This window comes from Chanodichthys erythropterus, chromosome 3 (genome assembly GCF_024489055.1).
Source record: "Chanodichthys erythropterus isolate Z2021 chromosome 3, ASM2448905v1, whole genome shotgun sequence".
Classification (NCBI taxonomy): domain Eukaryota; kingdom Metazoa; phylum Chordata; class Actinopteri; order Cypriniformes; family Xenocyprididae; genus Chanodichthys; species Chanodichthys erythropterus.
This window is the reverse complement of record NC_090223.1, coordinates 48,961,098-49,209,710: the sequence shown is the minus strand read 5'-3', so window position 1 is coordinate 49,209,710 and position 248,613 is coordinate 48,961,098. Positions and strand designations below refer to the sequence as shown.

The following is a 248,613-nucleotide window of genomic DNA, read 5'->3' as shown; positions in this document are numbered from 1 at the left end:
TGACAATCTGTAATGCTATGCAAATTTTCTTACATGTTTTATCTTTTACCAGACAAAATTTGTAAAATTAAAGAGAACAATATTCAGAAACTAAGTTTTAAATGTAAAGTTAAATTAATCATTAACATATAAATGATATGGATGCTGTCAAAAACAGATTTATTTTGGACCAGAAACTGAATTGATAAACTCGAAAGAGAAATAAAAATGTCAAACCATTTTCTCCAAGGGTGTTTTCTCTAGCAGAACTTTAAAAAACAAAGAAAACTTTAGATTGACAAGCATCAGAACAGACCGAAATCTGGCCGTTCTGGACATTCCCAGAGAGTAAAAAGACTCAAGAGATTGAAGTTTGAACATTTGATGTACAGCATCTTGGCAATCCAAATTTCCTCCTCAGGGAGGTTTGACTGAAAATATAACCTCTGTGGGACAATGATGGGCGGCAAGCAAATATATCTGGAACTGAATTTAAAATATGAACGTGATCTTTTAAAACCGATGCATGATTACAGACCCGTACAGAAAACGAACTACAACAAATGAACAGATAATGGCTTCATACATTTATTCCAAATGAGGAAAATGGTTGCACTCTCTCACAGTATATAACACAGACACACACACTGTTATTTCACAAGGGAAAGTTTTCGCTTTGTCTTGGAATGAAGGTAAACATTTGAGAATTGGGACTATTTTGCCAAACAATGTTTTCATGCGCAGTGACACTGGCTGGACTTGTCTGGGAAATAAACTACACAACTGAACTAAAAACATTGACTGAATGAATTTCTATGCTAGTTCACACTGCTTCGGTACTGCTAGTCATACTTAGATTGCTTAATTCAATACTGTACCGTACAGTTCAATTTGGGAAGATGATTTGTATGATAAATGACATGTTTGCATTAATGTTGCATCATGATTGCTCTGTGAAAGTAATTGAGCTTTCTAAGCCAGGCTGATGGTCGCATGACGTATGAGCACAATTTGGGCACGATTAAGGGTAATTTCCTTTTGTAAAGTATAATCAATAAATCCAAGTGGGTTTGCCCATCAAACGAAAATCACATGTTTGGCACCAAAACTGCATAAAGCAACAGTCATGGTGAAAAACTGTGATTTAAAATGGAAAAAATGAGCACTTTGATAAACATAACATACCAAATGCAACATACAGCAAATACATGGAGTGTTAAAAAAGTATGCACTTAAATGACATATTGTGTGTGTGTGTGTATATATATTATATATATACACACACACACACACACACACACACACACACACACACACACACACACACACACACACACACACAGTGTCTTTTTATATACTCCTTCCTTTAGATTTCTTTAAGATCTCAAAACATCCTGTTGCTAGACAGTACTAAATGGGGCATATACTTTATTTATTGTGAAAGATGTTGTAAAAGGAAGTGCACTTGTGAAACTAAACCTCTCTTCATTTTCTTTGTGCATCCACCCAAAGGCACCAGTATGTTATGTGTGTGTGTGACTAGCATGCATTGTGTGCATAACCTTAAGGCGTCCTTGTGCATGAGCAAAAAAAGGCAATTACAAACTGAGATGGCAGCCCTTTAAGGCATCAATATCTGTAATCACACACCTCACAAATCCTCTTTACCACCCTGAACTAGAAACCCCTCCGGCTCTGCAGGTTAATCAGCTGTGCCAGACTGTGACCTCGTGATAAACAGCCCATCCTCAAAATAAAATCATGCCACTGCTCGCTACAAGTGCCCCTGCTGACAGCCACCAGAAATAACCGCAGATTTATGACTATGAAGATTAATGAAGTGACGTCTGAGAGAGTAGCAACGGCCTTCTGTATCATCCACCAAGGCCTCTTTAGTTACTATAACTCTTGCTGTAATGTCCTGTTAAATGTTTCATTGGCCTCTTAGATCAAGCTGTTAATGTAGGGATTGGAGTGTGGTATCAATCTTGAAGGAATGCTTCGGGTTCGATTCAAGCGCTATCGGCAGCATCCGTCCGTGATGTTTATTACAGATTAGCGCAGAAAATTATTTTGTTGCGTCCCTCAGAACAAACAAAATGCACTTTAGTCTATAGGACAAGAGGACTAAAAAGAAGCATTGCACTGAAAATATTCTTCTAAAACTGTGTTATTTAAATGTGGTAAACTTTATATCATCCTTTTAGCAGCTGCACAATTGTTCTTCAAGTTATGTGTTAACAACAATTTTTGTGGCTGGATTTTCCTTTACAGTAAGTAAACAGTCCCTTTTGTTATTATTGCGCGGATCATGTGAAGTTTAGCGGTTTTACATGATTACATTAGTTGGAAATTGCATGCGAGTTTTCATAGACTAGGTTAGTAAACAATTTAAAATCTTGTGGTTGAACTTTCCAAAAATCTGTATTATAACATTTATTCCAGTGCAATGTTCTGACTAGACTCCTATTACAAGTAAATTAATGTAAACCAGTGTTTTTATTGTTAAAGAGGCTATAGAATTCAGAAACCCTTGTTATTAGCGACACTAGTGGTCGTTAAGTGAACTGCGGTGCTCGTACTCGAGCTGGTGAACACATAACATACAAAAGAAGTTGGAAATACCTTTGCAGCGACATACTGTTAAGATGATAATTCAGACACTGGATATGTAAATATGTGCTGTGACAGCATCTGATAGCGATGTGGATATATTTGCAACAACTCTGCAATTCACCGGCATCGTGTCGACAGATGAGGCAATTAACCCTTTGATGCACAAGCTGTGAAAACCCCTTCTAATGCGCAACATGGGTCAAAAATGACCCGTATTCATTTCCTATGTAATTTCAATCATGGTTGAGTGTTTCTTCGCTGAATCTTTGAAATAAATTTATTTTATCATTCATTTATTCCAGGTATTCCTTAAGTATCTTGTTTTTGATTTTAACAAATCATTGTGTTTATTTTTTCTTTCTTTTTTTCATAAACATACAAAAACTGTTTTTGTTTATAAAGTAAGAAAGAAAAAATGAAAATGAGGATTTGTGAGGATCAAAAACAAATTAATTGAGGAATACCTAGAATATTGAATGATAAAATTAATTTCTTGCAAAATAAAAACTCAGCCGGGTCATTTTTGACCCATGTTGTGCATCAAAGGGTTAAAATTACACTGTTATAATAGTTTGATTATAAAGTATAATAGAGACTAGACTATGTCTGGCTGTGAGACTATACTTTTCTTTGCATGACACATTGAAATTATAGTACAGAGTTGTGTTTTTGGCATTAAATTATCCTGAGCATTATAAGCATTCGTTTCGTGTGTCATTAAACAGAAGACAGGCTCTCGGGAACGCGCGTAACCGTCATGTCCTTTTGTTTCGTTACGAGCAGTTCACACATTGGCAATAAAAAGCGATTAATATATGAAAATATTTACATATAGCCCCTTTAACTAATACTATAACAATTTAAAATAATTTTAGTTAACTAAAATAAAATAAAACATCAATATTCAATGGAAAACCTATAAGTTTTAAACACTTTAATGAAAACTAGAAATGTTGTCTTGGCAACTGAAATAAAACAAGTTAGGCCTACAAAAATCACTAAAACAGACATAAAAGAAAATTACAACTAAATACTTTTAAACAACAAAAAAAGCATAACATACTGAAATGAAAATATAAAAATAAGAGCTACTTCAAAATAAATACTATAAATAATAAATAATATTATATAAATAAAACTAAAATAACACTGCTGTAAACGCAATTTTTGCTTGTTTAAACAATGGATTAAAATTCAATGCTTAACACAACCTGAAACATTGCTTTTATTGGTTAAAAGGATGAGGTCATTTTTGGTATTAGTAGAAATCCCACAAGCTATGCCATATAAAACATCTTTAGAGAAGAAATTAAAATGCCTATGTCCCCGTTTCCAAAATCCACAGTCCAGGATCAGCTGGACAAACATTAGCGGTATTTTGTCAGAGATCAGCCTCCCAAAAAGGAATCCAGACCCTTAGGCCTTAATGAAATATTTCACTGAATGGTATATTAAAACATGAAAAACTAAAAGAATTGTGTCACATACATTCAAAATATGTCTCTTCTCATGCATAATAAAGCTTTCTCAGACTCAGAGATTAATGAACAGTTTCATATTGCGGTTGACAGATGATACCCCAATATCATCATTAGCTAGAAACCTCATCTGCAGTCTCAATGGATTCTCTTATTCTTAACACTCAAGGCACAAACAATTCCCCTATTCTTACCCACAATCCCCCACTGCGAGACTAACACAATAACTCTTTCTGACTTTATTTCTGGCACGGGACACTCTTCCTGACCTCTGATGTTAACATTAATCAGAATACTGATAGTCATCTCATTAATTACACACTGATGATGATTTGGCATCACTGTGACCTGCTGACATATAAATGCTAAACATCTTTCGGTCAAGCAAAAAAAAAAAAACAGCAGATTTCCATGGAAAAGTACTAGCAGGTGCGTTTTGTTCTCCATGACTGAAATCCATCTGACCCAAAACCTTTCTCGGAAACTAAAAAAATGAATAAGAGTTCAACTGTGAATGAATACAGTCGAATTATGGATAAATATGAAAATGCAGTGAAACTCCATGTATTTTTGTATATATTTCAATGTGCATATATTTTTTTTACACTCACCAAGTGCCAAATGCAAGTAAAAATCGGTGTTGGCGAGTATATGAAACGGTCTCAATCGCCAGTCGGTCGGTAACATTTTTATGAATTCATGAATGATGCTAGGAACAGTTGATGGGGCAGTGCTGCATGGTCACAAATGTTTAAGCCTTGCCAATTTAAATATTCAAGCTCAAGAAGACTCTAAAGGAAACGTACTCGGTTACTAACGTAACCTCGGTTCCCTGAGATACGGAACGAGTACTGCGTATGGGGAAAGGTCTCCCTTTTTCCCCGCTGCTGAAGCCTTTTTCAATAACGCAGTGTAACTGCACCGTCATTGGTTCACTCATAGACAAGTTGTTGAACCAATGGCGGCGCGGCATAGCTGCGCGGCCTATGGCGACAAAGCGCGCGAATATTCCCGCCGAAATGGGCGGGGTATAGGGCTATATAAGCAGGCGTTTCGCCATAGGATTTCAGTGTCAATCGACTGAAGCGACGACCCTGAGCCGCAGCCTCGTGGCACGGCAAGTGACGCAGTACTCGTTCCGTATCTCAGGGAACCGAGGTTACGTTAGTAACCGAGTACGTTCCCTTTCGATACTTCACTCGTACTGCGTATGGGGAACGAATTCAACCACGCCGTGCCACGGCTGGGAACGATATAGCTTGCATTTGGCCACCCAGAGGGGGGCAAAAAGGACAAGCGGAGGCAAAGCCTAACCGAACCCATGGTTACACTGAAGGAAGATACTTCCTATGGTGGCGTGAAGCGGGACCTGTTGGAAGCCGCTAATCACACCGACAGGACCCGAGCTTGTAAGGTCGGGACATCGAGGTGATAGAACCTGACAAAGGTGGACGGCGAAGACCAGCCGGCCGCCTCACAGATGTCTTGGATGGAAACTCCGTTGGACCAAGCCCACGAGGAAGCCATTCCTCTAGTGGAGTGGGCCCTGACTCCTATGGGGCAATTAGTGCCCAGTGAGGAGTAGCACAGGTTAATAGCATCCACTATCCAACGGGAAATGCGTTGTTTCGAGACCGGAGACCCTTTGGTGCGGCCGCCAAAACAAACAAAGAGCTGATCCGACAGTCTGAAAGACTGTGATCGGTCTATGTAGGTCCTCAATGCCCTGACTGGGCAGAGTAGCTGCAGCTCTGGTTCGTCCGCCGAGGGAGGAAGAGCAGAGAGCGAGATGACCTGAGCTCTAAACGGAGTTGAGAGCACTTTAGGGACGTAGCCATGCCTAGGTTTCAGAACGACCTTAGAGTCACCAGGCCCGAATTCGAGGCATGCAGGGTTCACAGAGAGGGCCTGCAAATCGCCAACACGCTTTACCGATGCTAGTGCTAGTAGCAGAGCGGTTTTTAGTGTTAGGGGCCTGAGGTCGGCTGAACCCATTGGTTCAAATGGGGCTCCTTTCAAGGCCCTGAGGACCAACGAGAGGTCCCAGGAGGGAATAGTGAGAGGGCGAGGAGGATTCAAACGCCTAGCACCTCTCAAAAAACGGATCACGAGCCCGTTTCGTCCCACCGATTGGCCAGCAATAGGAGCGTGGAACGCTGCAATGGCTGCTACGTAAACCTTAAGCGTGGAAGGGGAGCGCCCCATTTCCAAGCGTTCTTGGAGGAAAGACAGTATGGAAGATACGTCACTCTCCACAGGGTCTATGTTGCGTGTTGAACACCAATCAACAAAGACTGACCACTTCTGGTCGTAGAGGCGCCTCGTAGATGGGGCTCTAGCCTGAGAAATGGTATTTAGGACGTCCTCGGGGAGGCTAGTCGGCTCCCATCGAGGGACCAGAGGTGCAGAGCCCAGAGCTGCGGCTGTGGGTGCCAGATTGTTCTGTTTGCCTGAGAGAGGAGGTCCCGTCTCAGGGGAATCGGCCACGGGGCTCTTAGAGAGAGCCTGAATAGCTCTGAGGACCAAACCTGGTTCCTCCAGAGCGGGGCCACCAGAAGGACTCTGTGCTGGTCTTCTCTGATACGCCTGATGACCTGGGGGATCAGTGCGATCGGAGGGAAAGCATAAAGGAGCGTGCTGGGCCATGTGTGGGCCAGAGCATCTACTTCCTTCGAGAAAAATGTTGGGCAATGAGAGTTGTCTTCTGAGGCGAAGAGGTCTACCTCTGCCTTACCGAAGAACTCCCAGATCGTGAGGACCACTTGGGGGTGGAGCATCCACTCGTCGGAGGGGATGTTGCTCCGTGACAACATGTCCGCACCCAGATTGTTCCTGCCAGGAACATGAGTCGCTCTGAGCGACTGAAGCCTCGGAAGAGCCCATTCCAGCAGTCGTTTCGCCAGAGCGCATAAGCGGCTGGACGAAAGACCGCCTTGGTGGTTCAGGTATGACACCACCGTCATACTGTCTGACCGAACTAGAACATGACGTCCCGTCAAGTAAGCCTGAAAGAACTGAAGGGCTTTCATCACTGCTAGCATCTCTAGACAGTTGATGTGTAGATGGCTTTCCTCGTGGCTCCACGAGCCGAAGGCCGGTCTGCCCTCGCACACAGCGCCCCAGCCCAAGTTGGAGGCGTCTGTTGAGAGCACCGTCCTCCGTGAGACCGCCTGTAAGGGGACTCCGCGTTGGAACCATACTGGATCCATCCAAGGTTTCAGGGCTAGAAGACAGGCCCGATTGACCTTGAGACATAGGCGGCCGTGCCGCCATGCGCTGGGAGGAACCCGGAACTTCAACCAGTACTGAAGAGGCCGCATCCGAAGAAGGCCTAGCTGCAGCACCGGGGAGGCGGAAGCCATCAGCCCTAGCAGCCTCTGGAAAAACTTCAGAGGGAGATAGGCTTTGTTCGTGACAGATGCCGTGAGCTGCTGAATTGCCAGGGCGCGCTCTGGCGAGACTACTGCCGTCATACGGACCGAGTCGAAAACTGCTCCCAGAAACGAAATTCGTTGAGTGGGGCATAGCGAGCTCTTGGCTAAGTTGACCCTGAGACCCAGGCATTGTAGATGGCTGAGGAGCACGGATCTGTGGCGTTCCAGCTCGTCTCGCGAACGGGCTAAGATGAGCCAGTCGTCGAGGTAATTCAGAACCCGGATTCCCATCTGTCTCAGAGGGGAAAGCGCCGCGTCCATGCACTTGGTGAAAGTGCGGGGAGCCAGAGACAGCCCGAAGGGCAGGACCGTATATTGGTATGCCACCCCTTCGTATGCGAATCTCAAGAATCGTCTGTGACGGGGGGCTATCTGGATGTGAAAATACGCATCCTTCAGGTCCAGCGAGCAGAACCAGTCCTCGGGGCAAATGTGCGCGAGGATCTGCTTCAGCGTCAGCATTTTGAACTTCCGTCTCATGAGGGAGTGATTCAAAAGCCTGAGGTCTAGGATGGGTCTGAGACCGCCATCCTTTTTGGGGACCAGAAAGTAGCGGCTGTAAAAGCCTGTCTCGCTCTCTGACGGAGGAACCATTTCCACAGCTCCTTTTTCCAGCAACGACATGACTTCGGCCCGGAGGACATGAGCGTCGTCCGGATTGACCGATGTTTGAAGCACCCCGGCGAAGCGGGGGGGCCGTCGTGCAAACTGGAGCGAGTAGCCCTGGTTTACGATCCCCATGACCCATTCTGACACATCGGGGATGGCCTGCCAGGCCTCGGCCCGAGTGGCTAGGGGTTGAATAATGTTGGGTGACAGACCGCCGTTGAGAGGGTCGTACACCGCGAGGGGTGGAAGAGGAAATTTGCTCTTTTTGTGATGAGGTAAAAATTTGTCCGCCGTGAAAACGGCGTTTGGAGTGGGCGCAACAGGTGTGGGCCCAGCTGTCACTTGGAGTATGTTTCCCACGCCCGGAAATAAACGAGGCGGAGGGGAAATTACCCGTGGGAGCTTTTGGGGTGGTCCGGTCGTAACGGGACGGTCCCCCATCCTCTTCCTGTCCGACGAATCAGGACGACTTCGGAGGCACCGGGTCCAGCACAATCCTGGGCCGGGGTCCCTGGCGCCTCGGGAAGGGAGGGCGCTTCGCAGGGCGCGAGCGCTGGCGATGCTCCTGGGGCGGCGCTGCCTGTGTTGCAGGTGGGGCTGGTTTGTTCTGCTGAGCCGGCGCAGTCCTGGGGCGGCTAGACGCAGAAGCGGAGCTGGAGCGCTTAGGCAAGAAATGCCTCATAGCCTGAGACGATTTCTGCGCGGCAGTAAAGCGCTCAGTGAAGCCATCCACTGCAGGCCCGAAGAGACCAGAAGGCGAGACCGGGGCGTCTAAGAAGGCCGTCTTGTCTAGGTCTTTGATCTCCGTTAGGTTGAGCCACAGGTGGCGCTCCAACACGACCAGGCTGGCCATGGAACGACCGATGGCCTGGGCCGTAGCCTTCGTAGCTCGCAGGGCAAGATCCGTGGCGCTGCGGAGATCTTTGAAGGCTGGCGCGTCGATTCCAGACTCATCCAGAGAGCGGAGGAGTTTGGCCTGAAATGCTTGAAATATGGCCATGGTGTGGAGCGCAGAGGCAGCTTGGCCCGCCGAGGTGTAAGCCCGTCCAGCCAGAGTAGAGGTGGTCCGACAGGGCTTGGAAGGAAGGGCCCTCTTCGTCTTCCAACCCACAGCCGCGGGAGGACAGAGGTGAGCAGCCACCGCTTCATCTAGGGGTGGCAAGCGCTCGTATCCCTTCTCCTCGGCGCCGTCGACGGCGGTGAGGGCGGAGCGGTGCGTAGTGTGGAGGCGGGCAGAGTAAGGAGCGCGCCACGACTTCGTCAGCTCTTCGTGGACCTCAGGAAAGAAGGGCGCTGAACGCTGGCGAGGTGCTTGGCGGCGGCCTGGCAGAAACCATTCGTCCAGGCGGCTGCGAGACGGCTCCTCTGGAGGGGCCCACTCGAGGTCCAGCTCTTCAACGGCTCTAGACAGGATGCGGAAGAGCTCGGCATCCATGCCCTGGCCATGCTCGATGGGTTCCAAGGGAGGCGGTGGAGCGGGGTCTTCCGGCTCGCCAGCCCATCCTTCCGCTTCGGAAGCCGCAAGAGACATGGAGTCGTCTTGTTCGTCGTCTGTTCCCCCGAATGAGACGAGGTCACTCGCTTCTGCGGAGGGACGCTGCTCAGGGCGAGAGAACAGAACTGGAGAGAGTTCCCTGGGAGGAGAGGGCGAGGCACGCGGGGGCTGGGCCGGCGTGAGCTCGCTCAACTCCTGGCGCTGAGTCGCTCTACCCCGCTGTCTTTTCCTCGCCGGACCGCGGGAGGAAGGAGACGGGAGGGCGCGAGCGGCGAGATCGCCCTCAGTGAAGAAGGCGACCCGCGAGCGCAGGGAAGCGAGACTCATACACTCGCAGTGCGGGCATGAGTCTCCAGCGAGCGCGCCGTCTGCGTGGGGCTTGCCCAGGCAAGCGACACACTCGCTGTGTCCATCGTCGTCGTGCAGGGGGCCCTGCAAGTACCACATGAGTGGCGGGGCATCGTGAGACGCCGCTGCCGTGAAAACGGCAATTGGGTGGCTCTTTTAGAGCGGCGAGGGCCGCGGAAGCTCTTAAAGCGGTGAAAACCGCTGGAAATCGCTCTTTTAGAGCGGCGTTTAAGCCGCGGATGAAGCTCTCAGGCGGCGCGCCGGATGGCGGCAGGGGACGCACAGGAAGCGGCCGGAAGCGGGAAGCGGGAGGCGGCGGCTCGGCGACGGCGCTAGAAGCTGCAGTCCGCGAGGGCGCCGGCGCTTTCTTCCACCGGCGAGTCCAGGCGAGTCCGCTGCGGGAGCCTCTTCAGACGGCGGCGAGAGCAGAAGGCGGCGAGCTTCTTCGGCTTCAGGCGGAGATCAGCGAAGAGAAGTAGATGTCGTCGCTGAAGGAGAAAAACACTGAAATCCTATGGCGAAACGCCTGCTTATATAGCCCTATACCCCGCCCATTTCGGCGGGAATATTCGCGCGCTTTGTCGCCATAGGCCGCGCAGCTATGCCGCGCCGCCATTGGTTCAACAACTTGTCTATGAGTGAACCAATGACGGTGCAGTTACACTGCGTTATTGAAAAAGGCTTCAGCAGCGGGGAAAAAGGGAGACCTTTCCCCATACGCAGTACGAGTGAAGTATCGAAAGGGAACTCAATTCGTTACTCGCCGTGTGGGAAGTTGTCTGTGCGCAAACATCTGATGCAAGAAATCTGCATCTCAGACAGCATGTGAGACATATTCACAAATATAGAAACAAAATTTTATTAAAATGCCTGTCTTGGCAAGTATCCTTGTAAACATAGTTCAGTTTTGTCTTAACTGAACATAAACAGTTGAGAAATAAAACGCATGTGTAACAGTATATTCATCGGATCATTAGCTCTTAAAGTGACAGCAGACTAATATTCCTGCTGCTGTCTGTGCTTTTAATGTTGATCAAACAACAAAAGACAAAGAACAATCACTCATTGCTCTTGACTGGATATCTTTTGTAACTTTATTAAGGATTAATCTATGTTTCATGGCTGGTAAAAAATATTCATGGCCAGTAAATTTTCTTAAAGTGTTTAGCTCACCCAAAAACCATTAATTACTCATGTTGTTCCAAACCCGTAAGACTTTCATTCAAATTTGGAACACAAATAAAGATATTTTAAATGAAATGAGTGATTTCTGTCCCTCCATTGACAGCCTATGCAACTGACACTTTGCTGCTTCAAAAACTTCCAAAAGAGATCGTAGGGATGGTCATTTAATGAAACTCAAATGTAAATATTCTAATATTTTGAGATACTGGATTTTGGACTTTCATTAGCTATACGCTCTAATGAACAAATAAAAAATAAAAAAAAAACTTTTGAAATGTTTTACTTTACATGTAGGGAATCTAGTATAAATGAAAGTTTCATTTTTTTAAATAATTTACAATAAAAAAAATGAAATAATTATATGACCAGCACCTGTGTGTAATATATATATATTATATATATATATATATATATATATATATATATATACACACACATAACATGCAAGCAATTAGTATTTTAGGATTGAGTCCACATTCATTTTAAGTCACCAAACTTGCTGATATTGGCACCAAAACATTCTTTCTTTTCTTATTGCACAAACAGGCTTTATCATGGCAGAACAGAGAAAGAAATGTTAAGTTGACTGCAGGGGCAGGATGGGCCCTAAATCAAAACAGCAGTGAAAGCTTGTTTCCCCAGCAGTTTTAAAAATTACAGGTCTAGAATTCTAGAACACATTTTGTCCTTCATGCACAACTGTTTTCTCTGTATTTTCTAGTTGGGATCACAAAGGTGAACTATTCCTACTATATTCTTTGATTATATATATATATATATTATATATATATATATATATATCTATCAAAGAGAATACATACCAGAGAATACATTTAAACCTAAAAAAAGATTTCTGCTGAACTGGTTGTGGAATATAAATACATTACCTTTTGGTAATACAATTAAGTCAGTTAAATCTTGATGGTAAGAATGGTGACACAATGACATTCTACAGAATTCTGTGCTACCAATTTCCCACACTGCTGCAACAAAGTTGAAACATCCAAAATACCATTGTATGGCGTAACAATATCCCTAAAACTGGCAACGTATCCTGTGGGATACAAACATTTGAGAGGCTGTGGAGCAAGTCAGGGAAAGTTTAGGTCTCATTTTTTGGTTTCATGTTGAAAGGGTGTTTGTTGTGAATATTTAGATATATTGACTTTGTTCATAAATTTTTTGTTTACTTTACAGACAGTATTTAAAAACAGCATGACCCCCTGTAGTGGGAAATCTACTCACCTTCTGATAAAAGTTTACATATTTCACATATTTACAATATTTGGAGGGGACTTACATGTTTAAAAAGTTGTTGTTGAGCGTTAGCTTATTACGTTTATGTTAAAATTTTATGAATTTAATTTATACATTTTTCATAATCTGCCTGTAAATGTTTGTATCCCACAGGATACGTTGCCAGTTTAGGGCTATAAATCAGCTGAAAACAGAATTCTTGTTTGGCAATGCGTATTACAACATTATAGCCGGATTTTAAAAACATTTATTCTCTCATAACTTAAAGCAAACATTCTTTGTAAAATTCTGTTGAACAATAAGAATAAGGCCTAATTGTGAAGATATATTAGCCTACTTTATCATAATTCATATGCAAATTTCTAGGGTCTATAATTGATCAATATCGCCAAAACTTTGCTGAAAAACCTGTCATACACAATCTACTTCATGCCTTCTGTCCTCTGATTGGTAGTTCATAATTTTTTTCAAGTAACCTCTTTTTTACTCATAAATCTTTAATATTTTTTATAAAGTAAATGTGAGATAAACATTTTCTGGAATGAAGCAACATGGCTTTACTTGATTTTTCATGCCTCTTTTTTTTATGTTAAAAATAAAAATATATATTTTTACATTGTTTTCACGTTAATGTAAATAGCAAATATGACACAACAGGCTTTTGGGGAACATTTGTTTGTCCATCTCTCAATTATCATTGATTTGCATATATCTATCTATCCCGGTGTGAGAGGATGAATATACAGTTTGTACAGTATAAAAATCATTATGTCTACCCCTATGGAGAGTCCCCACAAAGATAGCGATCCAGGTGTGTGTGTGTGTGTATCATACAAAAAAAAAAAAAAAAAATACAAACTTGTGCATAAATATATGTGCATATTTTTTGTTGTTGCATTGTTGTTGAGCATCACATTTATACATCATGCTTTTATAGCTAATAGGCCTATATGCATTTTTTTGAAAATCAATGATAATTGGGAGATGGACAAATAAATGTTCCCCAAAAGCCTGTTGTATCATATTTGGCATTTACATTAACATGTAACAATGTAAAAAGTAGTTTATTAGTATTTTAAATAGTAATTTTTAACATTAAAAAATGGTTTATGAATATGAATAATCAAATTGCTTCAGTACTGTTACGAATGGAGACTCAGGCGGGAGATCCAAATGCAGCATTTATTTACAAGAGAGAGTGGGAAGTGTAGTCCGGGGAGTGACAGGAACAGACGGTGATCGTTACATAACGCCCCCCTCCCGGAAGGCGTGTCCTCGCGCCGTAAAAGGAACAGCTAGGGAGGGGGGGTGGGTGCATTGGAGATCTAACGGCAGACAGGGACGGAATCTCCAATGCAGCCCCAAGGACTCAGGCAGCCACGGTGGGTCAGGTGGTTCGGGCAACCGCGGCAGGTCAGGTGGCTCAGGCGGCCACGGCAGGTCAGATGGCCTGGGCAGCCACGGCAGGTCAGGTGGTTCAGGCAACCACGGCAGGTCAGATGGCCTGGGCAGCCACGGCAGGTGGGGTGGTTCAGGCAACCACGGCAGGTCAGGTGGCTCGGGTGGCCATGGCAGGTCAGGTGGTTCAGGCAACCACGGCAGGTCAGATGGCCTGGGCAGCCACGGCAGGTCGGGTGGTTCAGGCAACCACGGCAGGTCAGGTGGCTCGGGCGGCCACGGCAGGTCCGGTGGCTCGGGTGGCCATGGCAGGTCAGGTGGTTCAGGCAACCACGGCAGGTCAGATGGCCTGGGCAGCCACGGCAGGTCGGGTGGTTCAGGCAACCACGGCAGGTCAGGTGGCTCGGGCGGCCACGGCAGGTCCGGTGGCTCGGGTGGCCATGGCAGGTCAGGTGGTTCAGGCAACCACGGCAGGTCAGGTGGCTTGGGCGGCCACGGCAGGACAGAGTCCAAAGATGACCACGGCGGGTCAGATGGCCTGGGCAGCCACGGCAGGTCGGGTGGTTCAGGCAACCACGGCAGGTCAGGTGGCTCGGGCGGCCACGGCAGGTCCGGTGGCTCGGGTGGCCATGGCAGGTCAGGTGGTTCAGGCAACCACGGCAGGTCAGGTGGCTTGGGCGGCCACGGCAGGACAGAGTCCGAAGATGACCACGGCGGGTCAGAGTCCATAAATGTCCATAGTGGACCCCAGTCCATGGGTGGCCATGACGGTACAAAGGCCGATGACGGCAGTGGCCGGGCAGGGTCCCCACCCTCAAGCTCCCCACCCTCAGGTACACTGCCCCCCCCCAAAAGTTCTTGGGGATTTTAGCGGGGCCCGTCGCAGGTTCATGGGCAAGGAGTTCGGGTGGCGCCGGCAGGGCCAGGCGTGTGGGTGAAGCCGGCAGGGCAAGACGCCTGAGTGGCGCTGGCAGCGCAAGGAGTTTGAGCGGCGCTGGCAGGGCTGGAAGCTTGGGTGGCGCTGGCAGGGCTGGAAGCTTGGGTGGCGCTGGCACGGCTGGAAGCTTGGGTGGCGTTGGCACGGCTGGAAGCTTGGGTGGCGTTGGCAGCGCAAGGAGCTCGGGTGGCGCCGGCAGAGCGAGGAGCTTGGGTGGTGCTGGCAGAGCGAGGAGCTCGGGTGGCGCCGGCAGGACAAGACGCTTGGACATAAGAGGGGGAAGGATGAGGATGAGGCGATGGTTCACCGACTGGAGCGGTTTCTGGAGCAAACTCACTGGCTGAAGTGGGTTCTGGAGTGGACTCCATGGCTGGAACGCCCCCTACCTCCGTGAGCACCGAAGGGACGGCCATCTTGCCCGTAGGCACTGGCAAAGCAGCCATCTTGTCCATCGCGTCCAGGGCGCTTGAGTCCATGGCAACTGGTGAGCTTGAGTGCGTTGCAATCGGCGAACAAGAGTCCATAGCAACCGGCGAACTTGAGAGCGTTGCAATAGACGAACTTGAGAGCGTTGCAATAGACGAAGTTGAAAGCGAAGCGGCCACCGGGCTTGAGAGCGTAGCGGCCGGCGGACCTGAGAGCGTAGCGACCGGCTGGCTTGGGTGCGAAGCGGCCACCGGGCTTGAGAGCGAAGTGGCCGGCAGAGGCTTGGGAATGCCAGCCACTCGTGCTGAAGTCAGCGGAGGATCAGCCACACTGGAACGTAGTCCTCTGCGCCCTTGGATAGATCCAGAGACGTGACGTGACTCTGGGCGATCAGCGGAGACGTGACGTGACTCTGGGCGATCAGCGGAGACGTGACGTGACTCTGGGCGATCGGCGGAGACGTGACGTGACTCTGGGCGATCGGCGGAGACGTGACGTGACTCTGGGCGATCGGCGGAGACGTGACGTGACTCTGGGCGATCGGCGGAGACGTGACGTGACTCTGGGCGATCGGCGGAGACGTGACGTGACTCTGGGCGATCGGCGGAGACGTGACGTGACTCTGGGCGATCGGCGGAGACGTGACGTGACTCTGGGCGATCGGCGGAGACGTGACGTGACTCTGGGCGATCGGCGGAGACGTGACGTGACTCTGGGCGATCGGCGGAGACGTGACGTGACTCTGGGCGATCGGCGGAGACGTGACGTGACTCTGGGCGATCGGCGGAGACGTGACGTGACTCTGGGCGATCGGCGGAGACGTGACGTGACTCTGGGCGATCGGCGGAGACGTGACGTGACTCTGGGCGATCGGCGGAGACGTGACGTGACTCTGGGCGATCGGCGGAGACGTGACGTGACTCTGGGCGATCGGCGGAGACGTGACGTGACTCTGGGCGATCGGCGGAGACGTGACGTGACTCTGGGCGATCGGCGGAGACGTGACGTGACTCTGGGCGATCGGCGGAGACGTGACGTGACTCTGGGCGATCGGCGGAGACGTGACGTGACTCTGGGCGATCGGCGGAGACGTGACGTGACTCTGGGCGATCGGCGGAGACGTGACGTGACTCTGGGCGATCGGCGGAGACGTGACGTGACTCTGGGCGATCGGCGGAGACGTGACGTGACTCTGGGCGATCGGCGGAGACGTGACGTGACTCTGGGCGATCGGCGGAGACGTGACGTGACTCTGGGCGATCGGCGGAGACGTGACGTGACTCTGGGCGATCGGCGGAGACGTGACGTGACTCTGGGCGATCGGCGGAGACGTGACGTGACTCTGGGCGATCGGCGGAGACGTGACGTGACTCTGGGCGATCGGCGGAGACGTGACGTGACTCTGGGCGATCGGCGGAGACGTGACGTGACTCTGGGCGATCGGCGGAGACGTGACGTGACTCTGGGCGATCGGCGGAGACGTGACGTGACTCTGGGCGATCGGCGGAGACGTGACGTGACTCTGGGCGATCGGCGGAGACGTGACGTGACTCTGGGCGATCGGCGGAGACGTGACGTGACTCTGGGCGATCGGCGGAGACGTGACGTGACTCTGGGCGATCGGCGGAGACGTGACGTGACTCTGGGCGATCGGCGGAGACGTGACGTGACTCTGGGCGATCGGCGGAGACGTGACGTGACTCTGGGCGATCGGCGGAGACGTGACGTGACTCTGGGCGATCGGCGGAGACGTGACGTGACTCTGGGCGATCGGCGGAGACGTGACGTGACTCTGGGCGATCGGCGGAGACGTGACGTGACTCTGGGCGATCGGCGGAGACGTGACGTGACTCTGGGCGATCGGCGGAGACGTGACGTGACTCTGGGCGATCGGCGGAGACGTGACGTGACTCTGGGCGATCGGCGGAGACGTGACGTGACTGGGCGATCGGCGGAGACGTGACGTGACTCTGGGCGATCGGCGGAGACGTGACGTGACTCTGGGCGATCGGCGGAGACGTGACGTGACTCTGGGCGATCGGCGGAGACGTGACGTGACTCTGGGCGATCGGCGGAGACGTGACGTGACTCTGGGCGATCGGCGGAGACGTGACGTGACTCTGGGCGATCGGCGGAGACGTGACGTGACTCTGGGCGATCGGCGGAGACGTGACGTGACTCTGGGCGATCGGCGGAGACGTGACGTGACTCTGGGCGATCGGCGGAGACGTGACGTGACTCTGGGCGATCGGCGGAGACGTGACGTGACTCTGGGCGATCGGCGGAGACGTGACGTGACTCTGGGCGATCGGCGGAGACGTGACGTGACTCTGGGCGATCGGCGGAGACGTGACGTGACTCTGGGCGATCGGCGGAGACGTGACGTGACTCTGGGCGATCGGCGGAGACGTGACGTGACTCTGGGCGATCGGCGGAGACGTGACGTGACTCTGGGCGATCGGCGGAGACGTGACGTGACTCTGGGCGATCGGCGGAGACGTGACGTGACTCTGGGCGATCGGCGGAGACGTGACGTGACTCTGGGCGATCGGCGGAGACGTGACGTGACTCTGGGCGATCGGCGGAGACGTGACGTGACTCTGGGCGATCGGCGGAGACGTGACGTGACTCTGGGCGATCGGCGGAGACGTGACGTGACTCTGGGCGATCGGCGGAGACGTGACGTGACTCTGGGCGATCGGCGGAGACGTGACGTGACTCTGGGCGATCGGCGGAGACGTGACGTGACTCTGGGCGATCGGCGGAGACGTGACGTGACTCTGGGCGATCGGCGGAGACGTGACGTGACTCTGGGCGATCGGCGGAGACGTGACGTGACTCTGGGCGATCGGCGGAGACGTGACGTGACTCTGGGCGATCGGCGGAGACGTGACGTGACTCTGGGCGATCGGCGGAGACGTGACGTGACTCTGGGCGATCGGCGGAGACGTGACGTGACTCTGGGCGATCGGCGGAGACGTGACGTGACTCTGGGCGATCGGCGGAGACGTGACGTGACTCTGGGCGATCGGCGGAGACGTGACGTGACTCTGGGCGATCGGCGGAGACGTGACGTGACTCTGGGCGATCGGCGGAGACGTGACGTGACTCTGGGCGATCGGCGGAGACGTGACGTGACTCTGGGCGATCGGCGGAGACGTGACGTGACTCTGGGCGATCGGCGGAGACGTGACGTGACTCTGGGCGATCGGCGGAGACGTGACGTGACTCTGGGCGATCGGCGGAGACGTGACGTGACTCTGGGCGATCGGCGGAGACGTGACGTGACTCTGGGCGATCGGCGGAGACGTGACGTGACTCTGGGCGATCGGCGGAGACGTGACGTGACTCTGGGCGATCGGCGGAGACGTGACGTGACTCTGGGCGATCGGCGGAGACGTGACGTGACTCTGGGCGATCGGCGGAGACGTGACGTGACTCTGGGCGATCGGCGGAGACGTGACGTGACTCTGGGCGATCGGCGGAGACGTGACGTGACTCTGGGCGATCGGCGGAGACGTGACGTGACTCTGGGCGATCGGCGGAGACGTGACGTGACTCTGGGCGATCGGCGGAGACGTGACGTGACTCTGGGCGATCGGCGGAGACGTGACGTGACTCTGGGCGATCGGCGGAGACGTGACGTGACTCTGGGCGATCGGCGGAGACGTGACGTGACTCTGGGCGATCGGCGGAGACGTGACGTGACTCTGGGCGATCGGCGGAGACGTGACGTGACTCTGGGCGATCGGCGGAGACGTGACGTGACTCTGGGCGATCGGCGGAGACGTGACGTGACTCTGGGCGATCGGCGGAGACGTGACGTGACTCTGGGCGATCGGCGGAGACGTGACGTGACTCTGGGCGATCGGCGGAGACGTGACGTGACTCTGGGCGATCGGCGGAGACGTGACGTGACTCTGGGCGATCGGCGGAGACGTGACGTGACTCTGGGCGATCGGCGGAGACGTGACGTGACTCTGGGCGATCGGCGGAGACGTGACGTGACTCTGGGCGATCGGCGGAGACGTGACGTGACTCTGGGCGATCGGCGGAGACGTGACGTGACTCTGGGCGATCGGCGGAGACGTGACGTGACTCTGGGCGATCGGCGGAGACGTGACGTGACTCTGGGCGATCGGCGGAGACGTGACGTGACTCTGGGCGATCGGCGGAGACGTGACGTGACTCTGGGCGATCGGCGGAGACGTGACGTGACTCTGGGCGATCGGCGGAGACGTGACGTGACTCTGGGCGATCGGCGGAGACGTGACGTGACTCTGGGCGATCGGCGGAGACGTGACGTGACTCGGCGATCAGCACAGACGTGACGTGACTGGGCGATCAGCGGAGACGTGACGTGACTCTGGGCGATCAGCGGAGACGTGACGTGACTCTGGGCGATCAGCGAAGGCATGACGTTGCTCTGGGCGATCAGCGAAGGCGTGACGTTGCTCATGGAGATCAGCGGAGACATAGACTGGTGTTGTTGTGATGGTGGCCGCCATTTTGTGAGTGCTCTCCTGAGTGGCAGCCATTACGTGATTCTCTGTGGTGTCGGAATCCTCCCACAGTAAACGGAGAGCAAACAGTCAGTAACGCATAATCCAAAAAACAAGTAAGTGAGGAACGTGGTCCCTCTTGTCTCAGTTTATTCTGAAGGGGTTGGTTTATGCCATCGCAAAAAAAGTCTATAAGAGCACAGTCAGGCCAGTATGCATAATGGGCAATATCCAGAAACTTCTGAATGTGGTCCTCTAGGGAACTATTACCTTGACGAAGGTGGATGAGACATATAGCTGGGTCCATACTGAGGCGGGAAACGCTTGTAGAAGCTGCTGGATCGTAGTTGGCGAAGTCTTCTGTTACGAATGGAGACTCAGGCGGGAGATCCAAATGCAGCATTTATTTACAAGAGAGAGTGGGAAGTGTAGTCCGGGGAGTGACAGGAACAGACGGTGATCGTTACAAGTACAGTAAATTTTTGTCTAACATTTACTTTATATGAACTATCAATCAGAGTACAGAAGGCATGAAGGAGTCTGTGTATGACAGGGTTTTCAGCAAAATTTTGTTCATATTGATAATTTATTTGCCCAAGAATTTTGCGCATTAAATATGATACAGTAGATAAATATATTAATAAATAGGCATTATACTTATTGTTCAACAGAATTTTAAGAAGAATGTTTGCTTTAAGTTATTAGAAAATAAATGTTTTAAAATTTGCATTACCAAATAAGCATTATTTTTTCAATTAATTTATACTGTCAAAGGGGCGACATCCTGCAGATACGAATATTAAAATAAACAAATAAAAGTCTTTTTTTTTTAAAGAAATCATGAAAATGTGTTATTTATGACCTAATTAGATGGAAAATAGCAATAAATTATTTTTTTCTGATTTCTCTTTGCCCTTTTAGGGGCTAATATGAAATTTATCTTTCTTGCATTAACCTAAATGAGTTTTCAATATAAATGTATTTGGAAATATTGTTTATCACTTATTCATAAATATTGTTTATCACTTATTTTTCATCCGAATATGTTACAAAGAATGTTTATTATAAGTTATTAGAGAATAAAATGTTTTGAAATAGTTTAAAATGTTGTAAAAGGCATTGCCAAACAAGAATTCTGTTTTCAGCTGATTTATACCCCTAAACTGACAACGTATCCTGTGGGATACAAACATTAAAATCTAAATTAAAAGTCATATTTTGAAAAAAATTATTAAGTTGTATTATTTGTGTCCCAATAAGATGTAAAATAGCAATAAAATAATTTTCTGATGTCTCTTTATGGTCTTGCCATTTTTAGGGTTAAGATGGAATAACTAGGATAACCAAACTTGTAAGAAATATTATTACAAATAAACTATATAATGTATATAATGTGTATATATATACACACATACATGTATATATTTAAGAAATATAAGCATGTATGTATAAATATATTTATATTTTTATATATTTAAATTATATATAAATGTATATATTTGTATAGAAATATAAGATATTTTTCTTAAATATATACATGTATGTGTGTATATTTATATATACATAATAATTATACACAAAACAAACAACAAACACACATATATTACGTAAACACAGACTCTTATTTTGTACACAATAACCACGGTTATCATTGAACAGCCCTAATATACATATACATATATATATATATATATATACACAGTCTAAAAACTGCTGGGTTAAATATGGACACACCCAGGGATTGGGTTGTTTTCACCCAGCAATTTATTTCAAACAATTTTGGATTTATTGTTTTAGCCAGCAATATAGTAATATAGTGAAATGCATGTTTTTGCTCACTCCCAAATAGGGGCAAATTTGTGGGGTATTTTAAGCTGAAACGTGACCAGACCAGAGTTATATTACATCTTGTGAAAGAGGGCATAATAGGTGCCCTTTAACCCAACCTGCTGAGTTTGTCCATATTTACCCCAACTTAGGTTGTTTTTAACCCATCATTTTTTAGAGTGTAATATATATATATATATATATATATATATATATATATGTAAACTTTATTTAAATTCAGACACCCTTCATCTGCAAAATGAGTCTTTAAGTTTTTATATCTCTCCAATAACTGTCATAATACAACCACACAAAGTCTGACAATGCATTGCAGTTTAAAATGTCATAATCATTTAAGCCTGTATTGCGACATTTTTTTTTTTGCAGCTCACTCTAAATTGTCAACGAAACAAAACTTTTCTTTCATCATTCACTAAGCTATGAGCCTTAAGGTATTACAAATGGAAAAGAAAAGAAAAAAAAAATCAGTGTTTCTGCCTTTAAATGATTTAACAAGGACAAATGAGCTTCTAAAGTTGTTTTGTAAAAGGATTTCTACTTCCCAAATGTTAGTTGTTGTTCAGAATCACCATAAACGGCTTCAAATCCTGTATGCATTTATGATAAAAAAATAAGCAGTTTAGAAGCAGTTTTTACTCATTCAGTCAATTTACTGTAATTTAAAGTAATATCAATCATGTTTAAAGCTCATTAGTCCACTGTAGGCCATACAAAAATCATGGTCAGCTTAAAAAAGGGTTACGTAAAAGGGCAGCTCCATTAACCCATGGGAGATTGAGGTGGTGACAGATGCTGGTGACATATGTGTTTTGGGTTGCGTCCAACATCCACCATATCTCTCCCACCCTTCCCTGAGAACACACACACACACACGCACGCACACGCACACACACACACACACACACACACACACACACACACACACACACACACACATTCTCATGGTCCACATTGTTCTATCTTATCAAGATTAAAGGGAAAGCAAGACGTGTTAAAAGAAAAGGCTACTGATATATTTGTCTAGGTCAAGCGGTTTCATAATGAGCATTTGAACATGGGAAACACTTCAACAGCAGAAATGGTTCCTCAGTGGCATTGCTGCTTTTGTATAGGTGTATAAAGACACACTAGATAAGTGTAGGCTAAATAGCAACAAATAACTTCTTGTTTATACTAGTGCATGATAGATGATTTTCACACACAGTATAAACAGAAGTGATATACAATAGATAAATGAGAGCAATGATAGCCAGAGTTACTGAAAAAAAAACCTTTTGTCAATAAGGAATGGACATTGCCTTTTTTTTCCCTATTTCCATTGGCAAACATTAAATCATATTTTTTCATGTTAATCATAATTAGGGACTTCTTGTAATGTGTGTGAACCTCGTGGAACACATTCTGCAAATAAAATCCCTATTGTCCACGGCATGTAATAAGTTGATGGGGATATTTGAGGCTTTGCTTGTATGTTGGTGCGGCATGGTAATTGAAAGCCATTAGTAGTATAAAGCAAATACTTTTGATCTGCAAATTATTCCTCAGCTGCAAACAACAACCAAAGAATGTTTGCTATAGACATCTGTTCTGGACAGCCATCTGCAGCCTCAACTTAGTGTAGGAAAATATTGAAAATATTTCAAAATTCCAGGTTGCGCTGCAGAAGCATACTAGAACAAAAACAACTGGTAAAAAAACCCCCGAAATACTCTGCAGATCTCCAGATTAGTCATTTGTAGCAACACAAGCATTCTGAGTGATGCAAAAATGGAAAATGCGTCAACAAACTACTTCAAGTATGATGCCAGTAAGGTTCTAAAATTGTCCAACGTTCAGCTTGTTTATTGACCCAAATGAAAGGTCAAATAATTTGATTCTAATTTATGTCATTACGTAGAATCGGCAGCTGTTTTTTTAAAAATGCACTGACCCTTGTGTTTCTGAGTCTCTAACTGCCCTATTGGGGAAAGACCAAAAGACCCTTAAGTTTTGTATTCAGTCATGGAATTCTTCTGCTGACTGCATTTCCTTCACTTTCTGATCCAAGCCATTCATTTGAAAAATAAATAAATAAAGACTCCATAATTATTTACTTATTTCATTATATGTAATAAATTTCATTTTATATTTTATTTAATTAATACTTTTAGTTTATTTGTAATAATATTTATTTATTATTGTTATCAGTTAATGAGTTTGGTTATTCTAGTTATTCCATCTTAATGTTACGCCATACAATGGATATGTTTCAACTTTGTTGCAGCAGTGTGGTAAATTGGTAGCACAGAATGTCATTGTATCACCACCACCATTTTCACTGAAGCTTTTAAGGAGAATCATACCACAAAATAAATTCAAATCAAGTTGGAGCAAAAAGTAAATGAAGGACATGAGTTTTGCTTTATCTTAATTGTACTACTTTTGGTAATGTATTTATATTCCACAACCAGTTCAACAGAAATCTTTTTTTAGTTTTAAATGTATTCTCAGGCGAAGCTTCAGGATGTCAGATTGTATCTTCAGTGAATCTGCGGTAGGTCTTCAAATGAAAATAAATAAAAAAAGGCTATAATGATAAAGGAAAAACAAATAAAGTGCATGTAAAACATCACCAAAACTCACCCTTATGTCGTCCAAACTTGTATGCTGTTTTTTTTTTTTTAACGAGAACCACAAATTAGAGCTGTTCGGTATTTCGAGTTTGTGCGATTTATGATTTTTTTTTTATAAATGATATAGAATAATACAGCGGAGGACACAAAGTGAGCTGCTGAGACATGAAACATGAGACATTTATATTAAAGGGGATCTATTATGCCCCTTTTTACAAGATGTAATAAGTCTCAGGTGTCCCCAGAATATGTCTATGAAGTTTCAGCTCAAAATACCACACAAATTATTATTTATTTTAAGTAGAAACAAAAACACACTGTTTACGTGTATGTATCTTTAAATGCAAATGAACTGCTGCTCCCCGCCCACTATCCAGAATGGCGATGTGACTTTACAGCTCATGCCTCGGATACTCTGCCTAAAACTAACAAAACATCTGTTTGGTTTTGATTATCATCTCTATCGCGGCCACGCTCACGTGACATTGTAGTTCTTCGTTATCGTGAATGTTTTTTATTTGAATGCGTTGAAAGCGGTTTAAACTTCAGATATATGGTTTTCTGAGCACACACATGTAAGCACGCACACAGAAAGCTGGCTGTCAGACGGCACGTCGTGTGAGTATTAAACCAAGTTCTCTTTTACATCTTATTGCGCTTAAACTGTCAAATACACTTAAGGTTATGTCAATACACACAAAGTTCACATAAACAGTCGGTTATGTCTGTGAATATAAACAGCAAGGAAAGAAATTGCACGTGTATATTAGATATGTGTATTAAAGTGAATGCAGCGTAAAATACAGCACCTGCTTCTGTGCTGTGAATATGAATCAAACAACAAACGAAAAGCAGAAAATCACTCACTGCTCTTGATTAAATAACTTTAGTAGCTTTAGTAGAATACATTTCTTACTTGAATGCTGCTGATAAATGCTCGGGCGAGGATATAAACATGGTAGACTGTGTACGGCTCACTCAGGGGAGGAGCTAAGCTAATAGGGCAGATTCCTCCAATAACCACACGTCACAGCAGTCTAAGGACAAGCACCAGGCCAGCCGTCTCACACCGGTAGTGGGGAATGTTAGATTTTGCTATATTTGGCTTGGAAGTTGTTTGGGTGGCTCGCCAATGTATTGGATTTCTCTAATAGGCCTATATAAAATAAGTAAGCTTGACAAGAGTTCCTGTGGGGGAAAGAATTTATTGAAGGTAGTAGTGTAGCACAGTTCTTCAGCAGCAATGTTAGCATGTCAGCCTTCAAGAATCTTAAACCAGAGTTCTGTCTGTGGGGCAGAACTTTATACCAGAGACTCAATATACAAGACTGAATACACAAGATTTGTGTGGCCTGTCTGGCCTACACCTATCAGTTCCTATGGGCCATTTGGTTCACACCTTTACATATACGATTTTAATTGATTGCATCTTGAAGCACAGTAACAATGTAAATGCATCTGACTAAAGTTAACTGAAAATGCACATAATCTTTCAGGTGGAGCTTATTAAAGGATTAGTTCACTTTCAAATAAACTTTTCCTGATAATTTACTCACCCCCATGTCATCCAAGATGTTTGTGTCTTTCTTTCTTGAGTCGAAAACAAATTAAGGTTTTTGATGAAAACATTGGATTATTCTCCATATAGTGGACTTCAATGGCCTCCAAACGGTCAAAATTACAGTTTCAGTGAAGCTTCAAAGGGCTTTAAACGATACCAGACGAGGAATAAGGGTCTTATCTAGAGAAACCATCGGTCATTTTCAAAAAAATTAAGAATTTTATACATTTTAACCATAAATCCTTTCGAAAAAAATGTAAATGTATATGCTTTATATAAACAAATGATCGCCTTCCAAGTGCTTCCGCACTTTCGTATATTCCTACACCTTCCCTATTCTACTTACGGAACGAACGCAGCACCAGTTCCATTTTTTCTGTAAGACTGAAAAAAGAAGGACATGGACATCTTGGATGACACGGTGTGAGTAAATTATCAGGAAAATTTTATTTGAAAGTGAACTAATCCTTTAATAGTAGGTTTAGTGGTTAAACGTCACTTCTGATGTGTTGGCCCGGCTGGGTTGTCCTCAGACAGCCAGTCGTGGGCGGGGCCTGTTCAAAAGTGACATAACATTGGAGTACATTCGTGAATGGATCATTTTGAGACACTGTTTCAGATTTATATGGAAAATAACACACAGAGTGGATGGATTTTTACCACAATAGGGTGGTTGTGTACACACACTGAGGACACATAATTATGCTCAAGAACAATCTAAAAGTGTCCCCTTTAAGGGCTTCAAAATAACTGGTAAGAAATTGTTAATGCGTATAGTATAAAGCAGCTTGCCCCATCAGATGCTCAGCCAGACACATGTGCTGACAGAGACCTGCACTGTTTAAATGCGTTTGTGATGTGGTGTTTTCCTCAGTGCATAACTTACATTTCACAGGTATATTCTCCATCCAAATGTTAGAAAGTCATGCAAATATTTCCATTTTGCTGTCAGGAGTAGACGAGCCTTATGCAAGCGCGTCTCCACTAAACTTCACAAACTTCAGTAGATGAGTGCTTCCGCATGCCAAACAGACAGAGTGCAATAGATAAATCTGCCATGTGTATAATTTTTAACCTACCAGTAAGTGCATTTTACTCAATTTCTGTTTGGACTGTCTTCAGGGGGAGTAAATGATGACAGGATTTTCATTTTGGTGTGAAATATACCTAAAATGTTAAGCCTTTGCATGCTAAAAGCACATGTATGGTGTGGGTGTATTTGCTTATCACCGTCCAGCTCTGCAATAATAGCAGGATTCATTGAATGCCAGGCTTATTTTCACTGCGGGAGTCCAGAGGACAGGAAGAACTCAAACCAGACGGCTTTACCCCAATCCCACATCCATTAAACACATTCCAGAGTCCTACACAGAGAAGAAAGGGTGTCCCTTTTCATTATGAATCCTACTGTTCATCACAGTTACTGCCCTGAGCACTTACTGCTGAAATATAACCAAGTGTGTAAAGCAATCAAGAGTGAAACAAATTGAGCTCGGAATGAAAAATTATATTGATTTACATAATATGTATCTATTTTTGGCCTGTAGGCACATATATAAATTATATATATACACATTTAAATTAAATTATAAATATATTTATAAGTAAATTTAAATTTAAATTAAATTATACATTTTGTATTATATAAAAACATTAATTTTCTGATATTTCAGTTTCATGAAAAAAAAAAACTGAATCCCATTATGACTATTAATATTAAAACAAATATGTCAAAAACCAATTAAAAACAGATGGATTAAGATCCTCATATATATGAGAGATTTTAAGAGGATTTTAAGTCACATTATTGAACAACTACATATATTCCATATGTAGGTTAAGGAGAGCAATCCTGGCTATCTTGCTAAGTAAATGTAGGGCTTCCCGGACATCCTTATTTAACATACATGTATCAAGGGATGATGGCCAACCCGCTGTTTATGTTAATCTTATGCTTCGTGATAACAAAACCGGGAAGACAGACTAAAACAAACATATGGTCAGAGAGCAACACAAACACACAAACCATAAATTCTCTAAGTCTATTTTAAGATAAAGTAAAAAAAAACCATTTGATAAAGACTGAGAAGCATTTTGTTAAAGTGGCCCTATTATGCCTTTTGTAAGTATCCTAATATTGTTTTGGAAGTCTCCTACAACAGGTTTACATGCATGCAAGTTCAAGTTCGTTTTCTCACAATATACATTTAAAGGATTAGTTCACTTTTAAATAAAATTTTCCTGATAATTTACTCACCCCCATGTCATCCAAGATGTTCATGTCTTTTCTTTCTTCAGTTGAAAAGAAATGAAGGTTTTTGAATAAAACATTCCAGGATTATTCTCCATATAGTGGACTTCAGTGTCCTCCAAATGGTGCCCATTGAAGTCCACTATACGGAAAAAAATCCTGGAATGTTTTCATCAAAAACCTTCATTTCTTTTCAACTGAAGAAAGAAAAGACATGAACATCTTGGATGACATGGGGGTGAGTAAATTATCAGGAAAATTTTATTTGAAAGTGAACTAATCCTTTAATTGCAACTCAGTTCTCAATGTTTTGTAAACGATTCATTAGAAACAGTTCAGAGAATCAGTCTTTCTAAACCCCTCCTTTCCGTGAGCCTACACTGCTCTGATTGGTCAGATGGCCCAATCCTTTGTGATTGGTCTACTGTGCGCACCACGTGCCCATTGCCATAACTGAATGACAGCTATCAATTCGCAAGACATTTTATACAATGTATGGACAGAAAAGATGCCATCGTTTTTACCGTATCAATTTCAGCCTGACAATGAAACATCTGAAGTAGTCGATCAACTAGAAACTGATTCGCAATCGCGACTGGAGTAGGACGTTTCTATATGGTAAGTGTCACCTTAGTTTGCGTAATAAGAAGTGATAGCAGCGTCACTGTTATACTTTATGTTGGTGCACCAAACTTTATCAGAATGCCAAGTGAAGCTAAACACCTCTAAACATAAGATAAACATTTAGGCCAGATATGTACACAGACTTTTTTTTTGTCAAAACTATTAAAGTTAAAATGGCTTTATCATTGTTTGACATTATAATGGGTGTTTACAGAGAATACTTCAACTAGTTAGCGTCTTATAATCCTATTACAATACAGATAGAGCTCCACTCTACTCTAATAATAAAAACGCAGAAGGAAAAAAAAACAGTTTGTTTTGTATGTTATAAACTCCCACGTTAGCCGAGCACAAACATAAATAGCTGATAATGCACTGCACTTTGTAAACAAAAGTCGTGCTCCATCCTTGATCATTACTCCAAGAAATAAGACAGACAAGCTGCATTAATCGACACATTTTTAGACAATATTGGACCCACCACATCTGAATAGCAGAACTACAGAAATGTGAGTTAGCCGGTTAGCAGGAGACATACAGACTAGGGTTTACGTTACACAACATAACATACAAAACTGTGAATTTTGAACAATCGCTAGAAAATATAAACATCAATTATTAATCATACTTACAGGTTGAGATTCAGAGAAGCAAGCTGGTCTTAGCATGTTGAAAGAATGAATTGTCCCTGGCATCTGTGCGCGTAATAAGTGGGCGGGCAGTATGCTAATGATTCGTTTTACAAACGACTCGTTTAATTGACTCAGAGTCGACTCTTACATTTGAGAGAACATAACTTTATATACGATGCACTGTCAGATTTAAAACTTTGCAGGATGTTTTCATTCACTTGAGCTATGTTACACACTACATGAAAGTTAATTTTCAAAAATCCATAATTGGGACACTTTAACATGAAGTGACACATATTCATTACTGATGGTGCTCTTTATGCCAGTTCTGACTGTTCAGCAGAGGAAAATAAAGATTCACTTTCTTTTACTGTGCAAATTGCTGTGGTTGTTAGAAGTTATAAAAAATGAAAAATGGTTCTGGCAGAGCATGGTACCTTGGTTGATTATACCTTTTTTGGGAAGCATCTGTCAAATCAATAAAAGTCATTTAAAGCACCCAAATGCACATAAATAACAGCAAACAACCCATGAAAATGTGATGAATAATGCAGGAATTTATGTTCTACCAGAAAGACTCGGAGAGGTAAGATAATGTGACAACCATATTTATTAACAATCAGCAAGCAAAATGTTGTAAGAAAGTTCTTGGGCGTAGGCCCCGTCCGTGGCTCAGATCCTAAAGGGTTGCGGACTCTGCATTTCCTGCCTGAAGATGAAGGCAGGGGCGTAGCCGACCCCCCTGGGAGGTATGGACAAGGACCATCCTGGTGGTGATGGGGAGGATGGAGGTGAAGGTTGGCGTCAACATCTGCGGACTCAAACGTGTCAGCAATCTTATATACTCCAAGTGCAAGATAACGGTTGGTGACGTAACACAGAGTCTTCCTGGCAGAACCTATGCTAGAGCTTTAATTTCTGTTCCCTATACATTTAAAGTGATTAAGTTTAACCATTTTACCCCAAAAGGGCATGAACTGTCTTTTTAAATGTAACACATGAACATATGATTAAGGTAAGATAATTCTTACTTTTCACAAAAAAAAAAAAATAATAATTCTGCCCATTTTGATTATTTTTATTACTTATTTCTGATTCTGTTGGCTTAAGCACTTGCTGAAATATAGTGGGAAGTTGTTCTAAATATAGTATATATAATATTTTATATATTCTACCATAAACTGATTAAATATTTTATAAATGATTTAATATTTATATATTTTACCATAAACTTACCATAAAATAGTTTGCATAAAAATTATGTATTTTGTTTTTTAATGTAATTTTTAATGGTATGTTGATGTCTCTTTTTACAATTTTGACATTCTTTTAAATTGAACAAGATGGACCCTATTTTAACGATCTAAGTGCAAGGTCTAAAGCGCATGGTCCAAGTACACTTAGGGTGTGTCCGAATCCACTTTTAAAACTTTGCAGGATGTTTTCATTCACTTGCTAGTTTAAGGACTGGAAAAATTGTCAGCGCACCTGGCGCATGGTCTAAAAGGGTTGTCCCTAGCCTCTTAATGAGTAATGGGTGTGTTTTGGGAGTAACATGCAAGAAACCAATCAGAGTCTCATCTCCCTTACCCTTTAAAAGCCAGTTACACTCACTCGCGCCATGGCGGATTTGCTATGTACATGGCAGAATGTACATGCAAGTGGAAAAACCGAACACTTCTCTAGCGAGGAAACGGATCTGCTCGTGCACGAGGTTAAAGATGCGAGCACAAGCCAAATTCCACCAAAGCATTTTTATCTTTATGCACACAAAAATAATCTTTTACATTGTAATCCTTTTATTTTTAATATTTGGCATGTTTGTGTGCTGCTGCGCATCCCTGTGTGTGATAAGCAGAATGTATGCGCGTTGTGCACCCGCCTACAGGCGCATATTACTAATGCGCTCTTTAAATAACAAAACAAATATTGCGCCATTGACTTTAGACCAGGTTTCAGTTGGTCAATGACGCAGTCTACTTCAGTTGCCTCAAAATAGCAACACGGCAACAATGCACCTAAACACACCTTGTTTTTAGACCAGCACGGCACAAACGCATTTGCTATTTAAACAAAGTGGGTCAGAATGTGAAAATGATAACTGCGTCGAGCTGAAACTAGCAAAAAACACGTGTGTCATACCTGGTGCTGCATTGTATGATAGGGCCCTTTATCTCATAATTAGAGGCAAATTTTGTCGACTGAACAAGCTCAAAAGACCTAGCCATGAAGCATATAGACTACATTTGTGTTTAAGTCATCAGGAGAACTTTGAACTTTGAATGAAACATTGCTTAACTCTGATTAAAAGTGCAGATGATGTACAGTAGTTATGGAGGACATAAATTGGCTGATTTGCTCATTCACATCTCTTTTGATTGATGTACAAACTGACCGTGAAATTCTCAACACCATTTTCAGCTCTTAAGAAGTCTGGACGGTAATGCTGGTTTTTCTTGGCATCTGCTTGCGTTGGCCTGCTAAACAGAAAGCAGGTGAATAAACACACCGTTAATCGACCACAAGGGAGTTCCTCTGTATTTGACAGCCATAGATTTCCGGAAAAACATATCTCATACAAAACAATGTTTAATATGCAACTGCAATGCCCAATTTTTTAATTATAATAATGATTTATATGTGGCCTAACACTATGAATTTTTTTTATTCTGGCTGAATGTTTTAATCAGTCATTAGAATCATTTTCATTAGACTAATTTCCACACAAATCTGTTATGCAGCTGCTGGAAACTTGGAAGGACAAGCCGATCTTTGGATCCACATTTGAACTATTTGATTTCAAAACAAACCCATAAGGCCAATTTATCATACGTCTGGAACAACAGAGTATTTCCTGTGATGTTCAGCTGTAGGTGTGTGGAGGAGTACACAGAACAGTTTAGATAGTCCTGCTCAATCCAGATCTCTCATTGTTCAATACTTTACCTTCTTGGCTCCCTGGAAACCAACATCGTAACTAATCTGCCCAGACGGAGTTGATCGTGACGACAGGCCAGATGTTGAAAGCACAATAACAATGAAGTAGAGCTTGTCAAAAAAAAGATGTACTGATCTGAATTCCTGTATTTTGTAACTTTTTTTGCCTCTGATATCAACCAAAAATGTAAAAAAAAAAAAACACAATAAGAAAAAAGGCAAATTTCAAACCAGTTTCCCAAAAATTCTCCATATGCTATTAGTCAGGCAAACAGGTCCCCAAACGCATACATTGGTTGAGCTTTAAAAACAACAACAAAACAAAATTTTGAAAGTGCTAATATCAAAATATTGTAAAATATACAAATATATACATACATATACATGCATGCTATTCATTAAAGAATCCTGAAAAAAAAAAAAAAAAAAAAAAAAAAAAAAAAAATATATATATATATATATATATATATATATATATATATATATATATATATATATATATAAATTCAAAGATATGAAGCAGCATATCTTTTTAACATTGATAATAATAGTTTCTCTGATATGCAGCAAATTAGCATATCAGATGATTTCTGAAGGCTTGAGGGTGAGTAAATTATGGGATAATTTTCATTTTTGGGTGAACTATCCCTTTAAAATAGGTTGGAATATACAATTTAGGAAATGTATTGACTCCACTTTGGATTGGAGTATATGGAAAACTGCATATAAGACTGTCAGAGACAAGGTTCTGGAGTTGTTCTGCAGACCAGCTCAACTTAATATCTCTGATAACAAAGTCTATTCTTCTGCCATCAAAACCCAAGAGTTTGAGAGTAATTTTGAATCTATGACCAAAGATCTTCTATTTTTGTCCTTCAGTGTGTTATCTAGGGAATGTGATTTATGGAGCACCACTTATGTTAGTGCCTGTCCTGAATATGCAGCACTCAAGTTCAAAAGCACCCACACTGTCTGGTCAGTTCGGGTCGAGTGCTGCTGATCCTCCTGCCTGCTTGTTTGCCAAACACAACAAATGCATTCATCGTTAAGCCCTACAGGAATGAGCGTTTGTTATTATTGTGTGAAACCCACTCAGCTTTGGTGACTGCATACCGGTACAGGACATCTCCCTAAACAAACCTAATGAAATTCTCAACCTCTATTTAAAAGATAACACGGCATTTTTTTCTTATGAAAAAGCAATTTTAGCATACAACTACACATTTACAGCCATATCAGTTCTTACAAAATCTTTTCCCCAAGCCTCTGCCAACACAAACCTGGCAACCTACTTGACCTCGGGATCCTGAACTCACTGTGACGCCCTCTATTGCTTCTGATCTCTGTTCCTCCTCCAATGTTTGACTTTTCAGTTGCCCTAATCAAAATAAGGTATGCAAGGTCATGCATTAATCTTCTAACTCCTGCTCCGAGCAGATTCGGCGTTATGATTGGTTAGATCGCTTGTCAATCAAACTCCAGATGAAGGGTCAATCGAAAAAACAGTATCCCTCACTCATAGTGATGACAATAAATACTGAATAAATATTACTCCTCTGTATAGAAAATTGACATAAACATATGAGAATCCATCAATATTTCACCAAATGTGCATACTTTTAAGCTAAAAGCCTCTATGAAATGCCATAGAGGTAACATGAATATTCAGATGCGTTGCATCACAGAACTACATTATATTTTTAAAAAATATTAAAAAAGAAAACCATTATTTTAAATTGAAATAATATTTCACAGTATTGCTGTTTTTTTCTGTATTTTTGATATACACCATGATGAGCATGAGTAGTATAGTAATGCATTAAATCTTTTGGCTGGTACTGTAATTTAAACTATAATAGGTCTATACAAGATACATGATGTGTATGATGTGCAATTATACGTGCATGCATGAAATCATGTTTTCTGTCAAGAGTAGACATTATATTAACGTTAATACAGCTGATATGATCCTGTTATCAGAGGATTTTTTCTTATTATGTGGGTCATTATGCAGGTCATTATGCAGGTCTTTTGTCTTCTCAGGTGTGAATCACAGCATTATTCATGATGATTCACACCTCCACGCATACTGTATGTCTTGACAAAAAGTGTCCTACAAAACTTAAATAAATTGTTTTATATGAACGAGTAGGCAGGATAATTTTTACATCATTTTGAAGCAAAAACTCTAGTCTACAACCTCCAATACCCAGAAGTCTTGTGAACACAGATTTAATATTTGTTTTTTGGCCTTTTTTTCAGTGACTTAAGTTTTTTGTTTTTTCAATAACCACCCATAACGTTATTCCTTTGAAAATACAAACATGTACATACATGTTGCTCACATATTATGGTAGCCTAGTTTGTGCTGAATACAGTGCAATGACACTTTTTCCATTAATATGTTTATGAACAACTGAAAAAAGCACAAATGTCAGGGCATGTCAAAACTTCTCCAGGGCCCCAAATCAGACTCAGGCTCCAGAGGGTTAATGGGGTCATGTATGCTATTTTAAAAGTTAATTATTTTGTATATTGGGTTTAATAGAATAGGTTAACATGCTTTAATGCTCAAAAAACATATACTTTACATTATTGTAGCACCTGTATTGTATTCCCATCCTGTTCGAAACACATTGATTTACAAACCCCTCTTTCTGAAAAGTCCAGAGTGATTTGATTGTGATTTTACCACAGGCAAAAGAGTGGATAAAACCCCCTCACTGTAAAACCAAACAATGAAATTAATGAAATGAAATGAGTTTGTTTCACTTAAATAAAAATGAAAGTTCATTGTACTTAATAGAACAAAGTTGCATAAACTCAAAATTGGTTGTATTAAGCTGAACTTAATATGATTGAGATGAGTTGCTGCAGATTTCTAATTCCCAGCATGCTTTGCGTCAGACTGTATAAATACATGTTGAAATTAAGTGTTATTTTGTGTGTTTTTGCACAAAATTAACATAGAGAGACATAAGTTAGTGTTTAATGTGTTATGTTGGGATTTAAGGAGTCTGTTATGTTAGTTTTGACGGTTACCACTGTGGTGAAGAGTAGAGTCTGTAGTTAGGTTGAGGATGGGCTACAAAAGATCACATATGGTATGTTGTTTGATTATATACAAGCAAGTATATACTGACAGTCTCTTTGATAGTTACAATAGCATGTGTTATTAGCTATCTACACTCTAAAATGACTGTAAAAGAATGAAACAATTTTACACAGTAAAACAGAACATTATAAATGAGCAGATAACTTTGAACATTCTATTAACGTTACTGGAAGAATGTTTGTTCATAACGTTGAGGGAACCTTGCTACAACGTTCCCTGTTAGCTGGGAGGCGGTTTAGTACTTGTTGCAATTCTTGTGTTTTTTTTAAAGCTTAGAAAAAAAGGTCTATGTAGCAAATGACAATCATTCATTTAGTCTTAATTTAGGGTGTTTTCACACTTATGGATCGTTTGTTTTGTTCCGAAACAGGGGCTAAATTTGTTACAGTGTTGCATTTTCTCCTTGGTTCGGTTCGCTTTCATATGGCAAAATTTCAAAGCGTACCAAAATGCGTTTAGGCAAGTCACATGCGAGTACAACTGTCCTCTTATTGGTCAGAGTTTTCTCTGCATCATCTATCAAAATAATGATTGACAAGTTCGCTCCATGAGCTTATTGTGGCTTTATTTGTAACTGTCGAGACACACACAAACACTATATGAATGTAGCCGTCATTCCTGCTGTTAAATTATATACTACATTCATATTAATGCTGCGGCAAATTCAAACACACTTTCTCTCCGTCTCTGGATTTCCCAGCGCTGTCTAGTAGGCGAACTGTTGTCAGTGTGTCAAGAGACCATATGAATTTTATAATGATGCAGAGCGGGAATCAAGGTTTTGTCGGGACAGCATTCTCGCACGGAGAAGTGCAATTACACAACATGGTTTTCAAATATGGTAAATAATTTGCTCACTCACAGAATCAGACACTACTGCTTTTTATATAGCACATTTCCCATAATGAATTATGATATCATTTGGTTTGTTGGGTCAGATTGCTTTCACATCTCAAGTGAACCGCTCCAGAGTTCATTTGAAAGCGTACCGAGACCACCTCTTCAAGGAGGTCTCGGTACGCTTGTTTGGTGCACTTTTGGAGCGCACCCGAGTGCGATTGCTGCTTTCACACCTGCCCAAACGAACCGCACCAAAGGAACTTTCAACCGAACTAAATGAGGCAGGTGTGAAAGCACACATTGTGTTTGTTTTTGTTTTCATGCAATGACTGAAAGCTGCGCAGGCAAAGTTTGGAAAGCACAACACGTAAAGCAATTGCTTATGGGTCATTTAGAAAAATTGAAGGCGTTCATAACAAATCTGATGTCATGCGAAGTTGAAATCACAATAGCAGTGTGGATATTTGCCTTTTCTGCAGTGCAGAAAGATATGAGGGTTATTTTAGAAATGTTGATGAATATATGGAAAACTTTGTCACTGCTTGACAATAAATGTACACAAAAAATCCAAAATGGAAAACATCGAATATATATAAATATAGATGCATTATGATCTAGGCCTGCTTGTGTAGGTGATGCATACATGCATGTAAAACCTAAAAATACATTTTAAAAGAGAAAATGACATGAATTAAAATAAAATATTATGATTAAAAGAACTGATCTGAGATTAACTTACAATGCAGAGTTATTCAGATCTTTTAGATTACAGACAAACTCTCTGATTAATGACCCTTTGTTTTCTATTGTGGCCAGTACAATTGTACACACACATCACACACACACATACACAGCTGGCAACATATCAATGGGACAGACTGCCGTTTGCACTGATTACACTGTATTTCACCAGAAGCCAGAAAGAAGGCCTGTTTCATAGAAAAGTATGATTCACTAGCCCACTCATTTCAAGAGCTGCAGACGCTTCCTGTAGCCTAATATAGCGGTTACCCAAAGCCTTGAGATGTCTGAGAGGCAATGTCAAGGGTGTACACCAACATGACTCTCCCTAATATGCTATTTGAACTCAATGTTCCTCTAATGCTCCAGTGTAATAAATTGAGCCAAGAGAATTTCTTAAATTTAACCTGTCTCCCAAAAAAACACCATATCTTTAGAAGCAGAGAGACTTAGTTCTTAAGCAACGCTGGAGGATTTATGTCTTTGATCTTCTGCTTTGTCTCCGGGAAGAAGATGCGTCAGCCTGTCAGGAGCGAAATTTTTGAGAGTTTCAGTAGAAACACTGAAGGAACACTGTTATTATTATTATTTGTTTATATTTTGTTAAACAAAATAGTTATATTTTCTTATCTTTATCGAGCTATTCTTGTGAATTATGCAGTTTTTCTTTTTACCATTACCACTGGCGACACAACAGAAAAAAGAAAAAGAAAAAAAAGGACATTTTCTGAAGAAAATGCTAGGGTGTTGCTGGGTGGTTGCTAAGGTGTTCTGACTGGTTTAACTTGGTGAACTTTTACCTATGAATCTGCATATAGCAAAAAGGAATAGAGCTGTTCAGGTTGTACTGGAAGAGAACTAGCATTTTCAAGCCATGAGTTTCCTTTGGAATTTCCTGGATGTTTATTTTTTAACATTTTTTAGATGTTCAAATTATGAGTGAAAAGGTGTTTGGTTAATATGACCTGCAGATTCTTGGATGTCTTGATTACACACAATAAATTACACACAATATATCTCAAATCTGAAATCTTGAAGATTTTACATGCTCAAAGCCTAATGTGAACTGGGGTCCTGCACTTATACATTGCTAAAAAAGAAGTGTTAAAGGTAGGGTAGGCAATTTTTTTTTTTTCCCATAAACACTTTTTGTTATTCTGGTTGGAACTCTCTACATATCCTGATACAAAGCAATAATAGAAGTGGTCTAAATATTAAAACATGTGCATACTGTATATATTCTGTGGAAGTATCAGGACCAAATGTTTGTCCAATCATTGCATTCAGTCCACAGACTCAGATTTTTGCGTTTCTGTGTGTCAACACTATCAACACCGAATTGAATCTGCAGCAGTCAGGTGGTACAACTAGAGCTCTGTAACTTTTTTACATTCATTATTATTGTAAAGTTATGTGCTTTGAGACATGAGGTAGTTTAACGCCATCTATCATAACACTTTGCATATTCTGGTGTGTGAGTTCATGTGTTTTGAAGGAGGCGTGGCTTTGGAGACAGTCTGAATGGAGGGTGGAATCTCAAAGGTAGCTTGCTATTGCTAGCCCCTCTGAAATTGCCTACCTTACCTTTAATATATCTAGTGCAATTTTGTTTGTCAAGAAAATATCAATTTGTTTTAACCCTTTGATGCACAACATGGGTCAAAAATGACCCGGCTGAGTTTTTATTTTCTATATCTTTGCAAGAAATTAATTTCATCATTCAGTATTCCAGGTATTTCCTCAATTAACTTGTTTTTGATCATCACAAATCCTCAGTTTCATTTTTTCTTTCTTACTTTTTGAATAAAAATCATTTTTGTATCACTACCCTTCTAAGAAACACTCAGTCATGATTGAAATAACATAGGGAATGAATACGGGTCATTTTTGACCCATGTGTGTAAAATTGATGTAGACATACAAAAACTGTGTTTGTTTGTTTCCTTCAGGAGAAAAGATATTTATAGAAAGAATATAGAAAAGGAGATTTTAATAATGATTAAGAAAAGGATTTTTACAGAAAAAAGAAAAAAGGCAAAATACTTTTTTACAGAAAAAAACAAAGAGAAGAAATTGAATAAAATTGGGTGAAATTGATTTTTTCCTCATAAAAAAAGACAAAATAATTATGTTTTTTATGATTTTTACAGAAAAAACAAAAGTACTGATTAAAAACAATATAGAAAAAAGACAAAAAGAAACAAATATTCTTATTTAAAACGTTTTTACAGAAAAAGACAAAAGATATAGAAAGACCAAAAGGGACAAAATATTGAATAAATAGGGATTTTGCACAGAGAAAAAAAGACAACAGAAAAAATATTGATTAGAAATTATTATTTTTTAACAAAAATTTTAAAAATGTATTTTTACAGTGTATGGCAGCTGTATAGAGACAGAAAGCTGTAAGAGTGCACTTCAACAGATAGATTGAGATGGACATGAGATGGATGTACGTTTTAGCCCATCAGTCTGGTGTGTTACTCCACTACCTCTGCATAAACACCACAAATACAGTGTTTAGAAAAAGCGTTTTAGGTACGGAAACTGTAATCAAGCCTTTAGGCCTCTTGTTTGAATCAATCCCTCCCTGTTTAAGGTCATGAAGCAGACATTCAGAATGTGGTGGCTGGTGCATTAGCCCTGGTTATGTTTAAGTGATGTGTTAATATTCATAATCTCCACCATCTCTTCCCTATAAAGACTTGCTAACATAACCAGAGGTCATCTGCATGAGAACATACTCTTTAAAGAGGTCTTATCACGGTATAAAACAAACATTAAACTCCTTTTACAAACATTAAACTGGAAGATTTGGATCTCATAAAGAGCTCTGAAATCTACTCTCAAATTGTGTCTCAATTCTAGTCTTATAAATCCCAGTTACCCATAACAAATTATAGTGATGATTTAAACAACACATCAGGACTGAAACAAACACTTAATTTAATGGTAAAAAAAAACAAAAAAAAACAAAAAAAAAACATTTATTCGTTTATGGCTGTTTGAATTAACATTTTTGGACAATTTCATGCTCCCGACTTTGTGGGAACAGTTTGGGGATGGCAACTTCCTTTTCTAACATGACTGCGCACCAGTGCACAAAGCAAGGTCCATAAAGACATGGATGAGCAAGTTTGGTGTGGAGGAACCTGACTGGCCTGCACAGAGTCCTGACCTCAACCCGATAGAACACCTTTGAGATGAATTTAAACAGAGACTGTGAGCCAGCCCAGGCCTTCTCGTCCAACATCACTGCCTGACCTCACAAATGTGCTTCTAGAAGAATGGTCAAAAATTCCCATAAAAACACTCCTAAACCTTGTGGAAAGCCTTCCCAGAAGAGTTGAAGCTGTAATAGCTGCAAAGAGTGGGCCAACTCCATATTAAACCCTACGGATTAAGAATGGGATGTCATTAAAGTTCATGTGCACGTAAAGGCAGGCATCCCAAAACTTTTGGCAATATAGTGTGTGTGTGTGTTTGTATATTATATATATAAAATATATTGTAAATGAAAAGATTATTAGTGTGTATATATACAGTATATTATGAATGAGTATGTGTGTTTGTATATATTATATAAAAAATATACTTTTAATGAAAAGATAAATTTATGAATTTATAAAAAGATTATAGTAGAATTTGTTGTACTGACTTTAATTTCTGTTGGATGAAGTTACAAGCATGACGGTCTTTTCCACATAACATTTATATCACTGGCTTCCAGTTCAAACATGCTGGTTAATCTATAACAGTAATCTAAAGTGACTAATTAAATATTTGATGAGGAACAGATATTCACATGATATAATGACCTCTGCACTTAATACAACTAATGCAGTCCTTTGAGGATATGCAGGATGAATTGGTGTGACAAGGAACCTGTTATATGCACACACTGGGATGAGTAGAGCTTTAGATTTATAGTGGCTAGTTGAGGAACTCAGAACTTTGGAATGTTTTGTAGGAGGAATTATGGAAAGTGTGAAGGTGTCTGTGACTCAAAAGTACCTGTATATGGAGTTCATCAACAGAAAACACTTTTCACACAGACAGGTAATATATATATATATACACACACACGCATACAATACTGTGCAAAAGTCTTAGGCACGTCAGTATTTTCACCCCCCAAAAAAGGTTTTAAGCCAGTTATTTATATCTTTTGCCGTAGTGTGTCAATAGGAAATATCCGTTCACATTTCCAAACATTAATTTTGTCATTAATTGTAATAATCCAGTGAGAATTTTGAATACACAATAAGACTGATAACAGCTGGTGCTCCACATGGAGATCAGAGCTCGCCATCATCAAATCCGTCTGTGATTACATGAAAAAACATATGAAACTGAGACAAACTAAATCCAGAAGAACTGTGGCTCTGTCTCCAAGAGATTTTCATCATTATATATATATATATATATATATATATATATATATATATATATATATATATATATATATATATATATATATATATATATATATATATATATGATAGCTTATTTAATAAATATCAGGAAGAATACATAGAAACACCAGCACAAAACGTTAACAGATGATGACTGAGAGTTTAAATACACAAGATGACAAAAGGCTGAATGAAGGACAGGTGTTGGTGATTAATTCAAATTAGGGTTTGGGCGATATATCGCATGTGTGTCACACGCATTTCGTCAGTAAAGCCGGTTCCCTGATTACCGCTAAATTGCCATCACCTGCTTTCAAATGGAGAGGCATTTAATAGACAGAGCCGTAGATCACTGACAAGCTACGCAATACCGCGTTCATTATCGAAGGCGATTCATCTGCGATATGAACGCGATATTGCGTAGCTTATCAGTGATCTATGGCTCTGTCTATTAAATGGCTGTGACTGGGCAGACAGAGTTCAGATTCAACCTTATTGTCTGTGAGACCACCAAACACGTGGGCACTGAAACCATAGTTGTGGATCCATCACGCTAATGGTCAGTCTCCTTTTCCCAGGACTGATCAGTGGCCGAGGCTCTGGCACGGGTGCCATGACGTGACGAGGCTCTGACGTGGGGGACAAGACCTGGCGAGGCTCTGCCGTGGCGGCCATGATATGACGAGGCTCTGGCATGGGTGCCATGACATTGTCGAGGGTCTGACGTGGCGGCCATGACATGACGAGACTCCGGTGTGGGGGCCATAACGTGACTAGGCTCTGGCATGAGAGCCATGACGTGACGAGACTCTGCCATGGTGGCCATGATGTGACGAGGCTCTGACGTGAGCGCCATGGCGTGACGAGGCTACTGATTGCAGGATTGCAGGATTCCTTGTCTGCAGTTCCCACAGTAAACGAAGAGGAAAGTCTACGTACTGTGCCAGGATCCTGTTGTAAACACCCTCTGGCTTCAGCCAACTAAAATCATAGTCCAAGCCACATTTCATAAGTGTTACATCATCCCAGGAAACAATATGGCTATAAGTGAGGAAGTCCTCCATTAAATACTCCATCAGCAACCCTTTCTGATAAATGGAGCATAATTTCTCCTCAGTGCCTTTCAAACTCTGTATAATCATGGTCATGGCTCATTTGCGAGGAATCTGGAGCATATTTTCAGAACAGTTAAGCTACCAATAATACACTGATCATCATATATCTGCACATCCCCCAATACCTGTTCTGACTAGCTTCATAATTGAATCCATATTGTTTTGATGAGAAGGTCAGCAGATACTGGAATATTTATGACGACACAAGAGACACTAAAAGCCTCCCAATGCACTGATGTAACAAGGCTCTGGTGTTGTGGCCATGATGTAACAAGGCTCTGGTGTTGTGGCCATGACGTAACAAGGCTCTGGTGTTGTGGCCATGACGTAACAAGGCTCTGGTGTTGTGGCCATGACGTAACAAGGCTCTGGTGTGGGGCCATGACGTAACAAGGCTCTGGTGTTGTGGCCATGACGTAACAAGGCTCTGGTGTTGTGGCCATGACGTAACAAGGCTCTGGTGTTGTGGCCATGACGTAACAAGGCTCTGGTGTTGTGGCCATGACGTAACAAGGCTCTGGTGTGGGGCCATGACGTAACAAGGCTCTGGTGTTGTGGCCATGACGTAACAAGGCTCTGGTGTGGGGCCATGACGTAACAAGGCTCTGGTGTTGTGGTCATGACGTAACAAGGCTCTGGTGTGGGGGCCATGACGTAACAAGGCTCTGGTGTTGTGGCCATGACGTAACAAGGCTCTGGTGTGGGGCCATGACGTAACAAGGCTCTGGTGTTGTGGCCATGACGTAACAAGGCTCTGGTGTGGGGCCATGACGTAACAAGGCTCTGGTGTTGTGGTCATGACGTAACAAGGCTCTGGTGTGGGGGCCATGACGTAACAAGGCTCTGGTGTTGTGGCCATGACGTAACAAGGCTCTGGTGTTGTGGCCATGACGTAACAAGGCTCTGGTGTGGGGGCCATGACGTAACAAGGCTCTGGTGTTGTGGTCATGACGTAACAAGGCTCTGGTGTTGTGGCCATGACGTAACAAGGCTCTGGTGTGGGGCCATGACGTAACAAGGCTCTGGTGTGGGGCCATGACGTAACAAGGCTCTGGTGTTGTGGCCATGACGTAACAAGGCTCTGGTGTGGGGCCATGACGTAACAAGGCTCTGGTGTGGGGGCCATGACGTAACAAGGCTCTGGTGTGGGGCCATGACGTAACAAGGCTCTGGTGTTGTGGCCATGACGTAACAAGGCTCTGGTGTGGGGGCCATGACGTAACAAGGCTCTGGTGTGGGGGCCATGACGTAACAAGGCTCTGGTGTTGTGGCCATGACGTAACAAGGCTCTGGTGTTGTGGCCATGACGTAACAAGGCTCTGGTGTGGGGCCATGACGTAACAAGGCTCTGGTGTTGTGGCCATGACGTAACAAGGCTCTGTTGTTGTGGCCATGACGTAACAAGGCTCTGGTGTTGTGGCCATGATGTAACAAGGCTCTGGTGTGGGGCCATGACGTAACAAGGCTCTGGTGTTGTGGCCATGACGTAACAAGGCTCTGGTGTTGTGGCCATGACGTAACAAGGCTCTGGTGTTGTGGCCATGACGTAACAAGGCTCTGGTGTGGGGCCATGACGTAACAAGGCTCTGGTTTTGTGGCCATGACGTAACAAGGCTCTGGTGTTGTGGCCATGACGTAACAAGGCTCTGGTGTGGGGCCATGACGTAACAAGTCTCTGGTGTTGTGGCCATGACGTAACAAGGCTCTGGTGTTGTGGTCATGACGTAACAAGGCTCTGGTGTTGTGACCATGACGTAACAAGGCTCTGGTGTTGTGACCATGACGTAACAAGGCTCTGGTGTTGTGGCCATGACGTAACAAGGCTCTGGTGTTGTGGCCATGACGTAACAAGGCTCTGGTGTTGTGGCCATGACGTAACAAGGCTCTGGTGTGGGGACATGACGTAACAAGGCTCTGGTGTGGGGGCCATGACGTAACAAGGCTCTGGTGTTGTGGCCATGACGTAACAAGGCTCGGGTGTTGTGGCCATGACGTAACAAGGCTCTGGTGTTGTGGCCATGACGTAACAAGGCTCTGGTGTTGTGGCCATGACGTAACAAGGCTCTGGTGTTGTGGCCATGACGTAACAAGGCTCTGGTGTGGGGACATGACGTAACAAGGCTCTGGTGTGGGGGCCATGACGTAACAAGGCTCTGGTGTTGTGGCCATGACGTAACAAGGCTCGGGTGTTGTGGCCATGACGTAACAAGGCTCTGGTGTTGTGGCCATGACGTAACAAGGCTCTGGTGTGGGGCCATGACGTAACAAGTCTCTGGTGTTGTGGCCATGACGTAACAAGGCTCTGGTGTTGTGGTCATGACGTAACAAGGCTCTGGTGTTGTGACCATGACGTAACAAGGCTCTGGTGTTGTGGCCATGACGTAACAAGGCTCTGGTGTGGGGCCATGACGTAACAAGGCTCTGGTGTGGGGGCCATGACGTAACAAGGCTCTGGTGTTGTGGCCATGACGTAACAAGGCTCGGGTGTTGTGGCCATGACGTAACAAGGCTCTGGTGTGGGGGCCATGACGTAACAAGGCTCTGGTGTTGTGGCCATGACGTAACAAAGCTCTGGTGTGGGGCCATGACGTAACAAGGCTCTGGTGTTGTGGCCATGACGTAACAAGGCTCTGGTGGGGGGGCCATGACGTAACAAGGCTCTGGTGTTGTGGCCATGACGTAACAAGGCTCTGGTGTGGGGCCATGACGTAACAAGGCTCTGGTGTTGTGGCCATGACGTAACAAGGCTCTGGTGTGGGGCCATGACGTAACAAGGCTCTGGTGTTGTGGCCATGACGTAACAAGTCTCTGGTGTTGTGGCCATGACGTAACAAGGCTCTGGTGTGGGGCCATGACGTAACAAGGCTCTGGTGTTGTGGCCATGACGTAACAAGGCTCTGGTGTGGGGGCCATGACGTAACAAGGCTCTGGTGTTGTGGTCATGACGTAACAAGGCTCTGGTGTTGTGGCCATGACGTAACAAGGCTCTGGTGTGGGGCCATGACGTAACAAGGCTCTGGTGTGGGGCCATGACGTAACAAGGCTCTGGTGTGGGGCCAGGACGTAACAAGGCTCTGGTGTTGTGGCCATGACGTAACAAGGCTCTGGTGTGGGGGCCATGACGTAACAAGGCTCTGGTGTTGTGGCCATGACGTAACAAGGCTCTGGTGTGGGGCCATGACGTAACAAGGCTCTGGTGTTGTGGCCATGACGTAACAAGGCTCTGGTGTGGGGCCATGACGTAACAAGGCTCTGGTGTGGGGGCCATGACGTAACAAGGCTCTGGTGTTGTGGCCATGACGTAACAAGGCTCGGGTGTTGTGGCCATGACGTAACAAGGCTCTGGTGTTGTGGCCATGACGTAACAAGGCTCTGGTGTTGTGGCCATGACGTAACAAGGCTCTGGTGTGGGGGCCATGACGTAACAAGGCTCTGGTGTTGTGGCCATGACGTAACAAGGCTCTGGTGTTGTGGCCATGACGTAACAAGGCTCTGGTGTTGTGACCATGACGTAACAAGGCTCTGGTGTTGTGGCCATGACGTAACAAGGCTCTGGTGTGGGGGCCATGACGTAACAAGGCTCGGGTGTTGTGGCCATGACGTAACAAGGCTCTGGTGTGGGGGCCATGACGTAACAAGGCTCTGGTGTTGTGGCCATGACGTAACAAGGCTCTGGTGTTGTGGCCATGACGTAACAAGGCTCTGGTGTTGTGGCCATGACGTAACAAGGCTCTGGTGTGGGGGCCATGACGTAACAAGGCTCTGGTGTTGTGGCCATGACGTAACAAGGCTCGGGTGTTGTGGCCATGACGTAACAAGGCTCTGGTGTGGGGGCCATAACGTGATGAGGCTCTGGCCATGACGTGATGATGGCCATGATGTAACAAGGCTCTGGTGTGGCGGCCATGAGGTGACGGGGGTCTGGCATAGGCGCCATGACGTGACAAGACAATTACAAACTCCATACCTTTCTTTTGTTGAAGGCCTTGTGTTCTGTCACACGCTGGGTTGGCTTGATAAATCCAAAACAAGATTCTTGACTCAGATGGATGATGAAATCATCTTAATAAACATTTTTAATAAACATTTTAATTTTAATAAACATCAGAATCAAATACATAGAAACACCAGCATGAAACGTTAACACAGAACAATGAACAGATGATGACTGAGGGTTTAAATACACAAGATGACAAAAGGCTAAATGAAGAACAGGTGTTGGTGATTATTTGACATGGAAACAAACAAGAATACAATGGAAACAGGAACTAAACCACAGGAACTCAAACCAGAAACATCAAGACAAAAGAACATCAAAATAAAAGTCCTTGAATACAGAGACATAGGGAATGGCAGTATGGCCAAGATCATGTCTGGATCATGTTATATCCTATAATTAAAAAAAAGAAATGTGAAGATATTTTGCACTATGCCATAATTTTCATGAAAATGATTTTTTTTTCTTTCCAAAAAGGTAAAATAAATAAATAAATAAATAAAAATACATAACATATATAAATAAATTATTTGTATAAATACCTGATGTGTTACATTTGGAAAAATGCACTTAATTTTCTTTAAAATAATTCCACAATTCTAAAATAAATCAAATACATTTTCAAACGTCCTAAAAATAAAACTACCATTTTTCCAATTATCAATACAAATTCCTTTTGATCTTTGGGTGAAATGTGACCTGGACATGTTTTGGTGAAATTCACCCAAATACCATAACACACATGTGGATTGTATCTTCTTTTCTGTAGTTTTTCCCTTTTTGAAATCAAAGCTTTGCAGATAAACTCTGTATAATCATGGTCATGGCTCATTTGCAAGGAATCTGGAGCATCTTTTTCAGAACAGTTAAACTACCAATAATACACTGATCATCATATATCTGCACATCCCCAAATACCTGTTCTGACTAGCTTCATAATTAAATCCATATTGTTTTGATGAGGTCAGCAGATACCGGAATATTTCTGACGACACAAGAGACACTAAAGCCGCCTAATGCACTGTACGAATCTTTCCAACATCGATTGTCCATCAGAGCCAGGAAGAAAGCAAGACTATAAATAAAATATGCCACTTCGTTTTCGTCGGCCCCAGATGGCAGTTAAACAGGATACTGAACGGCAAAAGCAGAGGAAGGAAGGGTATTAGTGTCTAAGCCATCATCAGCAGGGGCTCTCAGAAAATCATGAGTGAGGGTCTGTGTGACGTAATGTGGGAGTATATGGGGAGAAGGTCATGCATTGCCTTAAATATTTCCTTTAGAATTGAACTTAACACAAGGTCAGACACTTGACATTCGTCCAGCTGCCTGACACTAACACTACTGTCAAAACATCAAATAAACAGAAGTTATTTATTTTGTGAGAATTTTCATCCTAAACTTTTTACTTCATCTCTTATCTTCGAAATACATTTACATAAATACATTATAGCAATATTTGTTGTACTGACCAATTCATTTATTGCAGTAATGAAAATGTAAAATTCTCATTACTGCAATAACAAGAGGGCAAGTGAGGATTCAATAAATCATTAAAAGCAACTTACCTGATGGAGGATAACTTCTCAGTCCCGTGTTTCTTGGGAATATCCCGGACGAGCCCCCAGTCGTTAGAACGTATCAATAATGAGAATGTAAATAATAATAATAATAATAATAATAATATTACATTATGCCACAGTTTTCCAAACTAGGGTTAATGAAAGAATGCAGGGGGATTGTGGGTAGATAAAAAGCTAATGATTAATTGAATCATAAAAATGTCAAATTAAAATGAATACATTTTTCAAAAGGAAAATTTAAGAGCAAAAAATTGAATTAGAGAGATTCAATCATTTTGGAATAATTTATTACCATTGTATGAATAATATGTAATCGTGTAATCTATAAAAAAATAACTGTAATCTGATTATGAGCATTTTAAAATGTTATGTAATCTAACTGCAAGTATAACATTTTTGTAATCTGTTAAGTAATCCAGATTACATGTAATCAGTTATTACCCAGCACTTAAAATTAAAAAGAAAGAAGGCAAGAGAAGGCAAATGAACATAAATAAATGAATAATAATATTTTATTGGTCTCTAAACAAGGCTTGGTAACGTCTCTATAAACATTTTTTAAATGCAGAGGAGTTTATGGCAAAGCTCTGTGGAAACCCAATCAATACTAACAGGAGCAAGACATCTGACACCTCACTGAGCAACTTTTCTTTGTTTTTCTTCTAATTCTGTTAGTTTGAACCAGCTAATAGCCAGTTTGGATCATCTTGGAACTGCTTGAAACAACTAATCACCAGTTTAGACCAAACAGGACCAACTAATGACCAATTTAGCCCAGTTTTGACCATGGAAAAACCACTGCTTCCATCTTAAACTGGAACTTTTAGCTGGAACTTCCAGCACATTCCACATTCGTTTAGTTCTCTGACTTTACCTATGGGTGATAGTAACAAGACAAAACTCACTCCTTCTCCCACTGCTGCATTTTGTCAATGTAAGATTCCTAATAACCCAAGTTGTTACAGTTAACATTAAAAACCTACATCTGGCTGGAAGAACAAACCTAATCCACACACAGCTGCATGACTGTGACTGTCAACCAGGGAAACAAGCAAATTCCATTGACAATATAAAGCAAAGGCTTTTCATGCATGTAAAAGAAGCTAATGGTTTATGAAAAAGCTGGTGGAAACTGGTTATCAAGGAAAGCAGCTTTCCATGTCCCTCAAGTTCAGGGCCAAACTATGAATCAGAGTTACGAGAAAATAATCGCAACCTCGAGGCACTCACCCCAGAGAATACTGAGAAACACACGACAGTTTCCATACCAATAAACGCATGTTTGTAGATGCAAACACTTTGTATTTAACATCCCACTTTGAGGGCACAAATGTGTGCCAGATGTCATAAGGGAAGAAAACATGAAATGAGCCCAAACATGTGGCAGATTGACACATGCTTATTCAGTGTGACGCGTGCACTCTTAGAAGCAAAGGTTCTATATGGAACCATATAGGGGTCTGTCAGGCACTTCATTTATAGACCCTTTTAATGGTTCCCATCATGGGATCATCTTATGGATTTAGTTTCAATTCATTTTTAATTTTAATGACATTTTGTGAATTAAGAAGCTAGTAAACATACTTTATCACTAGAAAAAAAAATGAAATAACCTGTTAAACATGAAAGTATATGCAATAATTTTCTATATAGAACCGCATTGAATCTTTTTTCTAAGAGTGTACAATCGCATCACAAAACAGGCTGTTGCTTATTTTTAATTTTGACTACCAGATCTCTGTCATCACATCTGACTGCAAAACCCTAGAGAAGGAAGGAAAAGTAGAGTAAACGGCATGATGGGGAAATAAACTGACAAACACTGACAGAAAAAACACTTCAGAAAGAGAAAACCACAGGGGACAGTCCTTTGAGACTGAGTATTTGCTACAAAGCTGAATTTTAGAGGAGATGCTCAATCTTTGTCAGATCTGTTTAGACAAAGGCAAATCTTCTCTAAACACGTGTTTTGCTCAGAAAAACACACTTTCCATCACGTTGTTGTTATCTTAAAGGCATCAGAAATGTAGCTCGTGGCCAACATAAACACTAACCCACTTAGCAAGACTTGGACAAAGAGTGTGAATGTAGAAAACACAACAACACAACATGCATGAGAAGTGGAGGAAGATGCCAGCGGCCGTAACAACACTGACAGAGACTGAAGTCAACACAAATATTCAGATTAATATTGACCAATATGTGTTTTTCAATGGCTAAAAAATAAATCACCCAAAATAAAAACATGTACACTGCCATTCAGAAGTTAAGATTTTCTCACCAAAGCTGCATTTCTTTGTTAAAAAAAAATTGTGAAATTTTATTACAATTTAAAATAACTATTTTCTATTATAAAATATTTGAAATTGTAAGTTATTCCTGTGATCAAGGCTGAATTGTCAGCATCATTACTCAAGTATTCAGTGTCCCATGATCCTTCAGAATCAGTCTAATACGGGATAAGGAGTCATTGACAAATAGAAAGTTTAAAAGAACAGCATTTATTTGCAACATAAACCTTTTGTAACATGTTTTTACTGTCACGTTTGATCAATTTAATACATGAATAAAAGTATTAATTTTTAAAATCCTTACTGACCCCAAACTTTGAACAGTAGTGTAAGAAAAAACAAAACAAAAAAAAACACACATTTAAATCAAACAAGTGTCATAAAAGTAGTTCATACTATTTGTGCACTTACATTTCTTCACATTAGATCTATCATATAACTTTGAATATATGTGTTGTTGTACTACTTCTATATGGAATTAGATTTGTGCCTAAAATATTAAATGTAAAGTTTCGAGAAACTAATGAAAATATACATTTAAACTAAATAAAATGTCTTTGAAACTGAAAACAAACAAACCAACAATAATGTTTGACATTCTTTTTTTTTTTTTTTTTTTTACAAATGTGCACTCTAAGCACTAATTCAGGGGACCTTTAGTCTTTACTTAAATATATATATATATCGTTGTGAAATAAAAAATCAAGTTCTGAAATGCTGTTAGACTTTATACTTCTTTTGTTATTCTTCTTTTGTAATTGTTATTTTATTGAGCTTGGATGACACACAAATTATGCCTATTGATTCAATATACTATCATGACTTGTCATATATTAACATTTTCAGTTAATCAAAAATGTATTTAATTTTAAGTTCTGTTAAGGTAAAATACAATCTGATGACGTGTAAACGTGTTTCATTGTTTTGAGTTGTATGAACACTTCTTTTAATTTAGACGAACTTAAAGGTCCCGTTTTTCGTGGTTTTTTGAAGCTTTGATTGTGTTTATAGTGTGCAGTATATCATGTATTCCTGTGGGCGGAGGTTAGTCAAAAAACTGTTTTAGTGACGTCATTAAAGAAGGAAGTAGAGGGATGTAGTCCAAACTGGCCGTTCGATGTAGGCGACTTCTGTTAAATAAAATATCTCGCTTGGCATTGAACTTTGAGCTTTAAAATTTTACAGATTTTATTTATACTCTAACAACAACATTACACACTAACTAAAGTTTGAAACATGGGATCACGAAGAACGGGACCTTTAAGTTAAGTGAAACTGGGCTGGGATTTATATTTCCCATCATGCTTTACCCATGGCACTTGAAAGGGAGAATAAATGCTAAAATTAAGTGTTATATCAAGTTTTTTTGCACAGGATTAATGGTAAGGGAGATTTAGCAGTAATTAGTGTTTTGTTATGCTAATTTAGAAGAGTTAATGTGGGTTTTTGGAGATTTACCATCATGGTGACAAGCGGTGCTTGGTAAGTTCATGTTATGCATTATATTGTGTCGAAAAAGCATCTTCACCTTACTTAAAACATTATGTTGGATCAACTTAAATAGTCGCATTCATGTTGACAATTATTAAGTTCATGTTACTTACAAATGTGTTTTTATTGTGGCAAAAAAAAGTCTTCACCTTACTTAAAACATTATGTTGGATCAACTCAAAATATTGCTTCGAATTAATGTAATTCTCCCAATTGGCTTAAGTTAAAAATCCTAGTGGAAAACGTTAACATTTTTTTTTGTTGTTTAACCAATGTTTTATTTTTTAGAGTGTATGGAATTAGATTTGTGCCTAAAATATTAAATGTAACTTTTCGAGAAACTAATGAAAATATAATTTTAAACTAAATAAAATGTCTTTGAAACTGAAAACAAACAAACCAACAATAATGTTTGACTTTTATTTTTATTTTTTTATTTTTTTACAAAAGTGCTTACAAAATTGTTAATTTACGCTTCAGTTCCTTGAAAAGTTATGTTCAATATTTTAGGCACAAAACTGATTCCATACTAATAAATAATGACAGAATTTTCATTCTTAGGTGAACTATCTACTGAATGGATAGTTAAATGGATAATTTAAATGATTACCTTTACTAGTTCTGCAGATATGTGGTTATTTCTTTGCTATCACACTGCTGTTCTTCTAACACAGCTGTGTTTGGTGTATTTTGGAAGGAAACTCTGTCTCTAAGGTCTCATGCAGGAAGCAGAATGTCTGTTCTGTAAGGATTTCTGTCCTTGGCTTTCATACTTTATCACCATGAGCGAGACATTTAACCCCAAAGGCCCATGTAGTAAAACATGCTGTGCTTTATAGCAAAGAGACTTAAAATTCATCCAATGAGTGCTTTAAAAGTTTAAAACTTTGAGTTTCTTTTAAAATATTGGGCAAGTCTGTGATCATTTACACATCCTCATGTTGTTCTGAATTCCTCTGTGGAACACAAAAATACATTTTAGCATGACGCTTTTTTTCTACACAATACAGGGAAGAAGGGCTGTCAAGCTCCAAAACTACAAAAAACCATAGTCCATATGACTCATGCACTATATTGTAAGTCTTCTGAATCAGAATTATTTATTTGAGGAGCAGAACTAAATTTATGGTGGTATTATTATCTGAAAAGCTTTCCTTATGCTGTAGTATACTGTATATATACTTTAATTTTATACTTTTAATACTTATATTTTTGTCCTTTATAGAGCTTGACTGTGCCTAGTAATCATACACGTTTGGAACAACATGAGAACATCAGTTTTTATCTTGGCATGTAACTGTTTGAATCTTTGGGATATTGTGAAAGCCAGTTTTATGTAAGCATATGAGTAAGACTTTGTGCTGGTGTTAGTCTTAACAGAGAAGATGCATTCATAAAAGTAAGAAACTCAGCTTCATAAAAGAGATGATGAAACTGATAAATGCACCGTTGGACGCGCTCCTGTTCTTTGTTTAAAACTTTATAAATTATATCTGTGTATGAATAACTCTGGCTTGGATTCTAGTCTGGTGTTTGAGCATTAAAGGCTCATTGGTGACCAAGAAACAATCACCACCTTAATATTACAATGAGTTATCATGGAAATATCCATTGCACAACACTCGAGAGGGAATCCTGGTTGAAACAAGAGCTAGACGGTCAGTCTGCTGTAACAGTACAGTTTTATTCCCATTTTATGCATTTCATAGCTTGATGGTCTTCAGGAATGCGTTAATAAGCAGAGGTTTGATCTTGAATTCATTTTCTGGTAACACTGTTGGGGGAAAAAAACACATCTCTTATACTGAAGAGTGCAAACCTGAAGGCCTTTCAGCTGTGAACCAGATGCATTATGACAAGAAGGTTAAGAAAAAGGTGGCTATGTTCGGGAAAGCATGACTGCAAAAGTACTTTTACATTTCAGCATTATGTAAAACAGTAGTCTATACAATATTCAATGCAATTTCATCAGAATTAACTGTAATTAAATTACAGAAAAATTAAGAGTAATCCCTTACTTTACTTTTTCAAGGCAAACTTACAGTAATTAATTACTTAGTAATGCATTACACCCAACAACATGCAATTTTTCTACTTTTGGTCCTGGCTTCTGACGTCAGACTTGGATGTGGGCCAGGTTGGATGTCCACCACAGGCTGCGGTGAGACGCTCATGACAGCCCAGGCTGAAGCTATGTAGTAGATACCAGATACAGAAATAATAAGTTCACCTCTTGAGTCGTCGGGTTCGAGACTTTTGCCACATAATTGTTGCTATTATAGGTATCTTTGCTTTATCAAAGTGATTTTTCCCAATCATACCAATAAAGTTTAAAGCATTAACCAACTCTTTATTACCACATTCAATGTTATGAAAAAGAACCATCATGACAGAAAGTCACAAATTTATAAACTGTAAGAAATAATTTAAAAAAAGCTACAACTTAAATGCATCACGTACCAGTAAGAGTTAAAAAACTGAATATGTGCTTATTTGTAGGGAAGTTTGGGAATTACCATCTAATTTCTGTATCCAATACGGCTGTCACGTCACGTGACAAAGACGAACAACTCGGACCCAAACCTAAAGATTCGAGAGGTGAATTAATCATTTCTGTATCCTGTACAGAACCTATAGAATATTGCGCATACTGTACATGGTCGACCCAAACGAATCACTCTCTGAGACACTCCCCGAGTCATATTAAAGATTCAAATCATTCATGATTGAACCATCACTAATGACAATGTCAAGTTCATCAAGATTCAAATTGTGAAAGAATGGTTAGGAGGTAGCATGAAGAATCATTTTTATATGAATTGCCACCTTGAGTCCAGACCTTAATTTCATTTAGGGTGCGTTCACACTTGTTGATTAAATTGAACCCTAGTGCGATTGCTCTGTTAGTGTGGTTCATTTGAACATATGTGAACGCTGCCATCCGAACCCTGGTGCGCACCAAACAAGTGGACCGAGACCGCTGAAAAGATGGGTCTCGGTCCGCTTCCAAACGAACTCTGGTGCGGTTCGAATGATATATGAATGCAACACGGACCAAAGACATGTAACCGAACCAAAAACAGGAAGACGAGACTCAGAAAAAGGACAGAATCCATGTCGGTTTTTCTTGTCATAGGGTGCGTTCACACTTGTAGTTCGGTTCGTTTGGTTCTTGGTCCGGTCCAAAGAAGAAAAAAAAAAAACATTTAGTCCTGGTCTGGTTAGCGTTCAGATTGGCAATTTTATCACAGAACCAAAAGATACTAAACCTTAAGGAATAGGGATACATTCACAACGTGACTGGTCAGATTTTATGACCTATTGCCTATTTTGAGACGCAAGTTTGCCCATGATAGGCATCAGACGCGCGTCTCCACGCAGCAGATCGTTTGTGTGTGTGACGGATGGATGGTTTTGACTACTTTACACATTTTATAAGCTCTTCACGAGTTCCCGGCTGGCCAAAATACCATCACATGCAGGCTACACACACACAACAAGTGCATTTACCTCATGCACACAGCATTGTTTTGGATGTTCGGTAAGTTCCGTCTCAAAATAGGCAATAGGGACTTTAAGCAGCAGCTGCTGATACAACGGCAACGGCATTCTGGCGTTCCATTGCGCATGCGCAAATTTAACTGCTAATTCTTGACGTTCTACTGTAACCGTCTACTACGGCAGGGTAGCCGATTTGCCGTAGTCGATAATACGTGACAGACTAGATAAGTAAATGTTATGTTCTATGGTTATGTGGTATTTTAGTTGTATCTGTATGTCATTTAATGCCAATAGCAACCATTCTCTTGCTTTTATTTACATGTAATGTATTGTTTACTATGTCAAATGATTAAATGATCCACGCCATCCTCTTTGTTGTTGCTTAGTGACTTTTGCGTTCTTTAGCTACGGCAGTTGACAGTTTACTTCCGGTCGTCGTTGCCGTTCCATCAACAGCTGTTGCTTAAAGTCCCTAATATGTCATAAAATCCGACCAATCACATCGTGAATGTATCCTTATGCCTTTAGGTTCAGTGTCTTTTGGTTCGGTGATAAAAGTGCCAATATGAACGCTAATCGGACCAGGACTAAATGTTTTTTTTTTCTTCTTTGGTCCAGACCAAATGAACCAAACGAACTTAACTACAAGTGTAAACGCACCCTTAAAGGGTTAGTTCACCCAAAAATGAAAATTCTGTCAGTAATTACTCACCCTCATGTTGATACAACCATGTAAGTCTTTCTTTCATCTTTGGATCACAAATTAATATTTTTGTGATTAAATATGAGCGGTGGAATACTCCTCCATTGGCTTTAAGGGGGCCCAAACTTGTCCGTCCAGAAAGTCAGTGAAGAAAATGTTTAAATAGTCCATGCCACTACAGTGGCTCAACCGTACGTTTCTCAAGCGACGATAATACTTTTCGTGCGAAAAAAAACAAACAAAAGAACGACTTTATTCAACTATTCATTTTCTCTCTTGTAAGCCTCTGAAGTTAGTTCACGAGAGCTCCATGACGCATGCGCGAAAACTAAACTGACGACGGCCTTCTTCTACTATTACTTGTTACTGGCTGCTCACTCCTTAGGAGTATTACCGCCACCTAGTGTTCAAGATGAAGTGCTGGCATAGCCGGAAGCACTAAACTTTGTTTACAAGCAGGTGAGCGCGCGCGCTGTATGTAAAAACCATTATTTGTAAATATGTCCAATCTTTTGACCATATCCGATTTTTTTGGACGACGTGCTTACATTTCTTTTAAAAGTGACCTGTATCGGATGTCTCCTTTTTACACTGCACTTGGCGAAACGTACCAAAAATAACCTATATGACATCACAAATCAGTTTCAATGGTACATTGAGCTTAATTTATTGACATGAATTCATATAGAAACCCTTTTAATGCAATAGTTACATCCCTACATAAAAATAATACAAATTTTTCATGACAGTATACGTACGTAGCTCTGCTGGAAGCATGCGAGTTGAATAATACTCGGGTATGGGTAGATATTCACAGCTTCATGGGTTCGAATCCGCCGTCCTATACTAGTTTTTTTTTTTTTTTTTTTTCATTAAAACCAATGCGTTCATCAGTGATTGTATATCAAGGGCAGTTGCTAGTTTATGTGCTTTTTATTTTGTGGTTTTAATGGAACGAATAGTTAGAGTCTCCACAACGGGACTGAAGCGCGCTTCTGTGCACGAGCTGTCTCAACTGACAACAGCGGCAACGAGCATTTCAACGTCAGATCGCCTTTATTTAACACAAACAAATGAAATTAATAATCTACCAGTCAACTAGAGATGTTACGTTTGTTATAGGTATGTGCCACATGGGAGGAAAAAATCGGAATTGGGTCACTTGAACCGTGCAGTGTAAATGGGGCCATACATGGTTGTATCAACATGAGGGTGAGTAATTACTGACAGAATTTTCATTTTTGGGTGAACTAACCCTTTAAAGTGTTTGGGATGTGCTGGAGGAGACTTTATAGAGTGCTCACCTCTTGCATTGTCAATACAAGATCTTCACCAAAAATTGATGCACCTCTTGAAATACATATTGTGATTGTAGCGCTTTTAACCCTGTCCTATTTTCAGAAAGGTAAGAGAGCGCCCGGAGTTCGTATTAATAAACTTAGTATTTTCAACTGAATGGGTTAAGTGTGATTACTTACTCACTTTAACTTGTTTTTGTGTAACTGTGTTTGTTATGTCTTTCCTTGGGTTCCCCTAAACTGCATTCACATAAATGGTGAAATGGGATTTTAATGTATCTTGCTGCTAGAATAATGTATTTGCAATAACTAAAGTCTAAATATATATATATAACCCCTTTCTTCATCAAATTAATACACAGAAAACAATTGAAGTATAATGAAATTAACAATTTACTTAAATGTAAAATAATCAAACTTCAGGGTTCTTCTTTTAAAATGTAAAATGAAATAACAATTAGGTAACTAGACAATCGGAATTTCACAAATACACTGATAAATCCAAAAAAATATCAATTACTACATTTTCACATATTCACTTTGTTGTAAATAGTCCTCATATCATTTGGTTCAGATATAAACCTTAAAATTAGATCACCCAAACCCAAAATCTTCAAAGGACTCTACCCAAACAATAAGCTGGCAATATGTGCCAACTCTAAAATTAACTCAATACGTCTGTTTTTTTTTTTTTTTCCTTTGTTGCAGGCCTGTTTGATGCTGGGGTACGCTGTGGTCAAAAAAAATAAAAGACCGCTTCACTCGTCACGGAGCAAACATAGGCGGGAAATACCTTTTAAATCCAATGAAAAGTGCGTGTTTCACCACTCAGCGCTAGATGTCCATCAAACTCGCGATCGCTGCGATTTCCTCAGGGCCAAGGGAATTCCAAGCACTCCCGTAACACTAAGAAGTCTATCTGGAATCATCCTCCTATGAAGCTGTCACAAATCCTCGCGCTGAGGACTTGCCAACCGAACATACAGTCCATCTGAGCAAGATAGACACTGTTCCGTCTCCGTAGTACAAGTTTCTGTTCTCGTTTTGACAACACACTTACTACTGAAACTATTGTAACACTCTACAGCATTATTTATGCTATATACTTTTGTGAAACAATATGATACCAGATCATCGCACCCATATTTTCTCATGCTCTCCTCCTCCCTCCTAGTTAACCCTTGCACTCTCCTCTTCCCGCCCTCCTTTCCTTAATCTAGAACACTGATTGGCCACCCAAAATGGACAAGAACACGATTGGCTTAACAATGAAAATGTCAAAACACACAAAAAATAAATAAATAAATAAATACCCCATCGATGTAACAAATATACATTCACAACCATTTACATTATAATTTGCACAAAACATTTCTATTATTCTATTATTACACTGGGTTACACCCTCCCCTTTCTAATTGTCTGAATGTCCTCATTAGACATTGAATTCAAAACTTTAGGGTGTATACCTCATTATTCTCTTTGTTATTTTAACTCTGACCTAATTTAATAATGACCCCTCTATGGACTATTTCAATTAGGTGGTCACTACATTTTCCTGGTTCGTCATAAGTCAATCCTATAACTGACTTCACAGGTCTTTTACTACGGGATCTCTGACTAATAGGCGTAACCGCTTTGAGTTTTGGACTCTGTCTTTCAGAGCAATTCGCAGTGACTGGTTCAATTTCTGTTTCTGACTCAGATTCAGCAACTATGTCACTGTCAGTGCACTCATCCTCAGTCTGATCACTTGCCTCCTAATCCCTATTACAAGCCTCTTGCTCATATCCAGTGTCATCAGAAGATCTGTCCCTGGTCATCCTGTTTTCTAACAACTTGTGCATGTAGGTCTGGTAAAGCACATTAAATCTTTCCCCCTCCGACTCTGCGGAATCTGTCAACTCAGATAAGTGTTCTTGGGGTTCTGTTAACCTATTCTTGTGTGTTTTGTCTGAGTTTGAATTTTTTCTTGTCTTTTCAGGTGATGCATAACTGGGACTCTCCAGCATTCTCACAGACTGTCCAATGGGTAAGAGGTGATCCCGATGGATGGTTTTGACTCCTCCTCTACCATGTTCAGGTTTCACCTTATATACTAGTAAGTTGGGCATTTTGTCAACCACAACATATGGCACTGAACTCCATCGACTCTGAAGTTTGTGTTTTCCTCTTAGTCCCAGATTCTTCAGCAGCACTCGGTCACCAGTATCCAAGACTTGGAATCTCACTCTGCTGTCATATGCCTGCTTATTTCGTTAGTGCACTTTGGTTGAAGCTTCTGAAGCTAGTTGATAAGCTTCTTTTAGATCTCTTTTCAACTTGGAAACATACTGAGAATGTTGTTTTTTCTCTGTTCTATCAGTAGGTGTCTGAAAGCAAAGATCGACAGGGAGTCTCGCTTCCCTACCAAACATCAAGTAGTAGGGTGAGTACCCTGTAGCATCACATTTTGTGCCGTTGTATGCATGGACCAGATACCTCACATTACTGACGTTTTTTCTCACATCCTAAGGTTCCCAACATCGAGAGCAAGGTGCGATTAAACCTCTCGGGCTGAGCGTCACCTTGAGGATGATATGGAGTGGTACGTGATTTGCGGATCCCCAAGAGTAGCAAGAGCTCTTTGATTAAATGACTCTCAAAGTCTCGCCCTTGGTCGGAATGGATTCTCCCAGGCAAGCCATAGTGCACAAAATACCTGTCTACTAAGATAGATAAGATAAGGCCAGTAGAATCTACTTCTGATGAGATCTGTGGTTCTTTCTACGCCCAGATGACCCATGTCATCATGTAGCAACTTACACACTTCCTCCCTGAACTCCATGGGCAGAACAAGCTGGGAAATTTCTTCTCCAGAGGGGGATTTACTGTTTCGGTAAAGCAAATTTTCTTTCATTACAAGCCTAATCTTCTCACGTTTCATGAGCCACAACTCAGAATTCATCTTCACAACAGTAGGCCATGTCCCTTGCCTCAACGCTTCTATAACCTTCCTCAGAACGTCATCATTCTGTTGGGCTTTTACTAAATCAGCCATGGATTTCTGCTCCAAGAAATCACAGTCCAGCTGACAAGGGAAAGCATACGCGTCAGGGATGCACTCAGGTGAGGCACCTAGTTGTTCCACATACCTAGGTGATTTCTTAATCTTTAGGTCAACATGAACTCTCTGGCATATGGACCTTATTTCGGTCTCAGAGATGCTTTGCCAACCCTCTGTGTTTCCTTCTTCTGCCAGGTTTAGAGACAGCAAATCTGCATCAATATTTCCCTGCCCGGTCGGTACAGCACATCAAAGTTGTAGGTGGATAAAGCAGCCAGCCAACGATGTCCAGTGGCGCTGAGCTTAGCCGTGGTAAGAACGTACGTTAGAGTGTTATTATCTGTACGTACGGTAAACTTGGCTCCATATAGGTAATCGTGGAATTTATCCAGAACCGCCCATTTCAAGGCAAGAAATTCCAACTGGTGGATAGGATATTTCTGCTCTGAATTGCTCAGTTTTCTACTGGCAAATGCCATGGGCTGCAGACCTGAAGAATGCTCCTGATATAATACAGCACCTAGCCCTTTAAGACTGGCATCTACATGCAAGATGTAGGGTATTTGGGGGTCTGCAAAAGCTAGGACTGGGGCATTAGTGAGACATTGAATAATCTGCTTAAAAGCATCCTTGCACGACTGGTTCCATCGGTCTCCAAAAGGCTCAGACTCTTTCAAGTAGGTTTTAGATTTATTTTTGTCCAACCTTCTCTCTCGCTGGGTAGGTGCATAACCCTTGGTGAGCTCAGTAAGAGGTCGGACAATGGCAGCATAAATGGCTATGAACCTACGGTCATAAACGCAGAAGCCAAGAAAGGATCTTATGACTTAAGGTCCGTAGGCTGTGGCCATGTGCTGACCGCCTTTACTTTGTCAGGGTCTGTTGCAATGCCGTTAGCTGATACTATGTGCCCCACATACTTCACCTTGGTCTGGCAGAATTGGCACTTGTCCAATGATGCTTTCAGCCCCACTTCTTCAAGTCTGTCCAGTACCTTCAGAAGTCTTTCCTCATGTTCTTCTAACGACTTCCCAAAGACGATCAGGTCATCTAGGTAAACAAGAACCTGAAGCAAGTTCATATCACCAACAGCTTTTTCCATCAAGCGTTGGAAAGTCGCAGGTGCCCCAGTAATGCCCTGTGGCATACACTCGAATTGATAGAATCCTAAGGGGCATATAAAGGCAGTTTTTTCCTTATCCTCTTCAGACATAGCTATCTGGTAATAGCCACTTCTGAGATCAAGGACGGAAAACCATCTACTCCCTGACAAACAGTCTAATGCATCATCAATGCGAGGTGTGGTATACTGGTCAGGCACTGTTCGAGAATTAAGAGTGCGATAGTCTATGCACATTCTTACACTTCCATTCTTCTTTCGGGCAACTACAATAGGGGAGGCATAGGGGCTTTGTGATTCCTTGATGATACCAGCTTTCATAAGCTCCTGAATGTGTTTTCGAACATCATCAATGTCAGCAGGAGCCAAACGCCTGGAGCGCTCACGAAAGGGCCTAGGATCAGATAGCCGAATAGTGTGTTCAACTCCTTTTGCCAAACCAACATCCCACTCATGCAGTGAGAACACAGACTCTCTTTCTTTCAATGCCTGCCTAAGCTTCTCCTTCCATGACTCAGGAATTGGAGAGTCTACAAAGTTAATGAGGTTTGTATCCAACTCTCCTGTCTTTGGAGCTGGGGTTACTGGATTTGTTGGATGCAGGTGACCTACCACTGTCCATACCGGAATCACTGTGTCCTTAAGCGACTCATTATGCATCAATACTGGGAAATAGTTGACATCCATTTCAGAATGTGGCACTACCATGGGGTGCAGTAACACTCCAATGGGAAGTGTGGAATCTGGAGGAGCCTCTACTAATAGAACCTCTTTCCCCAATGGTTCGATTAGCTCTACCTTACAGATTGCCACACAATCCCCTCCTGGGGATAAGGACAAGGGTCCTGGACCAATCCACCTTACACTGCCCACACCATCTTCACTAGGGACCTTAGCTGTGTCACATGACAATTCTTTAGAAACTGGACCTAGATTTATGCCCAAAGTTTGCGCAATGTCCACTCCAGCACTTTCTCTACACAGCCGAGCTAAACGTTTGAAGAGGTTAGCATTGGTGCCCAAAATAACTGGTGTTTGATCTGGACTACAGGGTCCCGGACAGATTAAGGCTAAGACTGAAAGGGCTTCCTGAGCTCCTGTAATTTTGGCTGGGAACTCAACATCTACCATCACATACCCCAAATAAGGATAGCTGGACTCACTTAAGCCCCAAGTGGCCAAACCTGTAAGGGGATGAATGGAAATGTCAGACAGATGCTGCTTATACCAGGCCTCGAAGATAATGGTTACTTGAGAGCCACTGTCTAATAAGGCGTCACATTCATGTCCGTTCACTTTCAGCTGGACAACAGACGTTGGACCAACCAACCCTTCGGGAATGGGGTTTTCTTTTTGTATGTCTACTGCACTCATCTTTACTGAACAGTCCGTTGTGTTGGGTTTTTTCTCAGATGAAAACAAGTCTCTACTTTTAGCTTTTTTCAGGGACTGAATTAACCTGCGAATGAATTTGGATTGGTTTTCTGGTTTCTACATTTTGCTGCAAAGTGTCCGCTTTCCCCACAGTGATAACATTAATATTCATCTGCTTCACTGGATGTAGTCGGCTTATATGTACCAGGAAAATTTCTAGAAGTTTCCACAGGTAAGGATGAAACTGGGGCAATAGGCTTTTTGCTTTGAACTTTTTGCTGCAATCTTTTGACTTGTTTTTTCAGTGCAGTCACTTCAGGGTCAGGACCATTTTCAAATGTGGTTTTCATAACTGGACCTGCAGACACCTCTTCTTTCACAGCTCCATGAGGGGTAGCATTCATGGAAGCAAACATGGCTTTCAGTTCCTTCAACTCAGTTTTTAGGTTCTGAATTTCTGTATACTTACTGTCCACCTCTGCTTTAGCCTGTATCTTATGCACAGTGGAGCTGTGTTTAGCCCTAGTGGCCTCATATTCTTCCTCACTGCGAATCTCACTTAACAGCTCTAAAAAGGATGGAGGGTTTTCCTTCCTTTCCCTCAGCTTAAGATTAACAAGCATTAGATCAGAAGAAACTGCCCCTCGAAGTAACTGTTCCACTCGGGCGCGGTTTGCAGGGTCAATTGACAGACCACCTCGCTGTATGACTTTGGTCAATGATTGTTCCAGTCTTTTAAGAAAATCGGACAGTTTTTCACTGGGTTTTTGCTGCATTAACCGAAAAGCAATATACAGCTCTTCCCCTGATTCAGCAGAACCAAATGCACTTTCAATGACTTCCAAGCATTGCTCGGGCTTGAGATCCACAGTGGTTAAACGAGCAGCTTTTACTACTGCCAAGGCAGGACCTCGTAGACTCTCCATAATCCGACGTCTTTTCTCTTTGTCTGAGCAATCGCTTTCTTCTACCATAAGACGAGCTTGCTCAAGCCAATGTTCTAAAGGCTCTTCTCCTGCAGGGGTTGGTACAGTACCAGACAAAACACGGAGGCGACGGTAACTGCTGCTATCACTCACTGGTTTTTCTATTTTAGATAGCAGATCCCCCACAGCACGTATAATAGACTCAGCAGAGCCATCATTACTACCCAACAACTCCTGAACATTACTATCATTACCAATGGTAGACGAATTGTTCTGCTTTGCACTAGCAGGAGCACCTGGTGAAACTGGACTTCGTGTCGCCATGACAATTGGCCAGGCTACCGTTCCACCTGTGGGAAGTATGTCAGGAGGGACTTTAGAAGGGTCTACAACTTCTTTACATTCACATAAAACAGTCAAACTATCCAGTCTGCAGTTGTACATTCTTCCTCTCACACGCACCCGCCCCAAACATTTAACAGATTGAAGGGTTTCTTCAATTTGAGTAATATCAATTTCTTTAGGGACAATTACCATTAGCGCATGTGCTTCATTGAGCATTTCTCCCCGACACCATCCTCTAAGCTCATCCACCAGCCCAGGATACACAGAATGAGCAGTCATGGTCATACGGTACTCAGCATATGCTCACTGAGACTTGTTCTGGTTCTTCTTTTACAGCACTCAACTGTTTCGGGACACCCAAAGATCCCAGCGGTGCCTCCAATTTATGTAGCGCTTTTAACCCTGTCCTATTTTCAGAAAGGTAAGAGAGCGCCCTGAGTTCGTATTAATAAACTTAGTATTTTCAACTGAATGGGTTAAGTGTGATTACTCACTTTAACTTGTTTTTGTGTAACTGTGTTTGTTATGTCTTTCCTTGGGTTCCCCTAAACTGCATTCACATAAATGGTGAAATGGGATTTTAATGTATCTCGCTGCTAGAATAATGTATTTGCAATAACTAAAGTCTAAATATATATATATATATATATATATATATAACCCCTTTCTTTATCAAATTAATACACAGAAAACAATTGAAGCATAATGAAATTAACAATTTACTTAAATGTAAAATAATCAAACTTCAGGGATCTTCTTTTAAAATGTAAAATGAAATAATTAGGTAACTAGACAATCGGAATTTCACAAATTCACTGATAAATCCAAAAAAAATATCAATTACTACATTTTCACATATTCCCTTTGTTGTAAATAGTCCTCATGGTTCTGATATAAACCTTAAAATTAGATCACCCAAACCCAAAATCTTCAAAGGACTCTACCCAAACAATAAGCTGGCAATATGAGCCAACTCTAAAATTAACTCAATACGTCTGTTTTTTTTTTTTGTTGTTGTTGTTTTTTCCTTTGTTACAGGCCTGTTTGATGCTAGGGTACGTTGTGGTCAAAAAAAATAAAAGACCGCTTCACTCGTCACGAAGCAAACATAGGCGGGAAATACCTTTTAAATCCAATGAAAAGTGCGTGTTTCACCACTCAGCGCTAGATGTCCATCAAACTCGCGATCGCTGCGATTTCCTCAGGGCCAAGGGAATTCCAAGCACTCCCGTAACACTAAGAAGTCTATCTGGAATCATCCTCCTATGAAGCTGTCACAAATCCTCGCGCTGAGGACTCGCCAACCGAACATACAGTCCATCTGAGCAAGATAGACACTGTTCCGTCCGTAGTACAAGTTTCTGTTCTCGTTTTGACAACACACTTACTACTGAAACTATTGTAACACTCTTCAGCATTTATGCTATATACTTTTGTGAAACAATATGATACCAGATCATCGCACCCATATTTTCTCGTGCTCTCCTCCTCCCTCCTAGTTAACCCTTGCACTCTCCTCTTCCCGCCCTCCTTTCCTTAATCTAGAACACTGATTGGCCACCCAAAATGGACAAGAACACGATTGACTTAACAATGAAAATGTCAAAACACACACACACACAAAAAATAATAATAATAATAAATACCCCATCGATGTAACAAATATACATTCACAACCATTTACATTATAATTTGCACATAAAAGAAAATATGAAATAAAACATTTCTAAATTATTACACTGGGTTACATGATGATAATTCCATCAAGAGGTGCATCAATTTTTGGTTTACAATGCAAGAGTCGAGCACTCTGTAAAGTCTACTCCCACACATCCCAAATATTTTTTTCTTAAAGTCCCGCTGTAGTCAATCATTTTATCCCTTAAAACTCATCTTTGATTACCAAAATGACATATTTAATTTTTTTTTTCCGATGGAAAAAACATGCCTTATTTAAATAGCTTGAATGTAACTCTACAGCCTTGCCTTATTTAATATACATGGATCTATGAATATAATTAGCCCCGCCTCCAGTCACTCGCACCAGGTCAGAGATCCACTCGGTCAACTTACTGAGGTAAACGCTGCACAATGGTATCACTCTTTACCATGTCGGACACCTAACAGTAATTAATATGATTAGCCTTCTGCTTGACTATGTTATAAAACTGCTAATAATGGGTTACTGGTGTTTCACAAACCATGTTCACATCCATGAGTCAGACAGCTGCCTTAACAATTAGTATCCTTACAAACCCTTTGAACATCTCATATACATCATACACTCGCTATATTGCTAAATCTACACAATTTTTCATATCAACAGAAAAATATACCGGGATAACCTGGCTTCTCGGGTCTAAGCATATCATTAAAGGAATAGTTCACCCAAAAATGAAAATTTGATGTTTATCTGCTTACCCCCAGGGCATCCAAGATGTAGATGACTTTTTTTCTTCAGTCGAACACAAATGTTGATTTTTAACCGCAACCGCTGCCGTCTGTCAGTCAAATAATAGCAGTAGATGGGAACTTCAACTATAACAGTAGATAAAACTTGCTTAGACAAATCAAAATTAAAATCTGTGGCTCGTGACGACACATTAATGTCCTAAGACACGAAACGATCGGTTTGTGCGAGAAACCAAACAGTATTTATATAATTTTTACCTCTAATACACCACTATGTCCAACTTCGTTCAGCTTCCTGTTAGTGTGGTCAAAAAACGCGTTGTGATGACGGAAGTGATGTCTCGCCCATATACTTCAATGAGCGCGAGACATCACTTCCGTTGTCAGAGCGCGATCAGACCTCACTAGCCGGAAGCTGAACGAAGTTGGACATAGTGGTGTATTAGAGGTAAAAAATGATATAAATACTGTTCGGTTTCTCGCACAAACCGATCGTTTCGTGTCTTAGGACATCAATGTGTCGTCACGAGCCGCAGGGTTTAATTTGAATTTGTCTATGGAAGTTTTTTCGACTCTTATTGTTCAAGTTCCCAATCACTGCTATTATTTGACTGACAGACGGCAGCGGTTGCAGTTAAAAATCATCATTTGCGTTCGACTGAAGAAGTCATCTACATCTTGGATGCACTGGGGGTAAGCAGATTAACATCAAATTTTCATTTTTGGGTGAACTATCCCTTTAACAGTGAAGACTATATTTCAACTCAATTCGGTACATTTGACAGCTGATTTCAAACAGTTCCATGCTAATTTATTAATGTTAATGTAAAATTATAATTATAAATTTATAAATGTATTTATTAGTGTTAATTCTCTGTCTGAAAAATGGCAGTGTTGAGCATTGTAGCCGGGATAACCTGGATTCTCTCAAGACTCCCCTGTTAATGATATGCTAAAGCCCTCCGGCATGTTGATGTGATTGGTTACAAGGTAGTTTGTGATGTCAGAAAAGTGATTTTAAATCATGGGTTTGAGACTTTGGGTTTGAGTCTTTTTTCACTGCAGTTTTAAAGAGAATTCTCAGCAATGATGTTGACTTCTGAATTTGCACATGGTTTGTCTTAAAGCATATTAAAAAGACCACACAGACATATAACATTAAAAACTTGTTTTTCACCCCAGGGGATCTTTAAGCATTTCCCGATTTAAATCAAAACAGCAAAATTTTTTTTTTTTTTTGCTGGGCAGTATAATTAATGCTAGCGTTTTGAGAACGTTGTTAACAACCAGATAATGAACATTCTATTAACATAACTGAAAGAATGTTTGTTCTTAATCTTGCCAAAGTTCTGAGAACATTCCTTGTTGACTGGGCAAAAAACCTTGGCAATCATATAGCATTATTTTAAAAACTCAACACCATGGTGCATCATGATTCAGAAAAATGTTTGTATATAGACTTTGAAAAGTAGTAATATAGACATAACTACTTCTAAAAGTCTATATAGCAAAACAGGCAACATCAAAAATTTCAAAATTTCACAACAAGTTTCCTTGACATTTCATGACATCTATCCACAAACACACAAATACACACGCAAAGCAAAACAACAGTGTCATTGAGCTGTCGCTCTGTGTTTTCCTACAGCGTCCTCCCAGGGAATTAACCTGCATCCTTTCTGGAAAGAAATGAGCAAATGCCAAGCTAAATATGGCTCTACAAACACACAACAGTCAACAAAATTAACCTGCATCAAACTGAACTACACAGAAAAAACTCTCAAGCTCATGTAGAGTCTGGGTTTTCAAACATGCATAACTCACTGGACACAGAAAAGAGAGAAACAGAGGCTGACCAGATGGGTTTACTGTATGTGAAGTCATGGAAGAGGCGCTCCTCCAGCTGCTAAGTGACGGATTAGAGCTCGGAAAACTGGAATCAGCCACAGAACATACTTTGTTGTACAAAAGACCGGCACTTCACTTCAATTCAATGTTTAGATGCCAGATTTCATCATGAAGGCTTCTTGACCACAATTTATGTCAATTGATTTGGGACTTTTGGAAAGAAAAAACACTGTCATGTGGACTTTGTGGTCTTGGACATTAACAAAAGTTGATTTACGGAAAAGTTTGAGTGGTGGTATTTGAAAAATGATTGTAAATGAATGCATCAGTGTCAACTAAGTATAACAAAGTTAATATATTGTAGGTCAGAGGAAAGAACTGGAATAAATTGCCAGGATTTAACTGACTTATATTAAGACATACAACAGTACATTCAGTTCAGTAGCAGAAAGGAAATCTCTGTGTTTGCTCACCAAAGACACTTAAGTTTCTATTTTTAATACAAGTTTTGCAATAGTTAAACTTGAACATGAGTCATTGATCCATAAAGTCAATGTGGTCTGACATAAACACCACTCCCACAATCACAGCATAACAATGGTTTGAATCCATTAGCATATGTTAAATGGATGGTGAAATGCTATTATGAATTATTAATAACAAATGTGTGTTGAAGGCGCCTGCATCCAGTTTCCACAATAACGTATATGCAACATATGAACTTCTTACTTTAATATGAATTTAACTTTTACACCAACTTTAAAGAAACACATAGTTAAGCTTTAAGCCTTGAAGTAGGTTCATTTAAAAGTTAATTTAATTTGAATACATTTTAAGCTATGATTTAGAAATCTCCTTTCAAGTCAAATTATTTGGATGCATATCTCCAGAATAAAGTAAGCTAAGCTCACTAAAAAAAGGGAAAACAAACTTTTGTATTACATAGGTTAAAAACAGCACTATCATAAAGAGTGACAAAAACATTACATTAAATACAACTTAAAAGGCGATTGTTATGTTTTAAGTCTCACAACAATACAATGCTGAACGCCCAATACTAACATCTAAATGAGATCTGCAGACAAAAACAATCTGAAATTGACGGTAATTTACGTCTGCTTGCAGAACAACAGCTCAATCTTAATAGGACGGTTCAAATGTGAGGCACGGATGGACAATCTGGTGAATCAATGCAAGCTTCTCTCCATGTCTCAAGAGAGTATCACTAGCAGTTGAGCGAGATCTCCAGAGACCTCTGTTCTGCTGCCAGGATCTGATGCAGATAAATGTTGGGGGTTAAACAGAGATCGAGAGAAACACGGCCTGCTGCCTCTAGAGAGAACACATGATGGGTTATTATAGCAACTCATCCAGTCCTCAGACACAGACACTCATCTCTAACAACTATGAAGAAATTATATAGATTTTATAATGACACAGATTTTATCTAGATTCATTTGAAAAAAGATAAATGTATTTTTTGTCACAAAATTAATCTGAAATATAATTAATCCTCCTGTTATGTTTAATTTTAGCTGTTTTGTGTGGGGTCAAAATGCCCCCAGACATCACCGACTGGGTAAAAAATGTGTACAGGCATTTTGAAAACTAACACAAGATGTGCATGTTTATGATTTCTTCTAATAAATACAATTAGTATATTTTTTTCATGTCAGATGTCAAAGTTTATTTGGGGTCAATCTGACCTCAAACATAACAGGAGGTTTAATATTCCCAATGAGGGGAGAACAAAACACTAAACTCGTTAAAAGTTTGTAAACTGACAGAATTATTTGGCTAATTACAGCAACAAGTTTTATTTTACTATATTAAAAAACTGTTTTGATATATTTATTGTCCAACATTCCCAATTTGTCTGATGCATGTCCTTAATTTAATTTCATATGTTGGTAAAAATTCTGTGTTTATAAGCCTTTTAAAGAAGTTTCTACACTCAAAAAAAAAACAAAAAAAAAAAAAAACTCTTTGGGATTTCCACATGATTAAGTTGATTTATTTCAGCATTATGCAATTCTGTTATTCCAATTTAATGTACTTATGTTGGGTCAACTTAATTTATTAAGGTTGATTCAACTTATTTACTATGGTTGGGCACAGCTTGACAAAACAACTGACTAAGGAAGAATATATGTAAAATAGTTATGTCCAACTTTCAATTCAATCATGGACAGTGGTTCCACATGATTGAGACAAGTAAAATCCAATAGAATCAACCATGTTAACTAGAATCAATTGTGTTCATTTAAAATAAAATAAATAAAAAGCAATAAATAAATAAATAAATTGTTTTCATATACATTGATTTTTACAATTAATTCTTCTTGTTTAACTTTGTGATGTTCTGTGTTGGAAATCTAGATGTGATACTGGATTCATCCTAAATTACCTTAAGCAAAAACATTGTAAAGCCTAAATTGATCATAAGTCCATTGGTGGCAATGGTTTTACAATCAACATAGGTTTACAATGCTTTTGGGAAATGCAACCCAGCACAGTGATTACTTTCTTATTCAAGTAATTTGAAAGTTTGTTAGCAGGTCTCAACCCAAGCACAAGTGCAACAATTCACCACAATAGTAACCCTAAAACTATTAATTAACAGAAACTTTTAAATACCAACATAATAGAACAGTAAACATTAAAAAGTCTTTCATTTTCTGATCTTCCTAAAAACTGCTTAAAATAACACTAAAATAAACTGCCATAAAATAATCCCCAAACATCTGTAAATATGAAAATATAATATTATATTTGATTCCAAGTGTTTGTATCACTATTTGTAAACTACAGTCGTGGCCAAAAGTTTTGAGAATTACATAAATATTGGAAATTGGAAAAGTTGCTGCTTAAGTTTTTATAATAGCAATTTGCATATACTCCAGAATGTTATGACGAGTGATCAGATGAATTGCATAGTTCTTCTTTGCCATGAAAATTAACTTAATCCCCAAAAAACCTTTTCACTGCATTTCATTGCTGTCATTAAAGGACCTGCTGAGATCATTTCAGTAATCATCTTGTTAACTCAGGTGAGAATGTTGACGAGCACAAGGCTGGCGATCATTATGTCAGGCTGATTAGGTTAGAATGGCAGACTTGACATGTTAAAAGGAGGGTTATGCTCGAAATCATTGTTCTTCCATTGTTAACCATGGTGACCAGCAAAGAAACGCGTGCAGCCATCATTGCGTTGCATAAAAATGGCTTCACAGGCAAGGATATTGTGGCTACTAAGATTGCACCTAAATCAACAATTTATAGGTTCATCAACAACTTCAAGGAAAGAGGTTAAATTCTTGTAAAGAAGGCTTCAGGGCGTCCAAGAAAGTCCAGCAAGCGCCAGGATCGTCTCCTAAAGAGGATTCAGCTGCGGGATCGGAGTGCCACCAGTACAGAGCTTGCTCGGGAATGGCAGCAGGCAGGTGTGAGCGCATCTGCACGCACAGTGAGGAAAAGACTTTTGGAAGATGGCCTGGTGTCAAGAAGGGCAGCAAAGAAGCCACTTCTCTCCAAAAAAACCATCAGGGACAGATTGATCTTCTGCAGAAAGTATAGTGAATGGACTGCTGAGGACTGGGGCAAAGTCATATTCTCAGATGAAGCCCCTTTCCGATTGTTTGGGGCATCTGGAAAAAGGCTTGTCCGGAGAAGAAAAGGTGAGCGCTACCATCAGTCCTGTGTCATGCCAACAGTAAAGCATCCTGACACCATTCATGTGTGGGGTTGCTTCTCTTCCAAGGGAGTGGGCTCACTTACAATTCTGCCCAAAAACACAGCCATGAATAAAGAATGGTACCAAAACACCCTCCAACAGCAACTTCTTCCAACAATCCAACAACAGTTTGGTGAAGAACAATGCATTTTCCAGAACGATGGAGCACCGTGCCATAAGGCAAAAGTGATAACTAAGTGGCTCGGGGACCAGAATGTTGAAATTTTGGGTCCATGGCCTGGAAACTCCCCAGATCTTAATCCCATTGAGAACTTGTGGTCAATCCTCAAGAGGCGGGTGGACAAACAAAAACCCACTAATTCTAACAAACTCCAAGAAGTTATTATGAAAGAATGGGTTGCTATCAGTCAGGATTTGGCCCAGAAGTTGATTGAGAGCATGCCCAGTCGAATTGCAGAGGTCCTGAAAAAGAAGGGCCAACACTGCAAATACTGACTCTTTGCATAAATGTCATGTAATTGTCAATAAAAGCCTTTGAAACGTATGAAGTGCTTGTAATTATATTTCAGTACATCACAGAAACAACTGAAACAAAGATCTAAAAGCAGTTTAGCAGCAAACGTTTTGAAAACTAATATTTATGTAATTCTCAAAACTTTTGGCCACGACTGTACATTGGCACAATCATAAGAGATGAACCAGTCAAAATTTCTTTGCAGGCGAACGCAAAGTTTCTCGGGTGAAAGCTACATGGAATTTTTCTGAGAGAATGCAAAAGCATTGAAATGTGTTTTTTTTTTTTCATATTCTTCTATCAACATGTCCCTTTAGGGGCTCCGTAGAGCACTAGTAATCCAGATTTGGTAATCTGAAAAAGTGTGTATCTGAATCAGGGTGATCCAATCCAATTTTGCTTTGAAAAACCAGCACAAAAGTTACCTGATCCTAGACAGCAAAACATGGGATTTCCAAATCCAGATAATTCTGATCCATATTAAACTTTTTGAACAACTGGCCCTAGATATTGTTGAATAAAGTCACTATTTTCTTATTTTTGGAGCACAAAAAGTATTCTCGTCACTTCATAAAATTAAGGTTGAACCACTGTAGTCACTTCGACTGATTTAAATATGTCTTTAGTAGCTTTCTGGACATCTGAAAGTGTTAATTATCTTGCTGTCAATGGAGGCCTCACTGAGCCATCGGATTTCATCAACAATATCTTAATTTGTGTTCTGAAGATGATGAAAGGTCTTACGGGTGAGTAATAATGACAGAGTTTTCATTTTTGGGTGAACTAACCCTTTAAAGTATAGTAGACATTAGGCTAACCTACTGTAAAGTAAAAAAGAGATATTGGTGCAATAAAATAATCCTCAAACAGTTGTAAATATCAAACTATATATATATATATATATATATATAAACTTAAAGTATTCTTTTAATCATTGTTTGGCGCAATCATAAGAGATGGACCAGTCAAAAGTTCTTTGCGCGTGAACGCAAAATTTTTCAGGTGAACGCACGCAGAAGATTTGAAATGTGTTTTTTTCCCATTTCATATTCTTTCTATCACCATGTCCCTTTAGGGGCTCCGTAGAGCACTATTAATCCATATTTGGTAATCTGAAAAAAAAAATGTCTATCTGAATCAGGATGATCCAATCCAATTTTGCTTTGAAAAACCAGCACAAAAGTAAGATGGATTACCTGATCCTGGATAGCAAAACATGGGATTTCCAAATCCAGATCATTCTGATCCAGATTAAACTTTTTCAGCAACTGGCCCCTAATGTCTACTTCTATTTTACTTTAACAGTTAAACTAATCAAGAGCAAAATAAACAATGTGTGTGTGTGTGTGTATAACATGATAAAAATGTTGTATTTTTTGACCAGTTTTAAAGTTTAATTACTCTTCTGATGGGATCACTATAATCCAGATTTTTTTGGATCAAAGGTATCCCAATCTAACAAAAAAGTGATGATGATGTGATCCAGATCAAAACCAAGATTGGATTTTGCAATCAAATCTGATTTCAGAATACTTTTTTCCTTTTGAACAACCCATTTTCAAGATCTGATCCAATCCGATAGCCAAAAACGATCAGATTACTTTTGAACAACTGGCCCCTGATGTTCAAATAATTCAAGATTTTGGGAATGTATGGTCATGCACATTGCTAAGAATAGACCAAAACATATGCAGCCTGGACACTTTGCCAAACACGCTGCAAAACCTTTATTACTGAGTCAATGTTCTGTGGAAGTCTTGTGACACATTTGACTTGTGTAAACCTTTTGATACATTTGTATGCCAGACCGCTGTTTCATAAGACATCTAATGACATGAAATCAGCAAGCTAGACAAGTCGGTACATTTTAGTAAAGTAAAACTGGACAGCTAATATGTACCATTAAAAACTTCTGTAAAGTTGTACTAAAGTGATCTCAATAAGCATTTAAATCAGCCTAAATCAGCATGTGATTTAATATTTAAATGATTATCAAACAACTTGTAACACTCAACTTTTTAAGTAAATGTACTTTTTGTGATCTCAAGTTATATTATACACACACCTAATTTATTTCTATATACAAAATAAATAGTACAAATGACGGTTTTCTTAAGTTCAAAAGGTTGCTTGAAGGTTTGATAATCAGTTACTAGTCAATGGTAAACCAATTCATTAGCAAGACAAGTGTTAGTTGCTCCTTGTATCAATTACAGAATCTACCGACAAACTTAATAATCATTTTCTGTTGTCATCATTTTGAGCAAATATTATGTAAAAGTGTTTGATTTCAGAAATCGCATGTCTCATTTTGTAATAAAAGAACAAAAAAGCAGGATGGTATTTATTAATCTACACAACAAATGAAATACAAATGTTCCTTGTTAGGTTAATGTTAGCTCAGGCCCATCATATAATATTACCAGGTATAATTTTTTTATTTTAAATGTTCATAACTCGCAGAAGCAGTGAGAAAAATGGACAGAAACAGGCCTTGAGGTCCATTGTTCCTTACAATGTCTTTGACAATAGCCTTGACTTTGAGTCTTTCCACTTTATGTGAGACACAGGACTGGTATTTTTCTGTACTTAAAAGAGACACAACTGTATCAGTATAGTTTATGTTTAAGCTATTTCCTCATCCTGTCAGCCACAGATCTCCGATAGCCTCCCTGCATGTGTTCCCGCCCCTTTGCTCTGGATCTGCATTGTTAGGCTATTACGGTTGCAGTCGTGTCCGAGCTGTTTGTTTTAGTTTGACATATACACCCCCATCCATAGTAACTCATTTATCTTTCTATTTCACACCGAGGTTGCTGGGAAATGTCTGCGTCACCCAATAAGATCTTCCTTCTGTGCAAATGACCTAAGATTATTCACAACTTAAAAATGATTTCGTCCATTGAATATAATATGTCAGACAGCTCACTCTCAGTTTACAACATTACACTCTCTCATGGTTTGTATAAAACTTTTGGACATGCTTTGATACGGACAAACCGAGAAGAAGTACATATGGTAGTCTGAAAGAAAAATACTATCCAATTTCATCCCCATGCACCTCAGTCACACTAAAAGTCTTTCTGGGCATGGAGGCATGATAATCAGATCTGCTTAAAATAGCGCACGCTCAAATATATCTTTATCCAATGAGAAGGTCCATTGGAATTGGTTATCAGTTCTATCTGAGAATGTGAATTGCACAAAATCACCAAACATGGAATGCTTCCCACACATCCCGTCATCAAAAGCCTGTGTGCATCCAACTATGGAGGGAAGTTACAGTAATAAGCTTACAAAAAAATAAATATCCACAAAACAGTCCTATTCTACACACTAACTTTAAATCCTAGGTGAGCAAAGGCTATGCAAGCTCATTTCTTAAGTGTTTGTGATTGAACAGGTTGGTAACAGTTTCAGTGATTTGCTTAGTGGGTCAATAGCGCCCTCGTCTGGTAAGACACTTGGCAAAATAAAGTCTGAAACTTAAAATAAATAAATAAATAATAATTATATATATTAATTTCAGGAGGTCAAACTAAACATACTTTTACATTTATTTTATACAATTTGAGAACATGTCTAAATGTTTACAATTCTGATTTGTGTGATTTTGTGTTTTAGCATTGAATAAGCAAAATGTATGAAATGCCATGCAACCAAACCAAACTAAAACAAAACAAACAAACAAACAAAAACACCGGAATAACAGGATTGTAGGTTAAGCTTAAATTAACCTGTGACACAGTAGAGCCTAGCTATTTGAGACCAAATATTTGTTCATAATATTAATATATTTGACAAACCTATTAATTTGAGAACAAATCATTTTCATAATCTCTTTTAACTTGATGAACAGCATCAACCCTACAGTTTGTGCAAAAACAGACAAAATTATTTGTCTTTAGAAAGTGTCCAAAGGGTCTTGGGGTTCCTTCTACAACCTTTTTTATTACTACAACGAAATAAATATTAAAACAGATTATGTCCTTATTATGAAGCTGTATGTTTTTAATTGCTGGATGCAGTCAAGAGGCTGGACAAACCAATAGGGCTCCGGAATTTTTGGAATATACTCTCAATTGCAAAGACTTAATACTGTATTTATTATGTCTATGCTCAATTGACTATATGCATGGCTACTTCCTAAAATATCCAAAAAGCACTAGGCTAGTGTTTTATATTTCATTCACTTGAGTACTTACAATATCCCAGATGTTTGCAACTATTAAAAAATCGTGAGAAAATCGCAATTTTAACCAAGGCTCCGGGACGTGTGAGGAGTCGCCTGTCAATTGCGTCATACCCGCGTTATCCTCGGTTTCCGGTTTTGTTTTGTAGAAACCATGGAAACACCAAAGACGCTTTAATATTTACATGGCAAGGGAACAACTGTTTTGATATATTTATATAAAACTAAATATTATATAGCTGAACACGTTTAGTCTTATTGTTTAAATCTAATTTTCTAGATTTTTTGCGAGTACCATGCTTTACCATGGCTCAGAGAAAAACACTATTTTGTCAAATAGCTAACATAATATAATCAAATGCAGCTTTATTTTTAGCAACAGTAATACAGCATTTTCTCCATCATACAATATGTTTTAAAATTAATTGCATGTCATTTATCAACACAAACCATCCAACATTTAATATGATTTTCTAAAATCGATCTATCTATCTTACTGCAGTGTGCAACAGTGTCTCACAGCAGCCACCGAGTGAACGCACGGAGTAACGTTATAACATTTTCAACACTCTCAAATGTATCTAATATGATAAACAGAGCTGCGTAACCTCACACTCATGACTGGAAAAGCGGAAGTGGCGCCGGCAACTAATAAAAGTCCCGCTGCTCGTGAGGTGTGTGTTGTGCAATCGCTCCAGCGGCCTCTTTCAGCTCCCACAACACTCGCTCCTGCTCTGCTTCATACAGTAACGTTAAGAATCGCATCCATGAACATGATTTCTTCCTGACTCCAATCCCTTTTTTTTGGACCTTCCGTTGGAGGTGAAGACCACATGTCCCAAGATTCCGCGTTCGAACTTGGCATCATTAAGCTACGCCTTTTTGAATAGGCTTCTAGCGGGCAGAAAATATTACATACTGCACCTTTAAGCCAGCTTGGGCATTTCCGGTGAACTATTATCTGATAATTCTGTACTCACTGTACATCGACACAAAAAAATCAGTAATTGACTTTTTGTTGTAATGCAATTTTGTTTTGAATGTTGTATTCATATTTTAATGCAGTTATCATATTTGCCTAATTTGCCAATAAACCAGTTTTACTGATTGGTTACTATTGGGACCGTTTAAGAAATGCCATGTCTGTAATTAGACACGCACACGCATTGTTTTGTCCAGCACTTCAAATGTTATTTTTAATGTGATGACCACAAACATTACTTGTTCATCCTTCTGAGATTGTGCCCATTTGTAAAACCGAACTATTCAAAATGTAGTAATCCAAAATTTGATAGAAAACACTAATTTAAAAATAAAAAAAAGACATTAATTACCACTATAACCAGCAGGTGGCGGCAGAGGAGCATTTATTTGCGCATATATGAGCCATTTCCTGTAATAGTTGAATCAATTTGAATAAATATTGAACTTTATAAAATCACTAGGTTTAAAAATACATTTTGTCAGTGTATGATGCACTCACAAAATCTCATGGAAAACATTTTTTTCTTGTGAATGAATTACACAGAAAGTGAGAGCCACGCTTTCACTTTGTGAAACTTTATGTTTATGTTATCTAACTAAAGTGCACAATAAATATTTAATTTTGATGCTTTTTTTTCACACAAAAGTGTGAAAACTGATGGTCGAATTGAATTTAGCCAAGGAGAACAATGAGGTATGTCTTATTTATTTTTTATGTCGCCTTACATTTGAATAACTAAATTAATACTATGCCTATTTAAGTGACTATATTTTGATTATAAACTAAGCATTACACTACTGATGCTCAACACACCAGCAAGTGATATTTCACCGGAAGTTCTCCAGCTGGCTTATATTATTGCGGAAGTTCTAAAGAACGCTCCGTGCATATGGTAAGTTGCTTCGGAATCAATTCTTTTTGGAATCAAAATGACTCTCAGCCCTACAGAACAAATGACCATTTCAGTTTTGGCCTGGATACAATGTTGCTGATTTTCATGCCAATTTAACTTCGTTACATAATAACTCTCACAACAAAAAACGTGATTTGTGGCCTATTAATGGAAAGCGGCATGCGTTTTACAGAACAGTAGTTCAGGAAGCTTGTTATCACTGCGTTCCCATCACATCCACTTAAACCATTTACCAGCTTGTTTTGCTATCGTACTGTTTACAAATCCCAGCCCTGATAAGACTTCAATCCAATGAAATCAGGGTGTTCATCCTGCTGAGTTATGAATCAAAAATGAGAGTGCACAACTTGCTGAGATTTTAGATCACATTTAATGATTTTCATTCAAGAGCAGATTCACATGAATCTTTCTCTGGTCAACACTTCCATGGCATTTCTCTCTTTCAGCCACAAAAAGTCATGTTTTCCCCTCTCTCTCTCTCTCTCTCTCTCATACAACACAGATACTTGTACAGAGACTGCAGTCTAAACCAGCTGAGGAGATCTTTAAGAGATCTTACACCATCAGCTGTGAAGCACATGCCAACTGGGCAACAGTCACAAAATGACCCAACTAACCAATAACATAACATGTATAGCAGTTGCATTTAAGACACGTTTTTAGAGTCCTTGCACAAGGACTTGACAATCTCCCTTTGAAACAATCTTCAATTAAAAATCCATTCACATCCACTCGTTTCGCATGAGCACCAATGTACTTAAAAGAGAAACTGACAGAATAAAAAATAAAACACTGATCTATTCCACTGGTATGTAACTGCAAGTAAAGGAATGCACATCTCATTAAAAAATACACAGCATTAAAAATTGAAATAAATTCACAAAGATCACATTTGAAGTGTTAAAATGTTAATATCTTCTTCTTGTCTATACATGTGTTAGGTAAGATATATCAATAATATTCCCTTTTGGAATACTAAAAACCTAACAGTCAGAGTTAAGTCGCGAAAGCTGCAACAAACATCCGTAATGGACCAGTTTGTTATTGCTTCCCTGTGTAGATATGGAAACGTAACCAAAAGCACTCGTATGTTTGGGAGACAGTCACTGTATTTGCAGTAAAAATCGACAGTCAATTCTTGGATGAATCAGGCACCACGAGTATGGTGAACGTGTATAGTATACTCACATAGTAAAGTATACTAAATTGTCAATTTCTATTTATTTTAAAGCAAAGCCACAGTAGCAAATCTGCTGCCACCGTCTACTGCTCAAAGACAAAACAGAACAGGGACTTAAAGCTAAAGCTACCAAAACATGTGACACATTCTCTTTGGCACATTCTGTCACCGGCAAATTCATACAGTTCTTAAAATCCTTTTCTTGCTTTTGTTTTTGTGAAAACGCCTTCAGATTGGTACAGGGAAAAACTTCTTAAGAAAAAGCATCATACACAGGCATTAAGCATTTTATGCTAAGAAAAACAATATATATTATATATATATATATATATATATATATATATATATATATATATATATATATATATATATATATATATATATATAAACAAGAGTTTAAACACACGACCGCTCCCTAATTCGTTGCAGATAAAAGTGCATCGACTTTTTACTCTTGTAAAACATTCAATGTAGTGTAGCCAAATAGTTCAAATCGTTCAACATTCAAAAGAGCCATAAATTTGGGATCTCTTGAAATCTGGAAAAAAAGTTAGGTTTATAACACTAAAATACTTCAGTTCATCAACTTGTTCCAAGGCAATTTCTCAGAAAGCTTCATTATCATTTGAAAAGCAACCAGAAATCTTTTAGACAGCTGCGTTAACTGTTTCATTTGGAGTTTACATTGTGTCAAGCACAGAATTAAGCTGCTGAGAAAATGAAGCGATCTAGGATCAAATTCATCGAAGCATTATGCAGAGCATCGCATAAGCTTGTGCAAACGTGCTACAAAATAATGTGCCGTACGAAAGAGCAACAAAGGCATAAATATGTATGTTCAAATACAACTGGAAGGCATGACGGAATTTTTCATGCTTATTTTATACAAGTGTTGGACGTGCTAAAACAATGCATTTAACTAAGTGTGCTTAGCTTATTTAAATATTTAGCAGCAAATGGTTCCAAACAAATTTGATCATCTCTAAGTGGCAAAATTCAACTGAGAACAACATCAAGATTGCTGAGGGATCATTAACAGAAAAGGAAAAGCATGTCTCGTTTTGACATGAACCCATCTATGTCTGCTTAAAACGAACATCTCGCATCTTTTTATAACTGCATGGCAGTGCAAGCTTGTACTCCGTTATCACAGTTAAAACAGCTACAAACTGTGAACTTGAAAATGCTAGAAAGAGAAAATCTTCATTTCAAAGGGTCAAGGCCTTTTGTTTAAGTGCTTTATAGTTTTATGTCTGTGCCTTTTTGATTGTAATTCTGATTTGTCGCTAATTTTTCAAGCTAAACGGTTTCACTGTAGTCTTAAGAGTTCCTCTTGAACAACAAAAGCCGCGTTTCCACCGCAGGAACTTTCCCCAGGAACTAGGGACTTTGGGTTGGTACTCGGTGTTTCGACCTCAGGAACTACGGTCTAAATGAAGTTCCAGATAAACATTTCCCCTTCAGAAAGTCTGTGCTCACGAGGTAGTACTTTTTCAAAGTTCAGGAATTTTCGAGGGTGGGACTCCACGCAGCATTTTTAAAAGTCTGTTGCGTTGCGTGCAGTAAGAGTTGTTTGCTATTCGAATCAACTATAGAATTTAAAAAATACGACAACTAAAATGTTCAGGCTTTATTGAGCATATAAGTAGAAGGTGAAATCCAGCGGGAACTGGAAAGTTACACGCAGTCCTACATCACCGGACTAATTTGTCTAATCTTCACTGTACTTTAGATCACAAAGGAAATGCAGACAGCAACAGGTCTGGGGGAAAAAAGTTCCTGGGACAAATTGTTCCAGGTAATTTCGGTGGAAAAGCGGCTAAATATTAGGGATTGGGCATAAGGGTCAGGTAGTTTACTGAAGTGAACTCACCATATACTCTTCCTTCTTTTCAAAATATATGCAAAATGTAAATGAATGAAATTTTGCATTATACTGTGATTTTTTTTTTGTTCATAAATAATGATCAATCCTTTTGAGCCAAAAGGGAGATGAGAACTGTCATGGCAACACACCTACCTCACGCCTGAATCATAGCAGATGCTTGTGATGTAGGTCAGGGTAAGTAGGTCGCTAGCTGAGAATTTTCAAAAAATCTCTCTCTTTGATCAGAGATAGAAATATTTAAAGATGAGTAATACAGAAACTTAAAAGAACAAATTAGGGATATAACTAGTGAAGATGATGGCATCCCATAAATATGTAAGAGGTCTAATTTGCAGGTGAAGGAATTGGCTCTACTGTGGCCGGCAATCCCACGGAGGCTTGGTTGAGAGTGGGTGTAGGTGTGGAGGCTGAAGTGGGCGTGGTTGTGGGCATTGGGGAGGGTGTGGACGGGGTCGCGGCAGGAGCTGTGGTTGTAGTGGAGCAGCTGGTTGTGGAGGTAGCAGCTGAAACTGTTGGGTTTGGAGCAGGAGTGTCAATTTGGGCAGGAGTGTCGTTTGCGGGTGATGCAGTCTTGTTGTAGTTAAGATTAAGGATGTGCTGCTGCAGGTGCCTGATCCAGTCCTCCTGTACCGAGAGAGGGCCGTGAAACTCCACGTCACAGAACCTAAAAGAAATTCATTACAAATAAAAAAAAAGGTTCTGAGGGCTTATACATTTTGTAGAAAGAAAACTCTGAGGTATTTTAAAAATACTAGCAACACACCAAGCTTCATCTATATGTCTTCTTAAACTGAATGAACTGACTACCAGGAAATTAAGGCATTTTAAGGTCACATAAGCCCCTTTACCACATACAGTCTTTCCTGGTAATTTACCAGTAAGAGATCATGTGTGAACAAAAATACCGGTAAATCGATTCCGGCAATTTATCAATAAGGGACGTTGTAATATTACCGGTATGAGCATGTACGTCAGAACGCATTGACGTAAGAAGTCTGCAATCATAAAGTTCTTATGGAGATGATGATGTTAACAGTAAGCTCTGCTGCTTTTTAATAGTTTTTCTATGTAAATATGCACTAGATTGACACCTTTAACTGTTTGAGTTAACCGAGTTGCCAGTTGGATACTATGCAAGTCTCAGGGGGTTTCTTTAACCCCTTATGCCGGTCACATTTAGACTTCAAAAAATTTCATCAAATTGAACAGATGGTAAAACTAAAGTGCTTTTCCTCATGCAGGCGAATGAAGACAACAGCGCAGCATTTAAAGATCATTTCCGATGACTAACATCACAGAATTTACCGGTATTTTGGTGGTGTGAGAATGGTCTCTTACCGGTAAAAAGCCAGAATGCTGTTGCTTGTGTGAACAACATATTTATGTATTTACCAGTCCGACAAGTCATTCTGGTAATTTTACAGTAATTTACCAGGATTGCTGTGTGAAAAGAGCTATATAAATGCTCTCAACATAAAGACTGCTCCAAAAGAAGGATACATAGAGCATTCTACAAGAGTCACTTACTAGGATCCATTTTGTTTAAAGGTGCCGTAAAACGTCTTTTTAAAAGATGTAATATAAGTCTAAAGTGTCCCCTAAATGTGTCTGTGAAGTTTCAGCTCAAAATACCCCATAGATTTTTTTTTTATTCATTTTTTTAACTGGCTATTTTGGGGCATCATTAAATAAGCGTGCGACCCCTTTAAATTCTCGTGCTCCCCACCCCGCGAGCTTGCGCTTGCCTTAAAGGGATAGTTCACCCAAAAATGAAAATTTGATGTTTATCAGCTTACCCCCAGTGCATCCAAGATGTAGGTGACATTTTTTCTTCAGGCGATCACAAATGATGATTTTTAACTGCAACCGCTGCCCTCTGTCATTCAAATAATTGCAGTAATAGAGTGCATAAACCTTGCTTAGACAAATCCAAATGAAACCCTGCGGCTCGTGACGACACAGTAATGTCCTAAGACACGAAACGATCGGTTTGTGAGAGAAACCGAAAAGTATTTATATCATTTTTTACCTCTAATACACCACTATGTCCAACTCCGTTCAGCTTCCGGTGAGTGAGGTCAGATCGCGCTCTGACAACGGAAGTGATGTCTCGCGCTCATTGAAGTATATGGGCGAGACATCACTTCCGTCACCAGAAGGCGTTTTTTGACCTCACTAGCAGGAAGCTGAACGGAGTTGGACATAGTGGTGTATTAGAGGTAGAAAATGATATAAATACTTTTCGGTTTCTCTCACAAACCGATCGTTTCGTGTCTTAGGACATTACTGTGTCGTCACGAGCCGCAGGGTTTCATTTGGATTTGTCTAAGCAAGGTTTATGCACTCTTATAGATGAAGTTCCCATCTACTGCAATTATTTGAATGACAGAAGGCAGCGGTTGCAGTTAAAAATCATCATTTGTGATCGACTGAAGAAAAAATGTCACCTACATCTTGGATGCACTGGTGGTAAGCTGATAAACATCAAATTTTCATTTTTGGGTGAACTATTCCTTTAAACAGCATAAACAAAGTTCACACAGCTAATATAACCCTAAAAATGGATCTTTACAAAGTGTTCGTCATGCAGCATGTCTAATCGTGTAAGTATAGTATTTATTTGGATGTTTACATTTGATTCTGAATGAGTTTGATAGTATGCTCCATAGCTAAAGCTAACATTACACACTGTTGGAGAGATGGAGAGATTTATAAAGAATGAAGTTGTGTTTATGCATTATAAAGAATGCAAGTGTTTAAAAAATGAAAATAACGACAGTCTTGTCTCCGTGAATACAGTAAGAAACGATTGTAACTAACACATTTAACAGTACATTAGCAACATGCTAACAAAACATTTAGAAAGACAATTTACAAATATCACTAAAAATATCATGGATCATGGATCATGTCAGTTATTATTGCTCCATCTGCCATTTTTCGCTATTGTACTTGCTTGCTTACCTATTCTGATGATTCAGCTGTGCACAGATCCAGACGTTAATACTGACTGCCCTTGTGTAATGCCTTGAACATGAGCTGGCATATGCAAATATTTGGGGCGTACATATTAATGATCCCGACTGTTACGTAACAGTCGGTGTTATGTTGAGAATCGCCTGTTCTTTGTTGGTCTTTTAAACAAATGAGATTTATATAAGATGGAGGAAACAATGGTGTTTGAGACTCACTATATGTAATTTCCATGTACTGAACTCTTGTTATTTAACTATGCCAAAGTAAATTCAATTTTTAATTCTAGGGCACCTTTAAAATCCTAGTTATGTAGGCTGTAGATATCCAAGCAGCTCACTATAGGTTATGGATGAGATTTAATATGCAAGTACAACTCACCGGCACTTGAGTGAGTAAATTTTACCCACAAGTCTAACCAGTGGGGTGGAGGGGGGCTTTGGCACAAGGGCAGGGACGGTACTGGAGCGAGGCTTCGGGGGGCCACTCTCTCCCTCTCCTCCTTCAGCATGTGATGGGTGTTTAGGTGGCCGTCTCTCAAATCCTTAAGAGAATGAAATCAGAAGATTAGGTACAACTTTAGGGAAATACATAGGGCAAAAAAGGAAGATGAAGAGATTAAGGTAAAGTTTTGCTCAGACCTCGAGGCAAACGCACGTTGAGTTCACTATGGGCCACCTGTGCATGTGGAAGTGCATTACTGGCATGATGGCTACCAGGCTGTGGAATAAGGCCATGCTGAGTGGAACTTCCATTCCTGCTTTTTGCGTCTGTACCCCGCGATGACAACCCCCAGGAACAACTATTGGCATCCCGTCCAATTGCCCTCTTTTGAGGCAAAGTGAGAGATGCCCATTTGGCAACAGCAGGCTTTTGAGAAACAGGAATTGTAGTGTCTGAATTACAGGATGGTGAGAGAGCAGAATTGCACCTCTGCAAAAGATTACAGAAATTTTAATTTATATAAAAAGAGCATTCTTTTCAAATTGTCACATCTAGACACCACAGAATTGCAATTACTGGGGTGTAGTAAAGCATCACAAAATTGTTGCTTTCATACTTTCTTTTGGGCATAGCGGGCTCCTTGCGCATAACTTTGCTGCATCTCTGCTGCCTTCTGTGGACGGCTGCGTATCCAGGCACTCAGTGTCTCAATAGGTGAACCATTTACGCACCACTCTGTCACGCCAAACTGTCGTAAATGTGCCCGAGCATGACTAGCCAATGCCTTCCGGTTCTCAAAGTAGAATCCACAGAGTTCACAACTAGCATCTGAAAAACAAAACAATTAAGCCACATTGTTTTTGAGATTACTCACAACCCATTTTACATATTTCAGAGTAAATCAGGAAAACAAATATTCTGCCAAACAAACAAACAATGAATATTTCACAATAAGACTAGGAACTAGGCTCTATTTTAAGTTTTGGAATTCTGAATTAGGGTCTTCAGTTTATTTGAGAGTCATTCTTCTGCAAACATGGAAGCAACAAAGACAAATCAACTACAAATAGTCTTCAAATAATGTCATGGAGAAGAACCAAATAAGGAGTCTTACAAAAATAAACCCTTACCCATGTGGCCTACCCCATGCTTCTCCAGTAAGGCTTTACCCTTAAAGGAATAATCCTGTGGAGGAGGCGAGAAGTTTTTAGATTGGACAAGCAGTGTCTTCTCTCCTGGCTGTCCCTCCTCCACCAGCACCTTCTTCTTCAGTTGAGACACTCCAAAAATCTTCCCCACAGGAGAGGTGGGGGACAAGGCCATGCTTCCCAGACCATGCTTATGGAGGCGCGAACCAGAGTGGAGCAGATTAAGAGGTGATTTGCGGGACAAGGCAGAGGTCTGATAGCCTGGACTGTGCAATGAAATGCCACCATCCTGTCCCGGCTCCTCCTTTATGCCCAGAGCAACAGATGCAGGGGTAGTGCCCTGTCTCCTCATGACTTCCCACAGCGTGTCAATAGGTGAGCCGTTCACAGACCACTCCGTGATACCCATATGCCTCAAGTGTGATCGTGCATGGCTTGAGAGGCCTTTGCGGTTTTCAAAGAATTCACCACAGAATTCACAGCGAATATCACGGGATGGTTCCTTCTCCTGAGTCATGACTGTAGGAAGAAAGACAGTAAAAAGAAAACAGATGATATAGTCATCGATTAACATAATTAAAAATGATAAAAGTAAACAAAGAAACAAACAAACACCACAGGTGTGAAAAACATACCCAAGTTGACTGGATAAACATTATCTGAAGTATTTAAACTAGAATGTAGTGGCTCTGGGCTGTAGCCTTTATTTACTCCCATGTCTGATCCTTTCATGGTAACTTCTACAATTTCAGGCTCTGGTTTTGGCTTAACCAGCTCTACTGTTGGGGGGGAATTGGCAGCAGATGTCGAAGGAGACATTTTACGGGTAGTAGGCTGGTCGTGGCTTGGTGTTTTGGCAAAGTGGAAAGGCAGGCGCCCAAGAACATTCCCTGGTGGGGAAGAGGACTGGACCACGGGTCGAGGCAGTCCTAGGCCCGGAGAAGAACAGGGGGATTTGGGGGACTTCAGAGGCATGATGGATGGTAGGCCTCGACGAACTATAATGTCTTTTAGTGTGTCAATAGGTGAGCCATTCACAGACCATTCGGTGATGCCAAGTTGCCGCAGATGGGAGCGAGCATGACTGGAGAGGCCTTTGCGGTTCTCAAAAAGTTCTCCACAGAATTCACAGCCCACATCTTTCATTGGCTCTGATAGAAGTGCACAGAACAATCTATCAGACTTAAGTAAGTTAAGGTGTGTAAATTACCTTATGTAACTGATGAAGAAAGAATAAACAAGGGCATGCAAAAACACATAAAAGTTGTTACCTATAGGAAAGGACATCACCTCCCCACCACTGAAACGAAGGACCTGCAAAGAAGAGGGTTTCAGCTTCTTCGTTGGTGGGCCCAATAGGGTGTGGGCAGAAGACGAGGTAGCTTTGGAGCCAATGGTTGTCCTCAAAGAAGAAGTTGCCATTTTATAAAGGACAGGGCTGGAGGAAATAGGCCTCTTAGAGGACGTAGTGGAAGTGGAGGGTACGATCGAAGTCATGCTGGTCTTCTGGGACCTCAGATCCTCAGGACCATCAGAGAGAAAAGAATTTGCTCTGTGCTTAAAGTCATCAGTCAAGATGAACCGGTTGAGTAAGTCAATGGGGGAGCCCTTGGATTCCGAGTACTCAATCCCAAAATGGCGCAAATGGGCACGAGCATGACTCGAGAGGCCCTTTCTTGTTTCAAACCATGCACCACACAACTGGCAAATAATGTCTTTAGCGTCCACATCCATCGCTAGAAAAGAAAGTGAAAGGAACAGAAAAGTTGAAGAGATTATTAGAACAGATAGACAATGTGAAAGAAGGATAAATCGATGACCCCAACACTGTAAAAACAAATAGCAAACAATTTGTTGAAATTCTTTATTAGTATTTAATACATTTAATGCTTTCTTACTAAGGTTTAAAGGGGCATCTGTCTCTTGCGGTGCCCAGAATGGTTTGGTTGGACTGGAGAGGTTTGTAGACTGGTTCTTTCCTAAGGCCTTATGCTCCTGGGATCGCAGTGGGGAAGACACGGGTAGTAAGGAAGAGATGGGAGCCTTTCTCAGCACTGGGGAAGGGGATCGAGACTTTACAAATGGAGAGGAAGGTAGAGAGCCAGCTGCAGATGGAGTAGTCGGGGAAGAGGAAACTTTAATAGCGGAACCAGCAACAGAAAATGGGACAGGGGGCTTGGTGTCCAGCAGTCCTTCTTCAGTTTCAACATCTTTTGTGGGGTTAGGTATAGGAACAATAGGGGCATGGTGCTGGGGCTTCTTAGATGATTCCACAGTAGGGGAGGTGCCCGTGAAGCATGCATCAACGGAGCGTTCCTTAGTGATCTGGTAGAGAAGATCAATGGGTGCTCCACTGTTCTCCGACATGCCGACACCCAGCTGTCGTAGGTGAGAGCGGGCATGGCTAGACAAACCACGACGTGTTTCAAAGGTAGCACCACAAAACTCACATTTCAACAAGTTGGAGCCTGAGAAAACAGAGAAATGGTGATTCAAGACTAATTTACACTTATTCACTTCATGCATTTTGATAGATTGCATTGCTAACCAATTGGGTATGCATGGCTTGAACATCAGGACACATTTACACTTGGAATGCATTTCATCTTGTATGCATGTCAAACCACCTCATGAGGTGGTTGGATTGTTATCCATCTTAACGGAGTCTTGGAGGGCATTTACATTTGGTCTTTTCATGATTGCACAGTTAATCAAAAAGTAGTGTAAATATTCCTTTACTGACTCCACAGTGGAAATCAAAACTAATGTTGATCAATCCAAAAAATCAAGATGGCAGACCAGGCTAAAAAGGGCAAACGTTTCATCCCATAAGCTCAAATATTCATGCACATGTAAATAACACTAGCGACTTCAGATGTTTTTAAAGGAATACTTCATCCAAAAATAAAAATTCATGTCCACAATTATTCACTATAAAATCATTCCAAACCTGTCTGGGTTTTTTCTGAGTCAACAAAGTTGATTTTTTAGATTTTTGGGTGTTATTCCTTTAAAGTAGATTAAGAGAGTTGGAATAAAATAAAATTCAAATTACCCAAAGAATCTGTCTCTTTAGATTCAGGGCTCTGTTCCTCTAGAGAAAACAGGGTCTTTTCTTCTGGACTTCTGGACAACTTATCTGTAAGGGGCATTTGGGCCTCCTCTTCTTCCTCTTCCTCATCCTCTGCCTCCTCCCCACCTGAATATGCACAGAGACAACATTTTCTAAATAGTCAAGGTCAACTGCAAAGTTCTCAAATTAATGTTTTATAAATAATGTTAATAAAATTAAATTATTCATAATTAATTAATTCTTAATAGGCTGGCCACATGATTTGTTAAAAAGACACCTGGTAAATATTTTTTTCATTATGGGGACAGAAACTTACAGGGCAATCACAAAATATACTGTTTGATGTAAATCTGAGCAAAAGATAAATTATTTAAATCAGCCCTTAAATAGAAAAAAATTCAAATCAATTTCTTGCCTGAACTCTGAGATTATAGTCCATCACCATTTCCAAACATATTTCATGACATTACTCAATTTCTTTTGGAAAAAGTTTAACAAATTCATGTCTGAACAATTTTTCCCACAAGCACCATATTGCACAGATAAAATATTAGATGGGCATAGTCCACCCCAGCACCCTGCTAAGTCTTTCACAGTACTTTGATAACAATTTTAGGAAGCATTTGAACTTAGTTACTGACTTAGTGTTTTTAAATCAGACAAACTCTTTTTTCTGTACTAGTTTAACTACATTTATAGACAACTAGATTATAAAACAACAGGTTATCTGACTTAAAAGAGTTGTTTTTTAGCCCAACAATTAGATGAACATGCAACCAATACTTTATTCACTCCAGAGGTAAATTCAGCAGGCCTTAAGTAGCACACAGATTTTCTTTTGAAGTTCCTGCTGGTCTTGCTCTTCTCAGCATATTCAATATAATAAGCTGTGAACGCGTTCCTGCGGTGGGCGTTTCTGTTCTGTCATTTGATCTGTCCTAGACACAATTCTAGCAACATCAGCCCTTTTTCTCATCAGACTGAAAATGAAAATCTACTGTAATGGCATAGCCTACATCGCATGAAATAAACAGACAAAGAGACAAACGACATTTAATGCAATAAGTTAAACATTTAAGTCCATCGTTTAATAACTTATTCAGGACAACAAAAAAGAAAACAAGCAGCGTTGTCATTATTCTTTTCAAACCGTTTTTATTTTTTTGGTTTGGTTTGGTTTGTTTCTGAAAGTGCGCGGAAAAAGAAATAAGAATCAAGAACAAGAATAAAGCGTTGGCGCGCTCCATTTCAACATTAAAAAAATCACCTCAAGTAAAATGGCGAAGACTCAGCCTAATTTTTGGGAATCATAAAGACATATATACACTGAGAAAAAAAGCCGTCATTTTGACAGGACAACAAAAACTGCGTTTATCAAGTAGGCTACCATAGTGTCACATATCTTCGCTTTTCAGATAGAAAAGTGTCCAGACAGCAGTGGAATCGCTTTCGTACGTGCACTCTGTCTCATTAGACCATTTCAGGCATCAGTAATTTAAAACGCACATCGGGTATGACAGGAGCTTGTCTTAAATGTTAAAACGATTGCATGTCATGCAAGCTTGAAAAGTGTCGAAGCTCCGAGCATATGCATCTCTCTTGCATCCCCATGCACGGCGCGGAAGTGCCTGCACTCACCATTCAGCGGCTGCAGCGCATCGGACTTATTACAGCACCTACAGTCAGACAATTTTTCCGCTATTGTTTGTGTCTGCGGGGAGGTGGAAGCAGCCATTTTGCCCCGCACACATGCACTAACGCACCAAGGCGTGACGAACCGAATAAAGGCGGAGACTATAGCTAAATATTAAATACCAGACATCAATTACATTAATGAAGTTTGGATTACGAAATTAGCAAGTGTTCTGCACCATACAGAAATCTTTAGAACTGCTTTCACAACTGCCCCCGACAGCATTACAAAAAACCCAAAGCATCCACAAGCTTTTGAGGTTTCTCTTTAGTAGCCTATATTTTGGACTTCTAGCCACAAAGCAGGTGAGGTAAAGGCTATTTAGGTAAAAGAAAGTAACTTATAAGCAAGTAAATGTAAGAACACAGTGTCATCAGCCTTTGAAAAGACATTTATCTAAATGCAGTTAAACTAGTCTGAGACTGGTGATTTAGTATTTTTGCTAATGCAAAACTTTTCCATTGTGAATTATGACTACAACCATTTCGATTTCAGATTTTTTAATGATCTTTCTTAACTATTTTGTAGGCTATATGTCGATCCTTTTGCTTTAATGACAGCATGTAAATGAACTAGTATGGACTCCACAACTTTATGCAAAACCTCCTTGTTATCCAGCATGACATTACAGTGTTCAAAAAGCATCTTGTGCATCAATAGAAGCAAGAACATCTTTTTTGTACAAATAAGCTTTGAGTAATGACAGAAATAATGCAGAATCTCAAGTATTTCTTGTCAAAAAATATTTTGTCAAACATTTTATTTTTCTTTGTGCATCATTATTTTCTAACAGCCATTTTTGCAGTGATTTAAAGAACTTAGTAAATAAGAATTATGTAATGACCATGGCTTAATCTTTCAAATTCTTTGAGAAATCAAAAAGTAAATCCCATTCACTTACCCTTCGGTTCACTGATATTGTGCTTTTCTTTCCAGTGCTGTTTTGGAGATTCAGAGGAAAGAGTGGCAAGATTTGCAGTCATGTTCTCCTCATCTTTCATATCTTTTCTGCTATCTTGCTCCTCATCAGAGTTTTCCTCTTGACTTGACTGGAGATTATGAGTGGGTAAAACAAGATCTGGATGCTTGGCAAAAAGCTCTCTGAGAATATTAATGGGAGAAACCGTGACTTCCCAATTGGTGATGCCAAAGTCTCGGAGATGGGCTCGGGCATGACTGGAGAGACCAGCCCTGGTGTCAAAGCCGGCACTGCAGAACTCGCATCTCATTACGCTGAAGGTGGATGGGTCAAAGTTGGCGACTAGAGTATAAAGTATAACATCAAAACAAATTACACAAGCCTTTGGTTCTTTATTGTAGATATGGAAAATACATTTTCATGAAACACCAAGTCACAATTAAAAGTATCCTCACCTTTTTTCTTCTTTTTCTGGTAGGAGAATTTCTTCTCAATGGCATTAACCTCCTCTGGGGAGATAAAGTGTCTAACGTTGTAACTGACACCCACTCTGTTCAGGTGACCCCTAATGTGATTAGCTAGTCCAATGCCATTATGGAATTGATCAGAGCAATAAGGGCATTTTCTTTCCACACTCTTGAACAACCCCTCTCTATCATCATCTTCGTCATCTTCCTCGGTTAATGCACCAATAAGACGATTTACAACATCTTCATCCTCTTCATATTCATCATCATCATCATCATCATCATTATCATCATCATCACCATCCTCTAGTTTTGCAGCAACAGGTGTGTCTTCTCCGCTCCTCCCCTGACTATCAGATTTGTCTTTTTTGAGTTTGGGTTCCTCCTCCTGTGCTTCAAGCTTTTTGCTACTCTTCTTTGGTGAAGAGGAGCTGGCTTTGAGATCCAGAGCACTGGCAGGTGGCTCATTCTCTGAGGATAAAGTGGAGTGATAAAAAGTGTAAGAGTTATTTAAAAAAATAAACAAAGACCATTATTGCACAATTTGGTGGTTAAATACAAACAAAATGTGCAATGCAATGAGAATGATGACAAGCTGAGTTAAAGGAATAGTTTATCTAAAATAGAAATGCTGTTTTCTGTTAGTCACCCTCATGCTGTCTCAAACTCAAATGACTTCTATGAAACATGAAACAAATATTTTGAAGAATGTTCAGGCTTCTCTTTTCTATACAACAAAAGCATATTGGGCTCCAAAAAAGGAAAAAGTATTGTGAATGTCCATCAAATTTTCTACTTTTGCATTCCACAGAGAAAAGAAAGTCATATTGGTTTGGAACAACAATATGGTAAGTAAATGGTGACAGAATTCTTATTTTTGGCCTGACTATTCTGCAACAGTTTTAAGATCCCTGTGGCTCATCACTCACCCTGCTGTATGAGAGGGGAGTTTGGAGGTCAGAACTGAAATAATCTATCAGGATCAGGGGTAACTTGTTTCTTAGCTGGGCTTGCTGCCCCTCAAGCAACCCCAACCTTTCTGCTGCCCCTCAGAGGCTGGCTGAGAAGCTGCTCTTCAGCTGCAAGGCTTGGGCAGGCACCTCCACAGGGTCTTCAGGGGAAGGGACCAGGTTCAGACCAGGGTTAAACCTGGGATTTCCCCAAGTCTATGGCCAAGCAAGACATATGAACTATGTGCTTTTAGGATTTTAAGGCTTGGCATTTGCCCCCAATCCAAACATTGGTCCTTGCTGACTATGGCCGCTGATTGGGTTAACAGTTCCTTTCCTACAATAAAAAATTGAAGGAAGAAAAGTCACTATACCACCATTAGTGGCTAATAGTGAGCATCGGAGAATGGAACAGGAATTTACACCTCAGAACTATAATACTGGCCAATGGAATGGGGAGAGTCACTCCTTTAACCAGAGGCCATTCGAACAGGGTGTTCCTCTATACATATTTGGTTCTGACTCAGGCACATTGAATCTAGGCATCACAATAACACAGCAATTCATACTGTACATGACTGTAAATTCTAATTGTTCTGTTGTGGTTGTTAATGACAGTATCATTTAATGTGTCACTGTTATAAATGGATGGTGAGAAATTTATAGAAAATAAAAATGGCATTTCTGCATTGATAATTTAATAATAAATTAAGTTTATGATATTTTGCACCCTCTCTTGTTCCTTACGTAAAGTACCAGTTTAAGCATTGACTGGTCTTGATGCTATAACTTGTTATTGACTTACCTGTTTTGGAGTCTTGTTTCGGATCATGCTCTGGTTCTGGTGTTGGAATGTCTTCTTTCTGGCCCTTATCTGCAGTCTGGTTTGAGATTTGGACTTGTTTTTTTACACCAGTAGTCAGGGTTGACTTAGGATCAAGTCTTCTACTTGCTCTCGTACGCCCCAGTTTATCCTTTGTGGCCCTGACTGAGCGCTTTTTTCCTATGCTCTTTAAAGCCACATCCTTGCGCCGCGGAACAGCCCTTGGATTTGGAGGAGGAGAAATGAGATGCTGAGGTTGTAGAACATCCTCTTCCATAGGATTAGCCAGAGATGTCTCTTCTATTTGTCTCGACTCATCCGCAGGGTCTGTACTTGCATGCAGGGTTGCTTTATCTGGTTGGTCTGTGGCTTCTCCGGGGGTTGCAGAAGCACTTCGACAAGACAATGAACTAGAGTCCACCTGTGAAGGAGCAATGTCAGGCTGTGTTTCTTTAGTTTTTTTGGATGCTCGGATGGGGTACCTCTTGTTGACAGGTGAAGTGACAAAAGTTGGTGTAACATCTGCAGAGGACTGGACCTGTCCTTTCTTGCAGGACTTCTGCTGAAAGCGGGGGGAAGTTCGATAAACACCGGTCCTTTTTCGGGTGGTGTGCGTCTTGGCATGCTCGGAAAGCTCTTGAGACACGTCAGAGCTAAAGTTGCACTCAAGACACACAAACTGGCCACAGCTGACCTTTGTTGACTCTACGTTGACTGGCTTCGATGCATTACTGCAACCAGCTTGCACTGCCACCTGCTTTTCCCCCTTATTTAATTTTCCAATCTCTTCAAGGATTTTCTGCCGTGACTCCTCATGGCATCGGTGATGATCTAGAAGCAGTACCTTGTCTACAAACTCCTGACCACACTCTATACATTCAAAAGCATTTTTATTAAGATGTCCGCTCCAAGCTTCTTTCTCTCCACATTGCCATTTCTTCCCAGATCTACTGACCTGGCCGTGCTCTCGCATGTGTTCACGTAGATGGACACGTTTTTTGAAGTAAATGCTACATTCTACACATGTAAAAATCTCTTGGGAGAGGTCTTTGTCCAATTGGTGGTCTACTACTGAGTTCTGCCTACCCCGTACCTTCTCTGTTTTTTCCTCTTTAAAATTGAACATCCCTCCCACATCCTTTGTGGTTTTCTTACGCTGCTTTGCTCCAGTGTTTTTTCCCCTGGTCCTTCTGCCGGCTCCCGTTGTGCGTTGCCAGGTGCCTAAACCAGAGAAAGGCCTCAGTATAGCCCTCTTTTTCCTTCTGCGCTGGATGAAGGTGCAGTGTGCCCAAGGTCCAGGTGGTGGACTCTCTGGGTCAGAGTCTGCTGGGAAGGTGTATACATCCGCCTCTTTGGTGTTCTTCTCTTCCCGCCCTCTACGATTAACGACTTTCCGCTTATCTTTCTCTTCTTTTTGGCATCCCTCTTTTGGTGTAGTATCTGGTAGATTGCTCACTTTCCTTTGTTCCACTGCAAGTAAATAGGGAAAGGTTTTTACTGACTTGAGTACTTTTTTTGTAAATCACATGGTGGTATTGATATGAATGCAAAGGTGCTTTGAGGTACTTTTTGTTTTTTTACGTTTTGCTGCATGCTTGGGTAGGCTGGAGTCTGTAGTTGTTGGCTCTCTGTATGCAACATCTTGATTCTCCACCTCCAGGGGGGCAAGTGGGTTTTTATCAAGAAATAAGTGCTTGGTTTCCACAGGTTCTTGGCACGGATCAATGTCAAAGCTGAAAGCATAAATATTAATATTGATAAATAGATTTCAGCTCTATATTTAACTCCATCAACCCCCTCAAAATTTAAAATCCTCATATATGCACCTTTCTATGAACCTGTTTTTCTGTATAATCATCTGCATCTCACCTGTCTTGTTGTAGTCCGGAGGTGGGACTCCCTGGGCTGTGAGCAGCCAGACCATGAGGGTTAGAAAAGTGCTGAAGTTCTTCCTCTGACATAAACCATTGGAATCCACACAGGAACACAAACAATATACACATGACTTAACAGCAAGCAGTAGACTCACAGTTATATATACAGCATGTAGACAAACAAAACCATTAACACTTTTCACAGTGAGAGACAGTTTCACAGTACAAACACAGAATAATTCAGCTTGAAAGTAGCTGAATGATTGCAAATTCTCATTTCAAGACTTTTTGATTTAGACACCAGTTTTTTCTTCACTGACATGAAAGTAAGAATGAACCAGAGAGACAATTACCATCCAAGGTTTCTTTCTCAGAGTCCGAGTCCCATGTGAGAGATGAGGGAAAGGCTGAAGATCGTGGACTTCTCTGTCCTTTACCACAATGCTCCAGTGTGGGGAAAAAGCAGTTCAGACCTTCCGATTCTCCATTTCCATCACCCTTCTCCATGTCATCACAATGTAATAACCCCCCCTGTGAGTTCAGAGGGTTGAAACAAGTCCAACATTACATAGTTCTGTTTTGGAGAGAAATAAAATGTTGCAAAATTCTCACACAGGTGCTAATTATTAAAAGATAAAAATCAGAAATTCATACAATAACAGCATAATGATAATTATGATAGAAATGGATCTAACTGTATTAAAACAATGACTCCCACATATTTTTTTAATATCATCCATATAGTAACATTTTTTCCTGTATTGGAATTAATTAATGCAAAGAGAGAAAAAAAAAGTTAAAAGAGTTCCATTGTCTCAGGGCCTTGGCTATACCAGGAAGGTGCAGTTGAGTAAGGATGTTGATGTTGAAGGCAGTAATCCTTGGTTGGACATCAGATCTTGGGTGTCCCTGGTCGAGAGATCATCCTCAGGCTCCATGGTCCCCTGGTGCACTGGCTTGTGTGCAGTTTCAGTCAACCTCTTCTGTCCTACATTATGAAGAGCAATTCCATTTCTGGACAAACACAAATACAACTATGATGCCATCTAAGATTGTCAATATGAAAGCAATAGATATGGACTAGTAGCCACAAAACTATCTAATCATTTTAAAGAAAATCTACAAATAAGCATTTGCAAGATGTTTACAAACACAAGAGGTTAATGTGGGGATAAATTTCAGTCTCTGAAAGAGTGAATTTGAATAACTATATCTTTGTGTTTAATTTCTGAGGAGTATCACTGTCTGACCTATTTTATCATGCCTCATTTCCTACGTTCATAATATCGAAGGAGGCCGTTTTTTTTTTTTTTTTTTTTTTAATGGAGAAAAAAAAATATATACCGGCTGCCGAAAATATGTTACTGGTCTATGTAGTTCACATGCGTTTATAACTAGCGATGATACTACTGGACTATCTGCAAACGCTGTCCTTCCCCAGCAGCACAATCCGAGACCGTTAAATATTTCTCAGGATGTGTGCGGTGAGGATGAAATTGTGCAACACTCACGGAAAGCGGCCTGTCTTTGGAATCCTCTGCGTCCAATCACATCGCTTTCTCCATGTCCTATTTGGATTCAAGTGGCACGAACGCACGGGCGCTTATAGAGCATGTGTGCGTTGCGCTTTATGCGTCCCGGAGCGTCGCAGCCTTCCCTCAGGAGCACCGGGAAAAGCATATAGGTTTAGCAAACGGTGAAGACCGCCTTTGCACTCTAAACACCGGACTCCATGTTGTTAGTTTCGGAGGGACGGTGACGTTGGTGGGGAGGGGAGAGGAGTTTATGTATCAGCCACGGTGTAACTCTTTCACAGCAGGTTGAGAGATGAACGACACTTGATCAATGTAACAAGGGTGTTGTTGCGTTCCCGTTGTATAGCTGACTAATTTCAGTAACGTTACATTTGTTAGTTGCTTGAATTACATTATTGTAAATGTAACTAATTACTAACTAATTTATTAAAATAATGTAAAATGCTACAGTTAAATAATCGAGTCAGCTTAAAATACAGAAAATAGTATAAAATATCAAATATACTAAATTACGGATAGCTATATAATTTATTAAGTAATTACATGAAATATATAAATATTAAAAATAATTAATAATATAAAATAATAATATTATTAAAAAATATATAAAATAATATAATATATGGTCTATGATCCATCTTATTATCTCAGTCATTGTATTTCCACATGCCTTTGGTAACAATAAATATGCACAAATACATAAGTGTAACTAGTACAGATAGATCGTTCATAGAAAGAAAATACCTAAAAATATTTAAAATTAAGTTATGTTTTAATTCCAACTATTGCACAGGTAGTTTTGTAAATATACAAAATCATATAAGCTAGGTTTGCTAATTTTATTATATTCTAACAATGTAAAAATAGGGTGGTAATGTGTCTGATCAAAGTAATGTGCTTAAACATTATATTTTTGTAAAGGCACTTTGCATTCGACCAAAAGTATTTAAAGCAAATTAGATTTTGCCTTAAATAACTTGATTAAACTGTAAAGTAATGTCTAATAAAAAGTAAATAAAACAACTGATAGGTTTTTGAAAGAAATCATGCATTTATTATGAGCGATACATCATGTACTGTGTTCCAGAGACACAATTAGTTGATCATTGTTGATGCCACAGTCATCAAGGCAAATAGCTCTGTAGGACAAAAACAGAGATATAACTTAACTGTTAAGGCAGCAATACATTCTGAGCAGTCAGAACCCAATAAGATCAATAAATCCCATAAATCTTTTGTTAATCTTTTCACCTGGTAATGCTCCCATGTCTGGATTTGACGGTAGAAGGCGTTTCCTGGGCATTCTGTGGAAGTGGCTTGCCTGTGTCCATACAAGGAGTAAGATGAGGACAGTCGACCCCCGTTTACAGCACAGCTTGTGAAGTCGTACCGCACCATGTTCATCACACTCGTGCTGGGGAGGGTGGAGGTATAATCTCCAATGAAAGAGACACCATAGCCTCTGGAGTTGTACCCGTAAGTGTGGGCACCCACCCAATTCCAGCCGCGGCCTTCGTACAAGTTTCCATCAGAGCCTGCAACAAAACTTCAGGGGGAAGAAAGGGTTAGTTGACCCAAAAATTTTAATTACTTATTCAACCTCGTGTTGTTCCACATCCGTAAGACTTTTTTGTAGGACTTTTGTTCATCTTCAGAACAAACATGAAGATATTTTTAATGAAATCTGAGAGGTTTCTGTCCCTCCATAGAGATCCATTGCAACTACCACTTTCTTGTCTAGAAAGGTCTAGGTCTAGAAAGGTAGGAAAGACATCATTAAAGTACTCCATGTGACTCCAGTGGTTTAACCTCAGTTTTATGAAGCAATGCGAGTGCTTTGTTTGCACACAAAAAAAAAAAAAACATAATTTACCACTTTATTTAAAATAATGTTATCCAAAGCATGTTCACGCAATGTCAGCTCTCGCGTGAACAAAACACGCTAGTGTCGTGATGCTTTCACGAATGCACGCTGCAGATCAATATTTCCATAAATAACATGGTAAATAAAATTTGCAAAAAGCACTCACATGCTTTATAAAACTGAGGTTAAACCACTGGAGTCACATGGAGTACTTTAATGATGTCTTTACTACCCTTCTGGACCTTGAATGTGGTAGTTGCGTTTGGATCTCTATGGAGGGACAGAAAGCTCTCAGATTTCATTAAAAATATCTTCATTTGTGTTCTGAAGACGAATTAAGGTCTTATGGATGTGGAACGACACGAGGATGAGTAATAAATGACAGAAATTTCATTTTTGGGTGAACTATAACCCTTGAATAATGACAGCTAAGAAATTAAATTGCAGTCAGTCTGTACAGCACATGAAAAGCACTTCCAAGGTTTTATGGTATTGAATGTTATCTTAAATTATTTTTATACCCATTGGGACTTTCCTAACCTGTATCCAATGTCAGACCATCCATTGGTTTGCTGGTGGTAGCGCTGCATGGACCGCATGTCACTGGCACATTGCTCAAAGGTGGTGCAAGGCTTGGAGGGTTGATATGTGTGGTGGATGAAAAGGTACGGCACAGGGAGAGACAGATAGGAGGGAGAACCGATGAAAGCTGCAGCACCCCATTGAGACCTGGTAATGATGTTGGGACAGACTTGGGAGGGGGAAAACAGCAATGTGAGAACACAACATTTCTGTTGACAGATTGCAAATTTGTTTATAAAGTGGTTTACTTGGTAATGCATAAATTGTATTATTAAAAATACTTTAAATTTAACAATAAAATAATATAAAATGTAACAGTTAAACCATCTACATCCATCCATCATAAACGTACTCCACACAGCTCCGGGGGGTTAAAAAAGGCCGCCTGAAGCAAATCGATGCGTTTTTGTAAAAAAATATCCATACTTAAGTTATGAAGTAAAATATCTAGTTTCCGCCAGACCACCTTCTGTATTTAACGTATGAAGAAAGTGTAAAACTCTTGCAGTTCAAAGCGCTTACGCTAGGTCCTACACCTTCCCTGTTCAACTTATGGAAAAAGTGTAACTGACGTGATGCCAGTTTACACTTTCTTCGTACGTTGAATATGGAAGGTGGACTGGCGGAAGCTAGATATTTTACATAAAGGTGCAATATGTACGAATTTTGCAGTAAAATATCCAAAAACCACTAGGCCAGTGTTATATATTTTGTTCACTTGAGTACTTACAACATCCCAAATGTTTCCAACTATTTGTAAATAGTGAGAAAATTGCAATTTTAACCAAGGCTCCGGGACGTGTGAGGAGTCGGCTGTCAGTTGTGTCATTGTCCTCGGCTTCCATTATCCACGGTTTCCATTATCCTCGGTTTCCGGTTATATTTTGTAAATACCATGGAAACACCAAAGACGCTTTAATATATTACATGTTTTAGTAGACAAGAGAGCAACTGTTCTGATATATTTATAGACAGAAAACAAATTATTTTTATATAGTTCAACCTGTTTAATCTTATTATTTAAATCTAATTTTCTTGATTTTTTTTTTTTTTTTGTGAGTACCATGCTTTACCATGCCTCAGAGAAAAACACTATTTTGTGAAGTATCTTACATAGCATAATCAGATGCAGCTTTATTTTTAGTAACAGTAATACAGCATTTTCTCCATCATACAATACGTTTTAAAATAAATTGCATGCAATTTATCAACACAAGCAATCCAGTATTTAATATGATTTTCTAAAATCGATCTTACTGCAGTGTGTCTCAAACAAGTGTCTCGCAGAAGCCACCGAGCGAACACACAGAGTTACGTTATAACATCATTTTCAACACACTCAAAAGTATCTAATATGATAAACAGAGCTGTGTTACCTCACTCGAGACCGGAAAAGCTAATAAAAGTCCCGCTGCTCGTGAGGCGTGTGTGGCGCAATCGCTTCAGCATCCTCGCTGATTATTTTGCACCGGCTGTGAGGTGAAGACCACATGTCCCAAGATTCCGCGCTCAAACTTGGCGTCAAGCCATGCCTTTGATTTGAATAGGCCTCTAGTGACCTCTAGCCGAGCGGACAGAAAATTCTACATATTACACCTTTAATCACTTATTAAATATGATTTTTTTTTTTTTTTTTTTACACAGATGCATCGATTCGCTTCAGAAGGCCTTTATTAACCCCCGGAGCCATATGGAGTATGTTTATGATGGATGGATGTGGATGTAAGCACTTTCTTCAGCTCATACTCCCCTGTTCACTGCCATTATAAAGCTTGGATGAGTCAGGATATTTATTAATATTTCTCTGATTGTGTTCATCAGAAAGAAGAAAGTCATATACACCTAGAATGGCTTGAGGGTGAGTAAAACTCAGGGTAATTGTCATTTGAAAGTGAACTAATCCTTTAATTTGTATAACTTAAAATGGTTTACGTCAGTGATAAATAAATAAATGGTTTAATTACCGGTATATACATGGACAAATTCCTCAAACCCCTCGTTCACGACATCATCCAGCCTCTTCCTCTCAGACTCATTTAAGTTACGACGAACTGTTACAGCCTGAACCACTTGGTTTTTCAGCAAAGAGAAGCTGACGAGCTTTTTAAAGTTCATCCTTCGATTTTGACTAATCAGACGGGGCGCTGCGTCCAACCCTGCGGCGTTAAGCTGGTGGCTGTAGTAACTCTTCAGAAGGTCACTCAGTGAAAGCTCACGAAGGTCTGACGTGGCAACTTCTGACCCAAGAATGAGCCCGTCAATACCTCCGATTATTAGGGCGTCTGTTGCCAAGGAGGGCAAACCAGAGAGAGTGTACACTTTTGGGGATTTAATGCTATCCCAGAAACCTTTAGTGCCCAGAGGAATGCTGGATCGCTCATTGTGGGCATGATTGACAAAAGAGGCAACCAGGTTCTCGGTCAGGGTTACAGAGTACAGACTTTGGATGGTCGACTGCAGCCCAGCCTCAAGTCCGAGGAGCATTGGGGCCAACGCCACATTTGAACCATCTAAAGTCAGAACTACACCTTCCTCCTCGCCCAACTGTGATATGCTGTGCTTAATGACCTTGCTTAAGCATGAAATGACTGATGGATCTGTCACAAGGTCGCGTGCATCACTGAGATCCCCGAGGTGATGCTTGATGAGGTTGGTTTCAAAGCCAGCAGCCTTACGTAAACCTTTGACCACATCGAGCATCTGAAGCCCCGGATTCTCAGCTTCAGTTCTCTCCACAGCACTGATGAAGTCATCCATGCGCCTTGTGGTGGTGGCTAAAGAAAACATGGGAATTTCAAATAGTAACAATATTCAACCACAGCTATTATCATGATGAATCAAAGATAAAAAAAATACTGTGAGCTGTGACTTTCAGAACACAAAACTTCCTCCCCAATTCAAAAGGAAATTCCCCAAACTTTTACAGAAAACAAGGAGTAAAATCTGTAACACTTTACAATAAGTTTTCATTTGTTAAATACATTAGCAAACATGAACAAACAATGAACAAAACTTCTACAACATTTGTTAATCTTAGATAATGCTAATTTAAAAATGTACTAATACATTTTTTATAAAACCAAGTTGTATCAGTTAACATTAGTTAATGTGAAGTAACATTAACAAAATGAAGTACTGTATTTTTATTAACATTAACAACATTACTAACAAGAAATATATTGCTCATTGTTAGTTCATGTTAGCTAATGCATTAACTAATGTTAACGAATGGGATGTTATTGTAAAGTGTTTCCTTAAAAACGACTCTTTTTGACATGAGTATTGTGAAACTGACATACCTGAAATTAATGTATTAAACCTGCAATGACGCAGGGCAATATGTTAAGTAACAAAAACATTTCACTCTGTTGCTCAAACAAAGCAAATGTTCAGCTTAAGTAGACTTGGAACATAACCCAAGAGTCAAATAAATGACTTTGTCTGTATTTTTATGGTGCTATTTTTTAAACCAATTTTAGGCCCTATTATTAATAATTAAAAAAAGAAACTCTTCAAAATGGAGACATTCTTCAAAGCTTGGTTCCTGATGAAATAACGTCTTCTGTTTGGAAGAGTATATGACCAGTAAAGTGACTAGAAGATTGAATATATGACTTACCTTCAGTGAAGCCACTGGAAAACACCACAAGCAAAGAAGCAAGCAACCCCAAGTTCAAAGCCATGAGGACAAGATTCTCTGTTCAGGTAAAATGTATGTGTGTCTACCTGCACCTCAAACGCATTATAAATACATGCTAATGCTTATGTAAGTATGTACTGATTAACTGCTTTCCAAAATAAAGGTCGATTAAGGCTTGAGAAAGTGACAGCTGCTCTCAGTATGCCACAGGTAAACTGGCCAAAACTCATGATAAAGAAAGAAATATGTCAAGAATCTGTATTTCTTAATGGACTTAACAAACAAGGTGTATTATGCACTATTGTAAAAATAAAGATTCCAAAAGGTATTTGTATACAGTGCTTAACAATTTTATTAGACCATCTGTCAAAAACTTGTTTAAAACTAAAAATTTATTTATTAAGCAAATAACAAACTGAAACAACTTAATGGTCTTTATTCACATGTAATAACCAGAAAATTATATATTTTATTTTTATTCCTTGATAACAGCTTGTTTTCTTGCTGGAGTTTTTATTTACTTTTCCACAGTTGTTACTGACTTGCTTTTGATTAAACTTATCTTTGAATCTATTAAATCCCAATAATAATTATATTTTAGCATTATAAACACTATACTGTGACTAAAGAGCTTACACACACTGGTGTGGATTAACCATTAGAGAAACATAAAAAATGATTTTGGTAATCAATACGATTAGTTTAGGACAGCTGTGGCACAAACCTTACAATGGGTGGTGGTCTAATAAATTGGTTAAAGGGTTAGTTCACCCAAAGATGAAAATTATGTAATTTATTACTCACCCTTATGTCGTTCTACACCCATAAGACCTTCGTTCATCTTCAGAACACAAATTAAGATATTTTTGATGAAATCTGATGGCTCAGTTAGGCCTCTATTGCATGCAAGATAATTGACACTTTCAGATGCCCAGAAAGCTACTAAAACATGTTTAAAACAGTTCATGTGACTACAGTGGTTCAACCTTTATATTATAAAGTGACAAGAATACTTTTTGTGTGTCAAAAAAACAAAATAATGACTTTTCAACAATATCTAGTGATGGCCGATTTCAAAACACTGCTTTGAAGCTTTACAAATCTTTTGTTTTGAATCAGTGGTTCGGAGCACCAAAGTCATGTGATTTCAGTAAACGAGGCTTCGTTACGTCATAAGTGTTTCAAAATTTCAGTAGTTCAGGTGATTTTGGCAGTTTGATACACAATCAGAAACATTTTAATAATCCTTTTACCACTAAAGAACCTTTTGTGGAATGGAAAGCTTCCCACAATTTTTGCTTTCTGTTTATTTTAATTCATTAAAATGAGCTAAAGAAACACTATTGTTGAATATTTTGTAACCACTTAATTTCATTGTATTAAATCAGCCTAATATATTTAAAACTGAAGTCTACTTAATTATTTTATGTTAAAAAACTACATGAATCACTTTTGTTGACATAACTAACAGGGCAGTGGATCTGTAGATCCCAGTATGCTTTACAAGGAAGTGCATTAGGAGGGTACATTTAGGCATTAAGTGTTATTTCGGTAAAGGGAAATACATTTTAGTGTTCCATGTTGGACATGTAGAGGAGAAAAAATGAATCTGTGGCTGCGCACCTGTGTCTGCCCACTCCGTTTGGATGGAAGGCTAAAGTCACTCACCCAACCAAGCCCTGCAGTACCACTTCAGCCCTCTCCAGTTGGGCCTATGCGTCAGCTGGGCAAGCGGGCTCCGCCCTTCACACCATGGCAGTCCTCCAGGTTTTTCAGGCCAAAGTCTTCCTGTATATGGACGAGTCAGACCCAGACACAATCAGGGACCTGCGCAGCAATACAGATCTGGCCCTGTGCACCACATAGACCACCGCTCAGGCTATCAGCAGAGCCATGGCCAGTTTAGTGGTATTGGAATGCCATGTATGGCTCAACTTGACAGAGATCAAGGACACAAACAAGGCTGCCTTCTTCGACTTCCCCAGTCTTCACCACTGGTCTCTTCAGCCCTGCGGTAGACAGTTTTGCCAAGTGTTTCATTCCCATTCCAAAAGGAATGATTTGGCACCCCCAACCGAGTTGTGGGCCCTCCATGTATGGCCCATTGACAGGAACTCATGGACCTAATTTATATTTCAAAATGTATTTAATTGAGGTATTATATATAGTTGGTCCATTACCAGCACAGCGGTAAAAACTGCCACTGTCAAAGCCCTAGTAGAAACAGCATGTGCTTTGTGTCTGCGGTCGATATGTAGTTTCTGTTTATGTCTGTATGTCAGTTCTTTCTATTTCAGCTTTTCCAAATCTGCACACTTTGGACTGAGCTGAGACGGGATCACAGGAACTAGTGTCCTTATTTTCCTTCCCAAGAGGAGCTTGGCAGGACTGTAACATTGGCAAGAGGGGCTGTTGGGTATGCCATAAGCACAAGGTAGGGATCACTTGACTTTTTGAGGAGGTTCTTGACTGTCCTCACAGCTCACTCCACCTTGCTGTTGCTCTATGGAAAATGAGGACTCAACGTCACATGGTTGAATCCCCAGTCCTGTGCAAACACATGGAAATGCTCTGAAGCAAAATGTGGCCTATTGTCCAAGCGTACCACCTCTGGAATTCCATGATGTGCAAATATGGATATGAAGTGTTCAACTACAGCTTCCGAAGTCATTGACATCAGTTTAACAACCTCAGAGAACCTAGAAAAGTAGGTTACAATGACCAAGTACAGCTTGTTGTCTTTTGAAACAGATATGCTCCTACTGTGGACCACAGCCTTGTCAGAAATAGTAGGCAGCATTGTTTCTCTGAGATTTGTTCTCTCATGTGTACGTGTCACAATTCTCAGTCATTTTTGTTAGCTCTTTACTGAGACCTGGCCCCCAAACTGGCTGTGCCCTGCACTTTGTTATGCCAAGATGTCCTTCGTGCAGTTTCTTCAGTATCTCAACTCGGAGTGACTTTGGAATGACAATCCTGATCCCATTCAGTAATAGTCCATTTGGCACAGAAAGTTCTCCTGAGAATGACAAGTAAGGCTTGAGAGCTTTGTCAATGGAGAATTTATTTGGCCATCCTTCCACACAGAATTTCTTTAGATGCTGAAGTATGAAATCATTGTCATGGTGTTCTTGGATCTGAACCATTTTTCTGTAGCTGGTAGACTTGCCATGATGGAGTCTGCATATAGATCGATGTCTTCTTTAGAAAGCTTTTCTGCTGCACTGTTTATGGGAGCTCTAGATAACACAAACTTTTCCCAATAAGAAACTTAGCAAACCTCTCACAGGCCCATGTGGAGGCTATTGCCTCCTCCTCTATTTGTGCGTATCGCTGCTTTGTATTACTGAGAGCCTTTGAAGCATGTGCCATGGGTTTTCAAATGTTGTCTTCTTACTTTTGAAGGAGAACAGCTCTCAGCCCATATGAAGAGGCATCCGCAGAAACAACTCTATCCTTGTTAGTATCATAAAGCACCAAACCTGGAAGTGTTGTCAGTTCCTCTTTGATTTTCTCAAAGGCCTCTTGCTGATGTGACCCCCAGTCCCTCAATAAGTCTATAAGCGTGTTTTCTGTCAGATACATTTACATTTACATTTGCATTTAGTCATTTAGCAGACGCTTTTATCCAAAGCGACTTACAAATGAGAGTAGTAGAATCAATTAAATCAACATGAGAACAACAGTATGTAAGTGCTGAGTGAAGTCACAGTTATGTCAGTAAAGTGCTCATAGCGAATTTTTTTTTTTTTTTTTTTTAAATAAATAAATAAATAAATACACAGATAGGAGAAGAATATTAGTCAAGGTAAGTGCTACTACTACTGGGTCAAGTGCTGACGAAAAAGATACGTCTTTAGCATTTTTTTGAAAATGGCTAGAGACTCAGCTGCTCGGATAGAGCGTGGTAGGTCATTCCACCAGCCAGGAACAGTCCCGGAGAAGGTCCGTGAGAGTGATTTTGTGCCCCTATGTGATGGCACCACAAGGCGCCGTTCACTTGCAGAACGCAGGTTTCTGGAGGGCGCGTAAGTCTGAAGTAGTGAGTTAAGGTATAGCGGTGCAGAGCCAGCTGTCGTTCTGTAAGCAAACATCAGAGCCTTGAATTGGATGCGAGCAGCTACTGGCAGCCAGTGCAGACTGATGAAGAGAGGAGTGACGTGCGCTCTCTTCGGTTCGTTGAAGACCAGTCTTGCTGCAGCATTTTGGATCAGTTGTAGAGGCTTGATAGTGCATGCTGGAAGGCCAGCCAAGAGAGCATTACAGTAGTCCAGTCTGGATAGAACAAGAGCTTGGACAAGAATTTGTGTGGAATGTTCAGATAGGAAGGGTCTAATCTTCCTGATGTTGTACAAGGCAAATCTGCAGGACCGGGTCGTTGCTGCAACATGATCTGTGAAGGTTAGACCAGATGTGGTAAAAGATTTACCAAAACTGACCATTCCCACGTTTCATGGCTTTTATCACCTCCACCTTATCTGGGTCTGCACTCACCCCTGATGCCTTGATGATTTGTCCAAAAAACTTGATTTTCATCTTGGAAACATTTGCCAGTGAGTGTGACTCCTGCTTCTTGAGTCTTGAGAGCACCCTTCGCAGCCTCTAGTCGTGACTCGTGTTCATTCTGAATAGACCCCCAGACGAGCACATCATCCATTTGACAAACAACACCTACTAGTTCCTCAATAATTCTTGACATGTGTTTTTGGAAGTGATCTGGTGCAGAAGAGATTCCAAAGCATAAAAGGTTATAACAGTATTGACCAAATGGAGTTATAAAGGTGGTGAGTAAAGAGGATTCCTTTGAAAGTTGAATCCGCCACAGCCAGCATCGGCTTCGACCTTAGAAAACACTTTGGCTCCTGCAAGATGTCCTAATGTGTTCTCCACAGAAGGGAGGAATTGTTTTTCCCACTTTACTGATTTGTTCAGTTCTGTGAGATCTGTGCAAATTCTCACTTTATCTGTCTGCTTTGGCACCATGACCATGGAAGCACACCCACCATTCCATTGGCTCCTCAATCTTTGAAATTACCCCCTGCTGTTCCATTTGCTTTAATTCTTCCTTCATCTTTGGCAAGATAGGGAGGGAAATGCACCTAGGGACCCCCCATCACTGCACATTTTGCATGTCACCCTCATCTAAAACACCTGATTCAAGTCATCAGCTAATTAGTAGAGACTGCAGGAGTTGAATTGGGTGTTTTAGATGAGGGAGACATGGTTTGAGAACCACTGGCTTAACACACCAACAAGTGATATTTCATCGGAAGTTTTCCAGCAGCAGAGGTTCTAAAGAACACTCCATGCATAAAGTCCATTCAAGGTCAAGTTGTAATTGTTCTGACAGCTTTTTGTCTGTCAGACCAATGACAGAATCTCATCGTGCAAATCTTTTTATCCACAGTGCTTGGCAGTTCCATTATAAAGTGATCCACAGGCTCGCCCACTTCTTGCTGCCACTCAAGGGCCTCAAGTTATAACTATTGTAACTTCCTCAACAATGACTGTGTCAAGCTAACATCACAAGTTCATTGTAATTTCTTCATTCAACATGGAAAACATCAATTGTAACTTCGACACCATCGTCCACTGAACCATCAAGACTTTCGGTTACACTATTTTACAGTGCCATAATTACATTGTAATTTCTCATATAAGTACTGAGTACTATTAATTAACTACATGTACTCACTATAGAGTTAGTTAGGGTTAGTTGCTTGTAATTATGCATAATTTACTATCATTATTATAGTAAGTACATGTAGTAACATGTAACTGTGGCACTGCAAAATAAAGTGTTACCAGATTTTCTACTGATAATGCATATCTGCATGCTTGTTCAATGACTAAAGCTGGGTGCACACTGTACGATTTATAATAGTCCTTTATGATTGTTGCTTGTCAGACTGTATGAACATGATCCTCATGTTACACTGTGGGATCTCAGCTGTCCTACATGTCAGACTGTACGACAGTCAAGACACGTTAAAGGAACACTCCACTTTTTTTGAAAATAGGCTCATTGTCCAACTCCCCTAGAGTTAAACAGTTGAGTTTTACCGTTTTCGAATCCATTCAGCCGATCTCCGGTTCTGGCGGTATCATTTTTAGCATAGCTTAGCATAGTTCATTGAATCTGATTAGACCGTTAACATCGCGCTTAAAAATGACCAAAGAGTTTTGATATTTTTCCTATTTAAAACTTGACTCTTCTGTAGTTAAATCGTGTACTAAGAACGACGGAAAATGAAAATTTGCGATTTTCTAGGCTGATATGGCTAGGAACTATACTCTCATTCAGGCGTAATAATCAAGGAACTTTGCTGCCGTTCCATGGCTGCAGCAGTGCAATGATATTACACAGCACCCTTGAGCCCCTGCTTGCACAGGGAACGTGCCTTGCAACCATGGAGACGTATGTGAGAGACGCTGCGTAATATTATTGCACTGCTGCAGCCATGATACGGCAGCAAAGTTCCTTGATTATTACGCCTGAATGAGAGTATAGTTCCTAGCCATATCAGCCTAGAAAATCGCAAATTTTCATTTTCTGTCGGTCTTAGTACACGATTTAACTACAGAAGAGTCAAGTTTTAAATAGGAAAAATATCAAAACTCTTTGGTCATTTTTAAGCGCGATGCTAACGGTCTAATCAGATTCAATGAACTATGCTAAGCTATGCTAAAAGTGGTACCGCCAGAACCGGAGATCGGCTGAATGGATTCGAAAACGGTAAAACTCAACTGTTTAACTCTAGGGGAGTTGGAAAATGACCCTTTTTTCAAAAAAAGTGGAGTGTTCCTTTAAAAATGGATGCGCGCTTGAAACATCATCAACCCACACACATTCGGTGACAGTGAGCTGCATTACTCTCAGGACTGAAATGGTGGCTAACAGAGAAATCTCTAGCGTAAATTTTAACTTTGATCTTAAAAAAACGAAGACAATTTGACATTTGTCGACGGAGAAGTCACACTGCAGGACTGTGTGCCAAATCTTTTGACAGTAAAATTTGATTGCAACGGTCATTAATCGGCTGTTGGTGAACATGTCAAACCAGCGATCAAAGACTACAGATTTTTGTCTAGGATTATAGGAATCTTTTAGGATTCTCAAAATTTGTCTCAGACGACCAAATCGTGGTCAAAATTGTACAGTGTACACCCGCCTTAAAGGGATACTCCACCGTTTTTTCATATTAAACTATGTTATTCCCTTAACTAAGACGAGTTGATACATACCTCTCTCGTCTCAGTGCGTGCACTAAATCCCTCTGTCTTGCGGCGAAACTTTGTTAGCCCAGTTCATTTAATATGGGCCAAGCAGAGAAGCTACCAAACACCTCCACGTTTTCCCTATTTAAATACAGTTACTTGAGTAGTGTAACTCGACCTAGGACGGTGACACAAAACAAAACGTTGCGCTTTTCTAAGCGTGTAAAATGGATAACTATATTGTATGGCGGAATACCATAGCAAGTGCTCGGGAGCACTTTGACTTGGCGCAGTAATATCTTCACTCGTGAAAAGTCCTCTCACCGGCCCCCGCTCCCTCTCCTTCTCCCTCTCATTTCCGTCAATAGAACCAACGTGACTTTTACAGGAGAGGGAGCGGGGGAAGATATTGAAGATATTACTGTGCCAAGTCAAAGTGCTCCCGAGCACTTGCTATGAGACGAGAGAGGTATGTATCATCTCGTCTTAGTTAAGGGAATAACATAGTTTAATATGAAAAAACGGTGGAGTATCCCTTTAAGGCACTGCAAATATTGTACATTTAACAGAGGTTTTAGTGTAAGCGGTGGACCCCTTGTTAAGAAGGGGATTTGTATAAGAAAATGATAGTTCTGTTCAAATGGCAAAATTGCTCTTTTCATATCTTAATTTCAGAACCCAATAAGATCAATAAATCCCATAAATCTTTTGTTAATCTTTTCACCTGGTAATGCTCCCATGTCTGGATTTGACGGTAGAAGGCGTTTCCTGGGCATTCTGTGGAAGTGGCTTGCCTGTGTCCATACAAGGAGTAAGATGAGGACAGTCGACCCCCGTTTACAGCACAGCTTGTGAAGTCGTACCGCACCATGTTCATCACACTCGTGCTGGGGAGGGTGGAGGTAAAATCTCCAATGAAAGAGACACCATAGCCTCTGGAGTTGTACCCGTAAGTGTGGGCACCCACCCAATTCCAGCCGCGGCCTTCGTACAAGTTTCCATCAGAGCCTGCAACAAAACTTCAGGGGGACAAACAATGATAGTTATAAGAAATTAAATTCCAATCAGTCTGTACAGCACATGAAAAGCATTTCCAAGGGTTTATTGCACAGTGTTATTTTATACTCACTTTGTAACCTGTATCCAATGTCAGACCATCCATTGGTTTGCTGGTGGTAGCGCTGCATGGACCGCATGTCACTGGCACATTGCTCAAAGGTGGTACAAGGCTTGGAAGGTTGATATGTGTGGTGGATGAAAAGGTACGGCACAGGGAGAGACAGATAGGAGGGAGAACCGATGAAAGCTGCAGCACCCCATTGAGACCTGGTAATGATGTTGGGACAGACTTGGGAGGGGGAAAACAGCAATGTGAGAACACAACATTTCTGTTGACAGATTGCAAATTTGTCACAATTAAAGGGGTTTACTTGGTAAATGGTATTTTTAAAATATTTCTAATTCAGCAATAAAAGAATATAAAATGTAACAGTTAAAATGGTAAAATAGGTCAGCTTTAAATTAGTAATTAAAAACAAAAAAGTAAAATATATATATATATATATATATATATATATATATATATATATATATATATATATATATATATATATAAATATATATAGTAGGAAAATAGATTTATATGAATATATTACATATTTAAAATATTTAAATAAGTAAACAAAACAGCCTGTATGTTAACATCAGTAATAGATAAATTGGTTTAGTAACTCGAGTTATATTAAAAATGAAATAGTTATGTTTATTAAGAAATTTATTTTTATTAATATAAAAAATGTAGTTAAAAATAGAAAAAAATAGTAAAAGTCTTACCAATCTTAAACATTTTATTATTATTTTTTTAAATAGTCAAAATAAGGATGTATTAATATAAATATACAGTATATTTAAAAATATAAATTTTAATAACTAATCAGTATGAAATTGTTTATGTCAGTGATAAATAAATAAATGGTTTAATTACCGGCATATACATGGACAAATTCCTCAAACCCCTCGTTCACGACATCATCCAGCCTCTTCCTCTCAGACTCATTTAAGTTACGACGAACTGTTACAGCCTGAACCACTTGGTTTTTCAGCAAAGAGAAGCTGACGAGCTTTTTAAAGTTCATCCTTCGATTTTGACTAATCAGACGGGGCGCTGCGTCCAACCCTGCGGCGTTAAGCTGGTGGCTGTAGTAACTCTTCAGAAGGTCACTCAGTGAAAGCTCACAAAGGTCTGACGTGGCAACCTCTGACAACCAAGAATGAGCCCATCAATACCTCCGATTATTAGGGCGTCTGTTGCCAAGGAGGGCAAACCAGAGAGAGTGTACACTTTTGGGGATTTAATGCTATCCCAGAAACCTTTAGTGCCCAGAGGAATGCTGGATCGCTCATTGTGGGCATGATGGACAAAAGAGGCAACCAGGTTCTCGGTCAGGGTTACAGAGTACAGACTTTGGATGGTCGACTGCAGCCCAGCCTCAAATCCGAGGAGCATTGGGGCCAACGCCACATTTGAACCATCTAAAGTCAGAACTACACCTTCCTCCTCGCCCAACTGTGATATGCTGTGCTTAATGACCTTGCTTAAGTATGAAATGACTGATGGATCTGTCACAAGGTCGCGTGCATCACTGAGATCCCCGAGGTGTCGCTTGATGAGGTTGGTTTCAAAGCCAGCAGCCTTACGTAAACCTTTGACCACATCGAGCATCTGAAGCCCCGGATTCTCAGCTTCAGTTCTCTCCACAGCACTGATGAAGTCATCCATGCGCCTTGTGGTGGTGGCTAAAGAAAACATGGGGAGAAAAAAATACAATTTTATTAATGCAACCACAGCTATTAAAGGAGTCAAATAATAAGAAATCATTGTATAGTTTCAGACCCCAAAACTTCACAACCCAAAACAAATACTCTAAACATTTAGTGAAACCAAAAAAGAAAACACTTACAATGAGATTTATTTAGTTAACATGAGCTAACTACAGGTAGTTAACTACACTAGTAAACTTGAACAAACAATAAATATACTCTACAGCACTTGTTAATCTTAATTAAAGCTAATTTAACAATTTAATACATTTTTAAAACTAAAGTCCCTGGTGTGAAACGTGCGATGATGCAGGGAAATAAAGTAAATAAATACATGTCTACAAGTCTGTTCCTCAAACAAAGTTATCCTATTGCTTCAACAGTCTTAGAAAATAAATGAAAGAGTCACAAATACTTTTTACTGTAACTTTGTGGTGTTTTTTTTTTTTTTTTAATTTTTGGCCTTATGGAGACATTCTTCAGTGTCATTCATGACAAAAGAAAGTCATTGTGTTTGGAATGACAAGAATGGTGATAAATGTCCTTTTTGAGTTAACAAACCCTTTAAAAAACTTTTATAATATATCTACAGCCTGTACACACAGATGAAGAGAAGATTGAATATATGACTTACCTTCAGTGAAGCCACTGGAAAACACCACAAGCAAAGAAGCAAGCAACCCCAAGTTCAAAGCCATGAGGACAAGATTCTCTGTTCAGGTAAAATGTATGTGTGTCTACCTGCACCTCAAACGCATTATAAATACATGCTAATGCTTATGTAAGTATGTACTGATTAACTGCTTTCCAAAATAAAGGTCGATTAAGGCTTGAGAAAGTGACAGCTGACTTTAGTATGCTCCAGATAAACCGGACAAAACAAATGATAAAGAAAGATGTCAAGAATCTTACTATCTTAATGAGCGTAACAAAAAAGTTGTATTATGCACTTTTAAAAATAAAGATTCCAAAAGGAGGTTTTCACAGTGATTCATCCATAGAAGAACCATTCTGGGTTCCAGAAAACTGTTCTCAAATACATTTTTTTCTTAGTGTGAAGAACATTTAAAGTATTAGTCCACTTTTAAATAAAATTTTCCTGATAATTTACACACCCCCATGTCATCCAAGATGTTCATGTCTTTCTTTCTTCAGTCAAAAAGAAATTAAGGTTTTTGATGAAAACATTCCAGGATTATTCTCCTTATAGTGGACTTCAATGGCCTCCAAACGGTTGAAGGTCAATATTACAGTTTCAGGGCAGCCTTCCCTATTCTACTTACAGAAAAAAGGTGATCACTTGTGTTTATAAAGCATATACAGTTGTATTTTTTTCAAAAATAACCGATCGTTTCTCTAGATAAGACCCTTATTCCTCGTCTGGTATCGTTTAAAGCCCGTTGAAGCTGCACTGAAACTGTAATTTTGACCTTCAACCGTCTGGAGGCCATTGAAGTCCACTATAAGGAGAAAAATCCTGGAATGTTTTCATCAAAAACCTTAATTTCTTTTTTTTTTTTAACATAAACTAGCGCATCGTACTATTTGGTACAAGTTTTGGTATAAGTTTTCCCACTTACAAAGAATGGAGAGATCTGTAATTTTTATCATAGGTACACTTCAACTGTGAGAGACGGAATCTAAAACAAAAATCCAGAAAATCACATTGTATGATTTTTAAATAATTAATTTGCATTTTATTGCATGACATAAGTATTTGATCACCTACCAACCAGCAAGAATTCTGGTTCTCACAGAATTGCACCTGTTTGAACTTGTTACCTGTATAAAAGACATCTGTCCACACAATCAATCAGACTCCTACCTCTCCACTATGGGCAAGACCAAAGAGCTGTCTAAGGACACCAGGGACAAAATTGTTTACCTGCACAAGGCTGGGATGAGCTACAGGACAATAGGCAAGCAGCTTGGTGAGAAGGCAACAACTGTTGGCGCAATTATTAGAAAATGGAAGAAGTTCAAGATGACGGTCAATCTCCCTCGGTCTGGGGCACCATGCAAGATCTCACCTCGTGGGGCATCAATGATCATGAGGAAGGTGAGGGATCAGCCCAGAACTACACGGCAGGACCTGGTCAATGACCTGAAGAGAGCTGGGAGCACAGTCTCAACGGTTACAATTAGTAACTCACTACACCGTCATGGATTAAAATCCTCCAGGCCCGTCTGAAGTTTGCCAAAGACCATCTGGATGAACCAGAGGAGGCATGGGAGAAGGTCATGTGGTCAGATGAGACCAAAATAGAACTTTTTGGTATAAACTCCACTCGCAGTGTATGGAGGAAGAAGGATGAGGACAATCCTAAGAACATCAAAACTGTGAAGCATGAGGGTGCTTTTCTGCAAAGGGGACAGAACGACTGCACTGTATTGAGGGGAGGACGGGTGGGGCCATGTATCGCAAGATTTTTGGCAACAACCTCCTTCCCTCAGTAAGAACATGGGTCGTGGCTGGGTCTTCCAGCATGACAATGATCCCAAACCAAAGCCAGGGTAACTAAGGAGTGGCTCCGTAAGAAGCATTTCAAGGTCCTGGAGTGGCCTAGCCAGTCTCCAGACCTAAACCCAATAGAAAATCTACGGAAAGAGCTGAAACTCCTTGTTGCCCAGCGACAGCCCCAAAACCTGAAAGATCTGGAGAAGACCTCTGTAATTGTAAACAAAGGTTTCTGTACCAAATATTAAGTTGATTTTTCTATTGTATCAAATAGTTATTTCATGCAATAAAATGGAAATTTTTTAAAAATCATTTGTGATTAATTTAAGTTTAAAAAAAAAAAAAAAATGATGTCTCTCACAGTTGAGGTGTACCTACGATGAAAATTACAGACCTCTCTCTCCATTCTTTGTAAGTGGGAAAACTAGAAGAATCAAATACTTATTTGCTCCACTGTAAATCAGGGGTATCTAAAGTGCAGAGTTTAGCTCCAACTTGCCTCAACAAAGCTGTCTGGAAGTTTCTAGTATGCCTAGCAAGACCATTATTAGCTGGTTCAGGTGTCCAACTGAGGCTGGAGCAGAACTCTGCAGGACAACAGCCCTCCAGGAGCAGGACTGGACCTGGTTTCAATCATATTTGACAAACTGACTTTTTGATCACTTTTGAAATCAATTATCAAAAAGTGTATCCTAAAAGTTATCATGGGATCAAAACTATCTCTATTCTATATTAATCAGCTGCATATTAAACATATTGCAATGGATTCCTCAAATTACAGGTGAATCGGGACAACATTAAAATAGCAGTTCCAAAAAATTCAAAATTCACTTCCAATATTAATTTCAAAGTATCGATTATGTAATGGTGTAAAAAAGGCACATATTTGTGCAGGTTTTTTCATCCTCACTACTCATTACCACTTTTGTTTAGGTCGGAATTACACTTGAACAGAGCTTTGAATCATAACACTCTTTATTTTAAATCTACAAATTATGTTTTATTTTGATGTGTAGTTACACATGATGGCTTTATATTTGTGTGGTTGTTCGGGTGAAGAATAAAGAAGAACAATAAACATTTAGAAAGTTGAGTCTAAACAGCATATAATTTAAAATAACAAATTGACATATACAAAAATGTACATATTCATATTATAACACAAGGTAGTTTGTGTACAGTTCATGAAATACGATATGTTTGCACGTGCACACATAGCTGGCCAAAAACTGAACTCTGAATATTCAGAATTGAAATCTCTTTCAAGTTTATCTCTTGATCAATTCCATTTCTAGTTTTTATTCCTCTCTTAAACAGAGAGAGAATATAAACTCGGATTGCATCTTTTGTGTTGGCCTATCACTGCGCAGCAGGAATCACCAGTAAGACCTCAGCGATCCATTCCATTGTCCTCCAGGGGCTGCCCTTGGAAACAAGCCACTCGTAAACGTTCACAAAATTCCAGCTCCTCCTACAGGAAAAGAAAAGTCAGAGTTCAAGTCATTATGAAGCATTGTTTGGAATATTTTACTTTCAAAATGTTACATTATTCAATGAGAGAAAGGGGGAAAATGGTTAAATACATTGAGAACTGGGTGGCTCTAGTGTTACTTTAGTATTATCTATACACTATTATATATTATTTATTAATATTTTGAATTTTTTCATATTTTTTAATCAGTATTAATTTGAGTAATGTCATATTTTTTTTTTTTTTTTTTTTTTTTAGAATTCTGTTAGCTTTCATTTATTTTTTTCAGTTTTAGTCATTTTAGTACTTCAAATTAACTGGCTGGCTCATGATAAGTGGCAAATTTAATGTTATTTGCTATTATTGTGGTACAATTTTTATGTTAATGTTAATCTGCATTTTACTACTGTTTAAGATTCTAAAAAGCCTGAATTACCTACAAGAGCAGCCTAATGCAACACCTACTAACTATTTGACTATTGCTAAACATCATTTCCCCCATTATTTTTCCCACCCATTTAATTTCAGAGGTGGGACAAGTTATTTAATATTGGTGAAGGATCACGAAAGCATACTTTTTTCTTTGGAAGAACATGCACTAAAGAATCGCACAAAATAAGACTAGGAGAAATTAAATAGGGTACACTTATTTCATGCTGACTTTAAAATATTTGATTTGAAAGTGAATGTGAGAGTGAAGGACAAAGTCAAGGAGAGAGAAACCAATAAAACACCAGTTAAGAGATGAGTGAGTTAATTTACCAGGCTCTCCTCTTGTCCCCTTAGGTCCTGCACTCGCTGGTTGAGCAGTTCCTCCAAGCCCAGCGATGGATCTCTGCAATCACTCACACCACGAGGAGAGTCCTCAACTAGACTAAACACATACAAGTTGCAAATATCAGTCAGAAACCAAGCCTCAAACTCCAAAAGCTGATGTACTTCACAAGTTTCATTTTCATCATGCAATAAAGTTACCAACCAGCAGAGGGCACCAAGTACATGTTCATGTACAGAAGAATGAGGGGACCGAAGAACTGACACCAGCTGCTGAACCATCCCCATAGACAACACTGTATCTGAGAAAGAAATGAAGAATGAATACATAAAACACTCCTACAAACTGGACTCTATATGGTCTAACAGACTGCATTTAGAGTCAGCGCTACCTTTGTGTTCTGGGTGACTGGTCAGGAGGTTGAGGAGAAGGAACGCTGATTTAGTTCTCAGTTTCTCACTGTCTGACTGCATCCCCCTCATCAGCACTGAAAAACCATCATGTGACAGGAAGTCCCGCAGACCTTCATCCTGTTCTCGGACTAAACCTGGGAAAGAAAGTCGAGATTCGAAGATGCTTAATTCCAGAGACTTATTGGGACTACACAATTTTTTTGGGGGGGGGCATGTTGTTACTAGAACACAGTGATTAAAGTTTATAAAGCTTTAAATACAGTTTTTCTTACAAAAACCCATCGCTTCACTTTATTCACTTGCCGGAGTTGCATGGATTACTTTTATGATGGATGGATGCACTTTTTGGAGCTTTTTGGAGCACTTTTTGGATCGTTTGTTTTGCTCAAAAACAAGGACTAAATTTGTTACAATGTTGCATTTTCTTCTTAGTTCGGTTCGCTTTCACATAGCAACATTTCAAATGAAAATGCATTTATGCAAGTCACATGTGTGTACAACTGTCCTCTTATTGAATTTTCTCAATAAAATTACAGCATTCTCAGACAGAGAAGTGCAATTACACAACATTTTAGATGAAGAGGTGCTATGGTATGGTAAATAATGTGCTCACTCACAGAATCAGACACTACTGCTTTTTATATAACACATTTCCCATTATGAATTATGATATCACTTGGGTCCGTTGGGTCGGATTGCTTTCACATCTCAAGCAAGTTACTTATTAAAAACCTATGTCTTCAAAAATAAACAGAACTGCTTAAAATTCACGCTTTCGCTAATTTGTTTTGTAAAATATAGGAAAAATAGGAGAATCTCAAAGGAACCAGTGGCAAATTATTTTGCGGTTATCACTGCACCACTCTATATTATTCAAGAGTAAGACTTTGACTTTTATGCACATTTATACTCACAGGACACAGCGTAGAGTGCTTTAACTCGAACTGTGCTGTTTGCGTCATGATCTGTGAGTTGCAGGAGTGTCAGTAGCGCCCCCTGGTTGAGCAGGTAAAACTGCACCTCGGGCATATTCTGGGCACAGCTGGCAATGAGCTGAGCCGCTCTCCAGCGAATTCCAGCCTCGGAGTGACAGAGGCACCGTGACATACACAAATCCAGGCCGCCCAGCTTCATCAGATCTGCAACACACAAAGAGAAGTGACGCACATGTTAAATCGTTGTTACAAGAACACAACAAGAAGGTTTGAAGAGCAAACACACATACCTCTCGCATTGTCCAGGTTCTCACAGAGCTCAGAAAGCATTTCCAGTGCTTCCTCTCGCTCATCCTCCTCTCCCTCCTCCTCCACTCCCTCCCTGCATTCATCTCTGTTCAGCACTTCCAAACAATGTTTCATCTGCTCCACCTCATCCATCTGTCCTTTACACACTTCCGCTAGAGCTCCTCTCAGAAACTCAATCCTCTGGAAAAACAAAGAAAGGGGCTTACTTATAGTACAGTCTCTATATTAAACTCTGATAATAGAAAGTGTTTTTTTAATATGCAACAAAAAATAAACATCAACATTACAGACCACACATTTATATGTACAGGTGCTGGTCATATAATTAGAATATCATCAAAAAGTTTATTTATTTCACTAATTCCATTCAAAAAGTGAAACTTGTATATTATATTTATTCATTACACACAGACTGATATATTTCAAATGTTTATTTCTTTTAATTTTGATGATTATAACTGACAACTAAGGAAAATCCCAAATTCAGTCTTGAAGGTTCAATATTGAAGACACCTGGTGCCACACTCTAATCAGCTAATTAACTCAAAATACCTGCAAAGGCCTTTAAATGGTCTCTCAGTCTAGTTTTGTAGGCTACACAATCATGGGGAAGACTGCTGACTTGACAGTTGTCCAAAAGACGACCACTGACACCTTGCACAAGGAGGGCAAGACACAAAAGGTCATTACAAATTTACACATTACTGGCTGTTCACAGAGCTCGGTGTCCAAGCACATTAATAGAGAGGCGAAGGGAAGGAAAAGATGTGTTAGAAAAAAAAGTGTACAAGCAGTAGGGATAACTGCACCCTGGAGAGGATTGTGAAACAAAACCCGTTCAAAAATGTGGGGGAGATTCACAAAGAGTGGACTGCAGCTGGAGTCAGTGCTTCAAGAACCACCACGCACAGACGTATGCAAGACATGGGTTTCAGCTGTCGCATTCCTTGTGTCAAGCCACTCTTGAACAACAGACAGCGTCAGAAGCGTCTCGCCTGGGCTAAAGACAAAAAGGACTGGACTGCTGTTGAGTCGTCCAAAGTTATGTTCTCTGATGAAAGTAAATTTTGCTTTTCCTTTGGAAATCAGGGTCCCAGAGTCTGGAGGAAGAGAGGAGAGGCACACAATCCACATTGCTTGAGGTCCAGTGTAAAGTTTCCACAGTCTGTGATGGTGTGATGTCATCTCCTGGTGTTGGTCCACTGTGTTTTCTGAGGTCCAAGATCAACGCAGCCGTATACCAGGAAGTTTTAATGCACTTCATGCATCCTGCTGCTGACCAACTTTATGGAGATGCAGATTTCATTTTCCAGCAGGACTTGGCACCTGCACACAGCACCAAGGCTACCAGTACCTGGTTTAAGGACCATGGTATCCCTGTTCTTAATGGGCCAGCAAACTCGCTTGACGGAAGAGGAAGATGTGATATTTCAGACCCAACAATGCAGAAGAGCTGAAGGCCACTATCAGAGCAACCTGGGCTCTCATAACACCTGAGCAGTGCCACAGACTGATCGACTCCAAGCCACGCTGCATTGCTGCAGTAATTCAAGCAAAAGGAGCCCCAACTAAGTATTGAGTGCTGTACATGCTCATACTTTTCATGTTCATACTTTTCAGTTCTAAAAATCCTTTCTTTGTATTGGTAATATTCTAATTTTCTGAGATACTGAATGTGATTTTCCTTAGTTGTCAGTTATAATCATCAAAATTAAAAGAAATAAACATTTGAAATATCAGTCTGTGTGTAATGAATGAATATAATATACAAGTTTCACTGTTTGAATGGAATTAGTGAAATAAATCAACTTTTTAATGATATTCTAATTATATGACCAGCACCTGTATTTCATGGTTGTCTGTGCTCCTGCAGCGAGCTCTGCTCACCTCTTGTGTCATGGGTTCTGGTGGAGCCGGACCATCAGAAGCAGAACCGGCCTCCACAGCCATCCGAAGCACACCTTGCAAATTACGGGGGTGTTGCCTGTTACCCCTGCCTTCTGCCATCTAAGGAGATAAAGACACATTATATATGATATTCTCTATTAAAAGTTTTCCTGCAAATACATAAACATGCTTTTTAAACCGGCTTAATAAATAAATTCAATATTCAGGCAGCTTTATTAAAACTTGTCAAAACCTTTGTAAAGACAATGAGAAATCACATTTCTGCTATATACAGTATAATATTTTGGTCGATCTTTATGGTAGCTTCTAGTTATGTTGAGAATAGTGACATATTTCTTTTACTTCACTTACAGACATATCATCAGATAATTATATATATATATATATATCTTTTTTTTTTTTTTTTCACTTAGAGATGTTGAGATATGTTTTTGTAACATGTTTCTTTTATTTCACTTACAGGCATATTATGACAGATAATATATTATTGTGACATTTTAATTTCTTATATATTTCACTTACAGTTACAGATATGTTATCACGCATAATATATTTTTGAAATATTCACTTTATTCAACAACTTACAAATACATTGACAGACTCACAGATACAGAACAGGCAAATACGACGAAACCGAATCATGTTCTTCTTCAGGTACAAAATGTAAACACGAGTAAAAAAAACCGGGCTTAGGCCTACCTTTGGAAATGCTGTGTGCCAAAGTTCAGCGGTAGAAGTAGAAGTGATTTAGATTCCCAGCAGTATTAACAATAATGTGTGTGAGCTCCTCTCCACTAATATAAAGACACCATCGCGGATCCAGAAGCTTCCAGATGCTGCTGCACAACGGCGTGCTCAAACCGTCGACGCGCGATGACGTCACAAGCGTTACCGTAGTGATATTGGATCGTCTTTGTAAATCAGTGACCAAAGGGATTTAATAAATAACAGTTCGCTTGATTAAAACCGTGTGAACCCCAACATTACATTAGCAATTAAAACTATATTACATTATATTATAATATTACTATGCATTACATGGCTAATAATGATTTACTATGTATATTTCCATCAAAATACCATGGTTACTACAGGTGTTGTACTAGCGTTCAGTCATACAACATGTGAACTCTCCGTCAGACTGATTTTTGCTGTTGTTTCAAAGGTTTTTATTACAGTACGATAACTGAGTAACTTTAGTATTTTAACAAAACTATGGTTACCATGGCAATTTTAGTAAAAGAATATGCGTAAAAAAAAAAAAAAATCACATTTTTCACATGTTTTCAGGGCTTTTGTTTTTAGTTTGTTCTAAAAGTGTATGTGTAATATGAAAGAGATGAAATGAAAGAAGTTTGTTTTGCAAAAAAATCCACTTCCTTTATTAGAACGGTTACGGTACAGTAAAACGCGTCCAGTGTTGATGGCGTATGTGTATTTCTCCGCGCACGCGCGTTTGTCAGTGTCCGCAAAATGGCTGCGCTCGTGAGCGTCCGCGCGTGCCTCTCCGGTAAGTTACAAAATCTGTTTATTTTTCTCTTCGCGTGCCATTGACATTGTGTTTATGCTGCAAACGTTTTGTGTGCCGGTGTCGTGCCGAAAACTGATCGTCTGCCGAAAACTAACTGCCGTCCGCGGGAGCGCGCACAGCATGTTTTAAAGGGTATCGCCCCTGTTTCTACACGTCTACAGCTGCTTTTATCATGATCAAACGGCCATAACCTGCAAATGCATATAACTCTGTGTCCGTGGTAATATGTCCGTGCTAATAGCAAAGAAACTTTTCATGTAACGCATAATCAAAATTATTCATTTAATTAATTTGCCGTACTGCTTAATCGCGATTACGTTTATTTAGTTTTGATTAAGTTGCTCGAGCATGATTTTTACGTGATTAACAGAAAGCCTATTTACTTGCTTTGTGCCAAACAATCCAGTCCTGTTTACGATGTGAAATACCTTTAAATGGTAAATAAAATCCATAAAATGCAGATTTACACTTGCCGAAAAGTGATTACAGCCTCTATTTATTGAGTGAACTGTTCTTTCTGCCTCAAAATGACTTGATTTCATTCATGGCTATACTATTGAACAGATCATAGCTCATTCAGTCCTTTTTATGTGTTGAAATACCTTTTAAATGGTCAATACAACCCAGAAAATCAAGTTTTACACTTGCCGAAAAGTGATTACAGCCTCTATTTAATGAGTGAACTGTTCTTTCTGCCTCAAAATGACTTGATTTCATTCATGGCTGTTATATTTGACAGATTATAGCTCATTCAGTTCTTTTTATGTGTTGAAATACCTTTAAATGGTCAATACAACCCATAAAATCAAGTTTTACACTTGCCGAAAAGTGATTACAGCCTCTATTTATTGAGTGAACTATTCTTTCTGCCTCAAAATGTCTTGATTTCATTCATGGCTGTTATATTTAACAGATTATAGCTCATTCAGTCCTTTTTACCTGTTAAAATACCTTTAAATGATCAATAAAACCCATAAATTGCAGTTGCCAAAAAGTGATTACAGCCTCTATTTATTGATTGAACTGTTCTTTCTGCCTCAAAATGACTTGATTTCATTCATGGCTGTTATATTTGACAGATTATAGCTCATTCAGTTCTTTTTTTACCTGTTGAAATGCCTCTTAAATGGTAAATAAAACCCATAAATTGCAGTTGCTGAAAAGTGATTACAGCCTCTATTTATTGATTGAACTGTTCTTTCTGCCTCAAAATGACTTGATTTCATTCATGGCTGTTATATTTGACAGATTATAGCTCATTCAGTTCTTTTTTTACCTGTTGAAATGCCTCTTAAATGGTAAATAAAACCCATAAATTGCAGTTGCTGAAAAGTGATTACAGCCTCTATTTATTGAGTGAACTGTTCTTTCTGCCTCAAAATGACTTGATTTCCTTCGTGGCTGTTATATTTGACAGATTATATCTTATTCAATCCTTTTTATGTGTTATAATACCTTTAAATGGCCAATAAAACCCATAAATTGCACTTGCCGAAAAGTGATTATAGCCTCTGTTTATTGAGTGAACTGTTCTTTCTGCCTCAAAATGACGTGATTTCATTCATGGCTGTTATATTTGACAGATTATAGCTCATTCAGTCCTTTTTATGTGTTGTAATACCTTTAAATGGACAATACAACCCATAAAATCAAGTTTTACACTTGCCGAAAAGTGATTACAGCCTCTATTTATTGAGTGAACTGTTCTTTCTGCCTCAAAATGACGTGATTTCATTCATGGCTGTTATATTTGACAGATTATAGCTCATTCAGTCCTTTTTATGTTTTGTAATACCTTTAAATGGACAATACAACCCATAAAATCAAGTTTTACACTTGCCGAAAAGTGATTACAGCCTCTATTTATTGAGTGAACTGTTCTTTCTGCCTCAAAATGTCTTGATTTCATTCATGGCTGTTATATTTGACAGATTATAGCTCATTCAGTTCTTTTTTTACCTGTTGAAATGCCTCTTAAATGGTAAATAAAACCCATAAATTGCAGTTGCCGAAAAGTGATTACAGCCTTTATTTATTGAGTGAACTGTTCTTTCTGCCTCAAAATGTCTTGATTTCATTCATGGCTGTTATATTTGACAGATTATAGCTCATTCAGTCCTTTTTTTACCTGTTGAAATGCCTCTTAAATGGTAAATAAAACCCATAAATTGCAGTTGCCGAAAAGTGATTACAGCCTTTATTTATTGAGTGAACTGTTCTTTCTGCCTCAAAATGTCTTGATTTCATTCATGGCTGTTATATTTAACAGATTATAGCTCATTCAGTCCTTTTTACCTGTTAAAATACCTTTAAATAATCAAAGAAACCGATAAATTGCAGTTGCCAAAAAGTGATTACAGCCTTTATTTATTGAGTGAACTGTTCTTTCTGCCTCAAAATGTCTTGATTTCATTCATGGCTGTTATATTTGACAGATTATAGCTCATTCAGTTCTTTTTTACCTGTTGAAATACCTTTTAAATGGTCAATACAACCCATAAAATCAAGTTTTACACTTGCCGAAAAGTGATTACAGCCTCTATTTAATGAGTGAACTGTTCTTTCTGCCTCAAAATGACTTGATTTCATTCATGGCTGTTATATTTAACAGATTATAGCTCATTCAGTCCTTTTTACCTGTTAAAATACCTTTAAATGATCAATAAAACCCATAAATTGCAGTTGCCAAAAAGTGATTACAGCCTCTATTTATTGATTGAACTGTTCTTTCTGCCTCAAAATGACTTGATTTCATTCATGGCTGTTATATTTGACAGATTATAGCTCATTCAGTTCTTTTTTACCTGTTGAAAAGCCTCTTAAATGGTAAATAAAACCCATAAATTGCAGTTGCTGAAAAGTGATTACAGCCTCTATTTATTGAGTGAACTGTTCTTTCTGCCTCAAAATGACTTGATTTCCTTCGTGGCTGTTATATTTGACAGATTATATCTTATTCAATCCTTTTTATGTTTTATAATACCTTTAAATGGCCAATAAAACCCATAAATTGCACTTGCCGAAAAGTGATTATAGCCTCTGTTTATTGAGTGAACTGTTCTTTCTGCCTCAAAATGACGTGATTTCATTCATGGCTGTTATATTTGACAGATTATAGCTCATTCAGTCCTTTTTATGTGTTGTAATACCTTTAAATGGACAATACAACCCATAAAATCAAGTTTTACACTTGCCGAAAAGTGATTACAGCCTCTATTTATTGAGTGAACTGTTCTTTCTGCCTCAAAATGACGTGATTTCATTCATGGCTGTTATATTTGACAGATTATAGCTCATTCAGTCCTTTTTATGTTTTGTAATACCTTTAAATGGACAATACAACCCATAAAATCAAGTTTTACACTTGCCGAAAAGTGATTACAGCCTCTATTTATTGAGTGAACTGTTCTTTCTGCCTCAAAATGTCTTGATTTCATTCATGGCTGTTATATTTGACAGATTATAGCTCATTCAGTTCTTTTTTTACCTGTTGAAATGCCTCTTAAATGGTAAATAAAACCCATAAATTGCAGTTGCCGAAAAGTGATTACAGCCTTTATTTATTGAGTGAACTGTTCTTTCTGCCTCAAAATGTCTTGATTTCATTCATGGCTGTTATATTTAACAGATTATAGCTCATTCAGTCCTTTTTACCTGTTAAAATACCTTTAAATAATCAAAGAAACCGATAAATTGCAGTTGCCAAAAAGTGATTACAGCCTTTATTTATTGAGTGAACTGTTCTTTCTGCCTCAAAATGTCTTGATTTCATTCATGGCTGTTATATTTGACAGATTATAGCTCATTCAGTTCTTTTTTACCTGTTGAAATACCTTTTAAATGGTCAATACAACCCATAAAATCAAGTTTTACACTTGCCGAAAAGTGATTACAGCCTCTATTTAATGAGTGAACTGTTCTTTCTGCCTCAAAATGACTTGATTTCATTCATGGCTGTTATATTTAACAGATTATAGCTCATTCAGTCCTTTTTACCTGTTAAAATACCTTTAAATGATCAATGAAACCCATAAATTGCAGTTGCCAAAAAGTGATTACAGTCTCTATTTATTGAGTGAACTGTTCTTTCTGCCTCAAAATGACTTGATTTCTTTCATGGCTGTTATATTTGACAGATTATAGCTCATTCAGTTCTTTTTTACCTGTTGAAAAGCCTCTTAAATGGTACATAAAACCCATAAATTGCAGTTGCCGAAAAGTGATTACAGCCTTTATTTATTGAGTGAACTGTTCTTTCTGCCTCAAAATGACTTGATTTCATTCATGGCTGTTATATTTGACAGATTATAGCTCATACAGTTCTTTTTACCTGTTGAACACCATACAGACTTTATCAAAGAATTTGCTGATTTTCTATCGGAGTTAGTACTAGCTGCAGATAAAGTCCTTGTTGTTGGTGATTTTAATATCCATGTAGATAATAAAAAAGACTCATTGGGATTGGCATTTACAGGCATTCTAAACTCTATTGTTGTTAGACAACACGTGTCAGGACCCACTCATTGTCGTAATCATACTTTAGATCTAATATTGTCACATGGAATCGATATTGATGCTTTTGAAATTCTGCAGCAGAGTGACGACATCTCAGATCATTATCTAGTCTTGTGTATACTACATTTAGTCAAAGCGGCTAAACTGCCTCCCTGCCATAAATATGGTAGAACCATCACTTCTACCACTAAAGATCGCTTTATAAATAACCTTCCTGATCAGTTTCATCGCCTTAGCATACCAGACAGCTTAGAAGACCTCGATGTTGCAACAGAAACTATTGCCTCTGTCTTATCCAGCACATTAGATTCAGTCGCTCCTTTGCGTTTAAAAAAGATTAAGGAAATTAATCCAACACCATGGTACAGTGAGCACACTCGGGCCCCAAAAATAGCAGCCAGGAAAATGGAGCACAGCTGGAAGTAAACAAAACTAGAAGTATTTCGCATTTCGTGGAGAGAGAGAATGATACGTACAGAAAGGCCTTAAATACTGCTAGATCTGTCTATTTTTCAAAACATTTAGAAGAAAATAAGCACAACCCGGTATTTATTTGATACAGTGGCTAAATTAACAAGAAATAAAGCTTCAACTTCTGATGTTTCCAAAGAGCACAGCAGTAATGACTTTATGAACTTCTTTACTTGCAAGATTGATAATATTATAGAGAAAATTATAACCATGTAACCGTCTACTACAGTATTGTGTCAGACATTGCATTGTAGTGTCCCTAAAGAAAAATTCAATTCATTTACTGCTTTAGGAGAGGAAGAATTGTCTAAACTTGTTAAATCATCAAAATCAACCACATGTATGTTTGACCCTATACCAACTAAGCTATTGAAAGAGATGCTTCCAGAGGTCATAGATACTCTTCTTAATATCGTTAATTCATCTTTTTCACTAGGATACGTACCAAAAAATTTTAAGCTTGATCCTAGAGAATTAGTCAAAAATACTAGAAAAGGCAGTTTCATCACAACTATGTTCCTTTTTAGAAAGAAATGGTATCTGTGAGGATTTCCAGTCAGGATTTAGACTGTACCATAGTACTGAGACTGCTCTCATTAGAGTTACTAATGATTTGCTCTTATCATCAGATCGTGGTTGTATCTCTCTATTAGTGTTACTGGATCTTAGTGCTGCATTTGACACTATCGATCACAATATTCTTTTAAATAGACTCGAAAATTATGTTGGCATTAGTGGAATTGCATTGGCATGGTTCAAATCATACTTATCTGACCGTTATCAGTTTGTAGTAGTAAATGATGAGATGTCATATCAATCACAAGTTAAATATGGAGTACCGCAAGGCTCAGTACTAGGACCGTTGCTTTTCACTCTGTACATGCTACCCTTGGGAGATATCATTAGGAAGCATGGCGTTAGTTTTCACTGTTACGCTGATGATACTCAGCTCTATATTTCTTCGCACCCTGACAAAACTTACCAATTCACAAAATTAAAGGAATGTATAGCTGATATAAAAAACTGGGTGACCAGTAATTTCAGCGATTCTAATTTTTGGACCAAAAACCTCTTCATGTAATAACCTTGAATACTGTCTAACACTTGATGGCTGCTCTAAGTCTTTGTCGTCAGCTAGTATCCTAGGTATGCTTTTTGATACCAATCTTTAATTTGAAGGCCATGTTTAACATCTGTAAAACCGCATTCTTCCATCTTAAAAATATATCTAAACTACGACATATGCTCTTAATGAAAAATGCAGAAAAGTTAGTTCATGCGTTCATGACCTCAAGGTTAGATTACTGTAACGCTCTACTGGGTGGTTGTTCTGCTCGCCTGATAAATAAACTACAGCTCGTACAAAATGCAGCAGCTAGAGTTCTTACTAGAACTAGGAAGTACGACCATATTAGCCCAGTTCTGTCATCACTGCATTGGCTTCCTGTTAAACATCGTATAGATTTTAAAATCTTGATAATTACTTACAAAGCACTAAATGGTTTAGCTCCCCAGTACCTAAGCGAGCTCTTAATGCATTATAGTTCTTCACGTTTATTGCGATCTCAGAATTCAGGCCAGCTGATAATACCTAGAATATCAAAATCAACTGCAGGCGGTAGATCCATCTCCTATTTGGCACCTAAAGTCTGGAACAATCTTCGTAGCATTGTTCGGGATGCAGACACACTCTGTCAGTTTAAATCTAGACTAAAAACACATCTCTTTAACCTGGCATACACATAAACCATTATAAATGTATATTTTATATAAGCTTTATATTTAGCTCATTCAGTCCTTTTTACGTGTTGAAATACCTTTACATTACAAATAAAACCCATAAATTGCAGTTTTACAGTTGCCAAAAAGTGATTACAGCCTCTACTTATGGACTGAACTGTTCTTTTTGCCTGAAAAAATGATTACTTCTACCCAGTAAAAAGAACTGAATGAGATATAATCTGTCAAATATTACAGCCATGAATGAAATCAAGTCATTTTGAGGCAGAAAGAACAGTTTACTCAAAAAATATAAAGGCTGTAATCACTTTTCGGCAAGTGTAAAACTTGATTTTATGGGTTGTATTGACCATTTAAAGGTACTTCAACAGGTAAAAAGGACTGAATGAGCTATAATCTGTCAAATATAACAGCCATGAAGGAAATCAAGTCATTTTGAGGCAGAAAGAACAGTTCACTCAATAAATAGAGGCTGTAATCACTTTTCGGCAACTACAATTTATGGGTTTTATTTACCATTTAAAGGTATTACAACACATAAAAAGGACTGAATGAGCTATAATCTGTTAAATATAACAGCCATGAATGAATTCAAGTCATTTTGAGGCAGAATGAACAGTTCACTCAATAAATAGAGGCTGTAATCACTTTTCGGCAAGTGTAAAACTTGATTTTATGGGTTGTATTGACCATTTAAAAGGTATTTCAACACATAAAAAGGACTGAATGAGCTATAATCTGTCAAATATAACAGCCATGAAGGAAATCAAGTCATTTTGAGGCAGAAAGAACAGTTCACTCAATAAATTGAGGCTGTAATCACTTTTCGGCAAGTGTAAAACTTGATTTTATGGGTTGTATTGACCATTTAAAGGTACTTCAACAGGTAAAAAGGACTGAATGAGCTATAATCTGTCAAATATAACAGCCATGAAGGAAATCAAGTCATTTTGAGGCAGAAAGAACAGTTCACTCAATAAATAGAGGCTGTAATCACTTTTCGGCAACTACAATTTATGGGTTTTATTTACCATTTAAAGGTATTACAACACATAAAAAGGACTGAATGAGCTATAATCTGTTAAATATAACAGCCATGAATGAATTCAAGTCATTTTGAGGCAGAATGAACAGTTCACTCAATAAATTGAGGCTGTAATCACTTTTCGGCAAGTGTAAAACTTGATTTTATGGGTTGTATTGACCATTTAAAAGGTATTTCAACACATAAAAAGGACTGAATGAGCTATAATCTGTCAAATATAACAGCCATGAATGAAATCAAGTCATTTTGAGGCAGAATGAACAGTTCACTCAATAAATAGAGGCTGTAATCCCTTTTCGGCAAGTGTAGAACTTGATTTTATGGGTTGTATTGACCATTTAAAGGTATTTCAACAGGTAAAAAGGACTGAATGAGCTATGATCTGTCAAATATAACAGCCATGAATGAAATCAAGTCATTTTGAGGCAGAAAGAACAGTTCACTCAATAAATAGAGGCTGTAATCACTTTTCGGCAACTACAATTTATGGGTTTTATTTACCATTTAAAAGTATTACAACACATAAAAAGGACTTAATGAGCTATAATCTGTCAAATATAACAGCCATGAATGAATTCAAGTCATTTTGAGGCAGAAAGAACAGTTCGCTCAATAAACAGAGGCTATAATCACTTTTCGGCAAGTGCAATTTATGGGTTTTATTGGCCATTTAAAGGTATTATAACACATAAAAAGGATTGAATAAGATATAATCTGTCAAATATAACAGCCATGAATGAAATCAAGTCATTTTGAGGCAGAAAGAACAGTTCACTCAATAAATAAAGGCTGTAATCACTTTTCGGCAACTGCAATTTATGGGTTTTATTTACCATTTAAGAGGCATTTCAACAGGTAAAAAAAGAACTGAATGAGCTATAATCTGTCAAATATAACAGCCATGAATGAAATCAAGTCATTTTGAGGCAGAAAGAATAGTTCACTCAATAAATAGAGGCTGTAATCACTTTTCGGCAAGTGTAAAACTTGATTTTATGGGTTGTATTGACCATTTAAAGGTATTACAACACATAAAAAGAACTGAATGAGCTATAATCTGTCAAATATAACAGCCATGAATGAAATCAAGTCATTTTGAGGCAGAATGAACAGTTCACTCAATAAATAGAGGCTGTAATCACTTTTCGGCAAGTGTAAAACTTGATTTTATGGGTTGTATTGACCATTTAAAAGGTATTTCAACACATAAAAAGGACTGAATGAGCTATAATCTGTCAAATATAACAGCCATGAATGAAATCAAGTCATTTTGAGGCAGAAAGAACAGTTTACTCAATAAATAGAGGCTATAATCACTTTTCGGCAAGTGCAATTTATTGGTTTTATTTACCATTTAAAGGTGTTACAACAGGTAAAAAGGACTGAATGAGCTATAATCTATCAAATATAACAGCCATGAATGAAATCACGTCATTTTGAGGCAGAAAGAACAGTTTACTCAATAAATAGAGGCTATAATCACTTTTCGGCAAGTGCAATTTATTGGTTTTATTTACCATTTAAAGGTGTTACAACAGGTAAAAAGGACTGAATGAGCTATAATCTGTCAAATATAACAGCCATGAATGAAATCAAGTCATTTTGAGGCAGAAAGAACAGTTCACTCAATAAATAGAGGCTGTAATCACTTTTCGGCAACTGCAATTTATTGGTTTTATTTACCATTTAAAGGTGTTACAACAGTAAATAGGACTGAATGAGCTATAATCTGTTTAATATAAACCTCATGAATGAAATCAAGTCATTTTGAGGCAGAAAGAACAGTTTACTCAATAAATAGAGACTGTAATCACTTTTCGGCAAGTGCAATTTATGGGTTTTATTTACCATTTAAAGGTATTATAACACATAAAAAGGATTGAATAAGATATAATCTGTCAAATATAACAGCCATGAATGAAATCAAGTCATTTTGAGGCAGAAAGAACAGTTCACTCAATAAATAGAGGCTGTAATCACTTTTCGGCAAGTGTAAAACTTCATTTTATGGGTTGTATTGACCATTTAAAAGGTATTTCAACAGGTAAAAAGGACTGAATGAGCTATAATCTGTCAAATATAACAGCCATGAATGAAATCACGTCATTTTGAGGCAGAAAGAACAGTTTACTCAATAAATAGAGGCTATAATCACTTTTCGGCAAGTGCAATTTATTGGTTTTATTTACCATTTAAAGGTGTTACAACAGGTAAAAAGGACTGAATGAGCTATAATCTGTCAAATATAACAGCCATGAATGAAATCAAGTCATTTTGAGGCAGAAAGAACAGTTCACTCAATAAATAGAGGCTGTAATCACTTTTCGGCAAGTGCAATTTATGGGTTTTATTTACCATTTAAAAGGTATTTCAACAGGTAAAAAGGACTGAATGAGCTATAATCTGTCAAATATAACAGCCATGAATGAAATCAAGTCATTTTGAGGCAGAAAGAACAGTTCACTCAATAAATAGAGGCTGTAATCACTTTTCGGCAACTGCAATTTTTTGGTTTTATTTACCATTTAAAGGTGTTACAACAGGTAAAAAGGACTGAATGAGCTATAATCTGTCAAATATAACAGCCATGAATGAAATCAAGTCATTTTGAGGCAGAAAGAACAGTTCACTCAATAAATAGAGGCTATAATCACTTTTCGGCAAGTGCAATTTATTGGTTTTATTTACCATTTAAAGGTGTTACAACAGGTAAAAAGGACTGAATGAGCTATAATCTGTCAAATATAACAGCCATGAATGAAATCAAGTCATTTTGAGGCAGAAAGAACAGTTCACTCAATAAATAGAGGCTGTAATCACTTTTCGGCAAGTGCAATTTATGGGTTTTATTTACCATTTAAAAGGTATTTCAACAGGTAAAAAGGACTGAATGAGCTATAATCTGTCAAATATAACAGCCATGAATGAAATCAAGTCATTTTGAGGCAGAAAGAACAGTTTACTCAATAAATAGAGGCTATAATCACTTTTCGGCAAGTGCAATTTATTGGTTTTATTTACCATTTAAATGTATTATAACACATAAAAAGGATTGAATAAGATATAATCTGTCAAATATAACAGCCATGAATGAATTCAAGTCATTTTGAGGCAGAAAGAACAGTTTACTCAATAAACAGAGACTGTAATCACTTTTCGGCAACTGCAATTTATGGGTTTTATTGATCATTTAAAGGTATTTTAACAGGTAAAAAGGACTGAATGAGATATAATCTGTTAAATATAACAGCCATGAATGAAATCAAGTCATTTTGAGGCAGAAAGAACAGTTTACTCAATAAATAGAGGCTGTAATCACTTTTCGGCAAGTGTAAAACTTGATTTTATGGGTTGTATTGACCATTTAAAGGTATTTCAACACATAAAAAGGACTGAATGAGCTATGATCTGTTCAATATTACAGCCATGAATGAAATCAAGTCATTTGATTTCATTCGTCTGAGTCGTCTGAGGCAGAAAGAACAGTTCACTCACTTTTCAACAGGAGTAAATCTGCATTTTATGGGTTTTATTTACCATTTAAAGGTATTTCACCTAGTAAAAGGGACTGGATTGTTTGGCACAAAGCAAGTAAATATGCTTTCTGTTAATCACGTAAAAATCATGCTCGAGCAACTTAATTAAAACTAAATCAACTTAATCGCGATAAGCAATAAACGGCAAATTAATTAAATGAATAATTTTGATTATGCGTTACAGGAAAAGTTTCTTTGCTATTAGCACGGACATATTACCACGGACACAGAGTTATATGTATTTGCAGGTTATGGCCGTTTGATCATGATAAAAGCAGCTGTAGACGTGTAGAAACAGGGGCGATACCCTTTAAACATGCTGTGCGCGCTCCCGCGGACGGCAGTCAGTTTTCGGCAGACGATCAGTTTTCGGCACGACACCGGATCTACCATATATATGTGTGTATATGTGGATGTGAGGGTGGAAATGACAGGGATTGTGAACAGAGGAAGGATGCTCGTGCGTTCCGTAAGCAAGGTCAAGTTCCTCAGTCTGTGCTTTGTATGTAATCGAGAGAGCAATATTAATGACATTAATGCATAAAAATGTTCATGCATATGTAACTGAAGATTAGTCCTGTGTAAAGATTACACTTCTGGGAAATAGATTAGGGCTGTTTCAGTCTCGTGCTACTTTTGACAGCCATACACAGAGACTGATACTTAGATGCATTGAACTTTTTAAATAGTAGTTTTGTGGTGTGGTGTTTATGAGCTATGCTTTTAATTGGCATAATTATCAATAATGCTTAGACATATATCTAAACCATAAGCCACAATAAATCATGTAGATGAATGAATGAATGGCATTTTTCCATTTACTGTTTTCCAGCTCTTCAGTTGACCTCCCCGAGTTTACTGCACAGCTCATATAAACTGGTAAGTTTTTGTGTTCAAATATCTGTAACTTTACCTGGTTTCACAGACAGGGCTTAGATTAAGCCAGGATTAGGCCTTAGTTCAAGTAGGACATTTAAGCAGCTTTTATAAACATGCCTTAGGAAACACATTACTGGTGTGCATCTTGAGACAAAACAATGACACTGTCATATTTTAAAATATTTCAGTGCAACTTGCTTTCAGTTAAAACATCTCAAACATGCATTTTAGTCTGTGAAACTGGGGATAATAATTTATTGAAGTGCATTAGAGAGTAAAACAAGTATTTATCTTTTTGTTATGTTCTCTTAGCTTGCAGTTCCTCTAAGTCGGAGAAATTTCGCAGCAGAAGCAAAGAAGGTTTTCTCTCGTGATAAACCCCATTTGAACATCGGGACTATCGGTCATGTTGACCATGGCAAAACCACGCTGACCGCTGCCATTACCAAAGGTATTTTGACAACTTGTTTTGATTTCTTACTAATCAAAAGGCAATGTGCTGACTGTATTTTGTTCATCTGTTTGTTTCAGTCCTAGCCGAGGCCGGCGGTGCACGTTATAAGACGTATGAGGATATTGATAACGCTCCTGAAGAGAAGGCTCGAGGCATCACCATAAACGCCTCACATGTGGAATACACCACCGCCAACAGACACTACGCTCACACAGACTGCCCTGGTCATGCCGACTACGTCAAGGTATTGCACACAGATAGCTTAGCGTTCGTCTTTTACACAAACACTCACAGGTCTGGGGGTCAGTGTTTTTTTTTTTCTTATATAATACTCTTATTCAATACATCATATCAATCAAAAGTGACAGTAAAGACATTTATAATGTTACAAAAAATTCTATTTTTTAAATGTCTATACATTAAAGAATACTAATGTATCACAGTTTCCACAAAAATATTAAGCAGCACAACTGTTTTCAACATTGATAATGATAAGAAATGTTTCTTAAGCATCAAATCATCATGTCAGAATGATTGCTGAAGGATCATGTGACGCTGAAGACTGGAGTAATGATGCTGAAAATTCACAAGAATAAATTATAATTTAAAATGGATTCACATAGAAAACAGCTATCTTAAATTTTAATAATATTTCACAATATTACCATTTTTACTGTATTTTTGGTCAAATAAATGCAGCCTTAGGGAACATTTCAAAAACAAAACAAAAAAACTGAACCGACCCAACATTAGTGTATACATGTTATCTGTATTACTGTATTGTTCAGAATATAAGATGACTATGATTATAAGATAACCCCCCCTTTTCAAGATGTACCTTCTGGAAAAAGGCTTTTTGACGACCAAATCTTGTATTTTATAAAGAAAATGCTTTTATTTGAAAATAATTTTCATATTGCATATTTTAATTTTTTGTAGGGATGCACCAATGTATCGGCTGATTTTTGCTCAATTTACAACCATAGCAGGAAAAAGGCCGATATAACAAATCGTTAGTTTTTTAATTAACTGTGTTAAGGCTGTCAAAAGATTAATCGCAATTAATTGCATACAAAATAAAAGTTTTTTCCCTATTATATGTGGGTGTACTGTGTGTAATTATTATGTGTATATATAAATACAAACACATTCATGTATATATTTGAGAAATATTTACAAATATATGTATTTATTTAAATTTTTATTACACACATCTAAAACATGATAAAAATGCTATCTATTTTGATGACAAAATTTCAAAATAATAATTGTTCGTTAAAATCGGCTTCGTATCGGCCCCAAAAAACCCTATCGGTGCATTCCTAAATTTTTGTACTGAAAGTATGATAAATACTGGTCAAATGTACCATCACTCATTCAAATCACATTTAAAAATAAACATTTTTGGCACACCATAAAAATGACCTGAATTATATAACATTAGGCTATCCATCTCATAGTGAAAACCATGTAGCCTATCAAAGTTTTATTAACAGTAGAAGTGAAATCTTATTGTAGTTTTAAAATCTGGGTACCGAATTACGTTTTTGAAATCACGTACCGGGGAAATTTGGTCCTGTCATCGAGGCACGCAAACAGTCACACGGCTTTTAGACTGTATGGCTTTTTCATTGATTATTAGTGTTTTTAAGACTTTTTTGGGCACACTCGTTTTAAGCATATTTGGCGCCACCTATTGTTGCGGGTGTATTATTGACATGTAAAAGTCTCTAGACCATGAATATAAAATGAACCCGTATTTCAGATGTTTTCATAAGATAAAAAACATTGTCTTATTCAGAAAAATATGGTATTAATGCACATCTCTCTGTCTGAAGAACATGATCACAGGCACATCTCAGATGGATGGCTGCATCTTAGTGGTGGCAGCGACCGACGGTCAGATGCCACAGACGCGTGAGCACCTCCTGCTGGCGCGGCAGATCGGTGTGGAGCACGTGGTGGTATTCGTGAACAAGGCCGATGCAGTGGACGACAAAGAGATGCTGGACCTGGTGGAGCTGGAGATCAGAGAGTTGCTCACAGAGTTCGGCTACGATGGCGAAAACACACCAGTTGTTATTGGATCAGCACTCTGTGCTCTGGAGGTAAGGATGGAGATTTTAAAGTTGGCATGAAACAGAAGTTGTGATAGTCTTTTCTTCCCTACTGTGACATATATATATATCCAGAGCTTGACATGAACACCTGCCAAATGCAGGATTTCAGCAGTAAAGCAGTCACTCCAACTAGCCACTTTGGTGGGTTGATTTTTATATATAATATATACATTTTCAATTGTAATCTTTTAAAAAGGCATCCGAATGTAGATTTTTCGATACATGTCAATACTGAAATATCTGAAACACTTCAACTCATTTTCCACAGAATAGATACACAATACCAGCTGCACTTTCTCACTCTCTCATCTCTCCGACAATGAGTCGGCACACAAACCCGCTTCCCCTCACTCCCTTGTTTCATTTGCTCTGGATTAATATTGTTGGTGTTACAGGGCTTGAATTTCGGCATGGGATTACGAGTATTGCTCATAATTTTACTTCGTCCCACATATTTTGTGCTCGAACCCAAAGTACACACACATAAAGCCACCTCTCAGTACTAAATTGAGTTCTCTTAAACAGTCAAATACACACAAAACAATGTCAAAATGCCGTTCTTGGTGAGTATTCACGTAAACACGGTCAGTTATGATCAAAGAAAATGCTTGTGTAACAGTATAATGGATCCATGCATCAGGTCTTAAAGTGACAGCAGCCTAATATACCTGCTGTCAAATTATGAGATGATATTAATAAATATTTATGTGGCATTTTTTCCCATAGTATTGATGTCAAAATTGTGGCCAGTGAAAATGCTGAGTGGCTAGTAACTTTGGAAGATATAAAGGAACTGGATTGATGTTTTAATTTGTGTTGAATCACTCGTGGCTCCCAAATTTCACCGCTTTGTTTCTGTTATGATTGTGTGTGTTTAGAACAGACAGCCGGAGCTGGGCGTCGACTCCATTATGAAGCTTTTGGAGGTGGTAGATTCTTTTATTCCTTTGCCAAAGAGAGATCTGGATAAACCATTCCTGCTGCCCATAGAGGCCGTCTATTCTATTCCAGGTGTGTGTTATGAAAGTCTTCTTATTTTAATACTGCTGATAAGGTATCTGACTTCTGTATGATTTGTTGTTTGTGCTTTTCTGCTTCGGGTAAAAGCATCTCCAAAATGAATAAATAATGAAGTTTTTGTTGTTGTTGAATCTGTGAGTTTACTGTATGACTCCTGTGTGCAGGTCGTGGTACTGTGGTCACTGGCACACTCGAGCGAGGAGTGATCAAGAAAGGAGATGAATGTGAATTTCTCGGACACAATCGTTCATTTAAGTCCGTCATCACTGGTGAGAAATTACTTTTTTTCCTATTCATTGCACAAACATACCCGTAATTTTAATAGGCAGTATTTCAATGTGCGAAAAATATGGATCTTGCATTGTCAATTGTTTTATTTGTGATGATAACACAATGAAACATGCAAAATTGTGCGGACATTATTTTTGGTCAGGCTGTCACACAAAGAAATTATGAACACATGCAAAAACATTTCTATGCATTTTTATTTTCTTAATTTTTTATATTTTTTACATAGTAAAATAAAACATGCAGCCGTTATTAGCCTTTTGCCAAATAATTTTGTCAGAAAAATACCTTAATCAAGTTTAGTGTTGTTTTTCCTTCATTTGTAAAAAAAAAAAAAAAAATTTATATATATATATATATATATATATATAAATGTACTGAATCTGAATAAAAATATTTGTTTTAAAGCATGTAAAATGACTCAAACTTAAACTAAAATTAAAAAGAAAACTAAAAATTTATAAAAACAGAAATTAAAAGCTAACTCAGAATATTAGTATGTTACAATGGTATATAAATAATATTAAAACAAAAAAATATATATTGTTATTATATTAAATGTTTAATGTGTTGCTTCAATTGTTGTATGTGTGTTAAGATACAATAATAAAATATAAATATTAGATAAAAAAAGTTACTGAAATAAAATGTTTAGTTTGAAGTGTTAAAATTGCTAAAAATAAAACTAATAAAGTGATTTAAAACAGAATACTGTGAGTACTAAAAGTTAATTCAAAATATTAATAAATAAAATAATAGCACATAAATAATAGCACTGAAATATATATACAAATTTCCATTTATTCTTATTTAGTACATCAACAAATGTGGATTTCTCTTCAGGCACGAAACAGATCAAATTGAATCTTTTAAGCATTTTAGTTGTTGTTGTTTTTTTTTGTTTGTTTGTTTGTTTGTTTTTGTTTTTTAGGGTCCAAGAGGGATACGATTAGTCATTTCACAGAAATTCAACTCCAGCTCTGCTTCTCTCTCCTCTCAGGTATCGAGATGTTCCATCAGTCCCTGGACCGGGCGGAGGCGGGCGATAACATGGGCGCTCTGGTTCGCGGTCTGAAGAGGGAGGATGTCAGGAGAGGCATGGTGATGTGCAAACCTGGATCCATCCAACCGCACCAGAAGATCAAAGCTCAGGTGTGTGAATTTGAAAACCTTAAACATCAGTTCAGCACCTTCTGTCCTGCTTCACCAACCAAGTAAACTCTGCATGTTCAGGTCTACGTTCTGAGCAAGGAGGAGGGCGGCAGGCACAAACCGTTCTGCACAAACTTCATGCCTATCATGTTCTCTCACACCTGGGACATGGCCTGTCTAGTAGAGCTGCTTCCTGGGAAGGTGCGTTTCACCTGTGCAAATATTGAATATCAGTGCTAGTTCTTGTGGAAGCGTTTGCTGTAAACTCGTTGTTTTCTCCATCTCTCGTTTGGTAGGAGATGGTGATGCCAGGAGAGGACACATCTATAATCCTGGCCCTCAGACAGCCCATGGCTCTCGACAAAGGCCAAAGGTTCACGCTCAGGGACGGCAACCAAACCATCGGCACGGGTCTGGTCACAGAAATCCTCACCATGACAGAGGACGACAAGTACAACTGGGGCTGAGCGACCATATGAAAGAGGAAACTCTTTGAGAATTTGGTGTCTGAAGCCTTTTTGGACTGAAGTTCTAGAAATTGCTCTAGAGTTGAATTAAGGCCCTGTTTATTGCAAAATGAAATGTTTGCTAAGGAGAATGACTATGTCCTTATTGATAATGTCTTCGCAAGCCCTTAAAATATGTGCCCACCAATTTTCTGCATAAAGAAACAAGTATCGCTCAGATCAGAAATTGAACGTCGTCATGGAATAATTTGTCTGTTTTACGTCACAATATTTGAAACATGCTCCGCTTTCATTATCCTCTGTCCCATCCACGCATTTCACAGGAGAAAAGCATTGTGTTTGTGAAAGTTTATAAATTTAAACTGTACATGGCCTGTCGTTGCATGCCGTTCATCTACGGACACACATTGGATTCTTTTCCTCTCTGGTTTCCGGTCATCTGTCTAAAAAATGTGGCTAATGTAATAAAATGTATTCAACAGACCGTAGACTCGGCTTTGTGAATGTTTTGCATTTTTTAAACAATAAAAAAAAAACATAATAGGCCAAAAATGTGCAGTGAAGTTGCGGTGTACTATTATATACATATATTTTATGTTGGTATCATTTAACCTTCGTCTTAACGGTTGAGGCTGCAATTTGTGGATGTTTAAATGTGTTTTTTGAGTGTTATATTTAAATTAATGCATTTTAGTGTGATTGAAGTCTCTGTTTTTGAATTTTGACCGTAAGCACAATCATGACATCTTTGAGTTATTTTAATATTAATACAGCAATGAAACATTAAACTGTTTAGGAAGATTTTGACGGGTGAATTTTTACAAAGGTGCATATATTTTATCTTAAAATCAGGAGATCCATCAAGAAAATGCATAAAGAAAATAAAGATTTTTTGCATTATGTTAGGACTTTTGTTCATGACAAATTGCTATAATAGTTTTTTTGTTTTTTGCATAAATTCAGTAAAAAGAAAAACTACCTTGATTTACAATTTATATAACTGTAATAATTAAATAATTAAAAGTAATGCACGACCAGGCTAAAACAGGGGGGTTTCATGACACTTTAATTTTCACACAACTCACAACATTTTTTATTCTTTGATTTGATTCGATTTTGGATTGACATATGACATTCTTGACATTTTTTCTGTGATTTTCAAGCTATATAAATCTCTGAATACAATATACATTTTCATTGTCTAAATAACTTTTCTCCACCCATATCGTACCATTCAAAAGCAGTTTGTACAGAATCTCTTCAAGGCCTTCATACGACATAAAAATTCACTCACAACCTTCTAAAATTCTATAATGTGATATTTTGAGTGAAAAATTCAAAGGGAAACTGCAACTTCAGGATTTGTTTGGAAAATAGAGAAATGTAGGCAAATAATACATGAGCTGACATGAACTAATAATGAACAGTGAACTAACATTAATAAATACTGTAATAAAGGTATTGCTCATGGTTACTTAAAGGATTAGTTCATTTTCTAATTAAATTTTCCTGATAATTTACTCACCCCCATGTCATCCATGATGTTCATTTCTTTCTTTCTTCAGTCGAAAAGAAATGAAGGTTTTCGATGAAAACATTCCAGGATTATTCTCCTTATAGTGGACTTCAATGGACACCAAATGGTTGACGGTCAAAATTACAGTGTCAGTGCAGCTTCAAAGGGCTTCAAACGATACCAGACGAGAAATAAAGGTCTTATCTAGAGAAACAATCGGTCATTTTTGAAAAAAATGAAAAATTATATAAGTTTCTTATCATCTTGAACTAGCTCTCTTCTTCTTCTCTATTTGAATTCCAGCAGTGTAGACACTGTTAAGTGTATTACTGCCCCCGACAGGTCAAAGTTTGAACTAAATGTTATATACTTGCACTAGCATATTGTATATGACAATTTAGTTCAAACTTTGACCTGAGAATGTTTTCATCAAAAACCTTAATTTCTTTTCGACTGAAGAAAGACATGAACATCTTGGATGACATGGGGGTGAGTAAATTATCAGAAAATTTTAATTCGAAAGTGAACTAATCCTTTAAAGCATTAACCAATGTTAACTAATTGGACTATTGTAAAGTGTTACCATCAGTGTTGGGGAAAGTTAGTTTTAAAAGTAATGCATTACAATATTGCGTTACTTCCTTAGAAAATGTATTAATTGCATTAGTTACTATTAATGAAAAGTAATGCGTTATGTTACTTTTGCATTACTTTTTCTCATCTGGGCTGGGCTACTTTATTGGTTTGTTTTTATAACAACAAAAAAGTTAGATTTTTGGCAAATGTTAAGGCCCTTTCACACCAAAAGTGAAATGAATAAGCCTCATGCTGAAGGAAATGCAAATTCACACCTGTACAGTAGAGGGCGCAGCTTAAACAAGCTTTTCAGGTGTGCTGCCATTCTGGATTGCAGAAGAATAGCCCGCGGGAGAAGAAGTAAATGTATGTTCACATGTAGTCTATAATTGTAAACTTGTAAAAATATTAATTAGCAATTACTCATCCTGTAGCTGCTCTCATAGGTTTTAATAATAGAAAAAGCTCTCAGTTTCTCTTATCGTCAGACATGGCAGTTGTCCATTTCTCTGCATCTCTCATTTAGCCTTTGTTATCCATCCATGTGTTTCTGGAGCGGAGCTGGGATTCCAATCATCTGTTCATATGAATCTGAAACAAGCATTTACACACAAACTCAATCACATGTAAGGAGACATGCATATCTTTACCACACACACACTCACCGTCCTCTGTGGTGTCATGGGATGCTGTGAAGTCCGTGTTGTTGTATATACAGTCTGATTCGGCCATGAGTTCATACGACTCTGGAAGGAGAGAACAAGACTTTTTAAAAAAATAAAAAATCATACCACATTTCCATACAAACACACAGTGAAACACTTACCAGTGTCTGTATGGTCCAGAGTGGGATCTTGTTTTCCATCATCAGGATTGATGTAGTCTATGACAGGAATCGTTTTCAATTAGTTTGTCACAATGCATTAAAGTTAATAGATAGTATCAGATCCATGTTTAATTCATCACCCTCGTCTTCAGTCACATCCTGAAGTTTCTGTGTCCGTTTTCGGGGTTGAGCATACACACATCCCTCCATGTCCTCATACGACTCTCCATCTGTATAGAGAAGACAGACAGACCCCAAATCCAACCTGTGTCACGTCCTTTTCCCATCGCACACCAGTCATTAAGAACTACATCTATAATGAAGCTTTAATAAGCAGACAAAACTGTGGAATATATTTTGATAATGTTTATTTAGAAATATTATTTGGGGAAAAATAATTTTGGTGAAATAAAGAAATAAATATAAACATTTTCAGGCCATTTTTGTTAATGTCCTCTTTGCAGCTGTTTGATACAAGGTTATTTTCATTAACTAAAGCTGTATATTAAAAACAAGTGAATTAAATAAAGCTGAAATCAAATAAAATATAAATATTAGATGACAAAAAATAAACAACAAAAATAAGAAATGTTGCCTTTACAACTATCTGAACTAAAACTAAAATAATAAATATTAAATATATTAAAAAATACATAAAAATGACAAAAGCACAAAACAAAATTACTAAAAATAAAATTGAAAATATTGAAAATATTAATTATAATATTTAACTATAATAGAATCTAAATAATAATTTAAAAATTATTTCCATAGCTTGCACTTGCAACCACATACCAAAATGGCATGCTCCACCACTGTACTGAATTTAATATTTTTATTATATAACTTTGAATGTAATGTTTTATTTTATAGCACAATTGGAAATCTGTACTGAGCAATACAGAACCAGAAATATTTATTTTATAACCTCTCTCTCTCTCTTCTTTCTGATGAACATAATAAATATATATATTAATAAATATCCTGATGCGATATCAGATATCCTGATCCAAGCTTTATAATGGCAGTGAGCGATACCAACAACGAGTATGAAGCTGAAGAAAGTGCCTCCATCCATCATAAACATACTCCAAACATACATCATGACGGATATAACATCACATTTTATTTCCATCAAGAGGTGCATCTTTCTTTTCTTTTCTTGCATTGACAATGCAAGAGGTGAGCACTCTGTAAAGTCTCCTCCAACACATCCCAAACACTTTCAATGAATTTAAGGTCTGTATAAAAACTGTATATTTTTATCATGTCTATTAATATATTTATATTGTAAGTATGTGTGTGTAAAATGAAAAATCATATCCTCACCAGTGTCTGTCAAATTGCTAGGCGGTTGTAGGGTGTTCTGATGTTCCTCTGGCCCCGTCCCTTCCCCAATTGCATCAGGGTCCAGATAATCTAAAACCAACAACCAATAAATTGCACAATAAAACCCCTCACATAATTACTGCTGCTCAGGATTTACCTTCATCTGCAGACACATAATATGTGGCTTTGTCTTGATTGCTGTAAATAGCTGCCTCTACATTCTCATAGGACTGTGTCTCATCTGTCGAAACAAGCAACAAAATATTGACTGTATTTTTCAGATTTGAACCCTGTCTAAGCACTAAAAAAATATGAAATTATTAACAGTATTTTACCCTTGTTGTTTTCAGCGCTCTCCATACACCTCTGAGTGCCGCTCACCGAGTGCCTGTGAAAACACACATTCAAAAACATGAAACAGCCGTCTTAACACACTTACTACTGTTTCCAGGGCAAAAAATGAAGGACATGACTCGATTTTATTAGAAAGTAATTGAATGAATCATTAAAAGTCTCTATATGACATGTGGATAGAAAGGAGGATGATACAAATCTTTTTTATAAGACCAGGAATGAGTATTAAATCCATGTGGTACTCTTCAGTCATTTTTGACTGAAAAATTGTGTTTTTCCCCCCCCTTTTTTTACTTCATCAGAATGGTACGAAACTTGGTAAAGGTTTTGGCACTTGCTATGTGAACACACACACACATTTCATGGAAATGATTCGAAATCAGAATAAAATAGTCAGATTTGTACTCCTCATAGTCAAAAATGGCCGCATTGGAAATGAATGAGAAACAAATTTCAACTAGTGGAAACGTTTAGTACTGCGTCCGAACAAAATCTTACTAAAAAAATCTTTTTTTGAGATATCAACCTAAAATTTGGAACACAACTTGTTTAGATTTATATCTTATAGACTAAAACATGTTTTGGAATATATTTAATATAAAAATTGAAAATAGTATTTTTGTGCATTTTTAATAACAATAAACTCAAACTTCTATAACTTTTATATATTTTTTTTTACTTAAGTCTGTTCTCCACAGCATTCAAGCTTTACGACAGTTTAAGGGTGCGTTCATACTTGTCATGTTTGGTTCGATTAAAACGAACCCTGGTGCGTTTGCTCGGTTAGTGTGGTTCACTTGAACATGTGTGAATGCTGCCATCCGAACCCTGGTGCGAACCAAACAAGATGGGTCTCGGTCCGCTTCCAAACGAACTCTGGTGCGGTTCGAATGATATATGAACGCAACACGGACCAAAGACATGTAAACGAACCAAAAACAGGAAGACGAGACCGAATCAGAATCCTCACGCATGTCGGTTTTTCTCGTCATAGTCGCGAGTTTGCCCATCACAGGCATCAGACACGCGTCTCTACGCAGCAGATTGTTTGTGTGTGTGAAGGATGGATTCCCGCCGGTGTTTTGACTACTTTTTATAAGCTCTTCACGAGTTCCCAGCTGACCAAAATACCATCACATGCAGACTACACACACACAACGAGCGCATTTACCTCAGCAAACAGCATTGTTTTGGATGTTCGGTAAGTTCCATCTCAAAATAGGCAATAGGTCATAAAATCCGACCAATCACATTGTGAATGTATCCCTGTGCCTTAAGGTTCGGTATCTTTTGGTTCGGTGATAAAATTGCCAATCTGAACGCTAACCGGACCAGGACTAAATGTTTTTTTTTTCTTCTTTGGTCCGGACCAAATGAACCGAACTACAAGTGTGAACGCACCCTAAGTTTAAGGGCCCTATTTTAACAATCTACGCACATGGTCTGAAGCACATAGCTCAGGTGCACTTAGGGCATGTCCGAATACACTTTTGCTAGTTTTTACGACGGAAAAAATGGTTGTTTCTCCAGGTCCAAAAGGGTTGTACCCAGGTTGTACCTAGTCTCTCAATGAGTAATGGGTGTATTTTGGGCATAATGTGCAACAAACCAATCAGAACGTCATCTCCCACTCCCCTTAAAAGCCAAGAGCGCTTGCACTATGGCGGATTGCTATTTACATGGCGGAATATAGACACCCTCAACCTGACGAAACAGTTTACAGTTTTTTTCAGTTGCTAACAAGCATTGTTCAATACCGAAACCACATTTTCAAAACTGTTCACACAGTCAGCGAAACAGAAGTCAATGCAGACCAAACTGTGAACCATTTTTCATGGCTTTCAGACAAAATGCATTCAGTGACAACACTTTTTCAAAATTCAGGAACTCTTTTCTCATTCGTACTCCACAACATGCAAAATACTATGTATTTTCAGCACATTTTTCTAATGCTAACACACTGCATTCAAAATGATAGACGCTACACATTTCTCAATACTTAGGTCACTTTTGCAAAACTCTTCACACAGTGGGCACAACAGACGTCTATGTGGGCTAAACTGAGGATCAATTATCATTGCTTTTGCACAAAGTGCATTCAATGACTACATCTCTCAAATTTCATTAATTCTTTTCTCACTCAGACACAACAACTGCCAAAACTCTTTGTACATACAGGCCAATTTGCACATGCTTACATACTGTTTTCAAAACTGTTAAACTTATGTTCAAAACAATAACATAATACAAAACTGAATAAGACAGCAATTTGTTACATATTTTAATGAAATATATTTTAAATCTGAAAATTAAATGCTTTAAAAACAATTGAATTGTATCTGTATCAGTGGATGGTGTATACAAATTCTTGTATTTTGGAATTAAAATAAATAAATAAACAACATAAAATTTTGACAAATTCTGCATCATGTCTGATTTATTCCAGTAACATATATTGCAGTGAATTATAAACAGAGATGTGTCCTTGTTTTACACAAGAAAACATTGTATAATGCTACATGTTGTTAGTGTTTTTTAGGTCATTGTTTTGCGGGTGACAAAGTGTGTTTGTCGGCTGTCAACGTTTGCTAGTGTTCTGAAAGAATAAGTTGATTTGAGACCTGAATAAAGTGTTTTGGTAGTTGTAGTGCATTTTGAATGTGAAATGAACTGCTTTGCCAAGCTGAAAGTTGGTTATGAGAACTGTGTGAAGAGTTTTGCAAAAGTGACCTAAGTATTGAGAAATGTGTCCTAACGTCTGTAAAAAACTGTCAAACACATTCAAAACAGAATGACGGCAAATTCCAAGCATTTATGCAGTAATTATTTTAAAATATTCTCAATTTTATAGCCAAAAATTAAAAAAATAATCATTGCAAGCTAATTGCAATTTTAGCTGAAATTCCACCCAGGTGTTCTGCCCCACTACATCACTGTAATTTACTATAATCAGGGGTGCACATAACTTTTTTGGTCTGGTTCTCAAGGGAGTACCTGAAGATTTTGCTTGGTACTCACACTTTACACGACACATCCTAAAAGCTGTCCTAATCACTTTCCTCCTGGCTGCTCTCGTCACTATCTTCTTTTCTCTAGTACATAGATGATGATAATGACTTTTTTTTTTTTTTTTTTTACTAACATTAATGACAGCAAAGGCTGCTGCCACTTTAAGAAGGAAAGCACGGACCGAATAACTGACACACATCATAACCGAGAGAATAGTTGCCGAGACAGGTATTTTGACATAATGTTGTGTGTATGTTTCCTTTCAAGCGCAAGTAAACGCGAAAGCGGAGTTAATTCGGTGTTCGAGCGCTGTCTGACTCTCATCATGCGCGCGTTTCGGGGGGCTGTGCGCACAGATTACAGTTCGCGAGTCCCGATTTTTGCCTCTTCTTCCGCTTTTAAAGTCGTTTGAATGTGTTAATTGGCGAGACAAAACACGTCCAAATTACAAACTTTCACTCTATGATGGTTAAATATAGCAGTTAATCCGTGAATCACATGCGTGCCGAACCGTTGGACCTTATCCGTATGGATCACGGATTAACTGCGATCCGTTGCACACCTAAATAATTAAAGAACACACATATTATGATGATTTCTATCTTACCAGAGATGGAGAAAAATCCTACTCCAATAAGTAAACGTATCCCTGTGAACCGGTACTCAAAAGCGCTTCCCCTCCATGTTTTCTGGTACGCATAGTTTATTTTTACCGCGCATGCGTACCTGCGTACCTCTTATGTGCACCCCTGACTATAATGAACATCGACACATGTTGTTACAGTAATGTGTATAATGTATTTAATTTATTCTTTTTTTATTATCATTGCAGCCCTGGAGTTTTTTCCCTCTTTTTTCACCCTTTGGTTATAATTTTCAAGTACTATATTCATATAAAAAAATGAAATTCTGATTAATTTCTGATTCATTCGTGTTACAAATGCTTTCAATAAAGTATTCTATATGAAGATTTTTATGTAGAAAATCTTTAAAAAAGAAAAGTTCATCAATTATGTAATGCTTCCTGTTGTTAGTGTTTTTAGGTCAGTGTGTTGTGAATGAAATGTGTGTTTTCTGAATGAGAATTGTTGCCAGTGTTATGTTGGTCTGAGTGAGTTTTGAAGGTGAGATTAACTGTTTGGCCAACATTCATGCTGGTAATGCAGACTGTGTGAAGAGTTTTGAAAATGTGGTTTCGGTATTGAACAATGCTTGTTAGCAACTGAAAAAAATTGTAAATAAATTTTAAATATTTGGCATGTATGTGTGCTGCTGCGCACCCCTGTGTGTGTAACAAGCATGCGTTGTGCACCCGCCTATTACTAACGCGCTCTTTAAATAACAAAAAAAAATATTGCACCGTTGACTTTAGACCAGGTTTTTGTTGGTCAGTGGTGCAGTCGTTTCCAGTTGCCTCAAAACAGCAACACGCCAACAATGCGCCTGAACACACCTCGTTTTCAGACCAGCACGCCCATGGGCGAACAGATGGGCGTGAGTGCATTTGCTATTCAAACAATGTGGCGCAGGACGTGAAAATGATAACTGCGTCAGACTGAAACTAGCAAAAAACACTTGCATCGCACTTGATGTCGCATTGCACCGGGTGTATGATAGGGCCCTAAATGGTCTATGCTCAAAAAATAGTTAACTGGTAATAAATGGATTATGACTACTGCATAAATATAATTTAGTACCATAAAATTCCCTAAAAATACAAACATATATAATTGTGCCAATTTGGGCAACTACTGTCCCATCAAGAGATAAAGAGTAAAAAGAAAAGAGAATGAGTTTTAGAAAAGGCAAATGCATCACCCAGAAGTAGTATAAGTGGCAACATGTCCATTTGTGTGTGTCCTCTTCACTGTAGATGCTGCACAAAGAAAAAAATGGTTTGTTCATTTCGTAAAGGACCATCAAAACATGGCAGTGTTTCCCAAATGAAACAAAAGAGCTGTTAGTTTTGAATAATGTGTGTAATGTAGAGAACTGTGTTTAGAGTTTTTCAAAAAGTTTGTTTTTCAATTGCAAGCTGAATTGAATGTAATAAAGCATGTAATGTGCTTGTAGTTTTGCAGACATGGTCTAAAGATTAGCTATATGAGTGAATGGTTTCACCAAGTGGGCCTCAAGTACCAAGACAAGTTTCTAAGCAGTTTTTTAAGAAAATGTAACACCAATATAGATTTGTATTAGTAGTTTTTGCTTTTCTAATGTAGAATGTTTGTTTTAATCATGATGATTTCCATTAGTAGTTTTATTTAGTCCTTCAACTTAAACTCATTTCAGTTAGTTGCCATGTCAACCTTTCTAATCTTTCTAATAATTCTAAGTGTAATATTAACAAAAGTAGTTTTACTTTAGATAACCCTGTTTTGTGTGTGTGTGTGTGTGTGTGTGTGTGTGTGTGTGTGTGTGTGTGTGTGTGTGTGTGTGTGTGTGTGTGTGTGTGTGTGTGTGTGTGTGTGTGTGTGTGTGTGTGTGTGTGTGTGTGTGTGTGTGTTCACACTTGCCATTCCTGGGTTGTTGTGTTTTGCAGATGTAGGCGAACAGAAAAATTCCAATCACAAATGCTGATGCAGGAACTGTGTAGAGCAACCAATCAGGTTGTGACCCTAAACACAACGCGCACACGTAAATTAATAACTGGTTCAGCATCTTATTTATTATGACATAATACTGAACGTGATATAATATTGAATATTATATTATGCTGAAATATTACGTATTATATAATGCTGCACACAAACTTACCTGATAAGGGGTTTTTGACTGGCCTGGTATAAGGGATGGTGTTATTGGTTGTGTTAACTGCTGTGCCTGTAGACATGATTAAATTGTCTTTCTTCTGAGCTGAAAGTTCACTTCATCATGCTGGTTTATTAAACTAACACACATGATACACTGCAAAAAAAGCTGTTCTTACTTAGAGTTTTTGTCTTGTTTCTAGTCAAAATATCTTAAAGTTCTTAAATCAAGAAGCATTTTCTTGACAAGTAAAAATTATTTTCTTGTTTTCAGAAAAAATAAGTCAAAATTAAGTGAGTTTTTCCTTAAAACAAGCAAAATAATCTGCCAGTGGGGTAAGTAAAATAATCTTATATCAAACCAAAAATAAGATATATAATCTTTTTTTCAGTTTGGATTGAGATTATTTTACTTGCCCCACTGGCAGATTATTTTGCTTGCTTTAAGGAAAAACTCACTTAATTTTGAGCTATTTTTCCTAAAAACAAGACAATAATTTGTACTTGTCAAGAAAATGCTTCTTGATCTAAGAATTTTTAGATATTTGGACTGGAAACAAGACAAAAATTTCTAAGTAAGAACAGCATTTTTTGCAGTGTATAAACAGAAATCATGTTAAAAAAAAAAATCTTATATTTTAATATACTTACTATCTGATTCAAACTTGCCACTGAGGAATCATTTTGTTTCCCCAAAAAACCTTTCAGTGAACAGTTCTTAAAAGAATCATTTGTTTTCTTAAACTCTTAAAAATAAAGGTTCTTTATTGGCATTGTTGTTTCCATGAAGAACCTTTAACATCCATGGAATCTTTCCACTGCACAAAAGTTTCTTTATAGTGGAAAATTATTTAGATTATTAAAATATTCTTCACTCTATAACAAGTAGTTCTTTTAAGAACTGTTCACTGAAAGATTCTTTGAGGAACAAATCTGCCAAAACCAGAGGTGTAAAGTACTTGAGTAAATGTAATTAGTTTCTGTACTTAAGTACTTTTTGATTACTTTGTAGTTGTACTGGCAACTTTTATCGGCAACTTTTATTCTCTTGATTACATTTTTGAGCAAGTAAATGCACTTTTTACTCCACTACATTTGTGATGAGTAATGCAATTACAAATTAAATTTTTCATGACACCTAACTTTTTCTGCAGCAGTTTGTTTTTGCTATAAAGAAGCGATATCGCCATCTAAGGGCATTGAAGGTACTATATCTTGTGCATTTTGCTTTTGCTCATCCAAAACTTGTCAACAAGGCTACTTTATGTGAATGTGAGTGCATTATAGCAGGTAGTTATTGATCGCAGGTGTTTGATTTATTAAATGAGGAAATGACTGCAGCTGGTGATGAGGCTCAAACCAGCACGTACAGTAGACTTTGACTATTTAATTTTACTTACAGTTTTTTACAATCACTTTGCTACTATTTTCAGAACCTTGATGTCGTTTTTCAAAACTCTAGACACAAAACTCACAACGGTTATCACTTGTAACACAGACTGTCTAATGTTCAAAACATTGCATTGTGCATTCACATCTTTAAAGCAATCTTGCATTTGCACAATCATTGGTTCAAAACACAAATTTACTGTGAAATACCATTGTTACATAACTATAGATCACCCACACACAAGCAACCGATAGTTTCACTGTGTCATTGTTCATACAATCAGTAAATATTGTAGTACAAAATAGGTGATACATGTTTCATTATGGAACTACATGTACTTTGTAAAAGTACTGCAGTAGTACAGAGAATACTACAGACACAGCGGAATCATTGAACAAAGTTTGTAATATACAATCACAACAGGTTTATTTGAATCAAAGCAAAAATAATTAGCTATGAAATAGAAAAGAAAAGACAGTGCTGTAAAACATCAAATGCAGTGTTCCTCAACTTGCTTGCTTGTACAGTAAGAAACAAAACAGGAGTGCACTGCAAAAAAATGCTGTTCTTACTTAGTTTTTTTCTTGTTTCTAGTCAAAATATCTTAATTCAAGAAGCATTTTCTTGACAAGTAAAAATTATTTTCTTGTTTTCAGGAAAAATAAGTCAAAATTAAGTAAGTTTTTCCTGAAAACAAGAAAATAATTTTTATTTGTCAAGAAACAAGACAAAAACTCTAAGTAAGAAGTGTGAGAAGGTGGTACAGTATTTGGGGCCATAGACACAGTGTCTGATGAGGCATTATGATAAAATATTGGGCTACGTCTATGGATATTGTAGTCTGGTTCAGACTAATTGGTGACAATGAATCTCATTAACCTGAAACTTTCATGATTTACAGTAAATATGGAAGATTGTTTTTCTGTTTCCATACAACTATGCATTAAGAGTAATGCAACAGTTACTTATCGTTTTGAGCAGTTAGATCATTGTAAGGAAATTAATAGACACTCATTTGAAATGTAATGTGTGAATTGCCTTTTGAAATAGTAGTAATTTTATGTTAAGTTGTGTCATATTGAACAGGTGATTTTTGTTGAATGAACAAATGATCTAAGTTTTATGTGTATTGTATCCAAGCAATTGAGAAAAGGGTTAGAGTTTTGAAAAATGTGCATTTTGATCATTGGTTGTGAGTTTTGTGTCTAGAGTTGTGAAAAATAACATCAAGGTTCTGAAAATAGTAGCAAAGTGATTGTAAAAAAGCTGTAACATTGTTTTATTTATTCAAGACCATTTTGAAGGATATTGGTTTACTTATGGCCTTTCTGTGCACTTGAGCTTAAATGAGACTTGCGAGTTTATAGACGTTTAAAAGGTTGTGTCGACCTTGATTTATTGCAACATTGAGGTGTTCAGTTTTATTTTGATTTTAGAAAATAAACTTGATTTCTTATCTCACAAATCAATTGTTTCTTATATTCACTGGCATGATTAGTTCACTTTCAAATGAAATTTTGCTGGTAATTTACTCACCCCCATGTCATCCAAGATGTCCATGTCTTTCTTTCTTCAGTCGAAAAGAAATGAAGGTTTTTGATGAAAACATTCCGGGATTATTCTCCTTATAGTGGACTTCAATGGAGCCCAAACGGTTGAAGGTCAAAATTACAGTTTACAGCAATCCCGGACGAGGAATAAGCGTCTTATCAAAACCATCGCTCATTTTCTAAAAAAAAGAATTAAAATTGTATACATTTTAACCTTAAATGCTCATCTTGAACTAGCTCTCTTCTTCTTCTCTATTTGAATTCCAGCAGTGTAGACACTGCTAAGTTCATTACTGCCCTCCACAGGTCAAAGTTTGAACTAAATGTTATATACTAGCACTAGCATATTGTATATGACAATTTAGTTCAAACTTTGACCTGCAGGGCAGTAATGCACTTAGTAGTGTCTACACTGCTGGAATTCAAATAGAGAAGAAGAAGAAGAAGAGCGCTAGTTCAAGATGAGCATTTATGGTTAAAATGTATACAATTTTAATTCTTTTTTAGAAAATGAACGATGGTTTCTCTAGATAACACCCTTATTTCTCATCTGGGATTGCTGTAAACTGTAATTTCAACCATTTGGTCTTCATTGAAGTCCACTATATGGAGAAAGATCCTGGAATGTTTTCCTCAAAAACCTTCATTTCTTTTCGACTGAAGAAAGAAAGACATGAACATCTTGAATGACATGGGGGCGAGTAAATTATCTGGACATTTTGATTTGAAAGTGAACTAATCCTTTAAGTACAGTTCAAATCAGATACTTTAAGACTTTTACTCAAGTCGTATTGGAATTGGTGACTTGTAACTTGTAGTGGTGTCATTTTCGATGTAAGGTATCAGTACTTTTAAGTATGGTTATCAGGTACTCTTTACACCTCTGGCCAAAACTCACTTTTGGAAGCATTGTTTTTGAGTAGTGTGAAGAACCTTGTTATAATCTGAAGATCCTTTTTGCACATTGTGGAATGGAAAAAATTCCATGTTTAGATGTTTAAATATATTTTAAACTAATGGAAAACTTATGGACATCTAATGCTGGTATTGGTCTCTGATAATTGCAATGCAGTTTTTCATCCAACCCACACTGTTAATGAAACACTAAAACGTCATCTTTGCTGCTGGATAGTGCTGTGTTTTATAGTTTAGCAGAGTAAGCATCACTTCAGAGAAAATACAGTTGCGAATATTTGTTTCTGGGTAGTGTGTTATAGAAAGGAAATGTGCGAAGGCAGCTGGTGAGAAACCTACAAGCAAGTCCCTCCCTTGGGATCGGTCTGTGAGTGTGTATGAAGAGAAACAGAGTAAGACTGAAAGTCTGAAGGTGTCACATAATGAAACAAATCTAAAAGACGATGCTGCTTCAGCTTGTTTAACAAAAGATTTGTCAAACCAAGTCAAATAAATCTATGACTGCATATAGTGATCATTTCAATAATGATAAAAAAATATTTTTAGATTGTAAACTCATCTAAAGAAGAGATTGAATCTGGTTTTGGATTCAGTTATTTTGATTAAAATGTTAAAACAACAGAAATAACACAATCTAAACCTGATGTTTGCTGTCTCCCTCACATTCAACATTTCACAATGCAAAATTGTTTCTGATACCACTCAAATGTAAAGGTTCTTTTATGTAAAGGTTTTATATCTATATGAACTACTGTAAAAGATACCATTTTTCTCTTTACAAACAAGATATTAATTGTCTACTAGAAAAATATCAGCACCTTTACTAACTTTTACTAACCTTCAGCAATGGTCTGGGTTGTTGCATTCATCCTGAAACATCAGAAAACAAACCTTGATGTGAACACAGAGTTGGGTGAATGAAAACTGAGAGTAAAAGAGAGGAGGTGAAAACAGATGTGGCGGAAGAGAGAGAGGGAGGGAGAAACAGAGAAAATGTAAAAAAAAAAAAAAAAAGGAGAAGTGAGAGAGTAAACATGCCGTAAACACAAATCCATCAGTCATATAACATATGTCTTTACAAATAAACTTTCACTTATCTTAGGCCTATGCTTAACCTTTAAATGCATATATATACTCACACACACACACACACATATGATTAAATATATATTATAGGCTATGTATGTATATGTATATATATATAAATTTAGCAGTAATGCACAGCTTAGTTGTCATTGCACTTTTATTGTCTTTTTCTTTCGTCATCAAACATTTTCTTCACATGCTCACAGATAATAAATATAATTTAAAACAGCTTAGCCAAAGAATGCACAATCACAAATGAATTTCTATTAGTAAAGTCCACCTTGTCAGAGTTAAATGGGTGAGTGACAAGAACAAGTCCGATTCATATTCACCTAAAATCTAAAGAAAGGAATACGAATTTATAATGTTCTAAACCATTGTGGGACGTTTCAGCACGCGCAGGCGCACTGTGAAATCACCGGGTAGTGCGCGCGGATCCACGCGCAGCGCTTGAGCACGCGAGAGCCCTGCTGGCAGTGCCACCGGAGGAGAGTGACGCTCACGGACTGCACCGGTTTACAAAACATCCCCTCCGGTAAAGAGCACGAGCGTTCGGTCGAGCACTGTCCTTCTCTGACGTATCGCGGCCAGAAACGCACGCCCAGATCTTTCCACATCGACAGCACCGGGCACCGGGTGTACGACCACAACCACCGGCGCACCCTGCGCTCCGTTTTCGGTGCTGCTTTAAGACTAGAGAAATCCAGTTGCTGAAATTCACGGGGAATCGGTCCGGCGAGACTGATCTTGTCCTCTCGCGTGATTTCGGACCCGTTACCCCGCGTCGGTGGACCGATAGAAGAGAAGACAGGGTCAAAACTGCTGCCGAGTTTCCGCCGTAACAACCGAGGGACTAAATCCCTCTCTCCCGGTTCCAGCGCCGGGTTAGGGTCCTCGTGCAGGTCCGGTACCGGCAGGTGATCGCTAGGCGACGGGCGCACGCGCAACTGAAGCTGAGCTTGCGCGAGGTGAACGGTGACAGACACACAGAGCACGAGCGCAGGAGACGTCTTCATTTTCATTCAAGTCAAGAAAAGTTAATTAACTGTCGTATTTACCGAAATGAAGTTTAAAACTTGTGATCATTTGTTTTGGAAATAGCTTGTGAAGAACAAATAATTCAAAACAGTAGCTGAAATGCCCTCTTTGTTTCCCACAAGTTCGCTGGAAGGTAATTAATTAACAGGTTCGAGACTTTTAATGGTCTACTCCTCTTTGATAACTGAAGCCTGTCTCCTGCTGAATGGAGCTTTTCTTTGGAGACGCCAAACGCGTCATGAGTTGCGCTCACGCTTGTGTCGCCCCGCGGGTTTTTGATCAATGTGTCACCCGTTACAACTACGACACCCTCCCACGGGTGAGCTGAGACCTCCTGAACGCCAAAGTGTAAACTGAATATAGCTATATGAAAGTAAACTGCATTAATAGGCTACTAATATTTTTTATTATGGAAGTTTACTATGGGCTCTTAATGTTTTATAGGCTATATTTAGTATATATAGCCTATTTTTAATTACAATTTCGATTTTAATAAAAACACAATTAGTTTATAATGTGATTCTGACATTTTTATTTGGCTGCTTTTTATGTTTATAAGTTTTAGTGTAGTTAGTTTTATTTTTTCTTTATTTCCAATTAGTGGTTCAGCTTAAGTTTATTTCAATTAAGGCAACAGGTTTTTCATATAATTTCATTTCAGCTTTATTTCAATTATCAAAACTTGTTTTAATAGTTTTTTGGTCACACTTTACAATAAGGTTTAACTTTGTTAAAGCTGCAGTCCGTAACTTTTTTTGTTAAAAATGATCCAAAATCAATTTTTGAGCAAGTAACAAGCCAGTGTTCAAAACTTTCTCCTTAACTTAACCTGATTCACAACTGTAAGCTTGTTATAATGTTTTATAATTCAAGTGGTACTGGTAGGTTTCTCCGGCAATTTCGAGCATACAGCCGTTCGTCTTTGTTTCATTAATTTACATCTGTTTACAGAAAGAAGGAGTCCCAGCTAGTAAATCATGTGAAGATGCTGCAGTTGACGGATCATTTATAGCCTTTTCGCACAGCAGCTGCAATAATTAAACTTATCATTTTGATGGCGGACTGTATGGTATGACAAATTAACCTTAGAGATTAGACTGTACAGAAATTGAAATCTACAGGTAATGCTAATACACACTAAATACACATAGTCACGCAATGCTGATGTTGTTAAAGGTGCAATATGTAAGATTTTTGCAGTAAAATATCCAAAAACCACTAGGCCAGTGTTATATATTTTGTTCACTTGAGTACTTACAGTATCTCAAATGTTTCCAACTATTTGTAAATCCTGAGAAAATTGCAATTTTAACCAAGGCTCCAGGACGTGTGAGGAGTCGACTGTCAAAAGTGGCAGATTTGTTGATATTTGATATTTTCCGGTGAAAATTATTATTTTGGTCATACTTACAAGACTACAATCTGTGATTTGGAAGTACCTGTACAGTATCCACCGGTGTGGTGACTGACAGCCACACATTCTCCTCAAAACATTAGATTAATCCACGCTGAGGAGGGGACATTCTAAAACGCTTTACGTGAAAAAGGCTTAACGTGGCTTAATGTACTAAGACAGTGATTTTAACAGACCAAACTTACTAAATATCATTATAATAAAGTATACTATGTGCAAAAAATCAGATGAGCCCAAAATATGATCTTAACGTGTTTTATAACACGTTAAGCTAAGTTTGGTCTGTTAAAATCACTGTCTTAGTACATTAAGCCACGTTAAGCTCTTTCTTATAATGGTTTTCTATGGGAGAAAAAAGCTTAACGTGTTATAAAACGCGTTAAGATCATATTTTGGGCTCATCTGATTTTTTGCACATAGTATACTTTATTATAATGATATTTAGTAAGTTTGGTCTGTTAAAATCACTGTCTTAGTACATTAAGCCACGTTAAGCTTTTTTCACGTTAAGCGTTTTAGAATGTCCCCTGAGGGGCCGTGCCGAAGCACAACCCACGTAAAGATGATAATTCAGCATAATTCAGGTTTCAAACAGAGATGGCGACAAAGAGGCAAAACTTACGGACTGCAGCTTTAATCTTAATGTTAATCTCAACATTCATATTAATTAATTAATTAATTTGGTTTCATGTTAACTTTCGCTATTCACTGTAAACTAACATGAACATTAACATTTTTATTATTAACAAAGTTTAAATGTGTAAAAATATTTTGCTCATTGTTTTAGTTAATGCATAAACTAATCTTAACAAATGAGACCATTATTTATTATTTTTTATAATTTTACTGTTTTATTTATTTATTCATTTTAGTTCATGTTAAAAACCTGCAACTCTTCATAAGCTGTAGGTTTGAGGCTTGACAATGCACACCGCACAGAATGACGTAAATTCAGGTTAATTAATTACACAGACAGATTTCCAGGCTCATTGAAGCACATTTATAGTTTGCTATTGATGTTAAACAGGCCTGACACACAAATACCTTAGATTCCCTAGAATCTTGAGTATGAGATGCTATAAAAGGTTTGAGTGGAGACTGTCTACGTGACAGCGATTCTGATGCTCGGCCTTCAAGTTGACACTTTGTCACACATTGAATGAATGACGCATTTTATCACTTTAAATTAATCAATTAGCTCACTGCTCAACCTCTGACCTATAACGAGCACTGAGTTTATGCCTTAAGGATCTACGTCAGTGACACCCCCTTAAAACATCCACACACACACAATAAACACATGCACAAACACACACCTCACCCACGCTTTTTAATAAATCTAATCATCAGGTCAAGCATGCCAGGCCAGCCTTCAGTGAGGTGACGCTTGATCTCCTAGCCAGACGAAAACAACACTCACATGCACATATATATATATATGAATACAAATATACATGCAAAAGCCCTTAAATAGTACTGAGAGAGATCATATTAACATGCTGACTTCTAAGGATGTTAACATATTATGATCCTCCCTTTACTCTTAAAATTAAATATATTTTAATAGATAATAGTCATTTAGGATTTGATTTAGGACATAATTTAAAGAGATGTGTGTTTAAAATAAATAAAATTCAAAATTCATAAACTGATGGTTGTTCTTGATTGAATTAGCCTATTCATTACAAAAATGTATTTGTTGTTCTTAATATGTTCTACAAACTATTGTCTTATATACATGTCTTCTAAAACATACAGTATTGTCTTTTTAATATTGCTATTTTTTCCTGTTTATTTATTGGTTTTATTAATATACAGTAATGGACAGGTTTAGCTCTTTTTAGTTTTAGCTGGACTGTTTAATAAATTTAATAATCATTAACAAAATGGCCTGACTAGTACTGTATGTATCTATAATAAATTCTTTTTTACATTTTAATATTTTTGTTTTTCCTCTTAATTTCAGTCCTTGGTTAATTTCCCACTCTTTTTTCCTCTCAATTTTAACCCTTAGTTAATTTTCCAATCTTTTTTCTTTTGTTACTTTCCCCCTCTTTTTTATTTTTCCTCTTAATTTTAACCCTTGATTAATTTTTCCACTCTCTTTACTTTATCCTCTTCATTTTAACCCTTGGTTAATTTTAACGCCCTTTTTAATTTTTTCCTCTTAATTTTAACCCTTGTTTGATTTCCCCCCTCTTTTCCCACTTAATTTTAACCCTTGTTTAATTTTAACCCTCTTTTTTTCTTTTTCCCTCTTATTTTAATCCTTGGCTAATTTCCCCCCTCTTTTTTCCTCTTAATTTTAACACTTGGTTGATTTTCCCCCTCTTTTTTCCTTTTTTTCCTTTTATTTTTAACCCTTGATCAATGTTCCACTCTTTTTTCCTCTCAATTTTAACCTTTAGTTAATTTTCCTTTTCTTACTTTTCTCCTCTTTTTAATTTTCCTCTTAATTTTAACCCTTGGTTAATTTTTCCACTCTTTTTACTTTTTCCTCTTAATTTTAACCCTTGGTTAATTTTAACGCTCTTTTTATTTTTTTTCCCTCTCAGTTTTAACACTTAGTTCATTTCCCCCCTCTTTTTCCTCTAAATTTAAATTCTTGTTTAATTTTAACCTTCTTTTCCCCTCTTTTTTTTAATCTTTGGTTAATCCCCCCCCCCCCCCTCTTTTTCCTCTTAATTTTAATCCTTGTTTAATTTTAATCCTCTTTTCCCCTCTTTTTTTAATCTTTGGTTAATTTCCCCCCTCTTTTTTCCTCTTAATTTTAACCCTTGGTTAATTTGTCCCCCCTTTTTACTGTTTTCCTCTTAATTTTAACCCTTGGTTAATCTTAACCCTCTTTCTTCTTTTTTCCTCTTAATTTTAACCCTTGGTTAATTTTTCCACTCTTTTTACTTTTTCCTCTTAATTTTAACCCTTGTTTGATTTCCCCCCTCTTTTCCCACTTAATTTTAACCCTTGTTTAATTTTAACCCTCTTTTTTTCTTTTTCCCTCTTATTTTAATCCTTGGCTAATTTCCCCCCTCTTTTTTCCTCTTAATTTTAACCCTTGGTTGATTTTCCCCCTCTTTTTTCCTTTTTTCCTTTTATTTTTAACCCTTGATCAATGTTCCACTCTTTTTTCCTCTCAATTTTAACCTTTAGTTAATTTTCCTTTTCTTACTTTTCTCCTCTTTTTAATTTTCCTCTTAATTTTAACCCTTGGTTAATTTTTCCACTCTTTTTACTTTTTCCTCTTAATTTTAACCCTTGGTTAATTTTAACGCTCTTTTTATTTTTTTTTTCCTCTCAGTTTTAACACTTAGTTCATTTCCCCCCTCTTTTTCCTCTTAATTTTAATTCTTGTTTAATTTTAACCTTCTTTTCCCCTCTTTTTTTTTTAATCTTTGGTTAATCCCCCCCCCCCCCCTCTTTTTCCTCTTAATTTTAATCCTTGTTTAATTTTAATCCTCTTTTCCCCTCTTTTTTTAATCTTTGGTTAATTTCCCCCCTCTTTTTTCCTCTTAATTTTAACCCTTGGTTAATTTGTCCCCCCTTTTTACTGTTTTCCTCTTAATTTTAACCCTTGGTTAATCTTAACCCTCTTTCTTCTTTTTTCCTCTTAATTTTAACCCTTGGTTAATTTTTCCACTCTTTTTACTTTTTCCTCTTAATTTTAACCCTTGGTTAATTTTAACGCCCTTTTTAATTTTTTCCTCTTAATTTTAACCCTTGTTTGATTTCCCCCCTCTTTTCCCACTTAATTTTAACCCTTGTTTAATTTTAACCCTCTTTTTTTCTTTTTCCCTCTTATTTTAATCCTTGGCTAATTTCCCCCCTCTTTTTTCCTCTTAATTTTAACCCTTGGTTGATTTTCCCCCTCTTTTTTCCTTTTTTCCTTTTATTTTTAACCCTTGATCAATGTTCCACTCTTTTTTCCTCTCAATTTTAACCTTTAGTTAATTTTCCTTTTCTTACTTTTCTCCTCTTTTTAATTTTCCTCTTAATTTTAACCTTTGGTTAATTTTTCCACTCTTTTTACTTTTTCCTCTTAATTTTAACCCTTGGTTAATTTTAACGCTCTTTTTTTTTTTTTTTTCCTCTCAGTTTTAACACTTAGTTCATTTCCCCCCTCTTTTTCCTCTTAATTTTAATTCTTGTTTAATTTTAACCTTCTTTTCCCCTCTTTTTTTAAATCTTTGGTTAATCCCCCCCCCCCCCCTCTTTTTCCTCTTAATTTTAATCCTTGTTTAATTTTAATCCTCTTTTCCCCTCTTTTTTTAATCTTTGGTTAATTTCCCCCCTCTTTTTTCCTCTTAATTTTAACCCTTGGTTAATTTGTCCCCCCTTTTTACTGTTTTCCTCTTAATTTTAACCCTTGGTTAATCTTAACCATCTTTCTTCTTTTTTCCTCTTAATTTTAACCCTTGGTTAATTTTTCCACTCTTTTTACTTTTTCCTCTTAATTTTAACCCTTGGTTAATTTTAACGCTCTTTTTATTTATTTTCCTCTCAGTTTTAACACTTAGTTCATTTCCCCCCTCTTTTTCCTCTTAATTTTAATTCTTGTTTAATTTTAACCCTCTTTTTCCCTCTTTTTTTAATCTTTGGTTAATTTCCCCCCTCTTTTTTTCCTCTTAATTTTAACCCTTGGTTAATTTGTCCCCCCTTTTTACTGTTTTCCTCTTAATTTTAACCCTTGGTTAATCTTAACCCTCTTTCTTCTTTTTTCCTCTTAATTTTAACCCTTGGTTGATTTTTCCCCTCTTTTTACTTTTTCCTCTTAATTTGAACCCTTTGTTAATTTTAACACACTTTTTTCTCTTAATTTTAACCCTTGGTTAATTTTAACCCTCTTTTTTCCTCTTTTTTAATCTTTGGTTAATTTCCCCCCTCTTTTTTCCTCTTAATTTTAACCCTTGGTTAATTTGTCCCCCCTTTTACTTTTTCCTCTTAATTTGAACCCATTTGTTAATTTTAACACAATTTTTTCCTCTTAATTTTAACCCTTGGTTGATTTTCCCACTCTTTTTACTTTTTCCCCTTAATTTGAACCCTTTGTTAATTTAAACACACTTTTTTCCTCTTAATTTTAACCCTTGGTTAATTTTAACCCTCTTTTTTAATCTTTGGTTAATTTCCCCCCTCTTTTTTCCTCTTAATTTTAACCCTTGGTTAATTTGTCCCCCATTTTACTTTTTCCTCTTAATTTGAACCCATTTATTAATTTTAACACAATTTTTTCCTCTTAATTTTAACCCTTGGTTAATTTTAACCCTTTTATGATAATTATATTCACAAACAAAGCTCAAAAATATTGTTGCTTTCACCAATAATGCTCATAGATTTGTTTAGGTGTTTCAAGCATCTGTATAGGACTCCCATGTGCATTAACATATGTCACAACTATAATAGCCTGTTCAAAGCACTCTTAACAAACTTCAGGACAACAACATAACCTCAAAAACGCTGACATGTTGATTTAGTAATGAAGAATGTTTGTTTGTTCTGTTCTTCTTAATGTGTGATGTTGTGAATGTGACAACCACACTGTTACAGGTTAGAGGTTGAAGGAAAATGAAGGCCTGTGTTTCGCCCTACAGGGCTGTTCCCAACAGTAATGACGCAGGTGTGAGCGGTTGGTGTCTGAGGGTAAAGCCAGCAACTCAAATCTGTCCTTTAATATTAAGAAGCAAAACAAAAAAACAATGCATACAGAGTGAGATACAGTAGCCTATGCTTGACCTTGATATTAGTGTCAGTGGATTAGAAACCCACACATGTGAATGAAAGGCTCCCTGTTGTCATTTTGGATAAGTTTGGCACATACTACATTTGCCCTTTATTTGATTTGGCTTATTATTACATTATATTGATCTATTGCTTGTAGTTTAATTTCTATAGACAAATCCTAAACATCTTTATTTAGCTATTTATTTGATTTCCTCTAAATTTAAACAGTAAATGAATTATGAAACAATATGTCACATATATGAAACAAATATATGACAACTTCATTAATATAGTTTGTTTATATTTGCTGTTTTAAACACTTTCTAAGCGCGTGTACTTTGGCCACGCCTCCTCATCAGCTGACAGCGCGCGTGACACACTGGGCTCAGGAACTTCCTACGGAACACAAGCGCGCGGACCGAATCATAGTAAAAGTATGTGAATTAAAGGTAAGTGTTTATGAAACTACAGCCGATGATCATGTGCGTGTCATGTTGTGGTATCCGTAAGAGGAATGAATCAAGAGCTCGATCGCTTCTTCCGGTGTGTTTGTTTACCATCTGCTGCATCATTGTAACAGTATGATTAAAAGCAACGCTTGATGTTTAAAATCGGTGCCATTATGAATATATATAATAATAATAATCACAGTGCAACTGTTGACAGATATGCTTATGGTAGGTTTCTTTAACAGGAAAAACTGTTTGACCGCTCTAAGTTAAATACTGTGTCATAAAAACAGATAAAATGCGTTCAAAAGGGCAATGATTGCTAGATCATTGTGTTTTATGGAGGTCAACTAAGTTTAGTGTATTTGTATAGCACTTTTAATAAAACATGAAAAAAGTACCTTATACATAACTCTCTTAATTATAATATATATATATATATATATATATATATATATATATATATATATATATATATATATATATATATGTGTGTGTGTATATATATGTATATGTGTGTGTGTGTGTGTGTGTGTTTATATATGTATGTATGTATGATCCACTTAGAAGACCTGACATTTCTGATTCTTTTCACAGGTTGTTTTTAAGTGTAAGGGTGGGATTTCGGGAGAGATGCCGTCCAATAAGAGTGTCTCAGATGCCCCGATCACACAGTTTGTGAACTGTAGGATCCTGAAGGACCACAGATTGCAATGGTAACATATTTTAATTATTGTCTACAAACCCCTAATTTCCTTACAATTCAAATTTTATATTAAAATATAATTTATCTTTGCTTAAGGCGTCCAGATTCACATGCACTCTCACATATTTGAGCCAAACGGGGGCCTTTACAATGTCAATAAATACTGTGTTTAATGTGTTATATTTCGGATAATATATATGTATATTATATTATACTTAATGTAATCATTAGTTTCAAAAGCTGGTTATGACATCTTGAGCATAGACTTCTAGATGGAATCTGTGGACTTTTTGCACGTTGCTGAAATCTGTGTGTTTGTAGGGAAGACTTGTGGGTTCGCGAGGGCAAGATTTTGAACCCAGAGAGGCTGTTCTTCGATGAGGAGGGTTTTGCGGACCACAAAGTTGACTGCGAGAATAAAATCATTGCACCTGGATTCATAGATGTACAGATAAATGGTAAACTACACACATGCATACTTGCAGTACACATGCTGAAACCAGCATAGGACTAATGTAGAAGCACACAACGGGTTGCCAGTGTTGCATTCACCAGTTTGTGTAAAAAGTGCTAATACATCTTCTAATGCTATGCTCCGCCCCTCTTCACACTTATAGGTGGATATGGGATTGACTTCTCCCAGGCCAGCAGTGACATCAGAGGGGGCGTGGCTGTGGTGGCCAAAAAGATTCTAGAACACGGTGTCACTTCCTTCTGCCCTACTCTCGTCACGTCTCCACCAGACATATACCACAAGGTAAAACCTACACACCAATCACTGCCCTTCATTAGTCTCTCAGATGCACAGTCACACCCACAGATACATCCCTGTTCGTTCTCCTTCAGGTTTTATTTAATCTGAGACTGTATCTAGGTATCTATTTAGTTAGTACTGAATTCTTATTGGCACTTTGATGTCTCATTTTTTTGTTTTGAAAGAAGTCACTTCTGCTTGCCAATGCTTCATTTATTTGATCAAAAATACAATAAAAGCTGAAATATTATAAATATATTATACAATTATAAATAACTGTTTTTTATTGTAATATATATTAAAATGTAATTTATTCCTGTGAGCAAAGCTGAACTTTCAGCATCATTACTCCAGTCTTCAGCGTCACATGATCCTTCAGAAATCATTCTGACATGATGATTTGATGCTCAAGAAACATTATCATTATCAATGTTGAAAACAGTTTTGCTGCTTAATATTTTTGTGGAAACCATGATTCATGTTTTCAGGATTTTTTAATGAATACTAGAAAGTAAATGAACAGCATTTATTTGAAGTAGAATTTTTGAACGGTAGTTTGTAGTTTCTATGAAGTGATTCGTATGAAAATACATCTTATGATTTGATTTCAGTTCAATGCTCTTCACACATCAGCTTGTTTTGAATCATTCTTAAGGAGGAACAGTGGCATAGTTTGCATATATTTAGCATTAGGTAATGTTGAGGTCTTTCTCTCCACAGGTCCTTCCTGAGCTCAGAGTTCAGGATGGAGGTCCTGAAGGGGCAGGAGTTTTAGGTAAGATGCACACAGTAAAATTTCTTAAACTTTGATGGTGCTGTATGTATTTTTTTTTTTTTTTTACTGTACTAAAGCATAAGAATACAACAATGTGTTTGCAGAGATTTAGGAAACAGAGAATACTTGTTTCTCTGAAAAACAATTCTACAGCCAGGTACAGTGTTGGGTGTAATGCATTACAAGTAACTTGAGTTACATAATCAGATTACTTTTCAAGTATCTAGCAATGGATTACTTTTTCAATTTACAACAAAATATCTAAGTTACTTTTTCAAATAAGTAATGCAAGTTACTTTTTCACATTTATTGACTGACAGCTCTCCTGTTCCCATGGTGAGAGAAATAAAGTGCAGAGGCTGTGTAAACATGATGGTTATTGTATTTCTAGACTAAATGTGAACATGCATTTACTCATCTTACTTGCACGAAAACATTCAGTATTCCTCAAACAGTGAAATGCAAACTCAGCAACCTGTAATTATTATCTATATTATGTTACACAAATATACTTCATGTATTTAATCTCATTTTAGTAACCAGTGTCTTTGCTGCTGACCTTAAATTATCTAATTCAACCATACTAATAAGCAAAAATTACTTTAGAACTTCCTAAAGTATGTGTTGAACTTCCTTCTCCTGTCTCTTATTCTTCTTTAATCCAGAATGGCAGCACAGCTGAAAGGTTTGTTTGAGCTGCGCCCTCTACTGTACAGATGTAAATATGCATTTCCTTCAGCCTGAGGCTTATTCATTTCAGTTTTGGTGTGAAGGGCCTTAATGTTTATCAAAAATAGAACTTTTTTGTTATTATTAAAAAACATACAAGTAAGCCCAGGTGAAAAAAAGTAACGCAAAAGCAACGTAACACGTTACTTTTTGGGAAAAGTAACGCAATTAGTTACTTTTTTAGGGAGTAACACAATATTGTAATGCATTACTTTTAAAACTATTTTTCCCCAACATTGGCCAGATATTTTATTTTTAAATCTGTATTCCTTGTTGGAATGTCCGTTTTTGTTTTGGTCTGTGTGATCCCGCCCACTGCCAATTTACCCAATAGAATTTCGACACCCCGGGTTACCAGTTGGTGGAAAACACAGCGTATTGCAGCAATGGAAGATGGCAAATGAATTGCAGATTCTTCCCAACCAATAAAAACATTGCAAATGTATACATTAGCTTATTAGCTTACTGTGTAAAGCTTGTCGCCTTCCGTTGTCATTGCGCTCATTCCTGTTGCATGTCCTCAATCTGTAAACCTATGTGAGTGTCAAGTCTGAAGAGGAGGGAGTGGGGGAAACAACTCTCTCCAATATTTTGAACTTGGACTGCAGTACCCATTTCAACCACTAGCTGTCAATATAACACCTTTAAAGCTGCAGTTCGTAAGTTTTGCCTCTTTGTTGCCATCTCTGTTTGAAACCTGCAATTGCAGTTATTTGCGGAATTATCATTTTTACACGGGTTGTGCCTCAGCACGACTCCATATAGCCCACTAGCTGGGACTCCTTCTTTCTGTAAACAGACGTGACGTAATGACGCAAAGACAAATGGCGACATGTTCGAATTTCCCGCTGAAACCTAACAGAACCATCTGATTTATAAAACATTATTACAAGCTTAATGTTGTGAATCGGGCTAAGGTAAGGAGATAGTTTTGAACACTGGCTGGTGATATACTTGCTCAAAAATTGATTTTGGTTCATTTTTAACAATAAATTAAAAACAAACAAATTTAAAAAATAAAAATTAATTCAAAATAGTAATAAAAACTATAATAGTATCTCAATTATACTAAAATAAGAATAGCACAAATAGCATTATTTTTTTATTTCTTTTTTTTTACTATAAAATTAGTTTTTATTTTAAATTTTTCCTCCTTTTTGTTTCAGGTATTCATCTGGAGGGGCCGTTCATCAGTGAAGAGAAGAGAGGCGCCCACCCTCCAAAGTTCCTCCGCACTTTTAAAGCCGGGGGCGTGGCTGACCTGATGGAGACCTATGGCCACCTGGACAATGTTGCCATGGTAACACTCGCACCAGAACTGGCCAATAGCGCGGCTGCAATCCGTGAACTGTCAGGAAGGGGCATAGCGGTGTCATTGGGTGCGTATAGATGTAACAGGCTTTCACAGGCTTTATTTTTGCTAATAAAATTTCCTCCAGGTTGAGCATTTCCAAAGTGCTTCTCTGTCCAGGTCACTCGATGGCTGATCTCTCTCAGGCTGAAGAGGCTGTGCAGAATGGAGCCACATTCATTACACACTTGTTCAATGCCATGTTGCCTGTTAGTATCACACACACGCATTAATGCACGTGTATTTGCATTCAAATATGTTGGTGCACACATATATGTTTAAAGGTGCCCTAGATTCAAAAATTGAATTTAACTCAGCATAGTTAAATAACAAGAGTTCAGTACATGGAAATGACATACAGTGAGTCTCAAACTCCATTGTTTCCTCCTTCTTATATAAATCTCATTTGTTTAAAAGACCTCCAAGGAACAGGTGAATCTCAACACAACACCGACTGTTACGTAACAGTCGGGATCATTAATATGTACGCCCCCAATATTTGCATATGCCAGCCCATGTTCAAGGCATTAGACAAGGGCAGCCAGTATTAACGTCTGGATCTGTGCACAGCTGAATCATCAGACTAGGTAAGCAAGCAAGAACAATAGCGAAAAATGGCAGATGGAGCAATAATAACTGACATGATCCATGATATTTTTAGTGATTTTTGTGAATTGTCTTTCTAAATGTTTCATTAGCATGTTGCTAATGTACTGTTAAATGTGGTTAAAGTTACCATCGTTTCTTACTGTATTCACGGAGACAAGAGCCGTCACTATTTTCATTTTTAAACACTTGCAGTCTGTATAATTCATAAACATTTTCATTCTTTATAAATCTCTCCTACAGTGTGTAATGTTAGCTTTAGCCACGGAGTACTATCAGACTCATTCAGAATCAACGTAAACATCAAAATAAACACTGTATTAATGTGATTAGACATGCTGCATGACAAACACTTTGTAAAGATCCATTTTGAGGGTTATATTAGCTGTGTGAACTTTGTTTATGCTGTTTAAGGCAAGCGCCAGCTCTTGGGGCGTGGAGCACCAGTTTTAAAGGGCCACACACCCTGAATCGGCTCATTTCTAATTATGCCCCAAAATAGGCAGTTAAAAAAATGAATTAAAAAAAATCTATGGGGTATTTTGAGCTGAAACTTAACAGACACATTCAGGGGACACTTTAGACTTTTAAAAAAAAGTTCTAGGGCACCTTTAAACACTATATTCCATAATCTTACCATGCAAACTAATCGATTTAGTAATAAACACAAACATGCATACCATGAGCGATTATGCGTACCAGCACACCAGGTTTTTAACATTTTGTTTTGTTACAGTTTCATCACCGGGACCCGGGCATTGTGGGATTGCTTACAAGCGATCGTATTCCACCAGGTCAGAATGTTTACTATGGTATGATCGCAGACGGGATACACACACACCCTGCAGCGCTGCGCATCGCCCACAGAGCTCATCCCGCAGGTATGTATACACAAATAAACACACAACCACAAATCTGTACAGAATACTGAACCTGTAATACATTACTCACATACATTTGAATGAACTGCATCCCTCTCAGGTTGTGTTTTATGAACGAAGTTAATGTGTGTGTCAGAACAGAGTTTGTGTTTGTCTGTGGCAGGGTTGGTGTTGGTCACTGACGCTGTGACAGCGATGGGTCTCCCTCCGGGCCGACACTCACTTGGACAGCAGCAGATCGACATCCAGGGGCTTCACGCATATGTCGCAGGTCTGTATCATATTCTGCCTGCGTTCATTCTATGCAGCAGATGAACCCAAATGCCTCTACTTCTTTTGGGCGAAAAATTGTTTGTATTTCTTTTGGGCATATTGTAGGTTGACTATTAGTTTAAAATGGAACGATTAGTTCCTGTCCTTGATTCTGATTGGTCAATAGCTGTGTATAATTCACGATAAAACACAGCTATGACCGCTTCACTCAACGGTTCTGTGTATCACTACACAACACCCTTAGCAACCACTCTTAGCAACATAAACTGTTTTTGTTCTCACTGTTCACTGAAGCTTGTATTACCGGCATCTATATAGCATTTTCCTTCAGGTCAGTCCTTTGTTCATATTTAAAAAAAAACCTGTTTGAATGTCAGCTGCGATATCTTGTCCTTTTAACAGTTAAGGGGTTTCCCAAGCCCTGACACTGACAGCATCAAGAGTATCAGTCCTTTCAAAATAAAAGTTTTCGCTACTGACTGACTCACTCAAACAGTCTTGGCCACCATCTGACTTTTCCTAGTCTGTTTGTTTTTAGTTTTACGCATTCTGTTGCTGTTCACGGCCAGGGACTATTTTTTCCAGCGGAAGGAAGGCTTTTAGTGATTTTAATTCATGAAAGTTAGAATGGTTCATATATTTGCTTTAATATTTGTATATGTGAAATAACCGTTTTATAAAATCAATAATCCCTAAGAAGGCGTGGTTTACAGTGAATTTATAACAGCTACGGGGTGTTGTTAAGCACAACGTGGACCGGCACTTCTTGGGGCTTAATTACTTTATTCTGTACACCTTTTTTTTTCTTTTTCTTTTTTGATAAGTGTGTAATTATTTGCTGGAATTGTTGATATATATTTACTTATATGTCACTTAAAATACTGAATGACAAGGTGCAGGTATACAATACTTTTCTAAAAAACTTTAGGGCCAGTAAGATTTTTTGAAAGAAGTCTCTTACGCTCACCAAGACAGCATTATTGAATTAAAAAATACAGTAAAAAACAGTAATATTGTGAAACATTTAAAATGTAATTTATTCCTGTGATCAAAGCTGAATTTTCAGCATCATTACTCCAGTCTTCAGTGTCACATGATCCTTCAGCAATGAAATTTTTGTGTAAACTGATTTTTTTTTTTTTCAGGGTTTTTTGATAAATAGAAAATTCTAATTCAGCATTTATTTAAAATAGAAATGTTTTGTAATATTATACATGTCTTTTCTGTCACTTTTGATCAGTTTAATGCATCCTTGCTGAATAAGAGTATTAATTTCTTTAAAAATAAACACTTTTGGGTAGTATATTTTCGAAACAATTTATGCATTTGTTGTAGGGTTTTTATTTTAAATGTATGAACTATAAGGTATTATTTACTGATGTTTTATCATTTATTTTTTATTGAATATGATTTTTATTGTGAAATGCTTTACTAGGTATTATTATTTACTTCTCTTAATCATAATGATTTTAGTCTTTTGTTGACTTGTATAGCACCAGGTTCGAGACAAATGTCTCTTCAGGGATAGTAAAGTGTATTTTATTCATTCATTCATGATTTCAGGCACTACAACTTTGAGTGGCAGCATTGCGACCATGGACATGTGTGTGAGACACTTCAGAGAGGTGTCAGGTCAGTGTGTTTGCGTGTTTCGAGTGTGGTGGTGTGTTCATTACTCGTAGTATGTGTGTGTCATAGAGGTTTTGTTTTTCTGATGTGTGTAGGTTGTACTGTTGAAGCCGCATTAGAGGCTGCATCGCTGCATCCTGCTCAGATGCTGGGCGTCAGTCACAGGAAGGGAACGCTGGAGTACAGCACAGATGCAGGTATGAACGGGTCTTTCAGGATTGATTTTCAGTCATAAACTTGTGTAGCTGTTATGAAAAAAAGCTCTAGTTTGATGTTCAGTGTGTTTAGTGCCTCTCAAAGCACTCAAATGTTTGCTGTGATTGCCCTATGTCATCAAATGTGATCATATTTAATAGAGCAACACCTTCTAGAATATATAAAGATCTAGTTGCACACGTTAGTGGTTATTATTAGAGGTATAAAGTAGGGCTGTCAAACTAATCGCGATTAATCGCATACAAAATAAAAGTTTGAGTTTGCATAATATATGTGGGTGTACTGTAATTAATATGTATATAGAAATGCACACAAATTAATGTATATATTTAAGAGAAATATGTTATTTATGTACAAAATATTTTTATTTATATATAATATAAATTATATAAAAATATAAATATACTTGTAAATATTTCTCAAATATATACATGAACATGTTTGTATTTCTATATACATAATAATTACACACAGTACACTCACATATATTAGGCAAACTCAAACTTTTATTTTGTATACGATTAATCGCGATTAATCGTTTGACAGCCCTAGTATAAAGTGGCCACTGGATAGATGATATGTTCATGGAATACTGAAGTTGCGATAGTCTTTTCTTCCCTATTGTGGCGTATATCCGAGCGAAAGCTTCTGAAACGAGCAAAAATATAGGCTGAGGCTTGATTTTGTCCATGTGGAATTGATTGGATGGTGTTGGTTTGCTATTGGTCAATCTCATGTGGCCCTCGTGCCAGTAACACAGAATCAGAGAAGTTGCAGCAAGAGGAAGGGGAAGGTATTGTGATTAAAGATTATGAGGCACATGAATAAAAAAAAAATTATGTGCACAGATAAATCATTTTTAATAAATATTTCATGAAATATTTCAATAAATATATGCAATACTTAAAAAAAAAAAAAAAAAAAAAACAGCAACTGTCAATTTTGATTTCATGGTGACTTTAATATGAAATGCCTCTAGTTATGATGGTTGTTTTGTAGATTTTATAGTACTTGATGACACACTGACTGTCAGGGAAACCTACATTGCTGGACAGCAGGTCTGGAGGAAGTGACATCATCTGGACTATCTTCTGCTGGAATGATTGGAGTTTTTTCTCTTTGGTTTGGATCACCAAAAAGACTCATGAATGCAAAAAAAACACATAATTCTCTCTAATTTCATTTAATTTTGTTGATTTAAAACTACTACATTTATATTATGACACTCTTCATGCTCATGTACTGTAGCTGAATGCATCTTCGGAGCATTTCAAAAAGTGCCAGAATATCACATATTGTGTCTTTGGATGTGTGTTGCTTTGAAATGCAGGACGTCAAACACAACTTGTTCAAATATGACAAATAAAAGTAAATCTCAAGGGTTCAATTCTTTCAGTAATAACTTACACATTTCAATGCTTCCAATCTAATGTGAAAATGGACAATTTAATCAACGGATTCCAATATTCTGTTCTTTTGTCAACATTTTTAAGGTTTTATCTTATTTTTCAGTGTAATAATGTTTCATTACTGATCTTTTTTTTTTTTTTTTTTTTTAAGTCTGAATGTGGAAAACGCATATGATATGTATTAAAGATATCCATCTTACAACCTTTTTTGTTTATTTCAAAGCATCTTTAAAACCCAACACAAAGCATTTAAATCATAGGTCTCTAAAGCACAACTTTATTGAAAATGCATTTACAAAATTTACTTCAATAATCTCACATTAAAATTAGCTTTTATAAATATTTTTTTCTTCATAAAATCAGATGGCTTTGTGAAACTGCTGGTCCTCTGAGCAACTGAATCCTTTATGGGTCCATCAAGTCAAACAGACATGGTGTGCGTCTGCCGCATCACTCTTTAACCCAAAAAGGTTGAAATGAAGACGCTGGTGTCCAGATTTAGAGTGGCATGCCACCAGCGGTCTGGAAAAAACAGCACCTGCACAAAAACGCAGAGTTTAATCTCTGGAATATGTGATTTTGACTTTACCTCCACCCTTACTTAGGGCCTATCAGTGAAGTGTGTAAAGGCCCCGACTTAGTGTATTCTTCACTAGAGAATACATATAAAAAAAAAAGTTAAACACTCGAGCAGCGATATTCTGTCAACGAACATCCAGACGGCATCCACACTTCTGATAGCAACGTTTAGATGAATATGTAAATATGTGCTGCGTGTTTTCCTCGCAATAGCAAAAATGACGAGAAAACGGCAGTTAAGAAAGCATGTGATCGTAGTGGTGTCGATGTTTATACCAGCTCTGCAATTCAGCACTCCAGTAAAGTCATGTCACATTTATTTATACAGCACTTTGTACAATAGATTGCTTTATAGCAAGTAGCATGAAAGAAAGGGTCAGTGTCTCTTTAATTCAGACTTGCAACTTTAATTTCTACTATAAAGCAGCTCTTCAGTGTGTTCACATTTTTACTCATGGACGTCTGATTGCGACAGACTGAACAGAAGAAATGAACCAGATAACATTTCCACATCATAGAATGTGGAGCCTCCAAGCCACACCCACTTATTACATAATGGACCAATGGTAGCTTGAAGGCGTTTACCTGCCAGTAAATTTTTCCAGAAAGTTCACTTTGGCAAGCTGTTGTTTCGAACTCCCGTTTTAGCCTGATTTTGTTCGAAATGACGTCACACCAATTCGTTCTTTGATTTCGCTTGAAGTAGGTCAGGTGCAGTATGTAATATTGACAAGCAAGTGGCTGAAATGGGTACTACAGTCCAAATTCAAAATATTGGAGAGAGTTGTTTGACCCGCCTCCTCGTCCTCTGACTTGAAGCTCATGTGTGTTGCCAGATTGAGGACACGCAGCAGGAGCAAATGAATTTACAATGGAAGGCGAGGAGACTTCAGGCCCGTTCACACCAAGAACGACACTGCGGAGAAGTTAAATCTCCGAGGTCCAGAAAAAGCCACCACTGTTTGACAAGTCAAACCCCCTTTTAATGATAAAGAAAATGGATATATGAAAACAAGTGGTCATATTCTTGGAATAAGTGGTGAGAAGTATTAACGATTATGCCAGGCTAGCAAAACAGTGTAACATAAAATTACCTCAGGTATCCAGCGCTAGCTTTGACAACATTAACCGCGTTTCCACCGCAGGAACTTTCTCCAGGAACTAGGAACTTTGGGGTGGTACTTGGTGTGTTTCGACAGCAGGAACCAGGGTCTAAATTAAGTTTCGGGTTAAAAAAAAAAAAATATATATATATATATATATATATATATATATATATATATATATATTTTCCCCCTCAGAAAGTCCCTGCTCACTAGGTAGTACTTCTTAAGTTCAGGAACTTTAAACTTGACTCCACGCAGCATTTTATTTTAAACCCCATTTTTAAAAGTCTTGCGGTGTGTGCAGCAAGAGTTGTTTGCTATTCAAATCAACAATGGAGTTTAAAAATACGTCCGATGGACTGACGATGAGGTATTGAGCTTATATGCGGAAGACGAAATCCAGCAGAAACTGGAAAGTCGCATGCAGTCCTACATCACCGGACTATCTTCACGGTACTTTAGACCGCTATGGAAATGCAGCTAGCAATAGGTCTGTTGGGAAAAAAGTTCCTGGGACAAATTGTTCCTAGTAATTTCGGTGGAAACGCGGCGGTTGTCTTGCTTTCTTTGAAGTTGCAGTGAAAAAGACTAGGTGTTGTTTTTATTCCACTATATTGACTTTGTCAGCTACATTCACTGTTAGATTAGATCGATTACACTAACTATTCACTTGAAACAATAGCATGCTGAGGACATCTGCTGGTTAAAGCCTGTAAATGCAACAAGAACAGCAAAAACATGTTCACACTTTGAAACCGCAGCGTGTGAGCTTAGAATAAACAGACAGTTATCATTAGTTGGTGTGGACGCAAATATAGTTATCATTCTTGGTGTGAACGGGCCTTTACACACTGTAAGTTGATGAGTTGATTTATCTGTCTTTTAATATGCCTCTGTTCATAGACATTTTTAGATGGATGCAGAGGCTTTTTAGGTCGGGCGGAATCCGACCCAGTTTATTTGCTGGCTTCCATCACTGTGTTTTCCGCCAACTGGCAATCCAGGGTGTTGAAATACTATTGGGTAAAGTGGCAGTGGGCGGGATCACACAGACCAAAACAAAAACAGACATTCCAACATGGAACGCACATTTGAAAGTTGAATAACTGAATGTAACATTGTTTTTCAGGGAAACAAGTAGGTGAACATAGCATGTTTTCTAAATAACTGCAAACATATTATGGTATTTTATGCTTTAATACAGTAAAAAATAAATAAATAATAAAAAAAGTTAAATACAGCACCATTAAATGGGTTCAAATTGCACGGTTCAAAAAGTAAAACTGAATGTACAGTTTGTTAACCTCACCTCTCCAGGTCGTATAGTGCACTCCAGGGGCCTCTGGTGGAGCTCCAGGTTTGGGTAGGACAGAGAGACCCAGGACAGAGTGGTGTGGTTGGGGTGGAACTCGGGTGCCTCGTCAGGGGGGTACAGGAACCAACGCTGGAGAACACAAAGATGAATTATTGTTTGTATATAGAAGCTATAAATTTAGCTGTAAATAATACATTTATACAAGTGTAAAGCTCCACAGACCTTCCTGCCGTAGATAACTTCAGAGTAGCCGGGGCCGTGCCAGTGAAACGGGACGCCAGTACCTGGTCCTGCAGGAGAGAGAGGTTGTTTCTGGGTGAAAATGAGTTTGTGCACTCCAAAACACAAATTGTCTGGATTGGAGAACGTGTATGTGTATATACCAGCAATCCCGAAGCTATATGCAGGATGCATGAGTGGAAGAGAAAAGGGTGGCGCTTTATACTCTTCAAACAGAGAATGCCACTCAGTGAAGTTATTGTCCCCGAAAAAGTACAGCGTATCTGAAATAAACATACAGTATGAAATAACAGTGTACAGAGGGAAAAACGTTTAGAGTGTGTATGTAGAAAATGAGAGAGAACCAACCACTGCCCAGGGTGTCTTCAGACTGAGGGGTCAAAAGGAACTTTACAAACTCTTCAAACCTCACGTCCACTGTTGAGAGACAAAGAAATGTGTCTGAAAACACTTACACCATCATTTACAAGTTTGGCGTCAGTATGATTTTTTACATGAATGCATTAAACTGATCAAAAGACATTTAAAATTTAATTAAATATTTCTATTTCAAATAAATGTTCAGTTTCCACAAAAATATTAAGCAGCACAACTGTTTTCAACATTAATAATATTGATAATAATAATAATAATAGTTTAATGATCATCAAATCATCATATTAGAATGATTTCTGAAGGATCATGTAATCAGAAGTCACAGAAACCTTCCCTTTGAACGTGCACAAGAAAAGACACAAGTATGTGAAAGTGTGCATATGTCTACCTTTCCTGTACGAGTGTGTATTGGCTGTGCTGAGACGGACCGTTTTCTCTCCGTACTCTCTCACCAGGTTGGATTTGGAACACAGAAAGCGGAACTTCTGAAACAACCAATCACAACTCAACACTGTTAGGAAATAATCAATAAAAGAGAAATAAACACCTGATATACAGTATAACTGCAATTCTTACAGTGTTATCTGTTAGTCCTCGGAGTATAACTGGTTTTGCATAAGCATACCTGTCAAACACACAAAACAATAACAAACTATTATATTTATTAATGGTATAAATTCTATCCATCCATGTTTCCTCAAGCCAACATTGCAATATGTCTTTGAACTTTTTAATCAAGTTATATTCATTTTATACATACAGTTGCATGAAAAAGTATGTGAACCCCTTGCAGAATCTGTGAAAATGTGAATAATTTTAACAAAATAAAAGGAGATAATACAAAATGCATGTTATTTTTTGTTTAGTACTGTCCTGAGTAAGATATTTTACATAAAAGATGTTTACATATTATTATATAAAATTGCTGAATTTATTAAAATAACCCCATTCATAAGTATGTGAACCACTGATTCTGTGTGTGGTTACCTGATGATTTTTATGTTTTGTGATGGTTGTTCATGAGTCTCTTGTTTGTTCTCAGCAGTTAAACTGTGCTCTGTTCTTCAGAAAAATCCTCCAGCTCCTGCAGATTCATCAGTTTTCAAGCATTTTTATATTTTTGAACCCTTTCCAGCAGTGACTGTAGGATTTTGAGATCTATGTTTAACACAACTATTAAAAAAGGTTCAAACATTCACTGATGCTCCAGAAGGAAACACGATGCATTAAGAACCGAGGGGTGAAAACTTTTGAACAGGATGAAGATGTCACAATTTTTCTTATTTTGTTTAAATATCATTGTTTTTCATTTAGTACTGCCCTTCAGAAGCAACAAAAGATACTTTCACATTTCTCGGCAGAAAAATTAAGTACAATTTACCTTGATATTTGAATTCAAAAGTGCATTAAGGCTCTAAATGTGTTGTGTTTCCTTCTGGAGCATCAGTGAATGTTTGGACCTTTTTTAATAGTTGTGTTTGAGTCCCTCAGTTGTCCTCAGTGTGAAAAGATGAATCTCAAAATCCTACAGTCACTGCTGGAAAGGGTTCAAATATGCAAAAGATGCTTGAAAACTGATGAATCTGCAGGAGCTGGAGGATTTTTCTGAAGAACAGAGCTCAGTTTAACTGCTCAGGACAAACAAGAGACTCATGAACAACCATCACAAAACATAAAAACAGTGGTGGATCATCAGGTAACCACACACAGTATTGAGAATCAATGGTTCACATACTTATGAATGGGGTCATTTTAATAAATTCAGCTATTGTTTTGTCTTGTGAACATCTTATGTAAAATATCTTACTCAGGACAGTACTAAATAAATAAAAAACATGCATTTTGTATGATCGCTCTTATTTTGTTAACATTATTCACATTTTCACAGATTCTGCAAGTGGTTCACGTAATCTTTCTTGCAACTGTAAATATTTTCTCACTATTATATCCTACAATTATTATTATAAGAGCAGTTTTCCAGGATGCAATACAAAAATCATCTTTTTACACGTGACTTAAATGTCTAAGTATTAATAACTAAGTGTAAATGTGTCATTCTTACTCTTTAATAAACTCTGTGTGTGTTATTGACTTCACATCTCTGATCTCAATGTTGCATTCGCCTTCATCCTCTATACTGGAATCCAGTCCCCTGAAAAACAAAACATACTTCATGCATAGGTCTTGAGACACAGCTGTGGTCCACAGGATATGTTTGTCCATGTCTCTCTCACCATCCTCCATCATCTCCTCCACTGCAGTGAGATGAAGCCGGTAAAAGCACTAACAGGAGCAGTAACAGAGCCCTGAGATTCTGATCCATATTTTTGCATTATGAGAACACACGCATGACACCAGCTGTTTAAACACCGCCATTCACCATCAGCCACTTTCAAAATCTCACGAGCCTCAGTTCCTGCTTTCAGCGCAGCAGTGACCAATCAGCGCAGGCCACAGTAGGATGTGGGCGGGGCCTCAAAATACTGACTTTATTATTTTTTTTGTATTTTTTTTTTATTGTTAAATATATTATTTTTATGTTTTTGTATTATGTACTCAAAAATGAAAATAAAATTTGTTTTGTTTTTTGTTTTTTGTTTTTTGAAGGCGGGGGGGTGATAATTGCATTTAATTTTCATCAAAACTTCATCTCATCTTTACGAGAATATGTATTTGATGAGCTACTGAACAAAAAGAAAATCTTTGAAATAATCATTGTAATGATAAGTTTGTTTATAATTAACGTTACCTCCCAAGATAAAAGAGACAATCATATTGTTTCTTGTGTTAAAAGATAAAATAATATTTTATTTTATATTAAATTTTATTTATCAGAGATTGTATGTGTTAAAGATGATACAGCTGATCTAATTCAATATGAAAGAAATAAAATAAGATTGAAATAAATAATAAAAAAGAAAGGTGTGAAGGTAGGAACCAATGTGCTCGGTGTGAAATCAAACACGGTCATTAAATGCAGTCGCGCGGCTCTGTCATTGGTCTGTGTTCATCAGAAACTATGAAGGGAACATGAGGTGTCCTCTAACATCGTACTGCTGCTGTGCACTCATAAGAGATCATCAGAAAAAGCGGATTCAACCGAGGAACTCGGTGCACTCAAAAGTGCGCACCGGAAAGGTCGGTATACGTTTCCAGCAGTTTAAGCTTGTGCTCTCAGTATGTTTAGTGGTAGGGCAACACTGGCTGTGTCTCAAACCACAACAAGACAATATTTTTAGGCACGTTCCAGACGAAAGCATCTAAAGCTGCCCTTCTAAACACTGTCTAGATAGGCAGCTCAGTGTGTTTTGAAACGCAGCCATTGTGTCTGTTCTGTCAGTTGCTGTCATGTTGATTGGGTGCCTAAATACTTTATATTTTATTCTTTATTTCGTTAATTTATATATTATCAGTCATATTGATAATTTTACATTATATTTTTACTGTAAAATTTTTATCACTTGTTTTATTTGGTTTATATGGTTTTGTTGGTATAAATAAAGATAAATTTTGTACTTATCAGTGTATTATTAAGTGTTATTTATTTACTATTTTAATACTTTTTTTATTTTCAGTTTTTATTTTACTACGTTTTAGTTTTATTAAATTTGTTATGTTTTGTTGTGATTTTTATTAGTTTTTTTTAACATGTAAAATTTTTATCACTTGTTTTATTTCCCTTTTTTTCCACTGAAGTTGTCATCCATCCACATGCTCTTCTCCCCAATGCACCAGCTTTGTTTGTGACACACCACCTGAGCAGGGATGGTGGGATATGATCCCAACGCCCAAGGTTCGGCTCTTACCCCGGAGGAAGCTGCCCTGGCCGGGTCAGCAGCAGGCATGGTCACCCGTGCCCTCATCAGCCCTCTGGATGTCATCAAAATCAGGTTTCAGGTAAGGCCTTCTGACTGCCTCGCTTTAATTTCCCTGAGCCAAAGGCGATTGAGTTTACCTATTGTTATTTTGTACATGGCCATGAAATGAAAACACATTCAACTAAAGCTAGTCTTTCCCTAGTACAGTACATCTGATTTGTATTAGCAGCAGCAGCATCATGCCTCGAACATGAGTCACTTCTTCCTTCCTGTGGAATTTTAGTACCACTCCCAAATCCACAGCCGCACTGAGCATGCTCAGTTGAAAGAAACGTTTTTATCTGCTTTAAACTGGTTATAAATGCTTTGTTTTGTGCTTGAATTCGTTTTTTTTATTTAGCAGCTGATGGACAGGCCTCAAGGTGGCAGTGTTAGGCTTTTCAAAACAATTCAAACAATTCTGATATAAAAGGATCATATTGAGCTTTTTGTGCATTGCTCCCACAGTTGCAGATCGAGCAGGTGTCCTGGAGGAATCGGCAGGGGAAGTACTGGGGTTTATGGCAGGCCACACGCTGCATTCTGACTGAAGAAGGACTTCCTGCTTTCTGGAAAGGACACATTCCTGCCCAGCTGCTGTCTGTGTGTTATGGGGCAGTTCAGGTACTTGGAGATACATAAAATACAGTCAATATTTACACGTCTGATGTGGCCAGAGTCATTTTCCTGTTCAACAGTTAAGTCAAATAAAAAAAGTTAAAGGGTTAGTTCACCCAAAAGTGAAAATAATGTCATTAATTACTCACCCTCATGTCGTTCCACACCCGTAAGACCTTCGTTAATCTTCAGAACACAAATTAAGATATTTTAGTTGAAATCCGATGACTCTGTGAGGCCTCCGTAGGGAGCAATGACATTTCCTCTCTCAAGATCCATTAATGTACTAAAAACATATTTAAATCAGTTCATGTGAGTATACAGTGATTCAATATTAATATTATAAAGCGACGAGAATATTTTTGGTGCGCCAAAAAAACAAAATGACGACTTATTTAGTGATGGCCGATTTCAAAACAATGCTTCAGGAAGCTTCGGAGCACAAATGAATCAGAATATTCTGGTCGCTTTATAATATTAATATTGAACCACTGTACTCACATGAACTGATTTAAATATGTTTTTAGTACATTAATGGATCTTGAGAGAGGAAATGTAATTGCTCCCTATGCAGGCCTCACTGAGCCATCGGATTTCATCAAAAATATCTTAATTTGTGTTCCGAAGATGAACGAAGGTCTTACGGGTGTGGAACGACATGAGGTTGAGTAATAAATGACAGAATTTTTGGGTGAACTAACCCTTTAAGTTGAAGTTGAATTTGAAATTGAAATGTTTATTGTGATGATATTGTAGCACAAATTATATTATATTATATTATATTATATTATATTATATTATATTATATTATATTATATTATATTATATTATATTATATTATATTATATTACGATATGGTTTTGTTGGCATAAATAAAGATCAATTTTGTACTTATCAGTGTATTATTTAGTATTATTTATTTACTATTTTAATACTTTTTTTATATATATTTTCAGTTTTTATTTTACTACCTTTTAGTTTTAGTAAATTTGTTGTGTTGTTGTGATTTTTATTAGTTTTTTTAAACAAATATTTCTAAACACAGTAGCATTAATTAATTTTATTTTAGTAATTTTAGTACTTCAACCTAAAGTTATGTTTTTGAGTTAGTGCCAAGGCAACATTTTTTCATTTACATTTTAAGTTTTTCATCGAATATTTATATTTAATTTCAGCTTAATTTCAAACCTTTTTTAATAGTTTTACTTTTAGTTAACAATAAAAATGCTGATTCTGATGTTGTAGCAGTAAATTAATAAAAGTTATATTCAAAGTTACATGTTCTGCCATTAAAAAAGCGATAGTTCACTCCAAAATGACAGTTCTGTCATCATTTACTCACCTTCATGTTTCTTTCTTCTGCTGAACACAAAAGAAGATATTTTGAAGAATATGGGTAACCAAACAGTTGATGGACACCATTGACTGAAAAAATACTATGCAAGTCAGTGGGGACCAGAAACTGTCTGGTTACCCATATTCTTCAAAATATCTTCTATTATGTTCAATAGAAGAAAGAAATTGAGGGTGAGTAAATGACAACAGAATTTTCATTTTTGGGAGAACTATCCCTTTAAATTGCAGCAATAATCCAATTAATATTCAGCTCTGTTCTAATTCTAAAATGTATTTGGTATTTTAGATTGGTAGATCAATCATTTGCAGTCACCCTCCACAAAATAGTAGCCATCTTGAACCTCACTGTTTCTGTTTGTCTGTTTTGTCCTAGTTTGCGAGTTTCGAGGCCTTGACAGAGCTGGTCCACGAGAAAACCTCCTATAACAGCCAGACCCCAGGAGTCCATTTCATCTGTGGCGGTTTGGCCGCCTGCTCCGCCACCGTTGCCTGCCAGCCGCTGGATACCCTCCGCACACGCTTCGCTGCCCAGGGCGAACCCAAGGTCAGGGGTCAAACTTCAGGAGCGTGATAACTAAACGTGTTACTAAATGCTGCTAAATCAGAAAATCATCTGAAAGGGTGAAAAATTAAAAGAAATACATAAACAATAACTGAATGAAAAATAGAGTTTATTTTGAAAGGTCATGATATTCCAGTCTTTTTCATGGGCTTTAATGAGACGCTTCCCGTGATTCAAAGGTTTTCTCATATGTGCAGATATATCGTAACCTCAGACATGCGGTCGGCACAATGTTTCACTCAGAAGGGCCCTTCACCTTCTACAGGGGCCTCACACCCACTCTTGTGGCGGTGTTTCCATATGCAGGACTGCAGTTCTTCTTTTATAATATCCTGAAGAAACTTCTGGCGCACAAGGACGCCAAATCTAAAGGTCAGATCATCTTTCTTTAACATTTTAGTATTATTATGGTATTTATTAATATTTTGAATTAACTTTAATTTGTATTTTTTCATTTAAATTTTAGTTTTTGTCTTGTTTTATTTTTTCTATGTATATTTATTAGGGGTGTAACGTACACAAACATGACAGTTCGGTACATACCTTGGTATTGAAGTTACAGTTCGGTACAGCAGGGGGAGAAAACTAAACATATAATTGCCTCTTTTTTTATTCTTTTTTTATTAGAAGTGGTTTATTGAACAAATTGTGTCTCTCTTTAAATATTATCTCAGCTAATGCTGTACACAGTGACCAAAACCCACTATACTCTTGCACATTACTATAATATTATAGGTTACGATTAACAACAGAGCACAAACTATTAAAATCAGTTGCTATTTATTTTTAGATATAATAATCAACACTCAAATACAAAAACATGTAAATAAGGCAGATTTTGCATTAACTTCTGAGTCTAATTATAATAATATTTTACACATTTACTGTCATAATTTGATTTCATGACAAATTTATTTATACATATGTTAAATAATTAAGGCATAATTAACTAACAGGTAAAGTAAATATAATAAATATGTAAGCTAATATACACTGTAAGCCCTAATGCTCAAAATAATTGTTTTGAGTAGGACAAACTTAAATTGAACAAATTAGTTCAGTTAAATTAATTGTTATGAGTATTTTGAACTTTCTTTTTCTTTTGAGTTCACAACACTGACACATTTTATGTAAACTGAACTGTATTGTTGTTTTGAGTTGTATGAACTCCTTTCTTTTAATTTAGACTAACTTAAGGTTATCTGAAACTGGGCTGGGATTTCTATTTCCCAGCTTGCTTTGCCCATGCACTCGAAAGGGAGAGTTAATGCTAAAATTAAGTGTTATACAATGCTTTTTTTGTGAAAAACGGAAGGAGGATAAAAGGAAAGGGAGATTTAGTAGTGGTTAATGTTTTGTTATGCTAATTTAGAAGAGTTTTTGTTAATGTGGGTTTTTGGAGAGTTACCATCATGGTGACAAGTGGCGCATGCTGCTTGGTTTGAGAGCAGGTAAGTTGCATGTTTTGAGTTGCTGTACTCATTCAGTAAGTGCAATACCATGCTATTGTTAACATGTTAGCAAATTAGCAAGTTGGCTTTTTCTGAATTGTCTTATTAGGGTTTACAATGAAGTAAATAACTCATTTGATTTGGAAGACCTAATTTTTATCAAAGTGTACCAAAGAGTTAGCTAACTCAGTACTTCAAGTTAGGAGCAATTAACATGCATGAGTACTACAAACTCAAAACTTGATAGTTCTGCTTACTTAAAATTGGGAGCATCATAACTCAAAAAATTTGATGTAACTGATTAGCCCAACTTATTCAGGTTTACAGTGTAGTGCATATAAACGCTCCCCTCTAGAGTTAATTTCTATAGTAAACTAACATGCTGTGCACACTAAATGACTTGCCTGAGGTAAATGTAAAGCTACATGATATATTTATTCTCAAGCTGTTTTATTGATGTCTTTCTGCGGTTGAAACACTGGTTGAGAGATAACACATAATCATGTCTATATAGATCGTCTTTTCTTCTTCTGCGCTTTTTCCTGTTGTGGCGGTTAACAAACAGCATTGCATTACCATGCCGCCCCCTTCTGGACTGGAGTGTGAATCACCTGCGACTGACTGTATTATTCCTCTAACTTTATGAACTGAACCGTGACATCAGTACCGTGATGGTTCAGTACAAACACGCATACCGTTGCACCACTAATATTTATATATTCATGTTTTTCTTTTTATATTTGTTTTTTTGTTTGTTTGTTTTTTTTACCTATGTTTCAAGTACCAGAAACCATTTTAATAGTTTTATTTAGCAACAACAACACTGATTTTAAAGTACATATCTATAAAAACAGATGAAATTTTAAGTTTTGCTTTTCTGTCCTGAGGTAAATGTTGCTGTGGTGTTTGGTCTGTTTTTTAGGAGGTTTACACAGTCTCATCAGTGGCAGTTGCGCTGGCGTCATCAGTAAAACTCTCACGTATCCTTTCGACTTGATTAAAAAGAGACTTCAAGTGGGTGGATTTGAAGAGGCCAGGATGCAGTTTGGACAGGTTGGTGGAATGGACTAGTAGCTGCTAACCAAAAGACTGCATGTTCAAACCCAACAGGGGTTGGTCACTGTCCCTATAATAACTAGATCTGCTTGCTATCATCAATATTACTGTTGCTCCTATCTAAACCTTAAAGGTCCACTGAAGTCCCTTGGAATTCGCAGCATTATTGAACAGGAATAAATTACATTTTAAATTCAAACAGAAACAGTTATTTTACATTTTTAATAATATTTCACAGTATTATTGTTTTTGCTGTAATTTTGATCCAATAAATGCAGCCCTGGTAAACATAAGACTTCTATCAAAACATTAAGAAATACCCCAAACCCCAAAATGAATCATTATTTCTTGTATTTTCTGTGAAGGTGCGGACATATCAGGGGTTTGCAGACTGTTTGTTGAGGATCGGCAGAGAGGAAAGTCTTCGGGGTTACTTTAAGGGACTCTCTCCAAGTCTCCTGAAGGCCGCTTTCTCCACAGGCTTCACCTTCTTCTGGTACGAGTTCTTCATCAGTGCCATTGTGAGCCTCAAGAGCAGTTAGTGAGCAAACAGACAGATGTTTTAGATCATCAGATCCCATGGAACTCGACATGTGACCAGGAGCTGCTCTCAGAATTACAGGCATCGAGTCAGGAGCTGTTTTATCACACCAGTAAGATGTTTTTACCTCTGACTTGCTCTGCTAAAGCCTAAACCCAACAATCAGCTGAAATGTTCTCCATTCACACGTATTTGTGAGCTCTACCTCTTGTCTCTCTCGACTGGAGACTAGAAAACCATTGTTACACTGAGATTTTAAGTTTTGTAATGTCTGTGTATTTTGTTTGCACTCTGCATGAGGGTCTATTTTATTGTTTTCTTTTTTTGTTTGTTTTTTTTAAACGTAACACTGGAAATCAGAATGTTTTAACTTATAGTTTTTACTGTTTTGCATTTAAAAAACCATATACCATATATATTTTATATGGTGCATAAAATATATAGTTTTATTTCATGTTTTATGTCATTAAGGTTTTCAAACGGTGAATGGTCAAAATATTTTATGGATAAATTTAACGAAAAATGCTTCCATTCAGATTTTATGTACCATATTAAGATTGTTTGGAACAGTTTGAACCTCCATGTTTCTTGTTACTCTGGTTTTATTTATGCCCATAAATCTTTTTATTTATCCTTTCTGACAATAGTAAAACCAACTCATGTAAGGTTCATATTAGTGGTTGTGCTTGACATCTGTGTACTCACGTGTAAAACACATATTTATCATTATTATACAAACATTTAGGGCAAATAAATGGGTGACACTGAAAATAAAAAACAACTATTTTTTTAATAAAAGCATTTTATTCTGGTTCTCTTTGTATCCTGTCCTGTCCTGCTTATATTTGTTCATTTTTGGTGATCCCCCCCCCCCCCCCCTAATGATTAGATAATCTTTAGTTATATTCAGATTTTTGGTCATAGATAATGGTAAAATGCCAAAAACATGCCTTCATGTGTATAAAAAGCATTACTTTAACTTAAATCGCACACATACTCATTGTAAAACTATACATTTTCAATTGTAATTATTTATCTTTCATATTAAATCAGCAGGGTAAACCATTCTTCATATTTTTATGACAATGCTGTGACTTGGATCCAAATTGAAAACACTGCTAAGACATATCATAAACTTCAAAGCATCTCTGAATATTTCTCACATCATAGCTACAACCTTTTACAAGCTTTCTGCGAGAATCTACAACAATAGATTTAAAAAGCTGGTAACAAAAATAAAAACCACTGTACAAAATTAGGCTATAGCCTGGAGTGATAAGGCTAGGCTATAATGATTAACCCATGAAACAGTTTACTATGAATAAATATTAACTATGTATGACTGTCTGGGAATTAATAACTAATCTCTACTAAACTTTTGATGTAGCCTAGTGACTGACTAAATAGGGCGCGGCAACATTTACACTTGTATGGCGAAATTGCGTGGGAGAAATGCAGTCATTGCTCAATCTGTTTCACGTGAAGCGAAACATTATGCGGATGATTCAAGTTTTTTCAACTTTAAACACGCGTTGACCAGAGTTTGGAAGTGGCGTATGAATAATATGTGTTTAATGCGTCGCTACACTATTGAAAATGGACAACGGATATTCTTTACCCGCGAAATTTAGCATAAGTTTCGCTAATGACCACTCCTTGATATACAGTTAATTCAGAATAGGCTAATTGGGACATTTTTTTCCCAGTCATCCAGTGGCATCATGCCCATTCAAACCGATTTAGCCAAATGGATTTGAATGTAGCTTCCAAAAGGTTATGCTAGGTTTGAAGGAACCTCTGATTCACAAAATGTGCTGTCAAATGTCGAGTAGGGTTAATTCAGGGTGATTGGAACACTTTTCCGTTGAGATAAATTGGAAAAAGTGTCCCAATCAACCTTAATTCACCCTACATGACGCCCTTGCAGACATCTCAATGGCAAAAGGTGTCCCAGTTTATAATACAAATATCCAGTAATGGCATATGGCATATTGGTGTATTTCTTCTTCTTATGAAACCAAAGGTAAATCAAAAGGGTTAACCACCCTGTTCATGATGGGTAAAGAATACTATTTTAACCGAGTAGGCCATATCTCCAATGTATACCAAGAGGTTGATGACAGTCATGAAGGTCACCACCACCAGATCATCCCATGAACAGTGGTTACATTCATCAGGATGTGAGTTTTTGTCAAATGCGTACAACGGCCAGAGAACAACAGCGGTTGCGTACATAGCCACGGCCAGGATGTTGAAGGTGGTGACCGCCTTGTCGAAAGAAAACGGAAAGACATGCAACAGCCTGGCAATGGTGAGGAGAATAATTAGCAATGAAAAAATGAAACATATGGAGTAGACGGCCACACACCACTGCGTTCCCGGAAACCTCCTATATTCGCCAGGACTCAAAGACATGAATATGATGCAGGAAACAAAGGTCTCCAGGATCTTGAGGAGACCAGGGACGGTGGTGAGAAAGCCGCTGATTTCACCAGGTTTTTTGTGGATCAACCAGACCTCGGCGGCGTACAGTCCGAAACACAACCAGGACACTGCAGAAGCCCCGATCTGCCTGGAGCAGGAGGAGCAGGCGAAGAACGTGGGATAGATGATAGCAATGGTGAGCATCATAAGTGTAGACAGCATAGCAAAGGCCATGGTGAAGTCCTCCCAGGAAATGAGCACTTTGGTGTTGAGGTTGGTGAACTCCAGGATGAGGATGAGGAGGGTCGTGAAACAGCAGAAGCACCAGCAGAACATGCACCAGGCCCAGTGGGACTGACCGTTGCTCGGGACTCCTGCTGATGCCGTCAATGCAAAGCAGATGCAAGTCAGAACCACCTCCAGCATCCGCACAATGCCAACAGGCAGAATCAGTGTTCTGAAATCCACGTGCAACATGATGAAACAGTTTCACATATCCCAAAGTCTTGATGTTTTGCTTTTTAGGTCGCCCTTTTCCCAACGCTCGAAGCTATGTTACATTCTTCTGAGCTTCTTTGTGCAGTTTTATGAATGTCAGCAAATCCATAACAAATCCATCTAAATTCTCCTCACGTTGTCCTCTGGTTTTTGTATTCCACAAGTCTTGAGGGATTCTTGAAACACCAATGGGCAAAAGTTCTTCCTCGTTGTAAACCTTCAGTTTCTTCTGATGTGGCAGCAAATACGTTTTATGTTGATACTAGAGCAGAAACCAACCGAGCCATTTCGAGCTTATCTCTTTTATGACCCTTCTGCAGGTTCTCATTGGTCACTGGTCTGTTGTTGTCCTATGAGCTGATGCAAAACCCTGAACTCTGGTCTAGATTCTTTCTAATATTCTCCTATGGGCTTCAGTCCCTCCTCAACACACCTTCTGGTTTAATCACAGGAACTTACATGAAGGTTTCATTTGGGTTATTATTTTACTTGTCCTGATAACAGTATGATGTAGAGTATGAGGTTTATATTTAGACCAAGAATGCTTTGCAGATAAAGCAAACAATAAAATAATTTAATGAGCTTTTCTGTTCATTACTTCTTCAGATCTTCAGTTTTACTTGATACTGAATCTCCACAATGTAAGAAAAAAGAAAATATTCAAAATTATGATATAAAAAGGTGAAATTCTGAAATTAAATGTTATAATTATGAGATACAAATCATAATTAGGAGATAAAAAAAGAGTAAATAGATTTTTAAAAAATCATTAATATTTTCTCTTTTTGTATATGCTTTGTATAAGCATGATTTTTTTATATATATATTACATGGCAGAAATGGGCTTGAGATACTCCGAATCATAAGTCTTATCACAGTTGTAACTTGAAGATCATAAAATATATTCCACTATCATTTGACAACCAAAAGGTGTCACATTATTACCCATTCATTTGTGAATTGTATCTATCATGAAAATTCAGGGTAGGCGATTTGTTCCAGAAACATTTTTTGTTATGCTGGTTGAAAGTCTCTTCACATCCTGATAGAAACAGAGTGCATTCAGGCCATGCCCACAACAGGGTACAATCCAACCCTCTCCATTGACTTTGAATTGTGTAAAGCCGCCTCCTTGTCATTTCTTGCTTCTAAAAGACAAGAAAGCTGCTCTGTGACAGGGTGTACAGCAAACAAGCTAAAAAAAAAGCCAGAATTAAGATTTTATAAGCTACTGAACCATAAAAGCCAGCCTTTAAGGAGACAAAAGTGGATACAAGCAATAAGACGTGAAGCATCAGCAGGAAGAATGGGTAAATTGTGGGATCCTGACACTCAGTATGACTCAGTATGCCTATACAGGTGCTGGTCATATAATTAGAATATCGTGAAAAAGTTCATTTTTTTATTGTAAATTATTTTTAAAAATGAAATTTTCATATATTCTAGATTCCCTACATGTAAAGTAAAACATTTCAAAAGTTTTTTTTGTTTTGTTTTGTTTTTGATGATTAGAGCGTACAGCTCATGAAAATCCAAAATCCAGTATCTCAAAATATTAGAATATTTCCTAAGATCAATCAAAAAATGGATTTTCAAAACAGAAAAGTTCAGGTTCTTTAAAGTATGTTAATTTGTACACTCAATACTTGGTCGGCAGCACATAATACAGCAAATGACTTGCTCCTAGCACAAATTACAGCATCAGTGAAGTGTGGCATGGAAGTGATCATCCTGTGGCACTGCTGAGGCACTATTGAGCCTTCAGATCATCTGTATATTGTTGGATCGACTGTTTCTCATCTTTCTCTTGAAAATATCCCATAGATTCAGGGGTCAGGCATGTTGGCTGGTCAATAAAGCACAGTAATATCATGGTCAGCAAACCACTTGGAAGTGATTTTTTGCATTGTGGGCAGGTGCTAAAGTCCTGCTGGAAAAGGAAATCAGCAGATGGAAGCATAAAGTGCTCCAAAATCTCCTGGAAGATGGCTGCATTGACTTTGCACTTGATAAAACACAATGGACCAACACCAGCAGATGTTACGGCCCCCCAAATCATTACTGACTCCAGAAACTTCCCCCTAGACTTCAAGCAGCTTGGATTCTGTGCCTCTCCAGTCTTCCTTCAGACTCTGGGACCATGATTTCAACATGAAATGCAAAATTTACTTTTATCTGAAAAGAGGACTTTCGACCACTGATCACTGTCCAGTTCTTTTTCTCCTTAGCCCAGGTAAGATGCTTCTGATGTTGTTACTGTTTCAGAAGTGGCTTGGTAGTCCTTTTCCTGAAGATGTCTGAGTGTGGTGACTCTTGATGCGCTGACTCCGGCTTCATTTGACTCATTGTGAAGCTCTCCCAAGTGTTTGAATCGGCTTTACTTGACAGTATTCTCAAGCTTGTGGTCATCCCTGTTGCTTGTGCACCTTTACCTACCCAATTTCTTCCTTCTAGTCAACTTTGCATAATGACCATCTGTGACTTACTCTCTTTGTGGATGGTGTCAATGATTGTCTCCTGGACCATTGCCATGTCAGCAGTCTTCCCCATTAGTGTGGTTTCAAAGAACAAGAGATACCCATAATTTATACTGTAGGGATGGTCATTTAACGAAACTCAAATGTAAATATTCTAATATTTTGAGATACTGAATTTTGGACTTTCATTAGCTGTACGCTGTAATCAACAAATTAAAAAGAAAAAACTTTTAAAATGTTTTACTTTACATGAAGGGAATCTAGTAAAAATGAAAGTTTCATTTTTTTTTTAAATAATTTACAATAAAAAAATGAACTTTTTCACGATATTATAATTATATGACCAGCACCTGTATGTGCAGTAAACATTTAAGTCAAATATCCAAATGTCAGTTTTATATATTATATTTCCTGTCGTCCTCCAGTGGGTGTAGTTCTCAGAGTAATGTGACACATTGCGCTCTGTCTCAATCACCTGTATCCACTTGTGTGTCCTTTTTGGGGGACGACAGCTTATAAAAACTTAGTTATGGGTTTTTTAGCTTGTTTGCTGTCACACAGTCGCTTTTAGAACTTGTTCTGTTTTTTGTTATAAGTCAGAAATGACAAGGAGGCAGCTTCACGCAATACAAAGTAATGACTAAGTTAAGTGGTCTAAATGTATTAATATGTATATCGTCTGTGGAAGCCGTAAAATGTTCGTCCAGTCATTGCATTGCATACGATGTCCTACCTGCCTGTCAACATAAGTATTTTCAAACCTCCATGCACCCTGTTCAAGCATACATCATAAGGCTTCAGCAGGTTATCATCACGCAATGCAACTACTGTAATTTGGTTAGTTAGAAAGCCGTGACGTTATACTCAGAGCGGTTTGTGACTCAAATTTATGCATTTAAATGGCAACACTGTCAACACTAAAATGAATCTGCAGCAGTCAGGTGGTACAGGTCAGTGCTCTTTAAGTTGTTTATTCATTATTAATGTTATGTGTTTTGAGACGTGATGTAGTTTAACGCAGTCTCTCATGACGTTTTTGCTTGCTCCCTGCTGTACACGTTCATGTGTTTTGAAGCAGGTGTGGCTTTGGAAGGGAGGGTGGGATCTTGTGCGTTGAAAGCTAGTTCGCTATTGTCAGAATGTGCTTTATTGCTAGCCTTTTCGAAAATTATCTACCCTACCTTTAAACCTAACAAATCTCTTCTTGTGAACTGTTTTTCTTCTGTCTGAATGCGTGTTGTGTTTTTTTCTATTTTCATGTTGAAATCCAGGTTTAAATATAATAGTTGATAGATAAAACAACTAAAAACCTAAATAAGATGTTCAAGATCAATTTTTAAAAACTTTAAAATTAATTTTGGACTGACCTTTTTTAAGTGTCAGCAATCAGCTGGTCATAATAACCAGCAGCAATATCACCCTGAAGTCCACGACTGGTTGCCCACTGAAGCTAAGCAGAGCCTGGTTAGTACATGGATGGGAGACCTACTGGGAAACTAGGCTGCTACTACAAGAGGTGTTAGTGAGGCCAGCAGGGGGTGCTCACCCTGTGGTCTGTGTGGGTCCTAATGCCCCAGTATAGTGATGGGGACACTACATTGTCAAAAAGCACCGTCCTTCTGATGAGACGTTAAACCGAGGTCCTGACTCTCTGTGGTCATTAAAAATCCTTGGATGTCCTTCGAAAAAAACAGTAGGGGTTTATCCCTGACCAAATTTGCCCATTTACCTCTGTCAATCATGGCCTCCTGATCATCCACATACACTGATTGGCTTCATCACTCTTTCTCCTCTCCACCAATCAGCTGGTGTGTGGTGGGCGTTCTGGGACAATATGGCTGCCGTTGCATCATCCAGGTGGTGCTGCACATTGGTGGTGGTTGAGGAGACTCCATATGTATAGCAATTTGAGTACCCAGAATAGCGCTATAGAAATGTAACAAATTCATTAATTAATTGATAATGATGTGACTGTACATTATAATTTCCCTATTAGCATATTTATGACATTAATCTGTTGATATGTGAGTATGTTTAAACTGAGGTGTTATTGGAGTTTGAAGCACACTTGCACTAGCTGACAAACTAATGGCATTTGAAATAGAGCAGAAAGGTTAAAAAAAATCCAATAGATAATAAGCAAAAAAAGTATATATTCACCTCTTGCAGGCAACATGAAACAGCAAGTCACTTCACTTCTATAATGTGATATTTCTTGAACTTCATTCAATTTCTTGAATTTATTGAATAAAACAGTATATTTTAGGTGAAAAAATGTAGGGCAGGGCTTGATTTATCTATCGGGAAATTATGGGATGATGTAAAGTCAGTGTTTTTTCAGCGGATTGTGTTGGTTACTCCAGTCCTAAAACAACACCATATGGTTTTTTTGAGGACGAGAAGGCTGAAGGTTAAGTTCATTGAAACAGCTCTCAACTGTATGTCACCTTTAGTACATTAATATTATCCAGTGTGTTGGTATAGCATGTTAGGGTCAATGTCAATATTACAATTATATTGATGGTTACAATTATAGGTATGATGTCATAAACATATATGATGGAATCCAACTGATATGTTTCCTCTTTTTCTTTCACTGTCTTTGGTTTTACTGGCTATTTTATTTGCAAATACTGATATAATATACTGAATACTGAAAGAAAATATAGGTCTGTGAATCTCATCCATGACCAGATACCACATAAAATAAAATAAAACATGCATTCATATAGGGGGAGTTTGTGATTTATTTTTAAATCTTAATAAACTTCAGTGTCATGAAAACTCTGTAAACACTCTGACTTTACTCAAAATGTAAAGAAATTCAGATTCCTTTTTATTATTCAAAAATGTGGACAGTATATATTATAGTGCTGCCAAATGGATTAATCGTAATTAATCGCATCTAACATTAAATTTTGCATATATGATAGTGATGCCAAATCGATTAATCACAATTTATCGCATCTAGCAAAAAAGTTTGCATATATGATAGTGATGTCAAATCGATTAATCGCAATTAATCGCATCTAGCATTAAAAGTTTGCATATATGATCATGACGCCAAATCGATTAATCACAATTTATCGCATCTAGCATAAAAGTTTGCATATATGGTAGTGATGTCAAATCGATTAATCGCAATTAATCGCATCTAGCATAAAAGTTTGCATATATGGTAGTGATGCCAAATCGATTAATCACGATTAATCGCATCTAAGCATAAAAGTTTGCATATATGGTAGTGATGCCAAATCGATTAATCACAATTAATCGCATCTAGCATAAAAGTTTGCATATATGGTAGTGATGCCAAATCGATTAATCGCAATTAATCGCATCTAAGCATAAAAGTTTGCATATATGGTAGTGATGCCAAATCGATTAATCACGATTAATCGCATCTAAGCATAAAAGTTTGCATATATGGTAGTGATGCCAAATCGATTAATCGCAATTAATCGCATCTAGCATAAAAGTTTGCATATATGGTAGTGATGCCAAATCGATTAATCACGATTAATCGCATCTAAGCATAAAAGTTTTTTTATATAATAGTGACGACAAATGTATTAATCGTGATTAATCGATTCTAGCATAAAATAGCATATACTATAGTGATGTCAAATAGATTAATCGCGATTAATCACATCTAGCTTAAAATAGCATACATAATAGTGATGCTAAATCGATTAATTGCATCTAGCATTAAAATTGCATATTTAATAGTGATGTCAAATTGATTAATGCCAATTAATCACATCTAACATAAACGTTTGCATATATGTTTGTGTGTGTGAAAAAAGTTTGTATAAAAGTTTGTGTATAAAACAAATATATGTGTGTGTGTGTTTACACACATATTATTTATTTACAACTTTTATGTTAGACAATTACAATTAATCGATTATATAAATATATCACACATTATATGTTTGTATTGTCCTATAAAAATGCTACATCTTGTTAGTTTACTGATAGCAGTCAATACATTGATCAGATTACAGAAAATCCCTAATTCCCAATTATTTCACCATTGTTCCCCCAAAATGCATTAATATCAATAAACTTATAATATGATAACAAAAATAAGTATATGCATACTTAAAACTGCCTGTATAATAACTGTACTTCTCATCCAAGCTGATTCCACAATCTGGTTACGTTTACATGAACAGATTTCCCAATTACAATTACATACAACCATTGTAGTTTCCCTAGGCAGGTGAAACAAAGAACACCAGACGCACCGAGTAAACCGCATCCACAATGTAGACAATCAGATTGATGCAAGTCATGCAGGACACAACAACCAGGCTGTCCCAGGGACAATGTTTGCAGTTTTGTGGTCTTTGATTGTTATCAAAACTGTAGATTGGCCATATCACCATAGCCGTGATGTACATTAGAATCGCCAGTACGTTGTACCCCGTCATACATTTGTCCAACGGGAAGGGGCATCGAGCCAGCAAGCGTCCGATTGTCAGGATGATGATGAGAAGAGCGACGATGAAGCAGATTGAGTAGACGGCCACGCACCACTGAAGCCCAGGCTTATGGCTGTAGGAAACCGAGTCCAGACAGATGAAGATGATGCAGGCCACGAACGCCTCCAGAACCTTCAGTAAGCCCGGCACAGTGGACAGAAACCCGCTGATCTCCCCGGGTTTGGCTCGGGTCAGACCCACCTCCGCTGCGTACAGGCAGAAGCACACGCAGGAGATCACTGTGGCTGCAATCCCGATTGAACATGAGGAGCATACGAAGATCGTGGGGTAGATGACCGAAGCGGCCAACAGCATAAGCGTGGACAGCATCGCAAAAGCCGTAGTGAAGTCATCCCAAGAAATGGGCAGCTTGGGGTTTAGGCTGGTGAGCTCCATGATGATGATGAGGAGGGTCATGAAACAGCAGAAGCACCAGGTGAACATGCACCAGGCCCAAAATGAAGCTGAGCCATTGTGGCCCACAGAAGCCACCAGGCTGAAGGTGATGAGCGTCAGCACAAATTCAAACAGCCGGATTATTCCGACCGGCACGGTCAGAGATTGAGTGTTCAGGGTTACCATAATGATCCTCAAATGTCTATTATATTGTTACACCTTGATTTGTATGCGTCAGCCTTCAAAATGTTGTCAACAGCTCTCTCATTTCCAGCAAGAATGTAATTTATCCTCCTCACCTGCTTAATTATTGACTTTTCCACTCTTTTCTCAGCCTAACTGTCGAATGTGTCAACTCCAGTTTAGTCTTCACATACTAACCTCACCCAGAAGGGAAGCAGTCCAGGGAGGAGCCACATGTTTTCAGCCACATCCTCTGATTATTCATTGCCTTATCAGTGGCACCTCAGCAGATTGGCCTTGGTTTACAGTTTTTTACAGATGCTAGGACACATTTCTCAATACTTAGGTCACTTTTGCAAAACTCTTCAAACAGTGAGCACAACAGAAGTCTATGTGGGCTAAACTGAGGATCAATTATCATTGTTTTGGCACAAAATGCATTCAATGACTACATCTCTCAAATTTCATTAATTATTTTCTCACTCAGACACAACAACTGCCCAAACTCTTTGTACGTACAGTCCAATTTGCACATGCTTACATACTGTTTTCAAAACTGTTAAACTTGTGTTCAAAACAATAACATACAAAACTGAATAAGACAGCAATTTGCTACATTTCTACAGTAATATAGTTATAAAATATATTCTGAATCTAAAAAAATCAAATACTATCAAAACAATTAGATGAAACTAAACACCTACACAAGCATTAGTCTTTCAATTTCATTACCATCAACTCAAAAGGGGAAACTTAGGAATAATTTTGTTCTGCAATGTAAACATGGACCATGTAACATAAACTGCAGTGAATTATAAGCAGTAGAGAGTGTCATTCTTGTTTTATAAAGAAATTTAAAAAAAGAAAACATTGTATAATGCTAACTGATGTTAGTGTTTTTAAGGTCGATGTTTTATGACTGACAAAGTGTGTTTGCTTGGTGAAAACCTTTGCTAGTGTTCTGGAAGAATGAGTTGATTTGAGACATGAATTAAGTGTTTTGGTAGATTTAGTGCATTTTGAATGTGAAATGAACTGCTGTACCAAGATGAAAGTTGGTTAGGAGAACTGTGTGAAGAGTTTTGAAAAAGTGACCTAAGTATTGAGAAATGTGTCCTAGCGATTGTAAAAAACTGTAAGTGTCCAGTCAGTGAAGTTCAAATGAGAGGAATGTGCAGATAAGAAACTGGGTGGAGGACAGTGAATTATCATCAGTCAATAAAATAATGAGCATCTGAATACTCAAGGTGGAGGGAGATTATGGGTTTCCTTTACATTCTGTAAATTACTACAGTTCTCATTTGTGAAAAAGATGGAGAAAAAACACAAAAAATGCGAAATGAAGACCTGATGCTTCTGTTGTATAATGCTGAAGGAATCAGTTTTACTTAGTTGTCATTTTAGTGCTGTCAAATCTATTAATCGCAATTAATCACATCTAACATTGTGTCTGTATACAGGCAAAACATAATTTATTCAGACACCTTGAACATTTCTATGGTTTAAAAAATAACTATAACTATGGTTTAAAAAATATGGTAATAAAATATGACAATATCTCAGAGTTAAACTGTGTCAGAAAATATTAATTAATTATGTCAGATATCAATTAAGCAAAACATCTGCAGGTCAAAGTCTCTGAATAATTTTTAGTACCAAATATTTATCAATTTTACTGGTAGGCCACTGTATGAAGAATTTTTGGGTATAATATGTCACAGTTTACTTTATTTTGATATCCTCACTTACATAAATGAACTATAGTGAAAGGTGCTATAGAAAAAACATTGTACATTTATTATATTATGCCTTTTTTCACTAAATATTGTTTATAATTTGACCTTTGAGCTGAATTTTATATAGAAGATACTATAGAAGTAACATTTTATGTTTATTTATTTTATTTTATTTTATTTTTTATTTTTTGTCATTCATATTGCTTTTGTATGCCCCATCCCCCAAAATATTGTATGTATTTTGACATTTGAGCTGTATATTATGTTTGAAAGGTGCTATCATAGTATGTGAATAACATAATTTTCTTCATTTGCAAAGTATGCTTTCACCATTGTGCCTTAGTCATTGACTTATTCCATATGGAGAAGTGAATTTGAATATTGCAGTAGAAAAGCAAACAAATGAGCTTGTGTCTCTACAGGGGTGTGTGTGTGTGTGTGTGTGTGTGTGTGTGTGTGTGTGTGTGTGTGTGTGTGTGTGTGTGTGTGTGTGTGTGTGTGTGTTTGAGAGACAGACAAAATGTGCTGGACTTTGACCTTAATGTCATTGTGTACAGAGTCGGCTCACACCTATTTACACAGATCATCAGAAATTTTGTCTCATAATTTTTTTTATGTTAAGCAGACTATTTTCACTTTTAATATGAGTATGTTAAATAATTTGAGCACATTTGGCTGTATTTTTATCAATATCAATAAAATGTATCTGAATTCACCCTATAGTATATTGAACTTGTATATTGCATCTCACATATTTACATAAAGTAGCTGCCTTAATATTATTACTACAGTATGACTGGGATGTTTCATGGCAAGTTCACATGAATCCCTTTGCTTTGCATGTTAAACAGCAATCAGATATATTTTCTGGGCCAATGCATGTCTTTTAATGACTCACAATATAATGTCTTGATTGATTTGCTTAAGTATGAAAACAAGTTACATTCAGTCAGGTGGAAAACATGAGGATAAAAAGGTCTTCCGTGTTTGAAAACATTTTAAGGATGTTTGGAATATTCAAAATTAAGTGTCATAGCTTAATTAAGACTATTATAATAAACATTAATTTGGAAGAAAATACTAGTTTTGTGATAGGGGACAGTAATTGCTTACAAATAATTAAATACAATTAAATATAAATACAAAATAAAAACGTAAAATTGAAAAGAAATAAAAAATAAAATACTAAACCTGCAGTTTATTTGATTCAATTTTGAGTTCCTGTCGTTAATACGCACGACGCTGAAACATTTACGATGACGCAAATGATGTGCGCCGCAGGAGTGTAGTGTTGACATGCGACAGTTGGTGCCAGTTACGTGTAGTTATCAGTATAACTATGGTCATTCATAGAGTCTCTGATGATAATATTTTTTCTTTTTTTTCTAACATAAATCGACATTAACGCAAACCAAACATCGTCGCAAAGTAAAATAGATATAAAACAGGCTGAACTCAGATGATTTTGCAGTGTCATATCAATAACGTTCATGATGGATGAGAAATGGGGATTGTTTACCTTTTCAACTTGTAAGGATTTGTGATTAAAATAAGGTATGTGCCCACTATATCTCATGTTTACCTAAATCATATGAATATTATCCATAGATTAGATTTAGTACGATCATTTATCAGTTTTAGATCGGTAAGAATGTAATAATTACACAACTGACATCTAACTGTGTGGAAAACCTGCTTCCTTTTATGACATAATTTTTTTCAATGGATTTCAGCTGAAGTACCTCTAAAGGAGTGTATCTTCAGCAAATAGTTTTTTTTTTATTATATGTTATTTACTAAGAACATAATGTTTATTGCCATATCATGTGCCAGATGTCATTTATTTTAGAGCTTAGAGGTAACTACTTGAGCATTAATGGGTGTATCTTTTCAGATCAAGTTGTTTATTATCAAATGTAAAGTGACGTCAGCTTCCCTTTATGCTTTTGTGATTCAGCTGATGTCCAGGCTAAACGTCACCGTGGAGGATGAGGAGAAGGAGAGATGCCCTGCTGCTGCTGCCGCTAGTGACACCCTACACTCCTTACCTCAGAGGTCTGGATTAAATACTATTTCAACTTCCATTGTGTGATATATGTTAGTTTACTGTGGTTTGCATGTGTAATTGTGAAAGAATACTCATGCATTTTCTTGAGCGTCAATGAATTTATTTTCAAAGTACCTTTTTTTTTTAAAAAAAGACAACACATTTGTTCTAAAGAGCAAGTTAAGTATAAACACTATCACTGTGACATTTTACCCCACAGACTGGATTTGGAAGCATCCGTCTTCACTATGGAGACAAGCCCCTCCCCTTCTAGCAATGGAGCAAACCTCCTGTCATTGCCTTGGGAGATAGTTACCCAGATAGCCTCACATCTCCCAGCACAGTGTGTCATTAATGTGCTGCCACAGGTAATCGCTTCCAAATTCAAAACACATTTAGAAACCAAAATTGTTGGTTTATAGTTGGGCCTATTCATTTTTACTAATATAAATGAATTTATAAATATTAATAATAATGCTAGTACATTTCAAGGTGTGACTTTAAGTCTGTTTACTTTTGTTTGATTGTGTCCAGAAATCCCATTAGCTTTTGGATTAAAAGTTTGGGGTCAGTAAAATGTTTTTGAAAGAAGTCTCTTTTTCTCATCAAGGCTGCATTTATTTAATAAAAAAATACAGTGAAACAGTAATAAAATTACAATTAAAAAAACTGTTTTCTGTTTGAATATATTTAAAATGTAATTTATTTTCTGTGATCAAAGCTGAATTTTCAGCATCATTACTCCAGTCTTCAGTGTCACATGATCCTTCAGAAATCATTCTGATATGATGATTTGATGCTCAAGAAACATTTCTCATTATTATCAATGTTGAAAACAGTTGTGCTGCTTAGTATTTTGCTGAAAACTGTGATACATTTAGGATTTGTAATGAATAGAAAGTTCAAAAGTATAAATCTTTTGTAACATTTTAAGTGTCTTTACTGTCGCTTTAGATCAAATTAATGCATACTTTCTAAATAAAAGTATTCATTTCTTAAAGGGGACCAATAATGTCCCTATTATAAGATGTAATATAAGTCTCTGGTGTCCCCAGAATGTGTCTGTGAAGTTTCAGCTCAAAGTACCTCACAGATCATTAATTATAGCTTGTCAAATTTGCCCCTATTTGGGTGAGAGCAAAAACACGTCGTTTTTGTGTGTGTCCCTTTAAATGCAAATGAGCTGCTGCTCCTGGCCCCCTTTCCAGAAGAGGGTGGAGCTTTAAAAGCTCAAGCTTCAGTTGCTCAACAACAACAAAGCTGGAAAATCTCACGCAGCCAAAATGAGGATTATCAGCAAAATTTACTCAGGTGAAAAAAAACAAAAAACAATTCTACAATGTAAAGTGCTCTATTTTCATGCACTAATTTTGTACTTAATATACTAAAAAAATTCTTCTTTAGTCTAAGTGTACTCAACTGTGCTATTTTGAGACAGCATGAAATATGGACTAAAATGTGCTTTTAATATACTATTTCTGTATTTAAAAAATATATTTAGTTACCACTTGTAGTACACTATGGGTTTAAATGTACTATAAGTATCTAAATATATCTTTTAAATACAGATATAGTATATTAAAGGCAAGGCAAGGCAATTTTATAGCACATTTCATACACAATGGTAATTCAAAGTGCTTCACATAAAGAAGAACCAAATACATAATAATAAAAATGGAACACTCATGGAAGAGTTAGGAAGTTTCAGGGAGTTTTTTGTTGTCCATCAGAGCGGATCGAAACGGATCTTCCTCACATGTCAGGACCGTTGTCTAGCTCTTATCTGTTTAGGCACTTCGAACTGATACACAAAGTTTCAATCTCCCCTTTTGCCTAGACACCTCAAACTGCACCACACAGCCCCAATCCCCCTTTCTGAGATATCTTAACTATGCAACGCAGTTCAAATTTACCCTTTGGAAAGTGTCCTGACTGTAATCCAGAGATATATTAACCATGCACTACAGCTCACATTTCCCTTTTGGAAAGTGCCCTAACCAACTTGTTTTGATTTCTGGAATGTGTTTATCAAATCCCCTTAGAAACCCCTTCCACATACCGCAGAGTCCGATAGCCCAACCATCATGGTTTGTCCCCTTATCCAAATTTACCAAATTTTAACCTAATCACAAATGCTTACTTCCTAATTCTCCCAGCTCTTTCAATCAGACAGCAAGATTTAAAATGCATTAAAAGTCAGAAATAAAATAGTACATTTTATATATATATTTTATTTATATATATATATATATTTCATGGTGTCTCAAAATAGCACAGTTGAGTACACTTAGATGTTCTAAAGATTATCTTAAGAAGTATTAAAGAAGAAGTTTTAGTATATTGAGTAAAACAAATGTGCACGAAAATGGAGCACTTTAAGTACATTACTGAAATATACTTTTTTTTCAGCCTTACATTCCTCAATCAGAATCAGGAAGAAGTTATAACTTTAAGAATGTATCTTGACATTTCTGAGTGGTTACTGGATAAATTTATGCAGTTGCTGTGGAGTTGATTCAACTCATTGACTAGGATGTGCTGTCATGAAGCAGTCGTTTGTGAAGCAGTCCGGAGTGAAATGATGGCATGGTATCAACACTGCACTACAACAACTCTTCCTCTTCTCTAAAGCAGCCCAACATGGCCTCACCCCCTTTGTTGCATGTTCCTGGGGGCGGGGTTTATGTAAATTTTGGGGTTAGTGATGTCTCTAACCTGGGAAGAAGCTCGTTGTAGTCCCTACCAGCCATTTGTTGTAGTTCTTAAACAGAGAATTCTTTAAAAGAAAATGTCTCTCTTTGCCTTGAATGTTGAGCGTTGTAACTTTGCAGATGTTGTTTATGATCAAACAACAACATTACACACTAACTAAAGTGAAATCATAATCAAGAACCCCTTTAAAAAAGCTTTTGAATAATAGTGTTCATCTCATTATCATGTATGCCTCATTTGTTTAGGTATGTCAGACGTTGGGAAAAGTTGCAGAGGATCGCGTGATGTGGCAGCTGAGGGCTCAAAATCTCTCAGGTCCCAGAGCACTATTCCCAGTTGGGCCAAAGGAGGATTTTGATTGGTCCAAGGCCTGCTTGGAAATGGAGCAGCTGATTGGCTGCTGGACTGGGCAGGAGAATCTAGTGGATAGAGAAGAAGCAGAGAGTGAGAGACAGGAAGAGGCGGCTGGCGGGGCGAACGGTGAAGTTCCGTTAGCTGAGGGGAACTTGGAAGACATGCAGCTGGATGTTGATATAAATGGTGCAGCGGAAGTAGGAGATGAAAATGTGCAAGTTCAATCCCAGAATGCCCCTGATAGTCCCCATCTGATTGAGTCGTCCTGCACTTCTTCACCCTTGGAGCACATCATCCTTCCGTCTGGCCACATTGCAGATGTGAATTGTGTCCTTCTGCTGGGAGGAACAGGGGCGTTGTGCGCCTCCGGCTCTAGGGACAGAAATGTTAACCTCTGGGATCTTCGAGACGGCTCCAGAGGCACGTTAACGCATACTCTAGGGGGGCGTGGGACCATTAGTACCCACAGGGGCTGGGTGTGGTGCCTGGCGTCGAGCGGACCTCTGCTGGCGTCAGGCTCGTTTGACAGCACCGTGAGGCTCTGGGATCTTGAAGCCGGAGGAGCAGAACGGGGACTCATCCAGTGCAAAGCTGCTGTTTTATGTCTGTCCTGCGAGAGGGATATGGTGCTGGCGGGAACACATGATCAGAAATTAAGCATCTTTGACACCCGTGGTGAGTCAAAGTTCAGCCGTTTTCTTGTGCACATCTTAATGCACATTCCTGGTCTGATTGCGAATGATTTATTGGTTGTGAATGATTCACATGTGAACAGTGTAATTTTAGTTTTATTTATATATTATTAGTATATATTTATATTTTGAATTAGCTTTTATTTTTGATATTTTCATGTTTAATTTTTATTTTAGTCATTTTGTTATGTGCTTTTGTCAATTTTATTAGGTATATATGTTTTTTTTATTTCAGTTTTAGTTTTAGTAATCGTTTTTCATTTGATATTTAGATGTTATTTTATTTTAGCTTTATTTCAGTAACTAAAACAATTTTGAATAACTGTTAACAATAACATCACATGTAAATAAATTTGTAATATTTATTTAGATTAATATTCATGCTTAAAATCCTAAATTTAGTGATAGATGGCTGTAGCAGTGTTTAATATAAAAATAAATTCATTTATAATATGTACAGTGACCTAAAATGTATTTGGACAGTTAAGCCACAATTAGAAATGTGTAAATATATTAGCATTATAAAAAAAAAAATCAAAGCTTGTGCGCTGTATACTCACAAATGGCAGAATAAAAACTTCCGTTCACCAGTTAGGACAAACTTTGTTTAGTAATGAACTGGTTGGATAAGTTTCCGATTCCACTTCCTGTAAAATGAAACTATAGTTCAAAAGTTTGGCGTCAGTAAAATTTTCTTCTTCTTTTATTCAGCAAGGATGCACCAAACTGATCAAAAGTGTTAGTAAAGACATTTATAATGTTACAAAAGATTTATATTTCAGATAAATGCTGTTCTTGTGAACTTTCTATTAATCGAAGAATCCTGAAAAAAAATGGTTACAACAAATATTTTAAGCAGCACAATCATTTTCAACATTGATAATAATAAGAAAGGTTTCAGACGAAACTTTATTTAAAAATGTACACTCCTGTGAAGTCTATGACAGGGTTTGTACAAAGTGCTTGAAGTAATTGAATTTAACTTTTTGAAAAACCCTTGCGCATATATATATATATATATATGCAATTAGTTTTTAAATACAATCTTTTCATGCAAAATTAATGCTGCAGCCCATTTGATATAGATATAGAGCCATTTTGTATGTGGTATTGCTCATATATTTTCAAGTATATGATACATTTTTCATTCTTCAGGTCAAATTGAAATAAGAAAAGTTTGAATGAAGAAAGGGATATCTTTGTCATAGTATCCTTTCAATGGTAAAGAGGATTTCCCTCATTCAGCTTCACTCCGGAGCCCGATTTGCTTGTCAGTTGTGCCTTATATAAGGTGTTGTTCAAAGTTAAAATAATTTCCTTGTTTACAACCTTGCTTGTTCCAGAATGAATCAGCATTTTTTTAAAGGTGCCATCAAACGTTTTTTTACAAGATGTAATATAAGTCTAAGGTGTCCCCTGAATGTGTCTGTGAAGTTTCAGCTCAAAATACCCCATAGATTTTTTTTTAAATAATTTTTTTAACTGCCTATTTTGGGGCATAATTAGAAATGCGCCGATTCAGGGCTGCGGCCCCTTTAATTGCTCATGCTCTCTGCCCCCGAACTCTCAACTCTATCACTGCATAAACAAAGTTCACACAGCTAATATAACCTTTAAAATTGATCTTTACAAAGTGTTCGTCATGCATGCTGCATGCATACATCAGATCATGTGAGTATGGTATTTATTTTGATGTTTACATTGATTCTGAATGAGTTTGATGTGGCTAAAGCTAACATTACACACTGTTGGAGAGATTTATAAAGAATGAAGTTGTGTTTATGAATTATACAGACTGCAAGTGTTTAAAAATGAAAATAGTGACGGCTCTTGTCTCCGTGAATACAGTAAGAAACGATGGTAACTTTAACTACATTTAACAGTACATTAGCAACATGCTAACAAAACATTTAGAAAGACAGTTTACAAATATCACTAAAAATATCATGATATCATGGATCATGTCAGTTATTATTGCTCCATCTGCCATTTTTCGCTATTGTTCTTGCTTGCTTACCTAGTCTGATGATTCAGCTGTGCACAGATCCAGATGTTAATACTGGCTGCCCTTGTGTAATGCCTTGAACATGAGCTGGCATATGCAAATATTGGGGCGTACATATTAATGATCCCGACTGTTACATAACAGTGTTATGTTGAGATTCGCCTGTTCTTCTGAGGTCTTTTAAACAAATGAGATTTATATAAGGAGGAGGAAACAATGGAGTTTGAGACTCACTGTATGTCATTTCCATGTACTGAACTCTTGTTATTCAACTATGCCAAGATAAATTCAATCTTTAATTCTAGGGCACCTTTAATGTCTACTGACTGACCCACTCTTAAAGTCAGTCCCTTGCTGCCACCTACTGGCGTAACTATGTAACCTGCACAGAAGTCTTTGATAAAAACTGATGTTTTCTCAGTACCAAGTATGCCAACATTATAATATATCAAATTATTGAATAATAGCCATTATAAACTTTGTATTTAATATATATATATTACTAAATAATTTTAAGTTGTGTTTTGGATATCTGTAATTTGAGTTTTAAAAAAATCCTTAAAAAATAATAAATATTTTTAGTGCGAACCAGTCATTAGATCACAATATAATTACTTTGTTATTAGTTACATTTAAATGCTTTACATTAAACAAATGAAATCCTGTTTTTTCTGTTATTACATCTTTTAATAAGAAGAATCATACAAGTTTATGCCCTCTTTCTTTTTCCTCTTCTGTGCACCAAAAACTTCTCACAGTCATTGCATACTTTGCATGTGCTGCACTTTATTTGTACCATTTTGTTTCATTAGTATATTTTTATTTATCTATTTACCTTAGAAAAGTCCTGGAACTTTATTTTACAGTATCTGTACGAACCCTGCATGTGCCCATTGGAGCTGTAATTGTTAGCAACTGTCATTTATGTGTTACAGCTGCAGATCCATTGGTGAAGAGCCTTCGTCTCCACGGTGATGCTGTGTTGTGCCTGGTGTCAGATGACCAGTACATTATATCAGGCAGCAAAGACCAAACCGTGGCTCTGTTCGACCGCAGGGCGGGGAAGCTCCTGCAGAAAGTTCAGGTATGAAGCTAGAAATAAAATAATAAATGACACAATCCCAACCAGCAGCTGTTACAGTCTAGTTCCTCTTTGCATGTCTACAGCTGAGCTCCTACCTGTTGTCGGTGTGCTACAGCGGTCGCGAGGTGTGGGCCGGGGATAACCGCGGACTTGTGCACAGCTTCTCCATGCACAACAGCCGTCTGACGCCCATATCCCACTTTAACATCCACCGCTCACTGGTCACAGGTGTACACTCTTCTCCTGGCACTCTCTACACATGCTCCTCTGACCGCACTATCAAGGTGAGTCCTCTGACAGTCACTAATATGTTTTACTGACATTTATCCAAGGTTATCAGCAGCCCACATCTCTTATTCCATGCAGGTCCACCTCCCATGTGCTCCACCACAGACACTGTGCACCCTTCACCATCAGGCAGGAGTTAATGGGGTATGATGACATATTTAACCATGATTTTTCTCTATATTGATGCCTCTTTTTTGTTTACATTCCTCTCAAGCAATGTTATGGGTGGGCAGTTTGACAAAAATCTTATATCTTATACACTATTGTTCAAAAGTTTGAACTCAGGTTTTTTTTTTTTTTTAAGGATTAGTTCACTTTCCAATGAAAACTACCCCAAGCTTTACTCACCCTCAAGCCATTCTTGGTGTATATGACTTTCTTCTTTCTGATGAACACAATCTGAGATATATTAATAAATATCCTGACGCATCCGAGCTTTATAATGGCAGTGAATGGAATCAGCGAGTATGAACTAAAGAAAGTGCCTCCATCCATCATAAACATAATCCACACAGCTCCGGGGGCTAATAAAGGCCTTCTGAAGCGAAGTGATGCGTTTGTGTGAAAAAATATCCATATTTAACAAGTTATGAAGGAAAATATCTAGCTTCTGCCAGACCGCCTTCATTATTCAGCTTTCAAAGAAAGTGTAAAACTCTCGCAGTTCAAAAAGCTTACGCTACGTCCTACGCCTTCCCTATTCAACTTACGGAAAAGCTTAACTGTCGCAATGTCAGTTACAAACTAACATCGCCAACTACTGGCCTGGCATGAATAATACAGTGTTTTAAATAGTTTTCGCGTAGTTTCCGTGTGAACGGGGATCATTTTTACAACGTTGACGTCTGTACAAGGAAAAAAAGCAAAGGAAAAACTTTTCTGTTCTTAGTACATCGTTGTCGTGTAAATGTGTTCTAGATATTTGTTAGTAATTTGCACCTTGATATTCAGATGTACATTTACGATTTTGCCATTATTTATTGCATCATGGTAGATGTGATCGTGCCTTTTTTAGATGATCCAGTGAATTAAGTATTTTTATCAAATGAATGATACTTAATCTCATTTCATAGATTGTTTTTATTTGGAATTTGATGGATGCAAACCAAAAAAAAATGATTATTCAAAACATTATTATTGCAAAATTGACTTCACAACACTTTAATTAAAGGAACACTCCACTTTTTTTGAAAATAGGCTCATTTTCCAACTCTCCTAGAGTTAAACAGTTGAGTTTTACCGTTTTCGAATCCATTCAGCCGATCTCCGGGTCTGGCGGTACCACTTTTAGCATAGCTTAGCATAGTTCATTGAATCTGATTAGACCGTTAGCATCTCGCTCAAAAATGACCAAAGAGTTTCATTATTTTTCTTATTTAAAACTTGACTCTTCTATAGTTACGTTGTGTACTAAGACCAACTGGAAAATGAAAAGTTGCGATTTCCTAGGCCGATATGGCTGGGAACTATACTCTCGTTCCGGCGTAATAATCAAGGAACTTTGCTGCCATAAATTGGAAAATGAGTCTATTTTCAAAAAAAGTGGAGTGTTCCTTTAAAAAAAGACTCAAAACGCATTATAAATCTGATTGGATGAGCCACGTTTAAAGCCATCATAAAATAGATATACCATGACACATTTCTACCGGTGCACAGTCTTTATGTGATCTAAGTGCTGAGATGAATGTTAATCTTTATGCCTTATCAATATTTGTGTTGGATTATACCACTATTACTCTTATCTAAGCGTTATCTGTACTGCCAGCAATGAATAAAGGCTTGTCATTTTTCTCTTCCCAGTTAAGTGTTGAAGGAGGAACGCTGGCCATCGCCTCTGGTGACATGAATGTGGAGGTTTGGAGGCCCCGAATCTGAGAGTTTAAAAAGCATTTGAATCCAGGGAACAACATGAACCGATCAGTTCTTTAACTCTGTATTTCTAGCAATTTACCAATGCATTATACATTCATGTGTTGCTCTTATTGGGGAAAAGATGAAAGGTGTCTGATACATGTTTGTAGAAACAAAAACTTGACATTCCCAGTTGTCCATGGATCTCCATGAAGGGTTCACACTACGATAGCACACCAAACATTTCAGTGCCTCGTAACAGGAACAACACTACTGTTTTCTTTACAACTTGTTTCCAGTTTGCTTGTGTGATCATTACTTGAAATTTCAACAAAACATACTTAGACTGAAGACATGCAGTGAATTCTGTAGCACATCTACAGTATAATACAGTGAAGTTAAATGAGTACAAACAAGAATCATTATAAATCAGTTTTCAGTATTTAACTCCCTAGATATGTAATATATAAACGAGGAAATCGGTTATTAAAAACTGATGTGATTCAGTTTGTTTACTTGTCACTTATACAAGTATACAGTTTAGAAATGAGGCACCGTGCTTTAAAATGAATGCACTGTGAGAGAACACTTCAAGACCAGAACAAATTACTAAATAGTCTAATTTAAAAATGTTGATATTTATGATTTATTTATAATTACTGCAGACGGTGCTGTGGTATTGCTCTGTGACTGACTGAATGTCCTGTGAACAAAATCTCTTATTGTTTTGATTGCTGATAGTTTTTGGTTTTTTTAAAAGCTTTTTAAATGTACAATTTGATAATTCAGTTGTATTTGTCAAGGTGTCATTTCAACACAAATAAAAAGGAAGATTGGTGATTACAGTAGCTGTAAGGCGCTGCTCACAGCAGCACGCATGTCTTCTTGTCTTTGAACGGGTTGGAGGACGCGGCGATCCCGGTGAGCAGCGGATCGGCTCTCCTGTGTTCCTGACAGTACTGAACAATCTGCTCTGCTGCTGCCGAAATCTGACAAACACATGCCAACATATATATTATACACTGACCGGCCAAAAAAAAAAAGTTTGCTGTTTGGATTTAAATAGGCAGATGCTTAAGAGTTTCTGATTGGATCATTATTGCAGTGATTATTATGTTTCTAGCATCTTATATGATTGGCAACAGTTGACTGAGTGTGTAGCTTTTCATGTAGGAATCATGATAGTGATAACAGCACATTTATTTAAAAGCAAGAAGTGCATCAGTTTTTGGTCAAGATCTAGTATTGACAATGCAAGAGGTGAGCACTCTGTAAAGTCTCCTCCAGCACATCCCAAACAATTTCAATGAATTTAAAGTGCCAATTCATGTGTGGAAATGATTCTTCATGCTCTCTGAATCATTCTTTCACAATTCTAACCCTGGTTAATCTTGTCTTTGTCATCCTGGAATATGGCCATGATGTGTCTTTTTACATGGTTGTTTAAGAAATGAAAAGCTACAAACTCCATCAATTATGACTAAAAGAAATGTTGCCAAACATATAACATGATAGAAACATAATAATCACTGCAATAATGACCCAGTTATTGATTCTTGAAGGGTTAGTTCACTCCAAAATGAAAATTCTGTCACTCACCCTCATGTCGTTTCACACCTGTAAGACTTGCGTTCAATAATGACATAATTTCATTTTGGGGTGAACTAACCCTTTAAGTATTTGCCTATTTAAATCCAAACAGCAACTTTTTTTTAATTATTTTTGGCCACACTGAAAAAAGTAATATGCTCTATCGACTCAATAAAATTACGGCAACAGATTACAAGCAATATTATTAATTAAATTCAACATAGAAGAATTGAGTTATAGAATTAATCAAATTAATTCCTTAAAGAATCAACCATTTAAAATGTGTGAAATTAGCAAACACCATTACAAAACCAACAAACTGACATAAAAAGCAAAGAGTCAAACTGCCCAACTAAATGAAACACTGATCACCATAATGGCGAATATTTTCAATCAAATCAACATCTAAATCTGTTTAAATTCTTATGTTTCTCTTTCCTTCAGTGATTCTACAATGTAAAAAATGACCGTGATTTTAACAATAAAAGACTGTAAAAATGCTGTGGTGAAAAACTGTCAATTGGTTTACAGAAAGTTTCCGTACTATATACGGTGAATAACTGTAATAGATCTAACGGTACATTTAATGTAATCTTACGGTAAAATACCGTTAAATTCACAGTTTTTGGAAGTGAAAAATAACAATTCATTGTAAAATTTACAGTGAAAAAACGTAAATTGACATTCCCACAATTCCCTGTGTGACACTTCACATTTGATGTATTTTCGCTGAAATAACTCTTCTTAGTTTTTCTCATTTTTTTCTAATCAGTTATGTACATTAGAGTTTTATGTTACATCTAATGTTTTTAAATGAATGTTTATTGCATTTTTAAAATTTCATGCATGTTACCATGATGGTGTTTAGTGTGTGTGTGAATGACACTGTGTGCACCTTCTTTATGTTAGTGTCGTCCTTCTCAGCTTGTGGAAAATCTGCTTGTGATGAACTGTGATTCATCATGTGACTCTTATCAACACTGTGCTTGGTGACTGTCAGTGTATTATAAAGGTATAAACAGATATTAGTACTTCATTCGGTTGGTAAATTAACATTATGTCAGTTAATGAAATGCGTTATTTTACCGTAAATTTAACAGATTTTTTTTTACATTGCTACTGTATTTTTTACGGTAAAGTTCTGGCAATCACAGCTGCCGTTTTTTTACCGTAAATTTTACTGGGATTTTTTTTACAGTGTACTTGTTATCATCAGGTGTCTTAAATGTTGGCAAAAAATAAAATAATAAAGAGTTTTAAATTCATCTTTGATGTCTGTCTGTTATTCAGATATTTTGTTTAAATTTTACTTAAATTTTACTCGTTTTAAATGATTGACATTTAATAAATTAATTTGATTTATTCTAACTTAATTCTATTTTTTTTATTTTATTTAATTAATAATATTGCTTGTAATCTGTTGCCAAAATGTTATGGAGTAGATATAGCGTATTACTTTTTACAGTGCAGGCAATGTATTACAGACATCATATTATATTCAGTGTTAGGTTTAATGCATTACAAAGTAATCAATTACTGTAATTTACTTTTCCCATGAAAAAGTAAAGGATTACTCCTTTTCCTGTTACTTCTGATGCAACTGCATTAAATACTATATAGAACAATTCTAAGTAATAATAGTGGATTTAACATCAAATTTTAATGTCTAATGTCAATTTTTTTTTTATGTAACCTTTTTAATAGGGAGAAGAATAATTTTAAGGATAATTTAATTAAAAGAGCTGTTTTATGTCTATCCTTGTATTGTTTAACTGATCAAGGCTGATATGAGATTTAGAAAGTAATTAGTAATAAGCAATGCTAAACTTTTTAGAGGCAGTAATTAGTAATTACACTGTTGAAGATGCAATTACTAGTAGCTAGTGATTAATTACTTCTTACCCAACACTCATTACACTCTCAAATGAACAACCCCTCTAAAAAATGATGAGATCAGACAAACAACAACTGAAAATGAGGGCTATAATATACACAGGGTCTAAACAAGATGTGTAGCACATGAGGGCAAATCAAAAACTATAGCAATTACTAAACTAGTGCAAATCAAACAAAATCACAAGTCAGACCCGGAAGAGATTTACAATTAATTTATATTACAGCCATGCATATACCATAAAAGAAGTGTAGTTTATATTATGATGGAGTCCTGAATGCATCTCACCTTGATTCTCTGTAGTTCTGTCTCCAGTCTCAGCTGCTCCACGGTTCTCCTGGCCTGAAGGACGTTATTACTGCAGTATACGTCCATCACTGCTGCTCAACCTTAGACTTCAACCTGGAAAATATGTATAGAGCATAACATATATTTTTTTTTTTAACTATCTATGAATGGATAATTGTGTCTGGTAGATGATAGCTGTAATTCTACCTCAAGAGTCCATTTGGTTTGTTGTGTAGAGCTCAGATGTTCTTGTTTCAGTGAGGAAGAGCAGGTGTCCAGAGTTTGGAGGCATTTATATCTCAATGGGACGTTGAACCCCTCCATCCTCCCACACACACACACACACACACACACACACACACACACACACACACACACACACACACTGCTGGAAGCTTCAAAGGTCCTGTGATGTGGTTGAGTTCTGAGGTCACATCAAAAGTGCCAGAAATGTCATGAAAGTTCAGTAGTATTTGATTTCACTCTGGTGGTCATGAAACCTCTCTTGAATGTGTTTAGCTGTGTGCACAGAAGCTTTATCATCCTGAAATATGACAATATTATATGTGAACAGTGTTTGAGGAATAGTGTGCTCCTATACAGAGCAATCATATGCATTTAATCAGTTATTCTGTAATTTGCCATTTACCTAAGCAATTAAAAATAATGCATATTTCAATGTCTCAATTTAAATGTAAGTTATATTTCAGTTATATTAAATTACCAATAATTGACAGATTTTATTTAGTAAAAGTCAGCCAAAAACTGATTAATTTGCTGATGCCACTTCGGTTACACTTTACTTTAAGGTGGTCTTGTTACAGTGTAATTATACATTTCAGTATGAGTAATGACAATTAACTGCATGTACTTACTATAGGGTTAGGGTTAAGATGAGGGTTTCGTTTAGGGTTAATTGCATGTAATTATGCATAATTTATAGTTATTACTACAGTAACTATATGTAACATTGTAACTATGACACTGTAAAATAAAGTGTTACCGCCACTTCTCGCTGTATTTTATTTTATTGTTTTATTTTATGTTTTACATTAGTGTTTTTAGGGTCACTGTATACTATATGACCAAAAATACACAAACATCTTAAATATATAAATCGTATGTTAATAATAATAATGATAATAATAAAATAAAATATTTTTATGATATATAGCCTACTGCTCATTGACAATTAACCATGATCTAACTGAAATGATCTAACTGTATTTGTACAACATTAACGTCACCCTGTTTTTATAGTACAGTCTCGGCATATCCATAAAACAGAAGGAGGTCACTTCGCGTTTTGTATTTAGTTTGTACCGCCGCGCTTGCCGTAGTTGTTTAGAACATGTGGATGCTCGAGTGTGCGGTGCTGTGAGTGTAGGTTTGTTAAACTACATTAACAAACCGGGTATTACATACTTAACAGCTGGGGTGAGTGGAATATTATTTTAGAGAAACAAATAAACAGAAAACAAATAGAATAGTTATTTATTTATCTTTGCGTTATGTAACACTTGAGATCAATTTTTGACACTTGAAATCCTGTGATCCAGCACTGCAGGGTCTAGTATGCCTTCAAACTGTTTTGAGTGGATAACATTTACATGATTTGTTGAAAAGAGCTGTGGTAGTATATGAATTGTAACATGGTCAAACCATCTTTGAATCTCCATATAAATACCATAGTAAATGATTATTGTAGTCATTCAGCACCAATGTTAGCTGTCTGTACCCTGGTAAAACTGTATTAAACTAGTGTGTATAGTAATATAAGTGATGTAAGGTGTTTTGTGGTGGTAGATCAGGCTGATCATGGCCCATCAGGCTCCCTCTGTGGCGAGGGATGCAGTGTTAAAGGAGAGCAGCCCTCTGCCGGAGGACATGCCCCAGATTATAGGTTATGACTTCAACCAGGGGGTGGATCATAAAGCCCTGCTGCAGTCCTTCCTCACCACGGGCTTCCAGGCCAGCAGTTTCGGTCAGGCCGTGCTGGAGATCAATAAGATGGTGAGCGACTGCTGCTCTCTCCTCTCACTAGCTCAAACATGGGTTGTACTTTATATAAAAAAGGCTTATATGCTGTTTTGGTGCTCAGAAACATTTCTTATTATTGTCATTATTATAATATTTTGAAAACAGTTATTGCTGCTTAATATTTTTGTGGAAGCCATGATGCACTACTATTCAAAAGTTTGGGGAAAGAAACAAAGAGAGAAATTAATACTTTTATTCAGAAAAGGATGCATTAAATTGATCAAAAGTGACAGTGAATTTTTAATGTTGCAGAAGTTTCCCAAATATTATGAAGCAGCACAACTGCTTTTAACGTTGATAATATTCAGAAATGTTTCTTGAGCATCAAATCAGCATATCAGAATGATTTCTGAAGGATCATGTGACACTGAAGACTGAAGAAATGATGCTGAAAATTCAGCTTTGATCACAGGAATAAATTACATTTTATGATATATTCACATAGAAAACAGTTATTTTAAATTGTAATAATATTTCACAATGTTACTGTTTTTACTCTCAAATAAACAGCACATAAAAGAATATACTATATATATATATATATATATATATATATATATATATATATATATATATATATATATATATATATATATATATTAAAACCCTTCAAAACAATGTGAAATGGTTTATCTAATACAAGGACAATCAGATACAAACTCTGAATACTTTTTGGGGGCCACTGTATATTCATATTTGAAGGTACAGCAAATACTAATAGCTATAAATACCATCATTTAATAACTTAAAAGGTGTGACTTAATAATAAAGGTACAAGTATTACAGAAACATGCAATTGGCATCACATACTCTGTACATCCAATCTGTTATCTCATAATCTCAGTGAGTCTTGTAGCTCTTAAAATCATACACTACAGTACACAGCATAAATGAGTACACCCCCTCTGAACAAATACAAAAGATGTATTTTCTTTATGATCACTAATACAATTCATGGAAAGATGGCAAAACTAAAACGTATTAAATATATACATAAAAATAAATAAAAACTGAGGAATATATGTCATTAATAGCCATAAAATAAGTAAATTAGCCAATTCTGTTTAAATGATTGCAGAAATGAGTACACCCTAGATTTAATTCAACAAATGTATAATATTCAAGCACTTAGTATGCCCTCCATAATTTTGAATATACTGCTCTGACCCTTCTTGGCAAATCATCACATCTGTCCTGTTTAACTCCTGGATGATGAGCTCCTTAAATGCCCTGATCTTTAATGGGGAGTGTTGCTCACCTCGTCTCTACAGAATCCCCCACAGGTGCTCAAGAGTGTTAAGATTGAGTGCAATACATGTCCACAGAAGCTTTTTCATCCTCATTGTCATGTTGAAAAAATGCCCAACAATGCAGGAAATGAGGAAACATCTTCTGTTTCAAGTTTGTGTATTAAATTACACAGTGGTGTGTGAATTCATGACAGCGTTGATAAAGCACAACTCCCTCACACCTCCAGCACTCATACATCCCTATATAAGAGCTTCACTACCACTGAACTTTACTGTGGGAACCAGGCACTTCTCACTGTACTCCTCCTCTAGCAACACCAGAACATTTTGGATACTGTTAGATCCAAAATGATTGATTTGGCCTCATGAGACCAGAGGATTGATTCCCAGACTCTATATTTTGTAAATATGGGCTTTGGAAATGGCTTACTGACTTTATTGTGCTTTGGCTACAGTAGGTAGTTCCTGTGAGAACAACAACCATGCATGTCATTTCTGCAGGCTGCATCTTACTCTGTGAGATAAACAGTCACTCTTTTCATAGCTTTTGCTGGCTCTGAGACACTCGCTTGGTATTTCTCCTGCTCTTTTTCTAAATCCCTCATCACTAAATGAAAGCTTAAAATGAAGGACTGATTATTACAGGGGCCTTGTCACAAATCTTAAAGTGTTACTTTTGCTATATTCACACTTAAAACAATGATTTGGTAATCCTCTTGTAGCACTGTCCTCTTTTGTGCTAAGAAATAAGTCTCCTGACAGTTCTCTCCCAAGTGCTTCCATTGTTGTCAGCATTAAGTCTGAGAATGATTCAGTGGCTATATAACACTTTTAATTGTCAAGAAATTACTTCTCTTTAAATGTTTTGGTTCAACATACTTACCTGTTGATCAAACATTGCCTTAAAGTTACACCAGAACATTTTTATTTAGTAACTTTTCAGGAGGGTGTACTCATTTTTGCTAAACAACATTTTATCACCTTGATAAGAAAATCTTACTTTCCTGAATAATTTTGACATGCTTCTTTGGTAATTGATTAAGCAGACTTGCTGGAACATTATATCTCTAAAGAACCCTAACATGTCTTCTAAGTGTATGCCCTGACATCAAGTGTTTGAGCTACAGCATTGCTTCTTTATGTGTGTCTGTGGTGTGCGTAGATAGAGAGGAGACTGGAGCCGGTGCAGGAGGAGCTCGAGGGCTGCGATGATTCACATCAGTCTGGTTTGGGATGCACCATCTTCTTGGGCTACACATCAAACCTGATCAGCTCCGGTGTGCGAGAGAGTATTCGCTACCTCGCACAGCACAGAATGGTACGACCACCCCGGTCACTTTGAATAAGCACTATTATGCTTTTTGTTTTAATTTAGGTGTGCCATTGTCTGTTCCATTTCATTTTTGTAGGTAGATGTGATAGTGACCACAGCAGGAGGGATTGAAGAAGACTTTATAAAATGTTTAGCACCCACTTACCTTGGAGAGTTCAGTCTGAAAGGCAAAGAGCTACGACAGCAAGGCATTAATAGGTAAGAAAACGGTTTCTAATTAGAGGATTGTGGTGTTTAAATGTATTTATTAATAAATGTAACTATACCTTTTCCTCATAGAATAGGTAATCTCCTGGTACCAAATGAAAATTACTGTAAGTTTGAAGACTGGCTGATGCCTATTCTGGATCAAATGGTGCTGGAACAAAAAACAGAGGTGAGTTATTTTATTTTATTTTATTTTACTTTACTTTATTTAAATGAGTAAAAAAAAAAGTTAAAGTGGTTAAATGTAAAAAAAAATGCATATTTTGGACCAAATGGTGCTGGAACAAAAAAAGGGTATTTTTTAATTATTATTAAATTGGGTTTTTAAATATTTGTAATAATGCCTATTTTTAACTAACTGGTGCTGGAATAAAAACAGTGGTGTGAAAAAAAAAAAAAAAAAAAAAAAAAAAAAATTTAAATTTTATTTGCTGTGGCCCACCATTTGGCTTGCATATTAAAGTTTGTGTGTGTGTGTGTGTGAGAGAGTGTGCATTATTGTTAAATGTTTTTTTTACATTTTATTTTTTTTAAATTAGGGTGTTAAAATATTTGTAAATATTTCATTATATATTTTTTTACTTTATTAAATTGGGTGTTTAAATATTTGTAAAAATGCCTATTTTGGACCAAATGCTGCTGGAACAAAAACTAAGGTGAATTTTATTTAACTTTTATTGGGATGGTTAATTATCTGTAAATTTGTCTATTTTTGACTAAATGGTGCTGGAACAAAAACAGGGTTGATTAAACAAATTTTTATTTTATTTTATTTGCTTTTCCTCAGCATTTGGCTTGTATTGGCTTTTTTGTGAGTGAAAATGTGCATTATTGTTAAATTGTTTTTACATTTTATTTTATTAAATTATGGTGGTAAAATATTTGTAATTATTTTTTTTTTATTTAATTTAATTTTGGTTAAATACCAAATAGTGCTACAACAAAAATTATTTTATTTTATTTGCTGTGGCCCAGCATTTGGCTTGCATATTAAAGTTCTTTTGTAAGTGAGAATATGCAGTATTGTTAAATGTTTTTACATCAGGGCACACACTGGACACCCTCCAAAATGATCCATAGACTTGGCAAAGAAATCAACAACCCAGACTCTGTGTACTACTGGGCCTATAAGGTAATGTTTGAATTAAAGACAAAAGTCAGCTTTATCAGTCCTTCCTCAAACTGAAATATTACTGATTGGATGATTGTTTCAGAATGACATCCCAGTGTTTAGTCCCGCCCTCACCGACGGCTCATTGGGTGATATGATCTACTTCCACTCATATAAGAACCCTGGACTAGTGCTTGACATTGTGGAGGGTGAGTCAATCTGGAGATTATTTCACAAATCGCATTTGTCATTTCGTTATGACAATTTTCTATACTTCAGATATTCGGAGGTTGAACAGCAAGGCCGTGTTTGCCAAGAGCACAGGGATGATCATTCTGGGTGGAGGTCTCGTCAAACATCATATCTCCAACGCTAATCTCATGGTAATCATATGAACCCAAAAAAGCACAATGATGCAGACTTTTTCCAAAAAGAAAAAATTCTCATGTTTTTTTTTCGTGGCTCTCAGAGGAACGGAGCAGATTTTGCGGTGTTTGTCAACACTGGGCAGGAGTTTGACGGCTCTGATTCCGGCGCCCGGCCAGATGAAGCTGTCTCTTGGGGAAAGATCCGCATGGACGCCTCTCCTGTAAAGGTAAGATTCATATGTTAGCATGCTCTTCAGTCACATCTGCCATATTCTTCTTATCTGATGTTGCCTGTTATAAATATCACATACATATGATGATCTGGTTAACTGTGCTGTTGTGTTTCTGTGCAGGTTTATGCTGATGCTTCTATAGTCTTTCCACTTTTAGTGGCTGAAACTTTTGCACACAACGCCAACAGGTTGATCAAGGAGAAGAAGAGCGATTGATGGTGCTTTTATCTTGCAAAACCTATTTAAACACTTTACCCCTCATCTCTCTCTTCCTATTTGCTTGTTTTTCTGTGCAGATGGTTTGAATGCTCTATTTAAATTCATAAAATCAAAGCTAATAGTCCATTGACATCAGTGTTTCATTTGTATGTTATGTAGAGGTTTTCTGTCATTTTCTGTCAGGTAAAATATGTTCAAAACAAATTTGCAAGGTTATATTTACAGTTGTTTCTTGAGTTCACTAGTTTTTATATTTAATTCTGTACCTAATTCAGAAGGTATAATGTTTGTTTTATTGTATTTCATCCCTCGTTTTGTTGAGTACTACTTTTATCTGCATGTTTGTTCTCTCCATTTTAAAAAAATATGGTAAATGTCACCATGAAGAGTATATTTATTCCATAACCTACATTACTTCCTTAGTACATGGCTGTTAAAATGCATGGATATGAATGGAGAGAGATTAAAGAATTTAAGAAAATTTCTGTGTATATCTCTTAATGTATGCATCTTTATTGTTCTGTCACTTTAAAGCCACCAGAGGGCAGTTGTGATTCACTACCAGTAATCCATCGGTCTCCCAGTCCCTACTGTACATTGATTTACTTCTTTTGGCCAGGAGTGTATAAACAGTTTATTTAATTACAGTGGGAAACTGTAGAGATTTATACTGTTTTTAGCTGTTCTGTGAAAAGCAGTAGTCGAGATGTTAACGGCATGTATTGTGATAACATTTGCTCAGCTGTAGTAAGTGTACAAATCAAGTGTTTTGACCTAAATGTAAATGACTTATTGAATGTCTTGGTTTTGTTAGCTTAGTTTCGAATTCCTTTTTACTTATCGCTGAAAGTTCAAATGTGCAATCTGTCTTGGCCTAAATAGTACCTATCTGAAACCTGCATGCAAAGCCTGTCATTGTCTCGTTTTCGTTTCTTGTTTTCTTCTTCTTCTTCTTCTTCTTCTTTTTTGTAGGTCAGTTTTCTAGGTGTATTCAAGTACATGCAACATGAAACTGAAACTCGTTTAAATATGTATATTGTTTGGCAGAATGGTTTTTATTTTTCTTCATTTTCACATTAATGCATTTAGCAGCCACTGCCAACTTGAGTTCAGCTTGGAATGATAATAATTCCTGCGGCGGAATAATGATTCATAAGCTTGCAATTCAGTATGATTCATTTGGATAAATACATGAATGGACAACATCAAGGAAAAAATATCTCTACTAATGTTGTACACTACAGGGAACCTTGTTATTAAAGGATAAAAATAAATACTTTTTATACAACTCAATGAAAGAATACCTTTTAATTATATAAGAGTAAATAGGCTATATAATGGATAGCCTATGTAATAAATTGTTTTTTTTTTTTTTTAAGCGAAATGCTTCTCTCTAGAGTAGGCTACATTTTTCTTGCTAACTAGAGTTTATGGGCACAGAATTACTTTTCTGAGGTAGCTAATGTGTAAAGATTAGGTGACATTGTTTAAAAGCTGTTTTATTGACTTCCTTAAGGTCGAAACGCTATATTTGAGTTGTAGGCTTACAGTTTCTTTCAACATACCCTCGGATGTTCATTCGCGTTCATTTCGTGCCACAACTAACGTTAGTAGTAAAGAGGGAGTGATGAAAAGTTCACGCGCGCTCCCGTCGCGCCACATAAAAGAGCGCCAAAACGGTATTTATAGTTTGAATTTCTTAAAAATAAAATACAACTTTAAGTATTTGTAAGCTGACACTTGGTTTTATATCAAAAGTGGCCTTCACTGTCTTGTCTGTCGTCAGTTTCACTGCGTGAGAAAATGGAAGTGCGACATGAGAACAGCGTGAGTGTTTGCAGCCCTGATATATTCATCCTATATTTCATTTGTTGCTGTTTGTTTCAGTATGCCAGCACACTGAATTTTAGCTGATCTTACCCAGCAGCACATTAGGCTAAATTCCAGTAAAACATTACGGATTTCCATTTTCCCCATTATAGTCCCATTTGGAAATGCTCTCCTGCTCTAAGTGTTTGCTTTACTGGGATGAATGTTTATTAAAGTCCTGCAGAAGATGAGTTGTGTGTTGCACTAGAGACATGGCTTTTTCCTAACCCTATACAATTTATTATGTGTGTGGAAGGATTTATCAGGAGGAAATTTACACAAAGGCTGTGAACGGAAAAGTATGTGCACCAGCTGTCTTATATAAAGTCCACCTTAGTCCTGATGCCCTTTTTAGAAGGTCTGGAAGATTTAATAAATACTTGCATAGCCATTATCATTCATAAAATTATAAATAAATGTAAAAGTTAATGATTTACGCCAAACTGAACGTCATTCAGAGCAAATATTGATTTATTTCTTCCAAACAATAAACATCCGCATTCTGCACTTCCAACTAATTCTCTTTGAATGTGTAGATAAACAGAAGGAAGGTGTAAAGTGCAGGGTTATTCATATGTGGGTTGGTTTATATGTTGTGTAGTGTGAGAATATCTGCTCAGCCACCTCATTTTCTTATCTGACGCTCTGTTTACCTGTTATGTTCCCATGGTGATCCCCCCACCCCACTACTTCATGTCATCACAAACCTGCAAAGGTGTCATTTCCTCTAATAGGAGAGCAAAAAGACGCCGCTGAAATGCGTTAAAGGGGAAAGCGTCCGCGAGGTGACTTTAGTTAACTTAATAACGTGAGAAGTTCCCCTTGGTTGTCCTCCTAGAAACAGGAAGTGCGATGATGTCAGTGCGAACACTGACGCAGCCATCTGCTCGCGCTGACGGACGGGTTTCTTCGTTGCCATAGAGACCGCTTTAGTGTGAGCAAACATCCGGCGCTCTTGTTGTCCACATGAGCAGCAGCGGATTTACATGATTTAACATCAGAGCTGTCCACACCTGGACTACAGACTCTCATGAATGAAAGCCCTGATGAATGTGTGGCCTCGCTCATTCATTATTATATAAAAACGAATTATATAAAAATGTATGCATAAACAATACATACAAATTATAATGCATTATATAAATATATATATTTTTAATTGTTCTATATTAAATAATTTTTCACGTTTTTTGCAAAAAAATAAAAACAGCTGAAACGAATGAATGAATGAATGAAAAAAAAACCCAGCTAAAATGCCCATATTTATATATTTTATATATTATATATTTATATATTAAAGGTGCCATAGAATGTAAAATTGAATATACCTTGGCATAGTTGAATAACAAGAGTTCAGTACATGGAAATGACATACAGTGAGTCTCAAACTCCATTGTTTCCTCCTCCTTATGTAAATCTCATTTGTTTAAAAGACCTCCGAAGAACAGGCGAATCTCAACATAACACCGACTGTTACGTAACAGTCAGGATCATTAATATGTATGACCCCAGTATTTGCATATACCAGCCCACGTTCAAGGCATTACACAAGGGCAGCCAGTATTACCGTCTGGATCTGTGCACAGCTGAATCATCAGACTAGGTAAGCAAGCAAGGACAACAGCGAAAAATGGCAGATGGAGCAATAATAACTGACATGATTCATGATATCATGATATTTTTAGTGATATTTGTTAATAGTCTTTTCTAAATGTTTCGTTAGCATGTTGCTAATGTACTGTTAAATGGTTTCTTACTGTATTCACGGAGACAAGAGCCGTCGCTATTTTCATTTTAAAACACTTGCAGTCTGTATAATTCATAAACACAACATCATTCTTTATAAATCTCTCCAACAGTGTAGCATTAGCCGTTAGCCACGGAGCACTATCAAACTCATTCAGAATCAAATGTAAACATCCAAATAAATGCTATTCTTACATGATCTGGTATGCTGCATGACGAACACTTTGTAAAGATCCATTTTGAGGGTTATATTAGCTGTGTGAACTTTGTTTATGCAATGTATTATAGAGTTGCGAACTTGGGGGCGGGGAGCGCGAGCATTTAAAGGGGACACGCTCAGAAACGGCGCATTTCTAATTATGCCCTAAAATAGGCAGTTAAAAAATTGATTATTAAAAAATCTATGGGGTATTTTGAGCTGAAACTTCACAGACACATTCAGGGGACACCTTAGACTTGTAGTACATCTTGTGAAAAAGCATTCTAGGGCACCTTTAATATATTATGTATGTAAGGTTTTTTATTACTATTGTTTTTTTGTTTTTGTTTATTTGTATATTTTATATTTAAATTTAAATAATTTTTCATGTTTTTTTTTTTTTTTTTTTTACAGAAAATGAAACCAGCAAAAATATAATAATTTATATATTATTACATGATGTATGTATTTTTTCTTTTTAGAAATTAATTTTAATTAATACAGTTTTAGAGGAACATGTTTGCAGGTATTGTTTGTTAATGCAGGCTGCTGTATCTGCTGCAATTTATCAAGATTATTCTTAGAACTGATTTCTAAACCAACTCAGATCAACTCAGACCAAAGTTCCTCTTGTGGCTTGGCGATCAAACATTGAAATGTCTGTATTTGTATGTATTGTATGTATTTTCGTTTCCATGGTCACTTGCTGTATTTTCCAATTGTTTGGCCCTCAGTCGCAGCTGGAATAAAAATGAAAGCCGTTGACACATTTCACTGTTTACCGTTAGGGGAATTTCACAGAGAATTGAACGTGACATAGAAGCAGAAGAGAAATGATGAGCAAACAAAAGGGACAGGTGCTGAGAAGTATCTGAAAAATAACACTTACGACATTCTTTTCTAAGTATAGACTGAACAGAAACATGACGTTCTCTGCAATGCAAATAGCCTACAAAAAACTATGTTCACAAACAGCTGTCTGTTTTTTATTTCTTCGGCCCTCATTTAGCTTTTCCATGAAGGATATATGTCAGGGGTGTCCAATTCTGCTCATGGAGGGCCACTGTCCTGGAGAGTTTAGCTCCAACCCCAATTAAACACACCTGAATCAGCTAAGCAAGGTTTTTAGGCCAGTGGCTTTGTTTAGGCATACAGGAAACTTCCAGGCAGGTGTGTTTTGGTAAGTTGGAGCTAAACTCTGCAGGACAGTGGCCCTCCAGGACCAAGCTTGGCCACCCCTGATATATGTGATGCTGCCTTTCGGGCCAAAATGAGATACCTGTCTTACAAGACACAATATTCATATCGGGAGTGCACCTATGATGCCCTAAAATACTGCCTCCACAGGCAGTTTATTTGGTGTTGGAACAGAGCCACAGTTACTGTACATCCATAGAGCAGTTTTGGGATATGCTGGATCACATAGTGCGTCTTTGAGAACGGTCTCATTGGCTTTATGTGTCAGAGCATTTATTATTCTGCTCAAAGCCATTTAGCTGATAACTTCAAGATAACTTCTAGTATATGGTATATATTCAGGAACCATCATTTATTCACCCTCGTTCCAAACTCGTAAGACTTTAATTTATCTTTGGAACACAAATAAAGATATCTTTAATGAAATCTTTCAGATTTCTGTCCATAGAAAGCTACGCATCTACATCTTTTACACTTCAAAAAGGTTCATTCTCATGTTACGCAGCACGTTTGAGCTTCATCAAGAACCAATGAGGTTCATTCTTGTGTGTTACGCGGTACATTTGAGCTTCATCAAGAACCAATGAGGTTCATTCTCATGTTACGCAGCATGTTTGTGCTTCATCAAGAACCAATGAGGTTCATTCTCATGTGTTACGCAGCACATTTGAGCTTCATCAAGAACCAATGAGGTTCATTCTTGTGTGTTACGCGGCACATTTGAGCTTAATCAAGAACCAATGAGGTTCATTCTCGTGTGTTACGCGGCACATTTGAGCTTCATCAAGAACCAATGAGGTTCATTCTCGCGTGTTATGCAGCGCATTTGAGCGTCATCAAGAACCAATGAGGTTCATTCTCATGTGTTACGCAGCACGTTTGAGCGTCATCAAGAACCAATGAGGTTCATTCTCGCGTGTTATGCAGCGCATTTGAGCTTCATCAAGAACCAATGAGGTTCATTCTCGTGTGTTACGCGGCACGTTTGAGCGTCATCAAGAACCAATGAGGTTCATTCTCATGTGTTACGCAGCACGTTTGAGCTTCATCAAGAACCAATGAGGTTCATTCTCATGTGTTACGTGGCACGTTTGAGCGTCATCAAGAACCAATGAGGTTCATTCTCATGTGTTACGCGGCACGTTTGAGCTTCATCAAGAACCAATGAGGTTCATTCTCGCGTGTTACGCGGCATGTTTGAGCTTCATCAAGAACCAATGAGGTTCATTCTCGTGTTACGTGGCACGTTTGAGCGTCATCAAGAACCAATGAGGTTCATTCTCATGTGTTACGTGGCACGTTTGAGCTTCATCAAGAACCAATGAGGTTCATTCTCATGTGTTACGTGGCACGTTTGAGCTTCATCAAGAACCAATGAGGTTCATTCTCATGTGTTACGTGGCACGTTTGAGCGTCATCAAGAACCAATGAGGTTCATTCTCATGTGTTACGCGGCACGTTTGAGCTTCATCAAGAACCAATGAGGTTCATTCTCGCGTGTTACGCGGCACGTTTGAGCTTAATCAAGAACCAATGAGGTTCATTCTCATGTGTTACGTGGCACGTTTGAGCTTCATCAAGAACCAATGAGGTTCATTCTCATGTGTTACGTGGCACATTTGAGCGTCATCAAGAACCAATGAGGTTCATTCTCATGTGTTACGCGGCACGTTTGAGCTTCATCAAGAACCAATGAGGTTCATTCTCGCGTGTTACGCAGCACGTTTGAGCTTCATCAAGAACCAATGAGGTTCATTCTCGTGTGTTACGCGGCACATTTGAGCTTCATCAACAACCAATGAGGTTCATTCTCGCGTGTTACGCGGCACGTTTGAGCTTAATCAAGAACCAATGAGGTTCATTCTCGTGTGTTACGCAGCACGTTTGAGCTTAATCAAGAACCAATGAGGTTCATTCTCGTGTGTTACGCGGCACATTTGAGCTTCATCAAGAACCAATGAGGTTCATTCTTGTGTGTTACGCGGCACATTTGAGCTTAATCAAGAACCAATGAGGTTCATTCTCGTGTGTTACGCGGCACATTTGAGCTTCATCAACAACCAATGAGGTTCATTCTCGTGTGTTACGCGGCACATTTGAGCGTCATCAAGAACCAATGAGGTTCATTCTCATGTGTTACGCGGCACATTTGAGCTTCATCAACAACCAATGAGGTTCATTCTCGTGTTTTACGCAGCACATTTGAGCTTCATCAACAACCAATGAGGTTCATTCTCGCGTGTTACGCGGCACGTTTGAGCTTAATCAAGAACCAATGAGGTTCATTCTCGTGTGTTACGCAGCACGTTTGAGCTTCATCAACAACCAATGAGGTTCATTCTCGTGTGTTACGCAGCACATTTGAGCTTCATCAACAACCAATGAGGTTCATTCTCGCGTGTTACGCGGCACATTTGAGCTTCATCAACAACCAATGAGGTTCATTCTCGTGTGTTACGCAGCACGTTTGAGCTTCATCAACAACCAATGAGGTTCATTCTCGTGTTACGCGGCACATTTGAGCTTCATCGAGAACCAATGAGGTTCATTCTCGCGTGTTACGCGGCACGTTTGAGCTTAATCAAGAACCAATGAGGTTCATTCTAGCGTGTTACGCAGCACGTTTGAGCTTAATCAAGAACCAATGAGGTTCATTCTCGTGTGTTACGCGGCACGTTTGAGCTTAATCAAGAACCAATGAGGTTCATTCTCGCGTGTTACGCGGCACGTTTGAGCTTAATCAAGAACCAATGAGGTTCATTCTCGCGTGTTACGCAGCACGTTTGAGCTTAATCAAGAACCAATGAGGTTCATTCTCGCGTGTTACGCGGCACGTTTGAGCTTAATCAAGAACCAATGAGGTTCATTCTCGCGTGTTACGCAGCACGTTTGAGCTTAATCAAGAACCAATGAGGTTCATTCTCGTGTGTTACGCGGCACATTTGAGCTTCATCAAGAACCAATGAGGTTCATTCTTGTGTGTTACGCGGCACATTTGAGCTTAATCAAGAACCAATGAGGTTCATTCTCGTGTGTTACAGGGCACATTTGAGCTTCATCAACAACCAATGAGGTTCATTCTCGTGTGTTACGCGGCACATTTGAGCTTCATCAACAACCAATGAGGTTCATTCTCGCGTGTTACGCGGCACGTTTGAGCTTCATCGAGAACCAATGAGGTTCATTCTCGTGTGTTACGCAGCACGTTTGAGCTTCATCGAGAACCAATGAGGTTCATTCTCGTGTGTTACGCGGCACATTTGAGCTTCATCAACAACCAATGAGGTTCATTCTCGTGTGTTACGCAGCACGTTTGAGCTTAATCAAGAACCAATGAGGTTCATTCTCGTGTGTTACGCGGCACGTTTGAGCTTCATCAAGAACCAATGAGGTTCATTCTTGTGTTACGCAGCACATTTGAGCGTCATCAAGAACCAATGAGGTTCATTCTCATGTGTTACGCGGCACATTTGAGCTTCATCAACAACCAATGAGGTTCATTCTCGTGTGTTACGCAGCACATTTGAGCTTCATCAACAACCAATGAGGTTCATTCTCGCGTGTTACGCGGCACGTTTGAGCTTAATCAAGAACCAATGAGGTTCATTCTCGTGTGTTACGCAGCACGTTTGAGCTTCATCAACAACCAATGAGGTTCATTCTCGTGTTATGCGGCACATTTGAGCTTCATCAACAACCAATGAGGTTCATTCTCGCGTGTTACGCGGCACATTTGAGCTTCATCAACAACCAATGAGGTTCATTCTCGCGTGTTACGCGGCACGGTTGAGCTTAATCAAGAACCAATGAGGTTCATTCTCGCGTGGTACGCAGCACGTTTGAGCTTCATCGAGAACCAATGAGGTTCATTCTCGCGTGTTACGCGGCACGTTTGAGCTTAATCAAGAACCAATGAGGTTCATTCTAGCGTGTTACGCAGCACGTTTGAGCTTAATCAAGAACCAATGAGGTTCATTCTCGCGTGTTACGCGGCACGTTTGAGCTTAATCAAGAACCAATGAGGTTCATTCTCGCGTGTTACGCGGCACGTTTGAGCTTAATCAAGAACCAATGAGGTTCATTCTCGCGTGTTACGCGGCACGTTTGAGCTTAATCAAGAACCAATGAGGTTCATTCTCGCGTGTTACGCGGCACGTTTGAGCTTAATCAAGAACCAATGGGGTTCATTCTCGCGTGTTACGCAGCACGTTTGATTTTAATCAAGAACCAATGAGGTTCATTCCCGCGTGTTACGCAGTACGTTTGAGCTTAATCAAGAACCAATGAGGTTCATTCTCATGTTACACAGCACATTTGAGCTTCATCGAGCACCAATAAGGTTCATTCTCGCGTGTTACGCGGCACGTTTGAGCTTCATCGAGAACCAATGAGGTTCATTCTCGCGTGTTACGCGGCACGTTTGAGCTTAATCAAGAACCAATGAGGTTCATTCTCGCGTGTTACGCGGCACGTTTGAGCTTAATCAAGAACCAATGAGGTTCATTCTCGCGTGTTACGCGGCACGTTTGAGCTTAATCAAGAACCAATGAGGTTCATTCTCGCGTGTTACGCGGCACATTTGAGCTTCATCGAGAACCAATGAGGTTCATTCTCGTGTGTTACGCGGCACGTTTGAGCTTAATCAAGAACCAATGAGGTTCATTCTCGCGTGTTACGCGGCACGTTTGAGCTTAATCAAGAACCAATGAGGTTCATTCTCGCATGTTACGCAGCACGTTTGAGCTTCATCAAGAACCAATGAGGTTCATTCTCGCGTGTTACGCGGCACATTTGAGCTTCATCAAGAACCAATGAGGTTCATTCTTGTGTTACGCAGCACGTTTGAGCGTCATCAAGAACCAATGAGGTTCATTCTCATGTGTTACGCGGCACGTTTGAGCTTAATCAAGAACCAATGAGGTTCATTCTCGCGTGTTACGCAGCACGTTTGAGCTTAATCAAGAACCAATGAGGTTCATTCTCGCGTGTTACGCAGCACGTTTGAGCTTAATCAAGAACCAATGAGGTTCATTCTCGCGTGTTACGCGGCACGTTTGAGCTTCATCAAGAACCAATGAGGTTCATTCTCGCGTGTTACGCAGCACGTTTGAGCTTAATCAAGAACCAATGAGCTTCATTCTCATGTGTTACGCGGCACATTTGAGCTTCATCAAGAACCAATGAGATTCATTCTCGTGTGTTACGCAGCAGGTTTGAGCTTCATCAACAACCAATGAGGTGCATTCTCGTGTGTTACGCAGCACGTTTGAGCTTAATCAAGAACCAATGAGGTTCATTCTCGCGTGGTACGCAGCACGTTTGAGCTTCATCGAGAACCAATGAGGTTCATTCTCGCGTGTTACGCGGCACATTTGAGCTTCATCAAGAACCAATGAGGTTCATTCTCGTGTTACGCAGCAGGTTTGAGCTTCATCAAGAACCAATGAGGTGCATTCTCGCGTGTTACGCGGCACGTTTGAGCTTAATCAAGAACCAATGAGGTTCATTCTCGCGTGTTACGCGGCACGTTTGAGCTTAATCAAGAACCAATGAGGTTCATTCTCGCGTGTTACGCAGCACGTTTGAGCTTAATCAAGAACCAATGAGGTTCATTCTCGCGTGTTACGCGGCACGTTTGAGCTTAATCAAGAACCAATGAGGTTCATTCTCGCGTGTTACGCGGCACATTTGAGCTTCATCAAGAACCAATGAGGTTCATTCTCGCGTGTTACGCAGCACGTTTGAGCTTAATCAAGAACCAATGAGCTTCATTCTCATGTGTTACGCGGCACGTTTGAGCTTCATCAAGAACCAATGAGATTCATTCTCGTGTGTTACGCGGCACGTTTGAGCTTCAGCAAGAACCAATGACGTTCATTCTCGTGTGTTACGCGGCACGTTTGAGCTTCAGCAAGAACCAATGACGTTCATTCTCGTGTGTTACACAGCACGTTTGAGCTTAATCAAGAACCAATGAGGTTCATTCTCGCGTGTTAGGCGGCACGTTTGAGCTTCATCAAGAACCAATGAGGTTCATTCTCGCGTGTTACGCAGCACGTTTGAGCTTAATCAAGAACCAATGAGCTTCATTCTCATGTGTTACGCGGCACGTTTGAGCTTCATCAAGAACCAATGAGATTCATTCTCGTGTGTTACGCAGCAGGTTTGAGCTTCATCAAGAACCAATGAGGTGCATTCTCGTGTGTTACGCAGCACGTTTGAGCTTAATCAAGAACCAATGAGCTTCATTCTCATGTGTTACGCGGCACGTTTGAGCTTCATCAAGAACCAATGAGATTCATTCTCGTGTTACGCAGCACGTTTGAGCTTCAGCAAGTACGAATGAGGTTCATTCTCGTGTTACGCAGCACGTTTGAGCTTCATCAAGAACCAATGAGGTTCGTTCTCGTGTGTTACGCGGCACATTTGAGCTTCATCAAGAACCAATGAGGTTCATTCTCGTGTTACGCAGCAGGTTTGAGCTTCATCAAGAACCAATGAGGTGCATTCTCGTGTGTTACGCAGCACGTTTGAGCTTCATCAAGAACCAATGAGGTTCATTCTTGTGTTACGCAGCACGTTTGAGCTTAATCAAGAACCAATGAGGTTAATTTTCGTGTTACGCAGTACGTTTGAGCTTCATCAAGAACCAATGAGGTTCATTCTCGTGTTACGCAGCACGTTTGAGCGTCATCAAGAACCAATGAGGTTCATTCTCATGTGTTACGCTGCACATTTGAGCTTCATCAAGAACCAATGAGATTCATTCTCGTGTTACGCAGCACATTTGAGCTTCATCAAGAACCAATGAGGTTCATTCTCGTGTTACGCAACACGTTTGAGCTTCATCAAGAATCAATGAGGTTCATTCTCGTGTTACGCGGCACGTTTGAACTTCATGAAGAACCAATGAGGTTCGTTCTTGTGTGTTACGCGGCACGTTTGAGCTTCATCAAGAACCAATGAGGTTCATTCTCATGTGTTACGCAGCACGTTTGAGCTTCATCAAGAACCAATGAGGTTCATTCTCATGTGTTACGCAGCATGTTTGAGCTTCATCAAGAACCAATGAGGTTCATTCTCGTGTGTTACGCAGCACGTTTGAGCTTCATCAAGAGCCAATGAGGTTCATTCTCGTGTGTTACGCAGCACGTTTGAGCTTCATCAAGAACCAATGAGGTTCATTCTCGTGTTACGCAGCACGTTTGAGCTTCATCAAGAACCAATGAGGTTCATTCTCGTGTTACGCAGCACGTTTGAACTTCATGAAGAACCAATGAGGTTCGTTCTTGTGTGTTACGCGGCACGTTTGAGCTTCATCAAGAACCAATGAGGTTCATTCTCATGTGTTACGCAGCACGTTTGAGCTTCATCAAGAGCCAATGAGGTTCATTCATTCGTTTGAGCTTAATCAAGAACCAATGAGGTTCATTCTAGCGTGTTACGCAGCACGTTTGAGATTAATCAAGAACCAATGAGGTTCATTCTCGCGTGTTACGCGGCACGTTTGAGCTTAATCAAGAACCAATGAGGTTCATTCTCGCGTGTTACGCGGCACGTTTGAGCTTAATCAAGAACCAATGAGGTTCATTCTCGCGTGTTACGCAGCACGTTTGAGCTTAATCAAGAACCAATGAGGTTCATTCTCGCGTGTTACGCGGCACGTTTGAGCTTAATCAAGAACCAATGAGGTTCATTCTCGCGTGTTACGCAGCACGTTTGATTTTAATCAAGAACCAATGAGGTTCATTCCCGCGTGTTACGCAGTACGTTTGAGCTTAATCAAGAACCAATGAGGTTTATTCTCGCGTGTTACGCGGCACATTTGAGCTTCATCAACAACCAATGAGATTCATTCTCATGTTACACAGCACATTTGAGCTTCATCGAGCACCAATAAGGTTCATTCTCGCGTGTTACGCGGCACGTTTGAGCTTCATCGAGAACCAATGAGGTTCATTCTCGCGTGTTACGCGGCACGTTTGAGCTTAATCAAGAACCAATGAGGTTCATTCTCGCGTGTTACGCGGCACGTTTGAGCTTAATCAAGAACCAATGAGGTTCATTCTCGCGTGTTACGCGGCACGTTTGAGCTTAATCAAGAACCAATGAGGTTCATTCTCGCGTGTTACGCGGCACATTTGAGCTTCATCGAGAACCAATGAGGTTCATTCTCGCGTGTTACGCGGCACGTTTGAGCTTAATCAAGAACCAATGAGGTTCATTCTCGCGTGTTACGCGGCACGTTTGAGCTTAATCAAGAACCAATGAGGTTCATTCTCGCGTGTTACGCAGCACGTTTGAGCTTAATCAAGAACCAATGAGCTTCATTCTCATGTGTTACGCGGCACGTTTGAGCTTCATCAAGAACCAATGAGATTCATTCTCGTGTGTTACGCGGCACGTTTGAGCTTCAGCAAGAACCAATGACGTTCATTCTCGTGTGTTACGCGGCACGTTTGAGCTTCAGCAAGAACCAATGACGTTCATTCTCGTGTGTTACACAGCACGTTTGAGCTTAATCAAGAACCAATGAGGTTCATTCTCGCGTGTTAGGCGGCACGTTTGAGCTTCATCAAGAACCAATGAGGTTCATTCTCGCGTGTTACGCAGCACGTTTGAGCTTAATCAAGAACCAATGAGCTTCATTCTCATGTGTTACGCGGCACGTTTGAGCTTCATCAAGAACCAATGAGATTCATTCTCGTGTGTTACGCAGCAGGTTTGAGCTTCATCAAGAACCAATGAGGTGCATTCTCGTGTGTTACGCAGCACGTTTGAGCTTAATCAAGAACCAATGAGCTTCATTCTCATGTGTTACGCGGCACGTTTGAGCTTCATCAAGAACCAATGAGATTCATTCTCGTGTTACGCAGCACGTTTGAGCTTCAGCAAGTACGAATGAGGTTCATTCTCGTGTTACGCAGCACGTTTGAGCTTCATCAAGAACCAATGAGGTTCGTTCTCGTGTGTTACGCGGCACATTTGAGCTTCATCAAGAACCAATGAGGTTCATTCTCGTGTTACGCAGCAGGTTTGAGCTTCATCAAGAACCAATGAGGTGCATTCTCGTGTGTTACGCAGCACGTTTGAGCTTCATCAAGAACCAATGAGGTTCATTCTTGTGTTACGCAGCACGTTTGAGCTTAATCAAGAACCAATGAGGTTAATTTTCGTGTTACGCAGTACGTTTGAGCTTCATCAAGAACCAATGAGGTTCATTCTCGTGTTACGCAGCACGTTTGAGCGTCATCAAGAACCAATGAGGTTCATTCTCATGTGTTACGCTGCACATTTGAGCTTCATCAAGAACCAATGAGATTCATTCTCGTGTTACGCAGCACATTTGAGCTTCATCAAGAACCAATGAGGTTCATTCTCGTGTTACGCAACACGTTTGAGCTTCATCAAGAATCAATGAGGTTCATTCTCGTGTTACGCGGCACGTTTGAACTTCATGAAGAACCAATGAGGTTCGTTCTTGTGTGTTACGCGGCACGTTTGAGCTTCATCAAGAACCAATGAGGTTCATTCTCATGTGTTACGCAGCACGTTTGAGCTTCATCAAGAACCAATGAGGTTCATTCTCATGTGTTACGCAGCATGTTTGAGCTTCATCAAGAACCAATGAGGTTCATTCTCGTGTGTTACGCAGCACGTTTGAGCTTCATCAAGAGCCAATGAGGTTCATTCTCGTGTGTTACGCAGCACGTTTGAGCTTCATCAAGAACCAATGAGGTTCATTCTCGTGTTACGCAGCACGTTTGAGCTTCATCAAGAACCAATGAGGTTCATTCTCGTGTTACGCAGCACGTTTGAACTTCATGAAGAACCAATGAGGTTCGTTCTTGTGTGTTACGCGGCACGTTTGAGCTTCATCAAGAACCAATGAGGTTCATTCTCATGTGTTACGCAGCACGTTTGAGCTTCATCAAGAGCCAATGAGGTTCATTCATTCGTTTGAGCTTAATCAAGAACCAATGAGGTTCATTCTAGCGTGTTACGCAGCACGTTTGAGATTAATCAAGAACCAATGAGGTTCATTCTCGCGTGTTACGCGGCACGTTTGAGCTTAATCAAGAACCAATGAGGTTCATTCTCGCGTGTTACGCGGCACGTTTGAGCTTAATCAAGAACCAATGAGGTTCATTCTCGCGTGTTACGCAGCACGTTTGAGCTTAATCAAGAACCAATGAGGTTCATTCTCGCGTGTTACGCGGCACGTTTGAGCTTAATCAAGAACCAATGAGGTTCATTCTCGCGTGTTACGCAGCACGTTTGATTTTAATCAAGAACCAATGAGGTTCATTCCCGCGTGTTACGCAGTACGTTTGAGCTTAATCAAGAACCAATGAGGTTTATTCTCGCGTGTTACGCGGCACATTTGAGCTTCATCAACAACCAATGAGATTCATTCTCATGTTACACAGCACATTTGAGCTTCATCGAGCACCAATAAGGTTCATTCTCGCGTGTTACGCGGCACGTTTGAGCTTCATCGAGAACCAATGAGGTTCATTCTCGCGTGTTACGCGGCACGTTTGAGCTTAATCAAGAACCAATGAGGTTCATTCTCGCGTGTTACGCGGCACGTTTGAGCTTAATCAAGAACCAATGAGGTTCATTCTCGCGTGTTACGCGGCACGTTTGAGCTTAATCAAGAACCAATGAGGTTCATTCTCGCGTGTTACGCGGCACATTTGAGCTTCATCGAGAACCAATGAGGTTCATTCTCGCGTGTTACGCGGCACGTTTGAGCTTAATCAAGAACCAATGAGGTTCATTCTCGCGTGTTACGCGGCACGTTTGAGCTTAATCAAGAACCAATGAGGTTCATTCTCGCGTGTTACGCAGCACGTTTGAGCTTAATCAAGAACCAATGAGGTTCATTCTCGCGTGTTACGCGGCACATTTGAGCTTCATCAAGAACCAATGAGGTTCATTCTTGTGTTACGCAGCACGTTTGAGCGTCATCAAGAACCAATGAGGTTCATTCTCATGTGTTACGCGGCACGTTTGAGCTTAATCAAGAACCAATGAAGTTCATTCTCGCGTGTTACGCAGCACGTTTGAGCTTAATCAAGAACCAATGAGGTTCATTCTCGCGTGTTACGCAGCACGTTTGAGCTTAATCAAGAACCAATGAGGTTCATTCTCGCGTGTTACGCGGCACGTTTGAGCTTCATCAAGAACCAATGAGGTTCATTCTCGCGTGTTACGCAGCACGTTTGAGCTTAATCAAGAACCAATGAGCTTCATTCTCATGTGTTACGCGGCACGTTTGAGCTTCATCAAGAACCAATGAGATTCATTCTCGTGTGTTACGCAGCAGGTTTGAGCTTCATCAAGAACCAATGAGGTGCATTCTCGTGTGTTACGCAGCACGTTTGAGCTTCAGCAAGAACGAATGAGGTTCATTCTCGTGTTACGCAGCACGTTTGAGCTTCATCAAGAACGAATGAGGTTCGTTCTCGTGTGTTACGCGGCACATTTGAGCTTCATCAAGAACCAATGAGGTTCATTCTCGTGTTACGCAGCAGGTTTGAGCTTCATCAAGAACCAATGAGGTGCATTCTCGCGTGTTACGCGGCACGTTTGAGCTTAATCAAGAACCAATGAGGTTCATTCTCGCGTGTTACGCGGCACGTTTGAGCTTAATCAAGAACCAATGAGGTTCATTCTCGCGTGTTACGCAGCACGTTTGAGCTTAATCAAGAACCAATGAGGTTCATTCTCGCGTGTTACGCGGCACATTTGAGCTTCATCAAGAACCAATGAGGTTCATTCTTGTGTTACGCAGCACGTTTGAGCGTCATCAAGAACCAATGAGGTTCATTCTCATGTGTTACGCGGCACGTTTGAGCTTAATCAAGAACCAATGAGGTTCATTCTCGCGTGTTACGCAGCACGTTTGAGCTTAATCAAGAACCAATGAGGTTCATTCTCGCGTGTTACGCAGCACGTTTGAGCTTAATCAAGAACCAATGAGGTTCATTCTCGCGTGTTACGCGGCACGTTTGAGCTTCATCAAGAACCAATGAGATTCATTCTCGTGTGTTACGCGGCACGTTTGAGCTTCAGCAAGAACCAATGACGTTCATTCTCGTGTGTTACGCGGCACGTTTGAGCTTCAGCAAGAACCAATGACGTTCATTCTCGTGTGTTACGCAGCACGTTTGAGCTTAATCAAGAACCAATGAGCTTCATTCTCATGTGTTACGCAGCACGTTTGAGCTTAATCAAGAACCAATGAGGTTCATTCTCGCGTGTTACGCAGCACGTTTGAGCTTCATCAAGAACCAATGAGGTTCATTCTCGCGTGTTACGCAGCACGTTTGAGCTTAATCAAGAACCAATGAGCTTCATTCTCATGTGTTACGCGGCACGTTTGAGCTTCATCAAGAACCAATGAGATTCATTCTCGTGTGTTACGCAGCAGGTTTGAGCTTCATCAAGAACCAATGAGGTGCATTCTCGTGTGTTACGCGGCACGTTTGAGCTTCAGCAAGAACCAATGACGTTCATTCTCCTGTGTTACGCGGCACGTTTGAGCTTCATCAAGAACCAATGAGATTCATTCTCGTGTGTTACGCGGCACGTTTGAGCTTCAGCAAGAACCAATGACGTTCATTCTCGTGTGTTACGCGGCACGTTTGAGCTTCAGCAAGAACCAATGACGTTCATTCTCGTGTGTTACGCAGCACGTTTGAGCTTAATCAAGAACCAATGAGCTTCATTCTCATGTGTTACGCAGCACGTTTGAGCTTAATCAAGAACCAATGAGGTTCATTCTCGCGTGTTACGCAGCACGTTTGAGCTTCATCAAGAACCAATGAGGTTCATTCTCGCGTGTTACGCAGCACGTTTGAGCTTAATCAAGAACCAATGAGCTTCATTCTCATGTGTTACGCGGCACGTTTGAGCTTCATCAAGAACCAATGAGATTCATTCTCGTGTGTTACGCAGCAGGTTTGAGCTTCATCAAGAACCAATGAGGTGCATTCTCGTGTGTTACGCGGCACGTTTGAGCTTCAGCAAGAACCAATGACGTTCATTCTCGTGTGTTACGCGGCACGTTTGAGCTTCAGCAAGAACCAATGACGTTCATTCTCGTGTGTTACGCAGCACGTTTGAGCTTAATCAAGAACCAATGAGGTTCATTCTCGCGTGTTACGCAGCACGTTTGAGCTTAATCAAGAACCAATGAGGTTCATTCTCGCGTGTTACGCGGCACGTTTGAGCTTCATCAAGAACCAATGAGGTTCATTCTCGCGTGTTACGCAGCACGTTTGAGCTTAATCAAGAACCAATGAGCTTCATTCTCATGTGTTACGCGGCACGTTTGAGCTTCATCAAGAACCAATGAGATTCATTCTCGTGTGTTACGCAGCAGGTTTGAGCTTCATCAAGAACCAATGAGGTGCATTCTCGTGTGTTACGCAGCACGTTTGAGCTTAATCAAGAACCAATGAGCTTCATTCTCATGTGTTACGCGGCACGTTTGAGCTTCATCAAGAACCAATGAGATTCATTCTCGTGTGTTACGCAGCACGTTTGAGCTTCAGCAAGTACGAATGAGGTTCATTCTCGTGTTACGCAGCACGTTTGAGCTTCATCAAGAACCAATGAGGTTCGTTCTCGTGTGTTACGCGGCACATTTGAGCTTCATCAAGAACCAATGAGGTTCATTCTCGTGTTACGCAGCAGGTTTGAGCTTCATCAAGAACCAATGAGGTGCATTCTCGTGTGTTACGCAGCACGTTTGAGCTTCATCAAGAACCAATGAGGTTCATTCTTGTGTTACGCAGCACGTTTGAGCTTAATCAAGAACCAATGAGGTTAATTTTCGTGTTACGCAGCACATTTGAGCTTCATCAAGAACCAATGAGGTTCATTCTCGTGTTACGCAGCACGTTTGAGCGTCATCAAGAACCAATGAGGTTCATTCTCGTGTTACGCAGCACGTTTGAGCTTCATCAAGAACCAATGAGGTTCATTCTCGTGTTACGCAGCACGTTTGAGCGTCATCAAGAACCAATGAGGTTCATTCTTGTGTGTTACGCGGCACGTTTGAGCTTCATCAAGAACCAATGAGATTCATTCTCGTGTTACGCAGCACGTTTGAGCTTCATCAAGAACCAATGAGGTTCATTCTCGTGTTACGCAACACGTTTGAGCTTCATCAAGAATCAATGAGGTTCATTCTCGTGTTACGCGGCACGTTTGAACTTCATGAAGAACCAATGAGGTTCGTTCTTGTGTGTTACGCGGCACGTTTGAGCTTCATCAAGAACCAATGAGGTTCATTCTCATGTGTTACGCAGCACGTTTGAGCTTCATCAAGAACCAATGAGGTTCATTCTCATGTGTTACGCAGCATGTTTGAGCTTCATCAAGAACCAATGAGGTTCATTCTCGTGTGTTACGCGGCACATTTGAGCTTCATCAAGAACCAATGAGGTTCATTCTCGTGTTACGCAGCACGTTTGAACTTCATGAAGAACCAATGAGGTTCGTTCTTGTGTGTTACGCGGCACGTTTGAGCTTCATCAAGAACCAATGAGGTTCATTCTCATGTGTTACGCAGCACGTTTGAGCTTCATCAAGAGCCAATGAGGTTCATTCTCGTGTTACGCGGCACGTTTGAGCTTCATCAAGAACCAACGAGGTTCATTCTCGTGTTACGCAGCACGTTTGAACTTCATGAAGAACCAATGAGGTTCGTTCTCGTGTGTTACGCGGCACGTTTGAGCTTCATCAAGAACCAATGAGGTTCATTCTCGCGTGTTACGCGGCACGTTTGAGCTTCATCAAGAACCAATGAGGTTCATTCTCGTGTGTTACGCAGCACGTTTGAGCTTCATCAAGAACCAATGAGGTTCATTCTCGTGTGTTACGCAGCACGTTTGAGCTTCATCAAGAACCAATGAGGTTCATTCTCGCGTGTTACGCAGCACGTTTGAGCTTCATCAAGAACCAATGAGGTTCATTCTCGTGTTACGCAGCATGTTTGAGCTTCATCAAGAACCAATGAGGTTTGTTCTCGTGTGTTACGCGGCACATTTGAGCTTCATCAAGAACCAATGAGGTTCACTCTCTGACAGAATGACAGAATTTTCATTTTTTGGTGAACTAACCCATTAACTGTTGAACACACAGACACGTTTGTTTTTTGTGAATTGTGGGGACTTTCCATAGGCCGCAATGCATTTTATACTGTACAAACCGTACTTTCTATCCCCCTACCCTACCCCTACCCCTAACCCTAAACCTAACCATTACAGGAAACTGTGAACACCTTTATTTTCTCACAAAAACATCATTTAGTATTTTTATTAATTAATTTACATTGTGGGGACCGGTGGCTGGTCCCCACAATGTAGGTGAACTCAGGTTTATATTACATCACATTAATGTAATATAAACTCACACACACACACACACACACACACACACACACACACACACACACACACACACACACACACACACACACACACACACACACACACACACACACACACACACACACACACACAACCTATATAATTATACATTTTAATTATTTTTACCAGATAAAATATAAATATATATATTTATTTTATAGTAATTTAAATTTATAACTGATTGTAATTTCTTAGTTATTTCATAAAAAAAGAAAGAAAAGCTAAACCATGCAAAACACCAGTATTTTAATTATTAATTTAAATATTTTACATTACATTTATGTAAAATATAATATATAATAAATCTGTTTTAATCTTTCTTTTAATTTTATATATATCAATATATATCAATTGTACAACAATTTCTTTTTTTGAGCAAAAAAAAGTGGAGACACTAGTAAGATGGATTTTTGAAAAGTATTTTATTCATAGTGTTAAAATAGAAAATACAGTACATATCAAATTCATTTATATTGTTTACATTATTTAACTATTATTATACCTGGGGGGCAAAGTGTGGATATTAAATGTTCTTATCATTATAAAGAGTGAATTTATGGATAAGTATGCAAGTACAGTATTTGCATTGTCATACCTGTAGCTTGTGCTGTGGATAAGAGTCCTCTCTCTGTGTTATCAGTGTGTTTGGAGCAGAAGGCCACAGAGAGAAGACCAGGCCCCTGTTCCTGCTGAACTGAGCCAGCTGCAGCGATCCACTGATTATCAGCACAGCAGGCACAGGAGACAAGCCCACTGATGGAGAGCAGACAGAGAGAGAGAGACCAGCACACTGAGGTAGAACAGAGAGAGAGAGACCAGCACACACACAACAACACAGCAGCACACAAGCAACATGCACCAAAATCATACGAAACTGAGATACAGACTAGGAGAATGAAACTGTCACAATAACCTTGAGTATTTAGGACTCTTGTCACATTACGCCAACATAAAAATAAAAATTATATTTTGCATTAAGACATAAATAATATTCCATAGTTCTCATTACCATAATGTATCCAAACATTTGATTTTTGAGTCCCATTAGATTCTCAGCACTTTAATTCAGTAACATAATACAATTATTTATTGAAATAAATGCAAGTTAAATGCTGTACAAAAATTTTCCATGATGTACATTTATGTTTAATATAATAATTGTATACATAAAATAATATTAAATATAATTAAACTAAATGAATTAAACATTATTTATAAACACACACACATATTTTGGCAGCAATATTAGTTTACCATGGAGAAAAACAAGCACATAGACAGAAATCATATGAAACTAGTCTCATTGATCTGCTTCAACATGAGGTGGATAAAATAATGGAAATATCTTCCAGTCCTTCATAGAAGCCACACTTCACGTACACAGTAGCTTCAGCACATTGTCCTTCACGAGGAAAAACCTCCACTTCTTTGAGAGTGAAAGGAGAAACTATGTTCCTCAGAACTTTCTGTAATGGTTCAATGATGTTTTGGTTTGGCATCAAGCAGCCAGTGGAGGAAGTTTAACTTGATTATGGCGTTCCTAAAATAACTCTTGAATTCTAGCCGTATATATGGGAACATTATGATAGGATGGTGTTTGTGACCCTGGGTCCTTGTTACATGATCCAATTACCAAAGGATTTCTGCCTGTCCAATTACAGATCCCCACCATGTTTCACAGCTGGCGTTGCAGGCTGCAGGCATCCTTTGGCTTTTCTCGTAAGATAAACCTTCCTGGATGCAGGAAATACGGTAAAAGATGACTCACTGGACCATTTTCCCCCCATTGTTTTGCGTTTAATACATCGTTTGGGCCTTGGAATCAAACAGTTTCCAAATGGCTGCGCTGCCACATTTGAAGAGTTTTTGTTGAAACTGGGCCTCCAGTTCAGATTCAGTTTGGACATGTGCGGTCACTTAGCAAACTTTGACATTAAGTTCGCCTTTGCTGTTTACTCCAATTTGCATGAACACATCATGCTTTTGTTATTATTTCAGACAGTTTGAATTCTGGTACCAATAATATGGCCTCTTGCAACAAGCTGCTCCATTTCACTTTGAAAACTCACATACTGAAGAGATGATTTTCAGATTTCTTTTATTTAATGCACACATTTTTCAGCTCCGCTAACAGGATTAACAGTTGCAAACTTACAAAATACATCCAACATCTGAAAACAAAACATTGAAAAAGATAATCTTTGCATCTCTATTACCAAGTCCTTTAAGTAAGACTAAGTGTTCCTGGGTCAATATCTTTTATTGGTCCTGGAACAATGTTCATTTCAGCCAATCATTTCACTGTAATGAGAGGGGTTAGAGACAAGTTGACTGATTAAAAAAGCACCAACATTAAATGTATCCAGATTTTATTTTAACCTATTTTTTAAATACATTTATTTATTTTATAATTTAAGTCTTTATTAAATAATTATTACATTAATAAAAAGGTCAAAAAGCTTCACAGGTCGGAATATAAAATAATGAAAATACATAAAAAAAAAAAAAAAAATCTAGTTAATTTCAATGAAATGTAAACAAAAAAGCACTCTGGAAAAAAAAAAAATATGGGTGGGTAAAAGTGAGTCTTTCAAAATATGAGATATAATGTGAATATTTATATACTACTTTGATTGGTTGCGTTGCTGTTGTTAGGTGGTCCGACACATGAAAATCCCACCCAGTTTGGCAGGAATTTGTTCCAAGACAAACAAAAGATTTATCCAAGGTATTTTTATTTTCAGGTTACGGCTTGTTTGTAGTATATTGTGCTAAACATCTGAGATGAAGATTGTACTAACAAGATAAAAACAGCCACATCACAACAGAGTGAGACTGATTTATCATTCACAGAGGCCAGTTAGATATCGTTCTGTGATGACCCTCATAAAAGTGCATTTTTAATGCAGTTCTTTAAAGAGTTAGTTCAGCCAAAAATGATATTCTGCCATTAAATGCTCACCCTCATGTCGTTCCACACCAGTAAAACCTTTGTTCATCTTCAGAACACAAATTAAGATATTCTTGATGAAATCCGAGAGCTTTCTAATCTCTGATAGACTGCAACGTTATTACCACTTTCAAGGCCCAGAAAGGTAATAAAGACATTGTTAAAATAGTCGACGTGAATACAGTGGTGTTTTAAAGCGACGCGAATACGTTCTAACAAAAATAACTACTTTATTCAACAATTTCTTCTCCAAGTAAATAGTAGTTCTATACTTACAGTAGTAATAGTAGTTTTGACGTGGAACCCTGAAGCGCTGCACTGTTTCTACAATGTAAACAGCGTAGGAGAAGAGATTGTTGAATAAAGTCGTTATTTTTGTTTTGTTTTTGCGCACAAAAAGTATTCTCATCCCTTCATAACATTAAGGTTGAACCCCTGCAGTCACATGGACTATTTTAACAATGTCTTTACTACTTTTCTGGCCCTTGAAAGTGGAAATAACGATGCATTCCATCGGAGGCAAAAAAAAAAAACCCTCTCAAATTTTCTCAAAAATACCTTAATTTGTGTTCTGAAGATGAACAGAGTTGTGTGGAACGACATGAGGGTGACAGACATTTTATTTTTGGGTGAACTAACCCTTTAAGGAAGGTTATAAATGCAATGAGATGTCATAATACTCAGCGTGCATACATTTAGTTTAATGACACTAGTGGCTATTAACAAAGGCATTGGCAGCACTCAAGGTCTCGTCCTTTTGCTGATTTCGGTTCCAGGATGGCAGAACTTAACCACTGTGAACATAGAAGTTCAATGCAGTGTTCACAAGTGGGTTAAGTCCTGACACCACACAACCCCCATAGAAATGAATGTGAATTTGCACCTCTGTCACCACTAACCCGTGTGTGTGTGTGTGTGTGTGTGTGTGTGTGTGACAGTCCGCATTCCTTCGGGATTAGCATCTCATGTGCTCAGGTGTGTGTGTGTGTGTGTGTGTGTGTGTGTGTGTGTGTTTGCGCTGCATATATCTGGCATGTCTGCAGTCTCCCAGTCGAGTCTCTCACACGGGCCATTGGAAATCCCTGGCAATGTGATTCAGTCATTAAGTTTAAAAATCACTCTGCCAGGAATTCCCCTGGCCGGCAGAAGAGGAGGGTCCAGGTTTATGTCATTCTGTCTGAGGTTGGGTCCTACGCTTCTATATCTGTCCTAACACATCATGCACGAGGGCTCTGTGAGAACAGCAAACAACACAGCAGACAGATAGCAAACAGACGGGACAAAAAAAAGGGAGAGAGTTCGAAAAAATGAAAGTTCTGTCATCATTTACTCACCCTTGTGTTGTTCAATCCAAACCTATAGGACTTTCTTTACCTTCTTCTGTTCTTTTCCATACAGTGAACACATACATGATGCTAAACTCAGAAAGGCACCAGAGAATTGTGCGCTAACTCCAAGCGTTCTGAAGCCAAAACATGCATGTGGCGCCATTTCTGCTAAATGATTATTACATTGCTTCTTGCACGTTTCGTGGCTTTAAAAGTGAAATGTCCAGTGAGTGGCGCTAAAACGCCTTTAGTTTATCCGAAACAGACGTACATTGTTTGTTGAAATGTCCAGTGAGTGGTGCTAAAAGCAAGTTCAGAATTATCCGAAACATATAAACGCTAATCTGGCAACGCTTTAGTTTGTCAAAATGTCCGGCGAGTAGCGCAAATGCTCTACCGCGTTTGAAAATAACCTACCATCTACAGTAACCCATATAACCGAAAGTGTTTACAAAAGTAAGCAAGATATATATATATATATTTGCTGAAGCAACATTGCCATTTCAGCTTGCTACTACACATTTTTGAGCTGTTTATCGAGTGTTGTGACTCGTGTTTCGAGACTCCTGAGAGAAGTGAATCGAAATTCAGTTGCTGTATCAGGTAAACTACCGAGCAAGTTTACTACATAAGAAAAGCCATACAGATGGAGTTAGTTATGCGATTCAAAAGGGAAAATGGATTAGTTTACAAATCACCCACTATGGTAAAAGTGTTTTGAGGTCATAACAGCATTTTGTAATCAAGGCGTGAAAAAAAAAAATATTAATAGATAATCTGCCCCTGTAATCACAATTTGTGTGATAAAAAAAAAAAGTTGTGTTGGTGTTTTACCGCCACTATAGTGTTCATTTCAGCTGAAACTGCAGTGAATAGAATGTAGACTACAAGTATTTGGACTTTTATGGTACTTTTTTTTTTCTTTTTTGGAACTTAACAGTATAAAAGTATTCCTTGGTGTTCCATGGAAAAAAGAAAGTCAAACAAGTTTAAAAGTGAGTAAATGATGACACATTTAAAAAGTTTTGACTAAACTTGTCATTTTAACATGTTAAGTGCATGTGTGCGTATCTTCCAAGGGCTCTTAATATTTTGTCATGTAGTCCGTGGTCATTGCGGCTGGCCCCTCCTTCAGCTAGCGTCTGGGTGACTGGGCTTCCTGTGGACTTATAAAAATAGCTTTTCAATGACAGCTTGAAATGAGGTCAGAAAGACGTGCAGTCCCCGCCGAGTGGCCATAAAAAAAGCTAAGTATGCTGCTCTGTTCAAAATCGTGTGTCTCATCTAGAGTAAAATTTTAAGAGTGACAAAAATCAGGCAGAAACTGTGGAGATCTTGTATATCTTGCAGGGCCACTCATTCGCTCAGATAAAGCCTCAGAAGACCAGACACTTGTTTCACAGTTGGAAATTCTTGCTGTTTTAAGAGTTTACTTTATTTTCAGAGAAAAACTGTATTGCTCAAAAGAGACTCTGTTAAGCTTTATTTCAGTATCAGCTTCATCTCAGATGTTTTTCCTAAAATACCCACAAATGAGACCCTTATTGGCCCAGCATGAGTTTGGACCTCTAAAATAATGTAGACAGCACTTAGTTTGGATAATTTGGTCTTGGAGGAATTTAATGAGAAATGTTTGAGATCTTGGCAAATGTGAGCTCTGTTTGAGACATTATTGAGACCATCTGTAACCATCTGAGAATATGGTGTGTTTCTCTAGAAAATCGGTCTTCATTTCACCTCATTGAAGTCTATTACGGCGATCTTTCCTACAGCTATTCATCAGCTTGGAGTTTTTAAATGCAGAAACATATTTTCCAGTTGTAACATGTCACTTTGCATTCTCTTCAAACTGTTCTCCCTCTAAACATTTATGAAGGAACATTTACAGCATCGTAACCAGTCAACAGAATCGTTCCAGTTCCTTAAAGCCTCCTGCAGTTGTCAATGCAAATGCCAGTCTTGAAAAAAAGGACATGAATATGTCCAGATGGAGGGGAACTCCTAGCTTACGTAAATGTGGAGCGTTATGTTTATGCCTCTACATAAAATATCCTGGATAATGCCGTGAGTAAACCCACCAGCTCTAAACAAAGACCTCCAGTACTTAGAGAGCGCTGACTGTTTGTGGCGCAGTTGTTTTTTTTTTCAGGTTTTTCCCCAGTAACTTTGCAAGACGAGACTTTGCAGTTGAGTGTGACAGACAGTCATTTAGATGCTGATCAGAGGATGTGGCCCGCCAGTCTTACACGCACAGGCCCCAAAAAAGAGTTTGGATAGTTTGCCACAATTAAAAATGTCAGATTATCATTGAACAACGAAGTGTTCGTCTTAAATGCTGCAGGATCTTTACTCTCCTCTAAGTTCACACTAGTTGATTAAAATGTCTTTTAATCAACTAGTGTTTCGGCAATTTGTAGTGGTGTATGAAGTTCACACAGGTAAGAGTAACCCCAGGTGTAGTTCATCACATTAACAATGGATGTGTTCAACAATTCACAATTTATTTATTTTGTCAGTATATCTAGAGTTTATATATTGTTTTACCATTCAAAATCTAACAAACTTCCTTTTTGAGATTATTTTTTATTGAAAAGCTTGATTGTGGTATCTTTCTTTTAATAAATGGCGTTTGGTACGATG

General features: G+C 38.3%; 15 protein-coding genes across 25 annotated transcripts; 5 read left to right on the top strand and 10 right to left on the bottom strand.

Moving 5' to 3' along the window:
* Positions 1–62,920: 62,920 nt before the first annotated feature.
* Positions 62,921–64,309, bottom strand: LOC137004754 (paraneoplastic antigen Ma1 homolog). The gene has a single exon (XM_067365367.1). The coding sequence runs from the start codon at positions 64,307–64,309 to the stop codon at positions 62,921–62,923; it is 1,389 nt and encodes a 462-aa protein (XP_067221468.1).
* Positions 64,310–80,182: 15,873 nt separating this feature from the next.
* Positions 80,183–97,746, bottom strand: wizb (WIZ zinc finger b). Of its 5 annotated transcripts, none has more exons than XM_067382643.1 (17): positions 97,532–97,746; positions 96,854–97,034; positions 96,374–96,551; positions 96,016–96,100; positions 95,713–95,879; positions 94,129–95,616; positions 92,362–92,844; positions 91,889–92,248; positions 89,277–89,420; positions 88,120–88,689; positions 87,493–87,957; positions 86,857–87,372; positions 86,204–86,740; positions 85,690–85,901; positions 85,271–85,562; positions 85,011–85,173; positions 80,183–82,320 (listed from the first exon to the last, which is right to left on the bottom strand). In XM_067382643.1, the coding sequence occupies exons 2-17, from the start codon at positions 96,956–96,958 to the stop codon at positions 81,981–81,983; spliced, it is 6,105 nt and encodes a 2,034-aa protein (XP_067238744.1). In that variant the 5' UTR covers positions 96,959–97,034; positions 97,532–97,746; the 3' UTR covers positions 80,183–81,980. The 5 variants fall into 5 exon arrangements, with proteins under 5 accessions (XP_067238744.1, XP_067238746.1, XP_067238745.1 ...); XM_067382645.1 differs by having other exon boundaries at positions 95,728–95,879; XM_067382644.1 differs by having other exon boundaries at positions 96,854–97,008.
* Positions 97,747–98,583: 837 nt separating this feature from the next.
* Positions 98,584–114,461, bottom strand: pglyrp6 (peptidoglycan recognition protein 6). Its single transcript, XM_067365346.1, is given in 10 exon segments — positions 98,584–98,694; positions 98,807–99,101; positions 99,960–100,170; positions 101,966–102,775; positions 103,621–103,698; positions 111,538–111,878; positions 111,997–112,207; positions 112,844–113,120; positions 113,123–113,655; positions 114,314–114,461. Coding segments are annotated over 10 exon segments (2,835 nt in total). The 5' UTR covers positions 114,378–114,461; the 3' UTR covers positions 98,584–98,679.
* A 2,657-nt stretch (positions 114,462–117,118) lies between these two features.
* hspbp1 (HSPA (heat shock 70kDa) binding protein, cytoplasmic cochaperone 1) lies at positions 117,119–122,815 on the bottom strand. 2 transcript variants are annotated; one of them, XM_067382642.1, is made up of 8 exons: positions 121,883–121,898; positions 120,593–120,694; positions 120,022–120,220; positions 119,711–119,935; positions 118,775–118,930; positions 118,588–118,684; positions 118,371–118,482; positions 117,119–117,608 (listed from the first exon to the last, which is right to left on the bottom strand). In XM_067382642.1, the coding sequence occupies exons 3-8, from the start codon at positions 120,170–120,172 to the stop codon at positions 117,528–117,530; spliced, it is 822 nt and encodes a 273-aa protein (XP_067238743.1). In that variant the 5' UTR covers positions 120,173–120,220; positions 120,593–120,694; positions 121,883–121,898; the 3' UTR covers positions 117,119–117,527. The 2 variants fall into 2 exon arrangements, with proteins under 2 accessions (XP_067238743.1, XP_067238742.1); XM_067382641.1 differs by lacking the exons at positions 120,593–120,694; positions 121,883–121,898 and adding exons at positions 121,928–122,047; positions 122,648–122,815 and having other exon boundaries at positions 117,120–117,608.
* A 562-nt stretch (positions 122,816–123,377) lies between these two features.
* On the top strand, positions 123,378–143,108 carry tufm (Tu translation elongation factor, mitochondrial). The gene is made up of 10 exons (XM_067382639.1): positions 123,378–123,458; positions 135,619–135,665; positions 135,978–136,116; positions 136,197–136,363; positions 137,958–138,227; positions 139,118–139,250; positions 139,424–139,528; positions 140,548–140,699; positions 140,781–140,900; positions 140,996–143,108. The coding sequence occupies exons 1-10, from the start codon at positions 123,422–123,424 to the stop codon at positions 141,164–141,166; spliced, it is 1,341 nt and encodes a 446-aa protein (XP_067238740.1). The 5' UTR covers positions 123,378–123,421; the 3' UTR covers positions 141,167–143,108.
* Positions 143,109–143,185: 77 nt separating this feature from the next.
* Positions 143,186–156,301, bottom strand: LOC137017891 (uncharacterized). Its single transcript, XM_067382640.1, has 11 exons — positions 156,220–156,301; positions 151,534–151,599; positions 151,293–151,394; positions 150,595–150,652; positions 145,749–145,801; positions 145,571–145,654; positions 145,414–145,503; positions 144,225–144,314; positions 144,085–144,141; positions 143,924–144,004; positions 143,186–143,849 (listed from the first exon to the last, which is right to left on the bottom strand). The coding sequence occupies exons 1-11, from the start codon at positions 156,248–156,250 to the stop codon at positions 143,791–143,793; spliced, it is 771 nt and encodes a 256-aa protein (XP_067238741.1). The 5' UTR covers positions 156,251–156,301; the 3' UTR covers positions 143,186–143,790.
* A 338-nt stretch (positions 156,302–156,639) lies between these two features.
* Positions 156,640–157,609, bottom strand: nog5 (noggin 5). The gene has a single exon (XM_067376874.1). It carries the CDS (start codon positions 157,487–157,489, stop codon positions 156,857–156,859), a length of 633 nt encoding a protein of 210 aa, XP_067232975.1. The 5' UTR covers positions 157,490–157,609; the 3' UTR covers positions 156,640–156,856.
* A 7,391-nt stretch (positions 157,610–165,000) lies between these two features.
* On the top strand, positions 165,001–174,579 carry amdhd2 (amidohydrolase domain containing 2). Of its 4 annotated transcripts, none has more exons than XM_067376856.1 (12): positions 165,001–165,086; positions 165,684–165,802; positions 166,114–166,250; positions 166,410–166,549; positions 167,267–167,321; positions 169,217–169,429; positions 169,522–169,610; positions 170,744–170,888; positions 171,052–171,159; positions 172,725–172,793; positions 172,886–172,987; positions 174,006–174,579. In XM_067376856.1, exons 2-12 carry the CDS (start codon positions 165,720–165,722, stop codon positions 174,077–174,079), a joined length of 1,215 nt encoding a protein of 404 aa, XP_067232957.1. In that variant the 5' UTR covers positions 165,001–165,086; positions 165,684–165,719; the 3' UTR covers positions 174,080–174,579. The 4 variants fall into 4 exon arrangements, with proteins under 4 accessions (XP_067232957.1, XP_067232965.1, XP_067232946.1 ...); XM_067376864.1 differs by having other exon boundaries at positions 165,004–165,071; XM_067376845.1 differs by having other exon boundaries at positions 165,080–165,180.
* Positions 174,580–174,680: 101 nt separating this feature from the next.
* Positions 174,681–180,408, bottom strand: jmjd8 (jumonji domain containing 8). Its single transcript, XM_067376832.1, has 9 exons — positions 180,265–180,408; positions 180,093–180,182; positions 178,607–178,655; positions 178,419–178,515; positions 178,004–178,072; positions 177,799–177,918; positions 177,638–177,705; positions 177,410–177,544; positions 174,681–174,953 (listed from the first exon to the last, which is right to left on the bottom strand). The coding sequence occupies exons 1-9, from the start codon at positions 180,351–180,353 to the stop codon at positions 174,873–174,875; spliced, it is 798 nt and encodes a 265-aa protein (XP_067232933.1). The 5' UTR covers positions 180,354–180,408; the 3' UTR covers positions 174,681–174,872.
* A 619-nt stretch (positions 180,409–181,027) lies between these two features.
* slc25a19 (solute carrier family 25 member 19) lies at positions 181,028–188,325 on the top strand. Of its 2 annotated transcripts, none has more exons than XM_067382636.1 (7): positions 181,028–181,168; positions 181,766–181,927; positions 182,356–182,511; positions 184,235–184,405; positions 184,621–184,795; positions 186,797–186,927; positions 187,296–188,325. In XM_067382636.1, exons 2-7 carry the CDS (start codon positions 181,796–181,798, stop codon positions 187,470–187,472), a joined length of 942 nt encoding a protein of 313 aa, XP_067238737.1. In that variant the 5' UTR covers positions 181,028–181,168; positions 181,766–181,795; the 3' UTR covers positions 187,473–188,325. The 2 variants fall into 2 exon arrangements, with proteins under 2 accessions (XP_067238737.1, XP_067238736.1); XM_067382635.1 differs by having other exon boundaries at positions 181,727–181,927; positions 187,296–188,324.
* A 29-nt stretch (positions 188,326–188,354) lies between these two features.
* Positions 188,355–190,736, bottom strand: LOC137017889 (myeloid-associated differentiation marker homolog). Its single transcript, XM_067382637.1, has one exon. It carries the CDS (start codon positions 190,370–190,372, stop codon positions 189,509–189,511), a length of 864 nt encoding a protein of 287 aa, XP_067238738.1. The 5' UTR covers positions 190,373–190,736; the 3' UTR covers positions 188,355–189,508.
* A 4,854-nt stretch (positions 190,737–195,590) lies between these two features.
* On the bottom strand, positions 195,591–198,129 carry zgc:77748 (Myeloid-associated differentiation marker homolog-like). The gene has a single exon (XM_067376820.1). It carries the CDS (start codon positions 197,937–197,939, stop codon positions 197,088–197,090), a length of 852 nt encoding a protein of 283 aa, XP_067232921.1. The 5' UTR covers positions 197,940–198,129; the 3' UTR covers positions 195,591–197,087.
* Positions 198,130–200,954: 2,825 nt separating this feature from the next.
* On the top strand, positions 200,955–213,520 carry fbxw9 (F-box and WD repeat domain containing 9). Its single transcript, XM_067382633.1, has 8 exons — positions 200,955–201,226; positions 201,630–201,727; positions 201,940–202,087; positions 204,677–205,460; positions 208,418–208,566; positions 208,650–208,850; positions 208,933–208,998; positions 210,655–213,520. The coding sequence occupies exons 2-8, from the start codon at positions 201,633–201,635 to the stop codon at positions 210,727–210,729; spliced, it is 1,518 nt and encodes a 505-aa protein (XP_067238734.1). The 5' UTR covers positions 200,955–201,226; positions 201,630–201,632; the 3' UTR covers positions 210,730–213,520.
* On the bottom strand, positions 211,569–214,801 carry gng14 (G protein subunit gamma 14). The gene is given in 3 exon segments (XM_067382634.1): positions 211,569–211,694; positions 214,478–214,591; positions 214,685–214,801. Coding segments are annotated over 3 exon segments (357 nt in total).
* Positions 214,802–215,824: 1,023 nt separating this feature from the next.
* Positions 215,825–222,480, top strand: dhps (deoxyhypusine synthase). 2 transcript variants are annotated; one of them, XM_067376800.1, is made up of 10 exons: positions 215,825–215,914; positions 216,284–216,490; positions 218,930–219,085; positions 219,177–219,298; positions 219,380–219,476; positions 220,353–220,439; positions 220,522–220,627; positions 220,698–220,801; positions 220,888–221,013; positions 221,140–222,480. In XM_067376800.1, exons 2-10 carry the CDS (start codon positions 216,296–216,298, stop codon positions 221,233–221,235), a joined length of 1,089 nt encoding a protein of 362 aa, XP_067232901.1. In that variant the 5' UTR covers positions 215,825–215,914; positions 216,284–216,295; the 3' UTR covers positions 221,236–222,480. The 2 variants fall into 2 exon arrangements, with proteins under 2 accessions (XP_067232901.1, XP_067232908.1); XM_067376807.1 differs by lacking the exon at positions 215,825–215,914 and having other exon boundaries at positions 216,363–216,490; positions 218,934–219,085.
* Positions 222,481–248,613: the final 26,133 nt, after the last annotated feature.

Bases quoted from the DNA above. Each gene is read 5' to 3' on its own strand.
- wizb (XM_067382643.1), bottom strand. From the start codon at position 96,958: ATGGAGCCTGAGGATGATCTCTCGACCAGGGACACCCAAGATCTGATG. The intron at 88,690-89,276 runs GTAATTTGAATT...CTGTTTTCTCAG, and splicing joins TAAAGAGACAGATTCTTTGG to GCTCCAACTTGTTGAAATGT. The intron at 85,174-85,270 runs GTCTGAGCAAAA...CATTCTCTTAAG, and splicing joins CAACGTGCGTTTGCCTCGAG to GATTTGAGAGACGGCCACCT.
- tufm (XM_067382639.1), top strand. From the start codon at position 123,422: ATGGCTGCGCTCGTGAGCGTCCGCGCGTGCCTCTCCG. The intron at 123,459-135,618 runs GTAAGTTACAAA...ACTGTTTTCCAG, and splicing joins CGTCCGCGCGTGCCTCTCCG to CTCTTCAGTTGACCTCCCCG. The intron at 136,364-137,957 runs GTATTGCACACA...CTCTGTCTGAAG, and splicing joins GTCATGCCGACTACGTCAAG to AACATGATCACAGGCACATC.
- slc25a19 (XM_067382636.1), top strand. From the start codon at position 181,796: ATGGTGGGATATGATCCCAACGCCCAAGGTTCGGCTCTTACCCCGGAG. The intron at 182,512-184,234 runs GTACTTGGAGAT...GTTTTGTCCTAG, and splicing joins TGTGTTATGGGGCAGTTCAG to TTTGCGAGTTTCGAGGCCTT. The intron at 184,796-186,796 runs GTCAGATCATCT...TCTGTTTTTTAG, and splicing joins CAAGGACGCCAAATCTAAAG to GAGGTTTACACAGTCTCATC.
- nog5 (XM_067376874.1), bottom strand. From the start codon at position 157,489: ATGAAAATGAAGACGTCTCCTGCGCTCGTGCTCTGTGTGTCTGTCACC.
- dhps (XM_067376800.1), top strand. From the start codon at position 216,296: ATGGCCCATCAGGCTCCCTCTGTGGCGAGGGATGCAGTGTTAAAGGAG. The intron at 219,299-219,379 runs GTAAGAAAACGG...TTTTCCTCATAG, and splicing joins CGACAGCAAGGCATTAATAG to AATAGGTAATCTCCTGGTAC. The intron at 220,440-220,521 runs GTAATGTTTGAA...TGATTGTTTCAG, and splicing joins TGTACTACTGGGCCTATAAG to AATGACATCCCAGTGTTTAG.
- LOC137017891 (XM_067382640.1), bottom strand. From the start codon at position 156,250: ATGAATGCAACAACCCAGACCATTGCTGAAG. The intron at 151,395-151,533 runs GTAAGTTTGTGT...CGTTGTGTTTAG, and splicing joins AGTCAAAAACCCCTTATCAG to GGTCACAACCTGATTGGTTG. The intron at 150,653-151,292 runs GCAAGTGTGAAC...TTCTTTGTGCAG, and splicing joins AACACAACAACCCAGGAATG to CATCTACAGTGAAGAGGACA.
- zgc:77748 (XM_067376820.1), bottom strand. From the start codon at position 197,939: ATGGTAACCCTGAACACTCAATCTCTGACCGTGCCGGTCGGAATAATC.
- LOC137017889 (XM_067382637.1), bottom strand. From the start codon at position 190,372: ATGTTGCACGTGGATTTCAGAACACTGATTCTGCCTGTTGGCATTGTG.
- amdhd2 (XM_067376845.1), top strand. From the start codon at position 165,097: ATGAAACTACAGCCGATGATCATGTGCGTGTCATGTTGTGGTATCCGT. The intron at 172,794-172,885 runs GTCAGTGTGTTT...TGATGTGTGTAG, and splicing joins ACACTTCAGAGAGGTGTCAG to GTTGTACTGTTGAAGCCGCA. The intron at 172,988-174,005 runs GTATGAACGGGT...GTTGTTTTGTAG, and splicing joins GGAGTACAGCACAGATGCAG to ATTTTATAGTACTTGATGAC.
- jmjd8 (XM_067376832.1), bottom strand. From the start codon at position 180,353: ATGGATCAGAATCTCAGGGCTCTGTTACTGCTCCTGTTAGTGCTTTTA. The intron at 177,706-177,798 runs GTATATACACAT...TCTCTCCTGCAG, and splicing joins ATATAGCTTCGGGATTGCTG to GACCAGGTACTGGCGTCCCG. The intron at 177,545-177,637 runs GTCTGTGGAGCT...TGTGTTCTCCAG, and splicing joins AAGTTATCTACGGCAGGAAG to CGTTGGTTCCTGTACCCCCC.
- fbxw9 (XM_067382633.1), top strand. From the start codon at position 201,633: ATGTCCAGGCTAAACGTCACCGTGGAGGATGAGGAGAAGGAGAGATGC. The intron at 201,728-201,939 runs GTCTGGATTAAA...TTTACCCCACAG, and splicing joins CTACACTCCTTACCTCAGAG to ACTGGATTTGGAAGCATCCG. The intron at 205,461-208,417 runs GTGAGTCAAAGT...TATGTGTTACAG, and splicing joins AAGCATCTTTGACACCCGTG to CTGCAGATCCATTGGTGAAG.
- LOC137004754 (XM_067365367.1), bottom strand. From the start codon at position 64,309: ATGACTGCTCATTCTGTGTATCCTGGGCTGGTGGATGAGCTTAGAGGA.
- hspbp1 (XM_067382641.1), bottom strand. From the start codon at position 122,047: ATGGCAGAAGGCAGGGGTAACAGGCAACACCCCCGTAATTTGCAAGGT. The intron at 120,221-121,927 runs GTGAGCAGAGCT...TTGTTTTTCCAG, and splicing joins CAGAACCCATGACACAAGAG to AGGATTGAGTTTCTGAGAGG. The intron at 118,685-118,774 runs GTAGCGCTGACT...TTTCTTTCTCAG, and splicing joins CAGTCACCCAGAACACAAAG to ATACAGTGTTGTCTATGGGG.